Source organism: Panthera tigris, chromosome E1 (genome assembly GCF_018350195.1).
Source record: "Panthera tigris isolate Pti1 chromosome E1, P.tigris_Pti1_mat1.1, whole genome shotgun sequence".
Lineage (NCBI taxonomy): Eukaryota > Metazoa > Chordata > Mammalia > Carnivora > Felidae > Panthera > Panthera tigris.
This window is the reverse complement of record NC_056673.1, coordinates 40,092,519-40,304,165: the sequence shown is the minus strand read 5'-3', so window position 1 is coordinate 40,304,165 and position 211,647 is coordinate 40,092,519. Positions and strand designations below refer to the sequence as shown.

Here is a 211,647-nt window from a genome sequence, read left to right as displayed (position 1 = left end):
CTGATCGAGGCCTTTCCTGACTTTCCCCATTCCCTCACTCTCTCTGTCAACAAGGTAGACTAGATTATTTCAGATTACAACAAACAACCTGCCTTTGCGACATTACTTTTTTTTTTTAAGTTGATTTTGAGAGAGAGAGAGAGAGAGAGAGAGAGAGAGAGAGAGAGAATCCCAGGTAGGCTCTGCACTGTCAGAGCAGAGCACTGTGACGCTGGGATCCATTTCACAATCATGAGATCATGACCTGAGCTAAAACCACGCGTCCCGGGCTTAACCGACTGAGCCATCCAGGCACCCCTGCGACGTTACTTTTTAAACGTCAACTTCCAGCGGCCCCTGAGGCTCAGTCGGCTGAGTGTCTGACTCTTGATTTCAACTCAGGTCATGATCTCGCTGTTCTTGGGTTCCTGTGTCCGGCTCCATGCTGGCAGTGTGGAGCCTGCTTGGGATTCTCTGTCTCTCCTCTCTCTCTCTTTCTCCCCCCAACTTGCACTGTCTTGGTCTCTCTCAAAAATAAATAAATAAACTTTTTAAAAAAGTATATAAAAAAACCCAAAACATCAACTTCCAAAGCCAATGAGATTGTGACCTCCATTAAGGCAGGGGCCTTGTCATAACCTTGTATTTCCAAAAGTCAACTGTCTGCACATAGTAGGAGCTAAATAAATCATTGTTAAAATGTAAATAGTAAAAAGATGGTCTTAACCACACACATGTACACACAAATGGATACATGGAAAACTGAGGAAATCTGAGTAAGATCACTGAATCCTATCAGCGTCTATTTTATGTTGTGTTATTGACTGTGCTCAAGTTTTTCAAGGTGTTACCATTGGGGGAAAATGGGTAGAGGGGTACCTGGAATCTTTTTATTATTTCTTACAACTGCCTATGAATCTACAATTATCTCAAAATAAGTATAATCAAGAATGTCTTTAATATCAAGATAAAAAATAATATGTTTCTGGGGTACCTGGGTGGCTCAGTTGGTTAAGCATCAGACTCTTGATTTCAGCCCAGGTCATGATCTCATGGTCCATGGAATTGAGCCCCACATCTGGCTTGGAATTCTCTCCCTCTCTCTTTACCCGTCCTCTACTGGCACACACACACACTCTCTCAAAATAAATAAAACAAACTTAAAATATTAAAAAAATATATTAAAAAAACGCCCACAATCAGAGGTGGTGCTGGGCCACCTGACCCGCCAGCTGATTCAATTCGGGTGGGGAGCTGGAGCCCCAGGCCCTGCCATGCTGGAGTGGTGCTCCACAGGTGTTCACGGAGGACCTGAGGACATGATGGTCCTCTCTTGGCCGTCAAGACCACAGTTTCCCTGGCCGTCAAGCTAAGCCAGGCCCAGCTGGGGGCTATCTGCGTGGGAAATGTGCTTCAGCTCAGGGCCAGAGCAATCATGGCCAAAGTCACTCAGTTTCTGAGTGACACCCCAGAAACTGCCTTTGTCCACTGTCATAGACAGTTTTCATCTGGGCTCCAGGCAGTGGCCATCATAGCTGGTGGCCTCACAAATGGGTGTTATGATATTGGCATGGCTTGTAGGTAAGAATTTCTTTCTGCCAGAGCTTACCAACCAACTTCTAACAATAAAACTAATTTTCATCTCCAAAAGCAAGCAAACAACAACAACCACAAAACACCCCACAATCAGGCACCACTACACAGCCTGACTAAAATAAAAGACTGACTTTATCAGATGTTGGCAAGGATGTTGAGCAACTAGACTCTCAAACGCCGCTGGTAGGAATGTAAAACGGTATGATCACTGTGAAACAGTCTGGCAGCTTCTTAAAATGTTAAACATATGCTTACCCTATGACTCAGCCATTCCTCAATTCTTGGAAATTTATCTAAGGGAATTCAAAGCTGTACACAAACATGTATAGCCGCTTTATTTTTATAGCCTCAAACTAAAAACAAACCATTGGCAGGTAAATGGATCAACAAACCATAGTTAGACCACATAATGGGATACTACTCAGCAATAAAAAGGAAAGAACTGTGGTACATACATAATATGGATAAATGTCAAGCTAATAATGCTGAGTGAAAAAATGCAGATGAAAAAGACTCTATGATTCCATTCATATAAAATTCCGGAAAATACGGGGGCACCTGGGTGGCTTCGTCGGTTAAGCCCAAAAGAAAAGGGTGCTTCCTAGGAATATGAACAGAGGGCAGGAGGGGATAGAAGACGCAGGAGTACAAGTAGCCTTTGGGAGGTGGTGAAGGATATGTGCGCTATCTTGATTGTGGCGATGTTCTCACGGTGTATACCTGGGTTAAAACTCATCAAGTTATACGCTTTAAACATGGACAATTTATTGTATATCAATTACGTATCAATAAAGTCATTAAAAAAAAAAGCACAGTTAAATAGCAATAACAATGTGTGCTTTGGGCAGGTGACAAAGTATTTTGTGGTCTTGACAGCACCCAGATGAAGAAGGGAGCCAGGCACTATTTTCCTGGTTTCACAGATGGAACAGTGAGGGTGAGAGAGGTGACAGAGTTTTCCAGAAGCCGCAGCACCAGGAAATAGGTGATCTGGGCTGGGGCCCATGCCTTAGGTTGGATTGGTTAGGGTTCAAAGCACTGGCATTAGTTCCCAACATATCTCAGCCATTTATTAGCTGGGCTCCTTATGTTACCTCTTTATATCTCCGTTTTCTCCCTTTACAGCTCCTTCTATGGTGAAAAATAGCACAAGTACAAAAACACGCATAAAATACACAGTTTATTAGATAATTATAGAATGAACACCCATGTAATCATCACACAAGTAAGTCAAGAAACACTGCCAACAGGGGGCACGCTGTGAGGCCTCTCCTCAATCACAATCTCATCCCTGCACTAGCTCCTCCCTAGGTAACCACCACCGTCCTGGTTACTACCCTAGTCTGAGCCCACATGGGCTCCCTCCAGGATTACTGCAATATCTTTTTTTTTTTTTTTTTAACGTTTATTCATTTTTGAGAGACACAGAGACAGAGCATGAGTGGGGGAGGGTCAGAGAGAGAGGGAGACACAGAATCCAAAGCAGGCTCCAGGCTCTGAGCTGCCAGCACAGAGCCCGACCTGGGGCTCGAACTCAACGGACCACAAGATCATGACCTGAGCCGAAGCTGGTTGCCCAACCAACTGAGCCACTTAGGTGCCCCTATTGCAATATCCTTTAAACTAGATCTCTTTTTTTTTTTTTTTAACCCTTGCCCCCTTCCTTCTCAGCATAGCAGTTAGGATATTCCTTTAAGAGGCACCTGGCTGGCTCACTGGGTAGAGTAAGTGACTCTTGATGTTGGGGTCATGAGTCCAAGCTCCACGTTAGGCATAAGCCTTACTTAAAAAAAGGTGGGGGGGGGGGATGTAAAAAAATAAAGTTGTCCTATTAAAAAATATATGTATTCCTTTTATTTTTTTAATATTTATTTTATTTTTGAGAGACAGAGAGTACAAACAGGGGAGGGGCAGAGAGAGAGAGAGAGGGAGACATAGAATCCAAAGCAGATGCCAGGCTCTGAGCTGCCTAGTGCAGAGCCCAACGCAGGGCTTGCACCCATGAACTGTGAGATCATGACCTGAGCAGAAGTTGGATGCTTAACTGACTGAGCCACCCAGGGACCCTTATATACAGATATTCCTTGTAAAATACAAGTCAGATCCTGTCACTCTCTGTCCAAATCCTACAATGGTCCCCCCTTTCATTCTGAATAAAAGCTACTCTGTCCATCACTCCCTGTGCCACGTGGTCTCTTTACAGTTCCTTGAACAGGAAAATAGCAGACATGCTCCTTCACAGGGCTCTGGGTGTTCTCTCAGCTTCAAATGCCTTGGAATTGATCTGGAATGCTCCCTCCTAGCCACTTAACTGACCCCTTCCCCTCCACGTATTTGTTCAAATTTCTTTGTAATGAGGCTTCCCCCTACCACTCTATTTAAAACTGCAACCTACTTGCCCTGTTCATTGCTGTTTTCCCTGATGAAATGTGAGCTACACAAGGCTTAGCATCTTTGTTTATTTCATTCATTGGTGCCCCAGTGTCTAGAATAGTACCCGGTACACTGCAGGCATTCAGTAAATATTTATTGAATAAAAGAACTAGAACGCAGTTTTTGGTGATAATCATTTCCTTGCTTTTCTTGGTAGTTTTTCCACCTTTGTGTATCCATTCTAAATAATATAATTTAGGTTTGTCTCTTTTTTTTCTTTAAATGTAAGGAAAGTGATTTGACTTTATATGTGATGTATCGGTTTTTTTAAACGTTTATTTATTATTGAGAGACAGAGCGTGAACAGGGAGGGGCAGAGAGAGAGGGAGACACAGAATCGGAAGCAGGCTCCAGGCTCTGAGCTGTCAGCACAGAGCCCAATGCGGGGCTCGAACTCACAAACCACAGGATCATGACCTGAGCAGAAGTCAGATGCTTAACCCACTGAGCCACCCAGGCGCCCCAAGGTTTGTCTCTTTTTAACTCTATGTAAATTGAAACATCCTATATACACACCTTTTATGTTCCACTCTTTTGCTCAACATTATGTTTTTGAGATTCATTCGTGTCGTCGCATATGGCTGCAATTCATTCATTTCCCCCAGCTGTCAAGTTTTTCCTTGTATGAGCATATCACACCCCATCCAACCATTCAACTGTTGAAGGAAATTTGGACAATCTCCCATGTATCTCCTAACATGTATGAGATTCTCCTGGGTACATACCTAGGAGTGGAGCTGTATGGCCTTCATGTATGTGACTCTAGTTTTATGGGATAATGCCAATGGTTTCCTAGGTAGTTGAATCCATCTGCCCTCCTATCTGCAGTATGGTTATCTCTTTGGGCCTCAATTTCCCCTGCACCTCCTTTGTAAAATAAGAGGATTGGACTAGGGTATTTCTGAGGTCTCTTTTGGTTCTGATGTTCTGTGATTCTGTGATCAAGGAGGCCTAAATAAGCAGCACTCATGGCTTCACAACCTCAAGGCAGGACCTAAGTTATTAGGGAGAGAGACAGACACAACCTGTGCTCGGGATGAGGCCTTCAAAGCCAACTAGGGTGAAGCACAGTCCTAAACTCTTAAGACTGGTGTCAAGGTAGAGACAGCTTCATGGAGGCTGACAATTCTCATTCATATACCATGACTCCTGTTTCTTTCTTTCTTTCTTTCTTTCTTTCTTTCTTTCTTTCTTTCTTTCTTTCTTTCTTTCTTTCTTTCTTTCTTTTTTCAGGCAGGGAGGGCCAGAGAAAGAGGGACAGAGGATCCTAGGACCTGAAGCAGGCTCTGTGCTGACAGCAGGGAGACTGATGCAGGGCTGGAACTCACAATCCGATCTGTGAGATCACAACCGGAGTTGAAGTCAGACACTTAACTGACTGAGGCACCCAGGCGTCCCCATACCATGACTCCTGCTTCTGCCTGCCCTTGAGAGAATTTCCAAACACAGAGCGTGGCAAAGAGAGACAAGAAACAAAAATAATGAGTTCATTTAGAGAGAAGGTTAAAGACGTCAAGTGAAAGTCAAGGTTAAGTAATGTGGGGGGGGGGGGAGGGGCTGTGTAGGTTCTGTTTTAGGATAAGAAGTGATAAAGTGGAGGAGTGCCTCCTGAAAGAGGAGGCAATTAAAGAGGAACACACCTGGTGAGCACGAGGCAGTGACAGTTTTTAAGACAGGGTGAGGGCAGAGTTGGGGGGGTGACTCTGGAAAGACGCTGGACAGGAGCTGGTTGGGCTGGCTGGAGAATGTTTCCTGAGCACAGAAGCTGGCTCTGGCTCTGGCCATACCTCCTTGGGGAGCTTACCCCAGGATACATGGGCTCTTGGCCCTTGGCTCCAATTAGAGACTGCTCAGTGCTGGGCAAACAGTGAATGCTGCAGGAGTGAGAACTTCCCTGGTTCCTCACAGGGTGGGTCATGATGGGCCTCTGCTGTAAGCCCTTGTCTCTGGTTGTCGCAAGGGGACAGGTGGGTTTAGAAGTGCACACTCAGGTAGACCCCATCTTGGCTCCCTCTTCCCCTGACTTCTACAATTTCCTTCCTTCCTTCACATGTTCTTTCCAGCATTTATTCAGTCATGTATACAGTGAGTGCCTAACGTGTGCCTAGCACCATGCTAGGCCCTGGGGATGCCAAAAGGAACAAGGCATGGTCCTGGGTCTTGAGGAGCTTCTAGCCAAGTTGGGGAGACTCACTGGATATGATTTCCTTTTCTTCCTTCTCACCTGCAGCAGGTGGTAGTGGACAGGGCAAGGGACCTGGCAGCAGAGGGCCAGTTGCCCATCTGCAAAATGATGACGCTTAGCTCAAGCGGTTGTTGTGAGGAGTATGCATTAGCACCCATGACTTTGACATAGTAGGTGCTCAATGAATATTAGCTAAAGTGGATTAAAATCCAGGAGGGAGCCACTGGATAGTCTAAGGCCACTGAAACTGTTGTGGTGTGCCTGAAATCCAGGCACGGAGATGGTGTCCATATCCTATCTCGGGGGGCATGGACTTGTCTTCCAGCTCGATCTAGAAGAGGAGAGAGGTGATTCAAATGGCAAAAACAGAGGCACCTGGGTGGCTTAGTCGGTTAAGTGTCTGACTCTTGATTTCGCCTCAGGTCATGATCTCACCGTTTGTGAATTGACCAATTCAGAGCAGAAGAGCCTCTGTGGGAACATGGTGGAGTAATGAGAGAGTATTTCCTGGGGAGGTTGAAGGCTGTGGGGAAGGACCTAGCACTGAACCACTCAGAGAACTGAAAAATCCCGGTGCTTGGCTGGCTCACGGACCCTCGGGCCAGCACCTCTCCTCCCCTCACTCCCTGGACAGTTCCTTTCTTGTTGCCCCCACCTGGGGCTAGTCACATTTGGGCCCAGCAATAACTATATGGGGGACTTAATCACTCAGCAAATATTTATTGATTGTTTATTATGTACCAGGCCCTATTCAATGTGCTGGAGACACAGCAGTGAACAAAGCAAAGAGCCTCATCTTCGTGCACATATGCAGGTATACGTGAAGGATAAATTGTTCGTAATGAAATTGCTGGGGCAAAAGAATGTGCATTTAAAATTTTTATCGATATTGCCAAATTGATGAACATTTCTTACAGTTTATGTTCTACCTGGATGACTGTTTCTGGATGAGTTGTATTTTTCTAGCCAGAGGGATAATCAGGGCACCTGACTACAATCTTCCTGCTAGCCCCTGAAGACCTGGAATTTCTGTCCCCCAAGGCTAGGAGATGTTTTCTTTCTTTCTTTCTTTCCTTTTTTAAAAAATGTTTTAAATGTTTATTTATTTTTGAGAGAGAGACAGAGACAGAGTGTGAGCGGGAGAAGGGCAGAGAGAGAGAGAGAGAGAGAGAGGGAGACACAGAATCTGAAGCAGGCTCCAGGCTCTGAGCTGTCAGCACAGAGCCCATTGTGGGGCTTGAACCCCTGAACCACGGGATCATGACCTGAGCAGAAGTTGGATGCTTAACCGACTAAGCCACCCAGGGGCCCCTCATAAGAGATGTTTTCTTTACCTACTGAGAGGTGACACTTCCCTGAGATTTGTGATCTTTGGGGAGATTCTTGATAGGGTTGGAGCTCAATCCATAGATTGATTGTTGGTCAGTCTCCAGGACCAACAGGAGAGAGGATGTGAGGAGTTGTTCTTTGAAAAGGACCATTGAGAAGGAAGCAACCAGAAAGTGACATCATCAGGGATAACTTAGTTCAGGCATGGGCAGTGAGTGACTTTAGCTGACCCACTCCTGGCTACAGCTGAATTGGAGGAAAGAGGGCTTCCAAAAGTTTTTGTCCACAAGAATGTCGCAACACTGTTGCAGTGTGTCAGTGGGACCCAGAGTGCTTGGCAGTGGCTCAGGCATGGTGATTCTCTGCATACTGGGCTGACCCCTTCACCTGAGTTGATCAGTGCTCCATTGATACTCCTTCCTGGAGCTAGTTAGGCAGCTGTTAGGGTCCTGGAGCGGCTCCTGAGACCTTCAGGACTGGGGTGAAAGCTCCAGAATGTCAGAGCAGTAAATATATGTCCTGGTTTTCAGGACTGCTTGATTTCAAATATTCTGCTCCACCTAATTCACCAGCACCTGTCAGACCGGGTGTCCCAGTTTTTGGTTTGGAAAATAGCCTGTCTCACAGGTAATGGAGAAGGAGGAGGCAACAGTTCATTCATTCCAGTGTGGAAGCTTCCGATGGTGGGTAAGGGAAAGGAGACCTGCAGAGATGACCCCAGCCTTGTGCTAGAACCTCTCCGTTGAATTCTCAGCTCCGCCTGGAGGTGAGGTGAGTGGGACGCAAAGCGATGTGACTGGCACCCACCTAGCCCCACCCGCTCACCTCATCCCCTGCCCTATCCCACATTGGCAGGTTTACCTGATCTCTCAGTCTAGCCCCACCGGCTCAATAGAGAGAGCCCACGTTCAAATGCAAAAGCAGTCTGCCATCGCTACGTAAAAAGCGGGTTTAAGCAACTGTGTTCAGTGTCACCAATTTTAGGAGGCCGGGATGCGGAGGTTAGTTTCTCCCAGGGGAAGAGAAGGAGACTCCAGGTCTCTAAAACTGTGCAACAGCCTGTTCTGCCAACCCTCCCCCTCACCCCCCACCACCGCTTCCTTCGGAGTGGCGGTCGGCCCAGCCCCTAAGTGATCAGGCCACGGCCCCCCGCCCCGTCCGTTCTCCTCCCGGCATAGCCCGGCCCATCTCCCCACCCGAGGCCCCGCCTCCGGCCCCGCCCCCGGCCCCGCCCCGGCCCTACCGGATCCGGAGAGGCGGCGCCCACCAGCCCTCCGGACGGACACGCCAGCTGGACTTCAAGTCCCAGCAGCCCCTGAGTCCCGCCTCCGGGGGCAGAGCTATCCCGGGCAGCAAATTCGGAGGAGCCTTGGCGCTCAGGCTAGGGAACGCGTGTGACCAATCGCGGGGCCGCTTGCGCCGTGTGCCGATGGGGGCGGGGAGAAGCCCGCAGGGGCCCGGACAAAAGCCGGCTCCCCGGCGACTGCTGGAGGCTGGAGCGCTCCGGGCACTGGGCGGCGAGGCGGGGCCTGCGGAGGGAGCGCTGCGCACGGGCTTTCGCAGAAAGGTGAGTGGCGGGCAGCTGCTTTCGCGCGGGGTACTCCACCTGCCCGAGGAGCTTCCCGCCTCCCTCCCCCAACCCGGAACCGCTTTCCCCGGCGCCGTTTTGGTGCTCACGCGTCCTCCCTGCTTCTGCTTGGAAGTTTTTTTTTTTTTTTTTTTTGGGGTGGGGGGGGACTTCGCTTTAGGTTAGCCTTCGCTCGGAACCCCGACTGGTGGCAGCGTGTCGACCACCCCACCCCCACTCTCCCACATTCCAGTTTCAGGGAGTTTGCATAGGGTGTGCCGCCGCCCTGGCTTCTTTTCCCTCCGCTAAATTGCATTTGCACCAACCAGGCCCCTCTCACCCCCACCGGGGCCAGTCCTCGAGCCTCTTCGGGCTTTAGCGGGCCTCCCTCTTGTCCCCATCGGGGTCACCGGTGGCCACTCGCCCCACTCCTATCCGGGCTCGGGCGCTTCCTCTCTTTTTTTTGTGAAGAAGCGACTGAGTCCCGCGCCGAAAGTGGAGGGAGCGAGCCCGGCGCGTAGCCTTGGCGGGCCACGCGGCGCCGGGCTGTCCCAGGGTGCCCGACGCCTGGCCTCGCCCGCAAGGACCGGGCCGTGGAGCACCGGCGCGGGAAGGACCCTCCTCGCTCAGGAGGTGCCGTCGGGCCCAGCCTCTAAGCGACAGATGGCCGGGGTGCCCGTCTCCCTCCCACCCCTGGCGCTGACGCCTGTGCCGAGCCTGGCCAAGGCAAGGTCCCGGAGAGGGCTGAGGATGCTGCCGCCGCCCTCCTGTAGGGCCTGGCAGAGGGCCAGACCCAGCGCCTGCTGCCCTCTCCAACCTTGGCAGATACTGTGCAGTAGCGAGGAGTTCTGCCATTGGGTGGTCCCCAGGGTCGGCCTGGCAGGAGGATTTTGGAGAGGGGAGGAGCAGTGCATGGCACCAGTTTGGCCAACCAGCCCACGCCTTCCACCCACTAACTTTGCTCTGAGGTCTTTCAGCCAGCTCAGATCTTGGATTTCTGAAATACTGCTTGAGGAAAACCTGGTAGACCCCAGCTACCCAGGGCGGGGGTGGTAATTTTTATCTCTTAGAGAACTTCAGAAGCTTGGGCCAGATGACAGGAAGAGCCCTTGGAAACCAGGCAGCTGGTGTCTCCATCCCATTCTGACATGCTTGCTGCACTAGGGGGACCCTCACAGAATTCTGCCTCTTCCCTTTATTCCAGGAATTGCTTGTCCTCTTAAAAACAACCCTCCCCTCCAAAAAAAAAACAAAAACAAAAACAAAAAAACACAAAAACCAGTCCTATGGATACTGACCTATAAAGGAGTGCTCTTTGTCTTTCCCGGGGGAGACCCTAAGTAGCATCTCCAGTGGTTCCTCTGCACTGGCTATGTCCCAGGGATACATTCCTGGGAAACAGTCTGCTTTCATTCAGCCTTCCCTGTAGGCTGCTTCAGTTCTCAGTGGCTGCTGTGGATGAACTCAATCCTGGGTCACTCACCCTGTCTGCAGAAAAGACCCCATTCAGCTCATAAAGTCCTTCCCTTGAGGGGAGAGAGAGGATATGTGTGATGTGTGTGTGTGTGTGTGTGTGTGTTCAGGTTCCTCGGCATGATATCCCCCAAATGGTTTACATTTTACTTGTTATTAGGTGACAGTTCCTAGGGCCCCAGAGCGGACCCCTGGGGTCTTAGCTTTGTCCTAAAATCACCTATCACCAGTTCGAGAGCATATTCAGTTCCTGAGGAGGCAGCCTAGGACTCTGGGGGAGTGGATCCCCAGATCCAGATTGGTATACACTTTCAGCCGCGCTGTCACTACAGTAGATGCTCTTAACTGGTGGTCTGTGGTCATAATCATAAGCATCTTGAAATGAGGCGCACATTTTTCGGGGCTTTTCTTCATGCGCTCAGGAATCTGAGACCTCAAGTAGGTTAAGAGCCACTGTCCTAGAGAGACTTCCAAGACCCTTCTGAATGATTAATTTTGCGAATTTTCTCCACCGAGACCCCTCCCTGGGTTTGTGAGCCTTCTTTCCTGCATTTGGTGAACATGCAGAGGCCAGATTCTTTCCCCATTTTATTCCATCATATAAATCCTGTCTTGGCCTTGAAAGGGCCTGCCCAGCCATCTACGCCAAAGTGCTCTGGTGGCATATCTTATTTTGGTAAGCTGGCGAATCTGTTCTATCCTGTATCATCCCCTCGTTGTGTCCACCCCCTGCCCCTCTCCAACCATCCTGTGGAAATGAACTCTTGTCTTGCCTGGGACTCAAGAAAGTTGTGATTTTCCAGCTGCAGAACAGGCCTTTTCTTACCCCTTTCCTTTGTCTGCTTTGGGAGGTGCCAGTTTTGAGGGGGTTGTTGTTCTGGTAGTGTCAGACTGTTCTCTGCTTGGGGAGGCTTAGCAAACTCCTGGAGTTTGTGATCACAGGTGCTTGATGTTTCTGAACCACGGAGCATGGCCAGCAGCTGCCGCCTCCTTTCCCTGCTTCATCTGCCCTAGGTTGCGCTCTGTTTGGGAAGGGGGTGGGGGCAGGTGTACCCATCTGATTTCAGGACCAGTTTTTCTGGTCTGAAGTCAAGAAGGTTGGGAAATAGAGCTGGAGTGGGTGGGGGGTGGGTGGAGGGCTGCAGGACCCAGGGGCTGGCTGAAGCATCACCTTTGGAAACTCTTGCTGAGGAGGAGCCGGAAGTCATCCCAGGGGAAGGCCAGAAAAGGGAACATCTCTTTTGAGCCCCTTCCCAGCTACCCCACTTTGGGCCAGACACCAGACTGAAAGCACCCATTGTGCTGAGTTGGAGACTAGCTGGGAGGCCGAGGGGGCCAGCCAAGCCGGTTGGGAGGGAGGTGGAGAGTAGCCTCTGAAACTTTGGCCTTCCCTGAGCTGGAGATGGAGACCCACCTTCCTGTGTGTATAAACCAGCTAGTCCCCCGGGTCCGCCTTCTTTTATTTGAACTTGACTTTTCTTCTCAGCAAATTCAGCAACTTCAGTTCTGGATCTCTGTGGAAGAGATTGGAGTGACTTTTCCTGATGAGGCCAAGTTCTTAGTCTGAATGACTTGGTTTCCTTTCCCCCCCCCTTCCCCTGATCCTCTCCCCAACTTGCTACCATGGGAGAATGGGTGTGTCAGGACAACGCGGTGGGGACGGAAAATGAAGAAATTGTCATCACAGACCCTTCTGTGAGGTGAAGGGGGGGACATGGCCTGGTCCTGGGAGAAATGGTCTTTTCTCTCGGGCTGACGAGTGTGGGGTTTTCTGGGGAGCAGGAATAAGAGTATTTGGGTTCAAGTCCTGGGTCCCCTGCTCATTTGTTTGGCTTTTTGGGCAAGGTATGGTAGCTCCTCTGAGCTGCTATTCCTCATCTAAGAAATAGGATTATGAATCTCCGTGTACCTCACAGGGTTCGTATGAGATGACTTCTATATCCATGTGACCTGGGATGACTGCTGCCTCCTCCCTCAGCTTCGGCTCAGCTAGAAGTGACCAGTACAGGGTGGTCCCCAGAGAGGCCTCTGTTTTGCTCTAAATTAGCAAGCTGAGTGACTCAGTGGGGCGGGTGGGATGTACTGAAGGTCACAGTTTCCCTGCCCAGTGCCTGCTCTGAACTCGGGGGTGGGAGTCTAGTGTCCTGGGAGAAATGGACTCTGAGGTGACTCTCTGCTCCTTGAGGGTTTGATCCTGCCTGGGGTTAAGTAAACTCACCTGCCTGGCCTACAGCCTGATGGTGAGTGTAAGTGCGTGAAATGGGTGAGTCTGGATGTGGGGGAGACGAAACCTGTAGGGGGAGGGGAGTAAGGGCAGGATTGCATAATTCTGGCTGTGCGCCCCGTAGGTCACAGAACCAAAGGGTGTGTTTCAGTGTCTGTGTGGGACCTCGGGTGGGACCAGCACATGGGTTTGGGTCATATCACTGGTATTCCTGTCTCCCCAGCCAGCTGCCTTTTGCTCCAAGATGAATGTGAGCTGGTTTGTCGAGAGGAAGTAGAGACAAGGTTGAGGCCAAGAGACCTGGGGAACATGCCACCTTTGTTTATCTCCACCTTCTCTCTCTCTTCACTTCCTGATCCTCCTTCCCTGATGTCAAAAGTGCTCATTGAGTGGGAATGCAAACTGGTGCAGCCGCTCTGGAAAACAGTGTGGAGGTTCCTCAAAAAATTAAAAATAGATCTACCCTATGACCCAGCAATAGCACTGCTAGGAATGTACCCAAGGGATACAGGAGTGCTGATGCACAGGGGCACTTGTACCCCAATGTTTATAGCAGCACTTTCAACAATAGCCAAATTATGGAAAGAGCCTAAATGTCCATCAACTGATGAGTGGATAAAGAAGATGTGGTTTATATACACAATGGAATACTACTTGGCAATGAGAAAGAATGAACTCTGGCCTTTTGTAGCAACGTGGATGGAACTGGAGAGTGTTATGCTAAGTGAAATAAGTCAGGCAGAGAAAGACAGATACCATATGCTTTCACTCATATGTGGATCCTGAGAAACTCAACAAAAGACCAGGGGGGAGGGGAAGAGGGAAAAGTTACAGAGAGGGAAGGAGGCAAGCCATAAGCGATTCTTAAATACTGAGAACAAACCGAAGGTTGATGGGGGGTGGTGGGGAGGGGAAAGTGGGTAATGGGCATTGAGGAGGGCACCTGTTGGGATGAGCACTGGATATTGTTTGGAAACCAATTTGACAATAAATTTCATATTAAAAAAAAAAAAAAAGAAGAAGTGCTCATTGAGATCTCGCTTCCTTCCCTCCTGCTGGGCCAGTCCTCCTTCCGCCTCCTGAGAAGTGCTGAGATCTGGTCTTACTGTCTGGGGGCAGCTGGACACGGGTCTCTTCCCCTGCCCACCAGCTCCTGTTCCTCCCAACAGGTAGAGCAGGTCCCTCTGCGGCCATGTCGGCCAAGGCGATTTCGGAGCAGACGGGCAAAGAACTCCTTTACAAGTTCATCTGCACCACCTCAGCCATCCAGAACCGGTTCAAGTATGCCCGGGTCACCCCTGACACAGACTGGGCCCGCCTGCTGCAGGACCACCCTTGGCTGCTCAGCCAGGTGAGCCCACCCTCCCCAGGCCCTTCTTCCGGGCCCAGGGTCAGGAATAGAGACGGTCGGTTTGGTGGAGATGTCCCACCGGGTCACACGATGGCAGACTGCCCACATCAGTGGGCAGCGTGCAGTGGGCTGAGCGGGATTTTGTGTTCGGCTCCGGGCCCCACGTGTTGAGACGCCCCAGCAGGAAACACAGCGCAAGGGCTTGGAGCTTGACTGACTGGAGTCCAGACCAAAGCTCTCTGTCGATTAACCGTGTGGCCTGGAGCAAGCTGTTTTACCTCTTTTGAGTGGCAGATTCCCCATCTGTCAGATGGGCGGAACACTCACCCTGTAAGCTATAAAGATTAGCAATAATGTCTGGAAAGCATTTGGTGTGCCACCTGGCACTTGCAGGTGCTCAGTAAAAGTGGGTGTGGGCTCCACTCACCCCAAGTACAGCATGTTAGGAATGTGTTCGGGCCATGAGGAAGCGTGCTGCGGACTTTGTGTGGCAGCCAGCCCAGAGTAGAGGCTCCTCTGTCCGGGTCCCTGTGGGACCATTGTTGGGAGGCAGAGACTTCTTGGGCAGGGCCAGGAGAGCGGGTTCTGGGGGTGCATGTTCCCTCCCAGCACAAGGTAGCCCACCCATGAAAGGAGCTGCCTCGGGAGGTGGCGCATTTCCTGGCTGGCAGCATGTGAGCAGTGCTTAGGGGCTGCTTGCTGGGCCTGTAGACGGGGTCAGGCCCAGGGATGGGATTGACCAGAACTCTAAGGTCCTTGGTCACCACAAGGCTCTGTCCCCCTGTTCTTCCTTTTGGAACACAGGTGCTGGTCCAAATTCTGAGGGCTTCATGGTTTAGTGGAGCTAAGATGTCGCATAGGGAGGGTAGGGAATCACTCATGTGGCAGGTATGTGGTAAGTATCTACACTGTGCCAGGCCCCATTCGGGGCACGGATGGCTCCAGATTCCAGGATGTCAAAAGAAAGGTATAGGCTTGGATAGGTGAGAAAAGCTTCTAGGAGTTGACACTGAAGAACGGATGGGTGGATAGGAAGCCATGCAGGCTGTCCTGTGCTTCGGGTCCCCAGACTGTAATCTCTTACTCTCCCGTTTCTTTCCTTTCCCTCTTGTTCCAGAACTTGGTGGTCAAGCCAGACCAGCTGATCAAACGGCGTGGAAAGCTGGGCCTCGTTGGGGTCAACCTCACTCTGGAAGGCATTAAGTCCTGGCTGAAACCACGGCTGGGACAGGAGGCCACCGTGAGTACGGCTATAGGTTGGGGTGGAGGTGCTGTGGGAACAGAAGTGGATGTGGTCATCTCCAGATGAGCAGCCCTGTAGGCTCACTGCCTACTCGGCCACACTGTGGCCTGGGGAAGGCCACACTGCAGCCTTGGGTCCCGCAGAGCTGCCTGGTAGCAGGGCCAGTCTTGGTGCTCGCTCCCAGCTCTGCCATCAGCGAATGGCAAGATGGGCTGCAAAAGTAACCCCATTCCAGTTCATGGCCAGGTAGAAACGGTCTGTTATTGGTTTGTTTGTTTATTTAGAGAGGGAGAGCGGGCGCGCAGGTGGGGGAGGGGCAGAGGAGAATCCCAAGCAGGGTCCACACTGTTGGTGTGGAGCCCGACGTGGGGCTCCAACCGCGAGATCGTGACCTGAGCTGAGGTCGGACACTTAACTGACTGAGCCACCCAGGCGCCCCGGAAATGGTTTGTTTCTTTAACAGACCCATCACGGAGATGAGACTCTGAGGCTCATTCTGGGAAGTCCTTTCTTTTCCGTTTTCAGAAAGGGCACAGCAGCTTGTCGTGATGTGTATGCCTAAGAGGGCCGGCAAGAAAAAGTTGCAGAAGGCAGGTGCAGAATCTTTTAGGCAGAGACATTATTAGACCAAGAGCCGAGGATGAGACTGGTAACACTGAAGAGGAAATTCAGTTCTTGGCTTCCCCCAGCTTGGTGATTAATGTCAACTCTGTAGATGAGAGAGCTGAAGTGAAATGTGGTTTAGGGAGGCTAGGAGAGGCTCAGAAATAAAATTGCACTTCTTTTCCTTTTTACTCCTGGACGGGACTGGAGAACAGGCGAGGGGGAGCGGGCTGAGGCGGGCCTGAGGCCGGGAAGGGTGTGCTGTCCATGCGCAGCTTTGCCCCATCTTGGGTGACTGTCACCAGGGCTGAGCTGTTCTCTTCTTTGGCTGTCCTGGAAGCAGGGTGAGGATGACAACGAAGCTGTCTTCCTCTCTTCCTGGGCTCTCTCCAATCAGCTCTTTGTGGTAATTTCCCAGTTTTTGGCTCTTGAACTAAAGAGGACCTCTTAAACTCGTATGTGGACCTGGGGCCGGAGGGATCTCTACTGGCCTTTTTGCTTGCAGGCCTTTGGCGAGAGGATGGCAGGACTGGGGGCTGAGTGGTGTCCCCAGAGAGGTCCTTGTGTTCTTTCTCCTCAGCTGCTGTTGGGAGGGGGCTGTCAGCCGTGTCGGGGCCGGCAACAGTGTCCGCCTCGGCAGAAGCGGCTCATTACCTCTGAGAGATCACTGTCTGGTCCCTGACTCAGCAGTGACGCACACGGGCTGGGGGGGGGGGGGGCGGGGGCTTTGAGACACTCTGGGATGAGGGCTGTCTCGCCTCGGCAGCCGCCAGGGACCCACTCAAACTGATTAGCTCTGCAGGCCTGTTGTCCTCAGCCAGGAAAGTGTGCGTGAAGTTTTCCCCGTCAAGCTCTCCCTCCCCCCGCTCCCCCCCATCCCTGCTGTTCCCAGGCCCAGACTTCTGTCCTTGGGCTGGGTCTCTCTGCTTGAGCTCAGGGATGGAGAGCCTTGATTTGTCTGTGCTCTTTAACTTGTGCTACTGATGGCAGGAGGGAGAGGAGTCCTGATGTCTGTGCTGTGGGGGCGGGGGCAACATTTGTTAGCCCAGCTCACTTGTCACCCTCCAGAGGAGGCAGAGAAAGAACATGTGAGGTCAGTACACTGCAGTGTGGCTGGCAGTGGGTGAAGGAGTATCTCGTGAAGACTTCTTCAGCTTAGGGTCTGTGACCCCATTGCCCTGGTTTCTGGAAAATCTCTCTCTGCCAGATGTCGTGGCAGTAGTACCTGAGCCCCGGCTCCGGTGGGACAACCAAGTAGAGGGAGCAGAGGGCAGTCCTCCTGCCCTGGGGGACAAGACCCACTGGTCCATCTAAGCTTTATTTTTCTCAATCTCAATAGGTTGGCAAGGCCAAAGGCTTCCTCAAGAACTTTCTGATCGAACCCTTTGTTCCCCACAGTCAGGTATGTGTGACGTGGCTCCAAGCCGGGTCTTCTCCCCCACTTTGTGTTTGTCGACTCTAACATGATGAAAGGAGAAATCAAGCTGCTGGAGAAAAGTGAAAAGGACCAGACTCTCTGAGGGTCTGAGGGTGCCATGGAGCAGGGAGTCCAGAGATGAAGGGAAAGGCTTAGTTTGTAGCAGGGAGGAGTCAGGGCTGGTAACAGGGGGCTTCTCGGTGCTGGGATGAGAAAGACTTGAAGGCAGGCACCCTCCCCCAGATTGGGTCACAGTGGCTGAGTCTGGACTGTCAGCTAGGCAATGGCCTCTGCTCTCCTCTTGTCCCTGAAGGGAAGACAGTAACTTTTTACATTTATTTATTTTGAGAGAGAAAGGGAGACAGAATCCCAAGCAGGCTTCCCACCGTCAACGCAGAGCCTGCCTCAGGGCTCAAACTCACGAACCGGCTCATGACCTGAGCCGAAACCAAGAGTCAGATGCTTAACTGACTGAGCCACCCAGGCGCCCCTTTACTAGGGTTTTAGAAATGCACCCAAAGGGGTTGGGCTTGCCAGTTCAGTGCCCCTCCCCCACGTGGTACTGTCTTCCCCTGCAAGGCGGAGGAGTTCTACGTCTGCATCTATGCGACCCGAGAAGGGGACTATGTCCTGTTCCACCATGAAGGTGGGGTGGACGTGGGCGACGTGGACACCAAAGCCCAGAAACTGCTCGTTGGCGTGGACAAGAAACTGAATGCTGAGGACATCAAGAAACACCTCTTAGTCCACGCTCCTGAAGAGAAGAAAGAGTTGAGTGAGAGGGAGGGCAGGCAGGTGGCAGTGGGGGAGCGGGGAAGGTCGAGAGCTCCGGACACAGGGCAGGGAAAGCAAGGTGGTCTTCCCTGTGTGGGCATCCGCTGCCCTGCCCCAGCGTCTGGGTGAGAGGGAAGGCACAGCGCCTCCCTGTCCCAAGGAGGGGAGCAGGGGGCAGACAGGAGGCTGGCTCAGACTGAAATATGCCGTAAGCATCCCTCACCCCACTGGCCCTGTCTGTCTGGTACCAACACCTCCGGCTGCATGCCTGACAGCTCCTTTCCGTCTCAGTGGCTGAAGAGTGATGTCCAGGGAGCAGGGTTTACAGAGGGAAGCGAGAGGTTGGCAGGGCAGGCTTTGGGAAGAGGAGCTGTCAGTAAGAGATGGCCGTGGGGAGAGGGAGGTTTGGGACGTGCTGCCGAGCCTGTTGCCCCTCCCTGAAGATTGACCGTCTCTCTCTCCCTCCCCGCTCTAGGATTCTGGCCAGCTTTATCTCTGGTCTCTTCAATTTCTATGAGGATCTGTACTTCACCTACCTCGAGATCAACCCCCTTGGTAACTGGCTCTGCTGGCGTGGGCCTGGGCAAAGGACAGTTATAACAGGGTCTCAGTGCCTGTGGTAACCCTGGCCTTGACGTTCGACACACCAGACCCCCCCCCACGCGTAGAGGGCACTGCCGGGTGTGCGGTGTGTAGAGGGATGTCTGGGCTCGTGGAGTGCAGTCTCTCGTTTCCGAGCTCTCAGAAGACAACGATAGTTCCTGTTTAACCACCTCCAGCTTTCTTTGCTCTTATTTTGTTCTGTGATGGGGAAGTCCTGATTTTGATCTGACTCTGCTTAGTGGCTATTCCTGGCAGGGGTTAAGCTGTTCTCCCAGGACCTGGGCTGCCCCTTCACTGGTCTGACCGTTCAGGCTCTTCTTTCCTCTTCAGGCCCTTGGAGCACTCCCCAGGAATTGGTCAATCATTGATCCCCAAGCTGGGAAGATCTTGGTCCAGGCCCCTCAGGCTGTGAGGGAGGCAGGTGGCGTGAGCTGGCTCTGGCCAGGGCTGTTCAGGGCAAAGTCCAGATTCCAGATTCCAGCTGGGGATGCAACCCCTCTAATGGACCAGATGGCTGTTTGCTGACTTCATTAGTTAAACGACCCAGGGGTAAAGGGAAGATGGATGTCCAGTTAATGGGCAGTAAATGAATCCTGCTGGCTGGGGGCTCAGTGTACCCAGTGGTTTCCCACTCCCACAGGCAACTAAGGCTTCTCCTGGCCAACCTCGAGAAACCCAGATATATACACCTAAGGGTTGGGGTCGGGGTGGGGGGCCTCCCAACAGCAGCTCGTACCTTAACACTTTATGTTTTAGTGGTAGGGCTGTGGATGGGTGAATGGTTAGATATTTAAGGCATAGAGTGTCGCTTTTCAAAAAATGTTAAAAAATTGCCAGGGCAACTAAACACGACATCCCTGTCACATTACCTGTAAGTCAGGGAGGGAGGGGAGTGGTCTTAATTAATTTATTTCTCTTCTAACGGGGGAAAAGCTGTGTGGAATGGCCGTCCGGTTTCTTGCAGAGCTGGGCAGTTGTTAGGTCTGGGTGGGACCTCGGGAGGTGGTGGTGGGGAAGCCTGTGGAGGGGTTTGGAGGTTGGTGGTAGATGCCTTTGCCGGGGGGCTGGCATCTGAGTACCTCTGCTTTTCTCACAGTTGTGACCAAAGATGGCGTCTATGTCCTTGACCTGGCGGCCAAGGTAGATGCCACAGCCGACTACATCTGCAAAGTGAAGTGGGGTGATATAGAGTTCCCTCCTCCCTTCGGGCGGGAAGCTTATCCAGAGGTAAGGCTGGCTGCTCTGGGGAGGAGATGGAACATGATGGGGACCTGGGGGAGGGTGACTAATCTCAGAGGAGCATCGGGCCCCCCTTGTGCGCTGTTTATTTGGCAGGAAGGGAAGGTCGAGAGCCATTTAATTTTCTTAAAACCCCCAAAGGAGGTGGGGGTGGGAGTCAGCCAAGCCTCTGAATCCCGGCCAGAAATCCTTTTAGACTTCTCTCTCAATCAACCTCCCTGGGCTCTTAACTTGATTTGTTGATAATTCCGAGTGGATCTTGCTCATCCTGCCGGGGGAAGGTAGTTCTCTTGGCCACTTGCTGAGAATTTTAATTGCTCTTTCCCACCACATCATCTGAGAGGTCTTCACAGCAGGATTAGGCCTGTGAGTCATAACCCAGGCCAGGGCAAGAGGTTGGGCCGGAAGAAGGGGCGTGTGATGAACCAGGCAGGCATACATTGGGATTGGGGGCTGTTTAGAAGCAGGGTGACCTAGTGAGACCTGGGACTTGGGCAGAGGGTCAGGGACTTGAGGACAGAGAGAAAGGAGTTGGGAAGTTTGTCCCCAGGCAGCGACTGTGGCTATGGGTGGTTCTGGTCCTTGAGGACATCATCGTGTTTTGTCCCAGGTACATAGGACCCTGCACAACCCCTCTCCCTGACCCTCTTGAGACAATGGAGGACCTCTTCATGTGTCTTCAGGGAAAGGGACAGGGTCCCAGGTGCTGGGACCTGGTGAAGGGGGTATCCCCAGGACCCATCTGTTGCTGTCTGGTCCCTAGGAAGCTTACATTGCAGACCTGGATGCCAAAAGTGGGGCGAGCCTGAAGCTGACCTTGCTGAACCCCAAGGGGAGGATCTGGACCATGGTGGCCGGAGGTGGTGCCTCTGTTGTGTACAGGTGACCGAGGGGCTACTGAAAGGATGGCAGTTGGGCCTACCCCGAGTCCATGTGCGCACAGCCTAGATCAGATTGCCTTACCTTGGAGTGGGGATGGGGGGGGGTCTTCATCTTCTCCCCTTGGCGTAAAGCAGGGCTCTGGTAAAAGCCTGCCCTGTATGTACACTGTCCCCTGCAACTTTCTTACTTAAAAAAAATTTTTTTAATGTTTATTTTTGAGAGAGAGAGGCAGAGCACGAGCGGAGGAGGGGCAGAGAGAGGGAGACATAGAATCCAAAGCAGGCCCCAGGCTCTGAGCTGTCAGCACAGAGAGGGAGAGCTAGAATCCCAAGCAGGCTCTGTGCTGTCAGCAGAGTCCAACGATCCCATGAACGGTGACACTCCGACCTGAGCTGAAGTCAAGAGTCAGACATATAAGCGACTGAGCCACCCAGAAGCCCCTTGTTTATTTTTATTTTTTAAAATCTTTATAGTTAGTGCTATGGGCTTCCTGCAGAGATACAATAAATGCAGAAAAGAACCCAATAGTAAACATCGCTTGGCTGTCTCCCCATCTCTCCTGCTAGTAGGTCACCACAGTGAACACGTTGCTGTGTGTCCTTCCAGCTGTTTTAATGCCTGTATAAGTATCATACTTTAACAGTTTATAAGAATATTGGGATCATATTCCATAGTCTTTGCAGTAATTGGTTTTTCACTTAAAGCACAGTAGACATCTGTTCGTTTCCAGGCAGTAATCTGCCATGTTCCCCTCCATGCCTGGCTGAGCTCTCCTCTAGTTGCAACCATTTTACTTCTCCGTTGGGCAGCCAAGCAGGGACTCCTGGAATATGTGATTCTTCTTTGTGTTGGGAGGTGCTCCTTGTTCCTTTTACTTAATGTTGTCAATCCAGGACCCCACTGTGGCTGGGGGCTGGCAGAGAGTGCTGCCCGGGAGAGCCTGATGCGACTTCAAGTGTGACTTCTCTGGACCTTGAGGGTCTGAGGCCCGAGAGGTCGGTTCCATAAGCTGACTATGGGGCTTTCGGGGCATCTGTGTGTCCTCATCGGCACCAGGCTGCCACCCTCAGCCACTAGAGTCAGAATCAGCACTGACTTCCGTGTCTTCCTGACAGTGATACCATCTGCGACCTAGGGGGTGTCAATGAGCTGGCAAACTACGGGGAATACTCAGGCGCCCCCAGCGAGCAGCAGACCTATGACTATGCCAAGACGATCCTCTCCCTCATGACCCGGGAGAAGCACCCAGATGGTGAGACACACACGCTCCTTTCCCAGGATGGCCCATTGTGCCACAGTGGGAATAGCTTTGGGCGAGGAGGCACTGGGGTTGTGGCCCTGCTCCTTTGCGGCCTGGGGCTATTTAGCTTCTGGACCTCTGTTTCTCCCAACTGTACAGTGGGCAGTGTGGCCTCTGTCAGATGGAGGCTGCGGGGAAGCAAGGAAGCGATATGTACATAAAGTCCTGTAGGCAGGTGCAAGGGAGGAGGTAGCAATGTGCTCTTACTGACTTGTAGAAACTCAGTTCTTAGCGGCCCACTTCTACACTTACTGTTTGGGCTGTGGGATTCCCAGCTTCACTTTACCGCCTGTCTAGTGTTTGGGGGCTACACATACCAGTTCCCTTTCCTTTGAGCCAATAGAGATTCCTACCAGGAGTATCCAGAAATTAAACCGGGTTTCTCAGTGGCAGCCAGGAATGACGTAGAGGTTCTGTGGGTTTGGATTAACCACCTGCTCAGTGGCATGGGTAATGGAGAGCTGAATTGGTTAAGACTGAACGGATGTCAAGGGAGGTCAGCCTGCTCCCCACCCCACCCAGCCTCTGCACTGACACCTCCTAACAGTTGAGGGATCCGTGCTTAGAGAAGAGAGAACGCCCTCGGTTGGATTTCTGGTAGGATGTTCTACTTTTCTAACCCTTTTTTGACCTCTCTTACTCCCAACACAGGCAAGATCCTCATCATTGGAGGCAGCATTGCAAACTTCACCAATGTGGCTGCCACATTCAAGGTAACCAGCCACCGGGGACCGTGTAGTCTCTGGGGAATGTGGGTTTGGGAAAAGCCAGGAAGGGAGGTTTCTGTAAGCAAAGTTTGAGGCAGAAGCAGGTTTCCATGACTTACCCAGCTGAGTAGGGGCTTTTGTCCCAGGGGCCCTTGTTGGGGATGCAGAAGACGCTGGGATAGATTTGGGTCTTCTCCAAAAGGTCAGAATGAGGAAAATGGATCGATGATCTGAGGCTCTTGCTCATCCAGCTGAGGCCTGTCAGCCTGGTCCCTGTGCACAGGTCAGGGGTGAGGGCACACAGTTCTGAGTGGGACTGCTGGTCAAAAAGGGCAACAGAGCTAACCTGGCTCGAGAGTCCTCAGGAGGCCATTTCTTGTTCTGTACTGTCCGACGCTCAGGGAATGTCCCTTCTGGTAGCGCATATTTGAGAATGATGGATAAATAAATGTCCACCTTGAAAGTCTGAGCTCTCATGAAGTGGGGGACCAGGCCTCGTCAGTCTTGCCAAAAACAGAGTCTCTCTAATGGGTCCTGATTCAACAGACCAATCTGAAACAGGTGAACCTTGGCAGTTTTATTTTAACTTTTGAGCAACCCTATAATAAAGGCAGCCCTGTCGATATGGATGGTTACTTCTGGAACAGCAACCAGGTGGCATGCCTTGGGTGACAGAAATTAGACTTCTGACCCAGGAAAGACCGCATTGGTGCACACCTGTTCATTCTCCCAAATTGTTTCCAGAGTTGATACCCATTGCAAGGGCTGTTCTCCAAAATCGCTGGAAGAAACTTTAGTAGGACTTTGATATTTAAGTGGACTAGATCCTGATACTTCTGAGAACCCTTGCATAGGACCCTGGTCTAGATCCTCGCCACCTGCCCCGGCTGCAATAAGAGATAACAAGAATGACTGGAGACGGCACCCTATGCATTGAGGGGTGTGACTCCCAGGGACTCCAAACTGCTGCCCCAGCAACATCACAAGCGACTGCATGTCCTGGGCCTTTCGGTTGCTTGTGCGCAGTCCAGTCCACACGTGTGAATTCTTGACTGCCGGGGCCTGCCATGCTTCTTCGTGAGAAGCAGTCCTTGTTAGGTACACCTGGGATGTTCGTTCATCGTGATTATAAATAATTGCCTTATTTTTAGGCACATGTCTGTCGTCCCTTCCTGCTTCCAGGGCATCGTGAGAGCAATTCGAGATTACCAGGGTCCCCTGAAGGAGCACGAGGTCACGATCTTTGTCCGAAGAGGCGGCCCCAACTATCAGGAGGGCTTGCGGGTGATGGGAGAAGTCGGTAAGATGGCGACCTTTTCTGTCCCCAGCGCTCTGTGCCGGGTCTTCGGACACTTGCTTCTACTTCCAGTGTGTGCGCTCCTCTGATGCAGAGCTCGACCTGAACTTCACAATGGCTCAGAAAACATTTCCATTCAGCTGTTCATTTAACAGATATTTGCGGAACACCTGCTCTGTGTGGCCTGTGTGCCAGGCACTGGGGTTGCAGCTGTACATTTGACCGACAGCAATCCCTCGTGCTGTTGAAAACATCGACAGTAATGTCAGGTGGCGCTAGGTGACATGAAGGTAAACAAAGCCGAGTAAAGGGATAGCTTGCGTGGGAGGGGACAGGGCCGGTTTTAATGGGGTGATCGGTGGAAGCCCCCCCAAAACGGTGACATTTGAGCAGTGACCTGGAGGAGAGGAGAGAGCACTTAGCAGTGTCTGCAGAGAGAAGGCCAAGTTCCAAGGCCCTGAATGGGAGCGTACTGCTGTGCAGGACCAGCAGGCAGGGCCGAGGGAGCGAGGGCAGGGTGTTGGCAGGTAAGGGTGGGAGGCAGTGGGAGCTATGTGGGACTGGTACAGGTACGGGGGAGCACTTGGCCGTGACCCTGGGCTGGCAGCCTCTGGAAGACTTTGAGGAAGTGGCACAACTTGATTTTGGGTTAGAAGGGTTGTTTTGGCTGCTGGGTGGAGCACGGGCTCAGGGGCAGGAGGGTGGAGACCCCTTGGGCTGTGGGGGGAGAGGTGGGGACGATTGGTTAATTGGTAGAACAAGAGAGCAGAGTGCAGACCTCATTGCTAGGAGCACTTATGTGGGGAGCAGGAATTCACATGAAGCGTTGGAGGGGTGACAGACGCGTGCCATGCCCTTTGATTGGAGGGGCAAAAGCTTGCCATCTTCCCATTTTTGCAAATCTGGTATCCGTGGCAAATAGGAACCTGCCTCAGTCACCTGAAGGGGTGCCAGGTCCTCGTTTTCACCTACAGCTGAGTTCCTGCCATGGGCCCAGCCTTCGGGACAGCATGGTGAATGTTAGTCACGGTCTGGCCATTAAACTCACAGAACATTAAATAAGTAAACACTTACTAAGAGGTTGATCCCTCTCAGTTAGGGATGTGTACAGTGAAGTGGCAGGGGAGACGGAGGAGGAGGTGGCGAGCGACGAGAGACTCCACACAGAGGACCGAGGGGGGCTGGAGCCCTGAGGAAATGAGCCCAAGGCCCAGGCACAGAGGCCAGGCCGGGCGGAAGTCGAGGTCGAGGGATGGGAGGGCCAGGGTCTCGCTGCCCACAGCAGGACGGTGCTTGTGGTTGTACTTCAGGGTGTCGGTAAAGCCAGGCCTTGCTCTTATCAAAGCAGGTGGTCTTTATGGAGATTTGTTTGGTGGTAAAAATATGACGGTTGGTCTATCTTGGATAATTGGCCTTGTGCAGAAGGCACTAGATGCCAGGCAGGGCCCCTTGCAGAGCAGTGTGGACGTGGACACTTATTTGAAGACTTGAATGATGGATTCTTTTCTTTCCTCACAGGGAAGACTACTGGGATCCCCATCCATGTCTTTGGGACTGAAACTCACATGACAGCCATTGTGGGCATGGCCCTAGGCCACCGGCCCATCCCCAACCAGCCACCCACAGCGGCCCACACTGCAAACTTCCTCCTTAATGCCAGTGGGAGTACCTCGGTAGGTGCCCCCTCTCCTCTGCCTGAAAACCTGCCTTGTCATCTTTGTCACCCTCTCCTACCTCCCTCCCATCCAGGACACAAGTGCCCCTCTTCTGTTCCTAGTCGTCTGTGGGCATTGGAGAAAGACGGGTTGGTTTCTAGATCTCTGCTGGCTTTTTTTCTGCCCAATCAAGGTAGTATAATGAAAGCCTACCGGGTTTTATTAGTTTAGTTTAGTTAAGTTTCTTAAGTAAGCTCTTTACCCAACGTGAGACTTGAACTCACAACCCCGAAATCAAGAGTCTCATGCTCCACAGACTAAGCCAGCCAGATGCCCCAAGACCAGGGGTTTTTAAATCAGACTGGAGTTCAAATCCTGTTGAGAAAGAGACCTTGGCAGGTGTCTTACCCTCCAGAGCCTCAGTTTGCTTATCTGTGACCTAGAACAATACTAATTCCTATCTCAAGAGGGTTGTTGTAGTAGTACTTTTGCAAGCACTTAGTAGAAGATAGTGCTGTACAGGATTCTTATTACCTGATTTCTTTGGGGCCTTAAGGCTCCAAAGCTCAAGGACTAATAGTTCTTTTTCCCAGTTGCTACCTGTGACTCTTGTCTCCTTGTCCCACCCCAGACTCCAGCCCCCAGTAGGACGGCATCTTTTTCTGAGTCCAGGGCTGATGAGGTGGCACCCGCAAAGAAGGCCAAGCCTGCCATGCCACAAGGTAAGTGGCAGCCAGCAGATTCAGGCACTCCCTGTCTGCCTGTCCTTTCTGGGCCCTGCTGGGGTGGGCCCTGCTGGGGCGCCGGAACATGGTTTGGGCTGTGCTGTAAGAGTGTGCATGGCACATGGGCCAAATGGACACGAGGACATGAAGAGTTGAACCTTCCTGAGCCTTTCTGTGGGCTCCCCACGCTGCACCTGGGTCACCTCGCTCCCCACTGTCTTCCCCTCTGTCCCCTTACTTCCGTGGGGCTGTGTGAAGTGGCGAAGGAGACAGGGCGACAGAAATACCTGGGGGTGGCAAGGCCTCCCAGACTCCACTTCTTTTTTTTCTTTCCTTTTTCTTTTTGTTAATGTTTATTTATTTTTGAGAGAGAGAGAGAGAGAGAGACAGAACATGAGTGGGGTAGGGGAAGAGAGAGAGAGAGGGAGACACAGAATCCAAGGCAGGCTCCAGGCTCTGAGCTGTCAGCACAGAGCCTGACTCAGGGCTCAAACTCATGAACCGGGAGATCACGACCTGAGCCGAAGTTGGTCATTTAACTGACTAAGCCACCCAGGCGCCCCTCCCAGACTCCACTTCTAAGTGGAGAGCAGGAGCCTAGAGCTGGTCCAGCAGAGCAAGGGCCCTCACAGTGGTTCCTGCCTGCCCAACCTCTTGGGGCTCCTACAAAGACCCCCCCCTTCCTGTGAGCCCACCGTAAGAGCACACGTCATTTACCAGCCCATCCGCAGTTTGCCTTCTGTGTCTGTCCGTCCTCTGGTTCATCAGATGCGACCCCTGCCACCACCCAGCTCTTACAGCCAGTGTTAATTAATGTAGCCCCTTCCTGGTACAGGAAGTCTGCACTTGAGGCATTTTGGGAAATAGTTACACTGGCTCCAGGCACTCAAGATTGCACACTGTTTCCCCGCAGTCCCCAAACCAGCAGCTTTGTCCACAGAATGACAAGTCCAGCTCTACGATAACCTGATCCTCTTACTGGGCTTCATGGGGACAAAACGGGATTGGCATTACAAGGGTGTGATGGGGTCAGCTGTCCCTCCACCAGGCCTGGGGGCTTTGGTGTTCAGCACACCTTCCAAGCCTTCTGGCTCCTCCTGCCCCCTCTCTGCCCCTTTGGCCCTTTGCCCTCTCTTGCTTCTGCTGTGCTGATCAGCACTCTCTCCTCTTCGGTCGGCTTCACTCCTGTCCATTGTGGAATAGACAAGACTTGGTGAGGGCGTCAGCCCTGTGAGGCTTGTCCTTGGGATCCTTCCCTTTTCCCACCCTCTCCCTCTAAAGCCTCCAACTACCAGCAGGTGACTCAGTTGCCTTGGTCATTTTCTTTGACAGATTCAGTCCCAAGTCCAAGATCCCTGCAAGGTAGGATGCCCCTGCCCTGCCCCAGCTCTGTGTGTGGCTTTGTTAGTGGGTTATAGTCTTAACTGTGTGCTTTGTTTCCCCCCCCAAGTCCTAGTCCTTGCTCTCCCTCCCCTTCCCACCCCTGCTTAGTCACTCCCACCCCCACTCAGCACTCTCCTGGCCGGCTGTCTCTGGCTCTACACTCAGGACAGGACATGGCGTGGAGCGTAGGAGCAACAGCTGGGCCCAACGCCTTGGAGAGTAGGGGTGGCGCCTGCTGAGGAGGGAGGGGAGTCCTGGGAAGGAGGGAGCCATGGACACTGAAGTGGGGTGGAGGGTGGTGGCAGCACAGGCACACGGAGGGCAGCCTCAGCTCTCCCGATTCCCATCTGGGTCTCATGGCCTCTTTTCCTGCCAAGCCTCACTCCTGCCTGCTGCATCCCTGAGCTCTCAGTGCCAGCCATGGGTTTAGATTTCTCTGGGTTTTTGCGGAAGACAGGCTGGACAAGGGGAGATGTAGAAGCCTGGATGGATGTGCAGTAAATCTGTGGAGGGGATCTGGGTTTGGTCTGGTGAATGAGGTCACTGCTTACAAGGGACATTTTCAGTGCTCACTCACACGTTCACGCAAAGACACATTCGCCTATTGCCTAAAGTGAATGGATTCATTGCTTCAAAGTGTCAGGGTTTCTGCTTCTGCTTGACTTTTTGACTTTCACAGCTATGAGAGATTTTGCTCCAGGGGAGGGGGAAAAATTTTCTGATGATGACCTTTGATACCTTGCTAAGGGGAGGGGAAGGGGCACCTAGGCTAGGGTCAGGTATCCCCCTGGAAAGGCCAGGAATGCAAACCTCTGACCATCTGCCTTTAATCCCTCTGGTTCCTGTCTCTGGCGAGATCCTTTGTTACCTGAATGACCCAAGCACTGTGCCGAGAGAACAGGGGTCTACTCCAGTTCTGAGAGCTCTTGCATCCAAGGGGTGGGCTTATCTTATTGTTAGTTCCTGAGCCAGACTTCGGAGGGAGAGGAGGACAGATAGTGCAGCCAGCAGGGGCGTCTGGTGGGGGTGTTAGGCCTGCAGCAGGGGTTCTCTGAGGCCCTTGCTGCTGGTTAGCTGAGGATGACAGCCTTCTCTGTGCTCTAATTCTGCGCCTTTCACGCTGGAGGTACAGTTGGGCTTCTAGAGATTCCAGGCTTTGTCCCTTTCTGTAGTCTTTTGGGTAGACAGATGTGTGTATGTGTGCTTGCTCGCACTCTGACTTGGGTCCGTCTGGGCCCCCCTCCTGCGAGGGTGGGGAGGGGCCGGGCCACCCTGGTTTGTATCTCCCCTCCTCCTTTGCACAATTGAGCTGCACCTTAAATTAGTATATAATCTGGCTCTGATGCTAGATGACAGGATCTCTGTCACTTGGCATCTCCAAGCTTCCGGTTCCTGGGACTGGGAAGTGAGGGTACCGGATTAGGTGGCTTCCTTTGTTCTGTGATCCCGTGTCTTGTGAGAACCCAGATGGGTCCGGTGACAATAAGTCCTAGGTATTTGGAACAGCAGGAGCCTTGTGCTATGGGAAGCTTACAGCTGGGAGGGAAGAAGCAAGCCTGTGTAGGGATGAGAACCCCACATGCTTTGGGAGAGTGATCTCAAATTTATTAAATCACATCTTGAGCCTGATTAGCAAAGCCCACACTAGACTAGTACACTAGGTTAATTAATACCAGATGGCCACGGAGCTCAGTGCATTGATTTCCCTGGGGGAGCCGAGAACCTCCCTGGGGGGCTACTTTCCTCCAGCAGGACTTGCAGAGAAGGGAGAGTCCGGTCACCTGCCTGCAGGGTGGTGAAGGAGCGTTTCCCTTCAAGGCATGGAAGCATTTCTGAGCCCTTTCTCCCCCCACCTTCTTTTGCCTCTCCTTTCTGCCCTGCGGGACCAGCCAAGAGCATTGTTCTGATCAGGAAAGGGCCAGAGGGAGGAGGGCAGGAGGAACAGCACAGAGAATGTGGGGAGGTGCTGAGAGCCAGTGTACCTAGGCCAGAACCTCAGGTAGAAATAGTAAGGCCATGGCCAGCCTCTACTTTGGACCTACACTGACCTAGAATCATGAGGATTCGGATCCTGACCCAAGCTGATTTATGTCCAGCTTTAGAGGTGGTGATTGTTGGGTTGTTTAAAATCCTGCAGGCACTAGAATTAGGAGAGCTTAGTTTTTTCTTGGTGACTTTAAAAATAATTTATCAAGCCTTTGTTGGCATATAAGCAAAATGCTGATTATACTCCTTTCCTGTGAAGGTGAGCAGGTCCTATAGGGATTCTCTGCCTGTGGACCTGTTCTCTGCATGGGAGTCCTTTCTGTGTTCATTGCTAGCTCTTTACCAGCCAGGCAGGTCCTCTTAGCTCTCTTTGCTCTCTCTGCCCCCTCTTTCCAGAAAAAACAAGGCACCTCTTCCCCAAGTTCTCAGAATCCTATCCTCTTGACGCTGCTCTGCGGTGGTGATGAGCCCCCCTCTCTGGACTGGGCATGGAGGGGTGTGGCAGCCCCTGAGGGTCTCCCGGGGGTGTGTGTTCTGGGTGCACTCGCTGTGTCTTTGCCCACCAGGAAAGAGTGCCACCCTCTTCAGCCGCCACACAAAGGCCATCGTGTGGGGCATGCAGACCCGGGCTGTACAGGGCATGCTGGACTTTGACTACGTCTGCTCCCGAGATGAGCCCTCCGTGGCCGCCATGGTGTACCCTTTCACGTGAGTCCCACCAGGGCGGGAAACTAGAGATGGCTGCCAAGTGGGATTTCCTCATCTCATCCCCCTCACTAAGAGCTGGGGGGAGCCAGCAAGATTATCCCCTTGGGTGGGGAAGCACCTGCCATCCCAGACTGGGGCGATCCATATTCCTGGGGGATCTTTTCCCCAGAGTTTGGAACTCTTTGAGGACAGAGGCCCTGTCTTTCCACCTTCTAGATGAAGCTCCTCCCTTGGCTCCGCCCTCCCCAGCCCGGACAGTTTGGGGCTGTCCTGACCCCTCCTCCTTCTCTCTCACAGCGGGGACCACAAGCAGAAGTTTTACTGGGGTCACAAGGAGATCCTGATCCCTGTCTTCAAGAACATGGCTGATGCCATGAAGAAGCACCCAGAAGTAGACGTGCTGATCAACTTTGCCTCTCTCCGCTCAGCCTATGACAGTACCATCGAGACCATGAACTACTCACAGGTAGATCACTGGGTCCTGGGGTGGGGAAGCAGGGAAAGCCCTTGAGTGGTGTCAGCCGGCACTGCCACCTGGGCTAAAGGGCTTGGCACTCGGGACTGGCTGGCGATCGAAAGTGGTTGGATACACTTGATCTTCGGAAGGTAGGGTTAGGGAGGTAGGGTGGTAACTGAGGGCGGGCAAGCCAGACAGGGCTGCTTACCTGGGCTAACAAAGAGTCCGTTCAGGATCATCTACCTCTGCCAGAACCTCCCTGTGCTGCTAGGACTGGCTCTAAGAATAGAATCAAAAGCAATTTCTTATGAAGTCATTACATATTTATTACAAAGAAAACTTAAATACTGTTAAATAAAAAGAAGAACATAAATGCTTCAGTTAAGTAAGTCCTATTTCTCAGAAACACGGTTGCCAACGTTTGAGTGTATCCTTATCAGCACCTTTTTCTGGATTTGAACAGGTGGAATAACACTGTATGTAACTATTTTGTAATCCATTGTTTTCAGTTACTTTTTCTACATCAATAAATATTTATTGGCAACATCGGTTTTGCTTTTTCAGGTCTTATGGTGAGCATCTTAGATGAACATTTGCATATATCCTTAATTATTTCCCCAGCGCAAATGTCTAAACCAGTCAGACTGCTGCATCAGAATATACAGATTTGAAAGCCTTTGTTTGATCCATCCTGCCCAGGTGCCCTCCAGAAAAGTTGTATGGACATAATCTCCATCACTAGTCCAAGAATGCCTGCTTCCCTGTACCCTGGCCAACACTTGAATGTTCGCGTTATAAAAACACATATTTGACGAGTGATAGGCATTCTACTTAACTTGTGTATCTTTGATCATTAACTAAGATGAACTTTCAAAAACATTTATTGACCATTTATATTTTACGAGTTGCTCTCCCTTCCTTTTTTTCTGTTGAGGTATTTGTCATTTTTGTTACTGATTTGTACGAGCCTTTATATTTTTTTTAACATTTTTTTAACGTTTATTTTTGAGAGAGACAGAGTGCAAGCGGGGAGGGGTAGAGAGAGAGGGAGACACAGAATCTGAAGCAGACTCCAAGTTCTGAGCTGTCAGCACAGAGCCCGACGCAGGGCTTGAACTCACGAACTGTGAGATGGTGACCTGCCAAAGTCAGATGTTCAACTTACTGAGCCACCCAGGTCCCTCTGTACGAGCCTTTATAGATTAAGATATTGATTCTTCTGTTCAAAATTATTGTCTGATCCCAGACTGGCCTAGTTCAGCTTATGATTGGAGAATGTAAACTTTTGTTCCCATCTCAGTGAAACAAAAACGAAAACACACCTGCTGAAAATGAGTTGTTTTTTTATTCTTGAGCAAAGGTTAACAGACTATAGCCTAAGGGTCAAACTTAGCTCTCTGTTTTTATAAATAAACTTTTATTGGAACACAGCCATATTCATTCATTTACATGTTGTCCATGATTGCCTTCATGCTACACAGGCAAAGTTTAGCAGTTACTGCAGAGACCATATGACCGACGAAGCCAGAAAAAGTTTGCTGGCCCTGAGAGCCAGATAGAGATGGTTCTTGATGTTTCCTGCCCAACCCTCCTCCCCACCCCCCCACCCCTACCCCTTCTGGCTTTCTCCCCCAGCCCAGTCTCTGGTCTGTGTGTGGAAGCAACTCGTGTCCCGTGCTGGCCCTGGGACATAGAGTCGGAGACTCGGAGGGTACAGCGGAGAAAGCCGTAGATACTTGCTTTATGAGCAGGCATCAGGACAGGTGGGGGGGACAGGTGGGTCTGAGTCTTGAGGGTTTTTGGATGGGAGAGAATGTAGCCACTTTGACGGTCATGGGTTTTCAGAAACATTTGTTCCTGCTTGGGTTACTGAGTTACTGTGGTGTTAACCAATGGAGATTGGTTTCGGGTATCTATGCCTCTCGCCTCTCCTTTTGGAAGAGGATTGGAGTGATGAGGCTAGGAACAGAGGTCTATGGGAGGAAGGGGTGCATACTGTTAACATTACTTTGTTCTTAGAGCCCGGAAGGGGGCATGGAAGGTTGGTCCTGTATAGGTTGCTGCCTCGTTGCTTCATCTGAGGCACAGAGTTAACAGGAAGGGACTGTCCTTTAGATCCGGACCATTGCCATCATAGCTGAAGGCATCCCTGAGGCCCTCACAAGGAAGCTGATCAAGAAGGCAGACCAGAAGGGAGTGACCATCATTGGACCTGCCACTGTGAGTGTCCTTTTCCAGAAACCCTTTTTTCTTTCTTTCTTTCTTTCTTTCTTTCTTTCTTTCTTTCTTTCTTTCTTTCTTTCTTTCTTTCTTTCTTTTTTAATGTTTATTTATTTTTGAGAGAGAGACAGCGTGTGTGTGGGGGAGGAGCAGGGAGAGAGGGAGACCCGGAATCTGAAGCAGGCTCCAGGCTCCCAGCTGTCAGCACAGAGCCCGACTCGGGGCTCGAACTCAGGAACTGTGAGACCATGACCTGAGCCGAAGTCAGATACTTAACTGACTAAGCCACCCCGTTGCCCCAAGCCTTTTAAGTTCAAGGCTATCTTATAAAGTTCTGGGCCCACAGAAAACTAAGTTGTTGACTCTTCTGTTTCCCTGTTAGGTTGAAAAGATTCAGAGAGTACCTATTGAAAGTGCATATCTACTTTAAAGGGCCATATCTACTCTCTCCAGGCCATGTCACTTTCATAGTTTTAAGGGGCTAACTGGGAGATTTTCTCTGTCCACCTCCATACAACCATAGCATAATCTTTATTACTTTAATTGTAAACCAAAGGAAAATCTACCTAGGGGTTTTATTTGCCCAAAGGTCTTCAACATAGAAAGAAACTGCTCTGTGACTATTTTGTTGTTGTTTTTACTTAGTGGTTGAGTTAAAATTTTGTCCGAAGCTAAGATCTTTTAGTTAAGCAAGGGGGCTTTCATCTCAGAGGCAAGGGTGATTTTGAGCAGAGGCATACACCTGTGTTTCACACTTTAATGGGTGCTGTCACCCTTTTAGAGCCAAGGTGACTTAACCCTGAGTATACATATCTGAACGTGCAGTAGTAGTGAGCCATGTTTTACAAGTAAGGTTCTCTTTTTTTCCGCATAATGTCGCTCGCGGGAGAGATGAGATTCTTAAGCCAGAAACTCAGTGTGTAGGTGTTAACTCTCTTGGAACATTTTCTCCCCGTCCTGACCAGAGGGGGTTGAGCAGGTAGTGTTGGGCTTTGGGATTCTCCTGAGCTCTGTGGGGAGCTTACCTTTCCTCCCTGACTGCTGTTTCTGCCCTTGCAGGTTGGAGGCATCAAGCCTGGGTGCTTCAAGATTGGGAATACAGGTGGGATGCTGGACAACATCCTGGCCTCCAAGCTGTACCGCCCTGGCAGTGTGGCCTACGTCTCACGTTCTGGGGGCATGTCCAACGAGCTCAACAATATCATCTCTCGGACCACTGATGGCGTCTATGAGGGTGTGGCCATTGGCGGGGACAGGTGATCAGCTGGGCCAAGGCGGGCCTCTTACATTTGGGAGGGGCAGGCTGGGAGAGGGGAGCGGGATCCTCCAATCTCTGCTTGCTACCACTGAGTTAAGTCCATAAAACGGGCCATCTCTACCCTGTCTCAGGTCTGACATGGGCATAATATCAGAAGAAAACAGGAAAAGGTGTTTTTCAAAGGTATTTGGGCTTTGGAGGTAATTCTGTACGCTGTCTCTGTGTTGTGGCCATAGGGAGGCAGCAGAGTGCAGGGGTTGGCAGGACCAATTCTGAAATCAGACCATGGGGTTCGAGTCCCAGTTTCTCTGTTTACCAGGGAGGCGTTCTGGACAGGTCCCTTACCTTCCCTGGAGCTCTAGCATCCTTACAGATCACGTGGGTAAAACAATAGCACCCACATCATGGAGTCATTGGGAGGATTTAGTGAGGTGTTTCTAGAAGGTAGCCTGGCACTTAGCAAGTACTCAGCAGGTGTTAACTGTAGTCGGTAATAGTGAAAGGAAGAACTGTTTCTTTACTCTCTACCATGACCACACTCACACTTCTGGCTATCAAATGTTGGGATTTTTTTTCCCCCATACCAAGCAGTTCTCCAGTTCTCCGCAGATACCAGCTGGGTGTTCTACAGTTCATTTCAGTTTTGACGGTATCTACTTGGAGTCAGCACCAGATCCCACAGGTGAAGGGCCCAGTCCCACAAGACTGCCCCCACTTCAGATGCCAATCATGAGTCTGGGCTTCCGGTACTCCTGAGCAACCAGCTATACACTGGGGGTCCCTGTGCCCCACTTCTTGGGTTGGTAATTTGCTAGAATGGATTGTAGAACCCAGGAACAATCAGATAAAAGAAATGCATAGGGCAAATTATAGGGAGCAGTGCATGGAGCTTAGCTATGTCCTTTCTGGGCATGCCATCCTCCCAGCACCTTGGTGTATTCCCCAACCCACAAGCTTTCCAAACCCCTTTCTTTAGGGATTTTTATGGAGACTTCATCATGTAGGTGTGATTATTAATTCAATCTCTAGCCCTTCTCCCTTCCGCATAGAGTGGTGAGTAGGGCTGAAAATTCCAGGACTCTGATCATGTCTTGGTCTTCTAAAAAATTTTTTTTAATGTTTATTCATTTTTGAGAGAGAGATAGAATGGGCAAGGAGCAGAGAGAGAGAGAGAGAGAAGGAGAGAGAGAATCTGAAGCAGGCTGCAGGCTCTAAGCTGTCAGCATGGAGCCTGATGTGGGGCTCAAACCGACGAACCATGAGATCATGACCTGAGCCAAAATTAGACGCTTAAGCGACTAAGCCACCCAGGTGCCCCATGACTTCAGGGTCTTCTAGAGACCAGCCCCCACCCAGGAACTATGCAGGCATCCACCAAGTTGCCTTGTGAGAACAAGACACTCCTGTCACCCGGGAAATTCCAACAGACTCAGGAGCTTTCTGTAGCACCCCTGTCACTCAGAAGATTACAAGGGTTTTAGGAGCTCTGCATCAAGAACTGGGGCCAGAGACCCAGTAGATATTTCTTATTTCACAAATAGCATACTCATTGTTTTTGTTGGTGGGAACAGTAATAGTAATCAGTAGGGTCATCAATAGGGTACTATTTTGGAGTAATGCCTAGTACTTAATACCATAACACGTGTTAGCCATTGCTTTTTTTTTTTTTTTTTAATGTTTATTTTATTTTTGAGAGAGTATGAGTGAGGGAGGGACAGAGAGAGAGGGAGACAGAGAATCCCAAGCAGGCTTCACGCTGTCAATGCAGAACCCGACTTGGGGCTCGAACTCACGAACCTGTGAGATCATGATAGAATGCTCTTGAAGATCTGTAGAGAAGCATCCTTTGCCTTAAACAATCCTTTTGTAAACTCCTATAACAGGAGAAAAAAAAATACAGGTGACCCTCGAACAACATGGGTTTGAACTGCACGGGTCCACTTATAATATGCAGATTTTTGAAAATATAGTACAGCACTCCACATGTATTTTCTCATGGTTTTGTTAATAACATTCTCTTTTCTCTAGCTTACTTTAGTGTAAGAATACAGTATATAATGCGTAAACATATAAGATGTGTGTTAATTGACTGTTTTTGTTATCAATAAGGCTTCTGGTTAAGAATAGGCTATTAGGGAGGTGCCTGGAGGGCTCGGTCGGTTAAACGCCTGACTCTCAGTTTCAGCTCAGGTCATGATCTCAGAGTTTGGTGAGTTCGAGCCCTGCATTGGGCTCTGTGCTGACAGTGCAGAGCCTGCTTGAGATTCTCTCTCTCTCTCTCTCTCTCTCTCTCTCTCTCTCTCCCTCCCTCCCCCTACTTCCTTCCCTCCCTCTCTCTCTCTCTCTCTCTCTGCCCCTCCCTTACTCATGTTGTCTCTGCCTCTCTTAAATAAAGAAACTTAAAAAAAAAATCTTTAAGAACAGGCTATTAGGGGGCTCCTAGGTGGCTCAGTCAGTTAAGCATCTGACTTTGGCTCAGGTCATGATCTCATAGTTCATGGGTTCGGGCCTGGTGTTGGGCTCTGTGCTGACAGCTGAGAGCCTGGAGCCTGCTTCAGATTCTGTGTCTCCCTCTCTTTCTGCCCCTCCCCTGCTTGCTCTCTGTCTCTCGCTCTCTCAAAAATAAATATTAAAAAAAAAAAAGAATAGGCTATTAGTAGTTAAGTTTTTGGGGAGTCAGAAGTTATAGTTTGATTTTCAACTGCATGTGGTGGGGGTTAGCGTTCCTAACGCCCACATTGCTCAAGAGTCAACTATGTATATGGACCTATATATAGACCTAGCAATAGCCTGCCAATCCTGGGACATCAGGTGGCACACTGTATTATCTATTGCTGTGTTCGAAGAAAATCATGCAAACCAAGTGACTTCAAACTATAATAAAACACTCGTGGGACATCTGGGAGGCTCAGTCGAGTGTCCGATTCTTGATCTCAGCTCAGGTCATGATTCCAGGGTCATGGGATCAACCCCCCTCTCTCTCTAGAATAAAGGTTTGAAACAACAAGAAAACCCCACATTTGTCCTTATAGTTTCCGTGGGTCAGGATTCAGGGCAGCTCAAGTGGGCATTTCTGGCGTGGGGGAGGGGTGGGTTGCAGTGATGTGTGAGGTGTCAGCGATGCTGACGGCAGGCCCGAGGTGGACGTCGCTCATCCACAGGGCTGGTAAGGTGGTTCTTCTCTGTGGGCTTCTCCATAGGCTGCTTAATGTCCTCAGGACATAATGGCCAGCATCCCCCAGAGTGAGCAGTTCAAGACAGAGTGCCAGACAAGCTAGTCTTTATAACCCTGCCATGGAAGTCACTGTCCTAGAATCGCTTCTGCCACATTTTGTTTATTAGAAGCTAATCATTAAGTCTGACCCGTATTCAAGAGAAGCATGAGGTTCTACCTTCTTAAAAGAATTTGCAGCCATATTTCATTTAGTTATTATTTTAGAGAGAACATGCGAGCAGGAGGGAAGGGCAGAGAGGGAGAGGGAAAGAAAGAGAATCTGAAGCAGTCTTCACGCTTAGCTCAGATCCTGACATGGGGCTCGATCCCATGACCCTGCGATCATGACCTGAGCTGAAATCAAGAGTCAGACGCTCAACTGACTGAGCCACCCAGGCGCCCTGCAGCCATATTTTAAAACCCCCAAACATGTGCTCTCCAATCATCTCTTACTGCCAAGCGAACCTCCCCTCCCCTCCTTCTCTTCCCTTGTGCCTCATTTACTTACCACCCTCCCCACCCCCGCCATTATTCTTGAGGCATCTATGGGCCTTCACCGGACACCCACACTCACGAAGAACCTCAGAGCATTCCTGGTACTAGCATGCTTCCCACTCATGTACACACACCTCCCCGAGCCTCCTGACCCAGTGTGTTCTCTCTGCTGTCACCAGGTACCCTGGCTCAACATTCATGGATCACGTGCTACGTTACCAGGACACGCCAGGCGTCAAAATGATTGTGGTTCTTGGAGAGGTGAGTTTTGGGTTTCTTTAGAGAGAGTGGTCGTGATCAGGGGAGGGGGGCAGAGGGAAAGAGACACCTAAGCAGGCTCCACGCTCAGCATGGAGCCCAACATGGAGTTCAGTCCCATGACCCTGGGATCATGACCTGAGCCCCTGTTTTTTGTTTGTTTGATTGATTTTTAATTTTTTTTTTTTTTAACATTTATTTATATCTGAGAGAGAGAGTACATGCGCACGCAGGGGAGGGACAGAGAGAGAGAGAGAGAGAGAGAGACAGAAGATCTGAAGCAGGCTCCATGCTGTGAGCACAACTTGATGTGTAGCCCAAACTCATGACTGTGAGATCACTAATTGAGCCAAAACCAAGAGTCAGATGCTTAACTGACTGAGCCACCCAGGCGCCCCTGGTTATATATAACGTAAAGTGACGGTCCCTGGTAATTCCGCTCCCTGCCTACACTCTGGGGCTTAGAGGTTGTCACTGTTAACACTGAAAAAGTTCTTGCTTCTTGGTGTCACAAGACATTCTAGTGCCAATAGGGGGTGCCTGGGTGGCTCAGCCGGTTAGGCATCCGACTTTGGTTCAGGTCATGATCTCACGGTTTGTGGGTTTGTGGGTTCGAGCCCCGCATCAGGCTCTGTGCTGTCAATGCAGAGTCTGCTTCAGATCCTCTGTCTCCCTCACTCTACTCCTCCTCCAGCCTCTCTCTCTTTCTCAAAACTAAACATAAAAAAATTTTTTTTTTAATAAATAAAAACATAAAGAAGAAACTTTTGGCTGGCCTTGGTCTCTTGGGAAGTGCATAGCTGGAGTAAGAAGTATACTTTTTTTTGTTTGCTTTTTTTATGTTTATTTTTGAAAGAGAGAGAGAGATGGAGCACCATGGTGGGGGGGTGCGGGAGAGGGAGACAGAATCTAAAGCAGGCTGTAGGCTCTGAGTTGTCAGTACAGAGTCGACATGGGGCTCGAACTAGTCGACATGGGGCTCGAACTCCTGAACTGTGAGATCATGACCTGAACCACCTGAGTCGGATGCTGAACTGACTGAGCCACTCAGGTGTCCCAGAAGTGTACTTTTTTAGTTTGAGAGAGTCCTAGGACCTCTGTCCTTGCCTGTGCCTCTGAGCAGGTCAGATCCAATCAGATTAGATTCTGGTTAGATCAGGGACTTCAGAGGGTACCCACTGCCCTTTCACAACTCCTCCTTGCACCCCATCTCAATTTTCCAGGCTATTATTTGACCAAAGCCAGCGTCTCTTCATTTTCTAGCCAAGTTGTCAGTTAGGACTCTTGGTGCCTCTGAGCCCTGCCTGATTTGGAACAGATTTTCCTGCTGTGGTGCTGCCCACAGCAACTCTGGATGGGTTCCACTAACTAATGAGCTTTTTTTTGTTCCTTGGCAGATCGGGGGCACTGAGGAATATAAGATCTGCCGGGGCATCAAGGAGGGACGCATCACCAAGCCCGTGGTCTGCTGGTGCATTGGGACCTGTGCCACCATGTTCTCCTCTGAGGTACGGCCGGGACAGGTCACTCCTGGACAGGAAGGCCGAAGAGGGGCATTCGAGGTGAACCGTGTGGTCCTCTCATTAAGCAGCTGGTTCCTGCAATGAACGTATTTATTTGCTTGGTTCCTGCAAGGTCTGGTCAGGGTCCTGCTCTCTAGGAGGTTAAATCCAGTTGGGGGAGGCAGTCGTCAACAGATTAAGGCCAGAACAAGGCTCTGAGTCCCTGCTTGGCGTGGGGCACACTTCTGTCTGGAGGAGTTGAGATGGCTTCACAGGGAAGGTAACGCTTGCACTGAGAAGGAGTTTGCTGAGTGAAAGGGACACAGAGGAGGGAGAGCACGCACCCCAGACGCATTGCTGGGGCAGGGCGTGGGGAGAGGCTGTACGTGAAAGTGCCCGGAGGCATAAAGTGAGTGCAGCTCGTCACCGGCATCCAACAGAAATGCTCCCGGGTCGCCTGGCTCCTGCTGAGTATGGCAAGCCAGGCTGCGGCCCCAGTACTCCAGCTCACAGGACCCTCTGTCGCGAAGATGGCCCATCCAGTGATGACAAAACCGAGGAAACAAACACTTGTCCTTGATGAGTGATCAGTAGTTGGGTAGGCTCTGAGTGTGAGGCCATAAGTGCTGTGTGCAGATGAAGATAATAGTTGGCCAGAGGGCTTCCTGCAACAGTGATAATCCCTACGCTGAAGCCCTCCACCCTTCCTGCCAGTAAGCCTGTCACCCTGTTCTTTCTCCCTGGAATGCCTGCCTTCCCCTCTGATATTCCATACCCACGTCACAGGGGCAGTATTTGTGTAGTTGCAAAATGCTCCTCTCCTTCAAACCAGCGGTTCCGTTCCTGCAGATTTACCGTCGGGGTCTGCATGCAAAAATATTTCAGCATGCGTGCAAGGATACTCGCAATGTTGTAAGGGCAGAAAGCGGAACGGCCTGAATGCTGCTGGCCAGGAGAGGGTATGTCATCCTGGCGCCAGCCATGTGATAGAAACCCAGGCAGGCAGGAGAAGAATGAGGTAGATCTTGATGTGTTGGTATAGAAAGAATATGTTACATCAAGTATTAATGGTGTGAGGTTTTTTTTTTTTTTTTCCTTCCCAAGTAAATAAGAGGAAAGGGGCAGGTCATAGAATCATGCCTGTCTTTCAGACATGACCTCTACTCTCACAGGCTAGAATCAGCTCTAGGTGGATCTGTGTGACCAGGGCAGGTCATTTGGCCTCTCCGTGCCTCAGTTTCTCGAGGTGTAAAATGGGGCTGATTCTGGGTTGTTGTGTGGCTTACGTAAGAAAGTAATTGAGGGGCGCCTGGGTGGCTCAGTCGGTTAAGCAACTGACTTTGGCTCAGGTCGTGATCTCACGGTTCATGGGTTCAAGCCCCGAATCGGGCTCTGTGCTGACAGCTCAGAGCCTGGAGCCTGCTTCAGATTCTGTGTCTCCTTCTCTCTGCCCCTCCCCTACTTGTTCTCTCTCTCTCTCTCTCTCTCTCTCTCAAAAATAAATAAAATGTAAAAAAAAAAAATTTTTTTTTTAAAAGAAAGTAATTGGAAAGGTCTGGCACATGCAGGTTTTAGCAGATACTTGTTTCCATTCTTTAATTCACCTATTCCATGAAGCTCTTCATGATCCTTCTGGACTGTTTTCCTCTCCACCTCAGCAGCCAAAAGTAATTCCTCCCTCCCCCTGCATTGTTTCTCTTAACCAGCTCTCCATTACCAGCCCTTCACCTCCCTACCCCTACTATGCTGAGGACACCCCCAAGAGGTCAAGGACCTAACTCTTCTGTTTCTGGCTGGGCACTGCTCATCACCCCAGGGATAGGACAGGTCCTCAAGGTGTTTTATTTTTGTTTTTCCATTAATTTTTTTTTAATGTTTTATTTATTTTTGAGACAGAGAGAGACAGCATGAGCAGGGGAGGGGCAGAGAGAGAGGGAGACGCGGAATCCGAAGCAGGCTCCAGGCTCTGAGCTGTCAGCACAGAGCCTGACGTGGGGCTCGAACTCACAAACCGCAAGATCATGACCTAAGCGAAAGTCGGACGCTTAACCGACTGAGCCACCCAGGCGCCCCTTTCCATTAATTTTTTAAAAGTTAATTTTAAGAGAGAGAGAGCACATGTGAGTAAAAGCTGGGGAGGTGCAGAGAGAGAATGCCCAAGCAGGCTCTGCACTGCCAGTGCAGGGCCCTCTGTGGGGTTCGAACTCACAAACTGTGAGATTGTGACCTGAGCCAAAACCAAGAGTCAGATGCTTAATGGACTAAGCCATCCAGGCATCCCTCAATTAATTTTTTAAAACATTACAAAATTTCAGGCCTATACAAATGGAGTATAGTACAGTGACTACCCAGCTAATGAGTGATTTTTGATTTCTTAAACAGGTCACATGACCTTGCAGAACTTTCTGCCCTGTAGAGGAGGTAAGATAGGTATACAACAAAATCTCCACATGTTGGCAAGCAGAGTCGCTCCTCAGGAAGACAGAATTCAGAACTGGGCAATGGGAGTAGAGACCAGGGGTATTGGCGAGGTGGCACTTTTCAGAACTGTGTTCCATAGAACACCGGTCCAGTAGCAGTGGTCCTCAAAACAAAAACCAACCAGAAAGGGGAGCTTCTATAAATTATGAATATGTAGTGTAATCTCCCTTTTTAAAACTTTGATTTTAGCTTTGAGGAATCTCAGAATTAAACCTATTGAACTTCTTGAACTCAGCATTTTCTATTTGTTTGCATATAGAATCTCTTTTCCTTCCCACCCCTTCCACCATGCAGGTTCAGTCCTATAAAGAATGCATTGGGAGCCTACGATTTAAAGCATACGTTTTTGGGTTGGGTGTTGCTAACCAGAGCTGTAGTTCAGAAGTGATTTTCAACACTTAAGGCCCCTTTTGTTATGCCTAGTGGGTAAGAGCACTGGGAGAGGCCATATTGCCTGACTTCAGATACTACCATATCCTACCTGTGTGGCCTTGGGCAGGTTACTTTACCTCTTTTATTTACCACTTTTGTTTCTTTTCTTATTGGAAGTAGCCGTAGCTACCGAAAGATGAAGCGAGTAAAGCACATAGAAGAGTGAGTGGATGTAGTTATTCAAACAGATTAAGTATTTTTATGATTACCTGCCTCCCCCCACCCTGACTGGGGCTTTGTAGTACATCTCATGTCATTACCTCATTTTCCCCATTGCGTGGTCAAAGACACAATTACTTAGCTCTTTGGTTGGTTTTCTCTTCCCTATTGCTCCCTTCCCGTAGCCAATCACCCCCTGTGCCCTTGGGCTTAGAGTTTACCTCACTGTGCGCTCAGGCAGAAGGGGGCATTGCTTATCGGCTCCAGGTGATTGTTGCCCTGTGGGAATATAGACCTGGTGGTGCACGATCTGACTATTTATTTATTTATTTATTTTTATTTTTAAAAACCATTTTATTTTTTAAGTACTCTGCCCCCATCATGGGCCTTGAACTCATGACCCCAAGATCAAGAGTGGCATGGTCCATGGATTAAGCCAGCTAGGCGCCCCACAATCTGACTTAGAAAAAAAACTTTTTAATATATTTTTTTAAATGTTTGTTTATTTTTGAGAGAGAGACAGAGCTCTAGCAGGGGAGGGGCAGAGAGAGAGGGAGACACAGAATCTGAAGCAGGCTCCAAGCTCCAAGCTGGCACAGAGCCCAACACGGGGCTTGAACTCATGAACCGGGGCTTGAACTCATGAACCGTGAGATCATGACCTGAGCTGAAGCCAGATGCTTAACTGACTGAGCCACCCAGGTGCCCCTCCACAATGTGACTTTTTAAAAAGAAGCCAGGGGGCGCCTGGGTGGCTCAGTCGGTTAAGCGCCCAACTTTAGCTCAGGTCACGATCTCGCGGTCCGTGAGTTCGAGCCCCGCGTCAGGCTCTGGGCTGATGGCTCAGAGCCTGGATCCTGCTTCCGATTCTGTGTCTCCCTCTCTCTCTGCCCCTCCCCCGTTCATGCTCTGTCTCTCTCTGTCCCAAAAATAAATAAACGTAAAAAAAAAAAAAAAATTAACTTTTTTTAAAAAAAAAGAAGCTAGGAATTTGTACTTTTACGTGAGAATTTTTTTTTTTTTTTATTGGACTTGTTTTATACAAAGTATGTGCAGGACAATCAGATCCTGTTTGTGAGGATCAGCTCAACCTGTGGTTGCCAGCCTGCGCCTTCACTTCTCACAGTGGTTCACAACTACCAGCCGTTCTCCATCCTCCCCCTCAACCGCTGCCAGGGGGGCAGGGGGAGCTGAGTGCAGGTGTTTGTGGAGTTGGGCCGCCAGGCTTTGTGTTCTGGCTCCGATACACACCAGCGGTGTGACCCTCAGTAAGCTCCTGAACTTCTTGGTGCCTCAGTTTCCTCTTCTGTAAATCGAGCGTTATTTGGCGTCCCTGTTGAGTGAGCCTGTGTGAGGCTTGAATGAGGCGATTCACTATAGAGTGTTTAACAGGGTCCGGCCTGTAATCGGTACCGACATTCCGGAGCCTTTGTAGCCTTTCCCCGGAGGGATTCACAAGCTGGGTAAAAGCTGCTCCCCATTGCCTTCCAGGTACAGTTTGGCCATGCTGGAGCTTGTGCCAACCAGGCTTCTGAAACTGCAGTAGCCAAGAACCAGGCTTTGAAGGAGGCAGGGGTGTTTGTGCCCCCAAGCTTCGATGAACTGGGAGAAATCATCCAGTGAGTGGACTGTGGGGAGGACACCAGCCTCCGGTTCCCTTTCCAGAACACCCCCTTCCCCCTTCCCCCCCCCCTCTGGTTCCCTTTCCAGAACACCCCCTTCCCCCTTCCCCCCCCACTCCGGTTCCCTTTCCAGAACACCCCCTTCCCCCTTGCCCCCCCCCCCCCCCAGGATAGCAGCTGCTGTGACACAGAGGTGACAGTGTGTCAGCGTGCTGGAGTGTTAGAGGTGTTAGGTATGGAGTGTAACTGTTGAGATAGTCTGAAATCTTTACCCTCTTTTTGGTTTTTGTTTTGTTTGTAGGCACAGCAGTTACAGGCCATTCAGACTGCTATTAAAACATGTTCGCTTTCTGAGCCTACCTACTTAGCTGTCCCTTAAATAAGAGATGAGCATAGAAACATTTAGAAAGTGTCAGCCCTAATCGATTGATAAACAATGGCTACCCATTGTGTCTTCTCCTTCCTCCCCTCTGTCCTTCCTTGGCCTCCAGATTCAGCTTTCTATAAAGCCCCGTGGGGTTGGGTGTGGGGGTGGGGGAGAGTCTTGGCCAGAACCTGTTTTCATTTGGTCTGTAGGAATCCACCTGGTGTAGGGCATTGCCAGGAGGGGCTACAAAGCTAGGAAACCTGGAGTTTTGGGGTTAGATGGAGCAACGTTCCTAGGATGGCTTAGAAGAGCCCAGAAGCATAAAATGCACATGGATGTCTTCTCTCCTTGCCTTCCCCCGCCTCTCAGGTCTGTGTACGAAGATCTTGTGGCCAAAGGAGTCATCGTACCTGCTCAGGAGGTGCCGCCTCCAACGGTGCCAATGGACTACTCCTGGGCCAGGGTAGGTGACGCTGAGGGGTGGGTTTCCTGTTGATTTGGCTGCAGTCCCTGGAAACCAGGCCCTGCCCTACTAGCTGGGGGCAACCCTGTAATCACTGCTCTGGCCTCCAAACCATGCCCCCGACGGCAGCTCTACTCCAAGGGCATAGATTAGAAAAAACCCACAGCAAGTATTCTTTGATTCCAGACCCTCCTTGTGTCCTGGAGCTTGTGAGCTGGCCCCTTCTGACCAACGGGTAAAACAGATACAGGGCCCAAGAGGGCGAAGGGCAGCATGTATGTCCCACAGCCTTGTGGCCTGGTTGGAAATGGGGGCTGAGGACAGACAACGCCCCCTAGAGTTGTTTGCACTTGCTGAGGGGTTTCTGGGTGAAGTAGAGTGTCTACTCTGGCTGCTTGTCTAAGCGGCAGAGATGAAGAGCTAATGTTCGAAGTACACGAGAACTCTCTGAGATCAGATCAGTTTTTATTTGTTTATTTATTTCTTTTTAATGTTTTATTTATTTATTTTTAAAAAATGTTTTATTTATTTTTAAGACAGACAGACCATGAGTGGGGAGGGGCAGAGAGAGAGGGAGACACAGAATCCCAAGCAGGCTCCAGGCTCTGAGCTGTCAGCACAGAGCCCGATGTGGGTCTCGATCTCACAAACTGTGAGATCATGACCTGAGCCGAAGTTGGACGCTTAACCAACTGAGCCACCCAGGCACCCCAATGTTTTATTTATTTTTGAAAGAGAGCAGGAGCAGGAGCGGGGAGGGACAGAAGGGAGCAGAAGATCCAAAGCGGGCCCTGTGCTGACGGCAGCAAGCCCGATGTGGGGCTCGAACTCACAAACAGAGATCGTGACCTGAGCTGACGTTCGGACGCTTAACCAACTTAACCACCCAAGTGCCCCTGAAATCAGTTTTTTAAAAGACCACTACAAAAATGGGTAGGAAATGGCCTTTCAACCTGAAAAAATGCTCAGTCTCACTCATTATAAGAAGGTGCCAAAGTAAAAGCTGTGATACCAGTTTTCCCCTTTTGAGGTCAACAAAGAAAACAGTTCTTTGATAATATGTTGTGTTTGTATGGGTGTGTGGAACTTTGTGCGTTTGTTCCTTGAAGGTGGGTGTGGAACTTGGCACCACCCTTTCTGAAAGGCCATTGGGTAATATCAGATTTCAGAGCGCTGGCACCTGGAGTGCCTGGCTGTGTCTGTTGGTGGAGTGTGCGACTCTTGACCTGATACTTGTGAGTTCAAGCCCCGGGTTAGGTGTAGAGATTACTAAAAAAAGAAAAAGAAAAGAAAAAAGAAAAGAAAAGAAAAGAAAAGAAGTGCTCACACCTGATGGCGTAATTCCTATCTAGAAAGCTATTTCAGGGAAGTGCTCGCACATTCACAGAAATGTGTTCAAGATTTTTCCACCTGATGGTTATCAGCGGAAGAACGGCTAACTTGTGGTTTTGCCATAGGATAGGATATCATACAGCAGTTAAAAGGAATGAACCAGATCTATGTATGTGCCTACATTTATGGAGCTCAAATTCATTGAGTAAATGGAGTATTATGAGATAGTATATCACGATTATGAAAAACCTATGTACACAAAAACACTTTATGTATTCTCCATGTGTCTATATATAGATAAAAGTGGAGAAAGGCCAGACAGATGGCCCTTAAACTGACAAACACTAAGGCAGAAAGGCATTTTACAATGAAAATTGATCAGGGATAATTGGAGAAATGGGCTTATGCAGAGTTGGCAACGATGTCCCCATGGTACCCCAACTCTGGAAGCTGGAAGTTCAGCTCAGTCCCTTCCCCCGGGTGAAGGACATCTTGAGGGAATCCCCTATTTGCACAGCCCCCTGCTCATTACGTTTAGGTGGGGGCTTGGCAGCTGAACGTGGAGTGCTAGAAAAATTTCCCTTCAGATTCATGCTTGCATTTCTAAGCCGGGTGAGTTTGGGTTGGCTTCTGCTGGGACATCTTTGTGAGGCGAAAATGAACCTGTGGGTGGAAATTGCGCATGGCACTCCTATATTCTATGACTGAAATGATACAACGAAAGGGTTTTTGTGCTTCTTTCTTGGGAGGAGTTTGAGCGTCGGTACCTGGAACACTTTGGTTCTGGCAGTGCAGACAGTGAGGCAGTTCTGGAAGAATCTCTGTGGTCATATCGTGCTGCTTCCCCCTGCCCCCATCTTTGCTCAGGAGCTGGGCTTGATCCGCAAACCTGCCTCATTCATGACCAGCATCTGTGACGAGCGAGGACAGGAGCTCATCTACGCGGGCATGCCCATCACCGAGGTCTTCAAGGAAGAGATGGGCATTGGCGGGGTCCTCGGCCTCCTCTGGTTCCAGAGAAGGTGAGGCATGGAGGTCAGAAGATGGCTGGACACTGCCATCTTTGACTCAGAATTAAGGATTTTCCCCTGAAAAGGGAGTGGGGGGTGGGTAGCCTTGGGGAATACGTCCAGGACTAATCTTTATGGCCACAGATCAATTGCAAGGCCAGAAGAGATACTGGCTGTTCCTAGGTCTTCCAAGGACAGAAAGGCCAGTCTCAACTATGTAGAAAGCAGTGACCTCATCAGGAATCTTGGATCAGCCCCTGTCCTTGGCGCTCTTAAAGAAATAAGAGTAAATGTAGGCCTCTTGAGAGAGGTCTGGATGGGTCTGGTAGCTCAGAGTGCAGGCCTGATAGAGTTGCTAAATAGGCATGAAGTACCTTATATTAGGTTGTCTCTCTTATCAGCCTGAGTGTTAGAATATATTGGTTTCTCTGCAATTCCCAAACATAGCCCTCCCCTGGGACTGACAGCTGGGCAAGGGGGCCAGTGAATAATACCTAATTCACAGAGCCCTGGCTTGGGGTGGCCTTGGGCTCTGCCCAATGTCTTGGTTTGTGTCATGCCCTCAGCTGCAGAGATAGTTCTTGGCCCAGTTTTGGGCCCTTCCTGGGAGAAGTTCATGGCGTTGTAACACCTCTGCAGATTTCCCTGTCTGTTCTTGCATCCCTATATCTCCAGACTTCATTTTTTAAAAAATTTTTAAGTGTTTCTTCATTTTGGGGGGGGGGTGGAGGGGCAGAGACAGAGACACAGAAAGCAGGCTTCAGGCTCTGAGCTGTCAGTGCAGAGCCCGACGTGGGGCTCGAACCCACGAATTGTAAGATCATGACTTGAGCCAAAGTCGGACACTTAACCAACTGAGCCACCCAGGCACCCCCAGACTTCGTTCCTAATCATCAGTTGAGAGGTTGAACACTGCAGGAGACCTGGGGCTTCCTACACTGGGAAAGGGACAGGAGTCTCACTTCTCCGTATGGCACGTAGAAGGAAGTCACAAGTACAGGTTAAATTCTGTTGCAACGACTCATGCTGGAAGCCATTGTCTAAAGAAGAGATTGTCAACCCCCAGTGGCTAACTCTGTATTAAAAGCAGTATTTGCTGGGGCGCCTGGGTGGCTTGGTCGGTTGAGTGTCTGACTTCAGCTCAGGTCATGATCTCACAGTCCGTGAGTTCGAGCCCCGCGTCGGGCTCTGTGCTGACAGCTCAGAGCCTGGAGCCTGTTTCAGATTCTGTGTCTCCCTCTCTCTCTGCCCGTCCCCTGTTCATGCTGTTTCTCTCTGTCTCAAAAATAAATAAATGTTAAAAAAAAATTTTTTTTTTTTAAAAAAGCAGTATTTGCTATCAGTAAGTTAGGAGCTGCTCAAGAATTGGAGGTTTTTGCCTCTAGAGTTGCTTGATATAGTAGTAGACATGGGAGCCAGCAGGTGCTTGGCTTTGTGGGTCAGCGTAGCTCCTGTTCAGTGGCTCGCCTCTGTTCCAACCCTCGTCTTAGTGCCCCTTTCCTCCCCCTCTAGGTTGCCCAAGTATGCCTGCCAGTTCATTGAGATGTGCCTGATGGTGACGGCGGATCACGGGCCAGCCGTGTCTGGGGCTCACAACACCATCATCTGTGCTCGGGCTGGGAAGGACCTGGTTTCCAGCCTCACCTCGGGGCTGCTCACTATTGTGAGTACTGGCCTCCTGGGAGGTGAGATCCGCAGGGGACACATGGTTATGCTGACGTGCACTTGGCTGTCACAGGGTCCTAGAAGGAGCCTCAGAGTGTAAAACCCCATGTTGGGGCGGTTCAGGGCATGCTGGATTTGTCTTCGAAGCTGAGGGAGTGTCTTCCAGCTCAGGGCATGTGGACTTGCTTATCCTGCAGGGGGACCGGTTTGGGGGTGCCCTGGATGCAGCCGCCAAGATGTTCAGCAAAGCCTTTGACAGCGGCATTATCCCCATGGAGTTTGTGAACAAGATGAAGAAGGAAGGAAAGCTGATTATGGGCATTGGTCACCGAGTGAAATCGGTAAGTCGTGGCTCTCCTTAAGGACTGACCTGCATGCAGGTGGAGGCATTATTTTAGTGGGGAACACCCAGGCCCTTGACTCTCAATGTGCAAAGCTTTGGCTGTGTTGACAGATGTCAAAGATCAGGCAGCTGTTTTTCCATTATAATGCAGAATGCCTTTAAACAGCTTTCCATTAGAACCACGTCAGTATGGACTCCAGAAAGGAAGGAACGTAGAAGCCTGAGCGTGGCAGTATAAGTGTGATGTTCTGTCTGAAAGAGGCCCTGTGCCGTGGACTGGAGCAGTGCTATCTGCTTGGGAACTGGGTGTTGGGAGTTGGCTGGCATCTGAACCACTTCCCTGCCCCACTGACCGATTATGGTTTAGTGTGGGTTTCTTAGCAGATGGTGCAGGCGCAGAGCTTTTCTTGAGATTTCAGGGGTGCTTTGCTGCCCCACACCAACAAGTGCTTGCCAGTCTAAAAACTAAGAACTCTGTAGAACTTTGTTACAGCTGGAGGAGGCCGGGGCCACTGAACTCTTGGGCAGCATGGTTCGTGGCTAGAACCTAAGACTTTTGGTCGGAGAGTAGGTGAGCCCCAAGCCCCCTGCTGCTTAAACCGAGGCCTGTTGTTGAACTCAGTTAACATCTCCAGGTCTCAGTTCCTTGTCTGTAACACAAAAGGGAGAACCTACAGTTTGTTTTGAGGCTCAAGTGAGATTCAAGAGGACTTTAGAAACCTTAAGCCCTACAGCAGGGTCATAATCTGTGCTGCATGGAATCAAGACACATGGATCAGGTCCCTAAAACACACCTCCTGGATAAAATATAAACATTTGTGTCCGTCTGTGGCAGGAGCACAAACATGTCTTTTTTTTTTTTTTTTAAGTTTATTTATTTATTTTGAGAGAGTGTGTGGGAGGAGCAGAGAGAGAGAGAGAGAGAGAGAGAGAGAGAGAGAGCGAGAATCTGAAGCAGGCTCTGCACTGACAGTGCGGGGCTTGAACCCATGATCCGTGAGATCACGACCTGAGCGAGATCACGACCTGAAACCAAGAGTGGGACGCTTAACTGACTGAGCCACCCAGGCGCCCCCAACAGGTCTCTTAATGGCAGTGTCAGGGTGGGTTCCTCTGTAACTTTGGGTCACTTTCTAGATAAACAACCCAGACATGCGAGTGCAGATCCTCAAAGATTATGTCAAACAGCACTTCCCTGCCACCCCCCTGCTTGACTATGCGCTGGAAGTCGAGAAGATTACCACCTCGAAGGTAAAAGAGAAAATATCCCTAATTCCCAATTCATTGTTGTGGGTGAATTTCTTGGGGAAAACAAGAGCCAGCCTGCTTCTGATTGTGCAGCCAAAATCAAATCTGGTGTTCTGGGAAATTTTATTTCTGTTGTACTACTAAGTTCAACAAATACATACTGTCAACTAGGTGTTGGGTCCTTTACTAGACATTGGGAATTGAACTGACTCTTTCTTTCCTAACCAGCTATGATGTTTTGGTGGGAGGTTTTTAAATTGTGGTCAGAATTTGTAGTTCTATTACTAGTAGTAATTGTGGAAAATTACAAAGAAAAAATGAGAAATGATGATAAGTGCTTTGAATTTTTTGCCTTCCCAGAAACCAAATCTTATCCTGAATGTAGACGGTTTCATCGGAGTTGCCTTTGTAGACATGCTTAGAAACTGTGGGTCCTTCACTCGGTGAGCTCTGTGGTCATTTTCTTCTACTTTATTTATTGATTGATTGATTTAAATAAATAAGAGACAGACAGACATTGAGCGTGTTGGACAGAGGCAGAGAGAGAGAGAGAGAGAAGGAGACAACACTCCAAGCAGAGCCTGATGTGTGACTCAAACTCACAAACTGTGAGATCATGACATGAGCTGAAGTTGGACACATCGATTAAGCCACCCATTTTCTTCTTCTTTACATTTATTGATGCTTGCTTGCGGTTTCCTTCCAGTTCTGAAAGCAATACATACTCATTACAGAGGATTTAGAAAGTATGGAGAGGTATAAAGAAGAAAACAAAAATTGTCTGTAGTCCTACCACCCAGAGCACCCTTTTTCTCCTTTGATACCAAAGAGATCTACTTTCTCGTTCCTCGGCAGAAGTCGTAGTCTGTGGGGAGGAGTGGGGGGGCCATGTGAGCTGTTTTAAAACCACAAGTTGATTGTGTGTTTGCAGGGAGGAAGCTGATGAATATATTGACATTGGAGCCCTTAATGGCATCTTTGTGCTGGGAAGGAGTATGGGCTTCATTGGTGAGTTGGTAGTTGTTGTTATTAAGAGTTTGGTTTGGTCCCTGCCCCAGCCCCCCCCCCCCTCCAATGGTTCTGCTGTAACACCTGGGTGGCAAGTTTCTACTAGAAAGATGTCACATGATCTTCATCATTGTTTCTAATCCTTCCTTTCTTACTTTAACTTCCCCCTTTATATTCATTCCATGGTTCCTTTGTTCTTGGAAATGGCTGATTGCTAGTCCAGGAAAACAGAATGAAATCCCACAGTTGCCTTTTAGCCAGGCTGGTATCCGCTTATGTGTTGGATCTGGATTTACTTCCTCATTTTTTTTATATTAGATTTTCTGTCCTCATCTTCTCCCCCTCGCCAAACTTTTAGCAGATCTCTCACCAACTCTCTTTTTGTTTGTTTGTTTATTTTTGAAAGAAAGAGAGAGAAAGAGAGAGAGACAGAGGGCGGGGGAGGGGCAGAGAGAGAGAGGGAGACACAGAATCTGAAGCAGGCTCCAGGCTCCAAGCGGTCAGCACAGAGCCTGATGTGGGGCTCGAACTCAGGAACCGCGAGATCATGACCTGAGCCGAAGTTGGAGGCCTAAGCAACTGAGCCACCCTGGCGCCCCCGACTACTCACCAACTCTTAACAAAAAGATGCCTTTGCCCCATTTCAGGACACTATCTCGATCAGAAGAGGCTGAAGCAGGGGCTGTATCGTCACCCTTGGGATGATATTTCATATGTTCTTCCGGAACACATGAGCATGTAACTGAGCCCGGAACCATATGTCAGTGAAGTGAAGACAAGAACTCATCCCCTGGGAAGTAGCGTGCACACGGCTGGCACTGGAGCTTGCTAGAAAACGGGCCTGGAATGTAAACAGCTGCTGGTGTACAGGCACTGATGACACCCACAGGCTAACACTGTTCATTCCACACCAGGAAGCTTAGTACTTTTTTTATAAGCATAGAAATAAAAACCAAGCCAATGCTTGTGACCTTTGCTCTGCTACCTGCTGTATTTATTATATGGAAGCATCTAAGCACTGTAAGGATATTGTTCCTCATTGTAGGGTGTTATGACGTTGCTTTCTTTTTTCCTTTAGTTAAAATTTTTTTCCCTTGGAGGAAGAGAATGAAACTTTTAAGACCTCAAGGTACTGTCAGTTTAAAGCATCCCTAATGTCTTATTTTCCCACTTTCCTTTCCTCCTCATATAACCTGAAGAACATTGTGTTAATCTGATTTTTAAAGATCTTTTTGTATGTTATGTGTTAAGGGTTTGTTTGGTATCTCACTGTAATGTTCTATGTTGCAGACCAAACTCTGTTTATGTCAGGGGGATGGGGCCGTTGCATCCTTAGCCATTGTCACAAAACATGTGGAGTAGTAATTTAAAATGTAAAGTTGTAACATACATATGTTTAAAATGGAAACGCAAAGCAAAAAAAAAAAGCTGTGAAATGTTTCGTGTTCTATGTCCTCTGTATTTATGCAACTGAAGTGTGGGTTCAAGGACTCGTCTCCAGCCAGTTTGCATCTATAATCCAGCAAGATTCTGACAGCTGCCAGCTCAGTCTCTTCTCTGTATTATCAGTTTGGTTTCAATAAACTATATAGTAACAATAAAGACACACTACTGTCTCATGCCATCCATATCCTTTCCTCTGCATTCCTTTGAACGGTGCTAATTGTTTCACTACATGTCATTTTAAAAATGTTCATCCATCTCTACACACACACAGAACTCATCAAAACACTAGCTTCAACCCCCCTGCTCAGGGGGGCCCTGGCTGGCTCAGTAGGTGGAGCATGCAACTGGATCTTGGGTTCGTGGGTTCGAGCCCCATGTTGGGTGTAGAGATTACTAAAAAAATAAACTTCTTAAAAATGTTGGGAAAAAAACAAAAAAAACAACCCTGTCTTCTCCCTTGAATCGGTACCTCTCCATTTTCAGTAAATAGGAACAAAGCTGTAACCCGGATGCTTAAGCCAAAAGCTCAAGAGTCCTCCTCTTTTCCACTTCTCTGGTTGTCCCACCTTATGGATTCAGCCTTTCATTATCCCTCTGATCTATCTATATGCTAACTAATGCCCCTACTTCCACTTTTTCATTATTTCTTCAGCCACCAATGATATTTTAAAGCATGCATCTAATGGAGCCACTCCCTTGCTTAATAAAACCCCAAAGTGACTTTTATTCATCTTTTAAACAAGTATGTTTGGAACAGTAACTACGGACCAAACATTACGTAAAACACAAGCATCCCTAAGCGTTCTCCTAACAGATAACTATCCTATTTGTAGAAGATGAATTGGTTCCGAGATACTGAGTAACTTGCTCGCCCTCGTCCACTGAGCGGGGGCTCGGTCTCAAGTTTTTTTTTTCATGTTTACTCCAAAGCCATTTTAAATCTTGAAAAATCCACTGTCGCCACCCGAGACACTAACAATGGGTGACGGGCCAGGGTGGCTTTTGTCCTACAAAATGACCACGAAGAGCGTGCCACTCTGATGGGAAGGAGACCCGACACGTGGGAGGGAGATCGGCGGGGAGGGGGGGGCAGCCCTACCCAGCCCTCTCCAGCTCTCTCCAGCTCTCTCCACCGTGGCGCGGCTCCGCGCGGGAGCGGCCGCGCGTGCGCACACTAGCCGCGCCCAGCTCCGCCCTGCGCCCACTATTTATTCCCAGAATTCCTCTGTGTCGCACCAGAACGGCTGAATCGTTCCGAGACTGCGGAGGTCGGGCGCGGCGGCGTCAAGATGGCGGCGGCGGCGGTGGCGGCGGCAGCGGCGGCGGCAGCGGCCGCATCTCTTCAGGTGCTGGAGATGGAGAGCATGGAGACGGCCGCCGCCGGATCGGCAGGGCTGGCCGCCGAAGTCCGAGGCAGCGGCACGGTGGACTTCGGGTCCGGGCCCGGCATATCTGCAATGGAAGCGAGCGGGGGCGATCCGGGCCCGGAGGCCGAGGATTTCGAGTGCAGCTCTCACTGCTCGGAGCTGTCGTGGAGGCAGAACGAGCAGCGGCGCCAAGGCCTCTTCTGCGACATTACCTTGTGCTTCGGCGGCGCGGGCGGCCGAGAGTTCCGGGCCCACCGCTCGGTGCTGGCCGCCGCCACCGAATACTTCACGCCCCTGCTCTCGGGCCAGTTCTCGGAGTCCCGCTCGGGCAGGGTGGAGATGCGCAAGTGGAGCTCGGAGCCCGGGCCCGAGCCCGACACGGTGGAAGCCGTTATCGAATACATGTACACCGGGCGCATCCGCGTCAGCACGGGCAGCGTGCACGAGGTGCTGGAGTTGGCCGACAGGTAGGCGGGATGCGGGGGGCCGCGCGCCGGGCGGCGGAGAGGCTCGCCCACCGAGGGCCGCATCCCGGGAGGGGGCGGGGGAGGCGGGGAGGCAGGGCCTGCGGGTGGGACTCGAGGGAGCCCGTACGAGATGCGTTTGTTTGCGGCTTGTTGAGCGTCTAGTGTGTGCGGTGGGGCGGCCACTGCGCTGGGCACCGAGGATGCGGCCGGTCTGACGAGGGCGCCCTGCGCTTAGGGAGCTCAGATTCCAGGTGGAGGGACAAAGGCAATGAAAAAGAAAGTCTGCCTGTAATCAGCGCTGTGTTGACATTTAAAAAGGATGAAAGGACAGTGATTGGTAGAGGAGAGACCTTTCTGAGGAGGTGACGTTTAGACCCATCTCTAAACGGCAAGAAAGAACTGGCCATGCAGAGATGGGGGATGAACATTCCAGGCAGAGAGCGCCAAGGCCCTCAGTCAGGATCCAGTTCGGCTTAAAGAACTAAAGGAAATACCCAATGGAGCTGGGTCTAATGGGTGAAGGGTTTGCGAAATGCGCTGGAATAAGGAATTTGGTTTTTACTGTGAGGTGGGAAGCTGAGTAAAGAAACTTCCTGATTTCATTATTTTATTTTATTTTATTTTTAATTTTTTTAACGTCTATTTATTATTGAGAGACAGAGAGACACCAGAGTGTGAGCAGGGGAGGGGTAGAGAGAGGAGGAGACACAGAATCCGAAGCAGGCTCCAGGCTCTGAGCTGTCAGCACAGAGCCCGACGCGAGGCTCGAACTCACAAACTGCGAGATCATGACCTGAGCCGAAGTCAGATGCTGAACGGACCCAGCCACCCAGGCGCCCCTGATTTCATTATTTTAAAAGAGGATTCTGCTACAGTGGAAAATGGATTGTACGGAGCAGGAACGGATGCTTCAGAGACTGGTTAGGAGGCAGGTGAATGCCAGTTTTAGAGATGTGGAGGACTCCCTTTTGGCAGTATTATATTACCAGGAACATGATTTTAACAAATACCTATTGAGTGCCTGTTAATGCATCAGATCAGACACTGGGTTCTAAGGTGCTGGGACTTCCCGGTGAACAAAACAGACAAAAGTCCCTTTCCTCGTTGCGCTCACACTGGTAGCTGGGCAATAAATAATTAAAATAGATGACGTGTTGGACGATTGTTACGGCTTTGATGAGAAATTCAGCATAGAAAGTGCTCGTAGAGAGGAGCTGTGTTTTTTAATTGGGTAGATAGAGAATGCCTCATGAAGAAGACATTTTGCAAAGAACTGAAGGAGGTGAGGTAAAGAGTGCTTCAGGTTGAGGACACAGGTGGAAAGGCCTGAGGTGGGGCTTATCTGGATGTCAGAGAATAGCGGGAGGCCAGCATGGCTAGATCAAATGGGTGCAGGTTGAGAGGGGTGGGAGAGGCCCCAGGGTGGTGATGGGGGATGGATCCAGATTCCATAGGGCTTGTTGGCCTGGTGAAGGACTTGAGCTCTTATTTTGAATGAAAGAGGAAGGTTTGGGGCAGAGGAACAATGAAATGTGATTTGAAGAATTCTGCTGTGATGAATAAAGGATGGGGCAGTGAGGAAGGGGCTGCAAAGGCAGAAGCAAAAAGATTAGGGGGTTGTTGGAATGGTGACAGAGGCTTGGATTGAAGAAGGAGAAGTAAAGATGATAAGTGCTTCAGTTCTAGATATGTTTGGAAGGTAGAGGGGACAATTTTGCTGATGGATTTGATACAGAGTGTAAGGGAAAGGACTGCTGGTTTTTGATACAAGCAACTGGAAAGATGGAGTTATTTATTTATTAAGATGTGGGAGAGTGTAGGAAAGCAAGTTTGGGAAGACCAGGAGTTTGGTTTGGGTCCAGGAAATGTCTGAATAGGCAGTTGGATATAAGAACATTGGGAGGAATATGGCATATAAGATGGTAATTAAAGCCATGGGACTGGATGAAAAATTACTTAGGAAGAGAGTGTAGACAGAGAAGGGGCAGGATTGAGCCCTGGGGTTCCAAAATGTTAAAGAGGAACCAGTAGAGGAGATGGGTCTCACAGGAAGCCTTAAAAAAAAAAAAAAAAAAGATATAGAGGAGGGAGTAGCCTATCCTGTCAACTGTCAACCGGAAGTGATCCCTGCATTTGGCAATATAGAGACCCTCGATGGCATTAGCAGGAGCCATTTAAGTTAAGTCTTCCTATAAAGAGGGTCAGAATAATGGTACACATGGAAATGTTTGGAGAAGAGTCCAGGGAGGTCTTTTTCCCCCATCTAAGATAGGAGATACTAGAGCTTGTTTGTGTGCTGAAGAAAAATGAATCAGTGGAAGAGGAGAACTTCATGTTACAGGAGTGGGGGAATTCTTGCAGGAGCAAAGTCCTTGAAATCAAGAAGGGGATAGAATCAGTATTAATAATGGAAAAGTTGGACTGGGAAGGCAGAATATAGGGTAAAGCTACAGGCACATTGGGTGGTGGTGAGATGAAGTTTCTGATTGCTTGTTTTCTCATAGCCCAAGTTTGGGTCGTTCATGAGAGGGTGGGGTAGGGTGGGGCAGGTGTAGATTTGAGAGAGAGGTTTGTTGAATGAAAATGAGTAGAGAAAGGTCATTGCACCCACTCAAGCTATGTTTGTGTCTCACGTGGGCTCATTTTTCAGATTTGCTCCTGCTTTATAAGGGAGTTGGGGGTTAGGAGAGAACATCTCAGGCAGTTGAACTTCTGTCCATCTGTCAGCTGCTTGAGCAGCTGCCTTGTGATGGGCACTAAGTGCCTGGCAACCGTCATATCTAACCTTATCCATGAGCTCTGAGGCAAGAGCTCTCTCCCTACCGCCCGACTACTCTGTCGATCATACCTACCTTCAAGGGCACTTACAAGGAAATAATAGAAAGTGCCTAGCACATGGAACATGCCTAGTATACGTTAGCTCTTATTGTCATCGAGCAATGTTTCTAAACACCCTATCCAAGGGAATATGTGTCAGAATTATCTGGAGCGCCATGCCAAAGATAGGAGTTCCAGGTAGGGGGTGCGAGCAGCCTGGGAATCTAGTGACCCTGGCACCCAGACATCTTTGAGAGTCCCTAGAGCTCTTACCACTCTACCTTGTCTTTGTCTTCTAAGATGGCATGTTCCCTGAAGATGGTGAAGGAAGCCTGTCGTACTCATCTTTATATCCTAGTTAGATGGGTACTAAGCGCGATAACTGTAATAACAAATGGTTGAATTGAGAGCCCTGGACTGATAAAGTCCATATTTTGTTTAAAGTTCTCAGTTCTGGGGACTTACTCTTGTTAAAGCAGTGGTCTCAAAGTGGCCATCCTTGGGACTGAGTTCTGCCAGATTTATGGATTTAGCTGAAACTTGTGGTATGTAATTTAACTTCAAATGAATTTAGGAGGGCAGACAACTTCTAGTCAGCAACATGCCAGACCCCTTCCATATGTTCGTTACTGTTGTTTGAGTTTGCCTTGCCATTCCCTCCCCCCATCATCTGCTGCCCAAGGAGAAAGCTGTAGTGAAGAGGAGATTGAAACCTTCAACACAAGGCCTCCACTGCTCTTCCTTCTGATATTTGAACAGACAGAGCCTCCCAGGAACCACGTTCCTATACCATCTAGTCAAGGCTTAATAAAGTATCTTGCTGAGACCCTGCCTCAAAGAAAAGGCTGGTGACTGACAAGGGATTAGGACAGGAATAGCATAGACAAGTTTGGATTGGGAATTGCCTTTGCCAATAAAAGTAAAGTATGGAACTATTGTACTTTATTTTTTATTGGTTTTTTTTTTTTTAAGTTTATTAATTGATTTTGAGAGAGACAGAGACAGCACAAGTGGGGAAAGGGCAGAGAGACAGGGAAAATGAATCTCAAGCAGGCTCCGCACAGAGCCTGATGCAGGGCTCGAACTTGAGAAACTATGAGATCATGACCTGAGCTGAAACCAAGATTCCGACGCTTAACTGCCTGAGCCACCCAGGTGCCCTTATTAAGTTAATTTTAATTCCAGTATAGTTAACATACAGTGTTATATTAGCTTCAAGTGTATAACATGGTGATTCAACAAGTCTGTACATTACCCAGTGCTTACCATAATAAGTGTACACTCCCCAATCTCCATCACCCATTTCACCACCCCCCCACCATCAGTTTGTTCTCTGTAGGTAAGAGTCTGTTTCTTGGTTTGTCTCTCTTTTTTTCCCCTTTGCATGTTTGTTTTGTTTCTTAAATTCCACATAGGTGTGAAATCCTATGGTATTTCTTTCTCTGACTGTTGTACTTTTTATTAAAGGATATGTTCCAGAAAAACTTACATAATGAAAAGCACCACTGTGTGTATGTTACATGTATCATGTATAGTTGTATATATATTATATAATATGCATAATTAAAAAAATATATATATATATAAAGATGACTGTATATATGCTTTTAAATATACTTTTCAGCATAATGGGGCGCCTGGGTGGCTCAGTCAATTGGGCATCCGACTTCGGCTCAGGCTCAGGTCATGATCTTGTGGTTCATGAGTTTGAGGCCCGCGTTCGGCTCTCTGCTGTCAGCACAGAGCCTGCTTCAGATCCTCTGTCCCCCTGTGTCTCTGCCCCTCCCCTGCTTGTTCTCTCTCTCTCAAAATAAATAAACTTTAAAAAATTATTAAAAAATAAATACGCTTTTCAGCATCATCCTTTTTAATTTGGGGGGATTTACCTTTTTTCAGATGTTGGGCATAAAATGAGATGAAGCTTACCATTTCAGTTTGTATAAACATGTTAACATGTATAACATGTTCTCAAAATGCAGCCACATAAAATGTGCACATTTGAAAATTCTTGTTTCTTTTCTTGATTTTAGGTTCCTGTTAATTCGTTTAAAAGAATTCTGTGGAGAATTTCTCAAGAAGAAACTTCATCTCTCTAATTGTGTGGCCATTCATAGCTTAGCTCACATGTATACTCTGAGCCAACTTGCTCTGAAAGCTGCCGATATGATACGGAGAAATTTCCACAAAGTAATTCAGGATGAAGAATTTTATACTTTACCTTTCCATCTCATTCGAGACTGGCTCTCGGACTTGGAAATCACAGTTGATTCCGAAGAGGTTCTCTTTGAAACAGTGTTGAAGTGGGTTCAGAGAAATGCTGAAGAGAGAGAGAGATACTTTGAAGAACTGTTTAAATTGCTCAGATTGTCCCAGATGAAACCTACTTACCTTACTCGGCATGTCAAACCAGAGAGGCTGGTGGCCAATAATGAAGTTTGCGTCAAGTTAGTGGCCGATGCAGTGGAGAGGCATGCTCTGAGAGCTGAAAACATACAGTCTGGCACCTTCCAGCATCCTGCCTCTCATGTCTCATTATTACCTCGCTATGGGCAAAACATGGACGTGATCATGGTTATTGGAGGCGTGTCAGAAGGAGGGGATTATTTAAGTGAATGTGTGGGGTATTTTGTCGATGAGGACAGATGGGTAAACCTGCCCCATATTCATAATCACCTTGATGGACATGCCGTTGCAGTAACAGAGTCCTACGTGTATGTTGCTGGATCGATGGAACCAGGGTTTGCTAAAACTGTGGAGAGATACAACCCAAATTTGAATACGTGGGAACATGTTTGTAGTCTGATGACAAGGAAGCATTCTTTTGGGTTAACAGAAGTCAAAGGGAAGCTCTACAGCATTGGAGGACATGGCAACTTCAGCCCTGGCTTCAAAGACGTGACTGTTTATAATCCTGAACTTGATAAATGGCACAACTTGGAATCAGCACCAAAGATCCTCCGGGATGTCAAAGCGCTAGCCATCGAAGACCGGTTTGTGTACATCGCTGCCCGCACTCCCGTGGACCGGGACACCGAAGATGGGTTAAAGGCTGTAATTACCTGCTATGATACGGAGACTCGACAGTGGCAAGATGTGGAATCTTTGCCGCTTATTGACAATTACTGCTTTTTCCAAATGTCTGTGGTCAATTCAAACTTTTACCAGACGGCATCATGCTGTCCCAAGAGTTATTCTTTAGAAAATGAAGAGGCAGTAAGAAAAATTGCCAGCCAAGTGTCCGATGAGATCCTTGAGAGCTTACCTCCCGAAGTCCTAAGCATCGAAGGAGCGGCTATCTGCTATTACAGAGATGACGTTTTCATTATTGGAGGCTGGAAAAACAGCGATGATATCGACAAACAGTACCGGAAAGAAGCCTACCGATATTGTGCTGAAAGAAAGCGGTGGATGCTTCTTCCTCCCATGCCACAGCCTCGTTGTAGAGCCACTGCTTGCCACGTGAGGATCCCGTACCGGTACTTGCATGGCACACAGAGATATCCTATGCCTCAAAACTTAATGTGGCAGAAGGACCGCATCAGACAGATGCAAGAAATACATCGGCACGCCCTGAACATGCGAAGAGTGCCAAGCTCTCAGATTGAATGCTAGGTGCTCTAATAGGTGCAGCTTAAAACAGTTGTACCTGTCTTGTGAGGCTGAAGATCCCCAGACTGTTACTTGAAAAAGTATGTCGATAACTTATTTTCTACCTAACCTGATTATTGCCCCATATAAAGGAAACACAGTTAAAAACTGAAGAATGGGAAACACGATTTAATATGTGGTAATTTTTGTTGGTGTGCAGTCTTTGTCTGTCTTCGGTTTGTGTGGATGTGCTAGCCAAGTTAGATCTTATTAATGACAAGTGGAAGAACCAGGTATAGTTACTTGGCCGTTTTTCTGCCAACAAGCGAAAACTCCTTTGTCTTAGGGACTTGATGTTTTGAACATGCTTTAAGCAACAGTTTTATTTGCACGTTTACTTTGATACTCCTTTTAATTTTTTCCTGAATGGTTGGTGGTTTTGAAAAGAGCAGAACTTACGCATTGAGCCCTCATCTGCAGGAGGTATGTGCAATAGTGAGACTGAGATTTGAAGGGAAAAGCACAATGTTTCGGCAGGATGGTTTCTGAATATTTGCATTGATGTTTTGTTGTATGTGTTTATCTAGAAATGCTGTTTTGTTTATTTTTAGAAGAGATGACTGGTGAGAAATTTGTGATTGGCCCCATTATTTTTTGAATATTTTCCATTTCTTCAGCAACCGTTCTAGACCGGGAGCCATCACTCTCAGATGATGGTAGTTGGCAAGAGTGTTGATCTTTAGCTCATTGATTTAATACAGAGGACGTTATGTATATGAAATCTGTTTTTCTAAGAAGAAAAGTAGTATTATTAGGTAGACTGAGCAAAGGCATTAAAACATGTAAACACTTTTTTCAGAAGTTGCAGGAGTATTTGAGGATAAGTTAATGAGTGTAAATAATGCCTATGACAATCGATACAACCATGCCTTCAGTTTTAAATTGTCCTCTAAAGTATATTGTATAGCGTCCTCTTCATTCTTTCTAAAAGAAACTTTTCTCAAAATGGGAAGGAAGTGACAATTGAGAGAAATGTTGCGTAAGAGAAGCCTTACTGTTTCTCAGCCCTGACTGTTCTAGTAGTTTATCCAGTTTCCCTAGACTTTTATTCAGACTTTACCTGAGCCTCGGATACCAAATTTAGGTGCATAATTAAGGCTCTTAAAAATTTATTGCTTTAGTTATCTTTTATTTATTTTTATGCATTCTTCTGATTCTCTAACACACTCCCAAGTTTTATACAAGTGAGAACTCAGTTAACATAAAGGACTCCTGCTCTAATGGTTTGCAAAATGGCTCCATTATATATGTTTCTTATTTCTTTCAGAATATCATCTTCTTAGACATTCCAGGATAACTGTTTTAGGAGTTGAACTCCAAGTGCAGTGATTATTTTTTTCCCTAGACCATTATACTTAACCTTCTTACTGTATCAAACATCAAAAGGAAAAAAGCACAACCAGAAATTTTGGCTCTCAATTTACTGCAAGACTATTAATATCTAGTCCCTGGACTCTATACTAAGAGCTTTCCTGAAATTTTTAAGTTGGTATCCTTGCCTAGGACAAAGTTTTTCAATAAATGTGTCGGAAATCTGCTTTAAAACCATTTAATTTAGATTGGAGTGGGGGTCGTAAACTTCAAGTCCTATTTCTGTATGAGGATATATTATCCTACACCACCTCTACCATTTTATCAATTTCCATTTGTAGTTATTTTAATAAAAGCCATTTCAGTCCTGAGAAGTCCTCATTCTTAGTTGTGAGAGGTCTGTGCACGTGAGGCAGAAAAGCTTGTTGAGTGATGTTCTCATCTCTGATAGACTATGCCGCCTAGCAAACTTCCTCTTCTTAGTGGTGAAGTAACTCAGCAGCTCACTAAAATGGCAGTTTCTGTCCGGGAGGTGTGATGTAAGGTTTTTGGATCTTATCTCTGAGTTGTCTTCTAAGACTGTCACTACCAAGTTTTTGGAGGGTGGCCTTTTTTCACATGATGCGACAAATTATAACTCATAAGATTTAGGTATAATCTGGTTCTGAAAACTTGATTGAAACTGTTGTTTTTTAACTCAGCAGGCAGCGTAGGCCATGGCTGAAAAGAAGGGGTAAGTCCTTCCTTGCATGATGATGTGTGCAGGTTTTCCTGATTACTGAATTTCTAATTTTCATATTTGAATTCACACGTGTGACTTCACATCAATAACTTGTGTCTCTGAAATATCCTAACTAACTTGTTAATAGGAAAGGAAACCAGATTTGCTTAAATCTGTTCAAGGCTGACATTCTGAAATTCTAAACTGGAAATAACTTCCAGAGTATTTGGAAAGGTTTTGATTATGACAACCAGCCTAAAGTGGCTCTTTGGGAAAGAAATTTCCTTTCTGATGAAAAACTTAAAGAATGTGTTTGGTCATTTAAACTTCTAAAAAGACAGCTTCACACGTATTCAAGCGAACCTTTTGTTGTTGTTGCTTTTGTTTTTGTTTTTGTTTTGTGGAAGGATAAAAGAGGACCAAAAAGTAATACCTTTACCTAACCCCTAGCGTGACTTGTATCTTGGAATGGAGGTCCTCCACCTCCACCTACCCCACCGTGGTTTTTAAAAAAACAAAACCCGTGGTGTATATTGAGAATGTCAGTCATGAGCTTAGTGTGTAAGTAGTACATCTCACTTGCAGACGTTTGCATGATGTCTTGTAGATCTTGTATATCCAACTTTGCTTTTGCTGTGCCAACTCAAAAATATTTTGCTAAAAAAAAATCTCAAAATTGATTGACATCAGTTTTGTTTTTATCACTTAGTTTTATATAGTATTGCTGGGACCAAAAACTTTTAAAATACATAGAACAGAAGTTTGAAGTTGGAAAGATAGTGTTGATCAAAGACTTGTGTGCTTTTGCTCTTTAAACTCTTCAGGCTACTGGTAAGGCAGTTTCTAGGGCACTCTTTTTTTCTCTGTTTCTTGACTAGTGTAGCATGTCATATGTTTAAATACTTCATTCTCTGCTTCATAATTCTAATGAGACACTGTACTGTAGGTAGACAAGTAAACTAAACATATATTTTAGTTACTTGGCCTAATCAAACATAGATAAAGGGACTTTTTTGTACTTTCCTCAAATTAAGCTTAAATTAAAAGGGTGTGTTGGCCACATTTCCTGTCTTTTGAAAGTCTACAGAATTGTGAAGTAGGTTCCCTGCCTCCATTAGCAAAATAGGGTATTTCTAGGTTGCCATTTAACTGTAGAATACTTGAGAAACGCTTTGGTCTCTCCTTTAATTATCAAACATTTTGGCACAGTCCATCACTCCAGTTTGTTGCTTTCTTGAGAATAGTCCATTTTTGTTGTTATAATGCTTACATTATAACGTGCTCTGGTCATTGGAAACCAAACAGCTCATAGTTGAGTGACATAATACAATAACAATAGCATAATATAGTAGCCATCTCGCTTCACGGAATTTAATTAGATAGCCAAATAACTGCTCTTTGTTGATTACCTTTGTAGGGCTTTTGTCTTACTCTCTGAGCATCACTACGAATGTCTGACACTGAAGCACATACAGTAGAGCACTTGTTCACTTAATCCTCCTGCATAATGCACTTGTGAAAAATTAAGCTTGCTAGATGTTTGAAGACTATGGTCCATGTGCTAGGGCTCACTGAGTTATTTGTAAAATACATATTTAGTTCAAGCTGATACACAGTGACTTTTGGGGGCTATCAGTATCCAAGCCCCTACTCTACTCAAAGTATAATCTTGGCTATCTCCCTTTAAGTCAGAGGAGATGTAGAATTTAGGACGCTTTTGAGACATCACATTGTAAAATAGCCTGTTTTATGTTCCTAAAACTATCTTGTTCTGTGTTGAAGCTATCAGTTGTCTCAATGTAAGTTTTAAATAAACATATTTCTTTAGAGCTGGTTTGTACCGTGTGACTTTTCCCTTTTAATGATACACTGTTGGATACAAATGCTTGCTTCCTTCCCTCTTACTCCCTCATTCATCCAACCTTTGGCTCCCTTAAGTTGAACATTTTCCAGTACTCTTACAAGTTTAAACACTGCATTTATTTAAAAAAAAAAAAAAAAAAGAGGTAATTCTTATTGCTTAGACTCTTTATTAGCTAAATGAAGAGGCTCATACAGGTAGGGTACTTGTCGAAGCGGAGTATTTTACTTCATCTCGCAGTGCTAATCCTGTGAAGTTGTCCCGTCTAGCCGCATATTCCCCGACGTTGGCCAGCCCCGGCACCACACAGCAGCTCAGGGCGCTGCGGTAGATGCTCATGTCATGGGCGTCATACCACTCGTCTGTCTTTTCATCATAGCATTCCACGTTAAAGGTGGTGGTAAAGCCGTTAAAGCCGCCCACCACAAACAAGAGGTCGTCTACCACCTCGATGCCAAAATTGCTACGAGGATTAAACATAGTGGGTATTGTGCGCCAAGTGTTAGCTACTGGGCTGTAGGCTTCCGCACTCCTAAGTCGATTTGCTCCGTCAAAGCCACCTACCTATGGACGGCAAGGGAAACATGGTTGACTGTGAGCCATTGCTTCTGTTCACCAAGGAAGAGGCCTTCTTGGGGCGGGGGGGGGGGGGGGGGGACGACCAGTGATTTCATACCTCCCGCTTTCCATTATTCTCCATGGAAAAAAATGCTTTCCAAATGCTGGCCGATAGTAGCGTAAACCAATTTGCGAACAAAAAAATCCAGAGCTATCGTTTTTGTGTGGTACAAGATAAACTCACCGCATAAACGTGTTCTCCGTAGGCAATTACGCCTATTCCACTCCTCCTGCTTCTCATGGGTGCTATGACTGTCCACTGATTGCTCTCAGTGTTGTACACTTCTGCTGTGAACAGGCACTCATTTCCATTAAAACCACCACATATGTAGACCTGTGTGACGAGCGGCCCATGGTTATTAAAATCGTTACCTCTGGGGAGCAGAAAGAAAGGGTGTACGCATGGTGGTGGCAAAGGGACCCCTCTGATACCAGTCCGTACACTCTGAGTATCTTTTTCCCACGTGTGCACGCGTCGCTTTTTTCGTTGAATGTTTATTTTGAGAGAGCGTGAGAGGGGAAGGGGCGGGGCGGGGGGGAGAGCAGTGGACAGAGGATCTGAAGCGGGCTCTGCACTGACAAGAGAGCCCAATGTGGGGCCGGAACCCATGAACCGTGAGATCATGACCATCATGACCTGAGCCGAAGTTGGACGCTTAACCGACTGAGTCACCCAGGTGCCCTGCCCCGCATGTATTGGTTTTTAGTGAGTAAAACCTAAAAGGACAGTTACAAAGGGGCACTAGTTGCAGAGTCAGTACTGCAGCGTGGGTGCTGCCACGTCTATTTTCCATCCACCCCCAAACAAGTACTTCTGGGCCTGGTCTGCCCCCTCCCAATTCTTACCTTCCCATAGAGCGTGGTGGCACTGGCGTCACTCCTCTGCTCGTGCATGGGGGCGATGAGCGTCCACTGGTTGGTCTCTGGTTCATAGCGCTCAGCAGTGTTGAGACGCACGTAGCCGTCAAATCCTCCCATGGCATAAATAAAATTGCTGAGGACTGTCACACTGACGTAACAACGACGGGAGTGCATCGGGGCCACCTGGTGCCACGTTTTCTTGACTGGGTCAAAACGCTTAACGCTATTGAAATAGTCTACACTGTCAAACCCCCCAATGATATAAACGTAACCTTTCAAATAGGCTGCCCCATGGTAGGCACGGGGACTCTCTTCCTCACAAGTGACATTCACCCATCTGTCTGCCCGAGCATCATATGCCTCAATGGCATTGGTGGGGCTCCCACCACTCCAGCCACCAATTGCAAATAGGATGGCGTAGGGCAGGCGGGGCCTGGTGAGTGGGTTGGTGAAGTCAGAATTGGAGGGTCCATTCATGTTTAGATCATACATGGCCTTTAGGGCATTAATGATGACTGGCTTGCATTCCTCGCTGTCTTTGACGTAGTCGTTCATCTTAACATTGTTCATGAAGTACTCAGCATGCATTAGGGCCAGGCGAACCTGAGAAGGAAACACAGAAAGTCAGATGAGGTGAAGGTACCTGGAAAACCCATGTCCTTAACTCCCTGTTTACAGTCTGCCTTTGAATTGCAGCAGGGTCCTATTTTACTTTGTGTTTGTTTACTTGTGTTTACTTTGTGTTTACAGCTCACAGTTTTAAATATTTGTTTTTCAGATGTGGTATACATTTGGATGCTGACAATGAGCTAGATAGAAGGTCACAGAGCTAGCCCCTTCCTTGGCCACTGGGCAGTACTATTAGACCATAAAAGGCTGTGGCAATTGTTCAGTCATTGAATATTTACGTTTCTCTGTATAAATAACCCAAATTAGCCCCGGATGGCTACAATTGTGTATGACACTCGTGGTTTGGTGTCTAGTCCCACTTCTGCCTGGGGTTTGGGGAAACTCACAATAAAAGAGGGTGAAAAGAAGGCCCTTTAGAATTCTTTTGAAGGCCTTGCCGTCTCTTTCCCCCACTACCAGGGAGAATTTTGGTCAAAGAATATAACAGAAGGAACTAGCAATGCCAAGAGCAAAGAAAATTGCACAATTCCGCAGAATAGTAGGAGATGGCCTTCTATGTAAGTGTGTGTAAATACAGCCCCGGAATCTGCCAAACATCTGAACGCAGCTCTTTGCACAGTCCCTCCGGGATAAATGAACCAAACATGAGCAAGTAAGCATCCCACAAAAAAATAACTAAACTTGACCTTGGGAAGCAAAACTGAAATATGCTGCTTCCTGTTTTGGGGGTCATGAGAAATCCATTTTAAAATGGCCTCAAATACAGCATCTTCTTGTTTGACGTTGAGCTCGTCTTTCTCAATGATATCCTTCAGTTCACTGACTGAGAGCTCTAAAAACTCGGCCGAGACTTTCACCATCTCCTCAAAGTTGTGCAGTATGAACATGTAGGCCTTCTGCCTCAGCTCGGGGCAGTAGTAGTAGTCTGTGAACTTGCAGATGCCGATACAGTTATCCAAACACAGCTCCGACTTGAGGAACTCACAGCAACCCCTAACAATACCCATGATGTTGAATTGGTCTGCAGCAGCCAGCAGTTTCTCCACATTGTCCGGCGTGATAGGGATGGTCCGGGTGTATGCATATTCAATAATTAGCTTCATCATGTCCGGGGAAATGCCAGGAATGTTGTATACCTTCTTTTCAGTGTTGTTCCAGCCACTTGTAAACAAAGCTCTGGAAAGAAGAAAGAAACTAGTAGCCACTGAAACATTTCTCTCCAGTTTCTCTCCCACCTTTGTTTGTTGAGAGTTTGGAAATTTCTCAGCTAGTGCACAGTGAGTATGCCGGAAACAAATTGGTGTGAAGAAGGGGAAGGGGAGGGTAGAGTGCGTGCTTTATACAGTGGGCAAGAGAACCTTGCCAAGAACTTTGACTTCGGTCACTCTTCTTCTCCTCATGGTAACTAAAACTTTCCCCCATTTTGTGGATGGAAAAATTGGGCTCTAGACCTGGAAGTAAGACCTAGGTCTCTTCTATCCCAACTGAAGTCTACCTTCCTTCAGGAAATTAAACTTGAGCAGTAACGCTTTTTTAATGAGCACTGTTAAATTGACACATAACCCAGAATCTGATCACACCTCTTACTGCTATCTCCTGGGTCCAAGCCACCACCATCTCTCACCTAGATGATTGGGAGTAACCTCCTAACTGATCCCCGTGCTTCTGCCGTTGATGCCTCTGGAGTTTACAGTTCTACCCCAACCTCCTTACGAGTTTATGTTCCTCTTCCACTCAGAACCTTCCACTGAGATCCCTTCTGGCTCAGAGTATTATTATACAAAGCGCTTCTCAGGGAGCACAGAAGTCCTCTGAGATCGGGACCAGTAATACCTCTGGCCGCTTCCTCCCACCTTCCCCCTTATTGCATTCCAGTCCCACTCGCCTTGCTTTCCTTGAATGCACCCAGAGGTGCTTCATTTTTGGTCCTTTGTACATGCTGTTGCCTCTTCCTGGAAGGTTCCCCCTCTGCAGACCTCATTTCTCACTCCCACGTCCCCTTAAAGTCTTTGCTCAAATGTCATTTTGTCCGCAAAGAGATCATCCTATTTAAAATCACCACCCTCCTCTCCATACCTTCCTTTTTTCCCCCAGCACTTAATCTGCTTTGTGTTTTATTTATTGAACGCCTGTTCCTCCTACTAGAAGGTAAGCTTCATGAGAACAGAAATATTTCTCTCTTTATTCATCATTTCCAGTACCCAGAATAGTGCCCGTCACAAAATAAGCACTCAATAAATAATTATTGAATGAACAAATGACTACGATCCCAAAACTATGTATTGGGCTCCTACTGTATAGCTAGGTACTTTTTAAGTTGTTGAACAAGACAGAAGTCCCTACCCTGATAAATTTTTGCTTCCTTTTTCTAGGTGGTTTAAAGAAATATGGATCAGATTCTTCTCTAGAGCAGGGGTCTACAAACCTATAGCCTCTGGGCCAGATTCGATCCGCCTCTTTTTTTTGTACCGCCCATAAGCTAAGAATGTTTTTCACATTTTTAAATGGGGGGAACAGAATACAAAGATTCTGTGACACCTGGAAATTGTAATAAATTCAAATTTCTGTGTCCGTAAATAATTTTTTTGAAACACAGCCATGCCCTTTCATTTAGTATTGTCTATGGCTGCCCTCCCACTATAAAGGCAAAGTATAGTCATTGTGACAGAGGCCGTATGGCCTGCAAGCCTTAAAATATTCACTCTCCGGTCTTTTTGTAGACCCTGTTGTAGGTCTAGATGAATGAGCATTTTTAGCAACAGATGGGACACATTTATCATATGTTCATCGGAATTGATTACTCAAACATTTTCGGCTCATGAACAAAATAGCTCTGCCATTTCCTGGGTGACAGTGGTTGTGGCCTAAACTCCCTTTATCTTCTGGTAAATATTTCCTTGATGCTTTCCCGCATCCTCCTTCCCATGTCCTCAATCCTTGTTAATTTATCACCCTGTTTGAGATGGTCTCTACTGGGATAGGGGCACACGGGGCAGCTGAAGGGGCACTGTCCTCTAGGTTTAAGTAGGAAATCCAGTATGGTTGCCTTCCCAAAGGTATGCTAGGGTGAGAATCAAAGGGAAAAAAGCACCTGGCCCACCAATAGTTGGTTGGAATCCAGTTGAAAACCAGAGAGAAGAGGCCCCAGCCCCAGTTGTGTCTCTTCAGAAGAGACACAGGAAGACAAAGGAACCAGGCTACAGGAGCCCAGGGTTTTGACAGTGTCCCTCATGTAAGGTGACAGGTTGGGAAACATGAAATGAACCAAAATGTCTCAGAATAAGCCCAAGTACCCCTTCGGCTTAGTTTGGCAACCCTGTTATACCTAAAGTAGGAACTGCAGCTACAGAGGATGTTCTTGTGGGCATTGAACTCAAAGCCATTGACCTTGATGACCACGTCGCAGAGCTTGCCCTCCAGTCTAAGCTCGTTAAAGATCTCACAGGTCATCGCGCTCATCTTCCTCTCCATGTGAGGCTGGTGGAAACGTGTGGAGGCCGCCGCGCTCTCCATCTCCATGGCACCCTGGGACCAGCGGAGAGAGACTGCTCTCCTAGGGTGTCGGGAGGGTTGTGGGGGGCCCCTTTAGCCTGCTGTCGCTCCTTTTCCCTACTACATCTTTCATATAGGGCCCATCAGGCAGCCCAAGTTCCAGGATCCTGGGCTCGCAGTGAGCTCACTCTCAGGATTGTGCTCTCAGATTCTGGAACTCTGTCCTGTCCCTGTCTTCCTTCCTTCTCCCCTCCCCCACCATTCAGGCTGAAGGCCACCCCACACCTTCCGAGCCCTTGAATCCAGAACAGGACTGTGATCACCCACACCATAGAAGAGTTTTTATTTATTCCAGTTCCTGTTGCCCACTTCAGTTGTCCAGTTCTGGATGAGTGTAGCATCAAGCTGCCCTCTTCCACTGCTGAGCACTTGTCTCCCCAGACCCTCAATTCCAGGAAACCAAGTCAGAGGAGGCAGAAGGGAGTAAAGCTGATTAGAGTTCACGCTGGCCCAGCTGTCCAGGGCCTTCCTGCCCTGCGGACTTGTGTCAGCCGCGCGTTTTCTTCTGTGATGAGGAGTGGGGCCGGTTAAGGACCTTCTGGATGTTTTCCAGAAATCACTCTATGGCTCCTTCAGATCCGCTCCTTTCCTGCGGCTTTTTTGTCATGCAAACTTTAAGTCGGGAAACGACCTCTCCGGCCAGGGGTTTTGCTCTAGGCAGTGGTACCCGGTAACCCCAGCTCTTGGGACCCTCACCCGCCTCAACACAGAGCCCTCAGCCGGGGTGCTCCCCGGCGCGGGCGCCTCCCGCCCCCGGCCCCGCCTGCCGCCCGGCCCTCGGCCCGCGGTCCCTCGGCCACCGGCGGCCGGCGACGCCTGCGCAGTGCGGCGGCGGGGCGGTCGTTGTCCCGGCGCCGTCGTCCCGGCAGCGAGCGCCATGGCAGAGGAGGTGAGGCGGGAGGTAGCGTCCGGCGTGGGGCGTGGGGCGGGCCCCGACCCCCGGGGCGCTCCGAGGCCCCCAGCGGGCCGCCTGGGCCGCGCCGCGCCACCCCGGCCAGTAGGCGCCGCGGGCCAGGCCGAGCCCCTCCTCCGCTCCCCGCACCCCGCCCGGCCTCGCAGGCCTGTCGAGCCGGCCCCGGGCTCCCCCTGGGCCCAGCGCGGTGCGGGGGTCAGCGCTTCTCTCGGGTCTCGGGACAGGTGAGCACCTTGATGAAGGCCACGGTCCTGATGCGGCAGCCCGGGCGGGTGCAGGAGATCGTGGGCGCCCTCCGCAAGGGCGGGGGAGACCGCTTACAGGTACGGCCCGGGGGCGAGGTGGGGCGGCTGGGGAGGTGACCTGCCCAGGGGGCCTGCCGGCGCTGCGGCGGACACTGCATGCCCTCATCCCCTAGAAATGGCCAGCGGCCTGGGGGGCAAGCAGGCTGCCCCGCCCGATTTGCCCTGGGTTAGAGCCCACCTGCCCGAAAACCTAGATTTCAAATTTGTCAGTCATGCCCTGCTGCCGCTTCCTCTAATTAGGTCGAAAGCACCCAGCACCAGACCCAAAGGCCTTATTTCCACACTAGCCCGGCCAAAGGGCTCCCCAGGAAGCTGCAGATATGGAGATGGGTCACCTTGGGAAGGACCCAGGGCATAGAGATGGCAAGGCAAGAGTCAGAGTCCTGTCAGCCTCCAGCAAGAGGCTGGGCCTCCTCAGGCTTAGCAGGCTACTACCTGGGATTAGTTCTCCCTTCCCCCCTCTGGCCTTTCCTAGCTCCTGCAGGGCTTTGCCCACTGGCAGGGCCCTGAGCTGTTTTGCCTTGCATAATCTTCCCCCACCAGACAGGGCTACATTGGAAGGAGCCTGTGTAGACAGCATCTCTTTTGCATTTTAGGTTATTTCTGATTTTGACATGACCTTGAGCAGGTTTGCATATAACGGAAAGCGATGCCCTTCTTCTTACAGTAAGTCACATACTAGCTTGCTTTGTGGGGCTTAACAAGATGGTGGCTCCTAAGTGGCAAATAAAAGGAGTTCTGTGTTTTTGCAGACATTCTGGATAACAGCAAGATCATCAGTGAGGAGTGCCAGAATGAGGTACGTCACCCCCCTTTGTTCAGAGACGGCTATCAGGTGCTACTGCAGATGGTTCTTGGTGGCTCTGGTGGACCTTGTGTCATACACTGGGGTAGTGTTTCCTTTATGTCCAACACATGTGATGATTGGTGGTTAGAATATGGATGTGATGCCTGTTGCTAGCTGTGGAGTTTACAAGGGACTTCAACATTTTCTATTTAATCCTCCCGCAACTCCGAGGGGTGGATAGAACCATTATTACCTCCATTTAGCAGATGAGAAAACAGGGGCGCCTGGGTGGCTCAGTCGGTTAAGCGGCCGATTTTGGCTCAGGTCATGATCTCGCGGTCCGTGGGTTCGAACCCCGCGTCGGGCTCTGTGCTGACAGCTCAGAGCCTGGAGCCCGTTTCAGATTCTGTGTCTCCCTCTCTCTGACCCTCCCCCGTTCATGCTCTGTCTCTGTCTCAAAATGAATAAATGTTAAAAAGAAATTTTGAAAACAGAGGCTTGGAAAGGAGAAGCATGTCATTCAAGGATCATATGGCAAGACATGGAGAGCCTGGTTTTCCCATAGATCCGATTCTGTCCCAAACTCACTTGACTGCATTGTGCTATTTCTTTGATGATATAAAGAATAGAGCCGGGCCCGCTGTGCGTTTCTCTGCTGAGCTCTTGCTGCCGAGTAACTCTGTCATTTAGCTTCATTTCGTTAGGAAATTCACTAAGTTATATACTAAGTGGTCTTTCGGTCTGTCATATTGGTCAGCTTTTCCAATACTCACAGATTGCTTGCTGTTAAGATAGGCAACAAATTCTAGATAACTCTTCCTTTTCTAAAACCTGTCTCTCTGAGATACACTTTTAGCTTTACACAAGTTCTCACACCGATTACCTTCAGCAAGTCACTTTTTGTGGCTCCTCATGTGTCTGATCTTATCAGCTTCCAGAAAGCTGTATCCACAAATAAGACAGCAGGTTTGGGTCCCCTCTTTAGGATAATGAGGCTAGGGAAAACTAAGATTCTGGGTGTTGGTGAGCTCCTGAAAAAAGTCATAAAGCAAAGCTTATGGATGAAATCTTTTTTCTTTTTTAAAAATGCTATTCTTCTGTTGAATTCTCTTATGCTTTTAGAAGACTGTTCTCACACCCCCAAAAACGCACACATTGAGAACCTCAATACATTTCGGGAGCTTTCTCCCCTTGTCTGTGATCTTTGTACTTAACTCTCTTTTCGAACTGTGGTCAGGGACTCCACATTAGCTCTCATAATATTCTGAGATTGTGCCTGTATTAAAATTAAAATCCTTTACCCAATCGGTTCCCGTTTTTATTGGGTGCTGTTATTGACGGACTCTGTGTGACACACAGCTCCCGACGTGGCCTCCCTAGCCAAAGTTCCTGGCCTGTGGAAGGAAATCTTAGTAAGAAGTACATGTACCTACTCGCAAGGTGGTTCGCCCGATGTTGGTGTTGTGTTGGTTATCCACTAACACGCTGGGTCCCAAACTTGACTTCTATGATTTTTCTACTTCCATTTCCATGACTTTTGCCATATCTTGGTGATTTTTACTACATATTTTACTTTAAATTGGCCTATTATTAAAAATCTGAATGCAGTTCACTTAGAAAAGAAACAACCTTTGTGAAAGCATGAGTTTGATGTGCTAGGGTGTTTTTTTTTTTTCTTTTTTCCTTAATATGCACTAGAATGAATCTAAAACTACTAAAATGAAAACTGTTTATCCACGTACCCCCTAAAGTCACCTCAGCTCCCCCCTGAGAAAGTGTATCCCGTTTGGGGAAATATAGCATTAATCCCTTCTTACTGGTTAAACCCTGCTGACTGAGCTAGTGAGAACAACAAAATCCTAGTAACTTCTCACCTGATGGCAAAAGGTCTTCGTTGATTCTTAGACCTCATGGGATGACCAGCTGTGCAGATCGGTCACTCCCTTACACAGAGTTGCATCTTCTAGGTGATTCTTTTTCTCAGGCTAATCGGTGGGACTTTGCTGGGGAAAACTTGATGCAGACTAACGGCTTTTGTCTTCATTGGGATGTTCCAGCTCAAAGCGCTCCTTCACCACTATTACCCAATTGAGATTGACCCACACCGGACCGTCAAAGAGAAGTTACCTCATATGGTAGAATGGTAAGTGACGGTGGTGTTGAGCCGCTCCTGGCCCTCATGGTGGACTGGTCCACCTATTAGAACAAACTGTCCAGCCACCGTGGGGCGACCTGTGGCCACTGCTAGAGTGGGGCCCCACTAAGAGTCTTTGGAATGAGGTAGAAGCCCCTTGGTTTGGGGGGGGGATAAGTGCTTTGGGAGATAACTCTCCTATTGGAACAAGTATTGCTGGACGGAGCCCCAGTTCCCCAGAACGTGGGGGTCACCGAGGGAGGGATTCAGAAGAGTTCTGACTTCAGCAGTTAGCTCACCCAACCCTTGTTCCTGTGGCTGTGGTGTGGCTTTCTTACCCTCTTCCTTTTAAGGACAGCCAGAGTCTTCAGGAAGTGGCATGGTGGATGAGGCCTCCCTTAATCCTTCCAGAAGGGGACTTGGCCCTGAAAAGAGAACTTTTACTTACTTAGTGATTTGAATTTGGTCTTTGGTGGGGTGTCCATTTCTAGGTGGACCAAAGCTCACGATCTCCTGTGCCAGCAGAAGATTCAGAAGTTTCAGATAGCCCAGGTGGTTAGAGAGTCCAATGCAATGCTGAGGTAAGCTTCTTGCTCTGGAAACCATTTGAAACTGGTTTGCTCACCAAAAAAAGAGTCTGGGAAGGAGTAGAGGGGAGTTAGTTGCTGGGGGAGCCAGAAGAGACATAGCACCATGAGTGGCTGTTGCAAAGAAGGTCTTGCTTTTCCTCTCCGGATACAGCTGAAGGATTTCCCGCGTTGGGTGCATCCTAGGAAGCTGTCTATTGCCAGTGGATATATTATGAATATGACCAAGCCTTGCTCTCCTAGAACAAACAGCATCTAGCTCATTTTCTCCAATGGTAAAAAGACACTGGGGTCACCATGGTGGCTGGCGTTCTTAGTCTAGACATGGGAGTTGGCTGGCCTGGGATTCTTGATCATTAGTGGCCTTCCCAGTGCAGCTCTCTCTGCTGGCATGTTTACTGGAGGAGGGGTGAGGGCACAGAGAGGGAAGAGCCTGCTCTCGAGGATTGGGTGTCCTAACTGGGGAGAGCCATGAAAAGCCAAGAGAGTAGAGACACATGCAGATCTAGTAAGTGCCTGGGTGGGGTTCGGGTGTTTCCTCAATGAAGCTGCCCCAGAGAGCTGCCTGGTTGTATTTTGCTGGAACAAAATAAGGCAGAAACAAACCAACCAACCAAAAGCCCATTTATATGAAGTTCAAGGATAGGCACAGCTAATCAGCGGTGATATGAAGGGAGAATGAGAGGGGATGGCGTTGGTTGGGAAGGGACAGAAGGGAACCTTGATCTGGTTAGTAAGTACATGGGTGTATACAGATGTAATATTAGTTGAGTCGAACACTTAAGATTAGTGCACGTTAACCATTTACTGTATGTATTTTATGCCGCAATCTAAAATGTTTTTAAAAAGAAAAAACTTAAAAATATATCACCCAAGGAGAAAAGAAAGACTGGTGGAAGAGGCGGAGTCCATTCATCTCTTTTCAGGGAGGGATACAAGACGTTCTTCAACACCCTGTACCAGAACAACATTCCCCTGTTCATCTTTTCTGCGGGCATTGGTGATATCCTGGAGGAGATTATCCGACAGATGAAAGTGTTCCACCCCAACATCCACATTGTGTCTAACTACATGGACTTTGATGAAGACGTGAGCCAGATCTTCTTTAGGCTGGGGATGGAGAGGGATGGGGACTTCCAGCCCTGGGGGCAGCACCCGCAAAGTTAGCCCTGACCTGGGGAGGGAAGGGAGGGAAGGCATGCTGGCTTCTTGCTTCAGGCAGTTATTTCTTTCTTTATGCCAGCTAGAGACAGTTATTTCCTCTTTATTTTTGTTTTTTTTTTTTTTTTTAGAAAGAGAGCACGCGCATGCGCGTGCACAAGTTGGGGAGGGGCAGAGAGAGAGAGAGAGGGGGCCCGAAGCAGGCTCCAGGCTCTGAGCTGTCAGCACAGAGCCGGACGCGGGGCCCAAACCCACGAACCCATGAGATCATGACCTGAGCTGAAGTTGGATGCTTAGGCCACTGAGCCATCCTGGCGCCCCCTAGAGACAGTTACTTCTGAAGGACCTACCTTTTGGTGTTTGGCTGACAGCTCTCTGCCCCGGGGTTCAGCCAGGCCCCATGTCACTGCCCTAGGTCCTATGCCATCCTAGGTACTCAAGGGCTTAGACTTTGACTTGTTTTCCTAGAGCCAGAGGTCAGCTGCTCCAACTCACCCTTGCTCTGACTTCTTCCCCTTAAAACCAATGGCTGGAATTTTCGTCCCTTAAACCTGTGGCGAGGACATGGCCCGCAGCTGGGGTTAGCACACATGTAGCCTGAACAGCGCCTGTTTCATGGGTTTCATGCTTCCACCAGAGTAGGTGATCAATACTATTTGGTGGTCCTTGTTTGTTGGAATCAGGGGTAACAACTTCTTTTTTTGTAAAAGGCCAGGTAGTAAATATCTTGGGCTTTGTGGGGTGGACTTTATGATCTGTCACAACTACACAACGTAAATTTACGCAATGTCAATTCACTCTGCTGTGAAAGAACAAGCAGCCACAGACAAGATGGAAACAAATGAGCCTGGCTGTATTCCAGTAAAACGTAATTTAGAAAAATAGGCCCAGTCTGGCCTATAGGACCCAGTTTGCCGACCCCTGGTTTAGACTACAGCGAGGTTTTGGCATTTCTGTGGCTCGCAGGACTCCCCTTTCTCTGCGACAGAGACGGTGGAACACTGGCTCTAGCTGGGTCCCTATAGCCCTTCTGTCTGTCTCCTGATTATTTAGGGTTTCCTACAGGGATTCAAGGGCCAGCTCATACACACATACAACAAGAACAGCTCCATTTGTGAGAACTCCGGGTACTTCCAGCAGCTTCAGGGCAAAACCAACATCCTCCTGCTGGGGGACTCCATGGGGGACCTCACTATGGCCGATGGGGTTCCTGGCGTGGAGAACATTCTCAAGATTGGCTTCTTAAATGACAAGGTGGGTATGGGACCAGACCCTATCTTAGTGGCTTGCTTCTTTCTCTTTTTTAATTTTCTTTTAAAGTTTATTTTGGGAGAGAGAGAGAGAGAGAGAGAGAGAGAGAGAGAGAGAGAGAGAGAGACAGTGCACACATGTGAGCCCCTGAGCATGAGCAGGGGAGGGGCAGGGAGAGAATCCCAAGCAGGCTCCGCCGTGTCAGCACAGAGCCCAGTGCAGGTCGATCTCAACCCAACCATGAGATCGTGACCTGAGCCGAAATCAAGAATCAGATGCTAAAACCAGCTGAGCCACACAGGAGCCCTGGCTTGTTCCTTTTTCAATCCCTGTTAACTAATGCCTAGCGAACACCTTCTGTGTGCTAGTCACTGTTAAGTATTAGAGGTACTAAGGTGAGCTACGAGCCATGTTCGCAGGAAAACAAAAGAGATACCCCGTGATGACAGCTGGGTTCGGCACATGGCATGACAGTGGGACTCAGAGACAGGGTCACTGGAGCCTGCACTTACTATTTGGTGCCACCATGTTCCAGGCATTTTAACCCATTTAATCCCTACAGCAACTTTTTGAGGTAGAGACTAATATGCCTTGTTTTACAGATGGGGAAACTGAGGCAAGGAGGTTAATCTGCCCACGGTGACATAGTTTAGGAACTGGTAGAGCTGATTAAAGTCCTCCTAAGTCATACCTGTAAGATATGATTGAAATAGGAGATGTCAGTATTCAGGAGGTGGGTTTGCAGTTCAGAGAACAAAAACACAAGGACAGACCAGAGGCTGACAGGGGGCGAAATGGTCAAAAGGGGGCACAGTATGGTGTCAGGCTACAAGGCCACCAGTCCTCCCCTCAGCCAGCAGGGGCTGAAGACCTCCAGAGTGCTTGAGCCTTGGGAAAACTCAATCCAGACGGGTTAGAAGTACATCTGGTTTTTAAATTTCAATCCTTGTGCTGTCCTTTGGACATTGACCCAAGGGTCAATCGTGGCACCCTGTACCCACTGCCATCCAAAGGGCAGGTCCCTGTAACGTCGAGCTGCAGCTCGGATGCCCTCCCTCCCCTGCCCCAGGTGCCAGGGAGGCAGAGGCAGAAGTCAGGGCATTCTGGGGCCTCTCGATCTTCCCTTCCCCGGGGCAGGTGGCAGAGCGGCGGGAACGCTACATGGACTCCTATGACATCGTGCTGGAGAAGGACGAGACGCTGGACGTGGTCAACGGGCTCCTGCAGCACATCCTGCACCGCGGGGACTGGATAGAGATGCAGGGCTCCTGAGTGCAGGCCAGGGTCAGGCGCGGGGGGCTGTGGAGAGGTGGGAGCCTCGCCAAGAGGCCGTCCTGCCGAGGGCGCTGCTTCTCCCAGGGCGGGCAGTGAACAGTCCAGGGTGGTGCAGCTGGGGAGCCCGTGCCCCTCCCTCCCCTCCCAGCGCCCAGGCTCCAGGCTCTGGGAAGCCCTGCCCGGCAGTGGGAGGGTCCACCAGGTGAACATGGGACCTGCAGGGTGTTAGCACTCTAACTAGGGACCATCTAGCCCAGGGGTTCTTTTTTCCCCAAATTTTTAAACACGGAAAGCTGTGCTTCAAACAAATCTAATGTGTGAAACAGATCTAAATAAAAAAAGGGAAAAAAACCCAGCTGTTCTGATTCAGGGGGTGCAGGGCAGAGCCCGTACCTCTTGGTTTTGGAGGAGCAGGAATCTCCAAGAAGCCACTAGGGCTCTATGGCACAGAATTTCAAAACCACCGAATTCACAGGCACCTGGCTGGCTCAGGCAGTGGAGCGTGTGCCTCTTTTTAAAAAAAAAATTTTTTTTTTAATGTTTATTTATTTTTGAGACAGAGAGAGACAGAGCATGAACGGGGGAGGGTCACAGAGAGAAGGAGACACAGAATCTGAAACAGGCTCCAGGCTCTGAGCTGTCAGCACAGAGCCTGACGCGGGGCTCGAACCCACGAACCGTGAGATCATGACCTGAGCCGAAGTCGGACGCTTAACCGACTGAGCCACCCAGGCACCCCGAGCATGTGCCTCTTGATCTCGGGGTTATGAGTTCGAATCCCACGCTTGTTGTAGAGATCACTTACATAAATAAAATAAATAAAATATTAAATAAATAAATAAATAAATAAATAAATAAATAAATAAATAAAATACATAAATAAAATATTAAATACATATATAATATAATACAATATAAATACATACAATATACAATAAAATACAATATACAAAATACAAAATATTATACAATAAAATACAATATAAATACATAAATAAAATATTAACAACAGCAACAACACTGAATTCACCCACAAGACCCTCTGAGCATGAAACGTGCTTGGGGGTCAGGGTGGGCAGGCGGGGTTGGAAGGGTGTGTTTCCGACCTGGAATGGTTTGACTTTAGGCTGAGGTATCCATTAAACTTGAAATCCCACTGGGATTGGTGGGATCTGGCCAATCCTATCTGCTGAATTCCCTCTTTATGGATCCTCAGAGGGATCCAGGACCACCAAGATGGGTGACTTGATTAAGGGGAGCCAAGACTGGGACCTGAAGGGAGAAGATGCTCTGTGACAGGTGGGAGTGATTTCTGCTCTGACATCTTGCATCATTAGGCTTCCTTCAGAGCTCCTGTCCCGTGTCCCTTCCCTGTTGACTTGGATGGTCAAGGACTAACTGAATTCTCTAGGGTACCTTTTGAAGAGAAAATGTAAAGCAGCCAGTTTCACCCGGCATTTTTTTAGCCTGTCCTCCAAGAGATTCACCCCCTCATCCTGCTGCAGAGGATGCTTGTTGTGGGACACTTGCGTTTACCTGCAGGTCCAAAGGGACAGGTAGTGCTTGCTGTAGGTGCGTGCCATTTAATCCTTCACAAGGTCCCTGAAAGCAGGCATACTTCTCATTTCCGGGTGGCTTCAAGAAGACTAGAAACTTGCCCAAACTCCATAGCTAGGAGCTAGAGCCAGGATTTGAATGTTTCTGACCCAAGCCATACTGTTTCTTCTGCATCGTGCCTTCAAACGGGCTTCAGTTCAGGGCTGGCCTGTTAGCTTCTGGGAAGGGGGCGGTTACCATGCGAGGCCAGGTCTGTAGCCACCGTCAGATCCGGAGGTGTCTTCTGGATGCTTTGGGTCCAGGAGTGTCTATTACTGGCCACGGGAAGAGAAGTCATGTGTCTCAGGGTGCTGGATAAGAAACAGGTGCTTGTGGGGACAGGTCGGTCCAGGGAGTCCAGCACCAACTTTTTCTCTCCCAAGCTTCCCCTGCTCCCCCGTCCTCTCTTGGCTCAGGTCATTTTTGTTGCACTGGCCAGAGTCCAGCCAGGCAGGCGAGGGGCAGATGGCCTGCAGACTGCAACTCTGTTACCTTTCCTTTAGGCGGGAGGGTGGATCCGGCAGGTGGGAAAGGCTGGCCGCCAGGAGCAAGGAGAGGTGGGGATAGCTGAGTACTGGAACCAGTTTACATGGAAGAGAGGATTCTGACCTGTGAGGTTTGATCTAACCCTTGAGTCATGTCTGAGGTCAGGGACCGCCTCTTTGTTCAGCTGGGATGGTTAGGAGACCCGGATCATTTCTCCACACCTTCCTGGCAGGCCCCTTTGTAGATGCCCACTCTGCACCCTCCCTCCGGCAGACTGGGGGTCCCTTTCCTTGGGGAGGGCCCCGGTTAGGCCTCAGGAGGCAGGAGGCTGAGACCGAGGGACACAGTATCTTGAGCTGATGAGGTATGAAGAGACGGCCCGTTTTGTTCCCCTTTCTTCCCCAATCTTTGGATCTGAGGGCCTCCCCGCCATATACACAATGAAAGAGCACAGCCTGAGGTGTTTGGTTTAGTCTTTTATTTGGCACAAAGGAGAAAGGGATCTGACACCAATTTAGCCTTTTGAGTGTGCAGAGCTCTGTCCACTCCCCTCTCACCCCAAACAAGCCCCTCTTCCAAGTTTAACTCTGCCCTGAAACCAGGATTTCCCAAGGATTTCATAGCCCTAAGACCCATCCCAGTAGTTACCCTTCCTACTCTTCTGGTTCTCTGTCCCTTGGAGAAAGCAGCTTTCCTTAGGGATGAAAGGCAACGCCAAACCCAGCCCTGACTGCAGCACCCCAGGGGCCTTCAGTCACTACTGGGTGTAGTGAGGGGGGATGGGATAGGTGTGGGGGAACAGGAAAGGGGGGAGGCCCTTCCTAGAAGCCAGCCAGAGCTGAGAGAGGAAGGCTGAGGGTCTGGACAGTCCTGGTTCATGCTCCTGGGAGCTGCTTCGACACAGAAATGGGGGCTGTAGGGGGGGTGCTTGGGGACGGCAAGGAAAAGTACAGATAAAAGGGAAGCTTGGGGAAATGAAATGGTGAGCTCGGCTGCTGGCCATGTTCATTGTATGGTGATGCGGAGGGGAGGTATGGGTGAGGGGCCAGCAGTGGCCCATCCAGCCCCTAGACTCCACCAATCACCGGATTGGCTTTGTGACTCCAAAACTTGTAAGTGAGGGGTGTGGGGTGGGAAGAGAAAACCTGAATAGAGGTCTGTGCTGTGGATTTTACTCTCGGGCTGGTGGCAAGACCAGAGTCATCTCTGACCTCCCAGCCAACATGCCAGCACAGGGGAGGGTGACCCTTGGAAGGTCAGCCCCACCGCCCACTGTCCCCCCCCCCCCCACCCCGAGAAGTGGGCCTTTGCATTTGGGCCCAGGCCCCTGCCCTTCAGAGCTCCTCATGGACTCGCTCCTGGTCTTCGTCTGACTTCAGTTTGAGCTCCTCAACAGTGATCTTGCCATCCTGGTTGCGGTCCTGGTTCTGGAACATGTCTGCTATGGTCTTCTCTGGGTCCTGCCCAGGCATGAGGCGTCCTTTGCCCTCACTGACTTGAGCTTTGATGAAGGCGGAGAACTAGGAGCCAAGACAGCCAAGGGGAGAGGGGAGAGGGGAGTGAGGGTCTCGCCTGAGTGGCGGTGGGTGGCCTTGGGAAAGGCCCTGGGGCACAGGGAGGCACAGAGGAGAGAAGAGCAGGTGCTGGGGGCCCGGGTGGGGCCCAGGCAGAGGGTGGGTGTGGAGGACAGGCAGCATTGGGGGGGTGGGGTAGGTTGCATGAAGAAGAGGCAGGGACAGGGGACCTAAGGCGCAGTGACCCAGCGCAAGGGCAGAAACAGGCACAGACAGGACAACAGACGTAGACTGTGTTTGCTTCATGCCACCACACGGGGTGGTGGTTTCTGTTGGGGTGACCGCACGGAGTGAGCTCCTCACCCACCTCCTCCGGGGGGACCTCGCCATCCTTGTTGAGGTCCAGGCCTTCAAACAGGTTGACAGGAGGGTCCTCGTGCCACACAAACAGGTAGCCGGTGGGCAGCCCCTCCTCCCGAGACACCAGCTCCACCTCAAACAGCAGCACTGCGCTGCCCGGGACACCCCGGGCTGGAGGGAGGGAGGACAGAAGGAAAGCGTCCCGATCAGGCCGGGGTCTGAGCCCAGTGTGCTCCCTAGCCCACACGCCTCAGTTTCCCCTACTGGGCACACGGGATGTTTACAGAACCGTTGGGAAGGCTTCCCTCACTCCTCCCACCAACCGCCCAGGCCCAAGGCGGGCGGGGGCAAAGGACCAGTCTGCCCCTCACCTCCGCTCTCTCCGTGTGCCAGGTGCGGGGGCACCACGAGCTGCCGCCTCTCTCCCACACACATGCCCTGCAGGCCCGTGTCCAGGCCTTCGATCACCTTATTGGCCCCCAGGGTAGCCTCCTGGGGGTCCCCGTAGTCGTGGCTGGGGCGGGGGGAGAGCAGATTCCCAGTTCAGCACCCATCCTCGTCCCAGGCAGGTTCACACCCCAGCGAGCCCGGCCCTCCCCGTTTCCCAGTCACTTCTGGTGCCCGCCCCACACAGCAGAGCGTGGGACCGACAGTTCAGAGATGGGGCGCCCTCCCCGTCTTGCCGCTGCCCCTGAAGTGTAGCCTGGAGGGCTCCCCTCTCCCTGCTTTGGTTTCCCCTCCACAAACAGACCTCCAGACTGCCAGCCTCACCCTTCCAGTCCCGCCAGTAAAGAGTCTCAGCTCCTCGTGCCCCAACCCACGCTCGCTGGATGGGAACTTATGGGGGAAGCACGAGTGGAGGTGCTCGGGGACTCCCCACGCCTGGGCCCACCCACCTGCCCAGCCCTGGCCCCGCCCCGGACCCACGAGGAGAAGAGCTTGGTGCCATCCAGCAGGGAGCAGTTGTAGTGGTAGCGAACATAGTCCCCAGACTTGGCGGTCTCGTTGCAGGTCTCAGGGGGCCGGGACAGTATCTTGATTTCCACTGGATCCTCAGGGTTGTGGAAGTCAATGACGTGGACGTCAAAGATCAGCACCGCGGAGCCAGGGATCTTGTCTCCTGGGGCCAGAACGGGGAGTGGATCGACTCAGAATCCAGGAGGGGCTGCTCAGGCCTCCACGGAGGCCCCTACACCTTCCCCACCCTGTGTTTTCCAACGAGGATGGGATGGGGTGTTCGTCCCCAGGGTCAATTCTTCTTCAGTACCTCTTGTGGGGGTGAGGGGCAGGGGAGGGGAGGGGAGGGCCACGCCAGTTAGAAAGCCCTTTACACACATCATCTCGCAACTTCCCAGTGACTTACCCTGTTGGTCAATGTCCTTAGTCCCATTTTACAGGTGAGGACACTGAGGCTTCCAGCAGAGCTGGGTCTCAAGTCCAGGTGCTTTCTTTTTTTTTTTTTTTTTTTCTTTTCCTTTTTCAATCATCTTTTTCTTTCTTTTCTCTTTTTTATTAATAACTTATTTATTTTTCAATTTACATCCAAGTTAGCATAAGTCAAGTCCAGGTTTCTTTGCTTCCTAGAGCTACACTGTTTCTGTCCTCCCATAGCCACCCCCGCCTCCCCAGCTCAGGAGTCGGCTGCCCTTCTCCAGTATAGAAGGGAGAAGTGAGGGGAGGGGCCCTGGAGAAAAGGATGGAGTCTGTGTGGCAGAAGGTGGGTGGGTGATGGGTTTCGAGGCAAGAGGGGCAGAGTGGTGGCTGGACCGGCCCTGTGCTGGAGAGGTCGGGGAGCAGTCTGTGGAGCTGCCGAGACGGTGACCGCGAGAACAGGGACATGCCTACCAGTCCCGTTCTCCCCATAGGCGAGGTGGGGGGGTATGGTGATCCTCCGGCGCTCCCCCATGCAGGCGCCCTGCAGCCCCTGGTCCATCCCTGGGATGATGTAGCCCCGCCCCACATAGGTGTTGTAGGTGTGGTTGCGGGAGTAGCTGCAATACAGGGCGGGGAGGGCGGGCCAGGGGGTCAAAGGAGCCCCTGCCTTTCCAGGCAGGATGGAGCCACCTGCAGCTGCGGCCCGGGTGACCCCAGATCCCGCCTCAGCTTCTTGGGCCTTCCTCCCGCCTCCCCCCCACCAACCACACACCTGGAATCAAAGAGGGTGCCGTCCATCAGTGAGCCATTGTAGTGGTAACGCATGAAGTCTCCGGCCACAGCTCTCCGGACACAGCCAGGAGGTAGCTCCAGTGTCTCCAGCTGGACGGTGTCCTTCGGATTGTGGACATCAATCAGTAGCACGTGGAAGACCAGGGAGGCCTGTGGGGGGATCACAGTCCCTGGGGAAGGGATAGACTTGAACCATACAAGTGGTACAACTGGAGAGCAAACCAGGGCTCCTTCTTGACTCAGGAAGGCCCATGTGGGCACCCTGTAAAAAGGTGCTAATTCTGCTCTCCAGAGACGTTTCCATGCCCTCAGCAGCCCTGTGTCTTGCTCTCCCTGTAAGGCGTGAGCTGGATTTTCCCCCGGGCCACCACCAGCCCATCCTAAATGATTGTGTGAATCAGAATAAAGCACCCCTTCTTAGTGAGATCACCACCAAGAGCTAGATTTCACCCCTACCCTACTTGCCTCCTTGGCTGAGTGCCTTTGTGCAGTACACAACCTGAACAACTGTATACGGCAGCCCTCTTCTGAGGAATCCCCGAGTCCCTGTCTGCCCTCACCATAGCCTTTCTCGCCATAGGCCAGGAACGGAGGGATGATGATCTTTCTTCTCTCTCCAGGACACATGCCCAGCAGCCCCTGATCCATGCCCTTGATCAGCCAGCCAGAGCCGATGTAGGTATCATAAGTGCCGCCCCTACTGTAGCTGCAGAGAATGAGGTAGAAGTGATGCTGCTGGAGATGGGAGAGGCCGGATGGGACCCGGACACCCTCCACATCACGCCACACAGTCCCCAGCCCCCCAGGACTCCCTCCGGCCCTCACCTGGTGTCAAAGGCAGTGCCATCCAGCAGCGTGCCATTGTAGTGGTAGCGGACAAAGTCGCTGTCCTGGACCGTGCGGGGACAGTGGGCTGGGTGCAGCAAGGTGCTCACCTGCACAGTGTCTGCCTTGTTCCACACATCCAGCAGGACCACATCGAAGTACAGGGTGGCATCCGGGGGAATGAGCCCCGCTGTGAGGGTCCAGCAGCCACAGCTCACGTTCGGTGCAGCTCCCCCAGACCCCTCGCCATGCCACGGTCCCTAGGGCCCCAGGACTCCCTCCGGCCCTTCCCTCGTATCAGAGGCAGGACCACATTTGCTGCAGCCCCAGGGTGGTGGGTGGAATGGACATTTGAATGTCCAGCTTGGCCCCTCCCTCCACCACTCCTAGTGCCCCTTCTCCCTAGTCAAGCTTGGATCCCACCCAGGGCCCTGTCATCGCCTTTCCCCCGACTCCAGGGCCAGGGGACTGAAATTCTAGTCCCAGACCTGCCACTATCCACACTGCATGTTCAGTGTGACCTTGGGCAAGTCGCTCTCCTGCTCTGCGCTTCAGTTTTCTGGCCCTGGGGTCCTCGATTCTGACTCCTGTCTCCTCCATCCCCGTGCGGGTGCCCCGACCCTTCTCACCCACACCGATGCTGCCGTAGCCCAGGTGGGGAGGCACAATGAGGCGTCGCCGCTCGTTGACACACATGCCCATGAGGCCTCGGTCCATGCCAGTGATGAGGCGCCCCACGCCCACCACGATGGCCACTAAGGTGCTTCGGTCATAGCTGGGGGAGAGCGGAAACAGATGGGAGACACTGGCCTCGGGCCTTGATCGCATACATGCACAGGCGCGCGCGCGCGCGCGCACACACACACACACACACACACACACACACACACACTCAATCCCTCTCCCTATCACAGGTGTAGGTCCACATGCTCCTGTCTCGTCTTCACGCCTCCCCCTAGGTCAGCCATGACTCCCACCGTAACAAGATGGGCTGTTACACAAGAGGAGTCCCCCAGGAGGCCAGGAGCTTTTATTTGCCCGGGATAAGGGAGGGCTGTGCAGGCCTGGGAGCTACCACCATCTGCTGACAGCAAAGGGGTGCTAAGTATGGCCTAAAGGGGAAGGGAGCATTTATTGAGCATTTACGATGTGCCAGATAAATGCTTAGCCTCTTTTACAATCACCTACTTAATCCTTTCCCCTGTGAAATGGGCATTATTGTTTTCATTGTTCTGAAAAAAAAAATTTACATTCATTTTTGAGAGAGAGCGTGTGCAGGGGAGGGCAGAGAGGGGGAGACAGAGGATCGGAAGTGGGCTCCAGGCTGACAGACAAGTCATGACCTGAGCTGAAGTTGAACGCTTAACCAGCTGAGCCACCTGGGTGTCCCTGTTTTCATTTTTCTTATGACACAAATTGAGACAAGAGACTGAATGACTTGCCCAAGGTCACACAGCTAATATGCAGTCTGCTCAACTCCGTGTTTGTGCCACTGCACCAATGGCTTTTCCAGGGAAAGGAGGGGGAAGCAGAGCTGACTGAGGGTAGGGATTGGTTTCCAATTTTGGAAAGGCCTATTCTAAAATTGCCATGGCTTTCATTTTTATTTTATTTTACTTCTATTTATTACTTTTTGTTGCAGTATAATCGACATACGAGATTTAGTTTCAGGTGTACAATAAAGTGATTTGACATTTACATACGAGATCATACTTATTGCATAATAAGTGTAGTTAACATCTGTCACTGTCCAAAGTTAATACAATACTATTTTCTATACATTATATCCCCATGACTTATTTATTTTATAATTGGAAGTTTGTATCTCTTGACTTTTATTGGCTTTTTTTTTTTTTAATTTTAGAGAGAGAGAGCTGGGGAGAGGGGCAGAGGGAGAGGGAGAGGGAGAGAGAGAGAGAGAGAGAGAGACTCTCAAACAGGAGCTCAGTGCAGAACCTGATGTGGGGCTTGATCCCACAACCCTGGAATCATGACCTGAGCCCAAATCAAGAGTCAGAGGCTCAACTAACTGAGCCACCCAGGCACGCCAGGCTTTTATTTGCTTTTAGCTACAGTTTTAAGTTTTCAGAAGTTAAGGGAGGATGGGAGATTTGTATTTAAAACAATTTTTTTAATGTTTATTTATTTTTGAGAAAGTGCGCACAGATGGGGGAGGGGCAGAGAGATTAAGGGAGACAGAATCTAAAGCAGGTTCCAGGCTCTGAGCTGTCAACATAGAGCCCAACGTGGGGCTTGAACTCATGAACCGCGAGATCATGACCTGAACCCAAGTCGGATGCTCAACGAACTGAGCCACCCAGGCGCCCCTAAAATTTGTTTCTATTATTTTATTTTTTACTGTTTTAATTGTTTATTTTTGAGAGAACATGCACACGTGAGAGTGGGGGAGTGGAGAAGAGGAGGGGCAGAGAGAGAGGGAGACAGAAGATCCGCAGAGGGCTCTGCAAGAACTGAACCAAGAGGGGCGCCTGGGTGGCTCAGTCGGTTAAGCCTCTGACTTCGGCTCAGGTCATGATCTCATGATTCGTGAGTTGGAGCCCAGCCACAGCGACAGGCTCTCAGCACAGAGCCTGCTTCAAATCCTGTCTCCCTCTCTGCCCCTCCCCCGTTTGCGCTCTCTCTCTTTCTCAAAAATGAAAGAAAAGAAAAGAAAAGAAAAGAAAAGAAACATTAAAAAAAAGAACTGAGGGGCTCCTGGGTGGCTCGGTCGGTTAAGCGTCCGACTTCGGCTCAGGTCATGATCTCATGGTCCGTGAGTTCGAGCCCCGCGTCGGGCTCTGTGCTGACCGCTCGGAGCCTGGAGCCTGTTTCGGATTCTGTGTCTCCCTCTCTCTCTGCCCCTCCCCTGTTCATGCTCTGTCTCTCTCTGTCTCAAAAATAAATAAACGTTAAAAAAAAAAAAGAACCGAACCATGAGATTATGACCTGAGCCGAAGTTGGATGTTTAACTGACCCAGGCACCCCTAAATTATTTTTTTTTTTCAAGTTTATTTATTTATTTATTTATTTATTTATTTAGTAATCTCTACCTCCAACATGGGGCTCGAACTCATGACTCCAAGATCAAGAGATGCATGTTCTTTTGACTGAGCCAGCCAGGCACCCTGAGAGATCTTCATTTTGATCAAAGGGGTTAAGGGGTTAGGAAAGTCTTCCAAGCTCAGCACTGCACAAACTGGGGCCAGTCTGGCTCCTACAGTCCCACCAAGGAAGTCATCCCCTGCTCCCAACCCCTCCCTGGCTTGGGCGGTGCTTCTGGCCACTGTCCACACCTCATTTTGCCCACTGAGCTGCTTCCTTCACAGTGCTCTTGTGAGGGCCCAAGCACTGCACAAAGTTCCTACCAGTTAAACATGATAAGGGCACCCAGTCCTCCCCAGAGTCAAGGCTAATGTTCCCTGAACTTGCCTTGGTATTTGCAGGCACTATGTGAAGTTCTTTCATTCATCATCTTGCTTAAGCCCTATTATCTGCCTTAGGAAGGGAGGATTTAATTTTCCAGATTGTTTTTCATCTCCATTTTTTCAGATAAGGAACATGAGGCTTAAAGAGGCCTAATTCCTTGTCCACGGTCATTGGCTGGATTTGAACCCAAGGTCTTGGACTCTGGAGTTCATGTTCTTAATACACTGCCTGCCTTCCAAAGCCATGGAAGCTAATTTCCCGTGGGCTGAGCTGTGTGCTTTGGGAAAGGGCCTAAGAGGGACTGACTTCTAAGGATGAGGTGACTGGGACCTGAGGCTTAACCGAACAGCCCTGCCCTGCCCCCACCAACAAAAGTGACTTGCCAGAGCAGACTAAAAGGCCTGATCGGATCAGAACCCCATCCTTCAAACCCCAAGCCTGGCAAGATGGGTGGCAGCACTGGCCTGGTAGAGCTAAGATGGAGGGAGGTGGGGGGGGCGGTGGTGCAGGGAGACCCAGAGAGGGAGGTATGAGAACCCTCCGGGAGCCCAGGGGGGCAATGCCCAGCCATGTGACACGTAGACAGATAGGGTCCCTATCTGTCCTACACGGAGCTATGCCCTACACTCCTAGATCCATCCTGCTGTCTTACAATGTTCACCCTTCTTTAACATGCTGGTTGCTTATAACCCCCACCGCCTCCAAAAAAGTTCTATTGACTCTTCTCTGGTTACAAAGGCACTGAAACCTGGGGCTGGAACCAGAAGGGATTCAGCCCGGGTGGAAAGGGAGGGGGTCCCAAGCTAAGACCACTGGAGGATTCACATGCATCAGGGACCATGCCCTTCCCCCCAACGCTGGGGACCAGAACCTCCTCGCTGCCATGTCTTTAAATAAAGCACTGTTGAGTAAATAGAGCAGTTCACCTTGATCATCAAACACTGGGGAATGTGGGGAGTTTGTCGTGAAAGAAACTGGGGTCCTTTAAGAGGTGAGGGCTTGAAATTAAGGGCAGGGAAATCTTTGGGAAGATGGATGTCTGGGAGCCCCCAGCCTCAGGGTGCTGTGTTAGGGTTTAGGAGATCATGGAGTAAGTAGGGGATGCAGACACATCCTAAAAGGGCAATTAGGGATCCCCAGGATAGAGACAGCCTGGCCCCAAGGGGAGGGGCGAGTCTGAGGGCACCCAACCCATTACCTGGAGTCAAACTTCTTGCCATCCTCGAAAGTGCCGTTGTAGTGGTAGCGAACAAAGTCCCCCATCTGCACTTCCCGGGGACAGGTCCTGGGGATGTGGTACCTTTCGATGACTACATCTTCCAGGGGGCCCCCGGCCGGGCTAGCACGGCCCAGCCCCCTCCCCACTGCCTGTACCAGCAGCAGCAACAACTGCAGCAGGGGGAGCCGGAGGAAGGTGCGGCTGGGGGGCACCGAGCGGAACATAGTGCCTGGAGCTGGGACCGCCGGCAGTGAGGGCGAGCGAGGGAGTCGCCGCCGACAACCTCCTTTCCCCCTCCTCCCGGAGCTGGCTCCCCCCCTTCCTGTCCTTGGTCCCCACCCCCGCCCTGGCTAGTCCACGTGGAATGGGGGCAGGGGAGAAAGAGCTGGCGGGGCGGAGGACGGAGGGTGGAATGGGAGGAGGGGGCAAGGCTGAGTGTGGGAGTCCAGGAATGCACCACAAAGAACTCCAGATCCAGATCCCCCCCCTCCTCCCTATCTCCCGGGGCTCAGCGTCCTGGGGCCTTAGCCTGGGAGGGAGGTTCGGGAAAGCGGAGAAGTTGGAGCTGACCCCCATTAAAAGAAAAAAAAAAAAAAAAAGAAGAAAAAAAAAAAGAAAAAAGTTCAGTGTCTTTTTTTCCCGAACCCCTGGGTCCTAAAGCCGGACTGAAGTATCCCTTGTTTCTTTCGTTGGCCTCCCCCCCAAATCTAGGCCTCTCGAGGTGGCTGGTGAGGCTCCAGAATCTGAGGGGGTGTCTCGGTACTCCCCCCGCCCCACATCCCCACTGTCTCAGCGATGGCCTCTCCAGGATCGAGCTGCGTGGTCCCGCAAAAGCTGGACAGTCAGGAAGATCCCGCGCGGGGATGGACCTAGGTGGGCGGCAGCGAGAGTGATGTGTGCGGGGTGAAACCAGGAGTGCGCCTCCGAGTCGCGGACTGGAGCGGAGGGACACTAGAAGTGACTGCTTCAGGGCTAGGGGCGGAGAAGGAGCAGGAGGGACTCTGTAATGGAAAGAAGACCAGATGCCAAGGTTTGGGCAGAGTGGTGGAGGCGGCGCTCCCTCAATGTCTTGATCTTAAGGTGGGAGACTGTCTTTGCGTGGGGAGGGGCTTTGCGGGTCCCCTTCCCTGCGGGAAGCGTCCCTCCACCCACTTACCATCTGTCAAGGGGAAGACCCCCCCCCCCAAAGGGCAGGAGGTCGGCCAACGTAGGGGCCTCAGGGCCCCGGTGGGCCCTGTGCCCCTCGGGAGAGCTGACCCAGACCTCGACTCCGCCCTCCTGCTGTCGCTGCCCGGCGCTAAGACCCAGCGGGCGCCCCCGCCCGGCCCCCTCGGCGCCCCCGCCCGCCCGCGCGGCCTGGACGCCTCCTCGGCCCGGGAGAGCCGGCCGGCGCGGCGCGGCCATGGGGCGGGCGGCGTGGGGGCTGTTGTGGCTGCTGCTGGGCAGCGCCGCGGGGCAGTACGAGAAGTACAGCTTCCGGGGCTTCCCGCCCGAGGACCTGATGCCCCTGGCCGCGGCCTACGGGCACGCGCTCGAGCAGTACGAGGGCGAGAGCTGGCGCGAGAGCGCGCGCTACCTCGAGGCGGCGCTGCGGCTGCACCGGCTGCTGCGGGACAGCGAGGCCTTCTGCCACGCCAACTGCAGCGGCCCTGCGCCGCCCGCGGCCTCCTTCCCGGGGCCCGAGCCCGGCCCCGACGGCGGCCGCGGCGACGAGTGGGCCCGCGAGCTGCGGCTCTTCGGCCACGTCCTGGAACGCGCCGCCTGTCTGCGGCGCTGCAAGCGGACGCTGCCCGCCTTCCAGGTGCCCTACCCGCCGCGGCAGCTGCTGCGCGACTTCCAGAGCCGCCTGCCCTACCAGTACCTGCACTACGCGCTGTTCAAGGTGGGTGCCTTCCCCTGCGCCCCCCACCCCCACCCCCGCGACCCACCGGCCCCACCCGGGCTCCCCCAGTCCCGGATCCTCCCGCCCTGCCTCGCCCTCCTCCAGCCCCGCCGCGCCCCCGGTCCTGGAACCACCGTCCCACCTCGCCCCCCTAGGCCGGGTGCCCCTCGCCCCTGGCGCCCCCTGCCCCGCCTCGTCTCCTGGGCGCAGCTGGGGCGCGTCGTTCGGAGCCGGCATCTGATTCCGTCCGGTCTCGGAGCAGCATCGATCGCACAACCAAGGACAGCCAAGCCCTCTTGTGCACGCAGGGCTTCGATCTCTGGCCCTTCCGACCCTCTCTGTCCCTGTCCCGCAGGCTAACCGGCTGGAGAAGGCGGCAGCCGCGGCCTACACCTTCCTCCAGAGGAACCCGAAGCACGAGCTAACCGCCAAGTATCTCAGCTACTACCGGGGTCTGCTGGACGCCGCCGAGGAGCCCTTCACGGACTTGGAGGCGCAGCCCTATGAGGTGGGCTGGAGGGGTAGGACTGGCCCTGACGCTCCTTCCTGACCACCGTCCCCCCGCCCCCCGCGGGGCTTGTACCGGAGGGGAGGTGTTGGGGTCTCCCTAACCCCTCTGACGCACCCCTCTAGGCCGTGTTCCTCAGGGCCGTGAAGCTCTACAACAGCGGAGATTTCCGCAGCAGCACCGAGGACATGGAGCGGGCCCTGGCTGAGTACCTGGCCGTCTTTGCCCGGTGTCTGGCTGGCTGCGAGGGGGCCCACGAGCAGGTGGACTTCAAGGACTTCTACCCGGCCATAGCAGGTATTCCCCTCCCCCTCCAGATCCCTGTGGGTGACCCTCTCACCCACAGGGCCCTGCTTCCCAGCGCTCCTAAGGCCTCTTAACGTGTAAGTATTCATCCCATACGCGTGTATGGAGCACCCAGGAGGTTCTTGGGAGGTGCACAGAAGTAAGGTGTTATCCCTGCCCTGGGAGCCTTCAGTCACTGAGAAAGGCTACAGTCCTGAGTGTCCAAGGTGCTAGGTGTTGGTGCAGAGAGGTGGTGACATCCCAAAAAGGCCTGAGGACGTTGGTTTCACAGTCCTCAGACGGAGGGCAGTACAGGTGCAAAGGTGCCGTGGTCATGTGTACAGAAACAGCCCAGCAGGTGTGTACAGAAGGCAGTTTGTGGCCAGAAATCGCACCTGGTTAGGGATCCCTGACCATGGGGTGCCTCAGCGGGGACAGAAAGAACTCTCCTGAGCTTCTCTACCTAGGCTTCCCACCTCCAAACCTCATCTGCTTCAGAATGCCCCAACCCCCTCCGGTTTTGGGGTGGGGGTTGAGCTGCGGGGGTGGTAAGGTGGCCCAGGCCACAGTAGTTGCCCTCAGCACTGCCCTTTGTATCCTGAGCCAAGTCTTTACTGGCATTATCTCCTGTGGTGGCATCGGCTGGGCAGGCACCAGCTCCTCACCACTGCCTCCCACCCCCTAGATCTCTTTGCAGAGTCCCTGCAGTGCAAGGTGGACTGTGAGGCCAACTTGACCCCCAATGTGGGCGGCTATTTCGTGGAGAAGTTCGTGGCCACCATGTATCATTACCTGCAGTTTGCCTACTACAAGTGTGAGCATCCTGGTGGGCTTGGGATGGGGGGGGGGCGGGGGAAGAGAAAGCATTGCCCTGAGAGTGTTACAGGGTCGTGGGGAGCCGTCCCTCATATGTGAGGACCCTGTGTGACGGCAGGGAAGGCTGGGGATGGCAAACAGGTGAGAGGAGGGGAAGGAACAAAGAGCAACCTTAGGAGAATTCAGAAACCTCTTGGGTAAATGGGTAGCCAACGACTCCACCACAGTTGACAGTTTACAAAGGCCATGGGGCGCCTGGGTGGCGCAGTCGGTTAAGCGTCCGACTCCAGCCAGGTCACGATCTCGCGGTCCGTGAGTTCGAGCCCTGCGTCAGGCTCTGGGCTGATGGCTCGGAGCCTGGAGCCTGTTTCCGATTCTGTGTCTCCCTCTCTCTCTGCCCCTCCCCCGTTCATGCTCTGTCTCTCTCTGTCCCAAAAATAAATAAAAAACGTTTAAAAAAAAAAAAAATTAAAAAAAAAAAAAAAACAAAAAAAAACAAAACAAAGGCCTACCACATCTGTTGATCTCACTTGGTGCTTTCACCCATCCCCTGCAGCTGACATTACGGGACCCATTTTTCAGATGAGGAAACTGAGGCTCATAGAGCTCAAGGGGCCATTAGTCACATGGCCAATGAAAAGTAGCACCAGGATTTATGGCTCTCCTCGTCTGGGGGAGAGCCTGGCATCCACGGGGGCCGGGATTGACAAACTCCAGAGTTCTTGCCATGCAGAGCTGCCAAAATTCAGATGGAGGCTGGAGTGGGAGTGGAGGAGCTAAGGACCAAGGGGCCAGGAGACCATTCATGGGTCCGATGGTGAAGAGGTTGAGGGCAAGGCTGCTGGGCTCTCATTCTCAAGTGCCATTATTCTCCAGCTGTGTGAGCTTGAGCAGTTTACCTAACCTCTCTGTGCCTCAGATTTCTTGTCTGTATATTGGGGATGATGATAATGGTGAGGCTTAAATGAGTTACACGGGCTTGGCACGTGGTAAGTGCCCAGTACATTCTAGCTTGCATTATCATTTGGGTGGGGTGAAGAGGCCAAAAGATACTGTGGTGGGGGGGACAGCTGGGGAGCCAGGAGCACTGGACTGAATTGGGAAAGGGGGACGGTCTAGGAAGGGCTTGTCCCTGAAGGCGGGGAAGTGCGGGGGCTACTCCTTACTCCTGTCCTGCCCGCAGTGAATGACGTGCGCCAGGCCGCCCGCAGCGCCGCCAGCTACATGCTCTTCGACCCTGACGACAGTGTCATGCAGCAGAACCTGGTGTATTACCGCTTCCACCGGGCTCGCTGGGGCCTGGAGGAAGAGGACTTCCAGCCCCGGGAGGTGGGCACTGCCTTTGGAGGCACTCTTGGGACAGGTGGTTTTAAAAAAAAAAAAATCCTGGCTTCTTTGGAAGGCAGGGTGGGAAGTGAAAAGAAAGACTATGGGTGGTGATTGGAGTCCTGGGTTCAAAGCCAGCCCCACCCGCTGAACGGGCCTGGGAACATTACTGATCCTTGCTGAATACGTTGCCTCACCTACAGAATGGTAGCACAGCGCCCAGGCTGTGGGAGGTGCAAAAATACCCGTCCATTACCACCTGCTCCCCTCCCCACCCTCACCACTCTCACTGCTGGCTTTTGCCCTCCTTCCCAGAGACTCCCTAGCTTGGACCCACTAAGGAAACCCCCCGGGAATCTAGGGCAAGACTGGCAGCCATGGGGCACATGGTGCCACCCTCGATTTCCTTACTAGTGGCAGACATTGCTAATCGATTAAGGAGCTCTTTCTAACAGAGCCCTCCCAATCCTCCCTAACCTCTCCAAACAGCTATGATTTTTCAGTCAGCATGTGACTGATACCTGTTCCTTGCTCCTTGAGCTGAAAAAGCGTGCGGGGCGGGGGGGGGGGGGACCCAGATCCCAACTTGGCTCCTCTACCATCTGGCGGCAGGCTCTGGCTTACCTCACTTTCCCCCCTTCCTCTCAGGAAGCCACGCTCTACCACAATCAGACAGCGGAGCTTCGGGAACTGCTGGAGTTCGCACATATGTACCTGCAGCCAGACGATGAGGTAAGTGGCCACCTGCTCTCTAGGCTGGGCCATGGTGGGGACCCTTGATCTCTTCCTGGAGGGCCTCTGTGCCAAAGCTCGGCCCTACCTCCGGGCAGTCAGCTGCCCCTTATCTATACCTGCTCTTTGCTCCCCACTCAGTGTTCTCATGCTCTGCTTCTCTGCGTGTCTGAATGTTGCCACATAACTCCCCCAGCCCAGCTCAAGTGGGAGCTCCTCCGGGAAGCCCTCCCTGCATGTCCTGGCTCTGCCTTCTGGGCTTGCTACACCAACTGTGACCCTCTGTGCCTCCCTGGCCCCGGAGTTACTTGCAGCCCTGATCCATCCCTTCTCCAGCCAGTCTCTCAGAGGCTCGTGCTTTGGGATGGGGGGCCAGGTTATTCCCAGCTTTTCCACAGCGCCTGCCCCAGAGCTGGCACCGGGAAACTGAGTTTGAATGAACCAGTGAATGAATGAATGCCGGTGCCAGGAAGGAAGGACTGAAGTGTGATCCCTTGATCCTGAATGAGGGTTTGGGAGTCCCGAATTTCTGTGAGGTGTGGCTGCTCGCCGCTTATTTATTTATCCATCCCCCACTTTATTCACTCACCCGTGCCCCCACTCATCACGCATAGGGGGAGGGGCTACGCTGTTTGCACCCCGGCTTTGGTGACAACCAGACTTGGCCCCTCTGCTTACCAGCTGGGCAGCCTCCAGGCAAGTCTTAGGTAGCTCTTGAACTTCGGTTCCTGCATCTCAATTGGGGAGGGTGATGCCGGTGTCGCAGCATTGTGGTGACTGTGAAATGAGATCAAGTATGGAAAGCATCTTCCCCAGAGCTGGCCCAGAGCAGGTGCTCGGTGAATGGTGGCCATTTTGATTACAATTATTTGTGGCCTGCTGTTTGCCAGACAGTGTGTGGGGCTGGGGTAAGTTGATGAAAAGGTACAGTGCCCTTCTCAAGCAGCTCACAGTCTAGTTGGGGAGGCACAAACAGTGCTCGGGAGAGGTCAGCACGGGGCACCAGAGAAGGGCTCCAGATCCAGCCAGGGTCATCGGCCAGGGCTGAATCCTGGAGCTGATGCCTGGCATTGGTGAGTCAACGAGAGCGATCCAGGCACGGGGTGGGGGTGGGGGGGCAACTGTGTTTCTGGCCAAGAAATTGCATGAGCAGACAGCATGCAGGGAGTAGCAGCATCCGCTATGGCTATGGAATTTATGCTCAAAAGGATGGCCTTGGAGAAAGCAGTGCTCACGCTAACATTGACTCTCTGTCGGGGGAGCCCCATACATCGGCGCGGGGAGTGGCAGTTTGGGAATGGGACCTTGTGGGAGAAACCCTCAGATCAGTCCTGTGTGGGATCTTGAGACTGGGGAAGGAGGGGCTTTGGGGGCTGAGATGGGATGGGGGGCCCCTCGGCCAGGAAGGGAGCCAGTCTGGGTTTGTGCCTGCTGTGACCTCCTTTCTTTCCCTACCCTGGGGCTGCTGTAGATGGAGCTGGAAGAGACAGTGCCGCCTGTGGAGCCCAAGGACCCCCCATCCGATGCCGAGTTCGAGGGGGAGGGGGACTACGAGGAGGGCATCTATGCTGACTGGTGGCAGGAACCGGATGCCAAGGGTGATGAGGCAGAGGCCGGTCAGTGACTCGAGTCGGGGTGGAGGGTGGGGATGCGACCTGGGATGGAGGTTGGCCTGGCCACAGAAGGATCCACATACTGGACTGCAGAGGCAGTCAGAGCGCCAGGACCTCCCGCCTCGGGGGGCTTCTAGCCTGGTAGCCAACCCTGTCCCACTTTATGTGTGAGGGGGTGGCATCCTTCTCAGAGCCGGGACCAGCTGAGACCTGTCCTAGGGAGCCTCACTCCTGCCTGCCCCCTTGCCCCTAGGACAGCCCCCAGATGCTCTTTGGGAGTGGGTGGGGGGACTAACCTGGTGCTCCCTCCTTTCCTTTTCAGAGCTGGAGCCTGAACTAGCATGAGAAGAGAGCTACCCTTGCACCCCTGAATTGCTGGGGAAGCCTGGGCCCAATGGGACCACCCTCACCAGCCTGGGCAGCAGCAAGAACTATTTATTAAAAATGTAAAATGGACATAGCTGACCAGGCCCCATCCGGTCCCACCTGTGAGCGCTGCTCCCCGGGTCCCTCCTGTCTCCTCTCTGGGTCTCTGGACCCCAAGTTGGTGGTGCTACAGCTGCTGATGGCCCTTCCTCCTCCCCAGGGCTCTCCTCACCCGGACAGTCTCCTGAAGAAGGTTCCTGCTCCTCCAAGTTGGGGTCTCAGCCTGAATTTCAGAGACAGCAGAGGGGCAGCCAGTGTCACGAAGAGCACTGGACCAGGAGTCCAGCGGTTTCTGGCACGCTGGCAGTGGGTGCTCAATAAAAGTTTCTTGTTGAATGAATTGCAGCACCTGGGTTCCAGTCTCCCCTGGGCTGAGGGTGCAGATCCTTCCTTGCCTCCCTCTGCGTCCATCTCCCCTCATCTGTAAATAAGTGGTGGGCGAGGGGGCCAAAGGCACAGTTTTGGCCTCCGGGGGACCCTGGGTGGTTGTGAGAGCAGAGTGCAATTGCAGATCTGCCACCAGGGGGCGTGAGCACACAGTTCCTTTCCTGATCCCTGGAAGATGGTTTCAGATTTCTAACATGGGTTGTGCTGTATTTTCCTAGTCCAGCCTTACTTCCCCTCAGGGAGTGTGGTGAGCATTGGGAGGGGGCCAAGGACATTTACTTCCGGTTTTTACTTTCAGGCATTTACTGACCCAGGTTCTCTAGGGTCTGAGCGAGCAAGCCCTGCCTTGCTGTGTGCCCATTCTCCCATTCCTCAGCAGAGGTTGAGGCTCCATCGGAACAGCCAGAGGGGCCCTAAGGACACAGTCTGATAACATGAGACCTAACGGTGGCATTGGGACTGCCAGATTCTCTTGCCCAATCTTGCTTCAGCTCCAGGGGGGCAGAGAGTCCTGAGGTGCAGAGGTAAGGATGATTTCAGGTGGCTGTTCGGTGCTGTGACTCACCAGCGTCCTCCCCATGTTCCACAGTGGGAAGGTGGGGGCAAAAAGGGCCTCTCTGGAGAGGGACCCTGGGCCAGGACAAGGCAGGTAACAGTTCCCCATGTTTTCAGGCCGCCCCGGGGGGCAGGGTGCTGTAGGAGTCTTCTTTTGCTACTGGAGGGTGGAGCTGATGCTGGGAAGGCCCAGTTCTCACTGCCCACACCCCTGCCTTCCCTACTGATGGGCCAGGGGACCTGTTCTGGGCCCTGCCCATCTCTGTTCCCGGGAGGACTCTCTGCCTCACCCCAAACCCCTCCCCTGGGTCTTTGGTGGAGACAAAGACAGGAAGGCCAGAGTCGGGCTGGAGCAGGGCTGGGTCAAGGCTGAGGGCACCGGTGACCTCACTCCCTTCTCTCCACGTAGGTGGGTCTAAAGTGGCAGCGTCTCCTCAGAGCTCCCGGGTGCCAGGGTGGCCCTGCCCCGCCCCACCCCTTTCTAGCTGCTGTGCTGTCAGCTTCCACCGAGGCCCCGCCCCCTGGTTCTGGGAGGGGCTGCCCTTGGGGCTGGCACTGCGGAGGAGGGGAGCTGGGATGCGCTGGAGCGTGCCTGCTGTGAGTAGGCGCTTTGGAATCTGGACAGCTGGGTGTGAGTCTGAAAGGGTGTGTGTTGGGGAGCGAGAAGGTCTGTGTCTTGTGTGCTGCGTGGACGTGTGGGTCTGGGTGTGAGCCTGTGAGCCTGTGTACCTGTGTCTGAGAATGTCTGTGGCAGTTTGGGGGGTGACTATTTCTGCACATGAGCGTGCACATTCATGAATGTGTTTCTAGAGGGGTTTGCTCACTCAGCACACGTTTATTTGCTTTAAGTTTATTTATTTTGAGAGAGAGAGCACGCACAAGTGGGGTAGGGGCGGAGAGAGGGAGAGAGAATTCCAAGCAGACTCCACACTGTCAGCACAGAGCCCAACACGGGGCTCGATCTCATAAACCATGAGATCATGACCTGAGCCGAAATCAGGAATTGGACGCTCAACCGACTGAGCCACCCCGGCGCCCCTCAGCACATATTTATTGAGCACCTAGTATGTGCTAAGCCCACTGTAGGTTGCTGGGCATGCAAGAGTGGGCCAAGCAGGCCAAGCACCCTGGCTTCATGGAGCTTGTGTTCCAGCAGGGAGCTATGCAATAAGCAATAGGTGTTATAATAAATAAGTTACATGATTAGTCTGATAAATCAAGACAGGAAAATAGAGCTGGGTAGGAGGGAAGGGGAGACCTGAGAGGTGGCCATTTAAGACATGTGTTGTGTGTGTCGAAGTGTGCGTCTGAGAGTGGCTTCTCTGAGCATGTGGTGGCGAGACAGAGTGCGTGTGTGACGGGGATGTCCCCAGCTCCTGCCTAGGTGCTCCCCCCACGTCCAGGCTGTTGCCCAGGCCCTGTAGCCCGGTGTCCCTTACTCAGCTCTCCTTTCCTAGGCAGCCACCAGCCCCTCCCGCCTCTCCCTGATGCCAGCGTCTCCCCATTGCCAGGCCAGCTCCCCAAACCGGTGAGACCAAGTCCCAGCGTGGGCCCTCCAGCCCATTCTCCCAACCCCACCCCGTGGGGATGCCCTTGCCTCCTCCACATCTGTCTCACCTGTTCCCTCCTTACCCTACCCCCCACCACCCCACCCAGCACCTCATCAGTCATAGCATCTGTAGTATAATGGGTAGAAGCTTAGGGAAGGCCAAAAAGGCACGGGGGATGATGACCTCACACAGTAGGGCCAGACAGATGCCACAGAGGTGCCCAGACCCGGAAAGACCCCATCCTAAGGCGAGCATCACTGCAACGATGTAGCAAGTGCCCACCACGTGCTGGGCACTCGGCAGGTACTCAAAACAGTCTTGTGACATAGATAGCAATTCCCTTGTGCTACAGGTGAGGCTGAGGAATGAGAAGCAACTTGTCCAAGGTTCCTCAAGTTGAGTGGTGGCTGAGCTGGGTTTGAAACTGTTCTCCCCCAAATCAGTGCTGCTCAGAGAAAGAGAAAGGTGTCGGCTTTGGGGCGAGATGTGTGGACAAAGCCCCCACATTGCCGCAGCCCACGGAGGGAGGCGAGGGCTTCCGGGAGGGAGGGAGAAGGAAGAGCAGGCGGTCAGGTTCTGCGTCCCAGCCTGGATTCCTGAGCCTGCCCCCTCCCCCACCATTGTCAGCTCCCGGTAATTGGGCCCATGTTAGGGAGCCCGGGTACAGACTCTTGGGGTTCTTGAATGCTGAGAAGTCACGGCCAATGCAGGGGGAAAGTCCCAAGGCTCTTCCAAAATTCCAGTGAATTCCAATGGAAAAAAATTCCCCCCTTAGGTTTGAGAAAGTTTTTTTTTTTTTTTTAATTAAAAAAAAATGCTTTTATTTGTTTTTGAGAGGCAGAGAGACAGAGCGTGAGCAGGGGAGGGGCAGAGAGAGGGAGACAGAATCCGAAGCAGGCTCCAGGCTCTGAGCTGTCCACACAGAGCCCGATATGGGGCTTGAACCCATGAACCAGGAGATCATGACCTGAGCCGAAGTCGGATGCTTAAGTGACCGAGCCCTCCAGGTGCCCCGAGAATCAGCTCTTAAAGTCTCACCCTGGTGTTCCCCTTTCTCTGGGAGAGTAGGGTCCCCCTGGGGACAGAGAGTGACTCCCTGTGGCGGAAGGCCGTGTCCAGTTGGCACTGGTACCAACAGCATAACCTGACAGAAGTCCTGGTAGCCGCGGGGCCCGAGCGCCCCCACCTCCCTGCAGCTTCCCTATTCTGGGCTCTTCATCCAGGTCTTGCAGCTCCTCTCCAAGGACAGCCCTGGCAGATGGCCCTACCTTCATGGATGGGGAAACCGAGGCCCACTGAGGCTAGAAGGCTGGCTTGGCTCCAAGATGGCTCGAGGATGAGGTGGGAATATGTTGGGGCCCCAGGCTACCCACCAGAGCCAGCCCCGGCCCAAACCCCGGGCCGACCTGTGGACACGTCACCTGTAACCACCACCTGCCTGGGTCCCACTTGGCACCAGGGCACCTGGATAGCATCTCTTCTGTCCCCTAAACAGCCCTTGGGGTGGGAGCGCCTCTCATACCCATGACTCAGGTGGGGAAACTGAGGTAAGGGGGAGGACATACCTGCTTTTTCATACACACCCCACCTTAATCCTCTGAATCTGGGAAGAACTCACTAAGGTAAGTCACTCCCAAGTCCAAGAGAACTTAACATTTTCTATTTGGGGTCACCTTTTTCATCTTTCCTATTATTTATTTATATACCTACCTATTTTTATTTTTATTTTTTGAGAGTGTGTGCACTAGCAAGGGAGGGGCAGAGGGGGAGGGAAAGGGAGACTCTTAAGCAGGCTCCAGCACAGGGTTTGATACCAGGACCGGGAAATCATGACCTGAAAGGAAATCAAGAGTCAGAGGCTTAACCACTGAGCTACCCAGGCGCCCCTTATCTTTTCTTTTAGAAGAATGGGATGCTCTGTTCCTGGAGCAAAGTAAGGAGTGGCCACATGAGATGCCCTCCTTTTCCCTTGACCACTTGGTCAAATCCTGGTGGCCTTCCTGGAGGAAGCCGGGAAGGAGCAAGGTTCAGCCAGTCTTAGTGGTGAGTCTGGTCTCTCTCCCTGGCCGTGGTGGTGTGGAGAGCAGGGGGCCTTTTAGAGGCCTCATGGCCATGAAGGACATCCCATTAAAAGCTTTTGAGGTGCACCTGTCTGGCTCAGTCGGTAGAGCATGTGACTCTTTATCTTGGGGTTGTAAGTTTGAGCCCCCACATTGGGTGTAGAGACTACTTTAAAATCTTTAAAAAAAAAAAAAGGTTTTGGTATCTCCAAATGAGGTTATGCTCATAGTTACAGAGACACAGGGAAACGAATGAAGTCAGAAAATGCTTGTCGTATGACTTTAACCTTTAGCACAATTATTTTGACAAACCTGGTTGGTGGTGGTGGTTGGTTTTGTTTTGTTTTGTTTTGTTTTTGTAATACATTAGAATCCTCAAAAATTGAAATGTCCCTGGCCTCGGAGCAGCCACCCCCCACACACACACACTTTGGATGGATCTGGCTTCTGTCCGGCACCCTCCGCATAGTGCAGTCCAGGCCTCACCCGCCCCCACGCTCCCGCCCCTCCCTCCCACCACTTCCAGACTCTCTTCTGGGGCCATAAATTATCCATGGGCTGTAAGTTGGCTGCGTCTTCAACGGGAGGCTGAAGTGCTAATGAAATATTCAGAGATCTCAACTCTCAAATTCCCTGGTGGCCACAGGATGGGACTGGGGAAGACAGCATTATGGTACAGGGTCAGGGGCCTCCAAGCCCTGGCCCCAGTTCCCACCCTGCCGGATTCTGGGGCAGGGAGACTAGGGAGGTGGGGGAAAGGTCTCAGCACCGCCCTCAGCTGTGCCTCTGGGTGGCACCCTCTCCCTCAGAGGCTTCAGCGCCAGTGAGCAGAGGTTACTGATTTTGACCCCTGGGGTCAGCAAGTCCCCACTAACCGCACCCCACCCCCCAGCCCTGGCTCTTGAATCTGCAAGTTTTTCCCCTCAAGTCCCACTTCAAGCTGACGTCCCACAAAATTGGTCTTCATCTCCTCCCAACACACACACACACACTGCACCCCACCTTGTTTGGGATGGAAAAGACCTAAGTTGGTGGGCTGGTGGGCAGGAAACCAGGTTTGTTCGAGTCCCAGGCCTGCCAGGAATTTGCTTGTGTGACTTGGGGAAGTTCCTCTCCTGGCTCTAGCCTCAGTTTCCCCATATATACAAAGAAGGGGGCTCTGATTGTTTCTCCTTCCTCTTCCCAAGGACTCTCTACAGGTGTGGGAGAAATTCCTGCCATCAGGGTGTGTGTGTGTGTGTGTGTGTGTGTGTGTGTGTGTACTCCTACTCGTGTGTGCCAGGGGAGGGGTGGCCTGTCCGTGGGAAGGGCGCCTGTCAGGGCAAGCATCTCCCCTGGCTTGTTGGGAGAGGGAGGGGCAGGCAGGCTGGCAGGCGGGTGGGGCCTCAGCTGTGTCAGCCTGTTCCAGGAGTCGCCCAGACAAGGAACAGCAAAGGGGTGACTCAGGTGGCAAGGTCCCCCCCAACCCCCGACCCAAACTCTCAGAAGGGGGAGGGGTTACTCAGAAAGCCAGGGAGAGACAACTCTAGAATACAATCCCAATGCTTGGAGCCCACCCTGTTGAGTCCCTGAAATACTGGAATTGTAAATTGTTGAAGGGTGGGGGGTTAGTGTAGGTGAGGGGGTACCTGCCCGGATATAGTCATTCCCTGGAGAGGTGCTGACCCTCTCTCTTCCACCTCCTCTCCCTCCACCGCCCCCTCCAGCCCCTGGTATCTCACCCTGGCCTGGGCTATTTCTAGCCACCCTATCTCTGTTTTCTTGTCTCCCTGTTTTCCCTTTGACATTCCATCCCCGCCCACATGCCTTCCAGTGAAGTGTCTTGGGAGCTACCTCTATAATTAAGAGCCCTCCCCTGGGCTGGCTGGGCACACACCCTCAGGACCAGGCGGTAGGCAGTCTCTGGCCTCCAGGCTCCTCCCCTGGACAAAGGGCAGCACAAAAAAAACCCGTGATCACGATCACTTCCCCCACCCCAGGCGCCATGCACCATTCTATGTGCTCTTGCTTTCAGGATGCCTGGGCCCCCTCCAGCCAGAAAAGCTTGGGAGCTAGAGGCTCTTTTGCCACCAGTGTTCTCTCCCCAGCCCTGAAGCGATCACAGTGAGCAAGTCCCCCCACCCCAACACCAGCAGGCAGGGGCCGGAGGGCAAATGGAGGCCCACATACAGAGATCTCAATTAGTTACAGACCAAGCTGCCACACTGTTAAGTAAGATGTACCTTGACAAGTATAGCCCCACGATGATCTGAAAGGGCGGGATGGAATTGAGAGTTCTGACTCCTTCTCAGAATGGGAATGCAGCGGCCTGGGGAGAAGGTCCCCTGGCCCTGAGCCCCTGGGTCATCTGCTCTCCGTCCCACACCCAGCAGGCTACAAAGGGCTTCCAGCACATGTGTGTTGATACCCCAGCTGCATGTCCGTGTTGTGTCCATCCCTCCCCCATAACTGCCCCGTCACCCCTTTGCCTAAGTGTGCACATAACACGCATGCTCCTGCTGCCCATTGTCGGGAGAAGGAGCCAGAATGAGAGAAGTGCAGGCTCCCAAAGCAGGGTCAGCTGTGGGTAGGGAATTCCTTTCTGGTCCGGAGTGTGGTCTCAGAGGGGAGAGGGACGAATGCCATGTAGGCTCCAACCCCTCTGTGGCGGAGGCGGGGGGCATCCCTGGGAGGACCAGAGCAGAGGCAGGACCCAGGGCAGAGGTGCCTTCCCTGTGGCTATGGATGGCTCTGCCCCAAGGCTGAGAAAAGGCCCAGGCTCAAGATACTGCTGGCTCTTTGCATTGCCTTTGATTCCAGTCTGGCCCACCAGGAATAACTTCCAGCAGCTTCTTTCCTGCCGTGGGAAGGCAACATCATCAACCTGAAGCTTAGCTACCCATCTGTTCACCCCATCCTCATTTATAGAGGTGGCCATCCCTGAGACCACCGTAGGCGGAAGAGGAGGGAAGAAGGATGTGTGTGAGTGCATGTGTGTGCACGCTGAGGAGACAGCACTGACATGCCTGGTGTTTGTGTGTCTGAATCTGTGCCCATCAATGCATACCCCTGAGGTGTGAGGACAGAAGATTGTGTGTCCAGATCTAAGCCCCTGCCTGTCTCCGTGTGGGGAAGGGGCCCCGCAGAGACAGGGCGAAGAAGACAACGGCATCCCTTCTACCTCCTTCTGTAGCCCCGGAGGTCTGTGGAGGACGAACTGAGGAGGGTGGCCTTGCTGTTGTCCTTTACCTTCCCCCAGGGAAGCACCTCCCATCCCCCACCAGCTCCCTTGCCCCAACACTGGACCCTCATCAGACCCCTCTTTGCCAGTAACTTCCGTCTCTGGGGAAACTTGGGATGAGTCACTGGGTGCCCCTTCCTTCTTTACTTGGAGAACCCAGGGAGCTGCAAGGTTGAATTAATCATTTGTGTTCTTAGCGGCTCAAGAAGTCTGCTTCCATTGAGCTCTGGGCAAGAGAAATGAGTTTAAAATTCAGGAATAAGTCGGGGCGCCTGGGTGGCTCAGTCGGTTAAGCGTCCAGCTTCAGCTCAGGTCATGATCTGGCCGTCTGTGGATTCCAGCCCCGCGTCAGGCTCTGTGCTGACAGCTCAGAGCCTGGAGCCTGCTTGGGATTCTGTGTGTCTCTCTCTCTGCCCCTCTCCCACTCATGCTCTGCCTCTCTCTCTCAAAAATAAATAAACATTAAAAAAAAATTAAAAGAGGGGTGCCTGGGTGGCTCAGTCGGTTAAGCGTCCGACTTTGGCTCAGGTCATGATCTCACGGCTCGTGAGTTCGAGCCCCGCGTCAGGCTCTGTGCTGACAGCTCAGAGCCTGGAGCCTGTTTCAGATTCTGTGTCTCCCTCTCTCTCTCTGACCCTCCCCCGTTCATCCTCTGTCTCTCTCTGTCTCAAAAGTAAATAAACGTTAAAAAAATTTAAAAAAAAATTAAAAGAAAAACACAAAATTCAGGAATACAAAGTGAAGCTAGCCATAAGAAGGAGCTTAGAATAAGGAGACAAGGGTATTCATGTAAGGGAGGCTGGAGAATCTCCCTTCCTGGAGATGTGTCAGAGAAATCCCTGCCTTTAAAGGCTTGGAGGCAGGGGACTGGGTAGGATGTTCTTGTGGCCTTTCCTTCAAGTTCAAGCTACTGAGGAGACAGTGGTTGCAGTGATTCTCATCCCTGTCCCTTGGCTCCTCCTCCCCCCTTGAGACCAAATCCCCTAGACAGACAGCTCATTGGAGTAAACATCATTTTCGGATTCTTTTCTGTATCCTACAGATGATTCCTCAGTGCCTGGTGGGCACACAGTAGGTGCTTAATAAATGTGCAGAAAATCCCTTGATCTGGGAGGAGACACAGCTCTTATTCCAGTCTTTCCTGCTGCTATGGGTGTTACCTCCACCCGGTCCCACCCTGAGTGCTTAGCTTTGGGGCCAGCGTGTTGCAGCATGTTCCAGGCTGACATTAGGGAACATTCTGGGAATACACACACACACACACAGAGGCTTTATTCTGAAGCCCTATTTGTGGCTCTCTATTCCACCAGGCTCTTCCACCCCTCTGTAGTCAACCAGTCCTCCCAGCCTGTATGCTGAAGGGGGAAGAAAGGACTTAAGCCAGGCTTGGGTCTGGGGAGTGTGTGTGTGTGTGTCTGTGTGCAGGGGTGGGTGTGGGGAGGTGGGTAGGGGATGGGGAGAGGGGGGAGAGGAAGGAAGGAAGTGAATCCCTAAGGTTGGGAGCTCTATTCTGAGCTGAGGGCTGGCCACTACTGCCTGGCTGGAGCAGGGGAGGGAGAGAGCAGGTGGGGCAGGGGTAAGGTAGGGAGGAAGACACTTAGAAAAGCAAGAGGAGGGGGAGTCAAGGAAACTAAGCAAAGGGGAGTGACCCTGGCATGTGGGATGGTATCTGGTTAAGGATGTTGATGGTCTCCCTGGCCTCCTCCAGGAAGGCTTCTTGGATGGCACAGCCTCAGAAGTGAGACTGTTTTGGCCTTCATTCCTTTCTTTGGTGGGAAAGTGGTCAAGGATACTGCTGGGGTGCCTTGACCCAGACCACCCTGGGTGCTGACTTTGGGGCTATAGAACTTGTCTGAAGGAGGACCTTTTCCTGGACACCCCCACCTCCATCCCCGCCCCGGCCTGCAAATTCCCACACACTCCATGTGGCTAAGGGGACCTGTTTCCACTTAGCTCTCTGGGAGCCCTTTGAGGGTTGGGATCGTTTTGGTTTTCTGTGTTACCAGGGTCTAATTCGGTGCCTGGCATGTGGTTGGTGCTCAAGACTTCAGTGCTGATGAATGAATGTTTATGGTACACTCAGCATGCTGTACATCCACCGGCAGGCATTCATCTCATTAACCACAGAAAGGAAAGACCCTCATCTTCCTAACTTCCTGTGGGGAAGTTCTTTCTGATACCCAGCCCACAATCTTCTACCACGGAGGGGGCTGTGAGATCTACTGCCTGAGTTTTTCCAAATCCACCAATACTTTATCTTTGTTCCAAATCATTGTTCTCTGTCTCTGCCCAGATTATTTGCTTTTGCCTTTCCCCCCACCCCTCCCTGCTGCTTTCGCATTTTATGTCTATGCTATTATTTCACCAGGAGACCATGTGTTTGGTGGGCCTTATTTCACCAGGAGACCATGTGTTTGGTGGGCCTTGAAATGAGAAGAATGGGGTTCTTGGCCACTTTTTTGTTTCCTGAGTTCTCTGAACCTCACTTTCCTTATCTTTGAAATGAGGTTCATTTAGATGTCCTAAATTTTTTTTTTTTTTTTCAGAATTGTCATGAAAATTTAAAAACACCCAACTCTTGGTTTTGGCTCAGGTCATGATCTTATGGTTCAGGTTCATGGATTCGAGCCCCGAGTCCGGCTCCTTGCTGTCAGGGTGAAGCCTGCTTGGGATTCTCTCTCCCTCTCTCTCTCTGCCTCCCCACCCCCCCACTCACTCTTTCTCTAAAAATAAATAAACTTAAAAAATTAAAAAAAAAAAAAACCATATCATTAGGGGCGCCTGGGTGGGTCACTCAGTTGATCATCGACTTCGGCTCAGGTAATGGTCTCACGGTTCCTGAGTTCGAGCCCTGCGTCCAGCTCTCTGCTGTTAGCGAAGAGCCTGCTTCAGATCCTCTGTCCCCCTCTCTCTCTGCCCCTTCCCCGCTGGTTCTCTCTCTCTCTCTCTCTCAAAAATAAACTAAAAAAACCCCCAAAAACCCATATCATTAAATTCTAACGTTTAGCAGTCGTCCAAGTGATTTCACAAACCTTAATTTTATTCCCACCCCCCCATGAGAGAGATCCAGATAATGTACCCATTTTACAGATGAGGAGAAACAGGATGAGAGATGAAGGTAACTCGCTTGCGATCATATAGCTACTAAGTGGCAGAACCCAAACCCAGGCCTCCTAATGCTAAATCTCATGAGCGCTCCATATTTGGGGGGAAAAATCCCAACCCAGAAAAAAAAAAAAAAGCCTATGAAATGCTATACAAATATGTTATTACCACTCTGTGGCAAGGGTGAATAAGCCCAAAGAAGCATCATGCCTGACGCTGAGTTGGCTGCCCTGTGAAGGCGTCTGTCCTTTCCCATGGCGCCTCCTGACTCACCTGTTGGACAGGTAGGGGGAAGGGGAGAGTAATGAGTCTCACCTGCTCAGAGCTAGGGTGGGGCAAGACACACCCCATCCTCCCCATTTGTTCTTGCCTTAGTCTTACTGACAATTCCTTGTCCAATCAGGAGGAAGTAACGTTCTGTCTGCCAATAGGTGCGGAGTGCGGATGGAACCTCAAGTTGGAGGCCGTCCCCAGAGCCGACTAGCAGTCCCTGGGGCCAATGGCCAGCGGATAAACAGAGGCGGCGGTGGAAGAGAACTGGGCGTGAGGCTCCGCCCCTCGATGGGACAGTCAGGGGAGGCAGCCAGTGAACCCTCATCAGCGGGTGGGCGTTTTCCTTAGGGGCGGAGCTTCGAGGGGGCGAGAGGCGTGGCTTGGCTGTCAGGTCCCTTCGCCTTTTGTTCGGTTACTGAGTTGCTGCCTTGGCCAGAGTCCGGAGCAGCCGCCGCCCGAGCGCGCCGAGCTCAGTTCGCTGCCCGCGCCGGCTCCCAGCCCGGCCCGACCCCTACCCAGCCCGGCCAGGCTCCACACGCAGGTGCGGACGATCGGGGCAGGGATCGCTGGGGCGAGGGAAGGGCGGCAAGCGGCCGAGAGGCCGATCCCCGCCGTCACGGGGCAGGTGAGGGCGCGAGCCGGGGAGCGCCACCCTGCACCGGCGGCAGGGGGCGCGCTGGGACCCTTGGGCGCGGCCACTTAGGGGGCGCGAGGTTCGGGCCGATTGCGCTGGGGGCTGCGTGAGCTGGAGATCTGAGAAGGGCGGGGAGGGATGAGCGCAGGTGGCTGTGGGGTCGCGCCTGACCTGGGGCCCGTGGAGCTCGCCCGACGCCGCGTCCCCGACTCTCGCCCCGACGCTGGCGAGGGAGACTTTGCCCTGCTCGTCTGCGTCCCAGGGCTCACTCTGTAGTCAGGAATGCACAGTTCGGGAAACTTGCTGCCGCTGGTGTCTTTGGGGCCACTCTCACCCCACCTCACGCGTCATCCTCGCTTTCCCTCCCTCTCTACTCCCCCAGGCCTGGGTGGGGCCCTATTGTCTGCGCCCGGCTTGCCCAACTGTGGGGGCCGAGCGCACATTTTCCCAGCTACGCGGGCCCCACCTGCGGAGCAGGTGAGCACACGGAGTCCAGAGGCCCTGCCCTCCAGCTCCCGGGCCTCGTCGGTACTGTACCTGCGGCGACTCCCTCCGCCCCGGTGGGTGCCGTGTTAGGGCTGCGCCGGCGGAGGTGGGATGCGATGACAGCGGGACTGGCGCGGGCCCGGCTCCGCGCCCAGCTGGTGTCTGGCACCCGTGGCTCGGACTGGGGTCTGGGCGGAGGGGTCGTGCATGGCTGGAAAATTCACTGGCCCAGTTTCCAGTAGCTGCTGCTTCCAGAGTGTCGATAGGGGAACGGGACTACTCTTCTTCTCTAACCTCTTATTGTCGAAACAAATCACCCCAAACAAACTTTCCAGGAGGAAGTATTCACAGCAGCTTTCACTGCGGGGTTTCCTGCCTCCTTGTTCCAGGGCTTTCCCCAGGCTTAGGGGGTCCGTCTTGGGGCAAGGCCTCCTCTCCCAGCTGACCAAGCTGAACCGGGGCTGGTGTCTGCGCTCTGACCCTGTTTTCCCTGCCCCCACATCCATCCTGTTTGCTGGGCCCCTGGGGCCCGAGGGGGCAGTGGGGGAGGGGGGCAAAGGGGAAGCAGCTTCTTCCTTCTCTTCCTGTCTCCGGGGACCACCACACCCCCTCGCTTGAGGCCGGCGCCAGTGGCTTTCTCCCCAGCTTTGCCCCCCTCCCCAGGAATGGGGGTGGGGCAGGGCAGGGCCAAATTGACGAGGGTGGGGGGGGAGCGATTGTTCTAGCCTTTTTTTCCTCTACCCCATCCCCCCACGTTATATAGCTGGCTGGGTTTTGAGGCGGAAGAGTGTGGAGCTTGGGGCTTGGTCTCCATTTGATTTCTGGATTTTGAAGGTGCATTCCTTCTGGAGGCTTTTGCAGTCCGTTCCCCAGCCATTCCTTCCTGAGAGAGCTGCGTGGGGAAAGTGGGACAGGAGGAAGGTATGGGGGCAGGGGGAGGTTTCAGGAGAGCAACATGAGCACGGGCCCTCACCCTGGTTTCCTGAGAACCCCTTCCCCGGGCAGAGCTGGAGATCACCAGGCTTTCAGCACTGGTTTTTAAAAATCTAAAGTGTGGTCTTTTTGTAGGGATTTGGATGCCAGCCTCCTGGGGAACAGAGGGGAAATACAAAAAGCCAGGCTCTCCCTTGGTCCTGGGGTGAAGGGAGTATTGGGGGAATCAGGGCTGCTTCGCCTAACTCCTTTGGGAAGACCTACCACCTCTCTGGTGGTTGTAGTTGGGGCAGTGGGAAGGGGTCAGACCAGCCCCCATAGAACGCCCTGGGTTAGGGGGAGGCGGAGGAGGGAACCCATTCTTTTGCTCTAGTGGGTAGTGTACCTCTGGGGAACCAAAAGGAGATGGAATTTGGGCAAAAATAACCTGTTTTCCCTCTTCTGTGGGCCAAAGTGGAGGAGGGGCAGGCATTATAATTACATCGGTTAAATGATTAGTTTAGCTAATCTGGTTTGTGGCTGTGATGAAAAGATAATACTGAGGAGGTATCTCTAGGGGTACCTGGTGGAAACTGGTGATTCACTGGATGGGAGGTAGAGGGGGGAAAAGGTAGGACCCAATTAGTCATTTTTTTTTTAATGTTTATTTATTTTTGAGAGAGAGAGAAAGGATGAGTGAGAAAGGAGCAGAGAGAGAGAGGGAGACAGAATCCAAAGCAAGCTCCAGGCTCTGAGCTGTCAGCACAGAGCCTGACGTTGGGGCTTGAACTCACCAACTGTGAGATCATGACCTGAGACGAAGTCCAAGGCTTAACCCCCTGAGCCACCCAGGCGCCCCCCCTCCCCCCCAATTAGTCATTTCTTGCTAGATCAAGCCCTAGCTTGGGTGACAGGAGCCTTCTCTACCCAGCCCCAGCCCCGCCCCCCATCTCCAGCCCTCTGGAACCTCTGTTTGGGCTTCGGGGCTGTGTGTAGGAAGGATTCCCTCCCGGGGCAGGTACTGATGAGGGGTTGCAGAGAGGATCCACCTGAGAATGAGACAGAGTGATTGTCCATGGACAGTTGGGAAGATGTCACAGTAGGGCGGTTCTGAGCGCAGTGATTTGGGCGTGGACTGAGCTGGGTTTGAATCCCAGCTCTGTCACTCATTAACCTGTGTGGTGTTGGTCAAGTCACTTCATCTCTCTGAGCCTCAGTGATCTCTGCAAAATGGGAATAATCAACCCAATAAGTACTTGATAAATGGTGGCTAAAAAAGTAAGGGAGGACTTTACAGATACCAAGCACTTTCATCAACTGTTCTCACTTCATGACTATCCCTAGAGGCAGGTATCATTATCCTATTCAGCAGATGAGGAAATTGAAACTCAGGGAAGTTAAGTAACTTGCTCAAGGTTGCATAGCGAGACCCAAGCAGGGCCAAGACTAGCCTTTGGATCCTCTGGTTCCAAGCCCAGATCTCATCCTGCTGTATCGCCCCACTGCAGCCCTGGGATGAATCTGTGATCTGTCTTTGAGAGCCTCTGCTTGGGAGTTTGGGGAGAGGAGAATTCTGAATGACCCAGGAAGGTATGTGTGGGTGGTGAAGGTGGGGGCAGGTTGGTCAGGAGGGGGTGACTCATGTCCTAGCCTCCAGCCCTCTGAAACCTCCCTGGCTTGGGTTTTAGTTCCTGGGGGAGGGGGCTATCTCCCCAAGGCCAGGGGCAGTGGCCATGTCTGGAAGAGGCTGGTGGGGGAGAGAGGAGGCAGAGGTCAAAATTGCTGCTGCCTCTGGGCTTGTGCTGGGCCAGACCCTTGGCTGTCCTGGGTTTGTCCCTGTAGAGGAAGTGGGGCTTCCTGCTTTGCTGGGGGCTGGGCCTGTGCCAAGATAAGGGGGGGGAGGGCTGGTCCCTGGAGAGTAGACAGAAATGAGAGTCAGATTTAGGACTGGGCCACGTCCTGCAGGATTGTACCAGTCCGTGCTGCCAGGCTGCTCTGGGGCCAGGTGACTGAGGGGCCAGGCGGGCCTTTCTGATGATGGGAGCGGGGTCAGCCAGAGCCTTGGTCCCTGAGGGAGGCACTGGTGTCACGGTCCTCTCAGAGCTTCCTGGTTCCTGGCACCTCTGCCCACTGGGCACCTGACACCAGGATGGGCCTGGGAAATGGGGCCTCCATCTGTGTGGCTGCAGCCTGGGCTCCAATGTCATCAGCACTGGGCTTCTGGATCCCTTGAGGTCCAGAGGGGACCCAAGACATGGTGATTATTGATCCTGGAGAATGGAAGGCTGAGGGCACTTGATGTGACCGAGAAGGAAAGAGAGTGATCTCAGCCCCGGCTGATGCTATAAAGGGGGTGCCAGGCTTGCAGTTTTCCATCACCCCTGGGGACACGAGCAATTGGGACTGATGCTCTTAGGGATGGAGTGGAGGCTAGACAAGAGGAAGGACTTCCTGTCTGTTAGAGATGAGATCTTGCATTGCTGAGTGAGAGAGAGCAATGAAAGATCAGAATAGACTCTTCTCTGAGGAGGATGAAGCAGGGCTCTGTCTACGGGAGCTGGAGGGGGGCCGTCCTGCCCAGGAGAGAGGGCAGGCAGGAGTCAGTACCTCTGGTGCCAGTCTGAGGTTTGCAGGGGTCCCTGGGGAAACTCCTAGTCTTGTGTCTTTGGGGAGAAGAGAGTCCTGGCAGTGAGAGGGACAGGTATCCATGAGCCGGCCGGCCCTGTGACTCCTGTGAAGAGAAAGAGAAGTGTGGCTGGGCCAGGTCACCCGGGTTTGTGTCCCTGCAAGTGACATTTTGAGGCCTCTCTCTTAGGACACGGTTGAATCTGGTGGAGGTCTGGGGGCATGGACTGCCTCAATTTCTTTTTTTTTTTAATTTTTTTTATTTTGTTTTTTAAATTTTTTTTTTCAACATTTTTTATTTATTTTTGGGACAGAGAAAGACAGAGCATGAACGGGGGAGGGGCAGAGAGAGAGGGAGACACAGAATCGGAAACAGGCTCCAGGCTCCGAGCCATCAGCCCAGAGCCTGACGCGGGGCTCGAACTCACGGACCGCGAGATCGTGACCTGGCTGAAGTCGGACGCTTAACCGACTGCGCCACCCAGGCGCCCCTGGACTGCCTCAATTTCTAGCAACTTCCTTGGCCAGGCCTGAAGAGAAAGCTCTTTGCTCAGCCTCCTGGCACCTCAGCCTTTGGGGGACCTCAGGGCAGGAAGCTCAGCTTTCTGTGACCCGCAGAGTATGGGTTTAACAGGTCTGCGTCCCTTCCCCACTGTGGGGACACTGGACTGAGTGGCAGGCCTGGACAGGGACAGGGAGAGTTAGGATGACACTGGGCAATCAGTCTGCTTCTTATTTGGGGGTGAGGAGGAATTTGGTCCATGTGAGTCCTCCTCCCTCTTGATTGAAAAAGTAATATCTGATCATTGTGAAAAACAATTGGAAAGTTTAGAAAAGTTTACAAAAGAAGAAAAAAAAATCACCCATGATCCCACCGCTAACATTTCTTTCCTTTCTCTTTTTCTTAGCATCCTCTCCTTTCTTAGCCTCGATCTTGATGATCTCATGCTCTGACTACAATAACAAATTTTTAACCAAACCTTCTTCCGAATCCTAGTTTTCTCCAGCAAATGCAGAACAGGGAACTAATAGTGGGTTTTTTCCTGTACTTCCTGGAGAAGGTCGGGGGTGGGGGCAGCGGGGATGGGGGGGGCAGATCCTCACAGAATGAAACCCTAGGGACCCACCCCCTAAGGAGAGGATACCAGCTGGGGTCAGGGCTGCCCGAGTCCCCCCATGGGGGCACTTGTGTGCCATACGGTCCCTGGCGCAGGTCCACCCTTGGCTATTTTCTGAGGCTGGGTGAAGTATTTTTCCATTCCCAGGAGCCCCGGTTTGGGGTCATCCGCTGGTTTAGGTTTTTGTCCTCAGAGGGTCACCAGCAGAGACCGGAGCCCCAGCTGGAGCCCTCTCCAGGGGGGGAGCCCGGAGGTTCCCAGGGCCAAGCCACCTGGCCCCGCATTTCCCTCTCCTCCAAGTTCCCTTCATTTCCCCACCCTGGTTTGTTTGCTTTGGGAAGGAGCCCAGAAGGAAGAAAACAAACAGCGGCTGGGACGGTCTGACCTGAGCCTCCCCCACCCCCAGCCAGTCCTGGGCAGCAGCTTGGGCTGTTCTCCAGACTGGAAGTGAGGGTTTTCCTCTGGAAGCATCCGGGAGGATGGTCTCCTCTGTCTTGTCCTGTCCCCAGGGCCCTGGCCATAGGTGGCACCCGTTTCGGTCTCTGCCAGCTTGGGACGACCATTCTGAAAGGAGAGACCGCAGTCTCTGTTAAGGAACCTCTAGTCTGGTGGGGTGTTTCCTCCTGGAGCCCCTAGTCTGAGGGGAGAGGCCTAGTTGAGAAGTCCCAGCCCGATGAGGTAGACAGGGCTCACAAGGGAAGCAGTCATGTCTGTCTCTGGCCTTTTCTGGGGTCTGCTTCTGTCTGCTTGGGACGGCTGGTCAAATCTCTGCTGGAGTCAGAGACAGTGGGGAAGGGTGGGGGCTGTGACCCTGCTCAGCCCAGCCTCTCCTGGGGCTGCTATGTGGGGAATGTCCAGGCCTCACTGGCTTCACCGCCCCTGGCTGCAGGAAGCAGCACATGTGACTGGGGAGAGGGGAGAGGGCAGAGCAGTGTCTCCACCTGGCCTCCTCTCCCAGACCGGATATAACTCCTCCTACCCAGCCCCCCAACCCCACCCCGGGGCTCTGGCTTAGGGTTGGGAGGCAGATCTCCCTGGGTCCTGGCTCTCAGGTCCCAAAAAGCAGGCCCGACTCTGCTGGCCTCCTCCTCTGCCATTTCTTTGCTTTGCTAATAGAAGAAGGCCTCCCTGGGTCTTGACCGCCAACAGAGGGCTTCCATGGTCACGGCTGTGTTAGATCCACGATCCACATACGGTCTGAAGAAAGGGGCGGCTTGCTCATCTCTACTTTGCAGATGAGGAATATGAGGCTTAAGGAAATCGGGCGACTTGCCCATGGGCACACAGCCAGATGGATGGATCCCCTTCCCTGACTCACATGCTCTCCTGCCCTACCCATAGCCCCCTTCCTCTGTCACTGTCTGAGCCCGTGATCGGAGTTTGCATAGGATGCTGGCCACTGGCCCAAGGAGCTTCTGGAGGGCTCTGCCTGCACTTCTAGCTCCCTCGTGCAGTGTGTCTAAGCCTGCTTCCAGCACGCTTCTTGGGCGGCCCATTCCTATCCTCGTTCCCAGGTCTTTTAGTGACACTTGGCATCCTGCAGCCCAGCCCAGCCCAGCCCAACCCCGATGGCGATGGCGGTGCTGGTGGTGGCAGGGGCCTGAGGTAGCTCTGGTGGCAGTTTTTTGTTTTCAAATTTTCTTTAAAGATTTTTTTAAAAGAGGTTTCTTTCTTTTTTGTTTTTTTATTTTAATGATTATTTTTGAGAGAGAGAGTGCAAGCAGGGGAGGGGCAGAGAGAAAGGGGGACTGAGGATCCAAAAAGGGCTCTGCACTGTCAGCATAGAGCCCGATGCAGGGCCTGAAGTCACGAACTGTGAGATCATGACCTGAGCCAGAGTCAGATGCTCAACTAACTGAGCCCCCCTGGCACCCCTAAAAGATTTTATTTGTAAGCAATCTCTACACCCTAAGTGGGGCTCAAACCCACAACCCTGAGATCAAGAGTCGCATGCTCCACTGAAAGCCAGCCAGGCGCCCCGGTGGTAGTTATTTATTTTTATTTTTATTTTTTTAACATTTATTTATTTTTTTGGGAGACAGCGTGAGTGGGGGAGGGGCAGAGAGAGAAGGAGTCACAGCTTCCTGCTGAGGCAGGAATCAGGCTCTGAGCTGTTAGCACAGAGCCCAACAGGGAGCTCCAACTCTCGAACTGTGAGATCATGCCGATGGCAGTTGTTTTTAATGCCCGGACTGGACCACACTCTGCTGGGACTGGGACCGTGTTGGACTTAGAGTGCCTACTGCTGGCCTGCTGGGTTGACCATGCTGGGGAGGAAGCAGGAATGAAGGGCAGGGTGTGTCCAGAGCTTGCTTGCAGATTCCTATCCAGTGTAGACCAGTGGAGGGAGGCTCCTTTGCACTCCCCATCCAGGGCCCAGGCTTCTCTTCCTGCCCCTTGTACTGTCCCCACCCCACCCTGTGACCTCTGAGCCGGCTTCTCGGCCTCCTGTGTGGCCAACAATAGATCGTGCTGCTCAACAAAGGCCCCCCATGCAACTCAGAAAACCGCCCTGTGTCTGGCGCTGCCCATCTCTGGCCTGAGTGCGTGGGCAGGGCCATGTCTGTCTCACCCACTTCCACCCTGGCTCTGTCCAGGGGCATTGTGGCGGGTCTCACTCCAGGTCCAGGGCGGAGAGGGGCGACACCAGGCTGGGTGCGGCCCCCTCCGCCCTGGGAACTGCCAAAGCGGCACTTTTGCTTCTTGTGGGAGAATTCATTCCTCCGCCTCTCCTGGGAGTCGGTGAGGAGAAAGGTGGGGGCTGGTTGACTGTCCTGCCTGCGCCGTCTGACTTCTAGACCTTCCTGTTGCCGGAGTAGCTCTCTCTCCCCGGATCCTTTCCTCCAAAAGAGTTCTGGAGTGTGTCCGCTCTGAACTGTGTCCCGACTCTCACCTTGCCCACCCTCTCGGCCTTCTCGTTGGTCGTGGGAAGCGGGGTTCCTTATGCCCAGAATCTTAGGGATCAGCGTTCCTCCCAGATCAGCTGGGCCGCCTTCTCTTCTACACCTGGGCCTGGCTGCCCCTCCTTGACTGCAGGGTGTCCCTCTTTCCCCAGGTCCCTTGTTAGGAGCGAGGGGAGCTGCCCTGTTTAGTGGGCTGATGTGCAGTGAGGCAGGCCTGGATTTGAGCGGAACACTGCCATTTTCTCAGTGTGGTGCCTTAGTCTTCTCAGCTGGAAATTGGGAATAATAAAATGCCTGCCCGGTAGCCTTGAGGCAAGCATGAGACTCATTTGATAGTAAAAGCAGCTGAGTGTCCCCTCCCCCATGGATCCTTTGACCTCCCTGTGGCCCCTCTCTGGCCCTGGGCAGCTGCCCAGCCCTCAGCTTCTCTTGGCTCCAAGCCTGAGCTGGGAGGGGTGGTGAGAGGCCTGCTGGCAAAACGCCCCACCTATGGCCAGCCTTGACTTTGGTGGTCCCGGTGGATATGGGGGTGGCGAGGGGAGGGTGTTTGATTCCTGAGGTTCAGGGTGAGGCCCGCGACCCCCTGCCTGGGCCCAGAAGCTGCAGGGGTAGGCTGCGATCTCTGCTGGGGAGGGGCTCTTTCTGGCTCAGATGGGGTATTCTTCCTGATCAGGACTGGAGATTTCCAGTTTGTCCGGAGCAGATCTGACTGAGGCTCAGTGCCCAGATGTCCGCTCAGCCCTCTGCCCCTGCGTGGTGGCATTTACAGGGTTAACGCAACTGCATATCCTGATACAGTTTCACCTTCTTTCTGCAGAGCTTGGATGTCCCCTGCCCCCTCCCTGGAGGTTTCTCCTCCCCGATGGCGGCTCAGTGACAAGCTTGCTCCTCCAAACTTCTCTCCTCTTTCTGTCTCCCACCCCGGAAGGCAGGAGCGCTGGGCGGTGTGTGGTTAGGGTGGGGGCGGGGGAGGGGGCTCCTCCTGAAATAGCCACACTTGGCCGAGGCCTGGGAAGCAGCTGGGTGCATCTGGTGGCACGGAGCCTGCTGTCTGGTGTTCTGGGCCTGCTTCTGTTTGTCAGCTCGAAACTCTGAGTCACTCGGGGTGAAGGGAGGAGAGGAGGAGGCGGCTGGGAGCTGGGCTGGCTCCTGCCTCTGCCTGCTCCAGGTGTGCTCACAGGCAGGGAAGGAGCCCATGTCGCCATAAAAGGCAGGGAGGCCGAAGGCTCAGTCAGCCTCCTCCTCGAGGGTAGCGCCGGGAAGACGTATCCCTGGTGATCTTTGTTCCTGGGGTGGGGTCAGGCTAAACCAGCTGAACCACCCTTGGCCTCACCCGGTCCCCCATCACGACGGGACCATGGGTTTGAGGTGCTGAGTACTGTCCACTGTCATGGGTGGACTGGCCCGTGGTCTGCTTGCTGTCTGAGGCCACACTGTGTGTGCAAAGGCCACAGACTTGGGGGTCACTCAGGCCCGTGCCTGGTCCCAGCTCTGCCATTTCTCCACTGTGCCACCTCCCCTGGGGAGCCTCAGTTTCCCTGTCTGTAAATGGGGCGGGGGCAGAGCATATGCTTCAAAACCCACTTGTGGGGCTGAGGCATCAGTGAAAGCTTTGGCACAAGGCCGGCCCTCAACCGGAGCACGCCTTGCCTCGCCTCTCCTCCCGAATCAGCTCCCAAGGCAGGGAAGCCAAGTGGGCCAAGTGGGAATTCACCACCCTGGAACAGAGTAGGGCCAGAGATTCATTAACCTCAAGGGTCCCCAAGTCCCTGCAAAGAGCAGGAGGGGTGCCTGAAAAGCAGTGACCCCTCCTGAGGCCTGCCCCACCCCTCATCTCTAGCCTGGGTTCTAGGAAGACTAGAAATGGGAAAACATCCCTGAGGGAGAGGAAGCACTGATACATGGCCGTGGCCGCCAACACGGAGCACCTACTACGTGCCAGGCACCAGGCTGGGTCCTTCACCAATCTGGGCCTCACAACAACCTGCGAGGGAGGTGCTGTTACCCCATTTTGCAAACGAGGGCTGGGCTCTGCGGAGAGGTGAATTGGTATGTGGCTGTTATTTGAACCGGTCAGTGGGGCACGGAATTCTGGAAAAGCCTGGCAGGAACTGTGGTGCTGGAGAGACAGGGGTCTTAGGGCTCGGGCCTCTGGGATCACTTGTGATCCTGCCCCATCTTCAGGAAAGATCCTGAGATCCCAGAGTCTCCAAGGGAGCCTTGGACTTCTCCCAGCAGCCTCCAGGGCTCTCCAGAGAAACCTGTCTGACTGCTTCCCTGCCCCACCCAGTTTCCTGTCCAATGCTCAGAGTGCAGCTGCCTCACCACAGACTTTCCCAGGGAGCCCCAGTGCGTGGGGGTGGGTCTGCAGAACCCCAGAAGCTGCCGGAGGCCCCGAGTGCCTCCTGCTCTGGGAGCATTGGGCAGGGATGGCAAGGTGAGCCTGCCGAGGGCTGGGTTGTGGCAACTGCTCTTACTGCCCCACTCCCCATGGGGTTCACTCCACCCTGGGCTGGAGGTCAGAGATGGAAGCCCAGGACTCACACCTGGGTATCCTACTGTGGGCGGTCCCTCCCTGGGCCTGCGGATGGGCTGAAGCTGGGGGCTGGACCAGGTGATGGGATGCCTCACTGGAGCCAGCTGATTTCTTGCCTCTCCTTTGTGTCCCCAGCAGCCACCATGGAGGTGATGAACCTGATCGAACAACCCATCAAGGTGACTGAGTGGCAACAGACATACACCTATGACTCTGGCATCCACTCGGGGGCCAACACCTGTGTGCCCTCGGTCAGTAGCAAGGGCATCATGGAGGAGGATGAGGCCTGCGGGCGCCAGTACACGCTCAAGAAGACCACCACCTACACTCAGGTGCCCCAGAGCCAAGGTCAGGATCCCTGGGGACTATTTCATGGAAACTATTACATCGAAATATCTCAGCAGAAAACCAGCCTGGACACTGGAGGGAAGTCAGGGCCAAAGGAGACAGACTTTAGGGGGCCTCCCCTCTGAGGGAGGAGGCACAGCTACTTCAGGGTGCCCCCATCTGAGAGGGAGGCAGATTCCTATTCCTTGAACTTCTAGTACAGAGGGGGGAGCATAGACTCTGCCTGCCTGTCTGAAGGTGTGTGGTCCTTGCCCTCAATGAACTTACAGTATAATGAGGAGGCATCACTGTTGCCCTCAGGGGACCCCTGCACTATAGGGGAAGATGGTCCTTTTGTTCCAGGAGCCTCAAGTTTGATGCGGAGACGGGGCCCCTGGTGGGGCTAGGAGGAGACCTGTAGATAGGCTGAGGCCAGGTGGGGGGTGACAACCTGGCTTCTGGCTCTGAGCTCTGGGGCTTAGGAGTGGGGATGCCACACCGGCCAGGGTACTAGCCTCTCTCGGGGAGAGGAGTATCCGAGCCCTAGGACTGCTGTCTGCAGCTGTCCTCAGGGCTCCGAACATTGAGCGGGATGACCTGTGGGAGCTGGGGAAGGTGTAGGGTGGGCCGTGTGGGTGGAGCTCAGCCCCTGCCCCTGGGGGTCTCCTCCCGGACAGCAGGCTTGGCAGGGCCGGCCCGGGCGTGGTGTTGACAGCTACAAGTACAGCACCCAGGTGGGAAAGCCCAGCGGTGTCTCCTTCCCCCACTAACTGGGGGATGGAGCCTCCGCCTGTCTCCCCCCAGGGCATTGGGACACTTGCCAGGGTAGGGCTGCCTGGGGAGCGTGGGCACCTATCCGTGGGACTCCTGAACCCACCCAGGGATGGATGGAACCTGCAGTCTGAGCTGAGAACCCACCTCCTGCTTTCTGAAATCCACAGTCCCGACTTTCCCTCTGATCTGCTGTATGATACTGGCTGGCCCTCTGGGCCTCTATTTGCTAGCCTATGTAATGGGAGAGTTGCCTCCTTTAGAGATGATGAGGATATAATTAGAGTCATGAGATATCAGACTTGAAAGGAGACTTAGGTTGTCTCATGCTACCCCGACCTGATTGTTAAGGGAGGGGCCTTGGGTTGGGGTTTGGGCTCTGGAGTCAGGCTGTCTGAGTTCACACCCCAGCTTGGGCTCCTATAAGCGCTCTGTGCCTCAGTTTCCCCATCTGTAAAGTAGAGATAATAATAGTACTTATCTTGTAGGGTTATGGTGGGACTAACTGAGAAAATATAAGGAAAGCATTTAATTCACAGCTAAGCACATAGCAAATACTCCAAAAATGTTAATTATTCCTATGAATAGTAATATTCACTCACGGTTTTGTAGTGACATTTGCACTACATCTTTTCTTTGCAGAGCAGTTTACAACTATTATCTCACTTAATTCCCATAAGAATTCCCTGTGATGGACAGAACAGGTGGCACCCCATTTTACAGCTGACGTAACTGAGGCGATGGTGACCTCCCCTCTGTTAGAGGCAGGACTGCGAGTGGTGTCCTGGGGCTTTGGTCGGCGGGGGTGGGGAGCGAGGTCACAGAACCCAGGTGGGCTGTCCGCAAGGCCTGCCCTGCTCCCCAGCGTCCCCCCACCCAACCCACCTCCTGCAGCTCAGTCCCTGCCCGTTGGCCCCCAGGAGACCTGGAGTACCAGATGTCCACGACGGCCAGAGCCAAGCGGGTGCGGGAGGCCATGTGTCCTGGCGTGACAGGTGAAGACAGCTCACTGCTGCTGGCCACCCAGGTGGAGGGGCAGGCCACCAACCTGCAGCGGCTGGCCGAGCCGTCCCAGCTGCTCAAGTCAGCCATCGTGCATCTCATCAACTACCAGGACGACGCCGAGCTGGCCACCCGGGCCCTGCCCGAACTCACCAAACTGCTCAACGATGAGGACCCGGTCCGTGAGGGGCCTGGCCAGGGTGGGGGCAGGGCAGAGAGGGGGGTAAAGGTCAGGTGTCTGCAGGGGATGGCCCTACCTGGGGCCCCATCAGCGGGGAAAGACTGACCCGGGTCCCTCCGAGCTCTGTGGAGGGGTCACCTGGCCCCTCCCTCTCCAGTGTCAGCCAGCCCAGCCCGTCTGCTCACTTTTTCCCATCCTTCCTTCTACCGCTCAGGTGGTAGTGACCAAGGCAGCCATGATCGTGAACCAGCTGTCCAAGAAAGAGGCGTCACGGCGGGCGCTGATGGGCTCACCCCAGCTGGTGGCCGCCGTGGTGCGTACGATGCAGAACACCAGTGACCTGGACACGGCCCGCTGCACCACGAGCATCCTGCATAACCTCTCCCACCACCGCGAGGGGCTCCTTGCCATCTTCAAGTCAGGCGGCATCCCTGCCCTGGTCCGCATGCTCAGGTGACTGCCCCTGCTTGCTGTGGGATACTGGGGCTTTCCTCTCCCTTTCAAACATTTACTGAAGCCCTACTATGTGCCAGGTAGAGAACCATGCCCAGTCCTGGTGCTCAGCTACTCACAGCCCAGCAGGGGAGGCAGGCATGTAACTGGCACATTAGTTATTAGGATACAGTATAGGCTAGGGCAGAGGTCTGTCCAGGATTTCTCAGAGCCGCGAGACACTGTGCACTTTAGCAGCAGGCGGTTGACGGATGAGTGAGGCTTAGCCTGTGTAGGTGAAGGGAAGGCCATTCCAGGCAGAAGGAACAGCATGTGCAAAGGCCCTTGCCACCTTTATCTTTCCCATCCTGTTAATATTGATTGGCCTTTTTCCTTACTTCCATCCTGGGCTGTGAGTTCCTCGAGGTTGGAGATACTCTGACCCGCCCTCTGCAGGACCTCTCTAGCACACGGCCTCCCATATGGTAGTTAGTTAGTAGAGACAGATGTCCAGGGGACCTACTAGGCACTCAGCACTGGGCTAGGAGCCCAGAAGCAGGAAGAGTTGTCGTCTCCCAGTGGGGAGAGGGACGGTGCTGTGTGCTCCATGCATAAGAGTGGGGCTGGGCTCAGGGGACAATGAGATTTTAGTAAAGGGCTATGTCTACAGGGGTGTTGGTAAGGGGAGGGCTTCCTGGGGGAGGTTAGCTTGCATTTATGCCAGGGCCCCGACTCCTGTTAACCCCCTGCCCACCCTCCCAGCTCCCCCGTGGAGTCGGTCCTGTTCTACGCCATCACCACGCTGCACAACCTGCTGCTCTACCAGGAGGGCGCCAAGATGGCGGTGCGCCTGGCAGACGGGCTGCAGAAGATGGTGCCCCTGCTTAACAAGAACAACCCCAAGTTCCTGGCCATCACCACCGACTGCCTGCAGCTCCTGGCCTACGGCAACCAGGAGAGCAAGGTGGGCTGCGCCCCGCCCCCAGCCGAGAGCTCCAGCCTTCCCGCGCATCGCCTTCTGTCCCGCCGCAGCTTCCGGCCACTGCCCCCTCACCATTTTTAGGTTAAATACATGAGTACATGCAGCTGTACGTGTTTCATTATGTAACTGAAATATTTTGAGGATTAGGAAAAGGAAAGGAAAAAAGGCACCGTCCTCACACAGCCACTGCTGTCTCCACGTGCCTCCTGCAGTGCTATCCTGTGGGCATATTTGTCCGTGGTTGTAGTCATGGCAAATGTGCAACTTTGCATCTGTTTCCTACGTTTTCTTTTTTGTTTGTTGTTGCTGTATCATCCTCAAAACCACCCTCTGTAGGGGCAAATAGCATCTCATTAAGTGGAGGCCCAAGACTTTTTTCTGAGGGCATTTAGATTGCTCTCAATTTTCCACCCTTATAAACAGTGCAGTAATGAACATCTTTGGGCACACAGCTTTTCCCAGGGAATAGAAAATTTTTTCATCAGTGGGACGAAGGATTTTTAATGTTTCTGAGCTTTTACCCAGGTTTCCAGATCGTTTTCTGAAAGGATTGTATTATTTACAATGTCATTGTTGATGGTGTATGTTAGTACCATTTCACCTCATCCTTGTCAGCATTGTGTATTATCCTTTTTTCAAAATTTTGGATTTCTTTGCCAGTCACAAAAGCTATTCGGGTTTTGGCTGAAGCTCAGTAATGACAGCTCTGTCACCCCCAATCCTTTCCTTGTTCCTTGTCATATTTCCTGTGTGTCTCACACTTGTTCTCCACTGTCTCCCCCGCCACCCCAGCTCATCATCCTAGCCAACGGAGGACCCCAGGCCCTCGTGCAGATCATGCGCAACTACAGTTATGAGAAGCTGCTCTGGACTACCAGCCGCGTGCTCAAGGTGCTGTCTGTGTGTCCCAGCAATAAGCCCGCCATTGTGGAGGCTGGTGAGTATGGCCCATGTGGCCAGGAGGGGCGGGGTGAAGGCCTTGTCCAGCAGCCAGGCTTGGCCAGCTATGCTCTCCGTGGCTGACATGCCCCCTGTTCCGTGCCCCAGGTGGGATGCAGGCCCTGGGCAAACACCTGACAAGCAACAGCCCCCGCCTCGTACAGAACTGCCTTTGGACCCTGCGTAATCTCTCGGACGTGGCCACCAAACAGGTGAGGGAGGCGTTCGGGCCTGGGTCCACCTCTTCAGCCACCTTGTCCTCCCCTCTTGCCACATGCACGCTCCTGTCTGGGACTCTGACCTCAGGAATCGTGGGAGGCCTGAGGCCTCGCAATCTTGCCCTGTTGTGGCTGAGGCTGGAAATACCCTTCAGACCCTCATCCCTTTAGCTTAAGGTTCTAATCACTGCTAAAGATTCAGGAAGGAGAGGTCCCTGGTGGCTCAGTCAGTTAAGCGTCTGACTTCGGCTCAGGTCATGATCTCAAGGTTCGTGAGTTCGAGCCTTGCATCGGGCTCTGTGCTGACAGCTCAAAGCCTGGAGCCTTGTCTGAATTCTGCGTCTCCCTTTCTCTCTGCCCCTCCCCTGCTCGCATTCTGTCTCTGTCTCTCTCTTTCTCTCAAAAATGAATAAACATTTAAAAAAATTAAAAAAAAAAGATTCAGGAAGGAGAATAGATGAAGGCACTGATGTTCCTAAGCCACACGTTCCCAGATGGTACCAGGGGAATAGTTTTGACCTAGACCCGGTGGCGAGGAACAGTAATACACCAAGAGACAGCTTGGGGCCTCTGCTGGCTAAAAACACAACTTAAAGAAAAATGCAGTTTTAGGACAAGACTCCTGGTCTCCCTTTCCAACCTGACTACCATTCCTAAGAGGCCCCTACCCCCATCCGTAGGCTGTTTATTCAGCTCTGGCCACTTGCTGGACTCTGCTAGGCACTTGTGAACATTGGCTCGCTTATGTCTTTCAACAACTGGAGTGGAATGTGAGACCCAGTTGGTTAGGTGAAGAAACAGAGTCCCAGGGAGTTACGTGATGGCCCTCGCTCACAGGTAGTAAATTGGCAGAGATGGGATTTGAACCCAGAACTGTCATCCCAGAGCCTGGGGGCCTTCTGTTCACAAGGCCCACGTGGCTCCACTGGGAGAAGTGCGGCTTGTGGGGCAGGAATGTTTCCTGAAAGTGGATTTGGTCTGGGGACCGCTGAGGGGGCAGCAGCAAAGGCCCAGAAAGATGAGAAGCCGGGAAAAATGGGTCAGCTGGGCCACCAAGGCATGTGGCCTCCTCAACAACTTCCTCCTGGCCCTGCCTGGCTCTGAGGATGCAGAGAGGGGCAGGAGGGGGGTGGAGGGAAGAGCACGAACTTGGAGTCAGGCCTGGCTTTGGAGCTGGCCCACCGGCGGTGGGTCTGTGCGCAAGCTCCTCAACCGCCCTGATAGTACCACCTCCCTGTGGGGTGTCGGCAGAATCACAGGGATGAAGATTCCTGGGCACACGGGCAGGACCCAGTGGCTGTCAGCTGGGTGGGCTTCAGACCGTGAGTTCATCTTGCTGCCCTCGGACGTATTTGGGAAAGGCTTCTGGGAGTGGGGGATCCCCCCTCACTCTCCACTGCCTCCCCCACAACCCGCAGGAGGGCCTGGAGAGCGTGCTGAAGATACTGGTGAACCAACTGAGCGTGGATGACGTCAATGTCCTCACCTGTGCCACGGGCACGCTGTCCAACCTGACGTGCAACAACAGCAAGAACAAGACGCTGGTGACCCAGAACAGCGGCGTGGAGGCTCTCATCCACGCCATCCTGCGTGCCGGCGACAAGGACGACATCACGGAGCCTGCGGTGTGCGCCCTGCGCCACCTCACCAGCCGTCACCCAGAGGCCGAGATGGCCCAGAACTCCGTGCGCCTCAACTACGGCATCCCGGCCATCGTCAAGCTGCTCAACCAGCCCAACCAGTGGCCGCTGGTCAAGGTACTATTGTGGCCGCCGTGGGGGCCGGGCAAGGGGAAGGAGCTCTCTGCCGTCGGGATTAGGTGCCAAATCAGTGCAGGCAAAGCCGCTCTAATGGGCCCTGAGTCCATAGGCTGGGGTGGCCGCCAGACGTTGCATTTCTAACGCGGTCCCAGGTAATGTTGCTGGTCCACGGGACGCGTGGCTTCGGCTCACAGTTTGGAACTTGATCACGTTGCCATATCTAGGTACAAGGAAGCTGGCAAAGCCTCATGTGTCCTGAAGGCCTTGTGTCCCGCTACAACTCAGAAGGGATACTAAAAAGACAAAAACCAGAAAGGGTTCTGGGGGTGGGGGGGGACACTTAGTGTCTGCCATAGGGATTAAGGGCGTGAAGGGGTGCAGCCTTCTCTGTAGGTTGCTGCCCGGGTAGAGGAGGGCCAGCTGGCAGGGACTCCCACTGGCGAAATTGTAGACAGTTTTGACAGTACAGATAAGAATGCCTCTAAGTAGTTACACACTGAATTTTCAAAATCCATAGTGAGAAAAAAAGCAGTAGTGTGTGGCCCCTCCCGCGGGTTGGTCCCTGCTGCGAGCCCGAGGTGGGGGGAGGGTCTGACTTAGCAGCTAAGTGGCAGAGTGACCTTGGCAGGTCATCTACCTTGTGCTCACGTCCCCAGCTCTCGTGATTTTTGTCCCTGCTCTCTTGGCTGCTTGTTTTGAGAGTCAGATGAGATGAGAGCTTGCTTTGTAAGAACCCGAGGGACCCTGGGAGGCCAGAGTGGCCCCTGGGAGACGGGGACCCTGGGGAGGAGGCTTCTTCCCAGAGCGGCCTCACTGAGGATTGATCACAATACGAGTGTCACTAAAGCAGGAAGCTTGGGGGTCAACCAAGCAGGGTTTGGGAATTACTGGGAAAGGGGTAAGACTCTGGTGTCTGGGGGAGAAGGGGTACTGAGAGAAGGGGCAAGGGTGAGAGTCAGGGCCTGGGGCTGGTAGCATGTTCTGGAATGGGGTTTCATTTTAGCAGGGGCTGTTAGAGTTAGACGGGAGCACCCACCGATCCTATGGAATAAGGGACGTGGGCTGGGAGTGGTCTCGTGGTCTGGCAAACGGAGACGACAAGGGAAGGAGGAGATGGTGCTGGGAAATTGGGATTCTCCAGATGCCCAAGAAATGTCCCTGATTGTTGTCCTTTTTGCTTGTCAGGCAACCATCGGCCTGATCAGGAATCTGGCCCTGTGTCCAGCCAACCATGCCCCTCTGCAGGAGGCGGCGGTCATTCCCCGCCTCGTGCAGTTGCTGGTCAAGGCTCACCAGGATGCCCAGCGCCACGTGGCTGCAGGCACACAGCAGCCATACACGGTCAGTCCCCAGGGGTCGGAGTGGCCTTTTTGTGAATGTGTGTGCACGTGTGTGTAAATGGGGAGGCAGGTTGTGGTGGATGCACACTCTGAGGACCAGTGAGGTTTGTCAGATCGTCACTGTGGGGGCGTGCGGCCACGTCCAAGGGCCATCTGTCGCAATGTCCCACTGCCTCCTCTTATGCAGGACGGCGTGAGGATGGAGGAGATTGTGGAGGGCTGTGCCGGAGCCCTGCACATCCTCGCCCGGGACCCCATGAACCGCATGGAGATCTTCCGGCTGAACACCATCCCCCTGTTTGTGCAGGTGAGTCTGGGGCAGGGAGGCAGGAGAGCTTCCTCCAGTCCCCGCGCATCCCCGTTGCTGAAAGGGGGAGCTTGGCAGCCTCTCTGGGCCAGGCGTCAAGAGGTGTTTGGAGGAGTTTGGAGGAAAGTGGCCACGCCAGGAGTGACCACTTAGCAAATCCCTGCATAGGAACGGCTTTCCAAACTCAAAAGCAAGGGAAGAGATCACAAGTGAAAAAAAATAGCTTAAGATTCAACCACATAGCCACTAAAATCATCTATATGTCAGAAACAGCCTAAAAAGCGTTAAAAAGTCGACACAGGGGTGCCTGGGTGGCTCAGTCAGTTAAGCATCTGACTCAGTTTCGGCTCAGATCACGATCTCACTGTTTGTGAGTTCAAGCTATGTGTCAGGCTCTGTGCTGACAACACAGAGCCTGCTTGGGATTCTCTCCCTCTCTCTCTCTCAACTGTATCTCCCCCACTCATGCACGCGCGCGCGCGCACACACACACGCGCACACACACACACAGTCTCTCTCTCTCTCTCTCTCTCTCTCTCTCTCTCTCTCAAAATAAATAAACTTAAAAAAAAAAAGATTCTCTCTCTCCCTCTGCCCCTCTCCCCACTCATACTCTTTTTCAAAATAAAAGAATAAGATAAATAATAAAATAAATAAAATAAAAAAATAAAAATAAAAAAATCAACAGCAAACTGGGAAAATGTTTCCAGGTATCACAATAGACAAGAGTCTAATATCCTTCATATAAAAGAGCTCATTAATACTAGACCCCGGGGGTTAGATGGGCAGAGGCAGAAGCAGCTCCCAGGTGGCTCATAAACATGCCCAACCTCAGGAGTTTAAAGAAGAGAAGCTCACATTCCCAGTGAGATCCTATTTTCCACTATCAAACTGGCAAAGGAAAAAAAACGGGAGTGCCCTGTGCTGGCAAAGATGTGATGAAATAGGCAGTCCCATATCCTGCCGGTGAGGAGAGAAGATGATAAAACCTCTCCGGCAGGCAGTTCTACAATCTATATAGAGAGCCTGAAAATATTCATATCCTTTGACTAAGTAGTACAAATCTTATGGGATAATTATTTATTAATTTAAAATGTGGCGGAAATGTATACCTATAGCCAACAATCGCAATGTTACTTATAAGAATTGAAAACAAAATGAATGTCCAATGATAAGGGAATGGTTTAAAAAAGAATGGCCATGGGGCGCCTGGGTGGCTCAGCCGGTTGAGTATCCAACTTCGGCTTGGGTCATGATCTTACAGCTTGTGAGTTCAAGCCCCGCATCGGGCTCTGGTGCTGACAGCTCGGAACCTGGAGCCTGCTTCGGATTCTGTGTCTCCCTCTCTCTCTGTCCCTAATCCACTCGCATTCTGTCTCTGTCTCTCTCAGAAATAAATAAACATTAAAAAAAAATTAAAAAAAAAAATTAAAAATAAAAAAATAAAAAAGAATGGCCATTATATCATATGGCCATATATAGCAATGTTAATGAATTTTTGCTTTTGAAATTTTTCCATTTATTTATTTATTTATTTAATTTACTTTTAAATGTTTATTTTTGAGAGAGAGAGAGAGAGAGAGAGAGAGAGAGCACGTGTGTGAGCGGGGGAGGGGCAGAGAGAGAGGGAGACACAGAATCCAAAGCAGGCTCCAAGATCTGAGCTGTCAGTGCAGATCCCAACCTGGGGCTCAAAGCCACAAAGTGTGAGATCCTGACCTGAGCCAAAGTTGGATGCTTAATCGACTGAGCCACCCAGGCTCCCCGAGAAATTTTTTCCCTTTAGAGTTCAGAGTGAGGGATTGGCACTGTTGTGACCTCCTATTGTGACCAATGGGTTTTTTTTTGTTTTTGTTATTGTTTTGCTTTTTAGCATTACTCTTTTTCTCTTATCAATATGAGCTCATAGATTTCTAGGAAATGTTTTTTAATAATGTAGGAAAATGCCTTATGCTACAATGTTAGGTAAAAAAAAAACCCCAAACAAACAGGAATCAAAGTATCAAAATACATGCTATGGGGGGGGTGTGCCTGGCTGGTTCTGTTGGTGGGGCATGAGACTCTTGATCTCTGGGTTGTGAGTTTGAGCCGCATGTTGGGTGTAGACATTACTTAAAAACAAAATCTTAGGGGTGCCTTGGTGGTCCAGTCGGTGAAGCCTCCGACTTCGGCTCAGATAATGATCTCACAGCTTGGGAGTTCGAGCCCCATGTCAGGCTCTGTGCTGACCGCTCAGAGCCTGGAGCCTGCTTCAGATTCTGTGTCTCCCTCTCTCTCTCTGCCCCTCCCCCGCTCTCTCTCTCTCTCTCTCTCTCTCTCTCTCAAAGATAAATAAACATCAAAAATGTTTATAGATCAAATTTTATAGATAATGAGGTGCCTGGGTGACTCCGTCAGTTAAGCATTTGACTCGGGTTCGGCTTGGGTCGTGATCTCCCAGTTCATGGGTTTGAGCCCCATATGGGGCTCTTTGCTGACAGCACGGAACCTGCTTGGGATTTTCTCTCTCTGTCTGTCTCTGCCCCTCCCCTGCTCATGTGCACATGTGTACACATTCTCTCTCTCTGTCTCAAAATTGATAAATAAACTTAAAAAATTATAGATAAAAAAACAGAACTATGATAAAAATCTGATGGAAATATGCCAGTGTATTAAGAGAGGCTGTATGTGGGTGGGGAATCATGGCTGGTTTTCTTTCTGTTTCTTTATACCTTTCTTAGACTTTCTACCCTTTCTGGTATGAGCTTGTGTTAAATCCAGAGAAGGGAGGCAGAGATGGACAGGGCTGGGAGGCAGGCTGCCCCCCTGCCTGCCTTACCCCTCATCCACCTCCACCCCTTCCCCACCCTGCATGCCCTCTGCCCAGCTCCTGTACTCATCAGTGGAGAACATCCAGCGTGTAGCCGCCGGGGTGCTGTGTGAGCTGGCCCAGGACAAGGAGGCAGCTGATGCCATTGATGCCGAGGGGGCCTCGTCCCCACTCATGGAGCTACTGCACTCTCGCAACGAGGGCACAGGTGAGGGGCTGTGCTGTGGGCGAGGGGGTAACAGAGGAGGGCTGAGTGTTAGTCCTCCAGCCAGAGTGGAGGCAGGCACCTGAATTGGTCTTTCCTTTCCTCTCTGCTCAGCCACCTATGCTGCCGCTGTCCTGTTCCGCATCTCTGAGGACAAGAACCCAGATTATCGTAAGCGTGTGTCTGTGGAGCTCACCAACTCCCTCTTCAAGCATGACCCAGCTGCCTGGGAGGCCGTGAGTATCCTGGGTTGGACTGTGACGTCTGGTTGTGCAAGTTGCACACTGCACAAAGACAGCACTGTTAAGGGGGCTCCTGTCATACTGTCTACCTCATAGATTTTTATTTTGTAATTATTTCTTTAAATTTTTTAATTAAAATTTTTATTTATTTTTTTTTTTTGAGAGAGAGGGAGTGCATGTGAATATGCGCACAAGTGGGAGAGGGGCAGAGGGAGAGGGAGAGAGAAATCTTAAGCAGGTTCCATCCATGCTCAGTGTGGATCCCCAGGCAGGGCTCGATCTCATCACCATGAGATCCTGACCTGAGCCGAAATCAAGAGTCAGACACTTAACCGACTGAGCCACCCAGGCACCCTGATTTTTATTTTATAATTGGATCATCCACGACAATTTCTAGCAGACGGAAGTAATAGGTTGAACTGTCTTTCTGATTTTGACCTGCCAGAATGGTAATTTTATTTTGTCCACACTATACATTCTAAGCATTTGAGGCAGGGTGCCTTTTTCTAACTTGCATGGAGGTGCTCTATAGGCTAGCGGCTGCCCTGATCCCGGGTGCACTCCCGTCCCCAGGGCTGCTCTAGTTCTGTGGGTGCCCCCAAGCATGAATGGTGGGACCTTCCACGCTCAGGAGGTGCCTGACAGGAGGGGTCCACGGAGGCACTGAATAACCGCATTCCATCCTCTGTTCTTTCAAGGGGTCTTTGTTTTCCCCCGGCCCCCTTTTCTAGAAGCACCTCCAGCCGCCCACCCCCAGCCCAGAGCCTGCATTTTCCGCCCTTCTCCCTTCCCTCAATGTTTCTCTGTCTCTTTCCTTAGGCCCAGAGCATGATCCCCATCAATGAACCCTACGCAGATGGTAAGTGTGTGCAGAGTTCCTCAGGGACCCCCAAGAGCCCGGGGCGTGGGACGTCTGTGGGTGTGAGCGAAGGGGGCATTGTGTCCCCAGTGGCAGACACCATATAGAATCCACAGATATCCCCATGGAGGTCCCCTGATGTGGGAGTTTGAGGACGGGGTCAGGCCCACGGCAGATGGATGGAGGGCTGTCCAGCAGGGTGGTCTACAGACTTTAGAAGGTCCTCCTTCCTTCTCCTCCCCAGACATGGATGCCACCTACCGCCCCATGTACTCGAGTGACGTGCCCCTGGACCCTCTGGACATGCACATGGACATGGACGGAGACTATCCCATCGACACCTACAGCGACGGCCTGAGGCCCCCCTACCCTGCGGCGGACCACATGCTGGCCTAGCTGGCTCCTTTCCAGTACGGTGCCCTCTGTCGTGCCTGCAGGCTGTGGAGACACGCTTCCCCCCCACCCCCTGCTGGAACCTGCTTCTCATGGAAGAGGCCCTCTCATGTTTCCTTGGAACCTTTGGCTCTTTTTGGGGGGGGGAATGAATGTGGGTCCCTTGCTGTCGAGCACCCGCCAAGGAAGGTGTCTGTGGCCTACCTTACTCTCTTATCTTGAGGGGGTGGGGAGTCCTGCCCCTTTGTGGGTAGTGGGTGGGTGACCTGGCGGGGGGGACGAGCTCCTAGGGGACAGAGGCCTGCCCTGACCTCTCTGTGTCTGCCTCACCCCCCAGGTGCGGTTCCTCATCTGAGAGGTTCTCCGTGCAGGCGATGGGGCGAGACAGAAAAGTGCCTGAGCCCAGGGGAGCGGGGCTGCGACTTCTTGCTGAACCCCACGCCTCCAGAGGTCCTCTGTAGCGTCTTTCTTGGGATGGTGATCTGCTCCTGCTTTTCTGTCCTGGGCCGTGGGTCCAGGGCCCAACACCCCCTCCCCACCTCTGTGGCCCCGGAACTAAAGCTTTAGACTCAATCACCTGCTCTCTTCCCCCACCTGGCAATCACCCCCCGACCCCCACTCCCACCCCCCAGCCCAGGCGGCTTGACTCCAGCAGCCTGGGCCCCACAGAGCTTTGGTTCCTCCCCCGGGCCTGATTTTTTCACCGAACTCCAGCCGACCGACTATTCCGAGCCCCTGGGGTGTCCAGGACCCAGGTCAAGGCCCCAAATCCCAGAATCCAAAGCTTGTCTTGAAAAGTTCAGGGACCGACAAGGAGATGGGATGGAGACGCAGAGAGTGAGTCCCCCACTCCAGGACACTGCCTGCTCCTCTCTCCAGGACACTCAACCGGACCTGGCCCCTTCCTGGGAGCTCTGGGGACAGCTCCCTGGCACCCCATCCCGCCCCGTCCCACCCACTCCACCACCCTAGCTGACTCCTGAGAAGTGCTCTTGGCTGACCCCTCTGGTGTGCGGTGAGGGGCTTTCTCTTCCCCTTCCTGTTTCGAACCCACCACCACCTCCTGCACGTGGGTGTGGGGGGCTGGGGGAGGTCCCAGCGGAGAGTTTTATTATTATCGCTTTATGTTTTTGGTTATTGGTTGTTTTTTTTTTTTTGTATAGACCAAAGCAAAGGAAATAAAACTAACACACAGATCGAATGGAAGCTGTGCGGGGTGGGGGTGGGATGGGGCGTTGGGGGCTCCCCTAGCAGCCCGATGCCTCCTTGGCTGGGTCCCACGTGCACTCATGACCACCTTGTGTGTGGGAAAGACACAGGGAGGGGAGTCAGGGAGAAAGGCACATTTGAGTATCTGGAGTAGATTTAATTCAGTCTGCACTCAAAGGGCTCCGTCTTGGAACCTTAGGGAGTGGGAGGGGTAAAGAGATGCCTGGAGGTGCGTCCCCCCTTCAGGGACGCCAGGCCTCACTTTTTTCTCCAAGGGGCGCCCTCCTCGCTGGCCTCAACCTCTGGCCCTGTCCCATCCAGCCTTAATGTGCCTTTGGTGGATTTCTCCTGGGCGCAACACTTCCTGTGGCCCATGGCTTCGAGTCTGGGCCCCTTTTTGAAAGTCTGTGGTGGGCCCACTCTGGCCCCTGCCCACCTCCCTTCTGTCCCCTCAACCAGCATCCTCTCTGCTGGTTCTTGCCTCCCAATCTTTGTGCATGCTGTTCCCTCTGCCTGGAATACCTTCACTTGCTCACGCACTGGGGTCCAGCTCAGCCCTCACTCCAGGAATGCTGCTTCCTCCATGACCTCCCACAGCTCCCAGCCGGGCTGAGCTGGTGCCCCTTCTCTGCCCCGTAATGCCCTGTGCACACCATCATCTCACCCACCACACGCTACCGTTGGCTTGTGTGACGGTTCCCCACCCACATCCCCGAATTCCCCTTTCTGGGGACAGCTAATCGCAATGGTCCTGTGGCTCCAGGACGGATGTGCTGGGGGCAGGGACAGCGAGCCCGACTGCGAGGCAGGTGCGGGGTGCGGGCAAGAGGCGTTGAGATGCTGAGCCGAGCTCCCCTGAGGGGAGGGGACAGGACAGTTTTCAGACATCACAAGGACTTTTAGGGACAAAGCACTTCCTCTGTGCTCTGTGTTAAGGGCCTGTCTTATTCTGCTTGGGCGGCTACAACAAAATACCATAGGTTGGGGGCTGGAAGTCCAAGATGAAGGTCCCAGCAGATTCCATGCCTGGGAAAAGCTGGCTGCTTGGCTTGTACAAGACAGCTGCCCCCTGGACGAGTTCTCATGTGGCTTTTCCTCAGGCATGACCCTCACAGAGAGATCTCTCTCCCTGTTTGAAGGGGGCTAATCCCATCACGGGGCCCCACCCTCAAAACTTCATCTAAACCTAATTACATCCCCAAGGGCCCACCTCTAAATATCACACTGGGGGACTAGGGCTTCAACATATGAAATCGGGGGGACGCAGACAGCCCCCAACGGGGCCCTGGCAAGAACCACTCAGCTTGGGTAACTTGAGAATTTGGTAAAGGGACAGTTTACAGAGGTGTGGGCAGGGAGAGGGACCAGCAAGCGAGAGGGCAGCACCCTGGGCTAATTATCGTGGCCTCAGGCAAAAAGGCAGGAAGTGCTTCTTGGGGTCAGGACTCTGGACGAGGCTACTGACAGGGAGGTTCCTTCCTCTTCCCAAGGCTCCCTGTTGGTCAGACTGAGGCAGAAACCAGGGAACCCAACCATGTAGTCCATTGACCTCACTGCTGCCCAGAGCAGAGTGGAGAGATCTGCAGAGGCCAGGGAACGATAAGCTGGGCAACCCCAAGCTTTCCAAAAGAGAAGGAGGCGGCTTAGCAGAAAGGATTGGCCTCTTAGATCTCATAAGAGACATTGAGGACAAGGGAAAGGAAAGGGTAGTAAAGCACCAGTGTTAAGGGTTGATACCAGCCATGATTGAGCTTTATATTAGGCCCTGAGCTTCCTGGCAGCCTGGGCAAAAAGGGAAAGTTAAGCTAGTTAATCTCAATGAAGTGAGTTGACGCTTCTAGTTTTCCTGTAGGAGTTATCTGAGCCTTGTGACCTTGAAAAAAATCAATTCATGTCTCTGAGCCTCAATTTCCTCACCTGTAAAAGGGGGATAATGCACATGAAGATGGGATGAAAGCACAGGGCTTCCAGGCAAGAAGGGGAAAACGCAAAAGTCTTTTTTTTCCCAGAGGAGTTTTGCCTTTCTGTTTTCCAGAAGGGACATCTACCCCCAGAGACATTGGCAGGAAACTGGCACATGACCCTCGCTGCAAGGGAAGCTGAGGGTAGATTATTGCACATGTCGCCCCCTTGGTAGAAATCAGGGTTCCGATGGTATGAAAGGAAGGAGGCATGGAAGACAGGGGGTAGAGCTCCAGTCTTGTCTGCTGTGACTCAGAACTAGTCTCCCCTGCCAGCCCCTTCCTTTTACTGGGTGAGCAGCCATGGCCAAGGGGCCGGAACCCTGGCCCTGGTGGTCTGGGGGAATGTCAGTGTCTGCACTCACCACACTCAGCAGATCTAGCCCGGTGTCAACAGTACCAATGGAAACCAACACCCACCCATCACAATAGCAGGTGCCACGCTGAAGGCAACCCTGAAATGGCAACGAGCCAGAACGAGGGGCAGAATCCAACAAGGTGGTGTTGGGGCGGAGGACCTTCCTCGGCCCTGTGGTCCTTCCAGCTGGACGTAGAATCCAACTGACACAAGACAGATTAACAGAAGGAAATCAAATTGAATAGCTGTATGTATGGGGAGTCCACACAGACATGAACTTCCAAAGCTGATGAGGCAACAAGAGGTTTATCTGAGCTAAGGAGAGAGGAAGGGTCTGCGGGGTTAAAAGGGGAGAAAGCTCATTAGCAGGAAGGTGAGAGAAGATGTTTGGAAAAACAAGGTTGCTGAATTATGCAGATAAGATTCCTTGAAGCTCTCCTCTTGGTACAGGCTCTCCTTTTCTTTTTTTTTTATTTTTTTTAATGTTTATTTATTTTTGAGACAGAGACAGAGCATGAACGGGGGAGGGGCAGAGAGAGAGGGAGACACAGAATTGGAAGCAGGCTCCAGGCTCTGAGCTATCAGCCCAGAGCCCAACGCGGGGCTCAAACTCACGGACCGCGAGATCGTGACCTGAGCTGAAGTAGGACGCTTAACCGACTGAGCCACCCCGGTGCTCCGCTCCCAGGCTCTCCTTTTCGATGTAAATTTTGGGAGTTGAGTGGGAGGCAGGGAGCTTTTCCTGCATCTGCTGGGTTTTAATTACTTAAAAAATATTTTTTTTAATTTTTAAGGTTTATTTATTTTGAGGGAGAGAGAGAAACAGAGTGTGAGTGGGGAAGGGTCAGAGAAAGAGGGAGACACAGAATCTGAAGGAGGCCCCAGGCTCCGAGCTGCCAGCAAGACCCTGATGCAGGGCTCAAGCTCACGAACTGCGAGATCACCACCTGAGATGAAGTCAGACGCTTAACTGACTGAGCCACCCAGGCGCCCAAGCAAAAAAATGTTTTAGATTTATTTATTTTGAGAGGGAGAGAGAGGACGTGCAAGTGGGGAAGTGGCAGAGAGAGAGAGAGAGAGAGAGAGAGAGAGAGAGAGAATCCCAAGCAGGCTCCACGCTGCCAGTGTGGAGCCCAACTCGGGACTTGAACCCTGAGATCATGAAGTTGGAAGCTTAATGAATGGACTGAGCCACCCAGATGCTCTATGCTGGGTTTTAATTACTTTTAACCCGAAATACTCTTTATGCCCAAGTGGCCCATCTAGGGGCAGACTGCCCTTGGCCCCTACAGTGGATTGCAATATCAAATTATCAGGGGGCACCTGGCTGGTTCAGCTGGTGGAGCATGTGACCATTGGTTCCTACACTGGGCATAGATAGCACTTTAAAAAACATCAAGTTATCAAAATAAATCCAAAATAAGTTATCATCTGTGAACCTGAAGCTACCCTTAAAAATGTAGCCTGTTGGGGGTGGGGGGGGTGCTCTGGGTGGCTCAGTTAGTTAAGCATCTGACTTCTGCTCAGGTCATGATCTCGACGTTTATGAGTTCGAGCGCCTCATCGGGCTCTGTGCTGACAGCTCGGAGCCTGCCTCCCTCTCTCTCTCTGTCCCTCCCCCACTCATGCTCTGCCTCTCTCTCTCTCTCTCTCAAAAATACATAAACATTAAAAAAAATTATTTAAGAGGCGCCTGGGTGGGTCAGTCGGTTGAGCGTCTGACTTCGGCTCAGGTCATGATCTCACAGCTTGTGGGTTCAAGCCCCGCATCGGGCTCTGTGCTGATGGCTCAGAGCCTGGAGCCTGCTTCGAATTCTGTGGCTCCCTCTCTCTCTGATCCTCCCCCGCTCATGCTGTCTCTCTCTCTCCTTCAAAAATAAATAAAAACATTAAAAAAATTATTTAAAAAAAAAGAAAAGAAAATATAGGGAAACTTGGTAACACCCAGGATGCGTGGGAAAGATTTGAAAAATTCAGTTGACTCCTGGTTCACAATAATTACTGGTGCAACGAAGCTGTGGAAAACCGGTCCGAGTGCAGTCCCGGTCTGTACTGCTTCCTAAGGACCTGCTCTCTGCCAGGCTTTGCTCCGGGCCCTGGGGATAGAGATGCCCCACATTCTCGTCTTCCTGTGGGAAACAGCAAAGCAATGCTAGCAGCAGAGTGCGCATGTGCGCAGGGGCCTGAGTGGGTTCAGGGAGCCTGTGGAGGCGGAGGTGACATCTGAGTCGCCTTGCCTTTCAAATAAGGAGGTGCTCGATGGACATCATGGCGTTTACCTGGGCCGGATTCTCGGCAGAGGGAGCAGCCAAAGACGTGAAGTTGGGAAACTGAGCACAGAGTTCAACAGATGACAGTGGCTTGGAGGGGTGACAGCGAGACACAGGCTGGAAAATGAGGCAAAAGTCAGGGAGTTGGAGGGCTTCGTGCGGCTGGGCAAAGTGTCCAAACGAACTGGATCGTGGATACGAAGTGGGGGGGGGGGGACCACTGAAAGGCCTTTGTGGAAGGCGGTTGCGACCCTGCCTGGAGGGTAAGGTTTTCTGTCCTGGGGTCGTTCAGGGACAGCGGTCCTAGCAATCCTGATCATACCCATCACTGGCTGATCTCTGTGCTGGGCCCTGTGGCAGGCGACATCCTCAGAGCAACTGAGGTTGGAGATATTTGCCTCTTGTTTTACTTTTGAGGCCCAAGTGACAGGTGACATTGTTAAAATTTTTTTTAATCTTTATTTTTGAGAGAGAGAGAGAGAGAGAGCGCGCATGAGCAGGGGAGGGGCAGAGAGAGAGGGAGACAGAATCTGAAGAAGCCTCCAGGCTCTGAGCTGTCAGCACAGAGCCCGACATGGGGCTGGAACTCGTCAACCGTGAGATCATGACCTGAGCCGGAGTCAGATGTTCAACCGACCGAGCCACCCAGGCGCCCAGGTGACATTGTTAATAATAATGTGAACATCAACAGTTATCGTTTGCTGAGCCCTCGGTAGGTGTTAGGTGCTTTACTGCGTAATCTCAGGTAAGCCCTGTGAGGTGTGTAAAGTGGAGGTAAATTATACACGGTGAGGCTGCTGAGATTCAGAGAAATTAGGAAATGTGCGGAAGGCAGCACAGCTTGTGAGAGTCAGAGCTTGGATGTGGATTCAGGATGCCAGAAGTTTCATCCCATGGCTTTTCGCTGCTTCCAGCCTCCACCTTCTGAGCCCAGGCCACCTTCCTTGGCTGGCCTGGAGCATCCCCCTGAGATCAGAAGGGGAGGGGTTCAGGCCTGGCTGGAGGATGGGGAGCCTGGGGAAGAGCAAACTAGCAAAACACCCGTCTGGTGTGCACAGAGCACAGGAGGGCGCAACCTCGTTCTGGGGATCCCTGGAGGGCACAGCCGGAAACAGAAAGTGGGATGGGGGTGGGGTAGGGGTAGGGGTAGGGGTGGGGGCGTGGGTGAGAATTACAAAGAGAAAGATTTTATTCTAAGCAGAAGTCTCAAGGAAGCCCTTTCTAGAATAAGGGCTATCTAGAAGTGCCCAGACTATTCTACTGAGCTCCCCATTATGCAGGTATGCAGGCAAAGGCTGGAAGGCCACTTGGTAGGAAGGTCATGGGACAGATTCGGCAGCAACTGGGAAAAACTCTCCATGTCAGGTGGCGCAATGGGGTCCCTGTGATAAGCAAGGTTTCCTCTGTCAGGAATGGCTGAAATGCCAGGAATCCTCACTCAGTGGTCAGTGGTGCCAACCCATTTCTCATCTATGAAAAGTAATATATTTTTTTCCTCTGGGTGATGATAAAATGAAATAACATATACAAAGCATAGACTAGTTGGGGCTCAGTGAATTTGTGTTTCTCCCTTCTTTGCTGTCCCCGACTCGTGAGTTGTTCCCAGAAGGGCTCAGAGTCTAGACATGGACCCAAGGATCAGAAGAAGTCATTGACTCTGGGGACAGAAGTCAGGCAGTGAAGGGCTCCTGGGTCTTCTCCCTGAACCTGGCGGTAGCTGACAGAGGCCCAAGAGCAGTAGACAGTCCTCCCAAGCTCGCCACCTGTGTCTGCCCAGCAGGCTGGACACGGCTGATTGCCCTGCCCCCCCCACCCCCCCCCCCCCCCACTGTGTGCTTGGTTCCCCCCACCTGGCTCCCAGCTGCTTCCCCTGGAGCGCCGCCCCCCTCCCCCCAGGCCAGGGCAGGCCCTGTGACCTGCCACCTGCAGATAGCTCCTATCCCACTTAGGCCTCAGAGCGGGTGCCTGGAGGAAGTGAGTGGGGGCTGAGCTGAAGGGCTCTAAGTGAGGAGAGGGGAGGGGACTATGCTGGAGTCCCTTAACACCGCCCACCCCCTGAGGGTCTGCTGTCCCTGTGCCCCTGGGCAGTTTCCTGGTGGGGCTCACCTGTGTCGGGGGAATGTGCAGCACTCTCCAGGGTCCAGGGACGCAGAATCTCTCCCTGACTGGGTAAGTCTCTCTAGAGCCTTTGGGGACCACTCCCTGCCCCCGACCCATACCCAGACTCACCCGGAGAATCCATCATGGTTCACTCGACAGATACTGAGTGCTTACTCTAATTAGAGCCCTAAGGATACAGAAGTACCCTCTGCGTTGCGTAATTTTCTCATTAGTAACAGAAGCTTACACTGTCAACAGTGAGAGGCAGGAAGATGCCAGGAGAGGGTAGAACAGGGAGACGTCCCTTCTGGGAGCCTGGAGGGCTTCTCAGAGGAGGTGGCCGCCCTCAGCAGGAGAGCTGGAGACAAGCTGGAGTGAGCCTGCAGGCTGTGTGGGTGGCAGGTGGTGGGTGTTCCGGGAAGGCAAGCCCCCCCCCAGGTGGGAGGAAGCGCGGGTGGGGTTGGAGTGGAGGAAACTGCCATCTTCTAGGACCCTGGCCATCCCTGCTAGATCCCCACCCCCACCGTCACTGCAGGTACTTCCTCTCTGCCGCCTCTCTGGCTTCTCTCCTTCCCCTGTCTTGACCAGAGGGGGACCTAGGAACCCAGAGGACAGCAGGTGAGGGGCTTAGGCCCCCAGCACGCCCACTTCCTCGCCCCAGGTCCCGGAGAGGCTGGCTCAGTGCCTAGGAGTCTGGGCGGGGTCTGGGGAAGAGGAGTAAAGGAAAAGAGTCCTGATGTCTTGGAGGGGCCTGGGCACTGGTAGGGAGGAGACGCCAGGAGAAGGAGGAGAGCTCCTGGGAATCCCACAGGAGAAGAGCAGGAATGGGGGAGGGGGGGAGGCGGCATCCCCTCCATGCTCCCTGGAAGCTCCCCTCTGCCCTGCTCCCTGGTCTGCAGGGATTGGTCCTGGTGTCTGGCCCCGCCCAGATCCCAGGCACACTCTCAAGGGCTCTAGCCATGGGGTAGCCTGTCCTAGGTTCATTTTCCAGGGTCAGGCTAGGGAAGGTGGCCTGAGCCTGTGTGCTGTCTGAGTGACTGTGCCCTCAAGTTCATGGGTGCGGTGGGTCTTGAGCCCCTTCCTGTCCTCTCTCTGGTTCAGCAGGGGTCAGTGGGTTCATACTGGAGGGAGGGCAGAAGGTCTAGGGTGTCTGTTCTGCCAGCCTCTCTGGTTAGAACAGCAGCAGGGCAGAGGGGAACAAGACTGAATGACACCGCTGGACAGGGGCCTGCTGGGTCTCCTGGGCAGCCCTGGGCTGTGGCAGACATCCATCAGCCAGGCCAAAATGCTTACGTGTGGAGTGACCAGGGGCCTGAGCTTTGGCTTCTCTATCTGTAAAATGAAGTCACCATCCCTACTCCGCCTCTTTTGTGGGGTTACAGATGTGCAGGTGAAGGGCTGGGTCGGGGTAGGAGGGGGGTATGTGGGCCGACACTGCCCTCTGGTGGCTGTAGCTAGAGTTGCTATGCACTGGTGCTGGGAGCTAGAGGCTGCAAGTCAACTGGGAGCCTGTGGGGTCCCCTTCAGCTCTGTGTCTTTCTTCTTCACCCCAAGCTTCCCAGGGGCCTCAGGGCTGCTTTCTCATGGGCAGGGACAATCCAGTTCAGCAAACATCCATTCAGCAGGAATGGAATGGGCCCCTATTTTATGTCCCCTTCTGTGCTTGGAGCTGCAGAGATGTCTAGGGCACAGTGAGACTGTCCAGGAAGTTGTTCAGGGGACTAGTGAGGGAGCGGCTTGGCCAAGCTGAAGTCTGGACAGGTGACCCTGTCGTGGCCACCCCTGAGGTTCTCCAATCTCACTGTCCACAGCAAACCCTGGGGTTGGGTTGTGTCTCCTTCAAACTTTTTGGTGACAAAGACACCATAGAAAATACGCATGCTTGAGGGGCGCCTGGGTGGCTCAGTCGGTTAAGCGTCCGACTTCAACTCAGGTCATGATCTCGCGGTCTGTGAGTTCGAGCCCCGCGTCGGGCTCTGGGCTGATAGCTCAGAGCCTGGAGCCTGCTTCCGATTCTGTGTCTCCCTCTCTCTCTGCCCCTCACCTGTTCATGCTCTGTCTCTCTCTGTCCCAAAAATAAATAAAACGTTAAAAAAAATTAAAAAAAAAAAAAAAGAAAATACGCATGCTTGAGCACAGAGGAGAACAGATTTGGTTACCAGGGTTCGTCCATTCCCAGAAGGATCTCAGAATGATCCCTGGGCTCTGGGTTCTGTCTTTGGCATTAGTTTTCTCCTCCCTGCTGGAACATCCCCATCAGCACATAAACATGTTGTCACCGCACTCAACCTTAAATGCTTTGTTTGTTTGTTTGTTTTTTGTTTTAGTTTATTTATTTGAGTAAGCTCTACACCCAACATGAGGTTCGAACTCACGACCCTGAGATCAGGAGCTGTGGTCTCTTCCAACTGAGCCAGTCAGGCACCCCTCATCTCTCGTTCTTAAACCACCTTCTCTAGGGGCAACTGGGTGGCTCAGTCGGTTAAACATCCGACTTCGCTCGGGTCATGATCTCACGGTTCATGGGTTCGAGCCCCGCATCGGGCTCTGTGCTGAGCGCTCAGAGCCTGGAGCCTGCTTTGGATTCTGTGTCTCCCTCTCTCTCTCTGACCCTCCCCTGCTTGCGCTCTCTCTCTCTCTCTCTCTCTCAAAAAATAAATAAACATTAAAAAAAATTTAAACATTAAAAAAAAATTAAACAAACACACAAAACCCCCCCCCAAAACCACCTTCTCTAGTGCCTATGTTGTCTTTCAGTGACTGTTCTCTTTCAGCTCCCCTTCCCTGCAAAACTCTTCAATAGTTTTCTATATTCTCCATCCTCACATCATCACCTCCCATTACTTCCTCACCCTTCTCAGTCTCTCTCACCTCCGTCTCTCCACTGAGATGGCTCTTGCCAAGGTTGTCCATGGCCTCCATCTTGCTGAGTTGATTCTCCGTCCTCGTTGGTCTCCTGTGGCAGCACCACTCAACACAGGTGGCTCTCTCTGCTTGAAACACTTTCTCTGGAACCCAGCTTTTCCCTGGTTTACCTCTTCTTCAGGGTCCCATCCATCTTGGTCACCTTAGATGAGTCTTCCTCTTCTCCCTGCCCTCTACGTACGGAGGGTTTAACCCTGGGCCCCCTTATCTATCTACACTCAGTCTCTCAGGGGTCTCACCTAGTCTCATGGCTTTACATTCTCACCTTAGAGCAATGAGTCCCCAGTTGAAGTGTCCGGCCCCCATCTTTCCCCTATGCTCAGATTTATATATCAAGTTGTTATATTTATATATCCAGTTGGGATAAACCCAGCTAGTTGTTTATCCACTTGGATACTTAATAAGCATTTTGGATTTAACTTATGTAAAACTGAACTCCTGGGGCACTTGGCTGGCTCAGTTGGTAGAGCGTGTGACTCTTGATCTCAGGATTATGAGTTCAAGCCCCACGTTGGGTGTGGAGCTTATTAAAAAAAAAAAAAAAGATATTTAGATAAATCTGAACTCCTGGTTTTCTCTGCCAAAGCTGACTTCCCCTCAGTTTTTCTCATCTTCGTGTATGGCAGCTCTCTCTGGCCCAAACAGTTGGAGTCATTCTTGACTTTTCTTCTTCCTTCACACTCTTCATCCAATCCTTCCGCAAGTCCTATGGCTCTACCTTCAGGATAGGCTTCTAATTCAATGTCTATCCAAATAGATGGAGTAGCTAGCTCCACATTTCCCTCCTGCAGAAAATAAGTAGAAAACTGGATAAAATGTGTGAAACAAAGGTTTAAGGCATTGGACAATAAGCATCACAGGACTGTGGTCTCAGGGAGAAACAAATTAAGTGAGTCCTATGATGACCTTGGGTTTCTGTCTAGAGGCAATTTCTGAGGGCAGTATAGGGAGGGGGAACCCAAGCAGACTCTGGTGTCTACTGACCCGCAGAGACAGAGGTCAGAGTTCAGGGAGGCTGGAATTTGTGGAACAGATTTTTTCCCAGGAGGAGAGAGCCATGCAGTTCTCAACAAGTCCCAGAAACCTACAACGGAATGTTCTTGAGTCTTTGGTTGAATGCGAAGCTGGAGGTGTGTAGGGTGAGACTCCATGAGGCTGAGAAAAGAATATCCACCAGGGAGAGAACAACTCCCAGAAAGTCGTACATGAATTCCCAGAGCTCACACAGGGCTGGGAAATGTTTAGGTTCTGATCAGCCAGTGAGGAGAGTCCTCACTGAATATTTGGGGCATTCAGTAGACACTCCAGAAAGATTACTCCTTTGTAATAGGGCTAAAATATCTCTAGAGTAAAGACCTTTCTGGATCTGCCCTACAAAACTTTAAAAACAAGCCTCAAGAGGATCAAGCTGATCCACAACTTAGCTGCCTGGCAAGATGAAACCCAGCAAAGGAGGATAAAAAGCTGGCATCTCAGCAATGTAACATCCACAATATATCCGGCATCCAAAAGATTATTGAGCAAGAAAGACGTAGAAAATGTGACCTGTAGACAGGAGAAAAATCAGTCAATAAAAACAGACCCACAAATGACAGAGATGATGGCAGAGAAAGACTTCTAAAAATTCCTTATAGCTAAGTACAAGGATTAAAAAAAATATATGAGTATAATAAGGAGAGAAATGGAAGATGCAAATGAGGACCAACTAGCATGCCTGGAGCTGGAAAATACATGATCAGAAATGAAAAGTTCCTGAATGGCCTAAAAGAAGATTAAAAAGTCAGTGGAGGGGCACCTGGCTGGCTCAGGTCAGTCAGTAGAGCATGTGACTCTTGATCTTGGGGTTGTAACTTTGAGCCCCATGTTGGGTGTAGAGATTCCTGAAAAATAACATATTTAAAAGAAAAATCAGTGGACTTGAAGATATACCAGTCACAACAACTGAAACGGAAGGACAGAGAGAAAAAGGCTGGAAAAAGAAAATGAACAGAGTCCTAGTGCCTGTGGTTCAGTATCAAGTGGTCTAACACACATGTAATTGAAATCCCAGAAGTGGGGCTCAGAAAAAAAATATTTAAAGAAACAAAAGTTGATGGGGCACCTGGGTGGCTCAGTCAGTTGAGTGGCCAACTTTGACTCAGGTCATGATCTCACGGTTCGGGAGTTCTAGCCTCACATTGGGCTTGTTGCTGTCAGTCTGTCACTGCAGAACCAGCTTCAGATCCTCTATCCCTCTCTCTCTTCCCTGCCCCCACTTGTGCTCCCCCAAACCGAAAATAAAAATAAATATTAAAAAAAAAAGAAATAAGAGTTGAAAAATTTCCAAATTTTGATCAAAGCTATACACCCTCAAATCTAAGAAGCTCAATCAGCCCTAAGAAGGATAAAAGAAAAATCCTACTAAGACACATCATGATCAAATTGATGAAATCCGGTGATGAAGAGAAAAAAATTTAAAGGTATATAGTGGGAAAAAGACAAATTAAATTTAGAGAAAAATAAAGAGAATAATGAATTTGAGTCTCAACTGAAATGGGCCGTAAGAATAAAATGCACTCAATTCATTATAAAAAATGGAAAATATAATCTCATTCATAATTTTTTATGTTGATTACATGCTGAAATGATAATATTTTGGAGATATTGGGTTAAATAAAAATTATTATATTATTTTATTTATTTTTATTTATTATTATTATTTTATTTTTTAAAAATATAATTTATTGTCACATTGGCTTACATACGACGCCCAGTGCTCATCCCAACAAGTGCCCTCCTCAATGCCCATCACCCACTTTCCCCTCTCCCCCATCTACCTTCAGTTTGTTCTCTGTATTTAAGTTTCTTATGGTTTGCTTCCCTCCCTCTCTATTTGTAACTATTTTTCCCCCTTCCCTATGGTCTTCTGTTAAGTTTCTCAAGATCCACATATGAGTGAAAATATATGATAACTGTCTTTTTCTGACTTATTTCACTTAGCATAATACCTCCAGTTCCATCCATGTTGCTGCAAATGGCATGATTTCATTCTTTCTCATTGCCAAGTAGTATTCCATTGTATGTATAAACCACTTCTTCTTTATCCATTCATCAGTTGATGGACATTTAGTCTCTTTCCATAATTTGGGTATTGTTGAAAGTGCTGCTAGAAACATTGGGGTACATGTGCCCCAGTGCATCAGCACTCCTGTATCCCTTGGGTAAATTCCTAGCAGTGCTATTTCTGGGTCATAGGGTATTTCTGTTTTTAATTTTTTGAGGAACCTCCACACTGTTTTCCAGAGCGGCTGCACTAGTTTGCATTCCCACCAACAGTGCAAGAGAGTTCCGGTTTCTCCACATCCTCACCAACATCTATAGTTTCCTGATTTGTTCACTTTAGCCACTCTGACAGGTGTGAGGTGGTATCTCAGTGTGGCTTTGATTTGTATTTCCCTGATAAGGAGTGACATTGAGCAGTGTTTCATGTGTCTGCTGGCCACCTGGATGTCTTCTTTGGAAAAGTGTCTATTCATGTCTTCTGCCCATTTCTTCACTGGATTATTTGTTTTTAGGGTGTGGAGTTTGGTGAGTTCTTTATAGATACTAACACTTTATCTGATACGTCATTTGCAAATATCTTCTCCCATTCCATCGGTTGCCTTTTAGTTTTGTTGATTGTTTCCTTTGCAGTGGAGAAGCTTTTTATCTTGATGAGGTCTCAATAGTTCATTGCTGCTTTTAATTCCCTTGCCTTTGGAGATGTGTCGAGTAAGAAATTGCTGCGGCTGAGGTCAAAGAGGTTGTTGCCTGTTTTCTCCTCTAGGGTTTTGATGGTTTCCTGTCTCACATTTAGGTCTTTCATCCATTTTGAGTTTATTTTTGTGTATAGTGTAAGAGGTGGTCTAGTTTCATTCTTCTGCATGTTGGTGTCCAGTTCTCCCAGCAGCATTTGCTAAAGAGACTTTTTTCCATTGGATACTCTCCTGCTTTGTCAAAAATTAGTTGGCCATACATTTGTGGGCCCAATTCTGGGTTCTCTATTCTGTTCCATCAGTCCATGTGTCTGTTTTTGTGCCAATACCATACCATCTTGATGATTACAGTTTTGTAGCAGAGGCTAAAGTCTGGGATTGCGATGCCTCCTGCTTTGGTTTTCTTCTTCAGTATTACTTTGGCTCTTCGGGGTCTTTTGTGGTTCCACACAAATTTTAGGACTGTTTGTTCTAGCTTTGCGAAGACTGCCGGTGAAATTTTGATTGGTATTGCATTGAATGTGTAGATTGCTTTGGGTAGTATTGACATTTTAACAACATTTATTTTCCAATCCATGAGCATGGAATGCTTTTCCATTTCCTTGCGTCTTCTTCAGTTTCCTTTATAAGCTTTCTCTAGTTTTCAGCATATAGATCTTTTACCTCTTCGGTTAGGTTTATTCCTAGGTATTTTATGATTCTTGGTGCAATTGTGAATGGGATCAGTTTCTTTATTTGTCCTTCTGTTGCTTCACTATTGGTGTATAAAAATGCAACCAATTTCTGCACATTGATTTTGTACCCTGCAAGTTTGGTGAATTCATGTATCAGTATTGGAGATACCAGATTAAATAAAATATTATTATTTTTTTAATGTTTGTTTATTTTTGAGAGAGAAAGAAACAGAGCATGAACAGGGGAGGGGCAAAGAGAGAGGGAGCCACAGAATCCGAAGCAGGCTCCAGGCTCTGAGCTGTCAGCACAGAGCCAGACGTGGGGCTCAAACTCACAAACTGTAAGATCGTGATCTGAGCTGAAGTCGGATGCTTAACCAACTGAGCCACCCAGGCACCCCAAAAACTGGTGGGTTTTTGTTATTGCTGTTGCTTTGTTTTTAAAGAGTGATAGGGTTGTTATGGTCTAAGTGTTGGTGTCCCCCTGCAATTCATGTTGAAATCCTAACCCCCAGCGCGATGGTGTTAGGAGGTGGGGCCTTTCTGAGGTGATTAGGTCTTGAGGGGGGAACCCTCAGGCATGGGAACTGGTGGCCTTATAAAAGAAGCCCCAGAGAGCTCCCTCCACCCTTCCACTACGTGAGGACCACAGTGAGAAGATAAGACAGTGCCTGGGTGGTTCAGTCGGTTAAGCATCCAAGTCTTGATTCTGAGGTCATGATCTCACGGTTCACGATATAGAGCCCTGCGTTGAGCTCTGTGCTGACAGCGTAGAGCCTACTTGGAATTCTTTCTATCCCTCCCTCTTTCTTTCTCTGTCCCTCCTTCGTGGGTGGGCACGCTCTCACGCTCTGTCCCTCCCCTGCGCTGTCTCTGAAAATCAGTAAACATTAAAAAAAAAAAAAAAAAAAAAAAAGGAGAATTAGTGCCATAACCATCTCTTTTGGGCCTGCAGGTTCTTCCAGTCTAAGGCACAGAAATGGCCCCACGACTCCTCGGCCCGCCTCCCGTGGTGCGCTCTGAGGAACCCGCTCCCTGCGCTGAAGGGGCGCAGGTCTGGATTGGAAATAGACACACTCTTGAGCACTGCCGGCCGCCGGATGAGGGACGCTCTGGGGCCACAGGGGACGAGGTTGGAGGAGTCTTCAGGGGGAGCCCTCTAAGCGGGGTCTGCAGCAAGAACAGGTGTTTGCCAGGGTGGAAGGAGGTGGGCGAAGCGAATGAGGGCTAGAGGTAAAGCACGAGGAAAGGTAGTAAGACGAATTAAGAAAGAAGAAGAAGGGCTGTCAAACGGCTGGAGCCCTGGGAGCGTGAGCGCGAGGACCAGCGTGTGACGCGCCGGACTGGGCAGCGCGTTGAAACAGTCCTAGGGTCGGGATGCATCTCCCAGCCACCGGGGAAAGCACTACCCTGCGCTAACTCCCAGATCACATCCAGGGAGGGCAGCCGGCAACGCCCGCGGGAATGGAGGGAGGCTGTGCCCCCCAGGTAGGGACCTCGGGGTCCCGGTACCCGAAGTCCAGGGAAGCCGCGACTTTGGGCAGAACCATTCTCCGGAGGTGGAGAGGAGAGTAGAAACCCTGCACTCGGAACCAAGCCCATGGAACCGGCCGGAACCGCCATTCGACTCTCTCCTTGTTCTGATTTTTTGCGCTCTGCTCCACCACCTCCGTCCCCTCGCGCGCGACTCCCAGTCCCGGGCACCACTGGTTGCTCCCTGGCTGCCCCCTCCCGCGCGTGGTACGGGCCGGCGGGCGAGCGCTCCAGGCGCAGGTTATAAAGGCGGGGCTGCGGCAGCAGACTGCGGACTCAAGATGCGCCCGAAAGAGCCCGGGCAAGGCCTCGTGGGGCAGCGCTTCAGAACCCGGGCTCCAGCGGGAGTCACCCCCGCACCCCCACCCGCAGCCCATTCCGCTCCAGAGCCCTCAGCGCAGCCTGCACTCGCCCCTGCGCAGGCACTGACTGAAGGACCGCGAACGGGATCCAGATCCCCATCCGTCTCGGGACCCGCCCCCGCCGGAGCTCGCCCGACCTCCAAGGCTGGATCCCCGACAGGAACACCGCGCGCGTCCGCATTCGCCGCCGCCCAGCGGAATGCCCAGTTTGGGCCCGGCAACTCTGACGCGCAGTGGACTCGCTTCATATTCCGAGGGCCCTTTGGTCCCCGGGCCACTGGCCTGGGGACTGAGAAGGCGGCGGGCATCTGGAAGACGCCGGCCGCCTACATCGGACGGCGGCCTGGGGTGTCGGGCCCCGAGCACGCCGCCTTTATTCGGGAGCTGGAGGAAGGTAAACCGGGTCCCCGGGACCCCAGAGCGGGTGGGACCTGGGTATTTCCAGGCAGAAGGGGGGGGGGGGCGTCGGTTCCAGGCGCCCCGCCCCCTCTGGCACTCAGTCTCACCCTTCCACCCACTTGCGTTGTCACTGCGGTGCCTGTTCGGACGCCTCTTGCCCTTCTTCTCCAACCTTCTGTCGTCCCCTGATTGCTGTCGGAGGGTCAGGTCGGCGCACCCGCGCGCTCGTCCGCCCGGCTCTGCGCGTCTGTTGCTCCCCAGATCTGCGCACTCTCACGGTCCCCCCTGCCCCGCCCCACTCAGTCAACCGCAATTCCAGGAGAGGGGCGGGGGGCTGCGGGAGGGCGCTGCCAGGCTCGCTCTGAGCGTGTGCTCGCCCGCCGCACCAAGCTGGGGAGGTGGGTGGGCGGAGGTGGGTGGGAAGGTTTTGGCAACCTTTTGGCTGCGGGTGTCGAAGCCCGGCTTTTCCCAGACTCGGGGTGGGCGGGGCCTCAGGTTTCTTCCCCTTGTACCTCTCCTGGGTCGCGGGAGATCTCTGGATTAGGTCTAGAGGCTCAGGAGCTCCTACTGCAGGCTGGAAAAGTCTCTCCCGCCTCTCCACACGCAACAGGTGCAGGGTGGGTGACTGCGTCTGTTTTATGACCCGTGAGGCTCCAGTCGGCCCGAGAGCGCCCTCCGGGTAAGAGGTGATGAGTCAGTCTGGGGCTGTACTTTCGCTAGCCTCCTGCATTCCCCTGGTACCAGGGACTCGGGCGTCCTGAGAACTCATTTCCACCTGAGCTTGGAGGACTGTGATCCCTTGACCTCACCCAGGCCCCTCCAGGGCACAAAAGAGCCCATTTGGCCCTGGGAGCAGGGGAAAGGAGTGCTGGGTACTGGGGGTGTCTGGAGAGAATAGTGGGGGCAGGAAGGGAGCTCTCTTGTCGCTGACTCTTGTTGTTGAGGGAGAACTGAGGATCGGGCAGGAAACAGTGGGATGTGGGGTAGCGTATGTCCTCCCTTTTCCCACCTTGGCCTCCACTCCTGCTTTTGCAGCGCTGTGCCCCGACCAACCCCCACCAGCCGAGATCACCCAAGAAGATGTCAAAGTGATGTTAAATTTGCTAGAGAAGCTGTGTACTGCTTTCCCTGTCCGGCCCAGCCTGAGCCTTAGCCAGGCCTCTGTTTTCATTCTCCCCTGGAGGGGTAGGAGTCTTGTCTTTTTCCTGCCTGATTATTTCTCTGGGAGCCGAGCCAGGGGTCCCTCTTATGGAAGGCAGGTATATGCCGGATATCCAGGCCAGAATTGCTTGTAGAGCCATCTGGTCTGATGTGCTCTTCTCCATAAGGGGAAGCTGAGTCAGGCCCCACAGTGTGTCGATGGCAGACTTTTTTCTAGTACCCTGGAAAACTAGGGTGTGGGGAAGGTTTCCCCTAGTGGCCTAGCTTCCCTTTGACCCCTGTGTACTCCCTTGCTTCTCCCACCTGTCTGGGAGAGCCCAGAAAACAGGAACGTATTCCCCGTGGATGGGGGTCCCTCTGCAGAGAGAGCGGGACCTAAATACTGTGGCTCGCATTGGCCAGTCCCTGGTGAGACAGAACAGTGTTCTGATGGGGGAGCACAGCAAACTGGAAGCCATGCTGGGCTCAGCCAGGGAGGACGTAACCGGGCAGGGAGGAGGGGAGGGAGTGTGCCATCTCAGACCTACCTATAGCACCCCCACCCCGCCCCGTGCCTGGACCTGTGCTCGCCCCTGCCTGCGTTCCGACGGGGCACCTCTCCCTGACTGCCAGATTTTACACCTCAGATACCAGGTGAGCTTGAGAGATGACCTCCTTCAGCTCTGCTCAGACTCTGAGGAGGAGGAGGAGGAAGAGGAGCAGCACTATCATTCCTATGGAGCCCCTGAGCCGTGAGTGTCCTGCCTTTTCACCTGGGCAGCCCCTTCTCTGTGCCTCAGTTTCCCTGTGTGCAAACAGGAACACTGATGGTGCACCTGCCGGCAGGGCTGCTGGGACTAATGGAGACCGCCACACTGAGCCCAGGTGGGCAGCCCCCGGGTGGGCTGGGACCTGGGTCCCCCACCCCCTGGCTTCTGTGGCTCTCACCCCTAGGACTTGTCTGCGGGAGACGGAGGTCCTGCACGACTGCCCGCAGCTGGAAGCCCTGCAGGAGCAGCTGAGGCTGCTGGAGGAGGAGAACGAGCAGCTGAGCAGGAGTTGAGCAGGTGGACAGAGGGCACATCCGTGGCCAGGGGGTGTTGACTCCCCTGCCCCTGCCTCTCTCCCTCCCTCCAGGCCTCTCAGCTCTACCCCCTTGATTGTGTGGAGCAGTTTTGTACGTGAAGTTGTAACTTGGGGTGGGGGGAAGAACTCAGAACTCGGAGTTTGGAGACCTGAGTTCGAGTCCCCACTCTGGCATTTCTTAGCGGTGTGAGCTTGGACGGTGTTCCTTGACCCGCTGAACCTCCGTCGTTAGCATGGGGAGGAGTACTCTCAGCCCTGTGGACCCTTCCAGAGGCACAGCTGAGGAAGTGCTTTCTGCACCCTGTAAAATGCTGTACAGAAGCCCCAGGGTCCCTCTAAGCCTGTGGCCTTTTGTTATTTGGGGCACAGGAAGAAGGGGCCTGGAAGCAAGGAAGGGAAGGAGCCGGGAACTGCCAGAGACCAGGCGCTGAGGCACCGGGGCCAGGCCAGGGGCTGTGCTGCTACTGTGTGTTTATGAAGAAGAGGGAGGCATAGCGTTGGTCCCTGGGGAGCTCAGGTCTGGCTGTGAGCCGCAGACACAAGATGGCTGAACTCATGCTGTTCCCCTCCCCCCGGGCCTGACCTTCCTTCCCCCTGGGTTCCTCAGCTCCCCCGTTGGCCCACGGGTCCCCAGGTCCCTGGCATGGGAACTGGTCCCTAAGTTCTGTTGCTTCCACCTCCTCAGAGAGGCTCAAGTGTCTTTTCTCCTCCTCACCTCCCTGACTCTAGCCCAGGCCCCCCGTCTTAACCGGTCTCCCTGCCTGGATTGCTGCCCTTCCGGGTCATTCTGCACACAGCCCAAATAAGTTTCCTAAAACCAAATCTGACCACGTCGTCCTCTGCCTAAAACCCCAAGTTTCCCATTGGCCAAAGGGTAACCTCAACCCCCACCCCAGCCCCAGCGTCAGAGCCCTCCCAGTGTCTTGTGATTGCCTCCAGGCCTCTCCACCCCCTGTCTGGGCCTTGTTTGCCATTCTGTGCCTGGCGGAGCCCCGCTTGCCCCGCAGAGGCAGACCTCGTAAGGCAGGACAGGGTGTCACAGCTGAGACCCCCAGCGCGCCCATTGCACTCGCTTCATCGGAGCCCAGCCTATGCACTGGCAGGATTTCCTCACCCATCACTTTCCCCACTAGACTTGAGCCCCGTGTGTGCTGGGACCAGGCCTGGCAGACTGGTCACCCAGGGCCTTGCTCCGTGTCAGTTAACTAACATTTACGGAAAGGAGACCAAGTGAGGAAGGCGAATCCTGCAAAGGTGGACACCCCCCCCCCCACTCCCCTCAGGAGCTGAGGGGCGGGGTGGACAGAGGCAGTGGGAGGACCAGACTGGTCCCCGAAGGCCAAGGGGACCGGAGCCGAGCTTCTGTCCCTACATGTCACCAGCCGAGGCCAGCCAGCAGATGGCTGAGCTGTTAGAGGTGCTGGTGCTCAGGAGGGAGGCCCAGGACCAGTAGCAGAGGGAGGTCACCCAGCTGCGGGCCCAGGTCCTGAAGCTGCAGCAACGCTGCCAGTCGGTGTGTCCGGGTGTGCCCAGGGCTCCCTCTTGTCATGGCCCCGCCACACCCAAGCCCCCTCCTCCCTGTCCTCACCTCATGGGGCTTTTGGCTCGGCCAGGCCCCAGACCCCTCTCTGCGTCAGAGTCCGAGTTGGAGGGGATCTCAGAGAGCCCTCATTCTGCCCCCTCCTTGTCCCAGGGAGGGGACCAAGTCCCAGAGAGGGTCACAGCGTGTTCCAGGAACCAGGCCGCATGACTCTCCTGCCTTACGTGGCCTCACTCTACGTGACTTCTTACTTAAAGGGCTGCCAAAGCCTCACCCATGTGCCTGGGAAGACCTGTCGGAAGTGGTGGGGAGGCCTGGGGGGAGGGGTGCTTACCAGTCTTGGGTCCTTCCAGCATGGGGCTGAGACTGAGAAGTTGCAGCAGCAGCTGGCTTCGGAGAGAGTAATCCAGATGCGGCTCCAGCATGAGGTGAAACTGTCCTTGGCTCCTGCCCCTGCCCTCGAGAGACCGTGACCCAGAGCAGGGAGCTCGGGGCCCTTGGTCGGCTGCCTGACTTTCCTGGGAGGACAAGCTCCTTGAGCCAGGACTGGGTCTGTCCCTTTGCACACCCTCAGCGTCTGGCATGGGGCCTAGCAGGTGGTGTCTGAGTGGAGTAGAGTCCAGGGACCTATCTGGGGGCACCCTGTGTCAGAGTCTGGGCCTCTCGCCTCTTAGCCCCCTGGGGAAAGGGCGGGCTGGGTGAGCCTGGGTCCCAACAGAATCTGCAAGTGGCTTCCCAGCTGCAGGACCTACGGGAGAAGTACACGGAGCGTGGGGGCATGCCGACCCAGGCTCAGGAGGAGGTGAAGACCCTCCGCCAGCAAGCGCCGGGGTCCACTGATCCTGTCACCCGCCTCACACACGCCGTACCTCTGGTGAGGACCCCCGGCTGCCCGCTTTTGCCTGTGTGCTTGTGCCTCAGCCCCGCTGGCTGATTTCCTTTCTGTGCCTGGGAGTAGGGGCTGGAGTTCTGTGGGGATCCCCTGGTAATACCCCTTCTCCACCACAGGAGGCCCTTCCTGGTTTTCAGGAGGCCCTGGCTGAGGAGCTCAGAAGGTCTATAAGGATTATCTCGGACCCTGTGTTTTTTATGGAAAGGTGCGGTGCTGGGACCCCCAGGCCCTTGCCTGACCCACACTCACTTTCCCAGAGTGGGGAGGGGGTTTGCTTCTGACCTTCCTTCACTCCTGGCGCCCCTCTTTCGCTGCCCCAGCCCCTCCCCCGCCCCACCCTTTTCTCCGTCCCCATGTCTGGGCCCGTCATTTCTCCCCAGGACTTTTTCACATGTTGGGGCCCGCAGGGACTTTGCGGTTTCAGCTAATGTTGCCTTGGGACAGTGAAAGCCCTTTTCTCTGTTGAAGGAATCATGGGAAGACTGAGAAGGAGGAGATGTCACACCTGGGGTAAGCTGGCTAGGGGCTCTCCCATCAACCACCCTCACTTTTCAGCAGTCAGACAACCACCTGCAATCCTGCCGCCCTAGAGAAGGCCTTATGCTCTGGGCTGGCTGGGTTGAGTTGTTCTGGAAGGGGCTGCTCCCTTTTCTTTCAAATCTTGCCCCATAGGTGGTCATCTGATTTAGGCTGTTCCAGGTGGGAACCGAAGCCTTTCCTTCACCTTGACAGAGGCTGAGAGTGAAGGAGCACTGGCCTGGGAGCTGGAAACATTTGGGACCGAGTCCCAACTTGGTCCCTTTATTGGCTGTGTCCTTGGCCAATGGCTTGAACTGTCTGAGCCTTACTAAAATGGATTTGTTCCTATGGCAACTAGCTGTGGGATGGGCTGTAAAGGTTAAATCACGGAGGGGAGCAGAAGGAATATTATTATCCTTGCCGGTCTGTTCTGTGCAGCAGGGTGGGGGTACTAGGAGAAAGCAGGGTTTGTGCAGTGTTTGGTGACCCTCCTTCCTACCTGGTGCCTGGGCTGGGTGTTTGAAGCCTTGAGGCGGGTACCCAGCTCCCTTTTCCCCTAGTTGGGACAGAACTGAGGAGTAGCCATTGGATCTATGTGTAGACTGGGGCAGAGAGCACGAGAGCTCCTCAACCCTGGTGGCTGGAGATGTCCTAGGAGCAGGTGGAAGGGGGGCGCTGGGGGCTCTGCCTGGGATTGGCCTTCAGGGGCACAGAAAGACTTTCCTGTCTCCCTGCCCAGATACAGGCTGTGCTGCAGCGAGGTGCGAGAGCAAGACTGGGGCTTAGAGGCTGAGAAGGGGTTACTGACAGCAGAGGATTTTGTGGCGGAAGATTTTGTGCCTGTGGAGGAATTGGTGCCTGAGGAGGAACTGGTGGCCACAGAAGAGGTGGCGTCAGCTGAGGAGGGGGCAACAGAAGAGGTAGAGCTGGTGTCTGAAGGGGCCGAGGCCTGGGAGGAGGTGGACCCAGAGCTGGATGAGGCAACGCAGGGGAACGTAGTGACCTCGGTGCTGGAGGCTAGCGGCTTGGGCCCCTCTCGCCTAAACATGAAGCGTGTCTTCCAGCAACTGGCTAACTGGCTGGATGCGCATTATAGTCGGCAGCTGAGGCCGAAGATGCTCCAGAAAGGTGAGTGCTCCCACAGGGGCCTCCCTCTGGCCAGCCAGACCAGCTACAGATCATCAATGAAAGGTGAGGGTAGGTGAGCCCCCCAAATGCTCACTTACCCCAGCTTGGCCTCACCCAGTGTGATGATTTGAATGGAATTTGCATATCATTTGGATAGGCACCTCCAGGTTCCTTCAGTGGGAACTATGGCCCCAGGGCTCATTTATGTGGAATTTGCTTAGGATTCCAGATCTCTACCCCTTTTTCTCCTGGGGGTCTGGGCTGAAAGTCATGACCAGGACTGCAGCCCCCTACTGTGCCTCTGCTTCCCGTCTCTGCTGTCCCCTTCTCCCTGTCTCCCACTCTGCCACCCGATCCCCGAGGCTTCCCAGCCCTGCAGTAGTGACAGCAACAGGTACAGGGAGCGGATCAGAGCAGCAGCCCAGGGTGCTGACCCAGCCCTTTCAGAGGCTGGAGGAGGACTGGGCCAACCATCCTCCCAGGGCCTGGGAGGAAGAGGGGTGTTCTGGGGCCACCCAGGCCACTGGGACAAAGGTCTCTGCCAGCAAGGGTCGCAGCTGGACCAGCCCCCTGGATGAGTCTGAAGATGGGCTAGGTCTCCTCCAGGGTGCCGGGGGGTGGGTCAGGGTCTCCTTTCCCCAGCTGGAAGCCCCAAAGCTTGGGGAGCTGCACCTGCTGAGTGTGAGCCCTGCCTTCAAGGAGCTCACAGAGACACCAAAGGTGATTTAGTGACTGGCATTGTTTCCTTTAGTCCTCGCACCCCTGAAGGTAGCTGTTACCAGCCCTTTGTTAGGTGAGAAAACTGAGGTTTGGAGAACTTAAGTAAGAACTTAAGATCATTTAAGAACTTAAGAACTTAAGATCACTTAGCTGGGGTGGGTCTGAGCCTGTTCTCCTCACTGCTATGCCAGAATGACTTTTCCTGGCCTGTCCCTCCCCTCTGACCCTGTCCTGGTGCCTGCCTGGCCTGCTCATCAGCCGTGAAATTTGTAGCCTCACCGGCATGGGTGGGCTGCCCCCACTCCAGTGGCCGCTTGGTCACTGCTGGGCAGCCTCATCAGGGTCACCGTGTAAGGTTGTGCAGTTTGGAAACTGAACGGTGACCTCTTTGGCCAGCCAGTGGGCAGCCTGTAAAACTATCAATCGCGGCTGTCTTTCTGATACAGCGACAAGGCCTCGGCCCCTGCCTGCTGTCCAAGCCCTCAGTTTACCCCTCCCTTCTCTTCCAGGCTTTGCTGGTTCCCAGCAGCCTGCAGAGGCCCCACAGACAGCCTGAGGCCCCTCCTTCAGCTGCTTGGCCAAGTCCCACCTACCCCAGACCCTCCTTCCCATCCTCCCAAACAGGACCCCCCTGTCTGTCACTGGCCTGCCTTCTGTCCCCATGAACCTGGGCTGGGGCTTGAGGACCCAAGCCTCGACCCTTTGCAGCTGGTGCAAAAGCTAGTTCAGGTTGCTGGGCCTGGGGTCACATGGTAGTCCAGGGGATGGGGGTGCCTGAGGCGAGGTCTGTCTGCTGCCAGACCTGGCTTTGAGCTGGGGGTGGGGCTCAGACACTGGTGTAGGAAGGTGTTCTGACTACCTTTCTAACGACAGGCCCTTGAGCCTCAAGTTAAAGGTGGCCCCTGAGTCCTTGCTGACTTTTAGGGACCTGGCCTTCTTCCTCCATTCTTGGTCCTTTCTTCTCAGTCCCTAACTACTGTTGGTAACCAAGAGTATCTCTGTGTGTGGGTGAGGGGTCCCTCCGCCCACTGGGGGCCTCCTCCCGCCCCGCCCCCATCTCCCTGCCTGTGGCCCATGTGTCCAGGCTCCCTGCCCATTGCTCCTTCCCCCTGGTCCTCCCCTCAGTCCTCTGTGCCTCTCCTTTCTTCATTCTAGATGTTCTGCCCTTTCCCACTCTTTACTCCTAAACAGCTGGAGTCTGGGGCTCCCCCACCTCCTGCCCACTTCAGTCTGGCTCTGTTCCTGCTGTGTTGCTCACTCTCCTGTTGCTCACTTGTCAGCCTGTGCACCTGCTGGTGCAGGAAATAAAGGACCTGTGCACTACCTGGCCCGGACTCCAGTGTCTTTCTCTGGGAGCATGTGTGCATGTATGTGTGCCCCTGCATGCAGCTTTGCTGGGGCAAAGTTGTAGAAAGAGGATGGGCTCCAATACTGAATCATGTGCCATGGACTTTTGTTAAATGCATTACTTAGTCATATCAACAACCCCTGGGGGGTGGTGGGTGATCTGGTAAATGGTTATTAGAGGATGAAACAGGCCCCGGTGGGTCTAACAGCTAGTTGCAGAACTGGGATGTGAACGCAGGCCCTCAGGCCTCTGGAGCTCATGCTCAGACAGGCTCCTTTCCCTGTTTTTCTGCTCCAGGGACTCTGGCCCAGTGCCCTGCCTGTGAGGGGAAAGGCACGGGCGAGAATCACCCACTGTCTTAGGTAAACGTCCCTCAGACCTGGAATCAGACCTGGAGCAGCATTTGAAAACAAGTAGTTTGTTTGGGAGATGATCCAGGAATCACTCTTGGGGACAGTGGGGAATTGAGAACAGAAGGAAAGCTAATGAAAGGGAGTGCTAGGCACCGAGGCTAACCCTACAGGGATCTCTGGGAAGAAGTGTAGCCTTTTGCTACTCAGGTGTGGTCTGTGGACCAGCGTCACCCACATCTCCTGGAAGTTTGTCAGAAATGCAGATTCTTAGGTCCCACCCCAGACCCAAAGAGTCAGAATCTCCATGGTAACAAGGACCCCGGGGAAGGCACACGCATACTAAAGTTTGGGACCCACTGAGATGGACCCCACCCAAAGAGGGAGGACGCTGGGCATGCCTCGCCCAGCTGACATTTGTGTCTGGCAGTCTTGGGGGCATTAACATGTTGTGTTCTGTGCCCTGTACGTGGGAGAGGAAAGCCCCCTGGTACAAAATACCAGTGCTTTCAGTGGAATATGGACAGTACATGCTGGAGTGGATATATATTTTTAAGAGTTTATTTATTTATTTTGAGAGATAGCATGAGCAGGAGAGGGGCACAAGCAAGAGAGAGAGAGAGAGAGAATCCCAAAGCAGGTTCCATAATGTCAGCGCAGAGCCCAACATGGGGCTCGAACTCAACAATGTTGAGATCATGACCTGGGCCAAAATCAAGAGTCAGATGCTTAACCGACTGAGCCACCCAGGTGCCCCCGGAATGCATATTTTTAAATGGCCACGCTATATTTTTAAAATTTTTTTTGAAGTTTTTATTTTTGAGACAGAGAGAGAGCATGAACGGGGGAGGGTCAGAGAGAGAGGGAGGCACAGAATCTGAAGCAGGCTCCAGGCTCTGAGCTGTCAGCACAGAGCCCGACGTGGGGCTCGAACTCACGGACCGCGAGATAGTGACCTGAGCCCAAGTCGGACGCTTAACCGACTGAGCCACCCAGGCACCCCCCCGATGTGGGGTTTGAATTCACAAACTGTTAAGATCATGACCTGAGCCACAGTTGGATGGTCAACTGACTGAGCCACCCGGGAACCCCAAGGTTTTCCAGGTTTAAACAAAGTAGACCTCACCTTCCCCACTCTTGATAAAGAATGCTGGGAGGCAAAAAGACACTAAGACATTATGTGGAAGAAGATAGGGTCTAATTATACATAAAACTCATTATGGTACCCCCCCCAAAAAAAAAAAAGCCCAAGTCCTTAACACTAAATCCCTGGAAGAGAACATAGGAGTTCAAAATTCTTTTTTTTTCTTCTGTTTATTTACTTATTTTTGAGAGAGAGAGCATGAGCAGGGAAAGGGCAGAGAGAGAGGGAGACAGAGAATCCCAAGCAGGCTCCATGGTGTCAGCACAGAGCCCAATGCAGGGCTTGAATTCATGAACCATGAGATCATGACCTGAACTGAAACCAAGAGTCAGACACTTACCTGAACGGGGCACCCAGGCGCCCCAGGAATTCAAAATTCTTTTTTTTTAATGTTTATTTATTTTTGAGCGAGAGCGAGAGAGAGAGCAAGTGGGGGAGGGACAGAGAGAGGGACACACACACACACACACACACACACACACACACACAGAATCTGAAGCAGGCTCCAGGCTCCGAGCTGTCCGCACAGAGCCTGACAGGGGTGCTTGCTCGAATTCACAAGCAGCGAGATCATGACCTGAGGCGAAGTCAGGTGTTTAACGGACTGAGTCACGAGGGGCCCCTAGGGGTTCAAAATTCTTAAGGGAATCTTCTCAGATGTCCCATGCAAGGTGTCATGGTCTCTTGCCTTTCATTCTATGACTTAAAAAAAAAAAAAAGTTTATTTATTTATTTTTGAGAGAGAGAGAGAGAGAGAGGTAAAAAGAGAAATCCCAAGCATGCTCTGCACTGTCAGCATGGAGCCGGACCAGGGGCTTGAACCCACAAACCGTGCGATCATGACCTGAGCCGAAACTAGGAGCCAGGCGCTTGACTACTCGAGCCACCCAGATGCCTCTCATTCTAGGACTTTAACGGGGGAGACTTGCTGGGCTTCCAATTTCGGCTTCCTTTGTTATCTGCACTCTTACATTCAGATCTTGGGCTTGAGTTAATGGTTGGCTAACCTGCGCCTAACATTTTCTTCCTCCAGAGATTCTCTGATGATTAACGGTAGCCAATCAATGCCACGGCCAAAAGCACCCCCCCCCTTCTCTCTCCAGCGCTGGAGCAGTTGCATAAGCCAGTGCTCCTTCTTCCACGTGTGCCCCATCCTGATTCACCGGGATGAGAATTTGGTAGTGGTGTTGCCACAACACTCCAGCGGTTACCAGCACCCTGCAAAGGGGGCTGGCTAGTGAAGGATCACATTTTAGAATCCCAAGATGAGTGTGTTGTTTCCTAAAACCCTCTGTTTTCAGAGGAGGGCCCCTGACACACACCCCGCCCTGCCCCGAGGCAGACTTGGAGATAAGGATTTGAGTGTGAGTGGTTTATTTGGGTGGTGATCTCAAGTGGGACCACGAGGGTGTGAGATGGGGAAGGGATGCACGTGAACAAAGGAGAGCCTTGAGCTCGGTCCTGCAGGGGGATTCTGGAATTTGGGGAGACAGAATTATCCTGCCCAAGGGATGAGGGAACTAGGGTATTTATCCTCCAATCGAGGGTGCGTGTGGAAGGATGTTGCCCACGGGCTCAGAACAGTGAGGGGAATACGGGCGAAACGTCAACAACGCCCGTAGCAGCCACTCACCTGCCAATGTGACAGATTGGATAACCCCCTATTCTTGGAACGGGATACAGCAGAGAGGAGGGATGTGGGATCCACACTCTTACAGAGTCTCCCTTCTAAGTGGGGGAGGCGGACAATAAACTAACATACAAAACAATGACAGGATGTGACCTAGGGAGAAAAAGGGGAGCCAGCCAGGTTTATGCCTGGGAAAAGCCTTCCAGGCACAGGGAACAGAAAGGACGAAGGTTCTGAGCAGAAATGAGCTTGGTGCATTGTGTAAGGAAGGGAAAGGGAGAGAGGAGGAAGACCCTTGGCACCTGCCATGGGGACAGCAGGGCTGACCTAGGACTTCGACAAGGAGTTTAGGTTTGATTCTAAGTGCAGCAGGAGGCATTGGAAGGTGAAAACCTGGAGTGGCGCAGTTTGATTTCTCTTTTAGAAAGAGGACTCTGGTTGTGACCCTACCACTGTTTTCCACCTGCACGAGTAGATTCTCATTCAATGTTAGGCTCTGGGGATACCGAGAAGAATGAGTCATGGGTCCCCGTCCCCAAGAGTGTTCTCCGTTCTCTCTGTTACCTCAACCGTGTCTTCACCAACTCCCCTCTCCTGCCCCACACTTGACACAACGTGATCCATTGGAAGCTAGTTTATTTTGATTGGTTTTTCATGGGGCTGGGCTGGGCTGGGCTGGGAGAGGCTGGGCTCTGAAGCTCCGTTCTAGGGATGTTGGTCCCCGTCCTCTGCACTGCGGCGGCCGAAGTCCATCCATCCGTATGCTGCTTCTTCTTCCTCCAGCCACGGTCCCTGCTTCTTGGACAGGTCTGAGGGTCAGAGGTGGGAGAGGACGTGAGCATATGGGAAGGACATCTAAGCCACTAGAAACCAAGGCCAGGGCCAACCCTGGCTGGGTGAGGCAAGCAGGGATGGCCGTCACAGCTCCTACCTGCCACCAGCTGTGGGGGACCCTGGAGCCCTAGCTGCCGTCGGTGGTGAGAGGCCGGGCCCAGCCGGTTCAGCCAATGTGGTTCCAGGCCCCTGTTGGCCCCTGGACCCGAGGGTGCATCCTGCAGCTGGGAGCGGGGCTTCCAGGAAGCTTCAGAGAAGGCGGTCAGAGCCAGTGCCAAGATCAGCACGCACACACACAGTCGTTGCATCTTGTCTGCAAAGGAAAGAGGGGCGGGGCTGAAAGGTGGAGCCGGCTAGGCACCCAAAGGCAGGGGCCTGGGCCAGATGGACTCTAGGTGCCTCCCTGCTGGCAGGTGCAGCGCCGTGTGGGGCTGTGGGCTGGTCCTCAGTTCGCTTTTCCAGTTCCTGCCAGCTGCGCAACCCCTGCTCCCTGCAACTCCCAAGCCCTGCCCTTTTCCTCCTCACCCACCCTAATTACAACAGTGGCTTTTCTCCAAGGAATTTACAACTTAGAGCAACGGTTTCCAAACTTCTGCAGAATTTGAGGCCATGTGAGTGGTCCTGTGGATGTTTACATCTCATAATTTAAAGTGAACTTTCATGTTTTTATTAAAAGTTTTTTAATGTTTATTTATTTTTGGGGGGGGGGTGCGGAGGGGCAGAGAGAGAGAGAGGGAGACACAGAATCTGAAGCAGGCTCCAGGCTCTGAGCTGTCAGTATGGAGCCCGACGCAGGGCTCGAACTCATAAACCGTGAGATCATGACCTGAGCTGAATTCAGACGCTTAACCGACTGAGCCACCCAGGTGCCGCTAAACGTGTTTTTTTTGTTTTTGTTTTTGTTTTTTTAATTTTCGAGAGAGAGAAAGAGAGAACGAGCAGGGGAGAGGGACAGAGAGGGGGAGAGAGAGAGAATCTTCAGCAGGCTCCATGCTGAGGGTGGAGCCCAGTGCCGGGCTCCACACCACAACCCTGAGATCATGACCTGAGCCTAAATCCAGAGTCAGATGCTCAACCGACTGAGCCACCCAGGCACCCCTAAAGTGAACTTTTAAATAGTGATACCAAAGCGTGCGTTCCAGACAGCACGGTATGGTTATCTCTTTGGAGACCATCGGTGTATTCACTGTGTGGTCGGGTTCCACCGATTCTGTGCAGCCCTCGGAAGGAAAGTTCTCCTGCCATTTTTGCTTAAGAGGAATATCGTGTGATTGTAATTAAGCAGTTAAAAATTAAGCTGTTAAAAAAAGTTAAGGGGCGCCTGGGGGCTCACTTGGTTGAGCATCTGACTTTTGATTTTTTTTTTTTTAACGTTTATTTATTTTTGAGACAGAGAGAGACAGAGCATGAACGGGGGAGGGTCAGAGAGAGGGAGACACAGAATCTGAAACAGGCTCCAGGCTCTGAGCTGTCAGCACAGAGCCCGACGCGGGGCTCAAACTCACGGACCGCGGGGCTCGAACTCCCCGACCACGAGATCATGACCTGAGCCGAAGTCGGCCGCCCAACCGACTGAGCCACCCAGGCGCGCCCTGGCTTTTGATTTTTTTATGGTCTCATGGTTCATGGGTTCGAGCCCTGCATGGGGCTCTGTGCTGGTAGCACGGAGCCTGCTTGGGATTCTCTGTCTTCTCTCTCTCAGCCCCTCCCCCACTCAGGCTCTCTCTCTCTCTCTCTCTCTCTCTCTCTCTCGCTTGCGCTCTCTCTCTCTTTCTCTCAAAAATAAACTTAAAAAACCTTTGTAAAAAGTTAAGCAGTTACCACTTGCACCTGTGTGTCAGCATGACCTGAGTTGGGGGGGAAACTATCATACAGAAATAAACTGGATCCTCAAATGAGTCTAAAATTCACATCTAGGGGCACCTGGGTGGCTCAGTCAGTTAAGTGTCCCACTTTGGCTCAGGTCATGATCTCAGCGTTCGTGAGTTTAAGCCCTGCCTCAGGCTCTGTGCTGACAGCTCGGAGCCTGGAGCCTGCTTCGGATTCTGTCTCCTTCTCTCTCTGCCCCTTCCCTGCTCATGCTCGCTCTCTCTCAAAAATGACTAAACATTGAAAAATAAAATAAAAAAATGAAATTCACATCTAAAACTCTCTTCTTAGCATTTGTGTTCTTTCTGCCTCATTGTTCTGATTGGCTTCATCAGAAGTAAATTATAAAAATGTTACCCTCGAGGGATGCGTTTCTATGAATAAAATACTGCTTTTATCTGTTTGTCATCGTGGAGCTCTGTGTTAGATTTCCTTTGAAGGAGAAAGGGTTCTTGCTGCTAAAGAAGCAAGGTTAGCCACGTTATTGTCCAACATGGTAGCTACTAGCCACATATGGCTCTTTACATTTAAATTAATTAAAATTAAAAACTCCTTCTTTGAACTAGCCTCCTTTCTGGTGCACCTTTGGCTGGTGGGTACCACATTGGATGGTGCAGATACAATCTCCATCATCATGGGAAGTTCTTTCAGACAGTGCTGGTGCAGGAAAGAGCTTGAGATGGAACCCAGAAGCCCTGGGTTCCAGTTCCAGCCCTGCCCTATGATTGGTGTGACTTTGGCCAGTCACTTCTCCTTCTGGGCCTCAGTTTTTTCACCTGGAAATGGGAGAATAGCCTTTGTCCTTCTCACCTTGCAGGACTGGGGTGAGCATGGAGGCAGAGGGGCAGGGCAGGGCCCCAGTTGAAGCAGCAGGAGAGGAAAGGGCACTCCAGGGTGGGTTCTAGAGCTGAGACCTAGTCCGGCCCTGAGCTGAGAGGAGGGTGGTGGCCCTGGAGACACCGAGGCGTGAGCCTGGTCCTTTGGGGCAGGGAGACGTCCCATCAGCCCTCTCCCCGACTCTCTCCTCCCCTCCTGGGTGGTCTCACCTGCAGAGACTCTCCTCCCCCTCCTGGGTGCTCTCACCTGCAGACCGGGAGGTTGGTGATGCTATAGCCAGCCTGGTTCCTTTCCGTGCTTTGTGCTACTTGGTGCTCCAGCCCTACCTTTTAAAGCCCTCATGGCCCCTCCCAAACCCCCATGAGGTCAGCCTCCCCCGCAGCAAGACAAAAGGGGGTGGGCACAGGTACCTCGCCCCTGCCCTACCCCATCATTCAATCAGTCATCTCATGGGGGAAGGGAGGGGAGTTGACCTCCTAGCGGTGGGGGCAGGTGCAGGGTGCAGGCATTTCCTCAGCTGGGCATGAGGGCAGGCAGGAGACAGGCTCCCTGGGGTCGGGAGCAGTGCCCACTCCCCCCCGCCCCCGTGCCCAGTCCTTGGGGTCACAGTCCTGGTGTGCATCATCCCTCCGGTATGTCCAACTGGGGGGCAGATGAGACAGATGCCCCTAGTGACCTTGGATTCAGGGGAAGCGTATTTCTCCGTACATTGGTGTTTGAAGAGCAGGGAGTGTGTGGATGTCGGGTGATGTATTGATCCCCTGTCCCCCTGCCGGGCTCTGCAAACAGGACGTGAGGTAGTTATTGGGGGCAATGGGCCGTGGGCTGATGGCCCCGCGCTCTGCCTGGGGGCTGCATCCTGGTTGCCTCTTCACCTCCTTTGCCTGGAAAATCCTGAGTGTACCCCTCCCCCCCCCCCCCCCATTTGTGCCCTCTGTGCTGGTTGGATTCAGCTTGCAGCTCCTCTCAATCCCAGGTCTGCCCTTTATCCCCTGCCTCTTGGAAACCCCCTTCCCGGGGCAGTTGCTTTAGGCCCCTATACTTGGAGACTCCCTCCTTTCATTTTCAAGGGAAGATAGCAATCTGCATAATGCACTCACCACCTTTCAATATAAAAAGACATCTTTTTTTTTTTTAACGTTTATTTATTTTTGAGAGAGACAGAGACAGAATGTGAGTGGGTTAGGGGCAGACAGACTGGGAGACACAGAATCTGAAGCAGGCTCCAGGCTCTGAGCTGTCTGTACAGAGCCCGATGCGGGGCTCGAGCTCACAAGCTGTGAGATTATGACCTGAGCTGAAGTCAGACGTTCAACCGACCGAGCCACCCGGGCACCCCTAAAAATACATCTTTAAAAAAATTTTTTTAAAAATGTTTAGTTTTGAGAGAGACATAGAGAGAGTGCATGAGCAGTGGAGGGGGGCGGGAGGAGAGAGAGAGAGAGAGAGAGAGAGAGAGAGACAGAATCCAAAGCAGGCTCCAGGCTCTGAGCTGTCAGCACAGAGCCCGACATGGGGCTCGAACCCACAAACCTTGAGATCATGACCTGAACCGGAATCGGATGACTAACCAACTGAGCCACCCAGGTGTCCCTAAAAATACATCCTAAAGTGGTTAGCAAAGAGACTAAAGAGTTTGCCCAAGATATGCCAGAAAACCAAATAGTGTGCTTGTTGACTTATTTGATGAATTGCCACCTTGACCTGGTTTGGACAGATGTAAGTAGCTCTAGGCTGTTTTTGATTTTTCCACAGTTGGCATTAGAGATTTAGCTGTTGTTCATGCGTCATCATGGCCCCTCCTTTTCTGGAGGAGTTTTGATGCCCGTTGGGTCCTGGATAAGGGGCAGTGGTACCCACGCTCACAGCCAGCCTTGCTGAGAAATTAACAGGTGATGAAGCAGGCTGGGAGGTGTCCATGGCAACGAGCGAGCAGAATGTTCTGGTGAATAACCACTCTAATTCAGAGCAGGGCTCAGTGACTCAGCGGATGGAATAAGTGAAAATGACAAACCCAGTGCAGGTATTGGTGGCAATTAATCGAAACCAGAATCTTAGAGGCAGAGGGGCCTTTGAGGGGCCTTGGGAGACAGGGTGGCATGGGGAGCAGCTCTGTTCACACGAGAGAGGCATGGAGACATTCGTGTTGCCATGGTGACAAGAAATGAGAAGCTTTCCGCAGAGCCTTGGTTGCACCAGAACCCAAGACTTGTGCTGTGGAGGGGGTTATGCCCACCCCCCCTCCCTCCCCGGTTCTTCTTCACAGGCTGGTCACACCAGCTGGGGACAGCACCAAACAGATTTGTGTATCCCACTCAACAGGCGACTGCGGGCACTGGCGGGCAAGCAGGGGGGGCTCTGCCCCGAGTGGAGAGACAGCACTCCCCCCAGGGTGCTCATAATCACCAAACCGCATGTTCTGCCCTCCCGGGAATCATGTCCAATGGGAAAGAAAAGGGTTTCCTGGCCCCACCCTTTTCCAGATGTTGAGCTTTGGGCAGATCTCTCCTCCTCTGAGCTATTTTCTTCTCCAAGAAATGAGGAAAATAACTTGGGTGTGTGTGGGTGGGGGGGAGGAGTCTTGTGAAGGTGATGTGCAGAAAACAACATGCACAGTGCCTAGAACATCGTGAGTTTGTATCCTCTTCGGGCCTCAGTTAGCCTCATCTGCGAAATGGGAATCATTCATTCCTACCTCAGAGGGCTGCTGTGAAGGGGAGAGGTCACAAGGTCTGTGCACACACTTTGCACACATCACAGAGCTCCTCCTTTCCCCAGGCTTATGGAGGGTGATTCCCTAAAAAGCACCATGTGTGAATCTAAGGTTTTCCCTCCCGCTGGCTATGACTCAGAGGGACACTTGTCCTGGGCTGCACCCGCAGGAGGTGGCAGGGATGGAATCTGTGGAAGCTGGATCTCTCAGAGGCCAGCACCGACTGATGTATGGACGATTTTGGAACTGGTGAGGCCAGAGGGGACTCCTGGCTCCAACACTTTGACTAGCTGGGCGACCAGAAAATCCAGTTTCTGAGTCTACCAAATTGAAGACCATATCCCAGACCTTGGGGCCAGCTCCCTCCCTCTCCCTGTGGGCCCCGTCCTTGTTCTCACAAGAGTGACAATGCTGTGTGCTGGGCCGATAAGCTCTCTGCATGAATAAACGTAGTTGTTCTTCACCATGGTCCTTGGATGTAAGGACTAGTGTGTCCCTGTTCCACAGGTGAAGAAACCAAGGCTCAGCCAGGTGAAGCAATCCCTGTCTTGAGTTTACAGGACCAAGGAGATCTGGGCCTGAAATTCCTAGTTCTGGCATCTTTCTCCTCCCAGGAGGGGTGTGGAGGACAGAATAATCATCCCCCAAAGACGTCCACAGCCCGACTCCTGGGACCTGGGAATATATGAGGTTACATGGCAAAAGGACTTTGCAGATGTAATTATAGACTTTGAAGTAGGGAGCTTATCCTGGATTGTCTGGGTGGGCCCAATTTTTTTAAATTTATTTTTTTAAATGTTTACTTTTTTTGAGACAGAGACAGAGTGTGAGTAGGGGAGGGGCAGAGAGAGAGGGAGATAGAACTGAAGCACTCTCCAGGCTCTGAGCTGTCAGCACAGAGCCCGACACGGGGCTCAAACCACAAGATCGTGACCTGAGCCGGAGTCAGATGCTCAATCAACTGAGCCACCCAGGCGCCCCTGAGTGCGCCCAATTTAATCAGATAAGCCCTTAAAATGTTCTTTGGCTGGGGGCGCCTGGGTGGCTCAGTTGGTTGAGTGCCCATCCCACTCTTGACTTCAGCTCAGGTCATGATCTTACGGTTGTGAGATCCAACCTTGGGTCCGGCTCCTTGAGTTGAGCGCGTGGAGCCTGCTTGGGATTCTCTGTCCCTTTGCCCCTCCCCTGCTCACACACTCTCTCTTTCAAAATAGATAAACATAAAAAAAAATGTTCTCTGGCTCGAATGTCCTTTGCCTAAAGGCAGAAGTGATGCTGCTGAAGAATGAATCAGAGATTTGAGGACCCAGGAGGATTCTACCCACCCTCACCGGTTTGGAGGTGGGAGGGGGAGGGCAACAGGCCGAGAAGCGCAGGTGGCCTTAAGGAGCTGAGAGAGGCCCCCAGCCAAGGTCCTAGGACCGCAAAGGACTGAATTCAGCCAACAATCTGGAAGAGCTTGGAAACGGGTTCAAACCCAGAGCCTTCAGAACGGAGCGCAGCCCTGGTGACGCCTTCATTTCCCCCCGGGGCGCCCTGCTGTACCTGGGGCTTCTGACCTACTGAACCGTCAGAGAATGAATTGACATCGTCCTAAGCTTCTACAGTTTGTGGTAATTTACTGGGGCTGCAACAGCCCCCCCAATGCTAGGGGTTCCAGCATCACGAAGTTTTCTTTTGAAATCGTGAAGTAAGGTAAGAACTGGCCCGGTGTGAATTTGCATGTGATTTTTCAAATACAATGAAGTGGGACGTTTGTTAAAGTATTGGGCCATTCTTCTGTTCCATTTCCCTTCCAGGTGGTGAGCACCTGCCAGAAGCCAGGGCCAGGATGAGGCCCCAGGGGTAACAGGTGGATGTGATCGGCTCAGTCATGGCTTCCTGGCATTTAGATTTCAGGGTGGGGGCGCACACAAAATAGAATTAATAACAACAGCGGGGAGGACTATCCCTGGGGAGGGAGACTCCCCGGGGCAACTCTGCATGCCTGACCCCACTCTCCCCCCTGCCAGAGCCGGTCCTGGGAAATAGTACCGAGCAGCTGCAAACCGCTGTCAGAAGCCACCAGCCCCCCGGGGTTCCTCATTGGTTATTGATGGTGGGCGAGGGAGAGGCTGAGGATGCCTCAGCCACCTTGTCCCAGGCAATGGGGCCTCGGAGGGGTGAAGGTGTTGAGACAGTGACCCCCGGAGGCAGCCTGGGCATGCGTGGTCCCTCCTGGAGTGGGGGGCTGGGGAGGAACAAGTGGCTTCATGACGTCTGGCTGCTGTCCTTGGGTAGGAAGGTAGCAGGACCAGGCTGAGCTGGAGAGGGGGCCCGGGAGGAGCTCAGGGGCCAGGTGACTGCCCAGCTGCCTCGAGGGGAGAGCAGAGGGCACCCCCATACTCCAGCTTTGGCCTCCTCTCTCTGGCCCCCCTCTCCTTCCCATCTGATGCCCACCTGTGTCTTTGGAGCGGTGGCTCTCAACCCACACCTCACATTGGGATCGCCTGCCGAGCTCTAAGCCCACCCCTGTGCCCAGGGCACCAATGAGAAGTCTTCTCAAATCAGAAGCCGCGGTGAGACCCAGGCTGCGGCTGGTGTCTGTGTGCAGGACTAGTGTTTGTGTATTGTGGAAGGTCAGGACAAGGAGGCTTTGCGACCCTGGGTTGAATCCCAGCTTCGCCACTTCCTAGCTGTGATCTAAGGCAAGTCATGGACTTAGGATGTTCCCCATACCTTTCTGGGAGGGTCAAGGTGAGGGATAAATGAGACACCTGTAGCCTCCACTTGGTCTCTGATGCATGGTAAGTTCTATGTAAGGGTCTGCTATTATTATTGGTATATATTTTAAAGTTTTTATTTATTTATTTTGAGAGAGGGTGCATGGGAGCAGGGGAGGGGCAGAGAGAGAGAGAGAGAGGAGGGAGAGAATCCCAAGCAGGCTCTGCACTGTGAGTGCAAAGCCGGATGTGGGGCTTGAACTCACAAACCGTGAGACCATGACCTGAGCAGAAATCAAGAGTCAGAAACTGACTGAGCCACTCAGGCGCCTCTATTACTGGTATTTTCATCACCACAGCCTTACCTGCAACTTATCTGTGCTGTTACATCTTGCTGACTTCCAGAATATTCTACCCCCTTTTCCTTGATTATTTTTCTCTCCACTCTTCCCTGTAATAGTCCCTAGAGTCTCCCCTCACAGGTTAACGCTGCCTCTTCCAGGTTGGCCTCACCCTGGCTCCTCAGGTCCATCCACCTTCTGCTTCCCACAGCCCTGGGTCACATCCTGGCTACCCACCTCTGGGGACTGTTTTGCCTCCCATATCTTAACCATAACAACCTCCACTGTTGAATGAGGTGCTGACGGGGCCTATTATCTCCCTTAACAATCAAAATCAAGCCCAGAACCCTGTTTGCAGGGCACATTTAGAACTGTGCACTCCATTGTACATAAATTTTATTAAAAAAAAAACTGTAACAAAGTTGAAGTCTAGTTAATGAAGTATTTAGGTCAAAGTGTATTACTGTACATTTAGTTTGAAATGCATAAAAAAAGATGAATAGATATGAGATCAATAATAATAAAATATAAATTATGGAATCTAGGTGGTGGGCATATGAGTCTTCACGTTAAAATTAAACTTTTCTGAGTATTTGAACATTTTTATAATAAAATGTTAGAGAGTATTTTGTTTAGCACTATCAGTGGATTTAAGATGGGAAACAAATCCTAAAAGCACCAATGTGAGAATAATCTTTACTCAGGTGCATTTTATTTTACTTATTTTTTATTTTAGAGAGAGAGCATGAGCGAGGGAGAGGGGCAGAGGGAGAGAGAATCTTTTCTTTTTTTAATTTTTTAAAATGTCTTGATTTAATTGACACTGAGAAAGAGAGAGCATGAGAGGGGTCGGGGCGGGGGTGGTGGGACTGAGAGAGAGGGAGACAGAGAATACAAAGCAGGTTTCAGGCTCCGAGCTGTCAGCACAGAGCCCGACGTGGGGCTCGAACTCACGGACTGCTAGGTCATGACCTGAGCCGAAGTCAGACACCTGCTTAACTGACCGAGCCACCCAGGTGTCCCGAGAGAGAGAATCTTAACCAGCCTCCATGCTCAGCGCAGAGCCCAACACGGGCCTTGATTCTGTGACCCTGGGATCATGACCTGAGCAGAAATCAAGAGTCAGAAGCTCAACCGCCTGAGCCATCCAGGTGCCCTCAGGTGCATTTTAGGGTTAGGGGTTGGCCAGGGGAAGCTGCCTGCTCACGCCTGACACCTGACGGGTGAGGGGATGGAGCTGTGCGCCTGGCCGGTCTTCTCTGGGCTGTGCTGATGCTTCTCATGGTCCACAGCCTCTGGCCTACCCTCTCTCCAGAAGCCCAGCTCCTGCTCAATCTGACTTTGCTGTAACTGTCAGTCCGACTGCCTTCCTTCTCATAGCCCACCTTCCCCCTCTGGTCTCACTTTCCTTCCTCCCCAGCCTGGCCCCCACGGATTTTTACTTCATTTATGGGCGATGCACCTGGGTCGCTGCCCCTGTCCTGCTTCAGAACCTGCCAGGCTTGTCCCCATCCTTAAACCTTGACCCCTTCTTCAACTCCTGTCTCCCCATCCCTGCAAACAGGATAGTTCCTCAAAGTAGCCAGTTGATTCAATTGCAAATTAATATTCTGCAGCTGGGTGGTTGCCTGGCAACCTTGTGAGTCACGTTCCCTTCCCTCCCAAGGCCATCTGACCTCAGCTTCCTTCTCCCTGCGTGACCACAGCTGTCCGAGCCCACCTTCTGCTCTCCTTTCCTCCGTCACTGGAGGGTATGCAGCCCTGTCAAGTTCAGTGCCCCCACGGTGGCCCTTCATCCCAGACCCTCCTGCCAGCTCAGACGCTTAATGCCTTCACGTTTCTTTCCCCCCCCCCTTTTGTTTTAACATTTATTCATTTTTGAGAGACTGAGCATGAGTGGGGAAGGGGCAGAGAGAGAGGGAGACACAGAATCCGAAGCAGGCTCCAGGCTCCGAGCTGTCAGCACAGAGCCCGGCGCGGGGCTTGAACTCATGAACTGCGAGATCATGACCCGAGCCAAAGTTGGACGCTCAGCCAACCGAACCACCCAGTCACTCCTCTGCTTTCACTTTTCATTCATTCATTCATTCATTCATTCAATGCCCACTTCGTGCCGGGTGCTGTGTTGACCCTGGGAACACAATGTTGATCAAGAGGGTCTTTTTTCCTTTTCTCTTGGGGAGAGACAGTGTGATATGAGCTTAAGGTGCCATGGACAGTTGGGGGGCAAGTAAGTGGGGAAGCCTTCTGTTTCCTCCGGACCTTGAAGCTCTCTTAAATGCAAGCTTTCTCATGTTTATAACATGTTTTCACCTCCCTCTTCCCCTAATGATGGTGATTACAATTTAGGGAGCCCTTCTTTGGCCAGGTCTCCATGCTAAGCACTTTACGGGGCATTGTGTCTTGGAGTCCTCACCACGACCCCACAAGGAGGGTAATACTATTGCCCCCAGTTTTAGCTGAGGAAACCGAGGCACAGAGAAATTGGCGAAGCAATGAAGCAGTTCGCCATGGGCTTGAGCCTCCCTGAATGTTCTTGCTGAACATGCCAAGGTCGTGACCACTCTTTGCTCAGGCCATTTCTTGGGTTTGTGTTTGCAGTGAGTGACTTTGAGAGAGGAGGTAATGTCTCCCTCCGGGACGTAGAGCAGACTTGCTTACTACTTCCTACAAACGCAGTAGATTTCCAGGCTCAGTGTCCTCAGCTGCCTCACAACTACTGTCCGTGTAGCATCTCTGCTGTGTTACCACCAAGGAACTTGGGGAGCAAGGGTTATTGATGCAGATTATGTGGTCAGCTGGGTTGTGAGTAACACAGTTATTTGTCTCTGACCCAGGAGTCTTGTGTCTTCTGCCTTTGGTGAAAAGCTAATAGGATAGCTTATTAGCTTGTGAGTAGGGTAAAGTCAGATCCCAGACTCAACCCAGTGATTAGCCCGGGACACAGCCCATCAAATGCACAGCTGAGGCTTGAACCTGGACAGTTGGATTCTGTAAGCATTGGGGAAAAAAAAAAAGCCTTTCCTTGCTGCTTTCCTGCTTCCTCGACAGTGAACCTTCTCTGAACTCTGTGATCTATTGAGCCAATGAGTGGGGTTGGTGGGAGTTGTGGCCTCAGGGCCAAGGAAATGAGGGAGGTTCTGGTGTCTGATTTTACCTGTAATCTTACTTGGTTATTGTGAAAAATTGTTTCAGGGAAGGGAGAAGGGGCAGTGTGCTTCTTTAGGCTTTACCGAGGTTCTCCTGCTTTTATAAACCAGCCAAATCCCAAACTCTCCCTGGCAGAGGGTAAGGAGATTTCTAGTCACCAAACCGAAAGTGGAACTTCCATTTGGTAAGGGCAAAACCCCTGCTCGTAATTTGTCCATCCATCCAGCTTTGACATGATACAATTTAAAACACATATATAGGGGGACACCTGGGTGGCTCAGTCGGTTGAGCATCCATCTTCAGCTCAGGCTGTGATCTCACAGTTTGTGGGTTCAGTCCCCATATTGGGCTCACTGCTGTCAGCGTGGAGCCTGCTTGGGATCCTCTGTCCCTATCTCTCTGTACTCCCTGCACCTCTTGAAAAAAAACCCCACATATATAGGATCTATCTATCCATATTTTTTTTTTGAGAGAGAGAGAGAGAGAGAGAGAGAGAGAGAAAGAAAAGAATGAGTGGGGAAGGGGCAGAGAGAGACTCTTAAGCAGGTTCGACGCCCAGTGTGGAGCCGGACTCGGGGCTTGATCTCATGACCATGAGATCATAACCCGAGCTGAAATCAAGAGTCAGATATTTGACGGAGCCAGCAAGGCACCCCTACAAGATCTATTTATTGAGATATAGTGAACATATCACACCATTCACTCTTTTTTTTAAATGTTTATTTTTGAGAGAGAGAGAGAGAGAGAGAGAGGGAGAGAGAGAGAGCAGGGGAGGGGCAGAGAGAGCAGGGGCACAGAATCGGAAGCAGGCTCCAGGCTCCAGGCTCCAAGCTGTCAGCACAGAGCTCAATGCGGGGCTCTAACTCACTAACTGTGAGATCATGACCTGAGCTGAAGCCGGACAGTCAACTGACTGAGCCACCCAGACGCCCCCCATTCACTCTTTTAAAGTACACCAGCCAGTGGCTTTTAGCGTATCCACAACATTGCACAACCATGACCTTTATCTAGTTCCAGAATATTTTCATCACCCCAAAAGGAAAAACCTCATTTGCATTCACTCCTCATTTCTCTTCTCCCAGGGAAAGACTAGGACATGAAAAAGAGGTGTGTGACAAACTACTCAGAGAGTTGGTAGCTGGGAGATCACCTTAAGAAGAACTTCCCCATCGACTGTTTAAAATTTAAAGCTGCTCTCTCAAATAGCATGCAAAAAGGAAACCAAAACCACAAAATACTAGCATATTACAGCCATGGGAAGTCTAAGAGATGGGAGAAGATGGTCAAAATCAAGCAAAGCTAAATTATAGACTTGTCCAGGTGGTGATAAGTGCTGTGGAGCAAAAGAGCGGAGAAAAAGGAGGCACCTGGGTGGCTCATTTGGTTAAGCATCGGACTTCAGCTCAGGTCACGATCTCACGGTTCGTGGGTTCCAGCCCCGCATCGGGCTCTGTGCTGACAGCTCAGAGCCTGGAGCTGCTTCGGATTCTGTGTCTCCCTCTCTCTCTGCTCCTCCCCCACTCATGCTCTGTCTCTCTCTCAAAAATAAATAAATGTTAAAAAAAAAAAAAAAAAGCAGAGACAGAGTGCCTCTCCCTGTCACAGGCTGAATGTGACCCCTTGCCTAAGCATGGCTGAAATAGTTTAGGTGTTTGTGCAGTGGTTGGTTTAGCGCCTGACTCCCCAGCTGGAGTATAGACTCCGTGAGAAAGAAGGTGTGCTTTGCCTTGTTGGTTGCTGAACCCACACCCCTTGTGGACACCTGTACCGAGTGAGTACTCCATAAATGTGAATGAATGAGTGAGTGAACGAATGAATGAACACAGCAAAGAGTTGGCAGTGGGCTCTGGACTTGAACGAGAAGTTGAAGCTGGAAACAGAGTGTTAGGAGCATGAACCCTGAAGACATAATCAGTCATGACCTAGGGTGAGACCAGAAGGGAGAGGCAAGGAAAACCCAGACTGTCTTAGTCCCTTTGGAACTCCTACATTTGGAGAATGGAGGGATGAAAGGTTCGAGCAGGTGGAGAGGTCACAGGGTGGCTAGTGGGAGACCTCATCCGAGAAGCAAAGAGGGCTGGCATGCAGCGCCAAATGTTGCAAGGAAACAGTTGTAGGGGACGAGGAAATCCAAAACCCAGTCCGTCCTCCCCTTCTGGAACATAACTTCCATATGGGCAGGGATCTTTGTTCAGTGCTGTATCCCCAGTGGCTCAAAGGGTGCCGGGCACGTATGGTGTGCTGAATAAATGTTTACTGAATGAATGAATGAATGAATGGTTCATTCTATGAGAAGTTTAAAATTAGCAGGGTTATCTTCTGTGATATCATGATTTGCTTTCCTTCCTTTGCATTTCTGTTTGGCAGAACAGGAGGGAAAGGGTGAACTAAACCAGTGGTTCTCAAAAGGGGTATGTGGTTTTTGCCCCCGCCAGGGGCATTTGGCAATAATCTGGAGATAATTTTGGTCGTCCGGCATGCCTGGGAAGGAGTAGTGTGTGGAGGTCTGAGATTCTGCTAAACACCCTTTGACACACAGGTCAGTCCCTCCTCCCCAAGAAATAATTCTCGGGGCCCAAATATTAATGGTGCTGAGTTACGTGAGGCCCCCAGTTACATGAACCCACTGGGGATTGTCAAAAGCCTGGGCAAGCTCTCCACGAAGCCGTCCACATGAATGTCTTCTGTCCTGCGTCCAGCAGCAAAGCAGCTGAGTTCTCGCTCAGTGAGTCTTGACGTTTTTGGACTCCAAATCCTTTTCCCTGTCATATCAATGATCTAGAGGACCAACCTGGAAACTTTCAATCTTTTTCTTTCCAATGCCTGGCATATGCCCAGCATTTTAATTAAAAGGTAATTTGAGGTTGGTCAGTTATGATTCGTTCTCTTTAAAGTTCAATTTAAAATATAATTTGTGGTGATCATAGACACATTTTGACTTTCCCCATAAAAATGTGACAAAACACTGTTTAGATTTAATTAGAAGAAAAAGCATGACTTTAGACCAATTAAAAAGTGATACTGAATCACATTTGGTTCTGAGAACAAATGTATATTAAAATGTAGATTTAGATTTTATTATGTACTTAAAAAAATCTAATGTTCATTGGGGTCCCCTTACATTTGTTATAGCTTTTGTATTATTTTTCCCAGGGGGTGATAGAAGAGTTTCAGGCTACTCACATACAAGCACATTGCAAATCCCACATGAGAGATGCAGGCTGTCTTTGGCTCCAACGAAGGAAAAGTCCAATTAGATCTAGCCAACACCATATTTTCTTCTTCAGCATTGTTTTTGACATTCTGGAGTCCTCTTAGTCAGATGGATGGGAACTGCGGGTCTGATGGGGTTCCATGGGCGTGAATGGCTAGATAATCATCACTCATGGGCCACCCCCTAGTTCTGGCCTGAGGCTTTGGGGGCTAAGCCCAGTCTTGGTACCACCGAAGAACTCCCCAGCTGATGTGACAGCCAGGTTTCTGCACCTCTTAGCTAGTGCAATGAACTCAGTCCATATTCAGCTCATACCTGTTGCTTTCCATACTTGGACTATTTTTGTGGGTTTTAAATGCACATCTAAAACCATAATGGAGGGGCACCTGGGTGGCTCAGTCAGTTAAGTGTCTGACTTCGGCTCAGGTCGTGATCTCACGGCTTATGGGTTTGAGCCCCGCGTCGGGCTCTGGGCTGACAGCTCGGAGCCTGGAGCCTGCTTCGGATTCTGTGTCTCCCTCTCTCTCTGCCCCTCCCCCACTTGCGCTTGCTCGCTTGCTCTCTCAAAAATAAAGAATGAAAAAATAAAAAAAAAATGAAGATGGGTTTGGGAGGTCTGGGATCAGGCTTAAAATCCTAACGAGCTCACGGGGATACTGAGTAGCGAGAGTCTGCAGTTCTGTCTCCAAGGTGGACCGTGGGACCTAGCTCGGTCACATCTCTCTGCATTGACTTTGTCCTCATGCTTGTTTCCTGTTGTTCCACAGAAATGGAGAGCCAGTGACGTGACCCACACAAAAGACTGTCGTGTTTCACGCTCCACGTTAACATGTTCAACCTCTGCGTTCCCTGTGCTTCCTGTTTTTAACTAGGTGTCCATTCTGGGTACAAATTGACCATCAAGGACCAAGATTAAAGACAATTTAAACTGTGCAACCACCCAGACCGCCGAGGCCGGGTGACGACTGGCGACAGCGGCTCGGGAGCGAGTGAGTCACACTGGGGCATCCGAGGCTGTGGAGTCTGGCTGCTGCATGTGTGCCTTTTGCCCAGCCCTCGCTCGGTTTGGGAGTTGTTTAGAAATATTTTTAAATAGTTATTAATTTTCAAAGTCGATATTGGAAAAGGCATGTTGCTGCTTGCACTGCTGTGCCTGGATAACCTTTGTTAGTCCCTGGGGCTTTGTAAGCCTGGGGAGGAAACCACAGGCCAGTGATTCTTAGGGGTTTTGGGTAACAGGCTCTTTTAAGAATCTGATAAAAGCAGGGCCGACCGGGTGACTCAGTCGGTTGAGCCTCCATCTTCGGCTCAGGTCATGATCTCACGGTTCGTGAGTTCAAGCCCCATATCGGGCTTGCTGCTGTCAGTGCAAAGCCTGCTTTGGATCCTCTGTGTCCCCACCCCCCCTTTGCCCCTTCCTGGCTTGTGCTCGTGCTCTCTCTCTCTTAAAAATACAAATTATAGGGGCGCCTGGGTGGCTCAGTGGTTTGAGTGGCCGACTTCAGCTCAGGTCATGATCTCGCGGTCAGTGAGTTCGAGCCCCGTGTCGGGCTCTGTGCTAACAGCTCAGAGCCTGGAGCCTGTTTCAGATTCTGTGTCTCCCTCTCTCTGACCCTCCCCCGTTCGTGCTCTGTCTCTCTCTGTCTCAAAAATAAATAAACGTTAAAAAAAAAAAAATTAAAAATACAAATTATAAAAAAATCTTGTTAAAAAAAAAAAGAATCTGATAAAAGCTCTGGACAGTCTTGCAAGAAATGCCCACATTTTCACATACGTGAAAATGCCAAAATGTCAGGGGTTGGTTTCTCAGATGCTGGTAACCAAGTTCTGACTCTTGGCCACCCCCTTTTCAAACCATCTTAAATACTCTTTTTTTTTTTTAAGATTAAAAAATTTTTTTTAAACTTTATTTTGAGAGAGGAGAGAGAGAGAGAGAGAGAGAGAGAGAGAGAGAATCCCAAGCAGGCTCCACACTGTCAGTGCAGAGCCCAACGCAGGGTTCAAATTCATGAACCGTGAGATCACACTGAGCTGAAATCCAGAGTTGGACACTTAACTGACTAAGCCACCCACATGCCGCTAAAGATTTTATTTTTAAGAAATCTTTGCATCTAACGTGAGTCTGGATCATAATCCTGAGATCAAGAGTTGTGCGCTCCACCGGCTGAGCCAGCCAGGTGCCCCTTAAATACAGTACTCTTGATTTCTTTCCCTGAAACTTAGCTCTGGTAATGCTTCTCTCCTGCTCATGTTTCCTCAATAGCTCCCCATTAGCCACATCAGTGTTTCCCCAGTATGGCTTGTGGTCCTCCCATTTGAATTGGCTGATGTTAAAAAGGTTCCTGGGCCCCACATCAGAATCTCTGGATCAGAATCTGTGGCTCGAGAGGCAGGGTCATTTCCTGGAGTTTGTGGGCCAGACATTCTGACCTCAGAGGTTCTGTTGTGCCTCATACCAAGTGAATAAAGTACACCCACAGGCCAAATAGACGTTTTTTGTAGTATTTTTGGAAAGATGTTTGTAAACTTTACAAATCTAAGTTTTGTTACAAATAATGTTGTTCCTTTTCTAGAAATGTTTATTACAATTTCATACAGTTATATAGGAATTATATTACAGTTACAGCCAGTGTTATCTTTTGTAGTGTTAAACCCTTATGCATTCTGAGTTTTGCAGTTTGGGGGTCAAATTTGGGAAATAATGAATTTCTTTCAGTTCCCAGACATTTTTGTAGGCCCTTGAAAAGCAGGTGGATTGTTCAGCTGACACCCAGCAAAGCTTAGCTATCCTGGGTGGGGCCTCTAATCTGATTTTTTTTTTTTTTTAACTTACGACCCTCAGATCAAGACCCGAGCTGAGATCAAGAGTCAGAAACTTAACCAACTGAGCCACTCAGACGCCCCTAGAATTTTTTTTTAAGTTTATTTATTTAAGAGAGGGAGAAAGAGAAAGAGAATACAATTGGGGGAGGGGGCAGAGAGAGAAGGTGACACAGAAGCTGAAGCAGGCTCCAGGCTCTGAGCTGTCAGCACAGAGCCAGATGCAAAGCTTGAATCCATGCGCCTTGAGATCATGATCTGGGCTGAAGTCAGTTGCTTAACCCACTGAGCCACCCAGGCGCCCCTAGAATCTGAATTTTTAACAAGCTTCCCAAGAACAGTACGTTTTATGAATATTTAAACTAGGAGGATTTAAGGGAGTCCAAGAGAAGAAATGGCCAGAGCCTCACACGATTTGCTAATTCTGAAACAGTGTGTATCTCCTGAAAAGTTAGGGAGCTCTTGCTTCGTTTCCAAGCCAGGTGAACAGTAAACTGTGTTTTGACACTCATGCCACAAGGGGCAGCACCCAGGCTGGTAAATAAGGAAGCAGGTCAATTGCAGAGCTAGTTGGTAGCATGTTCAGTTCCCAAATAGACCATGTTTCTTTGTCCTATTTATGGGTGAGCTTTGAATAGGCTTTAAAGTAGTTTTTGTGGATTCCTGTGCAGCTTTAGCTGACCAGTATTCATTTCGTCTTGCTAACACAATTTTAAGGAACATTGGGTTTGTGTCGGCTTGTCCCTGTGGCAGAGGGTGGGCCTTGGTTGGGGCCAGGAGAGTGAGGTGAGAAGGGAGGAAACAGGAGAGGGAAGGGGAGGACAGACAGACAGAGTGGAGGCAGAGAGGAGACTGGGGGTGGGGGCGCGGTGGGGGGAGAGGAACCGAGAGCACAGAGCCGGGAGACGCTTCTCATTGAGATCTGCTCTTCACCGTGACTTCTTGCAGGCTGACATCTGAATGTTTTAGCTTGTGGCTCAGCCCACTCTGACCTCACACCAGCCTTCCAGCCCTCCCTCCCCTCTGCTCCATCTCATCACCTGCTTGCTGGCTCAGCCGTCCCACTTCTCAGAACGTTCTACCATAGGGCCGAGTCCCTCCTGTTAAGCGAACAGGTCAGGGTGTACCAGCTCTCAGCACAGGCCTGGCATAGAGACAGTACTGTTATTCCTGCTCTATACAAGGCCTTTGTTCCAGCCAAGCGCTCCTACCTTAGGGCCCTCATATACTCTGGGTGCTCCCACCTCTGGATCCTGACTCCTCTGTTAACACGCTGCTTCAGATGGCACCTCCTTTATGAAGCCTTCCCTGGCCCCGTGGGTGTGGACGGGGTGGGGAAGATTGGCCAGTCCCCCAAACCTGTGACTCTTTGGCCAAGCCAGGGGCGGCATTGGCTCCTTTCTGCCTCGTGTCAAGGCCGTGTGCTGGTTTTCCACTCCTGTCAGGCCACCGGCTCCCAGAGCACAGGGTGTCTTCCCGATTACTGTTGTGTGCCCCGCGATCCCCACACTCGACACTGCATACACGGATCTTGGTAAAACGAACTCTTTAAATTGGAAATGTACAGGTCACCTGGTGGGAAGGGCAAGGACGGAGAGCTTGGGTTCTGGAGGAAACCCTACCACTTTTTAGCCTTGCAAATTTCCCCCAACCATCCAACGGACACGACTATACTTTTATCTCCGGCCTGAGATACTGAATTAAGAGTGTTCTCTCCTGTCATGTTCACGGATAACCATTTTGATTACAGATGGTGGATTACTGATGTTGCTGGCTTAACTCTCAATAATCTCATTCTAGAATGCTGGAAGTCCTTAAAAGGCAAGCTATCTCAACAGCCTAGCACAGGACCTGCATATCAACCTATAGCAGGATTCTCTTACTGTTTTATCTTATTTCCTGACTGTGGTCTTCTGTGGGTTGGCCTTCTGGGTTGGTTGCTGCTAGAAGCTTCTGAATAGCCCTTTGCTTTGTAATGAAATCTTACTTAAAACTATCATTCAAGGGGTGTCTGGGTGGCTCAGTCGGTAGGGTCCGACTTTGGCTCAGATCGTGATCTACCCCTTGGTGAGTTTGATACCCCCCCACGTCTGCACTGACAGCTCAGAGCCTGGAATCTATTTTGGATTGTCTCCCCCTCTCTGCCCCTCCCCTGCTGGCAGTCGGTTTCTCTGTCAAAAATAAACCTTAAAAAGCAAAAGTATCACTCAAATCTTGTTTGCTGAACACATGAGTTTTGTAAGACCTTGTTGTAACCCTCTACCTCCCAGATTAAAATCCTATTTTCAGGGCAGCTGCCACTGGCTCAGCCTTTCACCAGCCTTCCCCTGCACTTCACCTTGTTCTAGGCTGGCCTCTGTACAGACTTATTCGCAAGGCTGACCAGTATTGACAAGAGGCTAGCAATAGGAAAAGTGGATTCGTGACTACTCAGTAGTTTGAAGCCTGTATTTTACTATCTGCAATTGGTACCAGTTCATGATCCACATACTGACAGAATTTTAATAGAATGAATCACATTCATTGTTCTTCTCTAAGGGATGGCCTGACCTTTTTCTTAAACTGCTTTATAGTCCCTTAACTGTTAACCCTATAAATGTATCCCCTGGAAAAAGCACTTCTGTGTCCCTCCCAGGGGTCTGAGGATCAGATTAAATCCCACACCATGTTTCTCCCTTGTTACAACCTTTAGAAAGGCAAGATCCTGTCACTGAGGGGGCTCAAGGGTTTCCAACCAAACTGCTCTATCAGTTCACAAGGTGAGTTCCTCCATGGCCATTGAACCGGGATGGCCCAACGACCACCAGTGAATCCGTCCACCCTGCAGTCCCTCCTTTCAGGACTCTAAGGACACTGCAGCTCTGGCGACATGCAAGGGACAAGCTCACTGAAGGTTTTCTTGGCCAAGAGGTTGAGGTCCCCGTTGGCCTGCAGGCGTAGACTACCCTCCACTGCCCCTTTCTGTGGTTCCTTCCCACGTACAAGACTGACTACACATAAAATACAATCTGCAAATCAGGTGTTTCTGAAAACAAGTTTTATTTAAATAAGGGCTTAAATACATTACATAACATTAAAACTGAAGGAAAAAATAAACCAAAAAACCAGTCTGTTACTTCACATGGCATTGGGCAGCTGCTGCTAGTAAGGTGCAAGCTCTACAGCCAGCTACAGGACTCATACATCGGTTTGAAGTTTGTTCCCTTGTCAGAAGTTTAACTCGGATAGAAGGTTGGCCTCACATTCTGGTGTTCGGACATCAATTAGCTAGGATATGTCTGGTCAAAAAGACTTTGGTGGCAAGTCAGACGTCCTATCACACCTTGCTAGAGGGAAGGTGGCCGCTCTAAGCTCCGCCCGCCCGGTCAGGTTGGAGACACCAGGGATCTTTCTTTGACTACCAAGACTCCCTGTGGCAGCACCACTGCTGTGGCCGGCTTACCCCATCCTGTCCTCTCAGCTCCACCGCGGGCTGCTCAGGTGGTGACATTCTCTTAGGGCAGGGAACTCTGAAGAGGGAGAGCCGAGGAGCTTCTGGCCAGACATAGCCGGCTGTGATCTTGGGGCTCTGGGCTTGACCGAAACATGACGTTACTGCTTGGTTTCAGGCCGGACACTGCCAGGCGCCTACTGCTTGACCTCTGTTTAAATGAGGGACTTCAAGACTAGACAGCATGGCTCTTTTCAGTTTATTGCATGAAGGAGTTACACTAGTCCAAGTTAAAAGCAGACCCCAAATGGTTACATTATACAAGCTGTGAGGTTTTTAAACTTGTGACAAGGGACAGAAGGGAAATTCTACTCATTGCAAAGAAATCCTCACTTAAGCTTCAGTGAGCCAAAAGCACTTAAAACCCATGAACCTTCAGCTGGTCGTCCTTAGCCAGTCCAATCTGCAAAGAAAAAAAGACAAAATTATAGTAGGGGATCAACCCCCCCCCCCCCCCCGATTTCTGATGCCAACAACTCTGTCTTCTTGCTCCTACACTGGGCAAAAGAAGTCCAAGAGCCAAGGCACACACCTCAACCACTAGGAGCACAATGGTTCTTAACTCAGGGTACTCAGTAAAGAACGAATGATATAAGAGGATTTTAGCGCTTAGGAACTGCCAACCAGACATCGTGTGTATTCTAGTATCTGTGTGCCATTTTAATGTGCATCTTTAAAGTGGTCACCAGGCTGACTCAGTCAAGTAGAGCATGTGACTCTTGATCTGGGGGTTTTAAGTTCTAGCCCACACACTAGGTGTAGAGATTACTTAACAAACAAAAAAAGTACATCCATATACGAATTAAATAAGGCAGACAAGTCCCTTCTGTTTTTGGGAATACTTCTCTACTTCAAAACTCAATTGTTTTGCTTAGTCTTACAATACCAACTTCTATGTCCTCAGGAGACTGAGTATAGAGTAGGAAGGATCGGACATGTAGACAGGGTAGAGGCACAAATGGATCGTCACCAAGTGATGGAACTCACCTCTACAAGGAACTGGCATATGTTCTTGCGCTGGTCACCCTGTAGCTGAATTACTTCTCCATATTCTGGATGCTCAATTACAGTACCATTGCAGGCAAATTTCTGCAAACATGAATGAAGCAAAACAAATTAGACGAAGTGCAGCCCAAGTGCACCAACAACTCCTCCTGAGAATACAAGTGAGCACCCCGCCCTGAGCAAGTTAAATGTGATATTCTTACGATCTCACCGAATACCTACCTTCTTGAACGCCTTCACTAGTTTCTTTTTATCGTAATCATCAGCGATCCCTTGGACAGTAGTAAGGGTCTTCCTGCCGTTTCTCTGTTGAATTCTTATATGGATATAATCCTCAGTGCCAGCAGGAAGCAGATCATCACCCTTACTTGCATCAGCAAAGGGGTCTGGGAAGAAAGAGCAAACTCGGTTAGAGCTGTTGGGGCTCAGGTGCCATTGTCACCCTCCCAATGGATCTTTTGCGCGCCCAGAAAACAACTACTGATATCGCCAGGGCTGAGATCAAGTCAGACAAGTCCTTGTTGGCCGTCCCCGGAACGGGTCAGTCCGGGACGGCTGGCTTCCCCAGCGCCGGGGGAAAGCCTGGGCCTCTTGCCCCAGGCCCGCCCTCGGAAGCCGATCACGTGCCGGGGGAGCCTGGACTGCAGGCAGTGCCCCACCCGGCTGATGCAACCGGCCGGAACCAAAGCTCCAAGGCGGGGCCAAGCTTCCCGCCCCATTGGCGGGAGCGTTTGTCACTTAGGCCTGGCACCGCCTCTCACTCCCGGGTCCGTGACAACGGCGGTGACGTAACGGACGTGACGCAGGGGTGGCGGGAGGGGGCGGGTGGGGCCCAAGGCGGCCCGGGAGCCATTAGTAAATGCGCCACCCGATAGACACTGGGACTGCCCAAGGGTTGCCTCCCTGCCCACTCCTTCCGGTCGCACTTAAGGACCGACCCCAGGGCCGCGGCCGGGCCCCGCTTCCTGCGAGCGCGAGTATCTTCCCTCCTCCCAAGTTTACGAAAGCCCGGAGCGCTGGCAGGTTTCCAGGCCCGGAGCACTTCGCCACCCCACCCAGGCCTTTCTCCCCACGGGACTTTTCCGCGGCTTACCGAAAGAGTGGAGGTTCTGGATAGCGGACATACGATACGATTCCTTTTCCTCGGTGGAAACGGCCTGCGGAAGGCGGCGGCGGGAGAAGGCGGGCAGGGGGGACGGAGCGTCGGGAAGCGAGGGGGCTCAAGGGGGAGGCTGCTGAGTCCTCGGCGGCGGCTCAGTGACTGGGGCGGAGGGGCGGTGCCTGTATTCACTTATATAGCCGCCCCTGTGACGCCAGCGCGCTGCCCTCACGTCCTGGCCCCACCCACGACGTCGTGGCCCCAGCCCCCTGGCGCCGCCGTTTCCGATTGGTCCGGGAGCGGGGACGCGAGACGGCGCTTGCGCAGGAGCTCTGCTGCGGGAGGGCGTCCTCTCGATTCCGGGAGTGGTAGAAGGGGAAGGGAAAGGTTGGTCCGTCTAGGCGCCTGCGCAGTGCGGGAGGAAGGTGTCAGGGCTGCGCAGGAAAGTGGCGGAGGTTTCGGGAGAGCCTGAGTCCTCTGTTCTCTGGCACGTTCCACCTTCTTGACCCTGTTGCAGCTCTGCCTGCTTGGAGAAGATTTTTCGTGCGGTAGATTGGCACCCTTTAAATGGGATTTAGATGCTGAACCTCCCAAACGCGACACATTCCCACTATCATGCCCACCCAGTTACCCACTAACTCTTTCTTTAGGGCAGCACTTGTATTTAATCAACAAATAATATAATCCAAACCTTAACTAAATCACGTATTGTTTAGATGAATCTAATCTAAAACTGGATTAATCTGCTTTGAGTATGTCATTTATATAATCTACGGAAAGAATGCCCACCTCATTAGCGTGGATTCAAGGAGAGTAACTCTGGTTCTGGGGGCAAAGAAGAATTCAGGCACCTTAAGGGGTCCTGTGTGCCCTCCAAATTGTGTGGGGGAGAGCCTTCCCCGAGACTAGTCAAAATATTTTCTTCAAAACAGTCAACCGTTCTTGCTTTTTCGGTATATAAATTGAAATGCTCTGTTGCAAGGGAGAATAGAGTGGATTTAGATTCCAAAGACCTCCAGGGGCCATTCAGGTAAGATAAAGGAGTGCAGACAGCCAAGTGTGATGTAATGGGGTGTGGAGGGGGCCTGGGTGAGAACTAGAGGCTGTAACAGCTACTCACCTCCAGCCCATTGTGCTGGATCTTTTTCAAGACAACTTGGACCCTCTGATATTTATAGAAAATCTCTTCATTTTTAAAAAAATGTTTATTTATTTTTGGGTGAGAGAGAGAAAAAACTTGAGTGGGGGAGGGACAGAGAGGGAGAGACAGAGAATCCCAAGGAGGATCCGTGCTGTCAGCGCAAAGCCTGATGCAGGGCTCAGAACTCACGAACCCATGAGATCATGACCTGGGCTGAAGTCAAGGGTGGGATGCTCAACTGACTGAGCCACCGAGGCGCCCCTAAAATCTCTTGATTTTTAAATGTTGCCAATAAGTTGAAGTTTGGGAAAACAGTAGACAAGTCAAACAAAAAAAGTGTGTCTTGGCCCCATGGGCTGCCTGTTTAGACCCCTTGACAGTCAGGGTCACCGGCCACGTGGAATCTAGTGGGAGAGAGATCATAGACAAACCTGACGGATTGTGATAGACGCCAAGAACAAGCAGAGCAATGTGAGACCCAGCTGATACTTAGGGGTGGGAAAGAGCCCATTGTGGGGCAAGGTGAGAGTCTGCCAGATGGGAAACCCCGAGGAAGGAAAAGCTAGGTGTATTTGATAGTTTGTTTTGATGGCGTCTTTACTAAGTAAAATTTTGGTTAATAATTTGACTTCCTTGATACAGGAAGTTGGGAACCATGGCTAGACGCATGGCTAGACGTCTCAGTCTCAGTCTCCTGTCCATCCCTTCCTGTCTTCCACCTGGGAAGCTCTACCCTTCTAGACCAGGCTGTGCTTGACAGGGGGTTTGAGGAGAGAGTGAATAAATCCGAGTATGCACACATTTTGTTATACAAAATTTTTATTTTTTTAAATATGAAATTTACTGTCAAATTGGTTTCCATACAACACCCAGTGCTCATCCCAACAGGTGCCCTCCTCAGTGCCCATCACCCACCCTCCCCTCCCTCCCACCCCCATCAACCCTCAGTTCTCAGTTTTTAAGAGTCTCTAAAATTTTTTAAATTAGCAGTGTGGTCCAGCTTATCTTTCCTTTTAGGAAAAGACCCTTTCTGCACTATTTTAAAGAAATCCTTTCTCTGCTTTGCAGTTTATAAAGATACTCTTTTTTTTGGTTGTGTTGACTTTGTTTTGAAAGTTTTGAAGCTTTACTTTTTGGAGCGCCTGGGTGGCTCCGTTGGTTGAGGGTCTGACTTCAGGTCATGACCTCACAGTTTGTGGTTTCGACTCCAGCTCCAGACTCGTTGCTGTCAGCTCAGACCTGCTTCAGATCCTCTGTCCTCCTCTCTCTTTGCCCCTTCCCCATTCACACTCTGTCTCTCTCTCAAAAATAAATATTAATTTTTTTTTTTTTTTTTTTTTTTTTTTTTTTTACTTTTAACACTTAGGTCTTTAAGCCACCTGGAATTTATTTCTCTGTGTGATGCAAAACAGAGGTCTAATTTTTTTTTTTTTTTTTTTTTTTACCTATATGGATAGCTGATCGTTCTTGCAACATTTATTGAATAATGTATCATTTCCCCACTGATTCATGCCTTCTCTGTCATAACCATGTTTCCATTTGTGTGTGGGTTCGTTTTGGGGGTCTCTGTTCTGTTGCACTGGTCTGTTTTTCCCAAAGCTATGCTCCCTTAATTAGAGGAGCTTTACCAAAAGTCTTGATGTCCAGTAGGAGGCACCCCTCCATTTTGTTGTTCTTCAGAATGCTCTGGCCCTTCTGCTCCCCTGCATTCACCACTTCTATGAAGCACCCTGAACTTTCTCATCTCAGGGTGTTTGTACAATGGCTCTCCCTTGAAAAAAAATGTTTATTTTTGAGAGGGGCAGGGGCAGAAAGGGGAAGAGAGGGGGAGAGAGAGAGAGAGAGAGAGAGAGAGAGAGAGAATATCGCAAGCAGGCTCTGCACTGTCAGCACAGAGCCTGATGCAGGGCTCAATCTCACGAACAGCGAGATCGTGACCTGAGCCAAAACCAAGAGTCCTATGCTTTGACTGAGCCAGCCAGGTGCCCCTAAAGGCTCTCCCTTTGCTAGGTACATTCTTCCCCCTTCTTTGTGTGATGTGTCCCGCTCATCCGTCCGGATTCAGCTGGGGTTATCTTATCCGTTCTTTTGAGAAGACTATTTGGAGCCCTTTTTGTGCCCCAACTTCCTCTATTTGGGCATGTATCACGGCATCTTGGCTTGCCTGTTCCTTGGACTGGCTACATGATTTTCTGGGCCCAGTACAAAATCAAAAATGTGAGGCCCTTTGCTCAAAAATGGTTAAGAATGTCAAGACGGTGACAGCAAAACCAAACACACAGCGCTTCCAAGCTTGGGGCCCCGTGTGACTGTGCAGGCTACGTGCCCATGAACCTGGCTCTGCCCCTTCCTTTTTTTGTCTCCCCGCCAGGCTGTGAGCTCAAAGAGCAGGGTGCATGCCGATCTCCTCTACAGTGTAGTCCTGGCATGCAGTGGGAGCCCGACGCTGGTCAAATGAACACGTGGACATACATTGTAGGTGCTCAGTTATTTGGAATGGCTGCTCCCTAGCTCCGGGCTGTAACCTCTGTTACTCTACTAGTTCTGGGGTGGAGGATTGAGAAAAAAATCTTTTTTTCTTTCTTTCTTTTTTTTTTTAGGTTTATTTATTTATTTTGAGAGAGAGAGAGAGAGAGAGAGAGAGGGAGGGAGGGGCAGAGGGAGAATCCCAAGCAGGCTCCATGCTGTTAGCGCAGAGCTAAATCTCACAAACCGTGAGATCATGGCCTGAGCTGAAATCAAGAGTAGAATGTTTAACACAAACTGAGCCACCCAGGCGCCTCGAGAAAAAATCCTTTTGAGAGGTCTGACTCTGGGCTCCCAAGAAAGCTTCTAGGTCTGGCCTCCTAGCTCAGGGCAGGGAAGGTAGCCCTACATGAGCCACATCCCCCAGCTTCTCGTGCAGGGACCTGGTGCCCCGTGCCAGGCCTGACCTCAGTGCACCGTAGACAGTTGTCACCACAAACACACACTGCTTTGCCCTGGACAGGATGCAGTTCAGGGATCAGGCCTGGGGCAGGTGGTCAGGAAAGCAGGTGACCCGGTTCTTGATTAGGACCGGTTTCCTGGGTGGTCCTGCTCCCCTCTCAGGGTTTCCATTTTATCCCCCTAAGAGGAGCAGGTCATTTTTGCCAGGACTTTTGCCAGGACTGAAGTCTGAAGCTCTGTGTTTCCAGGTTGGGAGCATTTCCAAGGAGGGCCTGTAAGAGTCCACAGTCCAGTGTGGAGGTGGCCCCAGCTCTGGGAGCTTTGGGAGTAATGATGGGGCCAGGACAAACTCATCAGGAAGTGACGTCCGTGCCTGCTGTTAGTGCTGGCCTATTCATTACTGTGCTCCTACTTCTGAGGTCCTGGCCCGGCATCTGGGGGCACTACAGCAAATAGGCTCTGGAGTATCTGAACCTGAGTATCACCTCCACCTCTTCCTGCCAGGGTAACTCACTCTCTCCCGGCCTCCATTTTCTTATCTGTACAAAGGGATAATGATGCCTTTCTCTTAGGCGTTTGAGAGGATTTCAAGGGGATTTCAAGAGGATATCTCATGTGTGATGGGATAAAAATGTAGCGTTTATTAGAAGTCACTGAGCAGTTTATGCCAGATTCCCAGAGGTGAAAGGGGAGAGAGAAGCCCTGAGAGCAGTACGGGACAGGTGTTAGTCCCTCAGAATGGGGACAGGACAGAGATGGGTGCCTCTTCGCGGTGATCTCCTTAGGCTGTGTGACAAGGGCATGGCTGTGTGGGACACCTGGGGACCCTCAGCCTCAATACGAATTCCCCGGGGCCCCAAACTTGGCATGGAAGCGGCAGAATCTCCCATCAGGAATGGGTGGCATCCTCTGGGGAAACAGGTGTCTTCTTGATAACCAGTGCAGATGGATGATCTGGTCCAAGGGTACTTCCTGTAGCTCTGATGCTACAGGAAACCCTGTGACCTAGAGAGAATCTTGCGACATGCTGAAGCCCTTGTTACATCCAAGATCGGTTTTCTGGGCAGCTGGTGGGACAGTAACTGGCATGGGATTTAACTTGATTTAAAGCAGGTCAAATACATGTGATATTTCTTGCATTCCTTGTTTGGGAGCCACTGCCCACACACATAGATGGCTGGAATGGTGTCCCCACCCCCCTCCCTCCCCCTCCAAGCGAATGAATCTGCTATTGTTACCACTTGGGAAAGGAGGCAGAGTTGGGCTTGCTGTGGCTCAGACCTGGATCTCATGTGATTATTGTTAAGATGTGTGTGCTAGGAGTAAGCTGGGGTTCTGCTGACAGTGTATCTCCTCTCCCTCCTCTCCCCTCTCTCCCTGGCCCCTAGGATGATAACTGGGAAGAGACACGAGGGAACCTTATGGGGTGCTGGCAATGACCTCCATCTTGATTCAGGTGGCAAAAACTCATCGAGCTGGACCCTTAGAGCAAAGGTGCTTTCGTATATATGACGGGCCTTCTTTACTCTCCTCCAACTCCCTGCCTGCCCGCCCCCGCGCCCCCCTCCCCCCCCCCCCCCAGCCTAGCTTTCTTGCTCTGGTGTTTCCTCCCCTTGCCAGGGACTCATTGCTGCCAACCCAAGGTGGGAACCCTGCTCAGTTCCTGTTTGCCTCTTCGCTCAAAGCATTTGCCCTCTCTACCCCGCCTTCTGCTCCTTCCCCTCCTCCTCCTCCTCTTCCTCCTCCTCCTCCTCCTCCTCCTCCCCCTCCCCTGGGGAGTCCCCTGTAGATGGGATGAGGGAGAGGTGGCCTTGCTTTGGCAGGGGGGGTACAGGCCAGAGCCCCTGGTTCCCCTCCTCTGGTCAGGGCCACCTGGGTGGCCAAACTGTAGACTCAGTTGCCTCTGGTGGGGAGGATAAAGTGAGCCTGGGCTCGTGGAGGAAGTGAAGGGCCACACCTGGCACCTGCCCTCAAGGAGCTGACAGCCCAGGCTTTGGATGCTGGAAGTGCCAGGCACAGGTGCACAGACCCTGCATTCTGACGGGGCACTGGAGTAGGAGTCCCCTAGGCGGGGTGGGAGGTGCAGCAGGGTGGATGACCCAGATCAAGTGAAGAGTGTTAGACGTGTTGGAATGGAAATCAATCAGCACACGCCTGGCTTCCCCTGAGACCTTAGCTCCTGTGACTTCTTTCTGTTAATTTTAGCGAGAGAGAGAGAGAGAGAGAGAGAGAATCTCAAGCAGGCTCCAGGCTCAGCATGGAGCCTGATGTGGGGTTCGATCTCAGGACCCTGGGATCATGACCTGAAGGGAAATCAAGAGTCAGACCCTCAACTGACTGAGCCACCCAGGCACCTCTTCTATTTTTATTATTATAATTATTAAAAAAAATTTTTTAATGTTTATTTATTTTTGAGAGAGAGACAGAGTGTGAGCAGGGGAGGGGCAGAGAGAGAGGGAGGCACAGAATCCGAAGCAGTCTCTTGGCTCTGAGCTGTCAGACAGAGCCCGACGCGGGGCTTGAACTCACAGACTGTGAGATCATGACCTGAGCTAAAGTCAGACGTTCAACCGACTGAGCCACCAGGTGCCCCTATTTTTGTTATTTTTAAAGTTAATGTAACTCACATAAGGATCATCTCCAGAAAGATCTCTGTGTTCACCTAGCAGCAAGGCTCCTTAGGTCAATGGGCTTGGAGAACTCTCTTATCAGCTGGGGGAGAGCAGGGCGGTTTGTACTGAGGATCCGAGGAGGAAGCACAGGGAAGACAAACCACAGTAAGGTGTTCCCACCCCTCCCGGTCACTTGGCCCCTTTCAGCCACCTCTGCGCCCTGTCCCCAGCTTCCAGCTCTTCTCAGCATGTCACCTTGAGGTGCCTGGCCCTCTCTGGGTGGCCTCTGCTCGCACCTATACCCACCCACCCTCCCTGAAGGTGAAATCCAGCTCCCAAAGGGCCACAGCAGCCATGGGCCTCATGTGATTCACAAGCCCTGGAAATAAGGCTAGTCTGAATGCAGGTGTACTATAAGTGTAAAACGCACGCGACGTTTGGAAGGCTTAGCGTGAAAAAACAATTGTAAAATATCTCAGGAATTCTCATCCCCGTTCCTTATTGAAATAATAATATTCTGGATATATCGGATTAAATAAAATATATCAAAAATTAATTACACCTGTTTCTTTTTACTTTTTTAAACATGTGGCTACTAGTAAATTTTTTTCAATGTTTATTTATTTTTGAGAGAGCGCGAGTGGGGGGAGGGGCAGAGCGCGAGAGAGGGAGACACAGAATCCGAAGCAGGCTCCAGGCTCCGAGCTGTCAGCACAGAGCCCGACGCGGGGCTCAACCCACAAACTGCGAGATCATGACTTGAGCTGAAGTCAGACACTTAACCGACTGAGCCACCCAGGTGCCCCTAAAAAATTTTTTTAAAGTCAAGTACCCACTACATTCTGGGTGCTGTGCTGAGTGTCTCTCACTCACGTCCCATGGAATCCTAACAAAGCAGATGTCAGTGCCCTCCTGCAGGTAAGGTGTCTGGGCTTGGACAAGGACACAGGCTGGGGTGGCAGTGGCCTTCCCACTGGGCTGCATGGCCACTCGGAGGGGCTGGGTTCCCAGGAGGAACCTCTGGGTTGCTTCTGACCTTGTAAGCGCATTGGCCATGCCCTTCACGGGGCCAGCACTCGGGAGTGCACCCCAATTCTCTGCCAGAGCTGCGGGACGTGACTACACATTTGAAAAGTGAGTCTGGGTGACCGGTGATGCTGTGGACGGGCAGCCATTGCAGCACACAGACCAGGAGTTTTAAAAAATGGATACTTAATGTTGTTCTTTCAACAACGACTGAAGCTTCCACTCCGATCGACACTGAGATGGGTGCATGCCTGCCCCAGGAGGAGTCAGGGAGATGACAGAGTTCAGTTGTTGTTCAGAGACTGGTGGGCGTTGTGGGAACAGAGGCACGTGTGTGTGAGTGTGCGGGGGTGTGGGTGGTGTGCCTATACGTGGGTGAGTGCGGCGTGCACACTGCATGTGTATGAGCGCCCACGCGCGCATGTTTGTGCGTCTGAGCCAGCGGGAGCATGTATAGGCGCGTGTGGTCCTTTCTTCCTTCCCGGATGCTCAGGAGGATCTGAGAGCTTCCTGGGGACAGCCAGGTCGAGGGGAGGGATGCCAGTCCTTATAAGGGGGTCTTGCTGGCATGACTGGGGTTTTGAGTCAAGGGACTATTTGAAAGATGTTGTCCTGTTATTTGTCTGCTCTGTGTCCTCAGGTGACTCGCATAACCACTCTGAGCCTGTGTCTTTTCCTGTATGTATCAGGGGAAAAAAATCGCACTGGATTTATTAACTGTACCCCTGGCTACGTTTCTAAGGAGATCAGCTCCAGGTGCCCTGGGGGTCTTCCTTGTCAGATGGGGGAGGCTGGATGTAGCTAAGATGCTGGGTGGAGGATGGACACCCCAGGGGAGACCTGAGGGGATGAGGCGGTGCAGGCAGGGAAGCTGGGGTCAGTGAAGTGAACCGTGGGTGGCGCGGCAGGTGGAGGGGGAGGGACTGGGAGAGATGACAGCTTTTGGGGGGCCTCGAGGGGGGAAGCCTGGTGCCCAGTGTTCTACCTGGTGCATCCACACTGTCCCTCCAGAATCTTTAGTAACCCCCACGGCTCACTGGTTCTTTTGCAGAGAGGATGTTCTCTTGGGGACAGAGTGAGGTTTCAGGTTCTGCCTCAACACAGGCCTGGGCTGTGGGTGGGGGAAACTCGTGACACCTCGGTTAGGTAATAGGGAGTCCATGGCTCACTGTAGAGCTACTGTTTTATTACCTGCTTCCAAGTGCCTGGCATTACGCACTTTATATTTACTGTCCCGTCGAATCCGCCGGACACCCCAGCAAGCCAGAGGAGCTGTTCCTTTTGAAGTTTAGAATGGTGAAATTGTTTTTGCAAGATCACAGCTAGCCAGTTGCAGGGCTGGCTTCAGGCCCGGAGCCTGTGACCTTGACTGAGAAGGTGTCCCTGCCCTGGAGAGCTGGCCCTTCGCCCACTGCTGGCTTCCCCTGCTAGAGCTGGGACCAGGCACTGAGACCCTGCCCAGGGCAGGGTGGCCTGGCGTGGCCCTCGTGTGAACTCACTTCCTTCAGTTCTTTCCGTATCTCCGTGTTTTATTTTGTTTAAAAATAATGATCATATTTTTCTTATTATAAAATATTGTATACTTTTGTGTTTGGTTTCTACTTAAACAATTTAAAAAATTTTTTTAAATGTTTTTTTGAAATTTATTTTTTATTTTATTTTATTTATTTTATTTTTTTTAACGTTTTTATTTATTTTTGAGACAGAGAGAGACAGAGCATGAACAGGGGAGGGTCAGAGAGAGGGAGACACAGAATCTGAAACAGGCTCCAGGCTCTGAGCTGTCAGCACAGAGCCCGACGCGGGGCTCGAACTCACGGACCGCGAGATCATGACCTGAGCTGAAGTCGGCCGCTTAACCGACTGAGCCGCCCAGGCGCCCCTGAAATTTATTTTTGAAGGAGAAAGAGACAGAGCATGAACGGGGGAGGAGCAGGGAGACAGGGAGACACAGAATCCGAAGCAGGCTCCAGGCTCTAAGCTGTCAGCACAGAGTCCAATGTGGGGCTCGAACTCACGAACTGTGAGATCATGACATGAGCCGAAGTCAGACACTTAACCGACTGAGCCACCCAGGTGCCCCAATTTTTAAATTTTTTATGCAATAAAAATATATTATTTTTAAAAATATTATTATATAGTATTATTTCATATATTATATATTATTATATATTTTATAATGCATCATATGTTATTGTTTTATATATTATTTAAAAATATATATTCTTATTGCATAACAAATTTTAAAGTAGAAAAGTGGCAAAAAAAAAAATCAGCCGTTAAATCAGTTATCACCTCAGAAAGACCAAGGTCCATCTTGGCATGTTACCATCTCTTTTTATGTGGATATTTATAAAGCTGTCAACTGCTCTGAGTGTCCCCCTGCTTTGTGCCATGTTAGCCCTCAGCACCCTTGACACCTCTTCAAATTCTCCCTCAAAGAATCCATTCTCATTTAAAACACTAGTGAACAGGGGCGCCTGGGTGGCTCAGTGGGTTAAGTGTCTGACTTTGGCTCAGGTTGTGATCTCGTGGTCCATGGGTTCGAGTCCCAAGTCAGGCTCTGTGTTGACAGTTTGGAGCCTGGAGCCTGCTTCGGATTCTGTGTCTCCCTCTCTCTCTCTCTCTCTCTCTCTCTCTCTGCCCCTCCCCTGCTTGCGCTCTCTCTCTCTGTCTCTCTCTCAAAAATAAACATTAAAAAAAAATTAAAATGCTAGTGAACATTTAAGCTTACATTTAAGCTTTACTCAGTGACTTCTGGGTGGAGGGGGGAAGGCATTCACACCCCCCCCCCAATATGGCTCCAAAGTCTTAACTTGCGGGGACCCTTCCTGATCATTCTAATGGTGTCCCTTTCTCTCCCTCTCCAGGATCTGTCTCTGCTAGCTCTTTATCTCCTCCTTTGATTCTGTCCCAGCTCCAGATCTTAACCTCTTCCCACCTCGGTTTTGCAATTCAGTTCTGCCCCATCCCGGCCAGCAAATGTGTGCTGCTCAGATTGGCCTCCACTTGGCCAAACAAAGGGTGTGCTGGCTTGTAGACCCCCTAGAGCACAGACGCAGAGACATCAAAATGTTGTTGCCATTATGATACATTTAAGCAAAATGCATTTTTAGTTGGGATCCAACGCTACAAGCTGTCTTGTGACTTGCTTTTCATAATGTTACAGATAATGAGGTATGTTACTATTTACATAAGAAAAAGGAAATATGGGGGTGCCTGGGTGGCTCAGTCGGTTGAGCGTCTGACTCTTGATTCCAGCTCAGGCCATGATCTTACGGTTCATCGTTCTAGCCCCTCGTCAGATTCTGCAGTGGCAGCTTGGAGCCTGCTTGGGTCTCTCTCTCTCTCTCTCTCTCTCTCTCTCTCTCTCTCTCAAAAATAAATAAATAAACTTAAAAAAAAAAGAAAAGGGAAATATGTGTGTGTTGTTGTTTTTTGATCCCCCCTACCAAAAAAGGTTACCTGTGAGAAGGAGGGGTGGAGGGTGGAGGGGACGGGGATAGAAGGCGGATTTCCTTGACTTTACACTATTTTGGAAATTTGATTTTGGAACCATGAAGATATTTTATATAATTATGGATAGCAAGTGCAGTAGATCAAAACATATCAAATATGCTTATTTCAAATATATTTGAATGCACAAGCTTATAACAGTGAAAGAAAATTCTTATTTAGTCAATTTGGAGGATGCGGTGGACTCATCTCATTACTTTGAAAACTGGGAAATAAAAGGAAATTATCAAGGCGCCTGGCTGGCTCAGTCAGAAGAGCGTGTGACTTTTGATCTCGGGGTTGTAAGTTCAAGCCCCATGTTGGGCGTAGAGCTCACTTATATAAATAAAGAAGTAAACTTAAAAAAAAATAAAAAGGAAATGATTTACCTTGTCTTTCCTGTAAGAACCATACCTTTCTTGCAAAGTGGAACCAAACTGTAGGTGAAGGAGGAGGGGAATGATTCTTTTTATAGAAGGAGCATTCCAGGTAATAAATGAAGGGAGAGTGATATAATTAGAATACTACCATTTTGCAAACCCTAATCGATGAATGGATCTGGGCATTGAGCATCAACCTCCAAAGCCACCAAAAGAGAAACAACACAGCACCCCCCACCCCTGCTGGGAAGGAGGAGGAAGCCCTGAATCTGATAAAGGCTTTAGATCTAACTAGTAAGTTTCAGGCAATGCAGAGGACAGAGGAACATGTCAGACTATGTCATGGGAATGCAATTAGACAAGCCCAGATGGAAAAACTCTACGGGACAAATAATGTTTTCTACAACAAATGGGGAGGAGGAAAGAAAAGAGCGGGAGAAGGCAGCTACAGTTTGAAAGACGATACATACAACCAGTTGCTTTGGGTGGACTTTATGTGGCTTCCAAATTAAGAAAAAAAATTGTCATTTGTAAGACTTAGAAATTTAAACACTGACCAGGTATTTGATTATATTAGGTGTGATATTGTGATTTAAGAGAAATACATATTTGATTTCTGCCCCTGGTTCCTGGCACAGAGATCCTAAAATCCCTGTATTTTCCTGAGTGATAAGGGTGCTTAGAGCTTCTTTTATTATAATACTTGGTCTTAGGGGCGCCTGGGTGGATCAGTCAGTTAAGTGTCTGACTTCAGCTCAGGTCATGATCTCACGGTCCGTGGGTTCGAGCCCCGCATCGGGCTCTGTGCTGACAGCTCAGAGCCTGGAGCCTGCTTCGGATTCTGTGTCTCCCTCTCTCTCTGCCCCTCCCCCACTCAAGCTCTGTCTCTGTCTCTCTCAAAAATGAAATAAAACATTAAAAAAATTTTTATAATACTTGCTCTTAGTCCCCGGTTCGGGACACCAGAGCTTCTAAGACCCTTAGAACCTGTGGAGTGGTGATGGTGTCTTTTTGTATGTTACTGAGATGACGGGTGGCTGGGAGCCCCTAGAGAGCTTGAGGACAGGGCTGGTTGCCAGAGGAACTTTCAGGCTTGTCCCCACCCCCAGAGGGCAGAGGGGCTGGAGATTGAGTTAGTTACCAATGGCCAATGAGGTAATCGATGACACCTACAGATGGAACGTCCATAAAAACTTTTTAAACGGTGGAGTTTGGGGAGCTTCCAAATTGGTGGACACATCCACATGCTGGGAGGGAGTTGTACCCCAACTCCATGGGGGCAGAAGCTCCTGGGCTTGGGGACACTTCCAGATTTTGCACTACGTACCTCTTCATTGAGCTGTTCATCTACGTCCTTTATAATAAACGTAATACTTAAGTGTTGCCTTTAGTTCTGTGAGCCATTATAACAAATTACCAAACCCAAGAAGGGGGTGTGTGAGAACCCCTGACTTGTATGTAACCAGGTGGGACAGAACTGTGGGTAACTGTGGGCGCTCCAGTTGGATGGTGGGACGTCCCAATCCGGTGAGGGCCGGTGGCACTGGCAGTGAAAGAAATGGAAGTTCATGAAATACATAGCAAGGGAGCAGAGGAGAGACTGCAATGAGGTGGCGGTGGTGAGGGGCCACAGTTACAGGCTGTAGTGGTGGGTGGTATGGGGATGTATGGAATTTTCCCTTTTTTGGTAATCTTAGGAACGGTGCCTGGTTGTAATTGGTCCATTAGGGCCTATGGCTATTTCGAGGCAGGTGCTTCATGAGCCTGTTTGCACCGTGTGGTTGCTGTGGGTCCTTTTACGTTTTACCCTACTCAGGTGTCCATCGCTCAAGCTTGTCGCCTAAAAGTGGTTTCTGCGATAACCTCAGGACCCACTGCTTGGGATTGACGTCTGAAGTGGGGGGCAGTGGCACATGTGGGACTGAGCCCTTAGCCTTGTGGTGTGGTCTGTGCTAACCTGGGGTAGTCAGAATCAGAATTGCTTGGTGTGGGAAACCCACACATTTGGTATCAGAAGTACGGTAAGCAGAGAGGTAGTTTTCCTTCATAAAGGAAATTGTTATGGATAGCTGTATGTGGTTATGTCAAAGAAAAAAAGCTCTTATCTGCTAGCTACATACTGAAATATTTATGAATGAAATGCTATGGTGTTTGGGATTTGTTTGAAAGTGATGTGGGGGTAGGGGTAGGGGTGGGGGTATAGATCAAGACTGTCATTGACTTGGGGCACCTGAGTGGCTTAGTTGGTTGAACGTCCAACTTCGGTTCAGGTCATGATCTCGTGTTTTTGGGTTCGAGTCCTGCGTTGGGCTCTGCGCTGACAGCTCAGAGCCTGGAACCTGCTTCGGATTCTGTGTCTCCCTCTCTGCCCCTCCCCTGCTCACACTCTGTTTGTCTCTCAAAAAATAAAATAAAACTTAAAAAAAAAAGATTGTCAATGAGTTGATAATTGTTGACTTTGAGAATGGGTGCATGGGGGTATGTTATATCATTTTTTTCTACGTTGGGGCATGTTTTAAAATTTCCATAATAAAAGAGTGACAAATATGTGTCTTGAGTCTTTTTCTGTGTGGATAAACAGAATTGTACCACAACATTTTAAAAGGCTACATAACTTTCCTTTGGATGTAGCATAAATAACATAACCTGTCCCCTTTTCTTGAGCATCTACATCATCTCCAATCCTCTGTTCTCATCAGCACTAGAGGAACATTCTTGTGGATAATTCAACGTGAACATCTTTCAGTATTTCTTGGTATAAATTCCTCTAAGTGGATTTTCTGGGTCAATTGAAAAGTGTATCTTAATTTTTTTTTTTTTTTTTTTTTGAGAGAGAGAGTGTGAACAGACGAGGGGCAGAGATCTCAAGAGGGAGACACAGAATCTGAAGCCGACTCCAGCCTCTGAGCTGTTGGCACAGAGCCTGATGTGGGGCTCAAACTCACAGACTGTGAGATCATGACCTGAGCGAAAGTCGGATGCTTAACCAACTGAGCCACCCAAGCACCCCTAAAACCTTTTTCTTACTGTTTATTTATTTTTGAGAGAGAGAGAGCGCATGAGCGAGCATGAGTGGGGGAGGGGCAGAGAGCGAGGGTAACACAGCATCCGAAACAGGCTCCAGGCTCTGAGCTGTCAGCACAGAACCCGGCGCGGGGCTCGAATTCATGAACTGCGAGATCATGACGTGAGCCGAAGTCAGACGCTTAACTGACCAAACACCCAGTGCCCCAGAAAAGAATATCTGTAGGGTGTTTGCAAAATTACCTTCCAGAGACAAATCTTTCACTCCCTCCAGCACCCTATTGGAGGGAGGTCTTCTCTCTCTCAGCAACCGCTCCAATGTTTCGTTGCTGGGGCTTCTGTGACTCAATCTCAGTCCTTGTTACCTGTTTCACCTCATTTCAATACACTATCCTGCACCCCCATTCTGGCCACACCAGCAATTTTGCTGGGCCTAGAACGTGCCAGAGACGCTCCCACCTTGGGGTCTGGAGGCTTCTCCCCAGATATTCTCACGGCTTCCTTTCCCAAAGTCTTATACGGGAGGAAAACATATTTTCCCTCTACCCTTCTAGGTTCTTGGCTGAGACCCCTGTGGCAAAAGACGGGTTAACAAGAGAAAAACAAACAGAAGTTTATTAACGTACACTTCATGGACCAGGAAAAATGTACACTCCCCAAGGTGGTTTAGAACGCAAGCTTACGTATGGTCTTAATAGGGAAAGGGAGGGGTGTAGGGGTGTATAGGCCTCTTAGGGGAAAGTGAATGATTTTTAGGAAAGCTGAATGGGGCCCGAGAAGAACATCTAAGGTATGTGACAGTCATGACGAGTCTGTCTGGGTGGGGTGTCTACTTCTAGTCTCTTGTCCTGTGACAGGAGTCAATCTTCCCTGGTGGATGACTCCCCTGCTCCCGGGGGGAGGCGACTGATGACCCTTGAGTCCCTTTTGGAGAATCTGTCTTTAGACAGATGAGAGGAGTTTAGAAAAAAGCCTATGCCGGCATTTACTGCTTTTCAAGTGCCGACAGCTCAGAATAATCACTACAGCAAAGCCCCACGTTTTGGACGAGCACATCCTACTGCCCTTCAGTCTCCAGGGTTTGCTTGAAAGTCTCCTTTGTACTGGGGCCCTTCCTGACTGCCCTGCTTTCAATTGCAGCCCTCCCCCCAGCCCTCCCCCACTCCTTTCTCCGAGTCCCTCCTCCCCCTGTTTCTCTGTCGCACCTTCTAGCACACCAATGCCCTACACTTATCCATCAGGGCTATTAGTTAATGTCCGTCTCCCCACTGGAATCGAACACCATTTACTGACACATCTCCAACCACGTAGCACAGGGCCTGGCACATAGTAGGGGCTCGGTAAATACTAGCCCAAACCTGTATGAGCTAAAGTGCTTTCTTAACTGTTCAGTCTGAACACATGTGAGCAATTGCTATTTTGCTTCCACTTTTATTCGTGTATTTCTTCCAGTTGCCTGAAGACGTCTTCACTGGGATTCCTGATAGCAACTCAGAGCCAAGGCCCCGCCTCTCCTGCTCAGCCCTGAGTCTAGCTGTCAGTGGTATCATCGTTAGCACTGACCATACTCCCTGATTCCCCCCCCCCCCCCCCCGAACCTTCTTGGTTGCCCTGAAGCATCTCCCATTTGCCTGGTTCACTCCTGTCCCCTGCAGCTGTTATGTTGTTGTTGTTGTTGTTGTTGTTGTTGTTTTTCCTGAAGAGACCCCCTGCTCAAGCTCCACCCTTGCTCTAAGACCTTTATTGGCTCCCCAGCGCCTAAGGAATTAAGTACCAAGTCCCTAGACTGATGTTCAAAGACTGGTCCATTCGGCTCCCAAGTGACTTTACCTCTACTCTCCACATCTGACCTAGGCTTGGGACAGACTGGAGTCCTTAGAACCGGATGTTTTCCTGCTTCCGGGACTTTGCTCAGGCCGGTTGCTCCACCTGCAGTGGAGTTCAGTTTGGAACAAGTCATTTGGAGACCCCTCTGCCAGACCGTGAGCTTTTTCAGGGCACGGGCTGTGCTTTGTTCCGTTCTACATCCCACGAAGTCCCAGAACAACGCCCAGTTTCGCTCAACCCGTTACCTCCAATACGGGGTGGAATGCAGAGCGGCGGGACGGGCGCACTTCCTGAAGTGGCCACAAGATGGCAGCAGAGACCGGGCTTCGGGACGGAGGCGAGGCCCCAAGTTCCTTGCATTTTCCCGGGGCCAAAGTCCTAACAAGTGATCCCGCCCTTGAGGCGCTGCAGTGGGTCCTCACTCTAGGGCTGGGAGCAGTAGGTCTGGGGCGGCGGGGGGGTGGGGGGGGGGTGGGGGGTGGTGAGGGTGGGGTGGGGGGGGTGGGCACCAGCTGGTGGCTTGTAGTGGGTGAGCACGTATGTTTCTTGTGCTGGCCCCTCCCAAGGTTTACTCTGTGGTTCCTTTTCCGGCAGATACCCTGATGGGATGGAAGGAGCCCTGGGCAGGGAGTCGGCAGGTTTGGGTCCTGGTCCTGCACCGCAGCCTTGGGCAAGTGTCGTCTGTGTACCAGGAAAGGGTCGACCACAGAGCCCAAATGCACATAAAGCTTCCTTTTTCTGTTCTCTCCCAGCCTCCCTGCAGTTTTCCCGAGGGTTGCACTGATGATGGGACTTTCACCACATTGTATCCCTTCCTGGGATTCATCATCTCCCAGATAAGGGGGCAAGGTGAGGTTCATGGGGTCCCAGAGGGCCCTGCCCCGTCTCAAGGCCCACCTATCCCCTTATCGAGGCAGGAGGAGCCCCACCCAGGCTGATGAAAAACACCAGGTTTCTTTTATTTTTAAAGTTTATTTATTTGAGAGAGAGAGTGTGTGTGTGTGCTTGCGAGTGGGGGAGGGACAGAGAATCCCAAGCAGGCTCCGAGCACTCAGCGTGGAGCCCCACGTGGGGCTCATTCCACCAACTGGAGATCACCACCTGCGCCGAAATCAGGAGTCCCACGCTTAAGGGACTGAGCCATCCAGGCGCCCCCCAAGACACCAGGCTTCTTCAAATTCTTGCGCTGTGATCTTGAGTAAGCTGTTTCACACCAATGGCTACAGCCACCTACCTCTTGCACTTCCTAGATGGTGGAAGGCTGTGAGGTGATGGGGCCTGGCAAATCACCAGTGCCTAGTCAATGGTAGCGGTAAATAATAATAATAATAATAATAATAAATAATAATAATAATATGTCCCTTCTTGCTCCAACATTGGACTATTCTAATTTGAGACTGAGATAGCAGGGGAGGGATGGTGGGGATTTAGGGATGCCTGAACTATGTTTGCTGCAGAGCAGGAGAGAGAAGAAAGGAAGGACAAAGGTGTCCGTGGAGGGCCGGGGATGGTTTGGGGCTTCCCTGGGCGTGTGGGGAAGGGGGTGCGCGCGGAGCTGGAGCCTCTCTCCCCGACGGGGCGGAGATGGTGGCGAAGAGAGGGAGAGGCGGCTGCAGGACCCGCCAGCAGAGGGCGCAGCGAGCGCGCCGGGCCCCGTTTTGGGTTCCTTCCCGCGCCTTATTCGAGTGGATTCGCCTTCCTGAGTTGTGGGGGTGAGGGTACTGCCGGCCGACTTGGGGAGCTGTGGGTATCCTCACCATTTGTAATTGTTGGCCTGCGTCTCGAGTGGCGATCGCCGGCTTGCTTGTAATCGTCGCAGTAATCACTCGTGTATTTAGCGAACGCTGTTGAGCGCCTACCAAGTAACGGGCCCTGTAGGGCGAGTAAACCCGCAAATAAATAGCGCGCCCCGATCACCAGCTCCCGTGCGATTGGTGGCAGCGGTCAGCTCAGGGCGCTAGGGAGCACAGATGAGGGGTGGAGCGCTTCCCACCACCATCCTGCTCGCGGGCAGCATCTCTGAGCTGAGCAGTGTTCCACTCCTTTTACAGAGAGGTTAAGGAACCCGCCCAAGGCCACACAGTCGGTAAAGGGATGAGCGGGATTGCACCCCGAGCCCAGGTCCAGCCCTCCCCCTTGCCTCTGCCGCGGAATGCAGCCAGTGAGGCTGTGACAAGGGGAGGGGCTGGCCTGGGGGCAGGGAGTCTGATCCTTCTGTGCGTGCCCCCAGCAGGACAGGGGGCTTGTGGGCAGGGGAGGTTCCAGGGTGGCTGATTTCATCCCAGAATGAGGGAGAACTTTCCAGCAACCATCGCTGCCCAGGCATAGAATGGGTGAGCCCAGGGAGCAGAAGTGCGCTGCCTCTGCCCAGATGTTGCAGCGGCTCCCAGTTGAACTTGGCATTCACTCAGTGTGGAAGTTTTGCTGGCACAATCCCTTTCTCCCTCCAGCCTCCTCTTGCCCCCTGTCCTCATTCCCTTCTGTGTTCCTGCCTCTCAGGCTTCTTTCAGCAACTTGCTGGGGATACTCGTTATCTCTGGGCCTTTGCACATGCATATCCCCTCTCTGTCTGGCAAGCTCATCCGTTCTGCAGGCACTAGAAACCTTTCCTGACATCCCACAAGGTCGGGCCACCTTATGTGCTGCTCTTGTAGGTTTCTCGGCTTGTGCCTTGTCATGTTATACTGACATTACTGGTCTCTTCTACCAGACTGTCAGCTCCATGTGGCAGGGACCACACTGTTTTGTTCTCAGTTGTTTCTCCATCGTCCAGCAGTCTGGCAAAGTGACTCCCTTGGTGCTCAAGAAAAGCTTGTTGAAAGAAAGAATGAATAATGAGGGGCGCCTGGGTAGCTTCATCGGTTGTCAGATTTCGGCTCAGGTCATGATCTCGCGGTTTGTGGGTTTGAGCCCCACATCCGGCTGGCTGCTGCTGGCGTGGCGCCTGCTTCGGATCCTCTGTCCCCCTCTCTCTTTGCTCCTACTCTGCTCGCACTTGCTCTCTCTCTCAAAAATAAAAATTAAAAAAAAGAAAGAAAGAATGAATAACTAATGAAGGTAGGAAAGGATGAAGGAAGCATGCAAAGGCAAATGCATAGGCAGGGGGAGTTGGGTCAGCAGACCTTCAAGTCCTCTCCTATCACCCCGTGGCGACAGCTCAAGTTCTTTGCTCAGCTCCCCAGGAACTGGAGATTCAGAGCCACAGTCAGCAAACATTTGTTAAGCATCTAGGCACGCTGCTGGGCACGGCCACCTGTATTCTCAACCATCAAATAAGCAGGGACAAGGGAAACGTTTTCAGCGGACACTGGCTTGCAGGCTTCGACCCCTGCCTGGAATAGTTTGCACGTTGGTCTGGGAAATTGCCACAGCGACCCCGCCCTCTCTCAGACCCCACGCCATCTGCGCTCCTGGGTGCACTTCCGGAGAAGGCCACCAGATGGCGGCAGATGCGAAGAGTCGGGGCTTAGCGCGCGCCGGCCAGCCCTTGACCGCCGGTAGGGGGCACTGCTGCTCGGCCAAGCGCGCGGCGGAGGTGGCCCCGATTTACCAGCTGGGAGAGGGAGGAGGGGTTCGCCGGGAGTGGGTCCAAACCGCAGCCCTGGAGGAGGGCTGTGTGGCACCCTCATTCTTCCTCGTTGTTTTGTACAGTGCGTCCTTAATCTCTGCTTTATGGGCTTTATGGGCAAACTTGATTTGGAAAGAGCCAGATGGCAAGTATTTTAGGTTTTGCTGGCCATGTGGTCTTTGTTGCAAGTCCTCAACTCTGTCCTTGAAGCGTGAAACCATTAATTCATGGACAAATGGGTGTGTGGCCATGGCCCGATAAATCTTTATGGACGTTGAAATTTGAATTTCAGGCAATTTTCATGTGTCACAAAATACTGTTCTTTTTTATTTTTTATAAATAAAATAAAAAAGATTTATTTTTTACTTTTAAGTAAAAACCATTCTTTGCCCTTAGGTGGGGTCACCCCTCGACTAGGTAAAGTCCCAAACCAGTGCCTTGCATATAGTAGGTGCTCAATTAGTGCTGACTGGTGTCAGCCATTCGGGAGCAGTCAGTAGGGGCTCCGTGAACCCCGGTGTCCAACAACCCTCGCAGTGGGGCAGGACACTCTCCTTCCAGTTTTAGTCCCTGAATCTTCTCCACGCCTCACAGAAGCACCCAGAGAACGGTACCTGTAACGTCTCTTCCTTGGCAATATGCCGGCTGCATTTTCCCACTTGTGCCTTGGCATTTCTGTCCTCCTAATGACACCCCAGTCCTTTTCATCTAATGATGCCCAATCTCATGGGTCAGTTTGTAAAAATTCAACTTTATTGAGGTATTGAGATATTCATCTAAGTGTGGAGTTCATGGGTTTGACAAATGTATGTCCAAGGAACCACTACCGTCAAGATGGAGAACATTACTTTCACCCCCAAAAACTTCCCTCGTCCCCTTTCCTAATCGACGTTGGCTTTAACAAAAAGTCTCCCAATGATCACTATGCCAGGCTCCACGGAGGCGTTTGGCAAGTTCTGACTCACAGAAGCCTCCAGAACCTGGTGGGGTTGGGGGGTGGGGGGGGGGCGATTGTTATTGGTGGGCACCTCTCAGCTCAGGACCCCAAGCTCTGGGATGGGAGCCCACGTACCTACCATGAGTAAAGGGCAGAGCAGAGATTTGATCCTGGACTGCCGGTTTGCAATTGCATCCCTAACCCCTCTCCTGCCTGGTTCCCCCCAGCTCCTTTCATGTTCTCAGGCACTGTGTGCACACTGCCTGTACTCCAGACTTCTCGCAGTGTGGCCTGGGGCAGGAGGATCCCAGCATGCCCAGGGAGCTGGCCAGAAATGCAGGCTCGAGCCATGCCCAGAAATACTGAGCCCCCAGGTCCCATCTGCCTCTTAGCTGGCAGTGGTGGCTGCATTTGTGTGCCCTTCCTTGCCACACTGTGAGTTCCTGGAGGTCAGGGGCTGTGACCACCTCAGGACATCCACCCTGCAGCCCCCACTAAGTTGAATTAGTAAGAGCAGGAGGGCAGCAGGCAGGGTGAAGGTTTGGGAGGGGGGCGCTGTGTATCTTAGGGACTCATGGGAGGACTGTGGTCAGGAGTGAGCAGGAAGGTGATCTCCCCACCTGGTGCTTGGAGGTCTGGGTCTCCATGCACTCTGGCCACTGTCCAAATGGACTCAAGGAGCCTGGGTATATTTGCGTATAATTTGCATATCCTTAGCATATCCCTCTGATGCCTTTCCTCTTCTCCTGATGGGGGAGGAGGAGCAGGCTGGATTTGGGGAGTGGGGTGGACAGGACAGAAGACTCGGGCTGTTGAGGGAGGCCTTGGGCTATGGAGCCCAACTCCTTGCTGATGCCCATGCTGGGAGCGGGTCTGAAGTTAAGCCCTGACCCTTTTTGGATGAGGAGGAAGGGCTGCTAGGTCCTCCAAGCTCTGGACGCTTGCTATGGGTACAAGCTTCGGCTGGGCTCCCCAAGTTTCCCTGTCTAGAATGTGCTAGTCACTTGGCAGGACTTTCTATAGCAGTGAGAGAATCTTGCAGTTGTAAGGTTGAGAAAGAAGACAAAAGAAGCCATATTATATGGGCTAGTTAAATAAAGCCCACACTGTGCCAAAAGAATCTATGCTGCCAGAAATAAGTCGCCCCCTGGAAGGGGGCATCCCCCAGGAGGCCACTCAAATTGTTTTGTGATACGGGTGCTGGTCACATGGGTGTGTTTGCTCTACGAAGAGTCATTGAGTTGTATAGTCGTGAATTATGTGTGGGTTTTTCTGTATACAAATAAAAAGTTAAGAAAAGACCAGATTTAAATTTCGAGAAGAATCCTATGCACATTCCACTGCTAGGAGACCCTCCCAGGATGCCTCTCTCTATTAAGGCCCCAGGGGCTCCTGACTTGCCCCCTTCCTCATCTCCCACTGAGCTGTGAACTACCTGAAGTCAGGCCCACGTCCTGCTGATCCTGTGTCCCCGGGGCACGGGATTGGCCCAGACCTGAACATATGGATGGCCCAAGAGGCTCTGGGGCACCAACCAACCTAGAAGGGGGTGCTTCTTCTTACTATGTGACCCTGTCCCCAAGGCTGGCATTAAAACACCTAGCTGTGGCCTAGGGCTAGAAGTGGGATAAGGGATGGGACAGCAGAATGTGCCAGAGAGAGAGAGAGGTGGGACACAGGGGTCCCTGGGCGGGCCTGGGTGTGGGGACTGCTGACATTCTGGGTCTTCAGCACCCTGGCCTCTCTCTGCTGCTCCTTTTTCCCCTGGGTGTGTTCAGCCCTGACCCTGAGGCCACCTGGGCTCCTGCTGAGCCCCTGCTTCAGACTCAGGGACGGCTCCTGAGGCTTGGCTTCTCTGGACTTGGCTCTGTGTTGGGGCTGCTCTGAACCTGCCCGGTCCTGCACCTGACTCACCCCTGCCCTCCCTGCCTTGCAAGCTGGGGCCTCCCTGCTGCCGTCTGAGTTACAGGGACCTGCACGCAGGCACAGAGCCCCCTCCCCACATTCTAGAACTTGTCATGGAAAGACTTTGGGCAATGGCTTGGCCTTTCCGGCCTTGGTTTCCCTTTTCTGCACAGTGGGAGAACAATTCTGGCTGCAGTGAGGTCAGATAGGTCAGAGGGTATGGGAGAACTTGGGACCAATAAGTGTGGGGAGCAAATGTCTCTTGGGGAGGGAGGGTGGTGAGTGAGGGGGCCACACGGCCCGTCCCCTTTAGCTGTGGTGCGGCCTGCATGTTAGGGGCAGGTGAGTGGGTGGGAACTGTCTGTGCGGCTGTTCTGGGGGTTTCTCGGGAGGTGGTGTGGTCTGGGTGGTGCATAGGAAAGTCATAAGGTTTGGTCTGACTTGATCCTGTCTGCAGGCCTGTTCCCCCTCTGGGCCTCAGTTTACTCTTTTGTCAAGGGGGCCGTTTGCCCTCAAGTCCCCCTTGAGTTTCGAGGCTCTCTTACTTCCATGTTCTGTTTGGCCTGCACGGGTGTTATTTTGGAATCAGTTTCTAAACCTTAAAGATGGAGAGGCTTCCCAGTCAAATCCAGAGTTCCGTCTTCCTGAGCACAGATGAGATCTGTCCGTTGGGATTCCCACATGTGCAGGCACAAACTGGGGTGGCTCCTTAGGAAGGGGCCTCATTCCCCCTGGGGGGCCACACACCGGGGGCCATTCCTGCCCAGGACCGTCAGCTCCCAGCCCCGCCAGTCCCATGCATGCCCCCTCCCCATGCCCAGCGGCCTAGCCCAGCACTTGCACAGGCAGGCCTCTTTTCTCTTTTGTTTTGCCAACTGAAGGCTTTGGAGGGCAGGTCTGGCTTGGATTGGCATTATTAGCTCATGTGTTTATCCAAAGCAGAGGCCTAGGTCTTGGGATTTCCCGCGGCGGGGGGGTGGAGGGGGGGCGCCCAGAGTCTCAGTTGGGGCTGAGTGACAGTGTCTGCTTGTGGGAGATGGCTTTCTCCCATCTGGGGTCATGTCCACCCGCCCCCCCCCCCCCCGCCCGTGATGAACCCTATTTCTAGTGTCTCATCCTGGCCACAAGGCCCTTACAGACTAGCTCGTTGCCCATCTTGGCCTTACCTCCAGGCTCCCACCCCCAATGCCCACACTCGTTGTGTTTTCTTGTGGCATGCTCAACCCCCTTCCCCTTCTTCTCCTGGCAGCCTCCCCTTCCCCCCGACCCCAGCCTTAGACTCAGCTTCTCCACTTCCCCTGGAAACGTTCCCAGTGCTGTCTTCTTGGGGACTGCCTTGCTGCTGTCCGGGGCCTCCTGCACCAGCCTGTGTCCCCAGCACTGGGATAGGCCTTGGTCTTGCCTCCCTAATGTCCAGCAGAGAGCCAGGTACACAGGCGGGGCCCTGAGATTATGACAGGGAGCAGGTGAGAAGTCGTGGGGGTCAGGCCCA

The 211,647-nt window shown here is 51.6% G+C and overlaps 10 protein-coding genes across 25 annotated transcripts; 6 read left to right on the top strand and 4 right to left on the bottom strand.

The window, feature by feature from the left end:
• The first annotated feature begins 5,400 nt into the window (after positions 1-5,400).
• ACLY (ATP citrate lyase) lies at positions 5,401-53,819 on the top strand. 10 transcript variants are annotated; one of them, XM_042967639.1, is made up of 32 exons: positions 5,401-5,536; positions 6,616-6,677; positions 6,938-7,007; positions 8,150-8,293; positions 13,956-14,137; positions 15,255-15,377; positions 17,323-17,385; positions 17,980-18,170; positions 18,650-18,729; positions 19,874-20,004; positions 20,780-20,898; positions 22,014-22,150; positions 22,850-22,911; positions 24,088-24,205; positions 25,721-25,875; positions 26,489-26,579; positions 27,915-27,944; positions 30,518-30,659; positions 30,957-31,125; positions 33,232-33,336; positions 34,396-34,592; positions 38,483-38,564; positions 39,959-40,069; positions 44,627-44,754; positions 45,494-45,587; positions 47,787-47,941; positions 49,442-49,592; positions 49,792-49,935; positions 51,075-51,188; positions 51,546-51,628; positions 52,117-52,193; positions 52,841-53,819. In XM_042967639.1, exons 5-32 carry the CDS (start codon positions 13,979-13,981, stop codon positions 52,933-52,935), a joined length of 3,306 nt encoding a protein of 1,101 aa, XP_042823573.1. In that variant the 5' UTR covers positions 5,401-5,536; positions 6,616-6,677; positions 6,938-7,007; positions 8,150-8,293; positions 13,956-13,978; the 3' UTR covers positions 52,936-53,819. The 10 variants fall into 10 exon arrangements, with proteins under 10 accessions (XP_042823573.1, XP_042823577.1, XP_042823572.1 ...); XM_042967643.1 differs by lacking the exon at positions 6,616-6,677 and having other exon boundaries at positions 8,189-8,293; XM_042967638.1 differs by lacking the exon at positions 6,616-6,677.
• A 946-nt stretch (positions 53,820-54,765) lies between these two features.
• KLHL11 (kelch like family member 11) lies at positions 54,766-65,799 on the top strand. The gene is made up of 2 exons (XM_042967649.1): positions 54,766-55,473; positions 60,321-65,799. Exons 1-2 carry the CDS (start codon positions 54,929-54,931, stop codon positions 61,900-61,902), a joined length of 2,127 nt encoding a protein of 708 aa, XP_042823583.1. The 5' UTR covers positions 54,766-54,928; the 3' UTR covers positions 61,903-65,799.
• Positions 65,800-65,980: 181 nt separating this feature from the next.
• KLHL10 (kelch like family member 10) lies at positions 65,981-71,627 on the bottom strand. The gene is made up of 5 exons (XM_007087648.2): positions 71,266-71,627; positions 68,627-69,116; positions 67,296-67,913; positions 66,634-66,783; positions 65,981-66,395 (listed from the first exon to the last, which is right to left on the bottom strand). The coding sequence occupies exons 1-5, from the start codon at positions 71,457-71,459 to the stop codon at positions 66,021-66,023; spliced, it is 1,827 nt and encodes a 608-aa protein (XP_007087710.1). The 5' UTR covers positions 71,460-71,627; the 3' UTR covers positions 65,981-66,020.
• Positions 69,115-80,374, top strand: NT5C3B (5'-nucleotidase, cytosolic IIIB). Of its 2 annotated transcripts, none has more exons than XM_042967651.1 (9): positions 69,115-69,217; positions 72,630-72,728; positions 73,307-73,376; positions 73,463-73,509; positions 75,555-75,640; positions 76,123-76,212; positions 77,145-77,307; positions 78,433-78,633; positions 79,768-80,373. In XM_042967651.1, exons 2-9 carry the CDS (start codon positions 72,642-72,644, stop codon positions 79,900-79,902), a joined length of 879 nt encoding a protein of 292 aa, XP_042823585.1. In that variant the 5' UTR covers positions 69,115-69,217; positions 72,630-72,641; the 3' UTR covers positions 79,903-80,373. The 2 variants fall into 2 exon arrangements, with proteins under 2 accessions (XP_042823585.1, XP_042823584.1); XM_042967650.1 differs by lacking the exon at positions 69,115-69,217 and adding an exon at positions 72,276-72,381 and having other exon boundaries at positions 79,768-80,374.
• Positions 80,375-82,405: 2,031 nt separating this feature from the next.
• On the bottom strand, positions 82,406-91,796 carry FKBP10 (FKBP prolyl isomerase 10). Its single transcript, XM_007087646.3, has 10 exons — positions 91,477-91,796; positions 87,482-87,627; positions 86,853-87,042; positions 86,588-86,733; positions 86,008-86,197; positions 85,707-85,852; positions 84,789-84,981; positions 84,233-84,375; positions 83,869-84,032; positions 82,406-83,507 (listed from the first exon to the last, which is right to left on the bottom strand). Exons 1-10 carry the CDS (start codon positions 91,719-91,721, stop codon positions 83,322-83,324), a joined length of 1,749 nt encoding a protein of 582 aa, XP_007087708.1. The 5' UTR covers positions 91,722-91,796; the 3' UTR covers positions 82,406-83,321.
• Positions 91,797-92,879: 1,083 nt separating this feature from the next.
• P3H4 (prolyl 3-hydroxylase family member 4 (inactive)) lies at positions 92,880-99,425 on the top strand. Of its 2 annotated transcripts, XR_006211394.1 has the most exons (9): positions 92,880-93,379; positions 93,735-93,887; positions 94,013-94,184; positions 94,858-94,986; positions 96,172-96,317; positions 96,963-97,046; positions 98,518-98,662; positions 98,982-99,147; positions 99,246-99,425. XR_006211394.1 is itself a non-coding variant. In XM_042967399.1 (8 exons), the coding sequence occupies exons 1-8, from the start codon at positions 92,900-92,902 to the stop codon at positions 99,002-99,004; spliced, it is 1,332 nt and encodes a 443-aa protein (XP_042823333.1). In that variant the 5' UTR covers positions 92,880-92,899; the 3' UTR covers positions 99,005-99,425. The 2 variants fall into 2 exon arrangements, 1 of the variants encoding a protein (XP_042823333.1); XM_042967399.1 differs by having other exon boundaries at positions 98,982-99,425.
• Positions 99,426-110,387: 10,962 nt separating this feature from the next.
• Positions 110,388-135,353, top strand: LOC102953425 (junction plakoglobin). Of its 5 annotated transcripts, none has more exons than XM_042966559.1 (15): positions 110,388-110,776; positions 121,588-121,797; positions 123,468-123,727; positions 123,945-124,183; positions 124,925-125,126; positions 125,937-126,081; positions 126,192-126,295; positions 127,720-128,058; positions 129,247-129,402; positions 129,589-129,708; positions 132,575-132,725; positions 132,837-132,958; positions 133,784-133,823; positions 134,068-134,233; positions 134,554-135,353. In XM_042966559.1, exons 2-14 carry the CDS (start codon positions 121,593-121,595, stop codon positions 134,217-134,219), a joined length of 2,235 nt encoding a protein of 744 aa, XP_042822493.1. In that variant the 5' UTR covers positions 110,388-110,776; positions 121,588-121,592; the 3' UTR covers positions 134,220-134,233; positions 134,554-135,353. The 5 variants fall into 5 exon arrangements, with proteins under 5 accessions (XP_042822493.1, XP_042822490.1, XP_042822491.1 ...); XM_042966556.1 differs by having other exon boundaries at positions 121,585-121,797; XM_042966558.1 differs by lacking the exon at positions 110,388-110,776 and adding an exon at positions 110,816-110,860 and having other exon boundaries at positions 121,585-121,797.
• A 15,908-nt stretch (positions 135,354-151,261) lies between these two features.
• On the top strand, positions 151,262-158,218 carry HAP1 (huntingtin associated protein 1). Its single transcript, XM_042965459.1, is given in 10 exon segments — positions 151,262-151,736; positions 152,777-152,871; positions 153,224-153,382; positions 153,515-153,633; positions 153,836-153,939; positions 155,251-155,480; positions 155,861-155,935; positions 156,226-156,381; positions 156,516-156,604; positions 157,574-158,218. Coding segments are annotated over 10 exon segments (2,052 nt in total). The 3' UTR covers positions 158,124-158,218.
• Positions 158,219-163,943: 5,725 nt separating this feature from the next.
• GAST (gastrin) lies at positions 163,944-164,380 on the bottom strand. Its single transcript, XM_007087644.1, has 2 exons — positions 164,170-164,380; positions 163,944-164,047 (listed from the first exon to the last, which is right to left on the bottom strand). The coding sequence occupies exons 1-2, from the start codon at positions 164,378-164,380 to the stop codon at positions 163,944-163,946; spliced, it is 315 nt and encodes a 104-aa protein (XP_007087706.1).
• Positions 164,381-184,738: 20,358 nt separating this feature from the next.
• Positions 184,739-187,499, bottom strand: EIF1 (eukaryotic translation initiation factor 1). The gene is made up of 4 exons (XM_042966907.1): positions 187,307-187,499; positions 186,436-186,599; positions 186,196-186,297; positions 184,739-185,611 (listed from the first exon to the last, which is right to left on the bottom strand). Exons 1-4 carry the CDS (start codon positions 187,335-187,337, stop codon positions 185,567-185,569), a joined length of 342 nt encoding a protein of 113 aa, XP_042822841.1. The 5' UTR covers positions 187,338-187,499; the 3' UTR covers positions 184,739-185,566.
• Between the last annotated feature and the right edge of the window lie 24,148 nt (positions 187,500-211,647).

Excerpts from the sequence above, each read along its gene's own strand:
- ACLY (XM_042967645.1), top strand. The coding sequence starts at position 13,979 with ATGTCGGCCAAGGCGATTTCGGAGCAGACGGGCAAAGAACTCCTTTAC. Across the intron at positions 18,730-19,873 it reads CCTCGAGATCAACCCCCTTG|TTGTGACCAAAGATGGCGTC; the intron begins GTAACTGGCTCT and ends CTTTTCTCACAG. Across the intron at positions 30,660-30,956 it reads GCCATGGTGTACCCTTTCAC|CGGGGACCACAAGCAGAAGT; the intron begins GTGAGTCCCACC and ends TCTCTCTCACAG.
- FKBP10 (XM_007087646.3), bottom strand. The coding sequence starts at position 91,721 with ATGTTCCGCTCGGTGCCCCCCAGCCGCACCTTCCTCCGGCTCCCCCTG. Across the intron at positions 87,043-87,481 it reads CTACGGCAGCATCGGTGTGG|CGGGGCTCATTCCCCCGGAT; the intron begins GTGAGAAGGGTC and ends GGACCCTCACAG. Across the intron at positions 84,982-85,706 it reads CTATGGGGAGAACGGGACTG|GAGACAAGATCCCTGGCTCC; the intron begins GTAGGCATGTCC and ends TTCTGGCCCCAG.
- EIF1 (XM_042966907.1), bottom strand. The coding sequence starts at position 187,337 with ATGTCCGCTATCCAGAACCTCCACTCTTTCG. Across the intron at positions 186,600-187,306 it reads CCAGAACCTCCACTCTTTCG|ACCCCTTTGCTGATGCAAGT; the intron begins GTAAGCCGCGGA and ends CTTTCTTCCCAG. Across the intron at positions 185,612-186,195 it reads TATGCCAGTTCCTTGTAGAG|ATTGGACTGGCTAAGGACGA; the intron begins GTGAGTTCCATC and ends TTTTCTTTGCAG.
- NT5C3B (XM_042967650.1), top strand. Across the intron at positions 76,213-77,144 it reads GAGTCCAATGCAATGCTGAG|GGAGGGATACAAGACGTTCT; the intron begins GTAAGCTTCTTG and ends ATCTCTTTTCAG. Across the intron at positions 78,634-79,767 it reads TTGGCTTCTTAAATGACAAG|GTGGCAGAGCGGCGGGAACG; the intron begins GTGGGTATGGGA and ends TCCCCGGGGCAG.
- LOC102953425 (XM_042966559.1), top strand. The coding sequence starts at position 121,593 with ATGGAGGTGATGAACCTGATCGAACAACCCATCAAGGTGACTGAGTGG. Across the intron at positions 121,798-123,467 it reads TCAGGTGCCCCAGAGCCAAG|GAGACCTGGAGTACCAGATG; the intron begins GTCAGGATCCCT and ends GTTGGCCCCCAG. Across the intron at positions 124,184-124,924 it reads GCCCTGGTCCGCATGCTCAG|CTCCCCCGTGGAGTCGGTCC; the intron begins GTGACTGCCCCT and ends CCACCCTCCCAG.
- GAST (XM_007087644.1), bottom strand. The coding sequence starts at position 164,380 with ATGCAACGACTGTGTGTGTGCGTGCTGATCTTGGCACTGGCTCTGACC. Across the intron at positions 164,048-164,169 it reads TCCCCCACAGCTGGTGGCAG|ACCTGTCCAAGAAGCAGGGA; the intron begins GTAGGAGCTGTG and ends TCTGACCCTCAG.
- KLHL11 (XM_042967649.1), top strand. The coding sequence starts at position 54,929 with ATGGCGGCGGCGGCGGTGGCGGCGGCAGCGGCGGCGGCAGCGGCCGCA. Across the intron at positions 55,474-60,320 it reads GTGCTGGAGTTGGCCGACAG|GTTCCTGTTAATTCGTTTAA; the intron begins GTAGGCGGGATG and ends TCTTGATTTTAG.
- KLHL10 (XM_007087648.2), bottom strand. The coding sequence starts at position 71,459 with ATGGAGATGGAGAGCGCGGCGGCCTCCACACGTTTCCACCAGCCTCAC. Across the intron at positions 69,117-71,265 it reads AGCTGCAGTTCCTACTTTAG|AGCTTTGTTTACAAGTGGCT; the intron begins GTATAACAGGGT and ends TCTTCTTTCCAG. Across the intron at positions 67,914-68,626 it reads TTTCAGTTTTGCTTCCCAAG|GTTCGCCTGGCCCTAATGCA; the intron begins GTCAAGTTTAGT and ends TTTCCTTCTCAG.
- P3H4 (XM_042967399.1), top strand. The coding sequence starts at position 92,900 with ATGGGGCGGGCGGCGTGGGGGCTGTTGTGGCTGCTGCTGGGCAGCGCC. Across the intron at positions 96,318-96,962 it reads AGGACTTCCAGCCCCGGGAG|GAAGCCACGCTCTACCACAA; the intron begins GTGGGCACTGCC and ends CCTTCCTCTCAG. Across the intron at positions 97,047-98,517 it reads ACCTGCAGCCAGACGATGAG|ATGGAGCTGGAAGAGACAGT; the intron begins GTAAGTGGCCAC and ends GGGCTGCTGTAG.